This window comes from Platalea leucorodia (assembly GCF_965183815.1).
Source record: "Platalea leucorodia genome assembly, chromosome: 9".
Lineage (NCBI taxonomy): Eukaryota > Metazoa > Chordata > Aves > Pelecaniformes > Threskiornithidae > Platalea > Platalea leucorodia.
Genome location: NC_138831.1, coordinates 18,512,624 through 18,756,416, shown reverse-complemented (window position 1 = coordinate 18,756,416; position 243,793 = coordinate 18,512,624). Strand labels below are relative to the sequence as shown.

General features: G+C 46.5%; 5 protein-coding genes across 13 annotated transcripts; 2 read left to right on the top strand and 3 right to left on the bottom strand.

Annotated features, from left to right (window-relative positions):
• Positions 1–1,450: 1,450 nt before the first annotated feature.
• UQCC5 (ubiquinol-cytochrome c reductase complex assembly factor 5) lies at positions 1,451–4,062 on the bottom strand. 3 transcript variants are annotated; one of them, XM_082322488.1, is made up of 3 exons: positions 3,856–4,062; positions 3,339–3,517; positions 1,451–1,814 (listed from the first exon to the last, which is right to left on the bottom strand). In XM_082322488.1, exons 2-3 carry the CDS (start codon positions 3,487–3,489, stop codon positions 1,747–1,749), a joined length of 219 nt encoding a protein of 72 aa, XP_082178614.1. In that variant the 5' UTR covers positions 3,490–3,517; positions 3,856–4,062; the 3' UTR covers positions 1,451–1,746. The 3 variants fall into 3 exon arrangements, with proteins under 3 accessions (XP_082178614.1, XP_082178616.1, XP_082178615.1); XM_082322490.1 differs by having other exon boundaries at positions 3,339–3,508; XM_082322489.1 differs by lacking the exon at positions 3,856–4,062 and having other exon boundaries at positions 3,339–3,743.
• Positions 4,063–4,195: 133 nt separating this feature from the next.
• NT5DC2 (5'-nucleotidase domain containing 2) lies at positions 4,196–33,733 on the top strand. The gene is made up of 14 exons (XM_082322485.1): positions 4,196–4,592; positions 12,282–12,466; positions 13,269–13,343; positions 15,272–15,327; positions 17,023–17,116; positions 20,840–20,968; positions 23,919–23,979; positions 24,648–24,750; positions 25,258–25,359; positions 27,176–27,257; positions 30,866–30,952; positions 31,442–31,582; positions 31,806–31,870; positions 32,306–33,733. The coding sequence occupies exons 1-14, from the start codon at positions 4,310–4,312 to the stop codon at positions 32,565–32,567; spliced, it is 1,725 nt and encodes a 574-aa protein (XP_082178611.1). The 5' UTR covers positions 4,196–4,309; the 3' UTR covers positions 32,568–33,733.
• Positions 33,344–134,616, bottom strand: LOC309595474 (nischarin-like). Of its 7 annotated transcripts, XM_082322459.1 has the most exons (92): positions 134,392–134,616; positions 128,499–128,582; positions 127,605–127,787; positions 124,233–124,281; positions 122,412–122,575; positions 120,774–120,869; positions 119,020–119,115; positions 118,301–118,453; positions 116,999–117,067; positions 116,350–116,535; positions 116,025–116,153; positions 115,464–115,577; positions 114,528–114,636; positions 111,749–111,870; positions 110,813–110,868; positions 109,026–110,342; positions 108,409–108,583; positions 107,055–107,208; positions 106,317–106,445; positions 105,225–105,386; positions 98,249–98,333; positions 96,377–96,463; positions 95,630–95,698; positions 93,788–93,923; positions 87,899–88,035; positions 86,289–86,404; positions 85,006–85,091; positions 83,833–83,902; positions 82,830–82,925; positions 82,261–82,377; positions 81,319–81,515; positions 80,972–81,105; positions 79,282–79,409; positions 77,809–77,900; positions 76,112–76,234; positions 74,409–74,555; positions 72,433–72,495; positions 71,356–71,469; positions 70,903–70,956; positions 69,404–69,484; positions 68,945–69,103; positions 67,986–68,048; positions 66,495–66,596; positions 65,427–65,513; positions 64,948–65,059; positions 64,240–64,423; positions 63,885–63,978; positions 62,806–62,964; positions 61,906–62,001; positions 61,441–61,536; positions 60,784–60,831; positions 59,805–59,935; positions 59,298–59,409; positions 58,991–59,068; positions 58,508–58,609; positions 57,898–58,005; positions 57,251–57,382; positions 56,928–57,056; positions 55,978–56,034; positions 55,049–55,144; positions 53,759–53,954; positions 53,215–53,310; positions 52,115–52,160; positions 51,327–51,406; positions 50,239–50,364; positions 49,389–49,462; positions 48,958–49,032; positions 48,240–48,359; positions 47,202–47,249; positions 46,992–47,075; positions 45,927–46,073; positions 45,622–45,759; positions 44,877–44,936; positions 44,588–44,764; positions 43,953–44,039; positions 43,312–43,458; positions 43,075–43,140; positions 42,291–42,504; positions 41,471–41,620; positions 40,529–40,633; positions 39,972–40,079; positions 39,586–39,779; positions 38,747–38,891; positions 38,151–38,284; positions 37,653–37,818; positions 37,312–37,418; positions 36,963–37,082; positions 36,413–36,565; positions 36,164–36,283; positions 35,786–35,932; positions 35,445–35,615; positions 33,344–35,367 (listed from the first exon to the last, which is right to left on the bottom strand). In XM_082322459.1, exons 1-92 carry the CDS (start codon positions 134,476–134,478, stop codon positions 35,323–35,325), a joined length of 11,757 nt encoding a protein of 3,918 aa, XP_082178585.1. In that variant the 5' UTR covers positions 134,479–134,616; the 3' UTR covers positions 33,344–35,322. The 7 variants fall into 7 exon arrangements, with proteins under 7 accessions (XP_082178585.1, XP_082178587.1, XP_082178589.1 ...); XM_082322461.1 differs by lacking the exons at positions 33,344–35,367; positions 35,445–35,615; positions 35,786–35,932; ... (64 more) ...; positions 87,899–88,035; positions 93,788–93,923 and having other exon boundaries at positions 95,630–95,791; XM_082322463.1 differs by lacking the exons at positions 33,344–35,367; positions 35,445–35,615; positions 35,786–35,932; ... (65 more) ...; positions 93,788–93,923; positions 95,630–95,698 and having other exon boundaries at positions 96,461–96,519; positions 98,237–98,333.
• Positions 134,617–139,974: 5,358 nt separating this feature from the next.
• Positions 139,975–146,542, top strand: TNNC1 (troponin C1, slow skeletal and cardiac type). The gene is made up of 6 exons (XM_082321489.1): positions 139,975–140,076; positions 143,991–144,021; positions 144,285–144,431; positions 145,389–145,503; positions 145,590–145,726; positions 146,368–146,542. Exons 1-6 carry the CDS (start codon positions 140,053–140,055, stop codon positions 146,397–146,399), a joined length of 486 nt encoding a protein of 161 aa, XP_082177615.1. The 5' UTR covers positions 139,975–140,052; the 3' UTR covers positions 146,400–146,542.
• Positions 146,543–153,019: 6,477 nt separating this feature from the next.
• On the bottom strand, positions 153,020–155,801 carry RPL29 (ribosomal protein L29). Its single transcript, XM_082321481.1, has 4 exons — positions 155,688–155,801; positions 155,358–155,402; positions 154,513–154,577; positions 153,020–153,231 (listed from the first exon to the last, which is right to left on the bottom strand). The coding sequence occupies exons 2-4, from the start codon at positions 155,392–155,394 to the stop codon at positions 153,118–153,120; spliced, it is 216 nt and encodes a 71-aa protein (XP_082177607.1). The 5' UTR covers positions 155,395–155,402; positions 155,688–155,801; the 3' UTR covers positions 153,020–153,117.
• Positions 155,802–243,793: the final 87,992 nt, after the last annotated feature.

Here is a 243,793-nt window from a genome sequence, read left to right as displayed (position 1 = left end):
AGATGCCTGATGCTCTTGGCTGCAAATGGGAAACAGTGCTGCAAAATAAGCAAGAGCTCTGAAGTGAAAAATTGGACCTTGACTCACTGATGTCTGCGAAACATTCTGCTGCTATTATAGGAGCGCTTAAGGGAAGCCACAGGAAGCTTTCACACCAGGCTCCCAAGTACGGCGACGTAACTAGGGCACAGGGCTTGTGCTTAAAAAAAACAAAGCTATTGAAAAACTGATTTGTTCTATGGAAACCAAGCACAAGAGAGTTCCAGAAGGCTCAAGAAGTAAAGGCAGATGGGTCTAAAGCTCAGCAATTTTCAAAATCTGGCTTTTTATTAATGCTCTATTCTTTAATGTATTGCTACAGTCAGGATTTACTTCAGCGCAATGATCTGTGACTGCAGAAAGAAGCTTGTGCATGAGTTTTTGAACTTGGGCTCTACCTTGGAACCAAAGTAAAAATCTAGGTTCTTACTACTTCTGAAATAGAGGTTTTCCCCAAGTAATTCATTTGCTGTCCAGTCAAAATATGCAGCAGCACGGTCACATCTTTAATTCTCTGTCAGTTTTTTATCTCCTGAAAACACAAGTAGCACTAGTCCTCCAGATCGAGTCCTTGGAAGACACAACACAAAGGACAGCAGTTACCCTCTGCTTGCAAGTTGAGTACCTGCACCATAACATCTTAAAAACAGCCATTGTCTCTTCAGTTGATGAAAACGTACTTCTGTGGAAAAAGGCTGTTAGGAGTTAGCACAGGAATGCATGTGAGTATATGAACTCCCTCAGGTTTGTTTTTAGGCTGATTTTAACAATTGGCTTCTTTGTGGAACCCTCGGCATATACACATACCATCAGAAATAAAACAATTGCATTAATAATCCTCACTGATAATACTGCACCAGCCACCCTAATGCATAGTCACTGACATACTCCCACACACCTGAGAGCTAGCGTCACTGCATTAGGGAGTAAAAGCTGTCCAGGATATAGCAGTTAGCTCTGTTTTCCTTTGGGGAGACAGGAGTCTTGCCAACAGCGTTCAGGTTTGCTAGGACTGCTGTTGCACGTTCCTCTGAACTTGGGCCTGTTACCAGGTAACCGCATCAGACTTCCCCCCCCCAAGCCCTCAGCTCAATTCATTGTTAAAGTAGCAATAATGGGTACTACAGCACTTGTAGGCAGTGGAGCCTGAATGCACGGATGACTTTCCAAACAGTGTGGGCTGAGTAAACACTGAGCAGTAAGTCTGTCCTCTTTTTATCTAGTTAAAATCATGCCACATTGGAAAGAAAACAAATCAGATGCCAGAGCAGTTTCTATCACTACAAAGGAAACTAACTAAAAATTACTATTTCCATTGTGCTGAGATATTATGTATGCAATATGTAACATTTCTTTCCCCTTGGTCTTGTCACAGTGGTGTTTCATCAAGCAAAGAAAAGCACTAGCCAGACTCTGTTCACTCACTTTATTTAAAAGTACTGGACAAACATTAAATAAGTGGAAGAGGCCTAAACACAATGAACTTTTAGCTATTAATATTTTGTATTTAAGCCAAATACAAAGATATGAAGTAGATGGAAGTAGAATAAAACTGCCAAAACCATCTGAGAGTGTATTACACAAACTTGTGGATTACAGTTCATCTTGCAGAGACAAAAATCTTCCCCTACCATCAACGTGGCAGTAATCCTTCTTTGGTATGAATACAGTTGAAACATTCGGGACCTTCCCCTTGAAACGTTTCAGCTAAAATTCATTTTTTTCCATCCTTGCCTCATACTGTCTTTCAGATCGTTTCCTACGGTAAACGTCATCTGCCAGAAAAAGATTTTTTTTTTATTAGCGTTTTCCAAGTGCAAGATTGTATTAAATGTATGAAGCCTGTCATCTCTTTTTAAACTTTTCTATCCAGTTTTCCCTTGCAGACACTGACTGACAAGCAACTGAAAACTCAAGTCAACACAAATCCTTATTACCACTTAAAAATAGCTCATGTTCTCTCTCCCATTTAGACTAAAGTTCTTCCCATCAGCCCTGCTGAAATGTTTTCATAGGAAAACTAATTTTCCAGTGTGATACAGTCATTTCTTGTCTACTTTCCCATGAGAGTAATTAAAAATACAAATGCCCAAACTAGCTGAAGCCAAAGGGAAATTAAATTATAGGCACAAAGTCAATGCCTGAGGACTGCCAGCATGGCTTCAGTATTTTAGCTTTTTTTTCTTTTTTTTTTTCTTTTAATAAACAAAACACAGGAATATACCCACCTTCATAGTCTTCCTGGTCGTTCTTCTTGCCTCCCCCTCACCTTGATTACCCCTAAATATGTATCACCAAATAAAATCTACCACTGACCAAAAAAAAGTTTATTGGTCTTGCACATTGTAACTTTGCATGGATTATGGAGCAGTAATAACTGCACAATTATTATTACTGTAGTATAGTATCATTTAGGCATAGCATTTTTTTTTTCTTCAGGAAAATAAGGCTCAGGCTGAAGTATAACAGCTGCTACACAGATATTGCGCTTTAGTTTCTAACCTGACTTTATTACTATACAGGTATGCCTCAGAAATATTAAAACTGAAAAGCCAAAACAAACCCAAGCTTCAGAAAATGAGCAAAGAAGCAATTTTGTTTGCAGTGAGCTTGTCAGCTATGGAAATTGTATCAAGCTGTTTTATTCTGCAGGAGACTTTACTAGATTTCCTATGAAAATGAGAATATTCTCATATAACATACACTAGAGCTGATCCTTTTTCTGAAGTACACAAAAATTTCTAGCAAGGTTTCTTAAAGGGAAGAATGCCACATGAAAACTAAATGCTTTAACTTCTAGAAACTAAGTACCATTAGCTAAGTTCTCATGACTCATTTTCATACTTCGTTTTCAATTTAAAAAGTCACATTTCAGATGAAGCCACACCTACACTTACATTCTGGCAACCCTGGTGAGTCTTTTTCAATGTAAGAAAACCCTAATTTAGTATTCTAAACACGGGGGTTCTTTGTTTCTGCCCAGCGTCTTCTGCTAGGGAGGCAGAACGTGGAGTGCGACATCCTGCCCTAGAGAGAAGCGGGTGACCTGCTGATGGCAGTCCTCCGGTGCGGACCCACCATCCGCCCCTGCCAACGGCTGGCTGTGCCCGAGGGAAGGGCCGCCGTTGCGCTCGCCACCAGCAGGTGCTGTGGCAGACGGTACCGGCTCCGAGCGGGGGCCGCTCCGGGGCCGCGGGGCGGGAGGGGCTGCTGGGGGGCCGCGGTGACTCAGCAGGGCCCGCGCCTCCTCCTGCCGCCCCCCGCCGGGGACCCGCCGCGGCGGCGCGGCCCTCACTTACAGAAGGTCTCCTTGCCAATGCGGACGTTAATCATGAACCACTCCATCGCTCCCCCGAGGAGGAAGAAGAAGGGCAGGAACCTGTACACGCCGAAGCGCTGCTTCCCGGGCACCAGCTGCAAGAGGCGCTTCACCCTCTTGCTCACCAGCATGACCGGGCGGGAACGGCGCCTGCGGCAGCTCACGTACGAGGAAAAGAACGGGGAGGCGTGTGAGAGGCGGAGCGGGACGGACAACGGCCCCCAGCGCCTCGCGGTCAAAGCGCTGCGGGGGAGCCGCAGGCGCGGGGCCGCAGCCCCCCGCCCTCCCCGTTACGCTGGCGGGCGGTGAGAAGCGGGGGGGTGAGAAGCGGGCCGCCCGGCCCGGCCCGGCCCGGCTCACCCTCGGCCTCGGCCCCGCGGCCATGGCGGCCCCTCAGCCCGCCCCCCCCCCTCCGCCCCCTCCTCCCCGGCCCGCCGGGGGCGCGCAGCCAATCAGCGCAGCGCCTGGCACGCGACCCCGCGCCGCGCGCCCCTCACCTCCAGCGCGGGCTCCCAGCTCCGCAAGCAGCCGAACGGAAGGACGTGGTCCGCACCCACGTGACCCCGCCCGCGGCGGTTCGCCTCGCCTGATTGGCCGGGGCGGACGAGGGGTGGGGCGGGGGCGGGGTTGCCGTGAGGGTCCACCGGCCCCCCCGCCCCCCTCGCCGCCCCCCGCCTGAGGGGCCGGAGCGCGGCGAGCGGAGCCCGCCCGGCCCCCGCCGCCCTCAGCCCTTCTCCGCGGGCGGCCGCTGAGCGCCGTCCCCCCGGCCCCCTCTCTCGCCGAGGCGGGGCGGGGCGCGGCCCGGCCCCCTCGCACCGGGCGGCGGGGATTGGCCGCCCGGCGGGTGCCGCCGCGGGCCGGGGCCGGGGCGGCGGGGAGCGGAGCGGAGCGGAGCGGAGGCAGCCCCGGCTGTGCGCGGGCTGCCCTGAGGCTGCAGCGTCCGGCGGGACCATGGCGGCGCTGGGCATGGCGGCGTTGAGGAGGGGTTGCGGCGCGGCCCCCCGGCTCCTCGCCGTGGCCGTCTCCTGCCAGAGCTGCCGCCCCAAAGCCAGCCAGTGCCCGGGGGACGGCGGCCACGGGCAGCCCAGGGACCACCACCCGGCGGCCCCCGGCAGAGCCCGGCGCGGCGCCGAGCCCGGCCCCGCCGCGGGCAGCCAGCCCCTCCCGGCCGAGGGAGCCGACACCAAGACCTATTTGTGGGCCAGGTACCACGAGATGAAAAAGCTGGTCTACGGTAAGGGCCGCCTCCGGGCGCTGGGGCTGCCACGTCCTGCCGGGCTTCGGCTTTTTCCTGTTTTTTTTCTCCCTTTTTTTCTCTCGTTACATCTTGGTGCCTTTCCCCGCGCTGCAGAACTGAGGATGTGCCCATTGCTCTGCAGCTGCCGGGGATAGAAGCCTTCTCCCTGGCAATGCCATCTGCACGCCTCCATTGCCCGGGGCCCTCTGGGACGGTTTTATTTGTATTGAAATCTGGCCCTGGTCTTCCTCTCCCCATCCTGGGCTTCTCTCTGTGAATATCCCTTGGCTGGTGTCAGAGACATGCAGAGTATGTGGGATTCTTCGCAACTGGCCCCCCTAACATGGATGTTGTCATAGCGAACGGTCTAAATTAAGGGCTTGTTGCATTTTTCTCTAATTTGCCATTGGTTGGCATACGGAAAGGTGGTTAGACTAGGACAAATAGACAGTCGTGTTGACTGATGTGATGAGGAGTCCAGGGTCCAACTTGTAACTCGCCATTGGCACAAGCATGGACAAGACTGATGCTGCAGCTGCTAGGATGTCTTAATGGTCCTGAGCTCAGCTTGTGTTACAGGTGCAAAACACCTTTTACTCATGTATGCATGCATGCATGTTTTTGCTCCTCTGACCAAGAAGTTACCTGACTCCATCAGGTACATTGATGTCTTGCTAAGCGAGGAGAAAACTCACGGCACTCACCAAATCTGTCCATGCATAAAACAGGATTGTGGTCTCTTTGGCAGCAGCAGATCTCCACTGTATTAAACTGTCCTAAAAATGTGAAAGAATAGCTTTCATGGCATAAGGGCAGGGCACTTTTTCCTGCTGGTTTCTTGATTCTTGGACTGCTGAAGGTAAGCACTGTAGAGAGCTAGGAATCGTGACTTTGTGTCTGCTGTTAAATAGCTCTCCATTAGCTTTTGTTTATCTAAGGGTTTGGAGAAGGACGACGGCCAGCCACAGGCATCTGGAAGAACGGTCTCGCTGTTCTGAGATTGGCAAGTTCTGTCATTCCTCCCCCACCTTCCACTAGACAAGATTTAACATAAAATCTAAAGTCCTTCATGATGCACAGATGTAAGGGAATTGGCCGCTGATCTGTTGGGTGCTCAGCCTGCTGCATTCCAGCTTTTGCAGGATGTGAGCTCCTTTGCCTGAGCCGCTGAAGGCAGTACAGGGTGCTGATGGAGGCTGGTAGCTTTGTGTTAAGCCCCTGCTCCAACACTGAGTTGTGGTTTTAGCCCCACTACTTGAAAGAAATTCCAACTTGCAAGGCTTGTAATAGTGTTTGGACCTTAATATCCTCAGCGGCATTTTTTTCTTTTTTGTAATGGTATTGAAACCGTAAATGAAGATATGTTAACAGGCTGTGTCATGGTGTCTTGGGAAAATGCTCACTTTACTCTGCGACAGATTGTGAAGTTTTTATTCACAAAGTTACACTCTGTTGGGATGCAAGAGAGAGAGTTGTTATTGGAGATGGAGAACTAATCAGCAGGACTAAATGCAAAATTAGGTTAGGTGAAGTAGCCCACGTGTTTCAGGGCCGACTTTTTACAAACCTTCAGGTAACTATTAGACATGTTAAATAAGACGGCCCTTGTTTGTTTAAAGAACAGCTCCCCAAACCAAAATTTCAAGACTGTGCTGTTATTCAAGTCTTGTCAAGAAGAGGCATAAACAAAGTTGGTTCAAGTTGTTTTAATTGTTGCTTTGACAACTAAACTGAGTTGTGCAAAATGTGGCATCAGTCTGTTCCTTTGTTCTTGATTTCTAACTCTGATGTAAAAGTGAATGTCTGTGGTTGGGTTATGGATTTGAAAACAATGTCACGTCTCAATACTCATCAGCATTCAGTTTGAGAAGACTCCTGTGGTGCCACCTTCACCCTCCTTCTCTGAAACACCACCTTTCTGGAGTCCTTTGTCCTATATTGTCAGTTACTACTATTGGTTTTGGAGAGACATCTCTGCCAGGAGAATTTATTATGTGTTTTCAATCCAGCTCTTGCTTAGGACCTAATTTATGGAGCAATGTTGCATTTTTGCATAGAGGGGATTCCAGTGATAAATGCTGACTGAGTTGGACAGGGTGGGATGTGTAGGACGAAAGTTTGTGTGCAGTAAAGCTCAGTGGTGGTACTGGTTTGGTGGCCAGAGCCCAGGCACCAGAAGTTCTCAACTTTGTAGAAACACGTCTGTGTTCTGCCAGGCTTGAGTGTGCTGATACAAACAACATTTCATTACCTGTAAGAATTTGAGGCCACTACTTCCACTTCATGTGGGTTTTTTTTCCTCTACCAAAAGGAAAAGTGTAATTGCATTTGTCAGAGGGGTGGTGTTGAGCAAGACTTGCTGTATTTTGGTTTGATGGCATCTGAAGTGTCAAGGAAGGCTAATATGCTCTCTTAGTAAGCAGTGTCTGAAGTCCTGCAGTCTTGGAAACATCCAGTCCTGAAACTCGATGGGACTGGCGAGCAAGTGAGGATTTGGCTGTAAATAAGTGCGTATGTTTTCCCCTAGATCTTTCAAACTTGTAAACGTAGCTACAAAAAATCAGCTTTCCTAAGGAACCATTAAAATAACTGTTAACTTCTTGCCTCTGCATGACAAGCTTGAGCGTGGTTAAATGTGATAACTACTGAGAACGGAGACAAGTTTGCTGATAACAAGAACTTGGTTAGGCATTGATAACCCTGAGGATGTAGCTCAGAGGTAGTCCTTCATCTTTTTACTTTGTGTGGATCAAGAGATACCTTTGCATCTAAATAATGCAAGATGCAGTCAGCAACATGTGCCCATCGCGTTTGGAAATGGGAGAGAAGGCGACACCCCTGTGTGATCGTTGCATTGGTGATTATAGTGTGGTGGTTTTTGCAATCCAGCACATTTTGATTCTGCTTGTGTCGCTAATCTCAAGCAGGCACAAAGATTTAAGGGCCTCACTCTTTGCCAAACCAGGAAACGAGTCTAGTGCTATGATAATAAATGCCCTGTGAATCTCTTCGGGAGCATGTACGTTTCATGAGTTGCGGCATCTACAGATTGAGCTGGGACGGCAAATGACAATTAGCAGCCAGAACTGGAAGTGCGACCAGTTATGTTAACTTTCAGATTCTGCTTTCCTAAATATAAAGATTTTTTCTTGTAAAGAAATGTTATACCAGCATTTTTCTAGTGCCTCTGTGTATATAAAAAATGTTGGTTTGGAACAAAATGGTAATTTTCAATATTGCTTTTGGTTTGTGTAGATTTCATTGGCGAGAAATCCCGAAATATTTAGGCATAATGGCATAAATTCAAGATGATGCTCCACAGTAATTTTCAGCACTCTTTTAACATGGTTCCTCTGTCATTTAATGCTCTTTAAGTAATATTTCCCTCTACCTACCATCTTGTTAGAGGCATCTACTTCGTCTGGTTAGAGTGCTTTGCAGGAATTGCTGTGAAATGGTACAAAACAACACTTCAAAAGGATAGAGAGGTACTTGGAAGGGAGGAAAAACTCACAGTTTGTCTTTAGAAAGCAAGGCAGTGTGAGCAAAGGGAACTTTTTAATTCATGAGAAACGTGGAGGACGGTGGCCATCTGCTTTTCAGTATCGCTCTTTTCCTCCTTAGTCTCACAAAGAAGTTAGTACAGATGTCTGCTGTGTTGGACCTCTGGGAGTACAAAGGGTGTGAGAGGTGGGTGTGGGCTGCCTTTTTAATGTGGTATTCTTCACTAACGTGCTGGATCTGAGGCTGAGAGAAAAGGAGCATTTCCTGCGTGATGCTGTTGGTACCCCCAACGGGAGCTCAGAAGAGCATGGGACGTGCTTGGCACCTCCTGACGGGTGTGTTTTTCACATCAGAAGGGGCCATATGGCGTCTTGGCGTCTCTAACCGTTGCTCACAGTTAATTACCTGCTTTTGTTTCCATCTCTGCTGTGATGCTGGGGATTGAGTCTTATTGATTTCTGACAATGTGGGCTATTGCCTGGGAAGAGGCACTTGTGCTGTCATGAAGATACTCCAATTTAAGCAGCTCTTCAGGGCCTCATAGTAGTAAAATGAAGGAGATGATATGTGTTTACCTTGCATTTAAACCCAGATGTAAAAAAATGCATGAGATCAAACACACTTTCTTGTGGTCTGCCTTTGTTTCTGAGTTTCATCATGTACCATGGATATGCAGACACTTCCCTTAAAACTGTCAGAGTTGCAAACCGGAGCAAATTGTGCAAGTATGCAGATTCCAGGGGTTTGTATCTTTTGCAAGAGCTGTTTTTTTCTCCACTGTCCTCAAATGTACGCACACCGGTTTTCCCTTAGGTCATACTTCCTGGGTGAAGTGCTGAGTAGACAGTGAGTAATTGTGATATTGTCTCCCTTTCCAGTTAGGATGCAGATGGAAAGAGTAGTTGGGATTATCATTCTTTTGAAATAACCAAAACTGGTTTTCTTTTTTTTTTTTTCTTGCTATAATTTATCATATCTGTCCAGCAGTCTGTTTTGGTGTTTTGGCACAGGAAAAGCAAAAGGTCTTGTTCTTGAAAAATGGCATCTTCATGGGCTTCTGGAGGGTGTGATCTGTTTTGACTCAGTGATTGCTATGAGGCAAAGATCCCTGGCACATTACGTGCTGAATGTCAGCAAAGCAGCAGCACCCAAGTCTGCAGCCCAGGACTTAATTAAGCACTCAATTTGTAACCACCCAGGTGATTATCTTTAAAAAAAACCAAACAAACCATGACACAAAAAAGCAAACCAACCAACCAACCAAAACCCCAAACTTCTTGAAACCTGGCTCAGTAAGCTAGGCATGTTTGGATTCTCATATTGAAGCAAATCTTGCATGTGCTCCCAGCTTCTGTCTCTTCCCTGATGTAGTTTGAACCTGCCGAGAGACTGTGTGAGCATGAAGAGGAGACTGACACCGACCGCTGTATTGAGGAGGATGCTATAAATGGACATTTACACTGAGCCAAATGTGCAGCATGAGTCTCTGGACTGAAACCCAGAGCTTTTTCCTTCTCTCTAGGAGATCACTGACTTTGACACAATTTAAGATGGAGGATGACAGTGTGGAAAGGGCAAGTTGTCAGCAAGCTGCTGCAAGTTTTGTTTGGTGACGATGATGTGATAGGAAACACAGCAAGTAGACGTGTGGCGCTCCAAGAAGCGTGCATAGGGAACACATTATGTGTGAGGCAACGGTGATAAAGCATTTTGGCTAGCATGTCCATCTTCTTCAGCCCTTATGAGGTAAGAGAGAACGTGCTGTGTAAGTTAGTGACAAAATGTCTGACTGGGGTAAAATGAGCTAGGCATGAGGCTGTCAGAGGACAGGAGAGAGGCTCTGTATGTTTGAGGCTGGCAGGGAGGAGTATGACCTCATCCAGCGGGTCTAAACATACTTCATAAATCATAGTGTGTAGCACAGTTACTGCTTATGCTTCTGATCACAGATAAGACTCGCTTCATGCGCGTGGTGAATCTCTGACTACCCTTTACTTGTTACAAAATCATATCACTCCCTTATCTTTTCCTGATTGTATTTTTGCAAAAGTTGTGGCTGGCATATGTTGTTGAATTTAGATGGGTCTCATGTCTTCTGTGAAAGGAGAGATGGGCTTCAGGCCATGGTATTTTGTGCTGCTCCCAGACTATCAAAATGCGTTGTCGTAAATCTGTTAGCAAATGATGAATGTTGGAAGAGCTTGCTGCTACTGTATCCCTACAGAGTGGTCAAGTGGGGTGCATTTGTCATAAAAAAAAAAAAGTGCTTTCATTAGGAGAGGAAAGCACTGCATATTTGCACTGTGATGTGATTAGGGTTGTGTCATTTTCCTTGTGAGGAAGAAAAATAACACACTGCAAATCCCAGTGTGTGCTTAGAAAAAGATCTTCCCGCAAGTTATCTGGAGGTGAGGACAGAAAGTGGAGCTCTGTTTGTTTATGGTGCAGCGAGCATTTATGATGAGAGGATGAAAGTTGTGATCATCTGAATCCCATTTACATTTCCCATCTTTTAAAATCCCTGTGGAAAGTACTCTGATTGCATCCACCCTCTTCAGCCTCTTCCAGGAACTTTGCCACCAGCAGAGTCACTGAAAGAGGGCTCTTGTTCTTGCTGTGTAGCCAGTAAGTCAGCCCTCCTACCTTAAAATGCTGCTTTCTTTTCTAGTAATTCCTCTCTAGTTGATCTGGTGAAATGCATCTGAAGGCCAAAGGAAAGTGAGTTAGGAGAGAGGGATGGGTATGTTTTGTAATGTGTCTCTCCCCTGAAAAATAAATATTATGATACATCTGAATCCTCTGTTTCTTTGGTCACCTCTTTGGATTAGTGCTTGCAAATGTACTTTGGGCTTTTACCTACATTCTGTAATCATTCCAGACAAAGTCTTTATTGGGAATGGCTGATATCTCTTTCTAATAATATTTCTTTTGTTCTAGATTCAGATGAAACTTTGTTTTATAGCAAGGAAGCACTAAAGAACCGGCACAGGTGTTCTTGCTAAAACCCAAAAGTTAAGGTAGGAAGGGAAAAAAAATCCTACCTGCTGATGCTGTGTAGGATCTGGAAAATGTCTGCACTTTTCCTATTCTTCAAAGAGAAAATTACCAGTCTTTGAGGGGGGAGGAAATGTCTCCTTCCCTTCTCTGTCCCCCAGTGTGGATGTGACTAGGCAACCTACTACAGGGAACTGTTTTTATTGCTCTTTCTCATCTTGCAAGGGACAGCTCTCATGGAGCGGGAAGCCTGGGGGGGGTCCTGTTCCTGTCTCTCCCATTGTAGTGCAGCTAAAGCTCTCTGCTCTCTAGACTGGCTCTGAAAAAGGATATACAGGTAGTTCAGCTTCTATGTCACTGAACCCCCATTTTCCCAGTGGTCTGGGAAGCAAAGTGTTACTCGCAAGCATCTTGAACGGTAACTCTGTTTTGAAGCGACAGACCACACGCAAGGACTGAGCTGTTTCCACAGCTGTTTATCAGAAGAAAGCAGAGAACTTGTTGCTATCAGTATTACGTGCTCCAAGAGCGTAGCTTAATGTGTTTTTTTTTTACATTTTGTTGGTGTTCGTACAAAACCTTGCTTTACCCTGCCCATTAATAATAATAAAAAAAAAAAAAGCCCTAATGGTACCTGCAGGATTGCTCTGTGAAGTCTGGCTGCTTCTCTGAGAAACAAAAAATGCAAAAAGTCAAACCTCAAAATTTCTAATTTGAAGTAATCTAGATTTCTCAAAGAGGAGAGTTAGCCTTTTTGTCTTGCTCAAGTTTTAAGTGAGGGGTGCATGTTTTTCTGGTGATACATTGCAGCTACTTTTCACGTTGGCGAGCCTGCTGAAAATGCAGCTGCTGTGAGCTAGAAATTTGACACTTGAAAATCTCGGGTCTGCTTTGCTTCATGTAGACCAGAGACCCAAGGATGTTGTTTTGTGGCTTCCTGACACAAAAGGTCAGTCTTACTGTGAAAGGGATTAGGACCATCACTAGACACAGCCAGAGGTTTCACGGTGTGCTTTTTCACGGGGAGGATTATTTGAGTGGGTTAACGGCAGCAGTCTTCGACAGCAGCACTGTGCTCCTCTTCTGCTCCTGTGAGGTACTTCCAGCTGCTGTCAGGTCCAGAACAAAAAGCTGAAATTTCAGTGATCCTCTCATTTTTTCTAACCTCTCCCCTTTCTCTTCTCTTAGATCTCCTTCCACCAGGAGTCTGCAATCTCCTCAATCCGGCCGCTATCTATGCTAACAACGAGATCAGCCTGGGAGATGTTGAGATATATGGCTTTGACTACGATTACACATTAGCACAGTATTCTAATTTACTACACTCTATGATTTTCAACACTGCCAGAGACATCCTGATAGAACAATTCAAGGTAATGATGTACTAAGAATTTGCAGGGAATTAGGCTTACTGCTGTGTTTGCGACACCCCAGACGTGCTTGCAAAATGCTGCACTGTGCCCATATGTCAATTACTTGTTTTATTGAGATAAATTTCATGTTTCACAATCTTTGATTGCAGAAAGTTTTATCTGTATGTGGAATTAATTTCCTTTGAGATAATTCATGATGCTCTACATTCCTGAGGTTTTACAAATATGGAACAGGAACCTTAGTCTAGAAAGGTCTGGTCTGCTTTACTTAACTATGGAAATAATGCCTACAGAATTGCTAGTTCGAGGTACACATGGTGGATAAACATGAGCCGTGGGCCAACACTGAAGCTGTATAGGACTTGACATGTGCAAGTCAATGTGGATGATGCTGTATAACATGTCCTGTAATGGACACCATGTTTGAAATAGGTGACTAGTTGTGCATTTTCTTCTCGTCATGCTTTTCTTTTTAGAGGGGCTCTGCAGTGCCATTGCTTTGCCAAATACATGCATTGAATGGAGCTTACTAGAAGTGTCCTCACTGCCTGAGTGAATCTGTTATGTTTTCGCTAGTGTCCCTAACATGAGAGAAACTAGTTTTGGGGTCCTGATCCTTTATGTCTTTCTCCATTCATCCACTTTCTTTGTTAAAGGGGCAAAATGAAGTGCACCTGCTCCTTGGTCAGTTTATGCCCGGGGGTGAGACGACTAGTAGGACTAAGCCAGCTCAACAGGTGAAATAATTTTGTTGATAACCCAATGCGTATGCCTCTAACGATGTCGCTGTCTGTCTTCCCAGTACCCAGAAGGGCTTGGGAAGTATGACTACATTCCAGGGTTTGCCATACGTGGACTTCACTATGATGTACAAAAGGTAAGCTGTACAAAGTTCAGTCTCCTGGGCTTTGTCTTCCATTGCGTTGTGCTTTTAGTGGAAGTACTTTCTGTCATTGCTTACAATAACATCAATCACCAAACTGTCAGTGAAATTCATAGTCCAGGTGGCTGTGCTTTTCATTGGGTGGGTTCTTCTCGCTTATAAACCTTCCGAGGGAAAGATGTCTTTTGTGTTTGCATAGCCTCTAGCAGAATGGGACATTCTAGCAAAGACCTTTGGTAAACAGCCTTGCCAATTTAAAAGTCAGTTAATTCCACAAGCTAATTAATAGAAAACTCAGCTTGTTTGTGTGATCGTTTCTGTCTTTCAGGAAATTTAAACAACAAACCTCAATCCTGCATCTACAAGTACTTGCCAGGACCAGAGGCATTGTGTCTTACTCTAATAATAGAAATGACTTGTCAGGAGAATGCTTTAGGAAGCCTTCCCCACCCCCCACCCCGAATAATAGCACCGCTTGGAAAAAGATCCAAGCTACTTGAGATGCATGCTTCTTAGAAGCACAGGCAAGCAAAGTGCAAGCATTAGCTTTAACCCTTTTCAGTACTTTGGATGGATTCCCTGAAAGCCTGATGCCCAGTGATGTAATGCTGGCTGCTGCAGCCAGGCAGTCAGGTGGGAGCACAGCAGAGAAAGTTGCTTCACTGTAGTAGCTTTTCTTACGTTGAGCTTTAGGCAAATTCAGGGAAGCAGGCAGTAAAGGCTGGAATGTGCTGTTCTCCAGCAGTGGGGAAAAAAAGAATGAAGAAAAAACTGTATAGAGTTTTCCCATGACTCTTGTCCTAACTGAGGTGACAGCATGGCAGCAGACCGCTCATGCCTTTGACTTTACAAAGTAAGTAGATCTGTGAGAAACTGAAGTTTGTTTCTCTGTTTAAATCTCTAGCTGATATAGCAGAGCAATACAGAGGCAACTAGCCTAGCCAAGCAAAGCGCCCTTTGAGTGAGTAGAAGGTGAGAACTCTCTCTTCTCAGGATTGGAGTTTGCAAAACACATGAAAAACTGGGTAGTGCCTGTCTAAGTAAATCTTTCAGCATATTTGCCTGCACTCCTCACAAACTAGTGGGAGGTCTGCCCACAGTGTAACAAGCTGCACTGATATGGTATCATGATAAAAGAAGGTGCCCAAGGGTTGTGAACGCTCTGTGGAATCAATTACCTTGCCCTGTGGTAGAAACAGCACAAATAGTTTGATGCTCTGCCTTTATTCGAGTTGCAGAGCGATGCACATTTAGTGTGAGGCTCCTTTCTGTGCCCTGAGAACTTGTGTTACGGCTTCAGAATGATGCATGGAGGAGAAGGGATGACTCATGAACAGGGGAGTCTGATACAAAAAATGTAAAGAAAGCTCTAATGTTACCAGCCTGGTGTGCTCGTGAACATCTTTGCTTAAATGTCTATTGGGGAGGAGAAGAAGTGGTGGAGGGGAGAGATCTTCTGTAAAGAAAATGACAGGGCGCAGCTGCGCTCTAAACCAAAACCTGCCCACTTAGTTCTGCTTAAGATAAACGTGAGGAGAAATAGATCTCCTGTGCACACAAAGCTCCTTTGGAATGTGTGTGCTTTTGGAAGGGAGATAAGAAGAGACTGTCTGAGTTACAGAAACATTGTTCTCTCCATTTTTCAACTGTATCCCTGTCCGTTAACTTTGCAGTATAACAGACAGTGGTATTTCAGCTCATAGAAAGATGGTCTTCTGCCAGAGGGGCCAATAAAAAGTCACAGTATGAATAAGTGTGTGTAAAAGTGGCGGGGGAGTAAGTGCAGCTTAAAGTACACAGATGTGGGATGCTTATATTGAATTTTATTTTCTAAATGTCATTTGTGTGGAACCTGAAACTTAAATAAGGTTTCAGTGTAAATCTACCCAATTCTAATAGTAAATATCTATCCCTTATCACAGAGTCTTCTGATGAAGATCGATGCTTTCCATTATGTCCAGCTGGGGACAGCATATAGGTCTGTCAGTTCTGAAAATCATTTTCTAAATGCCCATCTATGCAAAGGTGGATTACTAAATCTGAGTGTATGTTCATGGCATATGGGGTTTTTTTTTGAGCCGAGCACAGTCTCGTCTGGCTTATCCTGTTTGCACTTGCTTCAAATGCTTACCTGGTATATAATTGCAGGGAGTTATTTTTCTCAAGTGTTTCAAGCCAAGTGTGGGCGGGAAGACCTGGAGCTTTTTGTAATGGTTAATGACACATCTGGTCACGTACCCTGCGTGATGTCTGAGTTGCAGCTACAGCATATCTGGGTTAACGTCTGTGACCAAACAGTGCAACTAGGAAAGGGCTCCTCTGTATATGGTCCACATACAGGCATGTCTTCTCCAGCAGTGGTCTGCTGTGCCTTGTCACAAAGCTAAGAGGAGAGTGGTCTGGATGTGCAAATAAAATCTTAAAGCAGTGCAGACATGTCAATAAAGTAATGATGCATCAGAATCTGGGCTCAGTTTAAGGCCTAGGTTGTCCTGTTTTTCCTTCTCTTCTGTTGTTCTCCAAGGAGAGCTGGGTGTGCTTTGGAATAAGTGACTGAAACAGTGCAGAGCAAACTTTTCTCCCAAAAGGTTGTGAGACTGGGAGAAAACCTTGCCCCAGAGTGGAGTGGGGTTGGTGTGTAAGAAGTAGTAATTTATAGATATCGATAGCAAAGCTTCTGTAAATCTGTGTTGTATTTCCTGAGCGTGAAAGCCAATGTTTTTTTTTCTTGAACTCTGCCCTTTTGCTGTTAAGCTTCAGCTACAGTAAACACTCTAAGAATATTAAGAAGGGAGTTTCATAATCAGAGAGAATTGGCTTCTTTGAGTGCTAGCTTTTGGGGGGTGTGTGGAAAGGAGGGGTTGGTACTGCCCCATATTTCACTTGAGCTTCATAAAGAGATTTTTAGCTAAAACGTATTTAAACTTTTTTCCCTATTATCCATTTGTAACTATCCTTCTTGAAGTGTCCTTTTCCTAAACTGTCCTTTGCTTTTGAGCTCTACTGAGGCAACTTTTAACTTCTCAGAGGCTGTACCATGATTGAATAGGAAAGGAGAAAGGGAAAGTTGCTGACTGCTTGAGTAAACAGCCATCAAAAATTGTGCAAGAGGCAAAACCTGCAGCAGTCAGATAACCTGATGTTCACTAACGGTACAGCTCATAGCCATACCTGTGATTATGGCATTTGGGGGAAAACCAGCAATCTCCGTTGAATGGTATTAGCGAAGAACTTGTTTGGCTTAGGAAAACGGAATAGGAAGGAAACCTCATTTTCAGAAAGCTTTTTTCCCACACCTTTGCATTTAACCGTGATATACCTTGTGGAAGCAATCTTTCCAAACCTACAGTTACCCAGTGCTGCCAGAGTCAGGTCATGGGGCCAATTTGGTGGGGCAGCGAGAAGCCTCTGTCTGAACTCTCTGCTAGAATGTGGATAAAGCCCCTCAATTAACTTGAAGGAGCAAACAAGGTATTTGAAGAATGTCTCCGGAAAGATTTTATGTGAATCTTAAGAAACCATGGAGCTGTCAGGCTCTCTGGCTATCTCTTTTGTGCAAGAGAAATTTGTGAGTTTTAGAAAGGAGCCTGTTTGTCCCATCTTCTCTTTCTCTGCAGTTTGTAGCTCTGTGCAGACTGGTGATTATTGACAAACTGTTTCCATTGTTTTCTAGAGGGCTCAAACCAGTGCCTGATGAAGAAGTAATCGAACTCTACGGTGGTACGCAGCACATCCCCCTGTACCAGATGAGTGACTTCTATGGCAAGGTATTGTAAGCCTTTTACGGCTATGACGCAGCAGCTCTTTCAACAGCTAGGAAAACAGTGAATTGTATGAACATGTAAATGACTCCAGCCTCCCTTGGACTCAGAAAGGCTCAGTCCCTAGTGAGCTGCAGTGTGTGTTTTTGTTCTAGTGGGAATTTGCCCCAGAGGTTATTTAGCAGTTTAGCATGTGAAATCCATCTGCGAAGCATTCCTAAACACCAGGGCTATTGACCTAGAGCTGAATGGCTCTAGAGACTGATAGGGAGATGTTCCCTGCTTGTTCCTTGGCCAAATCTAGCTCCCAGGCTACGAGGGCAGCCTGCAGTGATGGTGTCTGCAGTGAGTTGTGTGGGAGGGGGTATATGTGTGTAGCAGCAGGGTGCTTGCAATGCCTTTCTCTCTTTGGTTTTGTGTAGGGTTTTTTTCCCTTCATGAAAGGGATTCCCCTCCACACCTCTTCAGACCTACTCAGTGGATATTATTCATAGGGTTGGCCTGCATGAGTGTTGGGTTGTTTTGGTTTTTTTTTAGGCAGAAGAGCTTACTGTCACAGTAAAGGACTGAAATTCTGTCCGTAGGAGCTGTAGAAATCCTTTGGTTGCCCGAACTAGAGGAAGTTAGGAGAGATTTTTGTTCCTCAAGTGTCTAGTGTGGTGCAGTGGGCAAACGGGGCTGTTCACATCCCTTTCCCCCCAGAACTGCTTTGTTTCTTGCCCTTTGTTAGTTCAGTTGCCTTAGGGGAAGCTGGGAGGAGAAAGGCAGGCTTCCTCTGGTAATAACCCTTTTAGTCTGCTGTGTGAAGTCCCCAGCAAGGTCACTTTTTGATTTTTCTCTCTCTCTTGGGAACAGTAAATCTGAGTGGTTGCTTTCTGGATAGTTTATAGCTCAATGTTGTTTCCAGCTTTGAAATAGGATGTTTCTGTTTGGAATTTGATACGTGTCTGTAAACTGCACTCAATTAGCCTCCTGCTGTGCAACTCTCCTCACTCCTGGCAAACTTGAGACGATTTTACCTTTCTTTTTAAATAATTGTAAACATGAAATCTGCTTCAAGTTGTGGCCTTTTGTAGGACCAGAAGCTCATGCCAAGGTGCCTTTCTGTGCTGCTTTGTATGTACCAGGTGTTTTCTTCTTTCCTGTAGTTAGTATTGAAAAATTTGGCCACAGAAGTAGGGATAGCAGCTTATTCTTTGTGAAGAGGTGAATCTCCTCTCCTAATAATATAATGAACTCTGTAAACTAATAGGTTTAGTTCTCCCAAAGAGAACATAAGTATATACAACTACTGACATTTGCATCCAGCAACGTCTGCTCAACCTGTGCCAGTAACACATTGTTGTGAAAGCGTCTGGGTTAAGATGACTGCTGGTGTGAGCAAGTGCAGTGCATTTCGTGTGGAGTGAGGCTTTAGCAGGGGTCTTTGATCTTGTCCTCCTTAGTCTGCCATGCTGATGTTGCTACCTGTATGGGTAACAGGAAGGTCTGCCAAGTCAGTGATTCCAGGCAGCAAGGCATAAGACAAGTGGGACTGTTGTAGCTGAAATGTGTAAATATTCTTCCTTAAGGGTTTTCTTGATCCTCTCTTGGCAAGAGCATGTGGACAGCTACTGGCATCCCAACACCTGCAGTAGGCAGGCACAGATCTTGCCTAGGATTAGACAACGCAACTAGTGAGGCTTTTGCTGGCAGGACTAGTGCTGGCCTGTAATGAAGGTGGGGAATGTATGGGTGTTGTGGAAAAAGCATATGTAGCATTCTTTCTAAAACTATGGTCCAGTTTTCATACTGACTTGCATCAATATGTCTGCTAAAAGGAAGCTGAGGGCACTAAAGGCGGGGGGGGAGGCTGGACTTGCCTTGTAGGACAATGGCATAAGGTACAAAAACAAAATCAGAGTTGACTACCTACCAGGTAAGTCTTTGCTGTTAACATTGAACATTTAACTGTCTCCTGTATGCCTAAGGTCTTGGTGGGACAGGTCATTGCTCTGCTGTGCTCTGCTGAATCCCATACCTAGTTGTTTCAGCAGGAACTGTCTGTCTGTGTCCCTCTTGCTTCTTTCCCAGAATCCCTGGACAGGAAAAAAGGTGGGGGATGTTTTCAAGAAATTTTGGTTTTGCTAGTGGGAGAAATGTTCCCTTAGCCACGCATCAAAATGGACAAAAATCTGTTGAAAAGGATTCAGCGAGTATCGCTAAGCAGCACCATTGTGTGCGATATGTGGCCCAAACCAGAGGGTGTGTTCTCTTCTTCTTTGTGTTCTCTTCTGCTGTAGGTCAAGTTGTCCTGTGCTGGGTGGATGGATAGAAATTGTACAACCTTCAGCACACCAACATAGCTTTTGATCACAGCATTTTTTGGTAACAGACCTCAGGCAAAATGCTGTTTGTTATTCCTTTGCCCTTTTGCATCTTCTTTCTTCAACCCAATTTGTGTTGTCCCAATATTGCCATTAGATAGTGCTGCAAACAGAGTGCTAGTCTCTTCTTCTACCCTTGTAAGACCAGACTAAATGGGAGATGTTACTGTTGTTACATCCTGACATGACAGTGGCACATGTTTGTCATTAAGAAGCTTGTGCCCTCTGTCAGTTTCCACCATGTGTACCTTCTGTGATCTTTAAGATGCTGCTTTTATGTCTGTCTTTTACGTAGCTACAATAAATGCCTTCTGATGGGGACCAGTATTATCCTAGAGAGTTGCAACTTTGCGGCTGTCAGTCATGGATTGCTCAAAGCTCACGTGCACAGGCATGATGTGACTGGATTGCCAGGACATCTCTGGTAACTGGGTTCATTGAGAGGTCTGTGTACTTCCCAAATTGCTTTTCATGTACAAGACCTTAGTAACGGTTCCCTTGGCTGATCTGGCACTTCAGCGATGAAAAATGAAAAAATTGATTCCAGCTTCAGCTTGCCAGTGAGACTCACCATAGTCCTCTGCACAGGTGGTACATACTGAATAAACAAGCTTTATTTTATTGGAAGGCCTCTCTGGAGCCAAAGTTCACTGTTGACCTGCTGATAGGTTTGTGATCAATAGGCAACAAAAATAGCAAACATATGGAAGAGCTGCAACCTTGCCTAATGCAAGGGGAGTTATTCCTTGGGCAGGACTTAATTGTCCATTTCCACTTGACTGCTGGGTGGGCTGAAATTCTTTTTCTTCTTCTTTGTGCCCACTCTGAGTTTTCCCTAGCGACTCAAGGACAGGCAGGCATTGAGACAAACTGCTTGTTGGGGTGATTCTTGCATTGCTGTGTGAAACCTCACTGGAATGTGGTTAGAGCAGCTTTGGTGCCCATGTGTCCAGTGTCACAGCCTGGTTTAATGAGCAATGGGGCCATAGCTGCTTGTGTAGCAGAGCATTGTCTCTTGGCACCCGTGGTAATGCCAAGAGGCCAGGTGGGAAGCAGAGGGCATGGGTTTGAAATAAAAGTTAGTGTCTAGGACTGACTCCCCGATTCCTCCACCTTCACCCCATGGTGTTAATGATGCTGGGTTTATTTAATGATTTCTGTGTAGGAGAAGCCTCTCTCTTGTCAAGTGTTAATGCATTAGGTTTGTGTTTTGGTTGAGAAGAGAGGGACTTTCCACATTAGTGTTTTTGTTAGTCTGGAATGTCTTCCAGATGGTACTGGGTTATATGAGGTTTTTTGTTGGCTTTTTTTTTTTGTTAAGTATTTTTTGTTTAATGTGTCTCCTTCATTTTTTGCTTTCCAGGGTCCGTCACTTAAGCAATTTATGGACATTTTTTCTCTTCCTGAAATGACGCTGCTGTCTTCAGTCATTGATTACTTCATAACTCATGGCATTGAGTTTGACCAGGTGCATCTTTACAAGGATATATCTGTAAGTAAAATGTCATCTGCCCCATAGCTCATACCACATCAGAATTGCAAGCTCTTTGGCTTGTTAGCACCGGTAAGCTCTGCAGTACCCAAACCGAAGGGGCTGTTAGAGTAGCCTAATGTGACAGTGTTGTTGCCCCTTTAGATTAAAGCATTTCCAGGGAATATTCAAAGCTGTGTTTTCAGAACATGTTAGGTTTCTGTCTGTACTACAGAGTTGGTGTTGCTGTACGTTATCTCTTGCAGATGTGCCTAGGCTGGTTAGGTTGAAGGTCCGTCCGTGGGAAATATGTCAGAAAGCTTGTGTAAATGTTTTCTGGTTCTGCAGACTTTTAAGCTCTATGTTGTCCTGTTAATATCTCATTTTTCAAAGAGGCTTGGTCTGACCGTGTACCAAAGTTTGCTTTATACAGCGATTGTTGTGAAACACCTGCCTTTGCCTGCTCTGAGAATCCAGCCCTTCGCTTTGCAGCTACAGAGTAGTCTGATCCTTTTGGGGTGTTTTCCAGTGGGTGACTGTAGCTTTCAAGAGCCAGTTACTCCAAGGTGCTAATCGTGCCCTCCAGCTTTACTCCTGGCATTTGAAAGGGCTTTGTGGGATTATCAGCACTGTTAGGGGGTACTGTTTGACTTCTTAGTTAACGTTGTAGGCAAGATGTTAGTGCTTGAGATTGCTGCCCTGGGTGACTTCTGTTGACAGATGAGGCATCTTCCTTGGTAGCCATGCCTTTTTCCATGGAGAGGGGTTTTTGATTTGTACCTTATGGGAATCTTATGCTCATCCACTGATAGCAGCCCATATGTACACTGTTCAGTCTTCTTGTGAGGGAAATGGAGCTCCACGTCTGTGCTGCTGCTTTTGTGATAAGGATCCACCCTGTCAGCTTTGCTGCAGCCAAGGATTACAGCTTACGTTCTGACCTTCTGTTAGTGCTTGATAAGAGTGTGCCAGCTAGTTTCCTGCAAGACCTTAACATGTTTCTAGGGTGTTAGTTGTAGTTGTTTTTGCTCTTCGGGTGGGGAAAATAGGAAAAGGGGATAAAGCTGAATCCTGAGGCCTTTTGTCAAGAGTGTCTTCTGAGCCTTCTTTTGAGGTGAAAATGGACTTGTTTCTAATTGAAATCTTGAAAGCAGGTGGGTGGTTGCCATAGCCTAATACGTACTTGGTACAGGGTAAACAGTGTGCTCAAGGCCCAAAACTCCTGAGTGCTAACCCTGGCATTTGTCTTCGCAACCCTTGCTGAGGGATGTGGTTATTCCTGAAGAGTGACTGAGGCAGGCAGAGAAGAGAGTTCCAACAGAAAATCTGTGCCAACGCCTGACATCTATACTGAAAAGGTGGGGACCATCCTGTGATCTCACCAGAGGAGTTCTTCCTTTTTTCTGTACAATGAGGATAAACATTTTTGCAAAACTTATCCCTTGGCAGTATCCGAGTGCAAGCACAAAGCAATGGTTTGCAGACATGAGCACAGAGATCCTTCTGTGCCTGCACAGACAGGTGTCCAAGAGGACTTGCATAGCCCCAACTGTTATTACACCACAGGCTTACAGTGGGTTAAGACATGTCTAAACCTGACACTTCTTTAATTCTTAGTGGTAGTCCTCACTGCAGTGCTGTGTGTTTGGGAACAGCTTGAGCGCTGCACACACTGCCCTGAGTCAAAAGGGCAGACCCTGAGGCAATGGTGAAGGTTGAAGCTGACATGTAAACCAAGTAGTCTGGTCACACCAGTTTGTTCGCTTTGTATTTGAGAGTAAGAACATACAGTTTACTCTCCTTTCCTTTGGAGGAGTTTTTGAGCCCTGTTTGACACCTCCCCAGGCTACCAAGATTTTACCTGCAGGAACCTTATAGTTCTTCCCCCTTTTTTTTTTTCTTTTTCTTTTTTTTTTTTTTTCCCTTTTCTTTTGCTGCTTTTGCTTTTTGGGGGGCAAGAGTTTAGGGAAGGAGTGCACTAGAATCTCTTTCTGCTCTGCAAAGGTAGTTTTGACACAAATGCAAAGCGTTGCTTCCTTTTAGTGCCAGTGTTGGTCAAGAGAAAGTTGTTTTCTTGTTAGAGCTCTTGCTTTTTGTTTGGTTGCTTTCCAATGAGGCAGCCTCTTGGTGAATGAGATGTGACCTCTGCCTTTTTATGGTTCAAATCCACATGGTGGAAAGAGACTCCTAAAACTGTTTTGAAGAGGTGTCATCTGCTCGTTCATCATCCCTCATCTAAGTTGTAAATTCTGGTTCTGTCCCAGCTTTGAAGGAAATTATTTTTGGAGTGACAAGCAGGTTTTGCCAGCGCTGCAGTGAGACCAGGGGACTGCATGGTGTTGTGTGCAAGTGTCACCGTAGCAATGTCAGTGGCGAGTGTGGGAATCCAGTCTGAACGGGAAACTCCTGAAGGAGCACACAATAGCGTAACAGTGATTTAAGGGTCGTGGGGAAAGGCAGCATTTGTATACCTGTCTAAATTGTCAGGGATGAAAATGGTACCATTAAAACAAGCATTTGCATGTGCAAACACTGCAAAATGTGTTGCTGCTCTGGAAATGTTTTTGTGTATCTGGCATATCTCATTGGATGGAAACTTGGGAAGAGTCTCAGTTGGGTGTGTCCAAGAACTTGTTGCATCTTGGCCTCTGGCCTTGGTAACAGTGTGTTAACATGTGCTGGTTTTCCAGGAGCAGGAACGAAGCTATGCTTTCATGGATAGGTTTTGAGGTTTTTCCCCTTGTACTGCATCGGTTGAGCTAGCCACTGTGTTCTTCCTTTTGGCATGTTGGTGAGCCTCGCTGTACCAAGGTCCTCTGCTTAGCATTAATGTAGCTTTTGTTCATTCAGCAAGAAGGGGGATGTGTCATTACTGTATTGGTCCTCAGTGGTGACAACAGGTTTGCATGCTGGGAAACAGGAATGCCATATGTAAAACTGAAACCTTTTCTTTCCCTGCCTGTTTCTTTAGGATGCTATTAGAGATGTACATGTGAAAGGAGTGATGTACAAATGGATTGAAAAAGATATGGGTGAGTTAAGTAGAGCTCTGGTGCCAAATCCATTTTGATGTGTCTCATCTACGTGGAGTTCTGTGTACGATGACTGTGTAGGCCCTACACGCAGTCACAGGAGTCAGGGGGACACAGAACTTAATGAAATACTTGATTGTGGCATGCCTAAAGGCAGCTGGGGGGGTAGAGTGGCATTAAGAACCAAGTGGTCTTTAGGGTCAGATGGAGGATCTATTTTAATGGAGGAAATGGCTACCTCGTTGCTTGTGTTTCTGTTTTCCTTCAGCCTGTAAGCAAGGGGCGATGGTCCTTGGCGTGATGTGAACACGCAAAGGCACCATCTGGGAAGGCTTCCTGGTCATTCAGGGGAAAGAAAGCTCCTGGTAGCAACATGGCCTGGAGTGGCTGTGCCTGTCCCTTGTGATGGTTTGGTATCAACCCTCTTTTTTTGCCAGCCTTTTCAATTCTTCAGTCTTTTTCTTCCCTCTAGATGGGATTGATGAGGATGAGGAAGGCCATTTTGTCACCATGGTGGTTTACTACTGGCCTGCCTGAGGTGGATCTAACTCAGGCCTTTTGCATCCCTATTGGTATAAGGGTCACATTTAGTTTTGTTTTTAAAGAAATGTGGTCATGACTTATGCCAACATTTTTTGATTGATGATGTCTGTTTTATTCCGATATAGAACAGTATATTCTGCATGGGGATGAAATCTATGCTGTGCTAAACCGACTGGTGAACCACAAGAAGAAACTCTTCCTCATTACAAACAGTCCCTTTAGCTTTGTGTGAGTACCGTTATTGCACATCGATGGGTCACCACGGCACAGCAAGAGCTGTGCAGTGCAGCCTCTCCTGTGAGCATCTGAAAGTCATATGCTAGAGGTTTTTGTGGCAACAGTCATGAAAGTGCTTTCTGGGAACTGGTTGTAGTGAATGTTGCGCCCCACAGCTCTCTCTACATCATTGACTCTCACTTTTTGAAGAAGATACGAGGCTGTGGCTGGCCACAACATTACAGAGCTGCCACTTTGGATTACTTCTAGCAGCTTTTGCTGCATCACAGACTTCTTTGGACTTCCCATGGTACAGGAGAAAGGGTGGGACAGCTTGAAACAGTCGAGTGCTACATCAACACTCCATGCAATGAGACAGCCTTGGGGGATTCACAAATCTCTATGCTTTCTTCTCTGTTACTGAAACTAGAGTAGATTTTGGACAGACTGTTGTAAAGATGCAGTGTTGGGTGAAAAAGAGTACTGGATCTGTTAACTTTCCTCTTCCTTTGCCCTTAGGGACAAAGGAATGAAACACATGGTTGGCAAGAACTGGCGGGACTTATTCGACATGGTCATTGTGCAAGCTGACAAGCCCAACTTCTTCACTGATCGGCGGAAGTATGTGTCCTGGGGAAGTACTGCACTGCTGCATGTGGGCCTGAGGTTTTGGGCCCCCTTCCCTGGAGAAAACGGCTCCTTTTACCTTCCAAGAGAGTAGTGGTTTTCTAAGCATAATCTAGGTCCAGTAGGCATCCAGCCTTCCGCTGTCCTCTCAGATACTCTCTGAGGAGATGAAAACTGACCAGTCTGGGAATATGTGGATAGAATGGGTAGTGCCAAGTGTGTTTCTAAAATTTGCTGTCTTAAGCCTCATCAGTTTTGTCGTGGTCTGGGCTTAACTTAGATTTTTAGGGGTAATAATGTACTTAAATCTTTAGAAAGAAAAGAGGAGTGGAATGGTGTGTATGAGAGCTGGCCATTTCTTGGCTCTACGTCTTGAGAGTGTGCCAAAATCTTTCCTTTTCCTGTTCCCCACAGCAAATATCTGTGTGGTTTGGGGTTTTGTTTTTGTTTGTGTGGGTTGTTTTTTTTTAGTTACTGGATACATGCTGTTTGGTAATTGGCAGGTTTGGAAGCCTTTGTACGTGGCGGGTGGGTTTTGTGGTCAGTTAGGAGCTGCCAAGGGACTAGCTGATAGGCAAGCTGCTGTCCTCGCTTTGCTCTTTGGATTATTTGCTTTGGGAACTTGTGTCTGCTTTGTTGCCTCAACTTATGACTGACCAGGAATTACTGCCCTTGAGGGAGAGGTCTATTCTTTCCTCTTTATGTATTTTCTTCCCCCATTTCCCAGGCCACTAGCATAAACAGGAGTAAACCTACGAAATGGCTTTATGAGCTGTGCTGACCTGGTAAAGGTTTTCTTCATGGGATGCAGGTGAAGTGTCTTACAAATATAACCTGGAGCTATGATGATCTGGCCCTCTAGGAGATAAAACCTTATGGCTGCATGGTGCCTGAGGTCCACTCATGTAGTGGGCCAGTGGAATGACATGGCACATACATCCAAGGTGAGGGGAACCTCCTGATCGTGAGCTGTAGTGAACTGTGGAGTGTTTTCTCTGAGGGAAAATGCAACTGTGCACTGGAGACCACTTGTGGTTGAGGAGCCCCTTGCCCAGGTAGGCTGTAGAGTTCATGGTGGGAGGCTGGATGCCTTCTGCCTTAAGGCAGCTCAGGATCATACAACACTTATGGATGAGATTGTGCTCCGCTTGCAACAGGAGCAGCTTCATACCAAGGCTTTTGATCCCAGAGCTCACAGTTTGGAACTCGTGTCCCAAGAGGAGCAATGTTCCCGTTGAGCATGAATGTTCATGGGGTTTAAGTAACGTAAGCCTTGTTTTGCTTCTTCCGTCCAAGTGGAGGGTAACCAGGCAAGCCCTCAGGAACAACAGGAGCCAGCTCGGGTCAGCTGCTGAGATCAGCACAGAGACTGCTTTCCATCCACTCTGCAGACTGCTTTATCCTATTAAGACATTCCATGGTCTCTGTTGGGCTGGGGCGTAGCCAGACTGGAACAGGACACGAAGTATTTCATGGCAAAGCCTTCTTGGCCTTAGCATTTCAGAGGGAGTTTTTTTCTTTTTTTTTCTTTTTCTTCCCCGCCCCGTATCTGAAAAGCAAGAAGAGTTGTTAGGGATATTGGCATGAAATGGTTACAGTCAATGGAAGCATTTTGAAAAGATATTTCTCTCTCGCACTTTCTCTTCCCCTGAGAAAATAGCGCAGAAGGCCCAGGTGGTCACTTTTCACGTAGAGCTTTTATTATGAGTTGTTACATAGGTAAACAAGTTTTCCAATTCAGATGTTGTGGTTGCTGGGTAACAATCGCCAAAAATCAAAAGAAGTTGACGTCTTCCCCCTTTTTTTCCAGACCTTTTCGAAAACTGGATGATAAAGGCTCACTGCAGTGGGACAAAATAAACCAGCTGGAGAAAGGAAAGATCTACAAAGAGGTAAAGTGAATGTGTATGTAGGGGGTATGAAGCAAGAGTCTGAAATGGTGGGGACTTATAAGACACCTGCAGTTTTGGAAGTCACCGGAAAACAGGAAAATTTGCTTAGTCAGGGTTCTTCTGTAGGTCACTTGTGATTGATGTCTGAAAAGTGAAAAATGGAAATCCTTGAAAAAAGCGCCTATGATGGAGTTAGAGGGCACTTATAAGGAGACACGCTCTAGGCTCTGGGTGCTGCACTGGCTGGTGGCAGCGAGAGATGCCCTCTGTCCACATGCAGAGAGCTCTTGCTGGTTTGGTAGAACACTGTCGTCCCGAATGCTTTCAGCATGTCTCTTGGCATGCTGTGAAGCAGTAGCCTTGCGATTTGCATGCCTCTGAAAAGTCTTTTGGCTTCTGCTGGGATGTAAGCATTGGAATAAAGGGTCTTTTCATATATTGGAAAACCCTGCCAAGGGCTGTGTTGCCTGTCAGCATGCGATAAACCGGCCTCTGAGAATGCCAGGTGTAGAAAAGGCTGCTCTCCCAGCAATCACAGTTTTTTTACAGTTGCAGGAGGCGGAGCTGATATAAGGTATACCAGAGCTGCCTGGTAGGAAAATTTCTTGTCTGCAGCTCTGAAACAGTTTCCTACCCAGCTCTGTGTGTGGGTCATGCTGCAGAAAGGTGTGTAACGGGAGTGGTGTATTCCACCCAGCTCAACTGGGCTTGGCATTAGAGGTGGAGAGACAGGGACAAGGGGGGAAAAGGCAGAGAAGGGCCAGTTAACTTAGGGTGTTGGGTGCTTGCCTTTCTGCCCAGGAGGACCTGCCAGGCTGAGTTTTTCCCTGTGGCTGCCCTGTTTGTGTGAGAAGGGGTAGTAGAGAAAAATCCTCTGTGTGTGTAGCAGGGGTCAGTGAATGCCCCCTGCCCCAGCATATAGTGAAACCTTGACCCTAGGAGCTCTGTTCTGACATTGTCCATCGTGGCCAGTTGGCAGTTTTCCCTTAGCTCTTCTGATGTCCTGGTCCTGAAACTCTTGCCCTGGCAGGGCTCCCAAGAGCGTGCTTGTTCAGGGTAAGAAGGCAGAGCTCTCTGCAATCTGATGTGTACGCAAAGATCTTCCGCACCTCACTCCAAATTGTCCTCCACAAGGTTAGAAAAGGTGGATTTGTGGAGGAGGGAGCAGAGAAACAAGGGTGATCAAATAGGGTACAAAGCCTGGCTCCTGTCTCTCTCCCCTTCCTGAAGGCCAAGCATGTCCGAAGGATGGGCTGTTACTCTGGCAAACTTGCTGCCTTGGGCTGTTCTCCTTGCAGCTGGTCTGTGCCCTGGGAAAAAGTTGCCTCTGGCTTTAGGACAGTTTGTTCTTGGTTGTGTGAGCCGTCCAATCCCACGGGAAGAAACTGTTAGTGAGATCACGGTCAAGTAGCTGGGACCTGACCTGTGGTAGAAAAGTAGGTCATGTCCTTGAGTAGTGCTGTTGGGAAGCCTCTGGCGTGTCCGGTGGGTCTGTCCAAGTGGTCTGCTAGTGTCCCATCTTCTGCCAAGAGCCAGCAGCCGGGAACATGCAAGTAGAGCTCATACAAAGTCTCTCTCTCCCATGGGCAGACTTTCCCAGTGGGTTAGCAGGTCCCTCAGGAGAAAACGTGCACCTCAGCCATGGGGTTTATTGCCGAATTAAATCCCGCTCTTGACCGCCTACATCTTGTGGCCACAGGTTGCTCACCCAAGTGAATGGTACATTGAGGAAGGGAAAAGATGAGGGAGGAAGGAGGAGTGGGTAGGATTTTGGGCTGCTCTCCAGTTCTCCCCCACCATGACGGTCATCTAACTGCATCAAGCTTGTTGCCTAACTGTGATTCTTGGGATGTGACAGAGTGTGTATCCTGGTTATAGTCCACCCTGTTCCCAGCATTTTTGATTTCTTGGAGTGCCACAACATGCTTCTTTCTGGCAAGTGTTAGTGGTCATGGACCTTGCTGTGCTGGTGATGTTGCTAGAGGCCTCTGAGCTGACTTGTTCCTGTCCCCTGACGCACAGCTGTATGGCGGTTGTGCTGTGGGTATCTATCTCATACGAATGGGACCTCAGGGATCGGTGTTTTGCACTGGGGACTGGGAAGTTCAAGTGGTGGCCCTCTAGTCCCTCCTTCCTGATAGCTGTGGTGTTTTCTGTTTGTGGCACGTATGTACTCCCATCCCTCCCCAAGTCTGCGATCTCAGGAGGGGAGGAGGACAGCCAGCTCCTGGAGGTCACATAACAGCTCTGTGGCTCAGTGGAGTTCCAAGCGCAAGTCTCCTGGTTGTCAGGTCCACTGCTGTTTGAGGTGACTGGAGCACAGCAAAAGGCCCATCCTCCTCCCAAGGCTGTGGTTGATTTCCCTGCTCTGCCAGTGGCTTCATGAGCAATCCTCAAGCAAGCAGCAGCAATGTCATGTCCAAGAAATGCAGAGGCCTGCCTGGCCCTCTGTTTCTGTGCTGTTAAGGGAAGTCTGCACAGCTGCAGTGATGCTGCAGCAACAGGAGGCCCAACACTCTGGTTCTGGGCACCCTTTGCAGTGCATACAGCATTTTGCCAGTGGCCAAATGCAGGGCTGCAGGCTGTTGTGGGAACTGGCTTGTGTTTGGGGGTTTTCTGTCTGGGCCGGTGCTGTTGGTAGGCTAGCTCTTTCCTGGCACTGGAGACTGGCAGGAGAGATTGCTGCCGAGTGGCTTGTAGGTCTGCATTGATTGCTTGTGCTGGCACAGTCTAGTCTGCTGGCGTTGATGGGGCCTTTTTCTTTCCCAGTGGGTTTTGTTTCTGTTGTGACTCATGTGGAAAACTTGTGTGGAGGTGGAAGGGGTGTCCCTGTGGAAAACTTGTGTGGACATGAAAGGGGGGGGTCCCTGAAGTCTCCTCTGTGTGTGGACGGATGTTTGGAAAGCCTTGAAAGCTGCTCTGTGCTGTGCTTTAGCTGGTGCTTTGGGGTTTGGTTTGTTTTACTTAGCTGTGAATCTGCCCAAGCTGCCTGGCTTTTTGGCTTGGTTAAGCAATTCCTGTGAACGCGTGGGTGTTGTTAATCTTTTGGGTTGGGATGGTGGTCAGTGAGAACAACCTCAAGTGCTCCTGACTCCGAAAGCCTTGCATGATGGTGCTCACCTTACCTCCGATGCGCCCTGTGAGGTGAAATCATTATCACCTGAGCCCAACAACTTTTAAACCCAGAACACCTGGGGTTCTTTCTGTCCATTGCTTAGGCTTTTCTAATTTCTTTCACTTTTGGCCTCTAAACTGCCTCCTTTTGTTGCCTTTTTAGTCCATGTAGTCCTCTGGACTTGCTGTGCCCGAGAGCACAGAACTTCCCCTGAATTGCCTGTTGGGTTGGGAAGAGTTTCTGCCTTTTTCTGTAGCCTAAGAAAAGCTGAGGGATGTACAGGGGGGTTGTCATATGGGAAGAAAGTGAAATAAAAGGTGGGAAAGGACAGAAACCAGGTTGACATCTCATGAGCGTGCTCACATCTGCATGCGGTAAGGTGGCACATCCAGTTGCATTGACAGTGCTGCTGCGGTGGCTGCCCAGTGCCATGCGGTGAGGATGGAGGCATTTGGCCTGTAACCACGTTTCTCTCTGCTCCTTTTACTTGCAGGGTAATCTCTTTGATTTTCTGAGGCTGACAGGCTGGCGTGGGTCCAAAGTGCTCTACTTTGGTGACCATCTGTACAGCGACCTTGCGGTAAGTAAGTGGAAAGGTCTTTGCTTTCCAGTGAGGTGGGAGCAAGCCTGGGTGACTGGTGCAGTTGCAGCTGTGTTGGAGTGTAAGGGGGTCGCCTGATCTGAGTGCTGAGGTCTCTGCTATGCCATGCTAGGTGCTCTGCAGCCTGCGGCTTTTGGGGCACACATAGGACACATTAGCATCCCCACTCTGCTGTCCGGCAGAAGCAAGCAGAGGAGAGAGGGCTCCTGAAGTACGTTCTGTGGGTAAAGAACATCTGCTCTGTGAATTTGAGGGCAGTTTGTGTGGATCCCACATTTCTAGGCACTTCATGCAGCTGATCCTGGTGGCCAGGAGATGGCTGTTACTGGCATGACCTGGCATGGGCCATCGATGCTGGTCCCCTGAGAATCTATAATGGAAACACACCACTCTTCTAGGAAACAGGGTTGTGTTTGGCTTTCAGTCTTTATGATGAATTCTTGGTTGTTTTTTCACCCCAACCGCTAGGACCTCATGCTTCGTCACGGCTGGAGGACTGGAGCCATCGTTCCCGAACTGGAGACAGAGATTCGGATCATAAACACAGAGCAGTACATGCACTCCCTGACCTGGCAGCAGGCTCTGACGGGGCTGCTAGAGAGAATGCAGGTAAACAGCTCCTGTCTGAGTGGGACAGGTAACATGCTGCCTTCTGAGTCTGTGTTTTGGGCTTAGCATGGGAATCGGGGGACATACCTGTGTTCTCAAAAATATCTCATCCTCCTCGTGCAGTGGACTCATGAGTTTGTGAGTTACAGTGGAAACTGGGGGATGCTGAGGTGTGGGCTGCCGGACTGATGCAACGTGGTGCTTTCTGCTGTTGTCTTTGCAGATGTATCAGGATGCAGAGTCGAAGCAAGTATTGCTGGAGTGGATGAAGGAACGCCAGGAGATCAGGTGAGCATTGTCTCCCTCGCTCATGAGGTTTCTCAGGGGCTCCCAGGCCTGCACTGGGTCTGTTTTGGGGACAGTGGTACTGCAGCTGTTGGCCTGTGGTCCTCCCTGGTTGGACTGGCTTGAAGGCAGGTTGGGAAAGGGGAGGTGGTGTCATCTTGTGCTGGGGGTGGTTGATGGGCTGTCTGCTGCTGCAGCTCCTGGCGCTGTGGGTGGGTCCCTGCCCGTAACAAGTACAGTAACAACAAAGAGTAAGAGTGCATTGAATTTTCATCACAGTCTCATTGCACAGGGACTGGTCTGCATTGCAGCCTGGGTGGGAGGGTACTTAGGGTGACCCCAAAATGTCTTCTGGGTGGCCCAGGGCTAAGGGAGTAGAGGGGGAAGACTGTGTGACCATGGCCTTTTATCTACAGAGCACCATCTCTTTTCTCTCAGGTCGCTGACAAAGAACCTGTTCAACCCCCAGTTTGGAAGCATCTTCCGCACCTTCCACAACCCCACGTACTTCTCTCGACGGCTGGTGCGGTTCTCTGATATCTACATGGCATCCATCAGCTGCCTGCTGAACTATGACGTGAATTTCACCTTCTACCCCCGGCGCACCCCTCTGCAGCACGAGGCTCCGCTCTGGATGGATCAGCTCTGCACAGGCTGCATGAAAACCCCCTTCCTGGAGGAGATGGTGCATATCCGGTGAAGGGGCAGGGACTCCGGGCACAGCACCGTGTGAGTCTGTATGTGGGGCTGGGCTGCTGGGCCAGCAGCACCTCTGTCTACCACTAAAGGGCGTTTGACACGGATGCGTGTAGATGGTGTGTTTATTTTTTATCCTTCACTGGCTCCACCCCTTTCCCTGAGGTGCTTTGCAGGCTGGACAGAGAACGGGTGCTTGTTCTGGTGCTTGTTCTGGGCCGTAAGTGAGCCGCAGGGAGTCTTCTAGGAGTAGGTGAGATGGAGAGCCAGTGCTGGTGGTGGGAAGCTGCCGCTCCCTGCTCTGTGCCCAGAAAAGTGGCTCAGAAATGGAGTCCCAAGTCTGGTGCTTGGTGAGTGCAACACGGACTCCCACAGGAGGTGCAACAAGGTGTGTCAAGTCTGTAGCTGCCCCTAGATCCTTGGGAACTACGGCGTGAGTGATTCTGCAAGTGGACAGTGAGGGGAGAGGGCTGCTGACTGGGCAATGAGTGAACTGCATCACGGATGACAGAGCAGCAGCAGTGTTACCCATCCAGAACTGGTAGCAGCAGCCCCCAGCCCTATCCCACTCCCCGCCAGACTGGTCTGTCCAGCTGGTGCCTCTGGTAGGTGACTGTTGGTTAAATGTGCAGGATGTGGAAGTCCTGGGTGGGAGTAGGTCAGAAGGTCTAAAAACAAGCATTTGGTGGCATGCCTGTTTTTTGAGTTAGCTTAGTGTATTGTTTGGGTTTGGTGCCATGTGACATCAATATTTTGGCAATTGCTGCAGTATGGTTCTGCTTTTCAGGAAAGGTGCAGGGGTGCCAGCAGAGGTGGTGGCTTTCCACCTGACTTTGCTGAGCTGTGGCCTAAGGTGTACGGAGGGGGTGGCGAGGAGGTCCTGCAGGGGGTGTAAGCGTGACGTGCTGCTGGGTCAGAAAGGGGAGCGCAGCCATGCAAAGCTCTATAGTGCCTCCCGAGGAGAAGGGAGGAGGTCACAGTCGTGATGCCAGAGCATAGAGGACAGGACAAGAGTGACGGGCTGGACACCCAGGCAGGTCAAAGCAACTTTGGGATGTGAGGGGCAGAAAGTAGGTTCTTCTCTTGGCTCGGGGCCGTGCTGTTCTTGGCCAGGCTTCCGACTGCCCCGAGGGACAGGCAGGGCGCTGGGGAGGGGGAAAGCGCAGTTAGGTGGGTAGGGGCTGTTGAGGGTTGGTGCCACCCTGGTGCTGCCTGGCCCTGGGAAACAGGAGAATGTCATGCCGTCAGACAGCTGAGTGTGTGGGCAGCCGATGGCTATGGGATGAAGGGATAAGAGGCATCCCAGTGGCGGGGGGGGGGGGCAGGCATGTGGGCTGTGAGGGCCCCAAAGTATGCAGGAGATGAGTCATGGCTGCTCCTCCCTGGAGACAGGCATGCAGGGGCCATTTGAAGGCAGAGCTCTTGGTGCAGGCTCTGGAGATGGTGGTTGCCTTGGTCCACCACCTCCTCCCCTCACTGCTGTACCATTTGCAGATGGCAACAAGGGTGACAGTACCAGCTTGCTTGAGGGGGCAGTCGGTGTTGAGGTGACAGGTAGGAGAGAGGAGCAGAGAATGGATGCACTTCTTGGGCTGGGTCTGGCCGTCCGCAGGCAAGAAAAGGGGTGAGCGACTGCAGAGCATGCAGGATCGGTCTTCGGGACGCACAGTGTGGCTGTGGGGCGGGTAAGGGCTGTCGGTTTATGGGGAGGCTGGGGGATTCGCATGGGGGCAGGCACGGGTTGCTTGTGAGCACTGGGCTGCAGCAATGGCTGTAGGGGCTGAGTGTTGTCACTGTGAGGGACAGCCGAGGGAGGGAACCGGGTCGGTGTGGAGGCCCCTCTCCAGGAATCTCCTCAGAGAAAGGCACTGAAGTACGTGTGTCAGCAACCCTCGGAGACACACACATGCATGGCGCGCCTCTTCTCCCGCACGTTCCCCCGGGCGGTGTGCCAGGCTGGCCTGTCAGTCTGTCACTTGCCTCTCACTGCCTCCTCTTTGTGCTATGTGCCAGCCTGTCGCAGACTTTCAGAATGCCTTGCCAGGGGCCTGGACGATTGCTGTTAACGTAGCTGCTCTAATCAAATGGTTGTAGTATGTGCCTGTGGCATTTGACGTCTTTGTGGCGTGTGTAGTGTGAAGGCTCAATAAAGGTCTGCAGCATGCAGTAACTAACTGACTAACCAACTCGCTACGGGGTGGTGCTGTCTCTGTTCGTCGCCTGCCCCGGGGGCGCAGCTCTGGGTGCACCACCCAGCGCCTGGGGTGCAGCCGGGGCGGGCGTCTGAGAGAGCAGGCCTGAGGTGTCCGGCGGGGCGCGGTCTGTGCCGCTGACGGCCGCGGTGCAGGCAGGGGGGCACCCGGATGGAGCAAAGGGGGGGTTAGGGGTGGTGACTTGTACCTGACGGTGGCGGGGGTGAGGGCTGGCGCTCCCCCTGGGCTGTCACACACCGACACCGCTGCAGCGGGGGGCCTGGCCCTGCCTCCCTGGGGCTGGTTTAACTCAGCGGGCGGGGTTTAACTTTTGGCGGGCGGGTTTAACTTTTGGCGGGCGGCGCCCCGTACGGGGGAGGGAGCAGCCGGGACGGGGGCGAGAAGGAGCTGGAGCCCCCACCTGCTGGGGGGCTGACGGGCGGCAGGCAGCGGGGCGGTGGTCGGTGGCGGCCGGGGCAGCGAGGGTCGGGGCCCAGCCGGTGGCGCTGAGCTCTTTATTTCCGGCCGGCCGGGCCGGGCCGGGCCGGCCGCCGCCGGAGCGGCGCCTCACTGCAGGAACCCGCGGGCGTCGGCGTCCGCCAGCAGCGAGTCCTGCGGGAGAGAGCGGCGTTAGCGCGCGGCGGCCCGGCGCGCGGCGGCCGGGCGCGGCGGGGCGGGGCGGTGCTCACGTGCAGCGGCTCGTAGTCGGGGGCGTGGCCGCCGTAGAGCGGGTTGGGGATGGCGACGAGCGGCCGCTGGGGGCGGGGCCTGGCGGCGCGCGGCTCAGCCTCCCGGCGCGCGCGCTCCTGCTGCGGCACCGCCGCCGCCTCCTCCTCCTCCTCGTCCGCGCGCAGGTCCGCCTGCAAGGGGAGGCGCGGGATGGGCGGGGCGGGGCGGGGCGGAGCCCCCTCCCCTCAGCAGCCCCGCCCGCCGCAGCGCCCCGCCGCAGCCCCCGCGCCCCGCCGGGCACAGCAGGCGACCCCCGCGCCCCCGGGCTCCCTCCGCCGGCCCGCCCCCGGCCCGCAGGTACCTGGAAATACCCGAACTGCCCCTCCCGCCGCCGCCTCTTCAGGCAGTAGTAGGCGACGCCGGCACCGGCGGCCAGCGCCAAGGCAAAGCACAGCGCTGACAACGTCCCTGCGGCCACGGAGCCCGGCGCCTGCGCCGCGCCGTTCACCTGCGTCGAAAGAACCGCGGCCCGGTTACGGCACCGCCCCGGCAGCGATGGGGCCTCCCGCACGGCCACCCTGCGGCGGCTCCCGGCGGGACCGCGGCAGCCCAGCCCCAGCGAGCCGCGCCAGGACCAGGCCGGTCCCTGGGCTGACTCGGCCGCCTCGACCCCGTTTCCCAGGCCTGGCGCCAGCTGCTCCCGCACCCGCCTTCCCCCTTCGCGCCCTCGGACGCTCACCTGACCGAGATGAACGACGGGCGGCGGGATCCTCAGCGGCTCTGCGATGGCGTGAATGATGCCGTTGAAAGCTATGATGTCCCACTCCACAATCATCGTGCCATTGATCCCCTTGGCATCCTACAGCACAGGACAGAGATGATGTCACCCGACCAGAAGGCCTCCCCGTTGTTCCCTGTCTCAAAAGAGATGTGGTGAAAACTTGTGGGTTTGGTTTTTTTTTTGGACCTCTGCCGAGGTTAAACCTACTGAGTCCTCTGTACTGTTGCCCACTGGGAGGTCTGATACGTGGAGGTCATATCCTGACTGGGACGGGATGATGGTGCCCGTGGTGAGGTTGAAGCTGAAGAGGACAACATTGCTGGATGACACATGGAGCTTCAGTTCTTCTTCTGTCAGCGTCTGAAAAAGGAACAGGGAGCAGGGATGAGAAACTGGCTCTCACCGCTTCCCGCCTGCTGTGTGCAGCCCCCACCTGGCCTGAGCCCTGACACTCTCCGTGGCCCCAAGACGGCTCAATTCATGGGCAATATGGCACAAAACTACTATGCAGAGAAGGGGGGACTGCCACCCTTAGAAAGAGTCAAAGCTCAACTGGAGAAGGCTCTGAGCAACCTGACCTAAATGGCTCTTCTGAGTGAGGACAAGAGACCTCCAGTGGTCCCTTCTGACCTAAATTCCTCCTCCTTCCCCAGACTATTTCACATCACCATCACGCCAGCTTTGGCAGACTCCTGCTCTCCTCTGGGCCTGATCGTTCCGTGCGCCCTCGAGCAGCCGCTCATCCCTGCTTGCTTACTTCATTGTCTGTGAAGCCAGAATTCAGAGGGACAAAGAGAGTTTTGGGAGCGGAGTCATCAGACAAAGAGATGAAAAAATCCAGTCCTTCTTCTGTGTCATTGGCAAAATCGAGCAACATCTGGAAAAGATGGGAGATCTTCCCCATCAGCACACTGCCGGTGGCAGCTCAATGCTGTTACCTTCCCCAGCCCAGGAAACATCCCCCAGCCCTGGAAAGAAAATGCTTCTGTGTTTGAACTCTCTACCCCACATGCAGACCAAACCACCACTTCTCCCTGTTACAGCCAATCCCTCCCTCTTTGTTGCCCACTGCTGGCGTACCAAAGAACCAGGAGAGCATCGCTTACGGAATAGAAGTTGGAGAAGCGAGCGTGGTCTGCGAGCACATCAGGCAGTTTGCCGCTGCACCAATACCCATCTCCCACGAAGCCATCGCGGCAGGTGCAAGTCAGATCTGCAAAGGAACACTGAGATGCGACTTGACTCGCCAATGCTGGGTATGCTGACCATCTCTCCCTTGACTTCTGGATACCCCTCAGCATGTTCCCTCCTGACACAGGCATGGGAAGAGGGGGATGTGCCTGCCTGCCCATGCCTCATGCTCCGAGGGCAGTTCCCTGCCTGCCGCCCCGACGCGCCTCTTGTGCCCGACAGGACCGTCCCCAGGACACGTGCTCGCACCACTCACCCTTCTCCCGGTAGCAGAACGCATCCCAGGTCTCACTCAGGTTGCTTCGGGAGCCATAGTCGACGATGCCCACTCGGTTAGCCCCACAGCTGGGGTTGGGGTAGGCCGTGGGGTACCCGGCTGTGCCATTGTCCAGCCAACCCACCAAGCACAGATGGAATCCCATCTAGCAGAGGAACATGAATGATTAGATTAAAAATAGTATCTCTGGCCCAGGTTTTCTGCCCTGATGCGCACTCCTATCGTGCAGCCTTATCCGACATCCCCCGACACCTAAAGCGTTGGCCACTGCCAGAGGTCTCGTCCCAATGTGACTGCTGAGCCCCTCTGGTTTCATGGATGTAGATGGAGCAAACAGGGCCTGGCTGAGGGGATGAGAGGTCACCCACCCACGCGTCACGGGCTCGCTACCGCTGGCCCGGGGAGAAGCACTGCATGTCCCCACCCCATGAGGCAATGGAGCCAGCCCCTGCCCAACCTCTGCCTTCCCGCCCTGACCTGCTGTGCTGCCGAGAGCTGCCGGAAAGTGGCCAGGGAAGCGCCTTCTGCGGCACAGGCCTTCTGAGCCTGCTCGTAAGTGAAGTCGTACTTTTTTCGGGGTGACTGCAGATGAAATACACCCATAGTCTTATCTGCAAAATACCAAGGCCAGGGAGCATCAGTACAGTATAGAGAACGAGCAGCCTCCCTGGGGCAGTCGCATGGGTCCCCTGTGTGAGCACAGACAGCACCGCCAACGAAGGGTGCCCTGTGCTGCACGGGAGGGTGGGATGTGGACATTGCTCAAGTGAGGGCGAGGTGGGATGCAGCACGGCTTCCTCTGAGCTCCTCGCCTTCCACGAGGGAGTCAGTGCTTATTGGCAGTGTAATCCCACCAGAGGCCATCTCACACATTACACAGGAGCAGCCAAGGATGGCTCATCCTCCCCGTGTGACATGTAGGGGAAAAGGGGAATGTGAAAGCCAGGCCAAGCTACAGAGACGAGTCCCCAGCTCCTTGGCCATTCCACCCTCCAGCTCTCCCGAGGGGTGCCCCAGACAGAACGTGAAGGATGGAATATCACTCCCAGCACTGCGGAGTTGAGCACACTCACCATGAAAGTGCAGGTCGGTGCAAATGGCCTCCCGATGGCACTGCCCGTTGTCTTCCAGGCACCGGTCTGTGGGGGGCACGGCCTCTTCTAGGCACTGGATCCCGTCACCGACATAGCCCCGCTTGCACTCGCAGCGCCGCTCGTTCTGCAGCACAAAGGAGGATGGCATTTGTGTGAGTTCAAACATGCAGATGCCAGCTGGGGATCCTTGTATCCCTGTGAAGATGGGGATGAGCCTTCAGAACGCCTCTACAGCCTGCCGGGACTATGACAAAGCTACGAAAGGCCAAGTCCTAACCCCGCATCCAACTGCACGTGAACCAAAAAATGTCACATTGAATCGTTGTCACATGCTGTTTGAAAGACAGCTGAGCTTCGAGGTACGTGGCTCATGATTCTTGCACTACATCATGCTCCCAGTCCCATCTTCTGGCCTGCAATAAGCAGCTCTGGTTCCTCTGCAAAAGTGGCCGGCATTGTCCTCGAAGGACCATCCCAGAGCCCCCAGAACAGTCCAGAAATGCCACAACTGACACGACTTATGCTCCTTAGACAGAGGAATGGGGGAAAATGGCCTCATCATAACATCACCAGGATGTGTGGCTGTTCACCACAGCCGGGCAGCAGACCGAGGGCATGGCACCTGCCTGGCAGTAAGGACCTGCAGGATGAGCACAATTGCTAAGGGGACCGGAGAGGAGGGGCAGGCTGGGGACTGCAGTAACAGGGGACATCATGGTCACATTGCTGTCCTCCAGCAGCCTGAAGCATCCTATGGCAGCCGCCTGCGCTGTCCTCCCAGGCATGCAGATCTCCCTGGACCCAGGGGATGTACTCACCGGCCCAGTGCTGATGCAGTTGGCGTGCTGGCTGCAGTCCCCGTTCCTACCATCCGCGCACCTGTCTATGGGGTCGCAGACGTAGCCGTCGCCTCCGTACCCGGGAGCACAGGTACAGGAGACGTTCACGCCAACCTGTGTGCACTGTGCGTGCCTGGCGCACCCCCCGTTGTCCTGGCTGCACATGTCGATCACTACGGGGATAAAAGTGTTGTTAGATTAACTAAAATACCTTGCTAGGTGTCCTGTCTGTCTGTCCTGCCAGTCATCCCACCAATATGACTACACTCCACAGAGCTGCTCAGGAGATGGTCACCTGTTGTCTTGCTGTGGTTGTCTGCTTTCTCCTTCGCTCACCACCCCAGCCCCTCGTGGCTCTCCCCTACCTGAGCACGTTCTCCCATCTCCTTCGTAATGTAGATTGCATTCGCAGAGGTTGCCAGAGCGGCAGACGGCCTGGGGGTGGCACGGTGGAGAGCAGGTGGGCGTCATGACTGAAAGCAGAACACGCACAGGTCAGAATGATCCAAGGGCTGCAATGTGGGCACGGCTGCCATCGCCAGCCTCCGCCCCAGGCCACCTGCCCCATGCTGCCCCTCTCTCTCCCCTGTGCTTTTCTGCAGATGCCTCACCCAAACCCAGAAGACCGTTACTCCTTCAGATAAGCCTCAAGCCTTCAGCTCACCCTCAAGCTCTTCATGGAGCACCTCTGAGCTCAAGGACTTGTTCACGATCAAGTGCAGCTTTCCTCCTCCTCCTCCTCACCACCCCAACCCTTGTGAAATTCAACAGCAAGGGCCAGATCTCAGAATGAGCCCCACAATTGAGAGCTCTTTTTTGGAGATATTTCTGAGCAGCTGCTTGAACAATCCAGCTGCTGGCAAAGCGGCTGCATCCACCGAGTCTCAGAGAACAGAGGGTGGTGGGACTTGGCATCCCTCACCTAGTCTGATTTCACAGTGGTCTCCAGTCCAGCCCTCGGCACAGAAGCAGAAGCCATCACCATGCAGTCCTCCGTTGCACACGCCATTCTCAGTACAGTTACACTCTGTGAGGAATGGGTAAAAACACTGACGCAGCATGTCTTGGTGGCAGTGAAAGGCCATGCTCGGGCCACGGGACAGCCACGTGGCAGAAATGCGGCTTGTGTGTAGTGCATGAAGGCAGGCACAGCAGTACACACGCGTCCCTTCCTGATGCTGCCAGCCCTTGCCCCCACCCTGCAACATGCACCCTTCACGGAGGAGGGGAAGCCTCTCTGCACCCACAAACCCTCATCGTTCCCCTCCCCGGGCATTTCTAGAGACGTATTTTTCACTCTGAGTCCCTGCAACCATACAGCCATCAAAAACCTTCCTGGAGACCCTGTAAAGCCGAGCTGGGGACGGGGGAACCAGGAACTCCCTTTTCCTTCCCTTTGCCTCACAGGGGCACAGGTCCCTGCTGAGCATGTCCCAAGAGATGCTCTTTCTGTACAGGGTTCATCACGACTTACGGATTTGTCCCCAGCCCAAAATACGTCATAACACTTTCTGCCAGACTGGGGCTCTCAGCTCTGCATGACAAATGAGGAGTTTTTGACCCGGGGACCTCGGCACAGAAGGCCACCCAGCCTTCTCAAACTACAGCTGGAGTAGTTTGAGACGGCAAACTACGTTTACCCAAATGGCTGTCCTGCCAAGAGGCCGTGGAGAGCTCCAGCCCCAGAGGTCTGACCTGAGCATTACTGGGACTGATGCATACGTGGCAGCACTGATTCCCATGCTGTAAGCTGCAAAGAGGTCAGCCCAACACCTGCCCCCTCTCCAAGTAGCACCATGCGCCACTGCCACCCCTGCACAAACCCTCTGCATTGCTGCCACCCCACAGGTGGAAGCAGCCTTACTTCGGCAGTCTGGCCCATATCTGCCCGGCGCACACAGCTCACAGCTGGTCCCGATGAAAGCCTCGCTGCAGTTGCATCTCCCCGAGCCACCGATTTTGTCGTCGCAGGTACCATGGTTACTGCACGGCATCTCCAGCCCTCCCGGGCACGCTGCAAATGGGGCACCTTAGTGAGGTTGCGGTGACAAAGTGACCCTGTGCTGGAGGGGAGCCACCCGCTGCCCCGAGCAGAGCCTGCACACCAGGTGCCACGTGAGCTGCTGCTTACGGGGTGCTCAGACCACGGAGCCTGCTCAGCAGCCTGGGGAGTGAGTGCTGGGGACGTCCCATGACAATAAGCCTTAGGAACAGGGGCAACAGGGACAAATTTGGCATAGCTTCCAGCCTGGGAAGACCCTCTGCTGCAATATGCTGAGTCTGTGCTGGCCCGCCCCATGCTAACCTGGCAGCAGTCATCCAAGGACATGAAAGCTGCCCATAGATGAAGTGCAGAGGGCAGATGCCAGGGAATGGTTGAGCATCGACAAACCTAGGAGCGAGTGACATGTCTGACAGCCACCCCCAGCAGCCCTGTGCCCAGGGCTCTCCACGGGGACAAGCGGTTCTCCAAGGAAAGAGAATTCCCTGTTATGATACCATCCATACGCACTCTCAGGCAACCGTTTCCTGCACCCTCTACAGACTGGGGCTCCCTGCCTGGGGTTTTGCCCACCCTTCTCCAGGGAAGCACATTCATGGATGCCAGATGTCTGTGCTGAACCAGTAATGCCACCTTCCCACAAGAAAGGGCGGAGGCAGGAAAGGGTCGCATGGCTTCTTACCCCGACAGGCATGGCCATAGTGGTTGGCACAGCACTGAGGGACCCACTGGGTGGAAACGCAGGTCCTCCTGCAGCCTCGTTTCAGAGGCTCCCAGTTTCTTCTGAAGGTGTCCCATGGGGAGGGTGGCCAGGATGGCCGCAACAGGGAGTTGCGGTGAAACAGAAAAGTGTTTCTCAACAGCTGGTTTCCATAGTAGCAGCGCCTGGATTCCCCCTGTGAGGAAACAGGCAAAACACAGAGTTTGCCACATCGGTCACTGACGTCTCACCTTGACTTTTCTTGTGCCACTCATTCAGTTTTATGACAAGTAACAAAGGCTTCCTAACATGCGATGGGGCTGGTGACAGAGGAGCCACAGATGTACCTCAGGGGCATGCCAGAAGCCCAGCAGAGAGAGACAACGGACGATACAATGAGAGTGGGGTACAACCACTGCCCCCCAAGGCTGCTCACCATCTGATCCCTGGTCCATCTCCAGCGGCCAGGCCAAGCTCTTTTGCTCTAGAGCACCCAGAGAAGCCCCCAGTGCTGCTGCAGGGATCCTTGCAGCCACTGTCACTCATATAGAGATTGACCAAGCAAAGACACGGCCCCATGTTGCTCAACCCAGCTCCTGCCCTACGGGACCACGTGACTTGGGGCAAGGCATGGACAGTGCGACCAAGCTGAGGGACTCGCTGCATGCAAGCGTGCCTTCCTTTTGCTGCTAAAACATGAGAGGCATGTGGGTATTGTCATCAGTCCCGTAACAGGCCTCCTTGGTGACAAAGCTGTGAGCTTTACCTGCTGAACGGAGCCAGGAGGGCAGGGTGGCTCGAAGCCGCAGAGTCCGCAGCTCTTTGTAGATCCCTGTCGAGGAGAGAAAAAAAACCTCACAGCAACTCAATATGTGCTTCTGCCTCTCTTGGCTGCTCAGAGCTTTGCCAAGGAAGAGCAGCAAGCCCTCCCACCATCCCTCTTCCCACGCATGGTGCTCAACAGGTGGCACAGATCCTCACTGGCCTCATCACAAGTGCTTACCGGCAGCTCAACAAAGGTGAACTCATCACACCGAGATCCCAGATCCGGTGGCTCCAACAGCCTATTGATGCCATAAGCAATGCCCCCATTGAATTCCATGTGCCTCTGGATGATGGTGGCATCGTTGTTCCCCACCAGAAGCTCCCCCTACCAGAGGAATAAAGCAACTTGTGATCCTGGCACATCCTACATCCTGGCCGCACCACCCAAAAGTTGCCATTTTTGGCTGCCATGGCTTCTCAATCACCCCAGAACTCTCCAAAATCTCTGTGCTTATGTCCTTGACCATCCTTCCCGATTGCCACTTTTCATGGCTACATCTCCTAAGAAATGGCCTCTGTCTATGTAACACGTGCGCTGTAAAGGTCATGACGCCATGTGGTTGGCTTTGCAACCTGGTCATCGTGAAGTGCATGTGCAGGTACCACATGCCTCCGCACTTTCCTGCCAGCTGGCCACAGAGTCTCGAGCCTCTCTACAGGCTCAGCTGCAGCCAGGGGAATGGGGTGTCTCAGCCTGCAAGCACCCCAACTCTGTGTTCACGTCCTGCCGGTGACCGACATGGAGCATCAGTTGCCCCGTGGCTATGCCCAGGGACACTTGCTCAGTGGAAAGACGAGCCCAGCATTGCCATCACTCACCACGTGGGTTTTGCTGCAGCTGAACGAGACGGTGGAGCCATGCATGGTCCGTATGGATTCGACTTGGGGCATGTTACCAGCAACAATCTAGGAGGGAAAAAGAAGAATGTGAACGGAGAGACAGGCAAAACTGGCAGTTCATACTTCTAACAGGATGGTGCCTGGTGAGGACAGGGGTCAACAGCTACACTGAGAGGGGGTGTGACATGGCAGCGTGTGAAGGTGGTGTGGGCAGAACAGCGTAACTATGCTGGGTTAGTCCTAGATTCCTGAACAGTAAGAGATCAGTGTGCATAAGCAGTCCCTGGTTTTGCTCAGCTGGACTTCCCTTGTTCATCACCCCTATAGACAAGAGCCTGTTTGTGAGCCTTGCATTGACACTCTGGCGGTGATGTGGCCTCCCCAGGAAGTTGCTGTAAGAAGGTTTCAGCTCAGCCACGCTGCACCAGAGGTTCATGATGAAGCAGCAGTTGCCTCAAATGCTCAAACAGCTTTGGGTCTTCTCCGGACAACTAATATGCTGCATGTTCTACAGCAGCAAAATATTTGGCAAGGTCACTCTGGAGTAACCATAGGCAGGTGGTTGCACCACACGTAGCCTCAGGAGGTACGAGCCTGTTTGTTGTCACATTTACCTTTGTGTCCCTGATCATGTGCGCTTTGAGGTAGGAGGCCAGCACGTCCCGATGCTCTCTGCGGTACAGCCACTTCTGCCTTTTCTCCGAGAGGGCATTAAATGCAGCATCTGTGGGCCACAGCATGGTGAATGGTCTATGCAGGGGGTCACTAACCAGTGGAAGCAGCTCCGCATCCTGTCCGAGATAAGAGAGGATACAAAGAAAAAAACCACAAGCCAAAACTGAACATTCACATGTACATATACACACCACCTCCCCACAGAGCAGCAGGCGTCAGGTTGCTCACCTGCAGCAGCTTGCTATAAATGGTGTATCCAAAGGCCTCTGCCACTTTCGTGATATTTTGCTGCAGAGAGAAGAAAGCAAACAATCGTCACTTACACGTCCCCCTCCAGGCCCTGGAGCAGTAATGCAAGGGAGAAACCAGACAGTTAACAACTACAGTAGCTGAACACAAGTTTCTCTCTGTCATCATCATGCTGATGGATGGGGCCTGGCGAGTGCTTGCATGCAGCAGCCACCACTTTTCTGATTCATCCTGGATAGACACTGCTATGGCAGGAGCTGGGATGAATTTCAGCACTCTGTTGTGCTGTACAGAAAATGTGTTATTTACTGTAAAATGCAGGATCTATAAGCTTCTAGCACTTGTTTGAGAAGTACCAGAGAGACATTGGCAATCTCACACTGCAATCTGCTCTGCACTGGGAAAGGGAGTATGATGGTTGGCATGGGACATGATCCCCCTGCCTACATCCAGTACTGTTGTTCCCTAGTGATGAATCACAGCTCCTTCTGTCCCAAATATTGCTATACCACAAATGCTGTCACCTTCACAAGCCAAATCCATGCCCTCAGACATCCCCTACACAGCTAGGAACAGGGAGGAAGAGCATGCCACATGGCCTTGGGCTGAGGGCGTGGGTGGTGGGGCTTATCAGGGACAGCACTATCAGAGCTGTTGGGAGAAAGATCCGAGCTCTGTCCTCACCATGGCAGTTATCAGGGCACAGTCACTGCTTCAGGCTTACCCGTGAGATCTTTGAGGAAATGTTATGGTCCACCAGGTCACTAGGAATTAGGATCTTGTCAATGAAATGAATGACCCCATTCATGCCAATGATGTCACTCACGACCACTTTGGCTTCCTCATTGAGATAGATGCTATTCTGAGAGAGAAAGGATGCGATGACGTATTCCCACCCACAGCACTGCCCTATAAGCCACCTGCAGGCCCTAGGCAAGTCACTTGCCACAACAACAGTGGCCTTCAAATGACAGCAAATGTGACATCCTGCCACGTGGGACAGGGAAGGGAATTGTGGCAGAGAACTACCTCTTTCACTGTGATCTTTATTTTGTGGCCAGATAAAGATGTAAGGGATTCCTGGGCTTCCAGGTCACTGGACAGCAGTTTTTGGCAGCCCACCATGTGGTAGCGAAGCAGGTCCCGGAGGAGACCTCTGCTCCTCCACTCCTCAAACTACAGAGAGAAAACAAAAATGAGATCACACTGGGGGCACTTTGCCTTGCTGGGGCAGGGCAGGCAGACCCAATGAGGGAGACCTGGATTGCCCAAGCCCCCTCTGACCCATCCCTGCAGGAAAGCCAGTCCCCCCAAAATGCAGTGAATGCACAAAACCATTCGAGAGCTTTGGGAAATTTCAACCAGCTTGACAAAACCAGCATTCACGTCCCTTGATGGAGGACAAATGACCACACTGGCCTTGAGAAAGTGACACCTGGGATACGTGGTCATTGGGAATTGTTCTTTTCCTGGGTGGATGGGGGGGGCATGGGAAAAAGGTTGGGACTTCTGGTGCAAAGCTGCACAACGGGACTTGTGAGACACGGTATTAGGATCTTCCATTACACCGACACCAGAAAGCTGTTGGTCAAGAACCTGTCTGGTTCACAGGGTCACAAATAAGGATCTCTCTTCCTCCATGTCTCTGCTTGCCCCAGATATCCCACTTATTGGGACTAGAAGGAAGGGACCAATGGAGGCAGAATGGCAGGGCCTGGGGCACAGAGCAGGAATAAGAGGTCTTCATCAACGATGCTGTGAAGCCTTGCTGTTACCAGCTGCTAACAGCCATGGGTAACAGAAGTCACCACACATCACTGATCTGGCACAGTGCCTCCGAGGACCATGAGGCAGCGGCTCCAGTAAGGGTCTCCTTACAACAGGAGCCATGTCCACCCCTGCCCAGATTGTCTCTGTAGTGAGCTGGCATCCAAACCTCTGCTCTTACACTGATGGAGAATGGGGGATGCCTTTAACTCTCTGCAGTGCAGCCCCTTTGCTTCAATTCACTAGGCAGAACAGCCCCAGAGGGGACACTGCCATGACCGGAGCTCACCAAACACCTGACAGCACTTGGGATGGGAAGACACTTACCATTGTGGTGTTTCCTACGAAATCCGTCCGTGGGACGAAGACAGTGAAAGGTCCTGCCCCACTGAGCTCCTTGATGTTTTCCGCCTGTGATAGAAGATCATTTGTGGGAAGGGAAACAGAAAACACAATTCCAGTTAGCAAGACCCTTTGCAGAAAACCCTAAGTGGGGTTTACTACACAGAGACAAGGACAAAGCTATCTGTCACCAACCAGTATCATCTTAAAGAACACAGACGCATCTTCGATCCTTCCGAGCTCCTTAAACAAAGAGAAAGAGCTGGTGTTAGCAGAGTCCCCTCCACTTGCTCCTCACCAGCCAGCACAGTGACCTGCTCCTTCCACTCCAGGTCACTCTTCCACCCCACTGAGACACTGGTTCTCCTGACACACCATAGTGATCTTTCCCTCCCTCCCTTGCCAGCACTTCAGGCATGGATGACATGGAGGTTACAAAGCAGGCAGTGACCTCTGCCTGGACCATTCACATCGCAGATGCTGCAGGATGGAGTGGACAGAGAGATGAAAGCCAGCTGCTTCTGCAGCAGCTGTCTCAAAGGTGCTGCCCCTGTGCTCATGGGACACCTTGAGTGCTTCACAAAACCTCTGCTTTAACCTCACTGAGCTGCCACTGGGATGCTGTCCAGAGTGGCAGACATAGGCTTGGCAGGGAAAACTCCCTCTCCTTACCACACTAACTTTCAGGATGAGCAGAAGCACAGAACTGAATCCATCTCTTCCAGCTCTGCTGTGGGGATGACAGATTTTATTTGCCACTACCAGAAAAGCTCACCAGTTTGCCCAAGGACAGCTGTTGTATTGGCAAGAGAGCCGGAGATAAACTGCTGCTCTCCAGACTGGATCCCAAGTCCTGGCATGGCCACAGGGGACACCTGCCCTGATCCCACAGGCTGGGAGAAGGGGGTTCCCTTGGGAGAAATGAAATTACTCCCATTTGCTTATAACATTAAGAAAATAGCACCCTGGAGGTATGGCCAATGTTGCTGGCAGAGCAGCAGAGTGTTCACATCATGACTCCCTTTGGAGCAAAGTTGCTTTACTGTGATTCTCTCCCACAGCTGGCACACCAAATACACCTACAATTTATGGACAGTTTGCCTCGAAGCACCTGTCTCCACTCCTACACCAGACGTGTCGATATGACACCTGCAGCTTACGCTTGGAGGGGAGGGAGCAGTTTGCTGCAGGGCAGGGGGCCCGAACACAAAGGATGCTGCGCATGCTTCTCACCTGGTACACTTTGCCATGGCAGGTGAAGCCATCTCCGATACTGTGCCAAGAGCAGGAGCAGTTTCGAGTGCCAGGGCCCGTGTACTTGCAGAGCCCAAACGGACTACAGCCTCCGTTGTTCTAGCAAGAAAAGCAAAAGGCTTGCATGGAGGGGCACCACCAACAATTTGAATGGCCACTTGCGTGTGGGAGCTACTAACCACATCCAGCCCAGTGCAAAGGAAACCATTCCTCCCATCTGTCCAGTGCCTTAGAATAAACCTCACCCAAATCTTCAAGGGCTTTTCAGCACAAAATCCTCCCATGAAAAAAGACTTTCGCACCTTGCTTTGGAACCCAGAGTGATGACAAAACCCTTGATTCAGAGAGACATTTAGACACGGCAGCAATGCCATGACCACAGACTACTCTTAAGCTTTGGAGCATGTCTCACACAAAATGGAGGCAGAGAAAAAAGCCCACATGCCTCTAACCCTGTGTCACTGTTTCCATGCTGCTTCTCCCACAAGACGGAGTGCCAGGTGGCTGACATACTTGCAGGCCATTGTGAGAGGCAATGGAAACCAAACACACCGCAAAATCCCTTTGATATGTGAAAAGGCAAGACAGCTAGCTCTAAACAAGTAGGCTAACCCTGTTCTTGCTGTTAACTGTTGGGAGAAAGGAATGCTTCAAGGCTGTGGCCTTCACCTCTGGTAATCGCAAAATGCAGACATACCTGTTCACACAAGTTGATGGGGTTGCACTGGCTCACGCCATCCCCACTGTAACCAGGCAGACAGTTGCAGGCAACCTGGAGGGAGAACAGACGCTCAGTCTGAAACTTAGATCCAATAAAGAAAGCACACAATGGATGAGCTGGATGGAAAGCACATGGTATAGCACCCAGCGCTACATTCATGAATAACCATGCTTGCGTCAACAACAAATATAACCCAAGACTGCCTCCAGCCTCTGGCCAACAGAAGGCATCTGCTTTCAAGGAAACAGCAATCTTTTCATGCCCTTCCCAGGCAACTTTTCTATGTATGTGGAAGGTAATAAGCACAAGGCAGAGCACTGCAATGGAAAGGATTGTCTCTAAGAGAATTACACAGCTGTGACAACCTCCATAATAATGTTGCCCTGACATCCATCTTACATACTCACCTTCCTTGGGCCTGTTTTAATGCACTCTGCATTGGTGTGGCAGCCCCCGTTGCTTTCAAGACAGAGATCAATTTCTGCAGCAAAACAATAAGGCCACATTATTGCTGAGGGCTGCTCAAGGCAGCTGGGAATTGGTGACCCAAAGAGGTATTGGGAAAGCAACAGGGAGGACATTCCCAGCTTGGGAAACATTCTGGTAAAAAAAGCTGTGATAGCAAAGCTATAGAGTACAACTGCAAGTTCTACTCCTGCCACACGTGGGTCTCTGAGTTGTGATAAATCTGCCCACAGAAAATCCCATGCCTGCCTGGGTGTGGTTTAAAGGATATGAGAGGACTGGACTCTCCCACAGCTCCATCTTCATGTCAGAGCACCACTGTGGGAGACTGCCCTCACCCTCTGTCTCTGGACCTCTCCACAACATGCATAAGGGCAAGAAACCTCTCAGGGCTCTTTTGGTTTGAGACCAAAACACTGGTCTGAGGCCACCCAGTGAGACAGGTGCCAAGGGCAGCGTGGGCTCTCTGCCCAGTTTCGGGTGGCACTGTGCTCGGGCAGTGATGACTACGTCACTAATCATGACTTGGGAGAATGCTGAGCACATACCTATGGGTATTTAGGTACACGCGTACATGTACGCGTTCATACACCTCAACAAAAAGCAGAAAGACAGTTGAATCAAGATCAGCCAGCAACTACTTGCTTTGAAATAACCACTGCATGAACAGAGTGAAAGGAGAATTGAGTTATTCAACACTTTAACCTGAAATTTGAATGCTTTTAGTCTGAAATTCCCCTTTGCACGGATGATGCCTCACCGCTATCACCAAAACATGTACCGAGCACTCACCCATGCAGAGCGTCCCATCTCCAGCATAGCCTTCCTTACAAACACAGGTTCTCTCTCCTGGGGACACTTTAGTACACACAGCGTGTATGGAGCAGCCACCATGATCGATAGTGCATGGATCTATTTCTGTGACCACAAACAAGAGAAGCAGAATCAGCTCAGAGCATCTGGGAAAGATGCGCTATGCCAGAATGATCATCCATCTTAACAAAAATCACAACGTTTTATTAAAATCCCTTTGTTTCTCGACGAAACTGTAGGTCCTTTAAAGGCATGGGGCTTTGTCCGGATCCAAGAAAGGCCAGTCCAAAAGTCATGCTGAGCTTAAGTAACCCCCAAATTGGACTAGGAAGTCTTTCCATCACAGCATTTGCTCACTGAGGGCTAATGGTTAGACGAGAAAAAAAAAATATTTTCCTGCACAATGTAAATGTTGGGGTTTTTTTTGCTTTTTCCCCCCTCACTCATTTTCAAACAAGGGCAATACTGAAAAGAAACTGTGATGTCTACCAGTGTTTTGACTGTTACAATTTTATCACTCTTGAGTGTGTTTTCTTGTCTGTTTGCTTTTGACATAGACCAGCTTTGCGTGTAGCTCTAGAGCAGTATACCAAAGTCCTAGCTCATTTTGGCACAACTGCTGCACTGCTCCTACCCAATTTTGGCATGGCGAGCAAATAGGAGGAGTACAAAATTCTAGGGAATTGAAGCATCCATATTACAGGGATTCATGGCCAAGATTGTTATATCTTTGCCACCATTGCTATGATATCAGAACTAATATAACCCATTCATGTGCATCTCTCTCCACAAGCAATAAGAACTGCCCTGCTACACTTGACTGCCTTTTTATTCCTTTCTCGCAGGCTCTAGCAACATCAAGAGCATCCTGCATAAAGCTCTGGACTGGAAAACTTCTCTACCAAAGCGTGGTAGAGTTCACGGTGGATGACTGAGCGGAAAAGGATTTGAACGATCTTTCCCCTGGCAACATCATGCCATTTACTTCACACACAAAACCCTTGTCTTTGCGTAGCTTCAACACGTGTTTGCAGGCCTTGACTCTTGCCCACACTTGCTGGACATACCTGTGCAATGGGTCCCATTCCCTGTGTATCCAGCAGAGCAGAAGCATGTAGGTGGGGAATCTGCGGAACTATTGAGGCAGCTGAAACAAGAAAGGGATAAACAATCACTGACGACACCTCCTGATTTGCTCGGCCAGTGGGAAACAGTATACAAGCCTGGCATGTGCAAGTTAGAGTCCACACTGACCACAGGAGGAACACGCCTGAAGTTGCTGTATATTTCTTTACAGCACCAAATATTCAAGTCACACTGGCCAGGGAGCTGGCATCCAGGCACAGGCTTCACACCTTGCACAGTGCACCTTGACCATGTCCGTGTGCTTCTGCACGGTAGAATGGAGATGGCTGGGTCCCAGTACCGCAAAACAGGAGACCAGAAAATAGATGGAGAAGGCAGCGAGAGGGAGTCATCACAGCCCATCAGCCTATTTAATTTAATTCCTTGGTGGGGGCAGGCAAGGCAGAAGGGGCTTGTCAGTGGCTGTTTGATTTGCTCCATGAATAAGGCCAGACTTGGAGTACCTTGGAGTCTCCACTTTCTCCCATCCACACATGCAGAAGAAACTTGGAAAGAATTTATGCTCAAACAGACAACATCCTTGGGGAAAGTGGATGTGGCTTAGCACCAAAGAGAGTTCCCAGGATGGAACTGACATTTATGCGCCTTTAATGAGCAAGCACCTCCTCCCAGCCTCTGTGAAGCCCTAGACATAGAATCATCTCTATGTAAAACACATACAAACACACATGGCTTTCTCAGAATGACCCAGCCCCTTGTCTGTACTTACTTGGCCATTTGATGGCAAGTGTTATTGCATAAGTCAATCTCGATTCCTGGAAGAGAAAACACAAACGTTACTTGGCATTTTCAATTTAGCACTTGCTGGGGAGATTTTCTGCCATCTAGAGTAGACTCTGCAAACAGCCTCACTGCCACACTTGTGGTGCCCTGACTGATGAGGGGACACAGCAGCAGTTATGCTAACTCTCACATCCTACATGGCAGCAGGAAAACCTCATGGGATTTATCTTCTGGCATTTTGTAATGGAGTGAATTCAGTGTTCTCTGTCTGAACTAATGGTTCAATTTGATCCTACCTGCATGGCCTCCACATTGCTAGGACTGAAACAAGGACTGAAACCTCGTTAATCCAGACATACAGGGCCATTTGGCTTTGTCCCATTCAAAGCAAAAAGATGAACTTGTTTCATGCTTTACATTTACAGTAGTCAGGACAGCTCCACTCATTTTCCATTTCTAAATGCCCCCAAAACACTTCACTACAAAATCAATCTTTGTGTGCAGACGTTTGAAATCCCAAATTATTTAGGAGCTCGTGTTCCCCCCCCAGCCCAATGGTAATCATAATCCCAAATCCCAGGAATAATCATCTTCAACATATTACTTTGATACACAATGACAGATTAATTGAGAACTGCAGACTATGGCCTGAGCTCACCTAAATCAACAGATCTTGTCAGCAGAAAAAGCAACTCAGCAGACACACTGCAGCCCTTTGGAGGCTTCAAATCAAGCCCTACCACCTTCTTAGGCAAGTAACAGGAGTCATGATCAACCCAGTCTGGCTGGGAGCTTCCATCTCTCACCCAGGGCGAGGGGCTGTTCTTGAGGTGCCCCAAATCTCAGTGGGGACAGAAGAAGGTGATATGCTTTTCCCTACATGAATTTCACCCAAATAACTTCAGGGCTCATGTGCTGTTGGGGAAGTCACACCACAAATGTAGCTCGTGTGCAGGAATGAGCTAGCACAGTCTGATAAGCTTTCTGGGGGATGCAAAGAACATGCAACTGTGGTCACCTTGCTCAGCTAACACAGATTTCTCTGCCAAAAAGGCAGTATTACACCATGGGCCCCTTCACACTCACTTTCTTGGCAGGTAGGGCCCTTCCATCCCGGGAAACACTCACAGCTCCCGTCCCCTTGCAGTCCATCATTACATATGCCATTGTCGCAGCCACATTCTGCAGAGGAAATATAAACACTCATCACTGTCAGACCAACCAGGTTTCACAAGCAGAGTCTTGCTGCCATTTCACTCACTGCTCTGTTCATAATCCAATGCATCAAGCTGCCATAAAAAAAAGTCACAGGAGCATCTCCTCTTGTTCCCTTCCTACCAGGCCAAAAAGCCCAGGAATGACCACCCACCTCTACTTTCTATAGTTTGGGTGGCAGTAGGATGAGCAGCATAGCACAGTCTTGATTTGAGGATGAAAAATGGGGCCACTCCTCTGGCTGACCACAACTCCTGCTGTCCCTCTCTTGGTGGCCTGCCAGCCATTTGCCTGTCTCAGAGGTCTTGGGACATTTCTTCCCTCCCACCACCCCTCCTGAGAGCTGAGACGTGGCCACTTTTCTCCCCTTGCAGGCAGGATGGTAGAGACAAGCTGCAATAGCCATTGGTGTCACCTGATTTGCAGTCAGCTCCGTATCGGCCCACTTCACACATTTCACAGGCAGTGCCGTGGAAACCCTCCAGGCATCGGCACTCTCCACTGCCCTCGATGCCGTCCTGGCATTCCCCATTCCCGGAGCACCACTGGCCTGGCTTCCCTGGGCACATCTCGCACATGTGTCCGTAGTAGCCGGGGCAGCAGACGGACCTCTAGGGAACCAAAAAGAACAGGTCGGGGTGAGCCATCTTGTGCAGCACAGACAAGGTACAGATTTATTGGGGAAGCCACTCCACTTGTTTAACTATCTGATAGCCATAATTTCTGACAGGTGAAAGGGCCAGATGGGCAGGGTTAGGACAGAGTGAGCCCCCCAAAATGGGGTGCTCCGTTGCCCAGAGCCTCTTGTAAAGGTCTGCACTGCCACTTGAACAACACTGGCCATTTGGTAACATAAATGTTCAGTCCTGTGCCCATCCAGCCTATCTTCTGCCTGCGTCCCACCAGTGAGAGACTCTGTTGGGCAGAGAAAGGCTCTGCCAGGAAGTGATTTGGTTCAGAAGCCTGATTTAACTGCTCTCATTTCTTTCTGCATCTACCTACGAAGGGAGGCAACCATGACGGGACCAAGTTGGACAGTACAGATGAAGAGAAACATCATCCAACAAGGGAATGCAGAAGTGCCTAGTGAGGTACAAATGTTGACTGAAACTCTCCCTGTGGGACCATATGTCCAACTGCCTCTCTCCCTTCTCCTCTATCGCCCATTCCCACCAAACTTTCCAGGGAGATGCTTCAATACCTGTAAGAGCTCAAATTCACACAAGTCTTTCTATTACCATTTCCTCTTCAATTGTTTTCTCCCAGCCACACATTTTCACAAAACTGGTGGGGCCATAATAGCTGTGAGACCTTCTGCTCCTTGCTTTGGTTTGGCTTCAATTAGTCATCAGTTTTTCGGGAAGGCACATGCACAAGCAAAATACCATCATTCATGCCTCATTTCCTTAGGAAACCAGACTACAAACATTCAACTCCTTCTCTTCCTCTGCAGGACAAAACCCAAAGTAACAATACCAAAGCAGCAGACCACAATCCATCACTGTGCAGACGTTTCCGCAGGTTTGTTTTTTCTCCAGTGCCCTCTATCTCCAGGATGGAAAGCGACTCCCAGATGAGCCCAGTCTCAGCTACGTAATGGCACAAATGCAGCCAGGACTTCAGCACAGGCTGTATTTCCATGGCTGTATTTCTAATACCCATCTTCCTTTTGTCAAAATGAATCTGAGGAAAATGTTTCTCTTACCAAAGAAACCTTTGCACAGGTGAAATGGCAGCCAAGTATTCCTGTATCCCCAGAACGTAATTCACAGCGAGCAAGATTCTTGCTGCCTGGGAATTCCTGCAGGTAAAATTAACATAGATACAGACAGAAGATATTACAATGTTTAGACAGATTGTACATTCTGGTACATATGGCGGTGTTCTTGCCTAACAGAGGAATAATGCTTTTTATCTTACAGGAACAGCCCTAAAAATTTGGACTTCCCAGAGCTGAGACCAATGAGGCATCTCTAGATGTGAGGTCACCACACATAGTCTATTTTGTTACCTGCCAAATTCATGGTATACGTGTCAGCCTGAATACTGAGGAAAAAGCAATTGGAAAACGTTTGGCATAGAGTAAAGTAACAAAGCCTAAGAAGGCAGATGTGGCTGCTAGGCAATTCATAGCCAGCATGGAGATGAAATGTTTAGTTGTTTTCCTCTCTGGAAACGTTTCTCACTCACTCACTCACTCACAAACAAGCTGCAGGAACAACCAGCCCATCTGTGTGAATAAATCAACAGTCCAGGCTGGGAAATCGCTATTGGCACCCCTAAACTGGCTTTCCTTGATGATAACATCAAAAGAGGAAAGATCAAAAAAGACATTTCTTTTTCCCCCCCTAAGAGGGGAAACTCCCCACACTGCATGCTTTAAAGGGCTCCTGAAATTCAGGCAAAGCCTGATGCCAGCTCTGTAAGGGGCCTCACGGTTCACGTTTGTGTTTTTCCTGTGTAAGCCTCCCTTGGTGTCTGCTTTCTCTTAAAAACCCTCCTAATGAATGAGCCACAGAGGATTCAAGGGCACGTTTTTTTCGGGTATCGAAGAGATATCTATAGAGCAACAAAAGGACATCAAAGCACTATCTGCAAACAGTCTGTGTGATGTCACATGAATTAGAGACTCACCACAAGAACTGATCCAGGAGGACACTTGATCCCCTTCTCACACTTGCCGCATCTTGACTAGGGCACAGAGAACAGGACAAGTCACATGTGTGCCCTCTACCCACGTCACACCAAGACACTAATCTTGAATTACAAATGGTGCTGTACAGGCTGCTGGCTGGGACAAAGACAAAGATGTATTTATCTCCGTGGCTCAAAACACTGAAAGAAGAAAAATCATGATGCATGACCCTCAGGTCCTGGCTGCTATCAAAGGCTTCACACAAGGTCTTATTTCTGCTCTCCAGTGGTGTACACAAGGTCTTATTTCTGCACTCCAGAGACCATACCACAAAAGAAACCAGAAGACATCCCATGTTACACCTCTTCTGAGTCTCTGAGCTGGGCTAGGGCTTTCTGCAGGCCTGGAGTTCCTTCACGCAAGGCTACAAATACTTTTTTTCTGATCTGTAAGAGGGCAGGCCTGCCTCACTCTGACCCTGTAATCTTCAGGTGGCCAAGAGCCACAAGATACATGCGGGCTGAACTTTGGCCATGACTCCCAGACAGACCACAGCATTTCCTAGGGGAGCTTGTGGTCATGCCATGCAAGAATTGGGCTGGATTCTACTTGCACAGCTGAGTATCTGGGACTCCCAGTCCCTGCACCAGCCTGCCCCATGGCTGGCACTGTGAGAGAACCCCAGCAAGTGAACTGAACGTGATTTGCACGGGAGCTACATACAGCACAAGAGCTGCAGATCTGCAGCATTAGAAGTACAGAGTCTGAGGCTAAGAAGTGCCAAGTCTCCATGATGTCCCATTTCACGTGAGGCTCATCTGGGGTCAGATCACAAGCTACTGTCTCATCCATGTGTAGGATGTGTAGGTCTTCTGCTATTCATCAGTTTGGTTCAGCAGGTGGAGAAACCCTGTGAAAGGGTGGTCAGCTTCTTGGCCATCATCATTACCTTTTGTATGGTGGTGGTATTGGCAGTGCAACGATTCTTCTGTACCTGAAGGACCTGTGAAACCCCGATCAACATGCCATTCTTCGTCTCAAGAAATTTTCCATCCAAAGGAATATTATTGACAAACTTCTGCAAAGGAGAAAGAAACGGCTGAGACGATAACCTTCAACTCCTTTGCATGGATTGCTTGATAGCTGTCAGAGAGCCACAGTAGGCAAACTGTAAGGGTGTCCAGAACAGACATGGGTGTATCCAGCCACCAGCCTTAGAAAGTGATAGGTCTAGCCAGATCCTCAAATGGCAGAACAGTCTTCCCTCCTTACCTGGGTGCTGTTTTGATAAAACATTAGCCAGTAGGAGAGCCCTAACATGCTGTTCTTATGGATTCCACTTCTCAAGTCCGTGGGCAAGAGCTTCTCTCCCAGTACGACGTGGTACTGCACTGTCTCATTGTCCTAAATCCACAAAAAACCCAAATGTTAGGACTCTTTTGACTTCCTAGACTACAATTCAGCCAGAGGTATGACCTGAGAAGAGTTCCTAAGCAACCTGTAACAGCTAATTAAGCCCACAGAGCCTAGTAACTCCCTATCAAAGATGACTGATCACACCTCATGAGTCTGTTACTGGATGAAGTCATAAATGTTTTTTGGAATCTTTCAAAAGGTTCAAAATTGCCACAGATATGCCACAGTCAGCCAGAAAGGGGAACATGTTGTGCCATCTATCCGCATTCAAATCTACTCAGAAATTTGCATTTGGAGTCCAACTATTCTTTTCAGATCCCATTGCAATACCCCAGGAAACTCTCTGATTTCTCTCTGCCACATTTCTCCTAGCTTTTAGCATCAGATATGCTTCTCCTCTCCATGCTCAAATCCACTGAACTCAAGTTTATGATCTGAGAGTATACATGTCCCTGCACTTAACTGCAATACATATTCAAACTGTAAGCACGCAGTAAGCTTACCAGCTGTGTCACGTTGGCAGCATGGCAGTACTCCTCAATGGAACTATTTCCAGGAACAAAAACTGTATATTTTTCAGAGGACTCAATTTTTCCAATGAGCTGGTATTGCTAAAAAATGTCCAAACAGTAACATCAGCAATTACACTTGTACTCACTAAAAACAAAACCACACATGAAATCAATTGCAAAGGCAAGAGCGCTAGAAGAAATGCTTGAAAACAGGATATACAACTTCTACTCAGTCACACACATCTAATTGCTTGCTCCTCCTCCAGGGCTGACATAGCGCAGCTTCCCAATTATGAACAAGCCTTCCTTTTCCTCTAGGTTTTTCTGCCCTGTACAAGCATGAGAGTGCCTGCAGTAGACAGGTCACCTTCCACTGTAATAACATGACAATGATACAGAGATCTAACTGCAAGTATATAATCCTTTCCTTTGGCTGCTCAAAAGAGCTTTCCTAGAAGAACACTCTGGAATGGTAGGAAACAAGTGGTCTCTCTTTTCTCACCAGGCAGTCCAAATTTTGGCCCACCAGTACAGGGTAAGCTGGGCATTTGCTCAAAAGACAGTTCTGGCAACCACAACAGTGCTCACGTCAACTGCTTACCTGTAGCAACTCCTTGAATGTGCTGAATGAGGCAACTGTCTCAAGCTGTTTCTGCAGACCTGGAGGACTCAGTGGGATATCTCCTGAAGGAGGCAACAAAACCTGCAGAAAAAGCAAGTTCATAAGCAAGGTTGGGCAAGGGGCTCTGGGGGAAATCACACTAAACTCCTGCCCTGCTTGCAAGAAAGGCAATTAGAAATGGCCTCATTTTACACAATTCTGCAATAGCCTTAACTCTTCTTCTGTCAGCCAAGAGAAGAGGAACTCCCCTCCCGCTTGTCCTGGAGACAAATATTTTAAACATTAAACACTGCTGCACAGGAAACATCTGTCAGGACCTTGTGATAACCAAATATATTTTTGCCATTATATCCCTTCCTAACCGTCCAGACATGTATTCCTCCTTGGCCCCATCACAGATGCTGCAACACAAACCCGCTGCTACAACTGCAGCATCTCCCAGTATCGCACGTACTGACATACCTTACTGAGGACATGAATAATGCCATTGCTGGCAGGGATGTCGCTGACAACTATACTTGCATTCTGGATGGTTAATACCTGCAAAAGTATCAGAGGGAGACGCAAAAGGATTAGAAGTTGCCAAGCAAGTTCAAAACAAATTATTATTATTCGTTCAAGGTTGCACATGATTTATCTGGGTACAATTTTTAAAAGATGTCTGAGTTTGAGGGCATCAGTATCCCATCCACGCTCCCCACTGGATACAGCAGCTCTTAAGCAGTTTAATTTGATCCTGGTACATGTGCATTATGTAAGAAAGCCTTACACCGCTCCTGGTGTTTATCTGCCATCTGGTCTGTGGGTTGAGGGTGGGTAATTCTGGCCTGTCATACTTTTTGAGTTTTTCACCAGTGAAGATGCCTTCAAGAAAGTGGGCCCTGAAGGGAACAAAGGCAGGTAAAGAAAAGGTTAGGGCACTGTTTGTAATAACAGGGAGATAAGACCATACCACCCAACATTCACGTCTCTCACATGAAGCAGTTAAGCATGTGGAGAGAATAATGGAGGAAATTACTTGTCCTGATGCCATTTGCATCAACATGACAGGGAAAATCTCTCTCTGCAAATACATGAAAAATAAACCCACCTCCCATAGCCTGTGATCTGTTATGTTTTAAATGCCTACTAAATTCTTTGCCTGCTAGATATTTAATATTGCTTCTATAGTTATCTCAAGATAACTCTTTATTGGTCTTGTACAAGCAGAAATCCAGCTCGTGGCTTTGTTACTGTTGTTTGGCAATATAAAGCAAAGGCAGGAGTCTCCTCATACCTGACTAAAAATGGCAGCATGTAGGGGGTCAGCCAGAAATCTTTCTCAGTCTTGCTCAAGTTTTTGATAGCTGCCTCTGATGGCACCAGGACAGTGACATTGGTTCCTGCTGGGATGCTGAAGAGAGATTTCTGTTGTCCAAAGCACAAAAATGAACAAATAAGACATGCCAGTGCCATATCTATACCGCAAAATAGCATCAACAGTCATCCCACCTACACGCTCCAGCAGCACAGCAGGGTCTCCTGCGCGTGGCAGGTAAATGCTGTTGGCAGTCAATGAATGCTGCAGACGGTTTAGGCAAAACAGTTGACACCTGTTTGCCAAGGGAAAACCTGCTGCTTTAAGCTCTACTTTCATACTTCAATTAATCTTCAAACCCATTCAATCATACCCATAAATCCTTTCTGAACCCTCAACATCAGTTTTGGGGGAGGGACCAAGATTATTCCTAGCAAAAGCAATGTATGCAGCAGGACAGGTAAGCTAAAGCTCAATTAGATGCCATACATCACAGCATGCTTCCACAGACTTGCTGCAGTCTGCGGAGTGTCTCTGTTGTTTCCACACCGGAGACAGGAAAGCAGTAACAAGAAAAGGAACAAACACACAGTCTAACTTCTCAAAGCATGCTCTTCTGAAAAACAGTTATAATGCTACCCCTTTTTCTTTCCCTTCTGTGCTATTTTATGATGGCCAGGAGTTACAGATGATACAACCATGAAAATTAAGTGCAACACAGCCCCAGCTTCCTCTGGTGCTAGAAACAAGGCCCCAAAACCACACTCATGACCCTTGCTCTATCACAAACTCCAGAACTTTTCTACACACCTGCTCTGTAATGATTTCTCCTTCACTGTATTTTGTTTTTTCTCTAATGAAAAAGATAAATCGAGTTGCTCTTTCTCTAACAGCAGTGTTCACACAGACTTCACTTCTACCGAATCTACCCGTGCGGGCATCCCATGGCTGTTCTTACCTTAAGCCAGTCGTAGAAGCCTGCGAAGTGGGAATTCCCGGCCAGCTCCTTGCAAATAGAAACAACAGAAGGGTTACCCCTGCTGAGCACTGGGGTTGCAGGGCTGGGAGATCCAGGGTGGCGGAAAGGAGCCCTGCACAATACCAAATCTGGCAATAATGACTTGGACATTCCTCTCTCACCTTACAACCATTACAGGCACTGTGTATCATGGAGAGGTATGGGCACTCCTAAAACCACACTCCAGCCATTAAAAAACCCCTGTATTTCCAAATAAACAAACTCTTTTCAACTCATCTGCAATTGCACATGTTTACCAGGGACAGGGATTGAATCCACAATGGCCTTTGATATTTCTAATGACAGACAATGGGCCTAGCAGCTCCGATCTGAAAAACTTTCCAAACAACAAAAAAAAGATGACTTATTGCACAGGACAGACAGGGGTGAAGCAGCTTAGAAATTATTGCCAATGGTTTCATGAACACACTGGCCTTGGCATCAGTTCTGTCTCTGTGGCCTTGGGCAGACACATGTGCTGTGCTGTCAGGCTGGTGCTGCAAGAGGGAGTCAACTCAGGTAACAGAAAAGGAAAATAAGAGCAGAGCCATTTCTCTCCAATGTCAAGAAAACCTCAGACGTTTGCTTTTTACTCACTTTTAGAATGTCCCCGTAGCATGTCATGCCATCCCCCACGTAGCCTTGAGGGCAAGCGCAGGATCTCTCTCCTCCTCCAAGGGGTACACACATAGCCTGCAAATACAAGGAAAGAAGAAATTACAGACCAAGCACAGGTTATGCAGTGTTACACCTATCTAGGAACTGAATTCTGGCCTCCCATGGCCTGGGCTAGAGGAGCACACAGAAGCACCTTCCTCACGTTGCCTTTATGGTGGCACTGAATTTATACCTCATGCAGCAAAGCCTAGATGATGGCTTTGGTTGTGCGAATTCACAAAAATCAGAGGATCTGCCTGGGTAAATCAGAGACCAAACCTTTATAACACCTCAGTAATGTAAATCCTTACAATTCTCTTGATGCCATGGCTGAAAAAACTCTGCCAGGGAGCAGAGGAACCTCCACTCCCATGCCAGCCTTGGGACAGCACTTTAGCTACTCACCAAGTCATGGCAGCCACCATTGTCCATGAGGCATGGGTTGATTGCATCACAGTTGTGACCATCACCAGCATAACCCCTCTTGCAGACACACTTGCTCTGCAAGAAAGAGACATTTCGATTTCATAGACCTATCAGAGCATGCTCATATCTCATTTCCTTAGCAGGGCATCATTCTCTGTCACAGCACACACACTGCCTGATTACTCAAGCGCATTGATCCCTTGCACCGCTTGGCTGTGGGCGGGTCACTTGAAGATAATGGTTTCCATCCTTATTTCCAGCTTTTCGGGGAATGACACAGACTTAGTGAATGGCAGAAAGACAAGAGGGGTTAATTTCAAAGCTTCCTGTTTTCAAGATAGCTAGGAGAGCACTTGCACATCTCACGTCACTAAAATCTGCTAAAGATTTGGCACATTGTCCAATACTCCCGTGGCTCAGTGGGGAGAAGCACCTTGAGAAGCAGCATCCCGAGAAGCCACCTCTCCTGCATGTCTTCCTCCTATCTCAAGATGCCTAACTGCCAGCCCAGCTCCCTCCACGGACTATCTGAACAGCTGCACATGCTTTTCTGTATATTTTAGCATTGCCCAGAGACAATCCTGTGATCTGGGAACAAGGGGGACACAGCAACTAATGCCTTATACCGAGACGTATTATATAGTCTCTTCCCTTTGCTGCATAGAAGTTTCAGAGTAGAACAGCAGCCTCAAATACATCAGTGCGTATCACCTCATGCAAGCACACTGTGTGGCTTGAGCTCCAGCCCATGTTTCTGGCAGCAGACAAGCAGGGTTTGCTGCTGACCAGCCCAATCTCTACCTCTGGCAATCCCAGGCCATCTTAGAGCAGCCTTGGAAAAGTTAAGTCCACCATCAGACTGCTTAGCATTGATCCTACCTGGCCAGGGCCGATATAAACGCAGTCAGCATTGATGTGACAGTTCCCTCTGCTCTCCAGCATGCAGTTGTCTATAGCCACGCAGGTCTTCCCATCCCCAGTCCAGCCTGTGTTGCACTGGCAGGTGGCGGTGCCGGGGCCCGTACTGGTGCACAGGGCCTCCAGGAGAAGAGAAAGAAGAAGAATTACACTCAGCAGAAGAAGGGAGGGAGTGTGGTGCAGACACAGCAACAAATTTCCTTCATCAGACTGTGGAGAGTTTCTGAATGACCAACTCTGATTCCAGCACTGGGGGTAGCGGGTAGAAGCATCTTCTCCAGAAGTCCTAGACAACTTCATAATAAAATGATTCTGGAAACATTTAGTGTTTTCAGAGGCAGACACTTGTGTCTAGGGTGGCTCAGAACTTCCAGGGCATTCCCTACCATCCTGTAAAGCTTTTCCATTACAGAAGAAATATTCCCTGAAGAGGAGGAGCACAATCTCCTGCCTGGACATGCGGGATGGAATCAATGATGGAGGGAGATCTCTCTCAGGAAAGACCTACTTTGTACCCAGTGCCATCCTATTTCCTTCTGCACAGCCCAATGTGTTCCTCTCACTGAAGGGTCTAAATTATGATGAGGTCTGACCATTTGGCGGTCATTTCCATCATAAAGCACCACAGTTCTTTACTAAGGATAATAATGCAGTGTCAAAAGGATAATAACATAGTGTTGATGGTTACTAGAAATATGAGTTGGAGCTCACAGCTAAGCTACAGCCTGAACACAGCAACAGAGAAACTAACACACATTAGAAGAACTTGAGGGGAAAATCAATACAAACCAAAAGTTATCTGTACAGCTAATCTCTGTAGCTGTAAAAATATCTGGTGCAAGCCAGCCAAACTCTCCCTGGGGTGTCACATTTTGGCACCAACCCTTATGACGACTGTGTCAAGGTACCTGTTATTCCACCCCATCTTACAGACAGGGAAAGTTAGCACCCAAAATGTGTAACAGTCCCAGGAGTCCTGGATCCCTGCTCTGATTGATAGGGGCTACTTCTCCATGCTTCGACAGTCTGACCCCACTTACATTCTGTGAACAGCCTCCTCGTTCTGGCTGACTGCACACGTCAATGGGCTGGCAGGAAAACCCATCACCTTCATATCCATCCATGCAGATGCACCTTAAAAGGATAAGCACAAAAGGGACACAGATAAAGTAGCTCCTTCTGAAAGTCAGGAGAGAACAAAAAGGCAGTTTGAGCCTCTCAAGCAAGCAAGAACCTGACTTTGATTTCTAGCAGGTTGGTGGCATTACTCAAACAATCCTGTGCACCAAGTATGGAGGCATATATACACAATTACAGGGCTGGCAGCCTCACAGCTGCTGTGTGCCTGTACAACACCACTGTGCCCACCTGAATGTGTATGCCAGGAAGACTGACCTTGCTGTGTCATTGAGGCTGCAGACAGCATTCTGGTGGCAGTACTGGGACAGCCCGCTTGGGCCACAGTTCTTGGATGTCTTGTCACAGAATTTGCCGGTATAGCCTTCCTTACAGGATGAGGACTGACACACACCACCGCTGCCAGGCCTGTTGTCACAGACACCATGGACACAGCCACAATCTGTCAAGTACGTGGAGTAAGATCAGTAACTACAAAAAGTCCAGAAACCACAACAGTGATGGCATTTTGTATGTTCCCAACTTTCCTTCACAATCTCTCGTGACACCAAGTGATCATCCCATTTGTTCTTGACAGAGGGACGTTTGCTGAGAGACATCAGTCATAACTCAAAACCTGGCCAGGGAACAGATCCTGTGACCAACTGGGTCTGTGTTTTTTATAGGCTTTAAGGTTCAAATTTAGGCTATCAAGCTCAAGGTCCTTGTCAACTGTCTTCTCTTTCCTAGCAGGAGAGATCTAAAACAAACTCCCACACATAAATTTGGCTGATGTTTCCAAGACCCCCATCACCACTGTCATATCAGCCATGTTTTCTCCACTGTTGCTTGAAGGGACACCCATAATGACATTTCTGTCACTTCTTTCGTGATGCTGGTCTTGCCAGAAGGGAATCCAGGATACATGAACCTGCACTATATCCTTGCCTTACATTTTCCTCTAGTCTCTCTATCAGAATTACCAACCTTCATCACAGTTCTCGCCATGCTTGTTTGGGTTTGAACAGATGTGGCAGGCTATTCCTTTGAAACCTTCAAAGCAGTGACAGTTGCCATTCCCTTGTATGCCATCGCTGCACTGGAAGGAAAAAAAAAAAAGAAAACCAAAGTGATTGAAACTCAGGGAACCAAGGCAAAGCCAAGGCATTGAAATCTATCAAAGGCACTTTGATACTTGCAGTAAAAAATAGGACTTTGAAGAGTGGTGGTAGTAATACAAAATCCCACATAGCCAGAGCTGTCCCCAACAGCCATGACATGATTCACATTAGAGCTCAAGACAGAAAACCCACTGAGTACGTGCCATTCTCCCTAGATCTTCTGCTGCCACTGCTGTGGGCTTAGCCCTGGAGCACAAATTCTGAATTGTACTTATCTACAGCTACACTCTCTAACTACCCTGTCTCAACTGCTCATTGCAACACAGCAGAATCTTTCATACTTACATTTCCTCGGCCATAACATGGACTGGAAAATCCCCCTGGGCATGGCATGCAGTCTGGACCAAAGAATCCTTTGCAGCATCCAGGTTTCTGAAACAAAAGCAAAATTAGTAAGGTATGACGTGACTTAACAAGAATTGCCTGGAGTCATCCTGCCCTCATAATTCTGAAATCCTCGTCCTCCTCTCTGGCATGGACTGAAACGGACTGTCTCATTTGGCATCTGTGTTTCTAGGAGCTCCTGCACTTAAATTATTTTTCAACAATACCCCTCTTTCTGCTCACAGCCTGTTTTTTTCAGAATAAATCACTATTTTCTGCTCTCTCTCTGACTTCAACAATAGAGTCCATGTTTTCTATGAGCTTTTATTTCTTTAATAGTGCTGGCCCACTCACTCCTACTTTATCCTTGCTGAGGACTCTGTTTCTTTGGAGGAATGTAGCAGCACTGGATCACAGGCCTTGTCACAACTGACCAACGGAAGAACAATCACAAGACAATCAGCAGTATTTAATGAGACACCGACAAATCATTCGATATAGTTGGCACTGTGAGAGCTCAGGAGCTGCCGACAAACGTGAGGTCCATAAACTTGCTAAGAGCAACTTTCCCAAACCATCTGACAACGTTTCATAAACAGGATGCAATAACTTCACAGCTTACAGCACTTTCTCTGTGCTCAGCTTCCTTTGGGAGAAATGCCAAAATCAGGGCACCTTCAGAGAAAACGTGCCACAGCTAACACTGTACCATTTGTCTCATGGCTTCCTCCAGCTTGGCTAGTCACAACTGGTGTGCTTTATTTTATTTATTTATTGTACTCAGGTTTAACTGAGCTGCTTTCTAACATTTGCAGCAGGTTGGTACCCTGTGTTCTCTCTGTTTGCCAAAGAAAAAGCAGGTAGCCAGTTCATGTGATGGTCCTGGGGACAGCCCTTTGCATGGGACAGCTTTCCTTTTGCTCCTATCCAGCCCCCTCTCAGCTCAAGGAGTCAGAACTCTTCTTGATGAATGAGGAAGGGCAACACTGAGCTCCTTTCAAAGGGAGTGTGGTCTTCCATCACACTCACCGTGACGGTTTGATTGCAGTACCTGGCGCACCCCTTCTTCAGGACATTCAGGCCTTGTGGATCATGGATGTAGACACATTCTTTTGGGAAGAGCGTTGGTTCCTGTACAAACAAAACAAGTTATCAGCACTGTAACCTTCCCCTCTGCTCTTTTTGCTCCAGAGAGCAACTATGCCTATCTCTAAGCTGAGGAAGTTCACAGAGGAGCCAAGGTGAACAAGATACCATTATGGCATGCCTATCATGAAAGAAGGTACATGTTGGCTTCCTCTTGCTCCCAGCAGTGCCCAAGTCTGAGCCAAGGTGCTGCCCTTTTGTTTTAATAATAGTGCCTATGATAAGGGAGAGAGAGAGAGTAGTGGGAGAGGGTAGGGAAACAGGAGGAGAAAGGGAGGGAGAGGAGACAAGGGGGAGAAAAGGGCAGGGGGGAGAAATAGAGGGTAAGAAAGAGAGGAGGAAAGAGAAAGGAGGGGGGGAAGGCAGGAGGGAGGGAGAGTGGGGCAGAGGGGCAGTAAGAGAGAGAATGAGAGAGTGAGGAAGGGAAGGAAAAAGAGGAAGGGAGGTGGGACAGATAGGGAAGGAGGTGAGATGGAGAGAGTGAGAAAGAGGGGAAAGGACTGCAAATAATTTTGGAACAACGGTCAGTGACCTGTCATAGAATTAGACACAGGCAGAATTGGGCCCCAGGATGATTCTGGCTTCGCCTGCCTCAATCAGAGAGGAAAACAAGCGACTAGTGATTTTGCAGAGCTCTACTTCAGACGTTCATGCTGAGACCGCATCAGCAAGTTCTCCTGAAAGTCAGATCTCTCAGAAGACACCCAACAGTTAACAGCGGTGAACACCTCTCTGGCTTTCACAAACAACATCTTGGGCCTGGCCTTCACATGGGGATTTCCTGGAACTTTCTGTTCTGCTAAGCTCAGCGTAGGATAACTCAAACACCAGCACTCGGCCTCCTCCTCCTTACTCCACCTTCAGCTAGTTCTGCTCATCTCTGAATAAACAGGGAGCACAGGCCAAGAACAAATTGTTTCTCACCCTCTCCAGTGCAGAAAGCTTGTTGTGATTCTCTGGCCATGATATAGGCAGCGGCAGTACTGGATGGTACTAGTGGGATCAGGCTTGGTTCTAGCAATCTGGAGGAGCTGGCAGACTCAGCATGTGAGCAGGAAAGCTCTGCCTGAGGCAGAGCAGAAGTGCTAAAAGCTCCAAGTCTACAATTTCATTTAGCCCAGACTATCTCACAGCTCTCTCCATTGATTCAGCAAACAGACTTCAGAGTAAGAAATAGCACAGAGCAATTAGTGGGTGACAGTCTGGGATCACAGAGCACGCATATGTGGGGAGTACGTATCCCCTACCAAGCCTCTCTACTGGTTGCCTTTCCTGCTCTCTATTTGAAAGTGGCTTGGGTTAGAAACTGTCTATCAGTGTGTCTGTATGTCATCGTGCAAAGAAGAAAATGCTGAAATAACCACAAATACTTACCATTTCTTTGCTGCCAGGTGGGCAAACGCTGTTGTTGAGGGCGTCACAATCCACACAAGAGCCCTGTTAAGAAAACAAGAGGGGAAAACTTATTCTTCTCAAAGGAACCCATTCCCCATGCCAAGAACGCTACAGAGCTACTGCTCCCACTATATATCCAAAACATTACAACATGTATCAGAAACATTCCTAGGAGGCAGTTTCCACACTCTGAAATGAGGTAAGTTTATCACTTAAATAAAATGACTCCTTCATCTTGAGGAGATGCTTGCACCTGACTGCAAGATGGGGTCTGTCTCCACTCTGTGAATCTATCAGCCACTAGACATGCAGCTATGCTGGAAAACACTTTGGGCATCCATGCAGCAGGCCTCACTAAATCAGCAAGTTATGTGGACCCTCTGGCCACTTAGGATTAATTGTGTCTCTCCAAATCAGGTACCTCTTGCCTATTCAGAGCCTCATCGTCTTTCTTCAGTAACATACCAATGATCAAATTGGGGAGGAAGCCCCTAAAATAAGGTATACGAAACTGTTCAGGTGAGAATATCGCACAGCATTTGTAGCTCCCACTACTGAATGACTGCTTCCCATCCAGACTATAGGACACCAATGCTGATAGCGATGGGAACAAAGCATTGTCAGCTGAGTTAGCAACTATGGTGTGAAGAAGAACGTATAAGGCCTTATGAAAAGGCAAATGTACTTCTGAATCAAAGGTAGGATGGGTGCAAGGAAGAACAACAACCTACAAGGAACATTTGCCCATTGCCAGCAAAGCAGTGCCAAGTGCTAGCAGGAGAAACACTGACGGTGCTGATACTGCCTAAGTTCACATCAGGGGATCTCTAGAGAGAACACGTTTCCCAAATGCAATTTACACAGCCTTCTTTTGTCCCTCCAGGAAAGTGTGGGGTCTACAGCAACTGCTAGCATGAGAATGGGAGAAGCTGACTTACTGTCACAATTTTGTGTTGCTCTTCATTGCATCTGTGAGGCAAAATGGGAATTATTGAAGGAGGGATGAAGATGCCGTCCAAGGTATGAATAATACCATTTGATGCCACAATGTCTCGCATCTTTAAGGGGATCCCTGATTCATCCATCAGAATTCTTCCCTGATGCAGAAAGAGAAATAATTTATCTGCATTTTAGCCCATTAGACTGTATCAACTACATAAAGCCAATGCAGGAAACAGATGGTACACAACATCAAGTACAACCACACAAATGGTCAAGCCTCTTAGTGGAGTCACAGGTTGGATAAGCAGCAAACTAATTAAATGACCTCATTTAAGACTAGTTTTTTAAGCAGAGCAGGAAGCAGAGATGGGCTGAAACCACATTGTTGAGAACCACATCCAGACTTTCTCCTAGCGCAGGAGGGTTTGCCAAAAAGGGTTTTGATTCATACTTACATCTGCACTGATGTTGATGGTAAGTATCTGGTTAGCCATAGTAACAATGTGTGGCATCATTATCAGTTTCTCTACAGTCAGCTGAAATAAAAACACAAGGAAACAGTACCATGAAAAAGCAGGGTCATTTCAGTACAGCTTACAGAATCCTTCCATGATTACCGCCACTTAAAAAACACTCTAAAGGGGACTTGACTTTAACATTTACATTTCATGAAATACCTTAAACATGAACAATGGGTCAGAGGGAAATCCAGGACTTTGTGTGAGTTGTTTGGAATACCACAAACACAGCAGTGCTGGTGGCAGCAGCCTTGGTTTTCATTCCTTGTGTAATTAACAGTCCAGCACAGCTGAAATCAAGTCTCACTAATTGTGTCTCTTATGAATACAGCTGCAAGTAGGGACAGACTAATAAGGGGATTTTCCAGGACATATTCAATTAACAATGAAAGCTCAGCCAGAAGCATAATAGCGGACATACTTTGACTTAATAAATAAGCTTATTTCCAAAGGCAGAAAAAATGTAAACTGCACCTACTGCACTGAGAAACTTAATTATTTGAGAAATGAGAAGTTCTGAGAACCAAGACAATTGTTACTTTTGTGTCCAACAGGTTATTAAAAAGTAGCTCAGCTTGTTACCATGTTGTTATTCATCAATTGCAAGCAGGTTTTGCTGTTTTGTCAAAGTGCTGCTCATTTTCTCTACTGGAATTAGGAAAATGACAAGGACTGACATTTGCTTCTCAGTAAAGAATGGGAAATATTGATATTTCTTAATGAAGGACATGACACTGTACCGTAATGCTTGAGTATTCACTTCCTCCACAGGTTTTGTGTCTAACTTTAAACATTTCTCGTGTTTATTGTATAAGGGAAAATGTCTTGTTGATGCACTATATTGATTTTATTTACCCTGCCATTATAGTACACAGCAATGTTGGTGCAAGAATTGGCAGTACTGGGTCAGATCACAGGCTCACTTGCACCAGTTCTCCATCTCTAGCTTTAGCCACTGGTGGAGCCCAAGGAGGGAGGAAAAGGAGCAAGGAGTTTGGACCAATTCTTTGCTTGGCTGTAACTTTTGTGTTGCTGCTATTAGTGTTTTAGGGAAACTGTAAGCTGGAGAGTTCGTAATTAAGGTACACTCCTAATTAACAGTTTAACAAATTAAAGTGATAACAAGAGAGAATTTGCCTGCAGCAAACTCTGCCGGACAATATTTTCATTGTAAAGGCCATCCAACTAAGGAGCACCATCACTCCCAGGAAACTCAGAGTTCCGTGATGGAAGAGCACAAGCTGTCCCTTTTGGCACCCACTTTCATGGTAAACATTTTGCCTCATCAGATCCTGAATCACATCTCCACTCCTCCAGGGGAAGTCCAAGAAGTAGCAGCTGGAGTCATCGACACTCTGACCTCTATTCCAAACACCATTGATAACATGCTGGCCCAAAGTACCCCAATTATCTGGAATTAGAGCTGCCTGCCTTACCGCTGCTGAAGTGTAGATATGATGTTTCACAAGTTCCTGAAGCTTATTTATGCCCTAAGGAAAGAAGAGAACATAAAAATTAGATACCCCTTCAATGCTCAGGAGTAAAAGGAGACAACTACTTTTTCTTTTAACCAATGACTGACAATGCCAATGTACTATAGCAGTGAATTCACCTGGTGAATAAGTTCCTTCATTTCCCCCTACCCAAAGCTGGGGTGAGGAAAGAAAGCCAAACATGAGGTTTAAACAATCTGGCTAACCGTATTTCTCATTGCAGGTTCCATCACCATGCACTTCTCTCCCAGAGCCTTACAGAAACAGAGACATGGTTTAGCCATCTCCAGGAAGAACAACTTGCAGCAATGATCAGATACATTGCACAAGCCATTCCAGCGCAGCCTAGTGCAACACAGTTAGCTCAGGATGTCTTGAAGTACTACGAGCTCTCACCTCTGTGAAAAGATAAATGAGCCTTCCATCTCTCAACTTATCCACACCATCATTGCTGGGTACAAATACAGTAAAGGGGCCTGGTCCATCCAGTATTGCAGGCAGGCCACAGTTCTGCAAAAACAACAAAAGATTTCATCATGGATCTAGCATGAGCTGGTGGTGGTGGGGGGGGATCTATCAGGAAGGGAGAGGAAACTCTAAGCAACCCATGCAGAGCTATTGAAAAGCAAACATATACAAGAGGCAACTGGACACCAAGGATAGGTATGTAATATAACAGAGGCATAAATACCACAAAAACATAGCTTGGACAATGAAGACACTGGTGTGAATGCAGCTACTGCGAACAAGGGAGTACTGGGCTAATGCTCCCCGTGTGCTTCAAACACACAAGTACATATACAGAGACTAAAACTGTATCTTTTTGCTTGAAGAGAAGAAAAAGAGAATCAAGTTTATAATCACAATTGCAGTTAGTGAATTTTGTAAACAACTAACAGCCACAGAGCTGAAAACAGGCAGGCCAAGATTGTTGTGAGCAATACTAGAGCAGATCCAGATGACTCTGATGGAAGTAAAAGGAAAATCAGTCTGTCCCTCGAGAAAATATTAACTGAATGAATCCTGGGTAGCAGCCTCAAGGTTTTATAACCTGAGGACTGCTTTTATTTAGAGATCTACACCCCAAAAACAGGTAGCTACAATCTAGCTTGGCATGGGCAGTCATGAAACCTTCACTCTTTGTCCTGACAGTGGTCAAGAACTAAACATACTTTGAAGAACAAACTCTCCAGAGGAGAGGGGAAGGGGAGATGGGGAAGCAGATGAGAAAGACGCGTGTATGCTTGCTGCTTGTGCTAGATCCCCTATGGATGTGAAGATGCCCATCTTTTCCATTACATTTGTTTATGTAAAATACACAAAATTAGAAATGACATAGAAAAAAGCATCCAGAAAGAAAGCCAAACCACTGAGATGTATTTAAATGTTACTCAAAATTCCCATTAAAACAGCAGCAGGCTTTGCAACAGCAGCAATGCCACACCTTCCTGGGACAGAGACAAACATGCTTACCTCCAGTATAGTTTCAAATCTACTGAAGATCTCCATTGAAGCAAGGATCTCACCAATGGTTTTCTGCAAGAAGATACAAAGAGGAAAAACATGGCTGGTGCTGAAGCGAGGTCCGAGCATATACTGGAATGCCATTGGTCAGTTTATGTTTGTGGTTTGCATGTAAATATCTACAGCAGACCATCATCCTCAAAGGCTTCAAACCCTCTGTATTGGCCAGTTGACCTAGCAAGGACTGAGCCTGCAGTAACTTAGGCACAAACTCCTTCCCAGGTACAACAAACCAGATTTTCCAAGGTACCATGCACTTGAGCACACTTCTGTTTTCCTACTCCCATCTGCAGATTAAATTAAATGAAGAGGCAATTGCTCACTATCATTAAAACCAGAGACACACTACTTCCAGTGATATACAAATCAGTTCTGGGCTGGTAGGCAGTGGAGCTGCTCTGTCATCTCAAGTCTCCCTGTGCTTTGCAGACAAGAGTTCACTCTGCCACCTGCAAATGAGCCCCAGTGCTGAGAAAATACAATATCTATGCATATTCCTGAAAACACAGAGGAAACAGATGCCTGCCTTTTTGCCACGTTGCCCATGAAGACAAAGGTAACAGGAAGAATGTCCCTTCAAGTACCAAAACTTGTGAAGGGACTTGTCTGACCTTTATTTGCAGGAATCTGCATGTTTTTTTGGCAGAAAGTGCTTCCTGCAGAACAGGCAGAGGCACAGAACATGATTTCCAAGGCACAAGGGTATAAAGGGATTTGATGCCAAAAATGGCTCACATGATCACTAGCCTTCATTGCAAAACCAGCATCACAAGGGAAGGAAATGTCTGAAGGAGTCCAGAGAAAGACAAGCTCTGCAGGGAGCACTCTCACTGTCCTGTCGTCCCAGAGGAGCTGCAAACCCTTCCCTGCAAGTACCTGAGCACACAAACACAGAGGTCCAGCTTCCCTTCTGGACCTCAGACACTGCTTTTTGGAAAACATTCTCATGCAGGTCATAAGACTGAGAGCATCTTAAATGACAGCAGACTTAAACATCAGTGAAGGGAACAATCAAATCCATATGAACACCCAGACACTTGCACAACTGATACACCATCCTCAGGGCACTTCAGCTGAAGAGCTACTAACACTCAACACAACACTCCAGCTGCTTTTTAAATACACAAAATACAACCATAATATTACACAGTCTGACTTTTTATAGATTAATTACAATGGTGTAAAGTAAGTGCAAACTACTACCAAAATCCTACCAAATCCAAAAGCTTCTGTCATTCCATAAGCAATTTTTTTGCAAGGAGGTAAGAGGTAACAGAGCCTGCTATCTGCGTATAGAAACAATATAAAAATGCTCAGGCATAGCAAGGTAGTAGCTATAGCAAAAACTTCTCCCAGCTAACAGGGAAAAGTGCTTAGCAGAACTTGAACCTGAAACCCCTGCCCAATGTCTTAAATTCAAGACATGACTTCAAAATGCAAAATTCCAACGATTACTTGTCCTCATTTTACATATTTTTAATGCAAAGACAACTTTTTCATTATAATTTCAAAATGCAGTACAGACCGACTAAAGAAAATCTTAATTCGATTTTTATGTGAAAAATGCCTTTTCAGTATTTATCCTGTAAGATTTGTATTCTGTAAGACACAACTGAAAAAGAGCTCATTTACTATGAAGAGAGTGATCTTACTCATGAAAGTAGAACTCTCTACTCATCCAAGCACCGTAAAAGCATCATTGTGAGGTCTCTATCGGGCTTATGCAATGCTATTAGCTACTTTTAATGGCATGCTGATATAATAGTGCCTAACAGGTCTTATCAGGAGCCGAAAACAAAATAAATAGCCTTTTCCCTTTAAAGAAAGCCTCACCGATTTGGAAGTTTAATGATGAAAATAGATTTTTCTTTTAAGTGTTTATTCAGCTGTCCCATAAAACAGAAGAAATATGAATGTCTGTGTACCTGTGGGTTTCTGAGGTTGTCAGTGCTGGGTTTTTTCCTTAGGTTGTTAACGATATGCATGATGCCATTGGCTGCTGGTAGGTTCACATGCATAACATTGTACAGTTCCCCCGGCAGGTCTTGATATCGAAATGATCTGGTGTACCTCTGGATAATAATAAAAGGTTATTTTCTTGTGGTATATCTGTGTTATCATGATAGATCTATAAATCATTGTTCCCTTCAGTGCTCTCCACCTATGGGTCAGCAAGGTGACGGCACAATCAGAGTTACCCTGGAAAAAGTAAATTTAAGGGGTAGCTTGGGTGTAAAACAAACATCCCACCTCTACTTGAGTTTGGGTAATATTCTGATCCTGGGGGGTACTTTTAAGTCTTATTACAGAAAGAAGGCCTAATCTGGGACAGTCAGCTCTAGAATTAAGTTCGTCTGAGTGTGAATGACCCTTGATCCCAGCTCTGGATCACAAAAGGGTGCACTGACCATCAAGTAGCTACTGCAGCAGTCTGCCAAGTACAAGGAAAGAGGCACAGTGCGGAGAATTTGGAGGCAACCCTGGAACTACAGCTTTGATTGCAACTTTTATTGGCTCATAATGCCAACGAGGAGTCTTCATAATAAAGCCAAGCCAGTCAGGCTCACTGAATTATAAGGCACATATCTGGTCCTTCCGTATTGTATACAACCATGCACTGAAGCTAGGCATATGGAGGTGTTCCAAGGGTAACCTACAAACTAAGCATCAGGGTATTGGTGCTGCAGCCATAAATCCAAGTTCAGGCAAACACAACTTCTCCATGCTTTTCATTTCACCATGTGCATTTCTTGAACTGCTCCTTCCTGCCCTGAACTTCAGTTCACATCACTAAGGATTCTGGCTGAAACAAAGGAAGGGGAGGGCAAACTTCCCAATCAAAAGATGCCTGAGTAAACAAACAGGAAAGAAATTTAAAAGGAGCATCTACAAGCTCAGTTCGGATTCCCCAGCTCCAAACAGTGCTTTGTCCTTTTGATGCACGCGGGGTGCATGTATTACAACCTAGACCTCAAGGCCAAGGCTGGATCCTCAGAGAGGAAACATACGGCTCTCCCTTGGCCAGCTGTGAGCATGCACGCAGGAAAAGTGCAGGCTGGAGAGAGAACAGTGGATGCTGGAAAATATGAGTCAATTGAAAAAGGGAAAAGGGAAAACAAGCCTTCCATATCAGAACATAATGATGAAAAACTCTTTGCTAGGACAACTAAGAAAAATAAAATAGAAAGAGGGGAAAAGGGAAACTGGAAGAGAAAATATTCAGCATGTGGCTGAGTCCAAGCACACAGTCTCCAAGGAGAAGCATTCAGTTTGAAGAGACACTTTGCTGCCTCTTCCATGTCAGCCATATGGATATTGTATCTGCTAACGGTGTAAGGAAAAGGTCTCTTCTCCAGAATACATATACAGACCAAGGAAAGACCATTCACAAGTCTGATTCTGGGTAATCGGTTGTCTGCAAGACAGGAGAAGTGGTGTCTTGGGGTGTCTGGTCTTAAATCACCTTGCTTTGGACTCCATAAAGGAGCTGCTTGTTCTGATTGCAGGCAGGCTGATTAGAGAAAAAGGTTTCCTGGTTAAGGAAGTGCACCAAGGAAACTATGCTCAAGCTCCAGTCTGGCCTACATGAAAGCAGCGGTCCAGGACTTCAGTTCAGGAGATACTTTACCTGGCTAGTGAATGTTAGCTGATGTCCTGACAAGGTCCACACAGTCTTGGCTTTTACCATGTCATCTACCAAATGCAGACCAGGAACAATGTGCATTCTGCACAAATGCTCAGCAGTGGTATCCTTTGGGGAATAAAGACCACATAAAGAAGATAAATGACATGTTCTTTCAAAAAACTCATTTGCTGAAAGAGCCATAACATTACCTTTCTCCCAGCTAACACACACAGAGAAATCCTTAGCATACAAGACTGAACTTCCCCTCTTCATTTTCGTTTACTGGAATAGCACTGTGGCAAATCTTTTGCTTCTGCTTGTGTACACATTCAAACACAGGGAGACTGATTAACCTGCAAGTGACTTTAGAGGAATCCCCTAGACAGAAACCTATTGGACTTGGACAATTTAAAAACTGTCCTTGCATGCTCCAGATTATAAAACTTGCTGAAGCTCCCCATATACAATCTTTGGACCATGTAGGTGGTCTAAGCTGCTGAATTTACATTTAGTTTCTTCCTTTTTTTTCTGGGCTTTCCATCACTGGTGTTTTTTTAAGACAATCCTCTGTCAATACTGATTTAGGTGAAACTGATCCTTGTGGGAACAGGTAGACTAGATAACTCAGGAGACCTTCCTGATGTATTTTCTATGAGTCCAGAAGTTACCATGATGACCTAGGCACAGGGCCTGACTCGTGTTAGTGGAAACCTCTGCTCAACAAGGTAGTAGGAGACAGCTGATGTCCCTGGCATTTGGAGGTTAGGAGTTGCCCCCTAGACTCTGTGGAGTTACTGCTGCTGCATAGATAGCTTTGCTATCAAGCAAAGGAATGATATTTCTAAACCAGTTGGAAATGTAATGTTCAAATGGAGTTGGTCTGTCTGGCTTATTTTTAAGACATTTACCTTCTCATATCCGAGTGCTAGCTGCAAGCTAGCTGCCACGTGAAACACAAGAAGAACCTTGCCTAACATGCAATTAAAATCCTTACTGCATGAACTGCATTTGTAGCTCATGTGTGCTGATTTTTAGCTCTGTCCTGGGAAAATGGCTTATATACCTTCTCATCCTAATGGATGGATAGCTTGGTTGTGGGCTTAACTGTGCAAAAACTACTGCAAGTGAACACAATTTAATTAAAAAATAATAATAAAAAAAAATATGACTTGCAGGACCTACGTGCTGAAGCCTAGAATTCTCAAACTCTTGTCCTGGCTCCCATAGCAGTTTTCTCCAGCCCTGCCACCCTTGCCATCCCCATTAATAAAATGAGCTCTTCCCAAGAAGTTGACACCATACCCACATCTAGGGCCATAGGCCCAAAACCCAATACTTGATGCAATTCTCAGCCCCACCCTCAAATAGTGAAAAGCCACCTAAAGTTTTGAGAATAGTCACACACAGGAGGTTCGAGCTTTAAATGGCCAGAAAAACTTACAATTCCTGACATTAAAACCAAATATACTCTGTCAATGTTGAAGAGAGAGAGAGGTTTTAAAAATAATGCAAGGGATGTAACATCCTCTATGAGACTGCAACTTAACCAGACAATGAAGGGTCTTCCCAAGAGATTGCTTCTATAAATACTGCCTTCCAAAGTTCCTCTCTCATGTGTCTATCAGTTTTTACAGGCTGCAGAACTCAGGCAGGAAAGAATTGTAAGCCAGTAAGAATTTGATAAAACCAAGAAAACTTACGTTAAATTCCATTCTATCATGAATCGGAAGAAGGGATGGTACAAAGACTGTGAAAGGCCCGTATTTAGTCAGCAACACTGAGCAACCAGAAGCTGTAAAAAGAGTGGCAACGTGAAGTAGTTACCTGGCATATGGTTTAACTCCAGCAATAATTATTCCTCTTGTTAACAGCACAATTCAATCTACACATTTTTGGCCTGATGCAAGTAACTAGTACTTGTTTACAAGAAACCAGAGGGAGTTTGGTATTGCTATCACAGCACAGCTTGGTTGCTATTAGTTTTAAGCACTTGTCCATGAGATTGCTGAAGGATTGCTCGTGACTTTGGTCCACTTTGAATCACTGCTGAAATCTGCAGAATATTCATAATAATTTTGCTCCCACATGCTTACTACCTTATTCTTGGGCAAAGTGTGCTCTATCTTCCCCTTGAAACAATTAATTTTTGGGTGTCATCAGGATTTATTGAGACTAAATACTTCCTGAGAAGCTGCTATGAACCCACAGTTGTCAGTCTTCACTCAGTTGTCAATGGCCCATCAACAAAGTCCACATCAACAAAGGTCATTAGGTATTAAGTCCCACTGCACAGGAGTTAGGAACCCAGAGATCTTCATGAGGTTGCCCGTAGCATAAATCATTATGGAAAAGTATATGCAAAAAATGAGTGTTGGCAACACTGATATGTACCAGGGAGGGGTATTCACAAAAGCTAAGCTGAGCTTTGAGCCCTATGCTTCTGTCAAGTTAGTGGAGCTAGAGAAGACTGTGCAGAGGATGAGTTTGAGAAGGTATCTAACATAAATATGCTTTGACATGAGCTAAAGGGTTCTCATTCTTTCCTTGAATTACAGTGAGGCAAAAATTAACCTTTGCAGATATCACTCCTCACACTTGCAGTACACAGGTTCTAAAACAGTCTTCTATGCTTTGCAAAGCAATTCCTCACTCAGAAAGTACCATGATGCATTGAATAAAGTCTTTTCATCTCTGTAATAGCCACTCATACTTGTGTGCTGGCAAGGAGGCTGTTTAAGGGCTTAGTAGATGTTCTACTAAGTAGAGGACCCACAGCACGCCAGCCTCAACCATCACCACTAGAAAACTCAGCAACAGCTGAAAGATTGCTGAGCCTTCAACATCGATACTGCAGGTGGAGGCACACAGGTGCTTTGATACAAACAGGTTTGAATCACACCTCCAAGGCATGTTTTCCTTCTGCAGATATGGTACATCCTTCACCAGGACTGTCAAATACCTAATACTCATCCACAGTGCTCTCTGCAACAGTCTCCTCAATTCACAATCCAGAACTGGTAATATGAGTTCAGAGATGCGATGTGTTTAATTTTGCAGCCCATGGTCACAGACTGTGAAACAGACCTATTATGCTGAAAGGCTTTTAGCCTTTTCTGACACACTCTGGTCCCCATGTTTGCTCCATTCCCCAAACAAATTCAAAAGACATTTACCAAACATTTTCCTGGCGACGTTTAATTTCCTAGCAAGCTTTCCTCGTGAATTATGCTGATTTATCTCACTCAAGAGATCTTTATAGCAACTTCTCCCATCTCCAATCTCCCCTTCTTCACACACACAGCTAAGAGAGAAGAATGAAACATAACAAACCATTATAAAACAGTTCGCAAAACTTTCAACAAATGTGAGTAGAACAACATGTCAGTATCTACACTTGAAAGACAAATCCCAGCTTTAAGGTGTAGGTAAGAGCTTAGTAACTTCTGCCTAAACTAAGTGACAGGAAAAAAGATGCACACTTCTGGAGTACAAGCAAATTTGGACCTACCAAAAGAGAATGAAGATGCTTTCTCAGATACAATCAACATAAGGATTGTCTTCTCTAGAGTTCAGCATACAGATAGCCACAATATATTTATCAACACCTCTCTAACTAGATATTCAGTCAATAACAATCATTACAGCATCTGAAAATTTGACGTAATTGATAGAAACCACAGGCTAAGTGAAAATCTAGCAAACAGCTCCTGTGTGACCCCTTAGCTTCAGTAAGAAGTGCCAGCTCAAGCACATCAGTTAGCTACGGTTCATCTCAGACTTAATGAGGGCCCCAGAAAGGCTAATGACTTTTCCAGAAAAGGTTATCTACATGTGAAAATCTCCGTCCTGATTCACACGGATTTATATTCATTACTCAGAGACTACTTAAGATCACTGGCCGATAACCATGTTTTTTCCCGTTTGGGTTTTGTCCAAGTATCGGCTCTGCTCTTTCTGTTTCAGGGATGCAAAGACATGCGACACAGGGGAGGAATTTGACATTACTTCAGCCTTGGAGGGCTGAGTGCCAGCTGCTGGGGAACAGATATACTAAAGCAGGGACTGTGCTGAACACCGCGTCCTGCACTTTGCTAGCATATCTTCAGAAAGGGAAGCCACTGTGTTTCAGTTCTGGCCTGGAGCACACAATGAGCAGGTAGATACTAACAGTTTTAGCAGTACCAGGGAAGGAAAACTCAAGGAGATGGGACTGCTCTTTCCCTCTTCAGTCTCTCAGAGAAGCTCCACCTTTTCTTGGTAACACCTAAACTCCTCGGTGAAGCTTTCCAGGTGTTTGGGAGGCCATTGTGCAAAAATGATCCTAGATCTGGCAGTATTTCCCATCTAAGTGGTATCAACTTCTAGGTGTTTTGCTCCAGAGGACTAAATGAGGTCTGGTGTTTCTTCCCTCAACTTCCCCCTTCCCTGTCAATCTGCAATTCTAATTCATTTCTTGCTTACAGGCCTGAGTGGGAGGTGAGGCAAAGACTTAGCCCTCAGAATCAAATGTGGGCAAATGTGAGCAAACAAGAGTCACATATCTCCCTTCTAATGATTGATTATTAACTGATAATACCCTACTACTACCACCAACTTGGGGAGCTACATCTCCAGTTCACATCACAGAAGACTGCTGCCCCAGATTTAAAGCATCTCGTGACCCACACACCAAAATTTACAACAACTGATGTAAAACTCTCTACTTTCAATGGGCTTGTTACAAACAGGGTCTTCTCAAACAGTGACTCTGGCCCATTCTCCTCAGTTAGCTCTCAGTTTCTTCAAAATTCAGCTCATCCAAGCTCAGTTTCCATTCTAGCTGCAGAATAAGCTTCTTTAATAGCAATCTTTAAATTGGCTTACCTAGGATTCCCCTGGGAATTAATTTTACATGTGGAAGTCACGTCACAAAAATACCGCCGGCAATCGTTGGGAAATACAGAACACTCAGATGAAGGAGATCTTCTACTCATGCCAGGCTTGCAAAAACACGATGACTAAAGGGAAGGCAACACAGTGATTATAGAGCTGCATTCATCATCTTTTACCCAACAAGTTACCCTACAAAAGAGCTGTCTGGTTTCCCTTTGCACAATTTAAGGTGAGGGGAGTATATTTGACCAACACAATGGTGAGCTCATTTGAAGAACTTCTCACCCGGCCATTTTTCAGACCCTTACAGGTTGCTGATGTGCTGTTATTGCCCTTACCTCTCCTGGACGTCTGTAAACACAAATCGTAGAGTTTTCTGGGCAGCCTCCATTGCTGTCAACACAAGGGTTTATAGGCTGGCAAATCTTCCCATCTCCTTGAAATCCTTCTGTGCAGGTACATTGATACTTTCGTGGTCCAAGAACCTTACATACAGCGAAAGGGGAGCATGGAGATGCAGCACAAGGATCCTGAGCTGCAATTAAAGAGATGAGAGGTAAGAGTAACCAAATTTCTCTTTTCAAAACAGCACTTACTGCAGCACAGCAGCATGCAAAAGGTCTGGAAAGAATGGAGTATAAGGAATTTATACTATTAAACTTGAAAATCTCCCAGGAAAATAAAATCATTTCAGACAGTGGACGTTTTGGGTTTTTTAATCTGAGGAATTTTGATGACACATTATTCATGTTACTTCAGTAACAGAAGTGTGTGACAGAGGATGGTTGGATACTTCTGAATTCCCATCATATCTAAGGATACATGAAACTGCAGTTTGGTCAGCAAAAACTGCAAAAAGCCAGTGAAAATAGAGCTATCCATAGCTAGCTAATCACATGCATCTTATTGACTTTCTTTTAACAAAACCAATTCACAAACTTAAATTTGAAATCAGTGAAGAAATCCTCCAATTACACACCTTATTATTTCAACTGGTACAGACTCACGAACATCCTGTTGTCACGGTTATTCAGTACATACTTATAAGCAAGTGCTGGAATGAACCTGCAACTCTAATTCATTTCTTGCTTTCAGAACCAAGTGAGAGGAGAACCAAAAACTTGGCCCTTAATCTTAAAGGGATTCCTAAAAAACAGGTTCTTAAGCCTCTGCAGTGAAGTACGCATTGTATTCACAGCGATCAAATTCATCCAGAGATACCAGTGCAATAAGATTTTTACAAACAGGGGACCATTTAGGGTCACAGAGAAGTTTCTCACCTTGGCAAGTGCTCCCACTTTTTCTGTAGCCCAGCTTGCAGTCACACATCGCTGTCCCATCCCTTACCACACATTCACTGTTGGCCTCGCATGTCATGCCTTTGCAAAGGGGAAGCTCTGGAATCACACAGCAGAGAGTTTTCCTTTGAGCATGCAGGGCACTGCTGGAAGATAGAACTTACCTTACAAAATATCTGGAAATGAAGGTAAATGTGGTTTCCAGAGGTCCCCAGGCTGGCACAAAAGCCAGGGGATATAAGCAGTGCAGACAGCTCTAAATCACTGGCAACCTAGGTAGTCAGGTCCCGCAAGGCTTAATGAGAAGAAAGGATCTATCTAGTTTCCAGAGAAAGAACGGAGGCACAAAGAGAAGGTACATCTCGGCCACTGTCACGGAGTGGGGAGCAGACCCCAGCTTTTCCCTCTGTCTAGATATCCAGTGCTCAGATTATCTTCCCTCTACATTCCCAAGCTATTCATTGCCTCCCAGCTCCTTTTGGGACACATGCATCCAAGCCCATAGCATAGTTTAGCTCTAACAGCCCCTCTGCAGCTACCAATGTATTTACCTTGGTCACACCTGGGGCCAGTGTAGCCTCCATAGCACGTGCAGCTTCCATTCCCAGTGACACCACTGTTGCATTCGCCGTGCACACAGTCACACACTGCAAGGAAAGTCCAGACAAACCTGACCTTCAGTTACAAGGCAGTGCACAGGGCTCCAGGCATACATTGGCCAACTGCCCTGGGACTTGGCACCCTGATTTCCCACCAATAATCCACAGCAGATGCAGCTTCTTTTAAAAATAGGCCATGCCACTCAGAGCTTACAGAGGGCAAACTGTATGTCCTGGGCTCAAGAAGACAAAGTACTGCCCTGTAAGAGCAGCCCTGAATGCAAGATCTAGACCAGTCTTTCTGGCACGTGTTTTAACTTCCCACTCCTCTAAGTCTCCTGCAGCCAATGTGGAAGGAGGCAGTGTTATGAGAGCCTACCACATCTGTGATCCCAGCACTGGTGTCATTGTGTGAGCACAACCACCAAGATCACACCTATCTCACCTGTGTGGATACAAGGGAACCAGAAGCTGGATGAAAAGGGCTTGTTTAACAGCCAGGCTGCACTGGTTGTAATTCACTTCCAAAAATGCCATACATGAGAAGCAGCACTGTGTGTATTAAGTTTGTAGGGAGGGCAACAAGGAAAAGTCTGGGAGACAAGTAGGGCAGTTACAGGAGTCTGGAAAACAGTTGGGAAGTGTGTGGGTCGCTTCGGGGATGTAGGTAACAGCCTGGCTAAAAAGAGAAAGGAAACTGGGATAGCCCTGGTAAGGGGAGAGAGAAATTTACAATAGGAAAAATGGACTGATTTGAGTGAAAGACTGAGAATCATTTGTCTAATGGGACAGTGGAGAAGGGCACAAAGACAAAATGCCAAGACACGTGCTATTGAACACTGCCAGCTGGCATCCTCTCCTCCTCTCCAGCACCATTCCTCACTCAACCTCCCCCTCCTCCTTCCTTGCTCTCAGTTATTTTTCTGAAGGTTTCACCTGAATTGCTCATTCTTACCTGACTGACAGTCTGGGCCAAAACGATTTTCATCTCGACAATTCTGGCAGGCAAAACCACTGTATGGCTCCTAGAAGGGGCCCAAAATGTTCCATGTTATTTTTCCCTATCACTGCATTGTTGCACACATTGTTATAGTTCAAAGCCTTTCCCCATTTCTGATTTTCTGTGACAGCTGAAGCAATACAGTGAAGAAAACTGATCTGTCAGTGCTCTAGTAGTATTAACCAGCCCCCATGGCAAAGAAGATCACAGTGTAAGCTGACACACAGAGGGCATGCAAAATGACAGCAAAACTCTGGTGGGCATTGAGGAAACAATGTCCTGATCACAAACAGACAGGAATGTACCAGCTGGCTTCTGATCTTCCTGAAAAAGGAATTTGGAATTCACTAATGCCAATGGGACTTTTGACATTGATTTTACAGGGCTTGGAGACCTTCAACATATATTTTAATTGATATTATATCAAATTGAATTAAATCCAAAATCAACTTTTCTCAAAGCAGGGCCCAAGAGGTAGGATTTTAGCTCATAATGCTATTAATTAAGGATGCCGTAAAAACATACAGTTCATAAGAGAAAGTTTCAAGTCTGACACTGATCCATTAACCTAAAAATTTTAGAAACACTGCTCTATACGATTCAAATGTGCAGAAATTGTTTATGCTTTTGCTGTACTAAGTCTGGAGCTGTAAAGAAAAAAATAAACATCTGTCCTAAATTCTCTTTCTGGTCTTCCAGCTCCTGCTCCTCCTGAGAGAGGGAGGATCTGCCTGCCAAGGTGCAGGACCAGTTCATTTGGGAAGTATACCATCCAAGTCTGGAAAAGGTGCAGCTCATTAAGAGCTAAGTATCTCTGCAAGAATAGCTTCTTGCAGCCACAGACAGACACTGATTATTTCAACTGAGCAGAGGGTTAAATTCATGCAATTCTTTCTTCATTTCTCCCTAGAGATCCTTCCCAACTTCATACCCTCACCAACAGTGTCTTAGTGCTATTGCAGACCACGCCAACCCCCCAGGAAAACCACAGACACTGATGCTGGAATGAAAGAAGCTGCTAATGACCTTCCAGGCAGAAGGGCAGCCTTTATCCAAACCATCTGCACAGATGCTATACAACTCCCTCTGACAAAAGCACATCACCCTCCGAATAAATCATGCACTGACCTTACAGATGCAGGTCCCATTTTGGTGCATACCATCCAAGCATGTCCCATGGCCACTGCAGGGATTTTGAGAGCCACCCGGACACTCTAGCAGGCAAGAGACAGGCCAGACAAGATTAGATTGAACAACCAGCACTGTATCCCCCTTTCCATCTCCTCTTCCCCCTGGCATTTCAGTTGTGCAAAGGCAATGGCAAAGTCCCTGCCTGCTGCTTATCCAATACACATAACACTGGCCCAGAGCTGGTGAATATGGGCAGGAGTGGCACCAAGGAGCAATTTGGCTGCTATCTAAGAAAAGCCTTTTAATAAAAGACTAAGGAAAAGTCCCAATGGGCCATAACTAACTAAATTTCAGCAAAGGCACTGAAACATGTTTTGAGGTTGAGCCACTGCTGCTAGCATCAGCAAGAGGCAGTATCAAACATCTGAGGGAAGTTCTGAAACTCCGGACAGACAGGAGTCTGTTTTGCAAAGATACTGAGCATTTTCAGCTTTCCCTGACTTCATGAAGAGCTGGGAATGTGCTCGGACAAACACGGTCCACATATCTTTGGAGTGGGGTACCTCCAAATTCTGGGGACTATTTCTGTAAGTTGTAGACATGCGATTCCTCTGACAAAGCCAATTGCTTATTCAAACCACTTCTGTGTGAGAACAGGCTCAAGCTTTCAAATGACCCCCCATTTTCTGCAGGGCTGGAGAGTTTCTTTCCATATTCCAGCAATCAGTCAATCACATGAGAAGTGTTTAGCTTAGCAGGTCTTGCTTTTGGATTTTTGAGACAAGACAAAACAAATTCTCTTTACTTGGCATAAACCTGAGTGGAAGCTTTGCTATGGTTATTTTCACCTTGGGTTGGAATTGCTAAGTATTTTCTGTGGCTGAATGGCAGACTAACTCCAGACTATACAGGAGCACACGTGGCACACGCACTGCAGACTAGAGGGACATCAGAAAGAAATATCTTCCTCTTCCTTTGGAAACTTTCTTAAAGAGGAACAAAACCATCCCTTTCCAAAAGCTTATTTTTAAAGAAGAGACAAAAGGAAGTTCCACCAAAGGAGGTTATGTTATGTGTTAAATGTGAGGGTTCAACTCATCTGAAGCAAAAAGATTCCTTCCCCATTATATTCTGAACCTCCCAGACAGATAACGGAGTCCTTGTGAGTGGTCGAAGAATAATGAAAATTAATCACCTCAAAGCATATTTAATGCCTCCTGCTAAAACTGGTTTGACTTATTCAACAGCTAGAGAGTGTTCTAAAAAGACGTAAAACTTACCATAGCACTCCGTACCCCAGAATCCTGGGCAGCACTTTTTCTCCTCAATTTCCTTTTTACATATGTGATGGCACCCTGGCTGGGAAAGGGTATTTTCTCCTAGCTTGACAGTGAATCTTAAAAAGAACAATCCAAGATTCATGATTACAACACAAACATACCGCATGCTTGTTGGAGGGTTTCTAAGCAATCACGTGCAGTGCACTGAACTCTGAATGGACGGAAGGGCACTCATTTCCTTCGCCATACATGCATGCAAGAATTTGCACTTGGGTTACGTCTTCGCTAAGGATACCCATTGCATTGAGCCTCAGAGATGGGTTACAAGAAATCTGCATGGGACTGGATATGAGACAGGACCCTGGGCAGTCTGAGGGCATCAGGACAGAAACCTTGGATGCTGGAGGGTTAGACAGCATAGAAACAAAGTTAGGATCTCCAGGGTGACTCAACAGTAGACTTCACACTTAAATAACCTTGAAAGAACAAAGTCTCCTTGCAGGACTTGTCCCTCTGTGTCTTGCACTAAAGATTCCAGATTGGGATGCTGGAAATTTTGATTTAATAGCTGTGTTATGCACAGATTCTCTATGCAATCTTGGACAAAGCCCTTAAACCCCCAGAAGAAGCATCTTCTTTTCAACCCTTCATCTACCACGTCTACACACAGCATAAGCCCTTGATAGCAGTGTCTCTTGTTCTGCACGTATGCAGTACAGAACTATTCTTGGGTCTGTCCAACAACCACCACAAGAGCAGATAACAGTCAGAAATGCTGCATACACTCACATTATTCTTACACTTCATTTTATTTTTGGCACAACATCCTTCGCAAAAGGAACTTGGAAATTGTCTCAATAGCACTGCCGCCTTGGCTTCAATCTGACTCCTATGCGTGTCTGTGCAAAAACTGCTATAAACTGCAAAACTGCTACAGCTATTTTTAAAGTATTTCGACAGAATAGCGAATCACAGAAAACAGTAGACAAAGGAGCTATATATTAACTGTTAAAATTTACTACTGAATAAATACGCAAACAATAATCTATAGTGTTTCAGTTTTTAAAAACTTCCTGGTAAATTCAGTTTTCCCTCACTCTTTTCCTATTACAGCCAAGCTCAACAGAATAAGAGCAAAGAACACATGAACAAGCAATTGTCATAAAGCAAAATAGGAAGGTAAAAAGTTCAGAGGATTATTGCTGGAAGCTGGGAGGATATGCAAGGGGGACTATCATTATATTATTTTCTTCATAATCCACTATGGGATTCTGGGTCTGAAACAGGTTTCTATGGTAGACAGACCTCTGTAAAGTGGCTACAGCAGGATTAGCAAACTCAGGCTGTTTAGGGCAAGTTAGAGGTAATTATCATGTAATTTGTTCTGTGTATATAGAACTTCATGCCCAGCAAAAAGTCCATGAGATTTGCAAGGAGACAAAAGCAACAATAATAGGGGCCATAAATCCATTTTTATGCATCTGAAAACAAAACTCTGTGGATCTTTAGAGCTCAGAAAACACATGTGTGCTCTCCTGAAGGCATAGACACTACTCCTTGCATAGCAGGGCTGCACCAAAACCTTAACATGGTTAGGAAATAGGCCTTACCTGCAGTCCCTCACTCCTAATTCTTGGGTGGTCTTTAACCAGCCTCTTGGACACAATATTTTAGGCGCTATAGCACAAGCAGTACATGCTGTATTCAAGGTAAACATCGTCTTGATATTGCATCGCATGGATTTTAACTAAAAAAGAAAAAAACAGAATGGAAATAAGCCCAAAATTAAATTGTTACCCTAGCCACTCATCTTGCCAACCTTTAATATCTTTATCAACATTGCACCATTCTTTAGATACCACTGGGAAGGGCAGTGACCAGTGCAGCTGCTGGGAGGTACACCACACGCTCATATGGGCTAAACCATCACACCATGCTGCTGCATGTTACTCCGCTTGGATCTCAGCTAGAAGGCAATAGGGCAGATCACAGCTATCTTATCTCTCCCCCACGCCTCGCAGCAAAAATTCTAACCATGTCTAAAAAAATCATAACCACGCACTGTTAATTTAAGCTGATCTTTTGCAAAAGTGTGGTAGTGGTATGTGAGGACAAGCCCTAAATTAATAGCCCTTGCCAGAAGACACTGAATTAAAATGCAACACAGCATTTCTGTTTTCCATGCCATTGATACGATCCAGTTCACTGGTGGTTTCATTGCTGTTTCATGGGTCTGAAGAACCAAATGCGTTAGATCAGTCTATTTCCCAGGAGCCCAGGAGCTGCTCAGACAGATATTTCTCATGTCAACTGTCTTCGAGAAGGTGCGGGAGGCACGGAGGTAGATTAAAAGGAAAGGTGCTCTGCACGTCTCTGATCACCTGGATGGCCCCTCATGTTTTGACCCTAGGTGAGAAGGACCCCATAAATACTGGCAAGAAGATCAGGTAGGAGACTTGGATAATTCACATGGCTGGTGATAAATTCAGCACGAGTCCTTCCACCTAACCAGAATAACTTCAGGCATTCAGGCTTCCTCAGAGGGCTTTTCTGTACCCCTGTACCCACCAATTCAGCTTCTCCAAATGAAACACAGCCAGAGCAGATGAAAAACGTACAGCCTCAGAGCAAATGATTTTACCCCAAAAGGGTTTCCTGGTATTCCTGATCTCCTGGAGTTGAGCCACTGCACGGAAACCTCATTGTTCATTTTAAAAAGAGACAATGTTTGTCACTGACGATGGCAGAGAAAAGCTGGGAGGAACAAGCTGTGTTTGCCCCAAAAGGTCACCAACTGGAAAAAAAAAAAAAAATACCCCACAGCTCACCTCAACTGTGCCTGTACAGGCACTGTATTTTCTAAAAGTAAAAACATTAGATCAAATTTTGGGAGGCGGCCTTGATCTGGGATTTTTTAAGCCAATCCTGAACAATGCTGTTAATACAGCAGCTCTCCTGTGCCCAGAACTCCCTGTTTCGGATTCCCATCAGCAACCTCAGCTTTGCTTCCTCTGAACTTAAGCCCAAATGTGTACATTTGCTTCAAGGCAAGGAAGGAAGCCCATGGCTTCCCATCAGTTATCAACAGCTCAGGAAGGCCCTCCCAGATGACAGCCAGCAGACCCTGTCAGGAAAACCTCCTGAGAGATAACCCTCAAGTCCCAGGTCCACAGGGACATCTCCCTGGAACAGTTTCCTGACTCACACCCATGTTCCCTCTGCCTGGAGCTGTTGAGCTTTTTCTCATCTTCATGAATCCATCTTCTGCAGCCATCCATGCAAGAATGCTGCCCAATGAAGAAAGTGATTCCTTTGTCTGTGGTGGCCCCTCACATAGATATTAATTTCTAGTTGTGCATCTGGGGCTGTCCTTACTCTGCAGTAACCTCCACTTCCTTTGGTGGGAGAATACCCCAGGAACGTGTTATATCAAGGACTCTCTTCCTTGCATTATAAACAGCTCAAAACCAATCTGAGATCCACCAAATCCACCTATCCATGGTCCTGTGAGCACCAGCTTTACTAATTTTATCCAACAGGACAGAGATCACCTTTGCTGTTCTTTACATTTCCACTCCACTGGCACACAGTGCAGTCAGAGGAGATTCCCCCTTTTTCATGGAGCAAAACAGAGAAGACAGACAATACGGATGGATAAACGAGGTGCTACCTCCAGAGTACTCTGTCTCAAAAGATCAGCCGTGCCATTGATGGGGTAGGGAGGAAGCCCATCCAACCACCTGATTCAAGGACAAATTATGGCTCCAGATTAAAGCTGGCCTTTTGAAAGGAGCCAGTTGAGGCCAGGCATCTGGTTCTGACAGAACAGTACATCTCCTGCCTTTCTAGACCCATCAAATCCCAGCTTTTACCTTCACTGAGACAATGCCTCAGAAAGAGGAATGGGAAGATGCTCAAGAAACACACACAGTGGTGGATGCCTTCCCATGAGTTATGATGTTAATTCTGTCAGAATTACCCCACAAACCTTTATCAGGTGGCTGAGCCACCCTATCTGTATGGAAAAGACCACACAAACAGTAGATCACAAACCACTAAATTAAAATTATCCAATCTTCTATTTTATCTTTACTTCCAGTCACCAGGAGTTGGCTGTCAGGCATAGTTGGGCCATTAAATGTGTTCTCTGTCATGGTGGTGGAGGAAGACACCATTATTCACACATTATTCCATTTTCCTTCTCTTCCCTTCATCAATGTGGCTCCATTTCTAAATGGAGATGGACACAGAGAGAGGAGAAGGGCTGTCACTCTTCCCTGTTGGCATCTTTAATTATTTGCAGGCTTCTAAGACAAGTCAGTTATTGTGGAATCCCCCCTACCCTACCTTCCCAGGACATTTCATGAGCTTTAGGCAGCTTTCCAGTAAGATCTTCCCCTTTTTATAAGGAAATATGCTTGTGTCAGCAGCAACAGGCGGGAGGAAAGAGGAAGAAAACAGCTATGTGGAAAATAATTTAAAAAATAAATTTCCCTTCTTATTTGAGTGACAGAACTGATGAAGCAGTCATTTTCTGGAGTCCTTTGCTTCTTAGGAAAGCAGAAGAGGGAATAAAGGGACATAAATGCAACAGTTTGGATACTCAAATTTTGGAGAGGATGAAAGATAGACAGGAGTTTGAGTCAAAGGTGGCTGCTGAGGCACAGCCTTATGGAAAACAATGATGCACTGCTCCCTTGGGCTCATCTGTGACCGCTGTTTCTAAGTTTGAAGACGCTGGAGAGGAAGCAGTGAGAGGGAATGTCTGCCCCTGTAATACAGCAATGCTGCCTGGTGGCCCGAGAGTCAGCGAGGTACACGGTGGCTACACCAGGGAAAGGGGATGAAAACAGTCACTGTTCTGATCAGATGATGTTGTGAGCCTGGACTCTATCACACTTCAGGTACAAAGCAACAGAAAAGGAAGACTGTTGCTCTCAATCAGCTCCAAAATTAAAGGAGGCTTTTAAAGCAGAAGACATCTAGCTGTAGCCGAAAAAAGTTAAGAGCCAGGGTGACTCTGTCCAAGCTGATCTCTGTCTTGCCAGGGCTGGACTGTGCACTCTCTCTGCACTCAAACACGTGCCTGTGCATGAGCAGCCACTGCCCTCTGTGCTCAGCTGAGACATCTGAGCTTCTGGCTGCTGCAGAGTTTCCTTCCCTCCTCTCACTCTGACACAGTGTCCCTTACTTCTCAAGTGCTCATGTTTCTCTTATTCCACCTCAAGAGAATAAGCTGGGGAGGTTTTTTTTAAGGGCTAGTTTCATTCTCCTCATTTTCTCCCTTTATCTTTTCCTCCCAAACTGTTAACACAAATCCTTCTGCACGGCAAAACCTCAAGGAAGAAAGAAAAACACATTTGGACGTCAGTGTTCAGCTCCAACAATCCTGGGAGCCAGTTCTGGAAACAGACATTATCTAATGAATCACCAAGTTTCCAGTGCATTTGCCCTTTACAAAACAGAGCTGTGGACACATGCTTGAGTCATTATAGTCATGTACCTCCCCAAGAAGTTCTCAATAACACTTTAGTTGAATAGACCAGTGGCTCCTGGACACAAAACCCTTCGCGTTTCTCCAAGGAAGACACTTTACAGCACAAGGATGAACAATCAAGCTCAGAGATCACGTAACACAAGATCTGCTGTTGCCCTGGGTGTTTCCCACCATCTCAGCTGCGGAGCCCTGCACGCATAGGGATGCAGAGAGCACTCCCCTCATTTCCCACCTGCCTCCATTCCTCCTGCAGCACAGCCTGGGACTGGCCTCCTCCCAGCAGAAAAACTTTCATGGTTCTCACATCTGCTGCATCTTCCCCAGCCCATACCAAGAGGTATACAAAAAACAAATCAGGCTAACAGATTTGCTGTCATGTTTGAGCCATCAAATCAGAGCCCTGAGGCAATATCACTGAAAAACAGCTAACACAAAATCTCTCTTTTTCTCTCTTGATGGCCCCTGCAAGTCTCCTGCAAGCCAACAGAGGCCTCTTGTGGAATCACAGCACTTCTATTGCAAAAAAATCCAATGGCCACCCTAAACTATCAGAGAAGACTTCATTAGACCCTTGTTCTTCCTTACCTCCCATTATAACCTTTCGAATGTTTCTTCTCCTTCTCCAAAAAGAGGGAACCTTGTGGAGAAAAAATTCTAAAACGGGGGTATTTTTCCTAGGTTAAATAAACTGCTCCAGAGGTGATTCAGAACATTTCACTTCTCTGTAAGTGGGTACTCATGACCTGATATTTTAACTGTTTCACACCAAGCCAGACACCTCAGTGATTATAGAAATCAACACAGCATCTCAAAGTCAAGAGACCAAAATTTCCACTTACCCCAGCTGAAGATGTGAGCCCGTGCCTCTGAACACACTACTATACTGGAACCCATCTGCCTGGAACCCATGTTTTCAGATAAACAAAAAACACTAGTAGAGACACTTCTTCAAATCATGTTTGTATTACCCTACAAGTCCAAAGGTTCATGAGGTTCTTACCTTATTTGCATGCTTATTAGTCATTTATGGCCCTTTTATGAAAGGGTCTATACAAAAGCTTCCACCCCAAGCTCTGACACTGAAGCATCTTTTCAGTGCTCTGGCTTTTTCTAAATTAAGTCTTTCAGACTCACACACACCTTCCTTAGCACATGTCTGTCCACTCCCCACAAGGCCCCTCTTTGTCATTCAAGGCAAGACAAGCAGTCCATAGCTCAGATCCCCAGGGAATAAGACTTCCAAATGCCTCACACAACTTCTGACTTTGTAGGACAGCTCATTCCTCCAACAGCAGGACACAACAAGGGTGATGGCAGAAGACAATATAGTACAAATTAGTGTGAATTTTAGCCTACAGAAAATAGGATGCCTCACAATGGAGCCTAGACCACAGATCTACAAAGGTATCATACATTCTTCTAGATGCTGCTGCTAAACACAAGAATGGAGATAAAAGAATCAAAAGAAAATCAACAAAATCGAAACAAAACTGAAACAAAATGGAAAGTATTCCACACTCCTCACTGGGAAGCCACTGAGAAATGTACTTGAAACAAAGGTATTTACCCTGTTGCAAAGCAACAATTTGATGAGATTTTTTAAGCTTTTTAATAAAATTTTCCTGGGAAACTTAGGGACCTGTCCGTAAGCTAAGCTCCCATCACATGTACTGAAAATAGCAAAGACAAAGACGTCCAGTCCTTTCATATTGCTAGTTTTGCATTCAGTGCTGACCATAAATACAAATTTAATCTGTTCTAAAATTCAAGCAGCTCTCTTCAACCTTATTTTTAGCTCCATAGTTTAGGCGACATGCATACCCACCCATAAGCAGAGAAGGTAGATAACTTACAGCCCTGAAGTTTAATTATGGATGTCATTCTGTACTTAACTAAACATAAATGAAAAAAGGAATTTTGTGGTGGACTATTTCATAACAAGCAACCATCCAAATATGAAGAACCTTTCAATGAACATTTAAACAAAGACTCGCAGACTTACCTTCTGACTCTGGCAGTCAGCTGTGGGAGTGAAGCACACTGCTATGAAGAAAAACAGCAACCCAGGAGGATGCATTTTCATGCTTTTACAGGCAGGACCCTTTCCACAAAAGGGGTGGCGATAGAGGCTGCAATTTCTGTAAGATAAGACCGCCTACTAAGAATCAGATCCAAGACAAACCAGAGGTTAAAAGTAAACAGGGAAAGAGCATTTTCGCATGGTGCTCTTTGGCTGCAAAGCCTTCAGGAGTGGATCTGCTACTTCTAGCATTACGTCTGAATCAATACCACCTTTTTCTTTCTTTCTATTCTTTTTTTAAATGCACAAGCAGAATTCCTTAGTAAAAGGTTTACTCAAAACAGGAACATCTACGGATTTCCTCTTACATATCAGTTCAAAACAGAAGGAAGGAAATCCTTAGTTTTCAACTAATTGGAATGAAAAGAGGTTAACTGTATGCTTAACTGAAGGCATATCCAATAGGCAAACTTAAATACCATGAATTCATGAAGGGTAAGTTTATTTCCTTTTACCACTCAAACAAAAGGTAGATCGGACCATCGCCTATCCCAAAGTATGCATGAACAAAGCAATGCAAGTGACATGCTGCACTTCAGAGCAATAATGTAAGCACATCCTATCAATCGATCAACCACTTTGGGTAGGCATTGATATTTGTTTAAAATATTTCAGTTTCTCAGCAAGAAAAGCATCACATTTTTCAGGTGCTATGGCAGCAGTGGCAAAATACATCATTTTCCAAGCACTCTGCTGACAGCTTGATGAATCCAAGGAGCACTTCCATAGCACTCAGAATAGGAAAGTCCCAAAATGGGATTAAAAAATACACGCTAGCCTGATGTATGGTCTGCAACCGAATTTCTCCTTTTGAACATTACAAACAACCAAAAATTGATTATTGACAGATTTTACGTGGACTTTGTCTCCCTATGCTGCCAAAAGAACCCACTGTACTGAGCAGTCTAAACACTGCTTCTGCTAGTAAAAAATCCTACCAAGCAATGAGTTATCTTTTAATTTTTGAGCCATTAATAGTACATGAAGGTGCCTAAATGAAACCAGGATAGGAAGCTACTCTTGTGTTCACATAAATAATTAAGAGCATTAATATTTTTTTGCCCCCTGCATACAAAGATACACATACTAACATATAAAGTATATAAGAACTGCTGTACTTACTAGTGCCGTTAATTATGCTTTACCTCTTCCTCCATCCTACAGAGACAGCGAGCATGATGAACAGCAAGCACTATTATATACCCTGCACTAACAGGAAGCAGATAAGGCACACAACCATCCACTGCAACCCATGTGAGAAGTACCAGCCCACGACTCAATCTGACGACTCAGCCCGTTTGTCCCATTACAGGACAACGGCAGCCCTGGGACCATCGCTGCCCAACAGACAGCCACTTTGTCAGGGTCAGAGGGTTTGCACAGCTCTGAAACCATTTGGTATCCTGCAGATCTGTGAAATGAGGCAGAGGCAACGTACCTCAGACCAGTTCTGGTAGGATGGCAAGGTCGCAAATGGACAGTGGGGACATTCTTGTAGAAGGGGACGTTAGTATGGAAGCTATACAATGCTTTCTTTACCTACAGCCATAGTACTAGATTGGCCATGTAAATAGAAGAATGAGACTCCTTCTCTGCTCCATGCTACCTGTCAGGCATACACAGCTAAAACAGGCAGCCTAGAAAGATGTTGACTGCTTGTTGATGGGTTTTCCAAGAGCTGGCTATATGACATAGGGATTAAGTTGCCAGTATTGGGCATCCACCACAGATAGCTGATAAGCTTTTAAGGTGAAAATAGCTTACCCCGAGGCACTTGAAGAGGCATGGGCACCTTTTAGTGAATCTTCAGACCATTTTCTAAATGGGTCAACACTGAAAATGGTACAGGGGAAAAAGGACACACAAAGAATTCCAAGGCTTTCCACTGCCGCTTATCATCACTGTATCTGACCTACTGCAAGAAAACTAAGAAGGGAAGGGAGAGAAAGGCTTGGTGAAATTCCTGTCTGAATTAAATAAATCAGATTCACAGCAACATCAAAAGGTTCACAGCCAGCCTCCTTATCTGACCATACCTCATTTAAAGGCAAGCAATACAACAGCAATATACAGGCTAAAAATGCAAACACTGAGTAGTGCCATTGTACAGCAGCAGAGCATAAACTGAAAAATCAAAAGGTCATCTGTCATCAGATGCTGCTTTCCTGATCAAGCAGCATAGGCAGCATGTTTCAGCCACAGTGTATAAACTGCTCTGAGAGAATGGAAACCTACTTTGCTGGTCGCTGCTGTTGGATCTGGAACACCAAAACCTGCATCAACTTTGGATCTGCACGATTCTGGGAATTACTAAGAAGGTGAAACACCAACCACCTCCGAATTAATGGGTGGCCAAGAGCCATTTATAATGCTCAGTGCACAGTGGAAAGATGCCAGCGTGCTCACAGTGGCAGTCCAGCTGGCAGTATCACCAAAGATAGCAACACGAGCACAGAAACAGCACAGGGAACAAAACTGGGCAAAAGAAACACAAATTACTTCTCCACTTACACTGTTCCTGTTGTCTTCTGATAGATGGATTCTTCCAAGGCAGATAGATGGATTTTCTCAAAGATGATGTAAATAAAAAGCTTATGCCTTAGATGCAAAATGTATTGGATCAATTTTTTTATTCCACTGGTTTGTCCAACATCCTTCAAAATTGTCAGTAAATAAAAAAAAAAGTTTCCTCACTCATTTCTGTATGAGACCAGCTCATATACATAGGCACCTGCACAAAGTATTTCAATTCCCCAAAGTCCCACAAAGCAAGATCCTGAGATCTGTCAGAGCTCAACATCTGACTGCTTCTAAACTGTCCAGAATTTACAGAGGAAATACCCATTAGTGCATTAAGAATCATAGAATCGTTAAGGTTGGAAAAGACCCTTAAGATCATCAAGTCCAACCGTTAACCTATCACTGCCAAGTCCACCACTAAACCATGTCCTCAAGCACCACGTCTACACAGCTTTTACATACCTCCAGAGATAGAGACTCAACCACTTCCCTGGGCAGCCTGTTCCAGTGCCTGACTACCCTTTCGGTGAAGTTGTTTTTCCTAATATCCAACCTAAACTGCCCCTGGCACAGCTTGAGGCTGTTTCCTCTCGTCCTATCACTTGTTACTTGGGAGAAGAGACCGACCCCCACCTCGCTACAACCTCCTTTCAGGTAGTTGTAGAGAGCAATAAGGTCTCCCCTTAGCCTCCTCTTCTCCAGACTAAACAACCCCAGCTCCCTCAGCTGCTCCTCATAAGACTTGTGCTCTAGACCCTTCACCAGCATTGTGGCCCTTCTTTGGACACGCTCCAGCACCTCGATGTCCTTCTTGTAGTGAGGGGCCCAAAACCGGACACAGTACTCAAGGTGCAGCCTCACCAGTGCCGAGTACAGGGGCACTATCACCTCCCTGGTCCTGCTGGCCACACTATTCCTGATACAAGCCAGGATGCCATTGGCCTTCTTGGCCACCTGGCCACACTGCTGGCTCATGAATGAAGCCATTGGACTTGCTACGTTACTAGCAATTAAAGGAATATGAGAAAACTGGGAAAAAAATCATTTCATCAAAGGGAAAATTTATAGGCAAGACTTGTAAGAATCTGATGAGAGCATGCAATTGGCCCTGTGCAGGCAGGGTAGAAGGGTTTCGTTCACATCCTAGTCAATGTCTGATTGAAACAGGATTGTGCAAATCCAATTTTAAAACATACAGTAGGAGTTGTCAACTGTCTGCCAGTGTGTTTATCTGTGAGGTTTAGCACATGGGCTTTTGTTTGTTTTGGAAAGCATGGAGGTTGACTTATCAGTCAAGCATCTCCCGCCCACATAGCAGAAGGCGGCTGGTTTAGCAGTTGAAGTCACAGACATAGATCTCAGAAGCATCATCTTCAACTTCTGGCCCCGACACAGACGACTTCTACAAAACACTAATAATTTACCTTGTGGTCTCAAACTCCCAAATCATCAGCAGATTGTTGGCGAGCAGCAGTGCTCAGGATTTTTTCCTCACTCAGTCTTTTTGCTTTATGCATTGATGAAAGATTGGGTCCTCTAAAGTAACTTATCTAAGACTTGGCATTTTTTCTGTGAACACATTAACATTCAGAGTCGAGAAACTGCTGGTGAACACTACTCAACCTTTTCCACGGGAGAGAAAAATAGTGGCCTGGGTAAAGGCAAAGGATACAGCTACAAACCCTTCCAGCCTCCCTGCCCGTGTCACATGCTGCATTTTAAAATGCTGGGTCACCAGCCCTTCTCTGTGAAGTGCGTGCAGCCCTAGCTAGCTTGGGCAATTTCCTGCTATTGAAATCTTTTGTTTAAGCAATCTTTACAGAAATTACAGAGCCAAGACAAATGATTTACCATCCAGTCTACCTTGCCACACAGCTTTCTGTGGGAGCTGACCATTCGGTTACATCCACAGTGAGAAATGGACTCTCGTTCCACTCTTCTGGAAAAGCTGTAAAAGAACATAAAGTCTCTTTGTTCTGAATTTTAAGTGTGTAAGGCGGCTGTGAGTCTGAAGAAGTACTACCAAAGGATTAAACGGACCAAGCCAGAAGTGCCTGTGTGTAGTAAGAGGGCCAGCTGTACCATACTTAGTAAACACAGCCCTGAGGCTCTTGGTGCAGAGGCTAGGACACAATCCTACTTTTTTATTATTTTTTCTCTTGGCAAGTTGGAAGGAACAGGAATTTTAAAGTTTGCTGATAAAAGCAAAAAAATGAAAGGGTCACACAGCGAATAGGAGTCCGTTTATCTCTCTCACACACAGGCACACACGCAATGGTCCAATTCCAAGCAGACAGGTAAAGCTGCCTGAGCACAATGTTGTCATGCGATTCAGGAAGAAATTATTGCAGCTGCTCTCATCCTCTTAGTTCAAAATCTCGAAGGGCAGCAATACAAATGTCAGTACAAAAATGCTGTAAGTCCTGGCCTATTTATTGCTATTGATTCCCAGTTCCTTTACACATGGTCCTGCAGTGAAATCCAGCTACATATTTCCATCTCTTGGTTTTACTTTTGTACCTTTCCCATTTATTAAGCAGTGCTCTGGAACTGTACTGGGAGTCAGGCACTAAATTCCCCACAGATACTCGATATGAATTAGATGTCTGAACAAACAGGCTGAGCTATTCAAACTCAGCACCTGCTCACATCAGCATGACTGAAGAGGCAGTGTGTTTTCCCATGGTGGTGCTGCTTATCCTTCACGCGGTGTTACCTATAAGGGATAGAAAGGGCCTATAATGTACTGACTAAAGCTATAGCCAACAGTTTGCCATGGATTGCACTGAAGCGCCCGCCTGAGAACAGCATGATGGAGATGGGAGTTGGGATCCCGCTACCTCAGCATTTTCAACAACTTCAGAGATAGTGGAAGTTTTTGTCGTCCCCTCTCAGACACCTTAAGGTCTGAAGCGCAAGGGCTTAGTGCCCAGCTTACCACTTCTGGCTATTAGTCTTTATGCACCTGTTTAGGTGGGTTTTTTCCAGTGTTGGCCACAGTCTTTCTTTGGCATCTTCTTGTCTAATGAGTTTTGTACCCCTCCTTTTTTCACATCAATTTTTAGCTTTCTGAGTTACTAAATGCCCTTCATTATCAGGTAGACAGCAAGAAAAACAAGTTTATAGTCTGTCTGCTCTGAACCACAACTTCACGCTTTTCCTCATGTTGCTGCTTCTCTGCCTAAGATTTGGTAGGTTTGAAGATTAATACCACAGGAGTAAACTTTTTTTATCAGAGACATTCAAGAAAGAAGCAGCAGCATTTTGTGTTACTTTGATTTAAAAAAAAAAAAAAAAGAAACTCCTTATCAAAGCTGACAAGAACAGGAAGACAAGTCAAAGAGGCTGATGTAAATACATCACTGTTCGGTACATCTACAGCCAGGCAGATGACAGAGTGCTATAAAAGCAGCATGGGAATGGACACAGGACAGACAGGATGCAGGTCACGCTAGCATTTCTTCTTGCAAAGAAAACACGGTTTCGCTCAGGTCAGCACCTCATTTACTTTCCTTCCTAATCAGATTCATTTAAAATTTTTCAATGGTAATACAAGGGAAGTCTTAAAACCTTTGGTCAGATCCTCAGCAGATGACACTGAACACAATAAATAATTGCATCGGTCTTCCTAGGGTGGCACACATCTACAACAGCTGCAAAGCCAGACTATGGAAGTCTAAGATAGTTTAGGAGATACTTTGCTGAAAAACATCTCCCCACCTGCCTATGCATGCATCTGGTCATAACTTTAGCTATTTAGATATTGTCTTAATGTTGAACAAGGGTTGGAAGCTGTAAAAGATTTGAGCATACAGGATTACTAAAGAAATAGAAATACACAGGCAAATAGAAATACACTCTTGCAAAAACAGAGGAAGAAATCAAGACTGTTTTATGTGACCACAACCACTTACAAATGTTACTTCATTTCACAGAACTTTCTGCAGAAACTGATTGTGAAAAGCTCTGAGAAATCTTTATGAAATGAAACAATCAGCCAATTCATAAAGTTCAAGATGAAGGATTATGTATTTTCAAGGAAAACTCATTTAAATAAAACCCTACATTTAGAAACAAAAGATTACATTAGAATTAGACAATAAAGGCAACAGGCTGGTGCCGAGGAATGACAGTGAATGAAAATTTTCAGCATAACATTGCACTTAAATGAACAGAAATTTGCACCCACAAAGCACTGTAACTCCAGCAGGTTTTAACACAGGCAGAAGAGCAGGGGATCAGATATCTGGTGGCAGAAGAGAGGGGGATTTCTTGTTTTGGGTTTCGGTGGGTGGTGGGTTTTTTTTCCAGGTAAAAATGAAAAAGAGCTGAAGTGTCAGGGAAGACACTTTACTTTCCATAGCCCATGCTTTACCTGGCAGAGTACAAAAGATTATTTATTGAAAAATGCCCTGAAAATAAACAATTCTGATAGTACCATAGACGAGATACTTAATGGAAGAATCAAGAAATACTGCAGTATGTATCTAATGAATTATTGAACATTTTGTTCATCTTAAAATGTGATCAGTGTTTACCAAGATCTCAAGGGGGAACTGTACCTGTTTCCTGGATTAATAATCTGATCCAAAGGGACAGATTTAACGTTTTAAACAGCTGTGGATTTAAAGAATTTCAAGTTTAATCACAGCTGTGTTCTTGCTGCAGTAAAATCTGAAAATAAACCTTGACTGCTCAAACTATGTAACAAGCAGGGAATTATCCTTGCTTATTCTAATATATGATTCTATGATATGCACTAGTGTATTAAAATACACTTGAACAGTTGGGCTTTACAGAGGATGCTTAGAAACAGAACTCAGGTCTTTCTCAAGCACAACGCATTCCCCAGGACAGGCCTTGCAAATAAGATGGAAGCAGGGTTGACTTATCCAGAAACAACAAGTATAACCCCCGGCTATGAGAGGCAGAGATATCTATTCATGTTGGCTCAAATCCTAGGCAGTTCCATGGGACTCATTACAGATTCCCTTTGCATTCACTTAACCCATAAACCATATTGTAAATGATCTGTTCATCTGGTACATTCTCAAATGCTTACAGATCAGACTATTCAAGTTGCCACAGGCTCCTCTTAAGTGTTACCTATGAAAATTACAAATAGGTGATTAACAGTTACTTCTGAAAGAACTAATGTAGACCTAAGCTTTTGTTATCCCTAGGATTTTTGTTTTAGAAGTTAGTTTTTTCTACCTAATGACAATTAAGCTTAAATGAACATAAGTATCACTGAGATTTCAGGGAATAGAAGACCTCTAAAGTACAGGAAAAGAACCTACAGTACCTACCTTAATTGTTCAGTTTGGTCTGACCTTGAAAGTAGTTAGGTTTCCTCTGCTAAACTGTAAAACAGAGCAGCACTCAGGTAACGCTCCTCACCTCTTTGGTTGCTTAGGGAACTCCACTGCATCCTGCAATACAATTTGACTTTGGCTGCCTGTGTCTTTGTCATCCTTGCACTGACTGCAACATTCCTCTCATCTGGAGCCCAAAGATTAGAGCAAAGCTCCCCATCAGCATAGAAAAATACTCCATGGAACCACCAAATTCCCAGCACCACTGTGGACTTGCCGTTCCTGGAGAAAACTCAGAACTTGTTTGGATCAGGCCCTGAGCAATCTGTTTGAAGTTTGCCCTGTTCTAAGCTTGACTGTTGGACCACCAGAGGTCTCTTCCAACCTAAAATTTTCTATGTGTTTTTTTAAAGAGCATCAGTTTTAAGCACCATCAGCTGGCACTTATGTATCAAAACTGTCCTTCCCTTCTTAATCCCAGTGAAAAACTGTTCTGTGTTCAAAGTCTCAGTATTTGTCTTCATAACAGTCAGTAGGGATTCTACTGTCATGGGGAGGCTAAAACTTGTGGGGCACAGTAATATTCAAGTTAAAGATGACAGCTTGGAAAGCAAATCCCTAATATCTGATGGAGAAGCAAAAGTATTTGAAATAAATCCTCCTTAAATTGTGTTTAGAAGCTGCAAATCCTCAGGTTCCGTGACTCAGCTCTACTTCTGGGCCCATACAAACTTGCTACAGTAGAATAAACTATTTTCTTCTTTCATCTTGTTGCATATTTCATACTTTAAAATACACTCTAGGAACAGAATATGTGCTGCTGAACTGCCATATGGTATCCTGAAAACACAAGATAAACTTGAATAAAGACAAGGCCAAAAGAAAACTGTCAAATTACACTTTATTTGTATTGACAAAATAGGCAAAAGAAAGACTTTGTTTTCAGAGATACAAATTCATTATTTGCTGACAAAATGCTCATATACCCATGTTGGGTATTTCCACTTTAAAGATGATACTGAGTGGATCTTTAACAGGCAATTCTTCGTTATCCTAAGATAAGGAAAAAGAATGCCGATGAAACTAATTTCATATGTAAGTGTCACCTGCTTGTGGCTCAAATTTTACTTAAGTTCATGATTGGCAGCAAATAATTACATTTGGCCTCAAAGAAAAATGTATGTGAAACTAAGATCATTAAATAATAAGCATTAGCAGCATACCCAAAATACTTCTCGTACAAAGAACATTGCACTTGAACATACACAAGCGTTTACCCTTATTTACACATTAGAATTTGTATAGAACAGCAAGACTGATATATACAGAAAAGTAGCTGAAACCTTAACAGCCCTAGACAACAGCATATCTAGTGTTGACTCCTTAATTTTTCCATACAGTTTCCCAGGATGTCTCATGATTTTTTTCACTATATACTATTGCATAAAAAATAGACTTTACAAGAAGTTCAGTCCCCAGTTAACACTTCAGAATATTTCTATGTACTATTAAATGTTCACTGCACTAGGGACCAAGGGAGTCCAGGTCAGCTCCTTATTAAAAAAACAGAACTTGACAGGCATTATCTATTTAAACACTGTGCTTTACCTTATGATAGACACTGAAATCACTCAGCTGTGCAATAATTACCCAGTGAGTTCCAAAGGCAGTTCCCTACCACACAAGGTCTCCCACTGTCTTGCAAGCAATGAAATCAATTTCTCCCTGCTTTCTGCACTTGGGATAAAGATGTACCACTGGATCTCTCTGCTCCTGCTGCCTTCCTGTTTACCATTTCCCTTTGGGGCACTATCAATTTCTCCAAAGTGATCCAGTGTTAAATTCTGCATCAGATCCTGATTCTGAACATCATCAAACACAAATGTAAGGGCCTGTGGGTATGTCTGATAACCCATAAGTACTCTATCTAAATCCCGGATTCGTCTTCCATCTGCAAGCTGATACTTATCTCTCTTTGGTGGTTCCTTAGCAAATTCAGGTAGTGGGTAACTGATATAATCTTCATCAAAGAGGAACAAATCAGAGCTGGTTAATATAAGTGTTTTAGGTTGAAGCGAACTAGTGTTTTGGGCAGATCCTTCGACATGATTTACTTGAAATGCCAACACATACAGAAGGATGTGGAGGGACTGAAGTTTAGTCAAACCATCCATCTTCTCTGCCACTAGAAAAGCAAGGTCCCCAATTTCCTCTTCATTTGGATAAATAAATTTTACTCTGCTAGAGTGAATCAGTTCATAATTCTCCATTTTTCCTGCAAGAAACATATGTTATTATACTTCCATTTAGTACTACACAATACTTCCTTAACACATTAGGATAAGCAACAACCTTTGACAGTTAGCTGTAGCTGGAAGAATTCAAGTTGGGTACCTATTCATAAATGGTTTTACTTATATACAATACTGGAATAATTTTATTTGGATTGCAGATCTGTACTGGAATCTCTCTTGCACTACCAACATACTTTTCTGCAAATTTCTAACCACATAACTAGTTCAGGGCAATGGCAGAAGAGGTTAAAGGAAATACAGCTGGATTCTCATATCAGAGATTATCCACCTCCCTACCAGCTGACCTCCTCTGCCCCCTTTCCACTCCCCAGTTCTGAACTCACTGAAAGCATTACCAGATCACTGAACACAAAATCCCTGTGCTTTTAAGCAAAAAGGCAGAAATTAAAACAACAAAAAAGAAAAAGAAAACTCTACATTAATTGCTTTTATATCCCTACTGGATGAGAACATTCCTTTGCTCCATGCTATGTTCTGGAGTGGCAGGAAGTGACACTGCAGTCCCTTACTCCCTGTAAGTTAAGTGCTGAAATACAACATAGCAAAACTTGAAAGAAGCATGCCTGCTTTTTTCACATAAATCAATTGGTCTAATAAAAGATATGACTTCCCATCAAGCCTTGCACTTTCTGGGCTTACACAGCTTCTCCTTAAAACAGTAACAATTACAATTATTCTTCAAGAAAATGCCATTTTATTTCATGCCTTCAACTGGCTTCAGAATTCTAAGCAAAAAAGTTTCACCTGATATTGGAATTGAACCTAACACACCTTAAGAGTCTAGTTTTCACTTCGCTACATTCTCATGGAATGACAGGGTTTTTATTTGACCAAGTGAGGAAAAATGTAACCTTCAGACTTTTTTACCTTCACTGTTCTTTGATGACTTACAAGACTTTATAGGTTAGGCTGAAACTTGCAGTGGAAGCTACACTAGTACACACCCAAAAATACTGTATAGGAAGTGCTGTTTCTGCTGGACTCAAGAAGCCATCGCTAACTTCACATGTGCAAGACTGTTCCTATTTAGCAATTCTGTTCAGATAAGGCACATGTAAGATAATTAAAGTCAGGGAGTTTGGTTAAAGTCTCAAATAGGAAAAAATTCATGCATAAATTTCCCTCAAAAGAGTTTTACTCAGCATACTTTAGATGATGCCCTAAGTATGATGCTTAAGTAACTCATGACATGTAGAAAAGACCACTTACCTGTGTTTTTACTCCCAAATTCAGAGTAGAAGTCTTTATCTACTGGTTCAGGTGAAGGTGTGCGTGCAAGCAATGACAGAACTGCCATAAGCTGCTGTATGAAGGTGTGAGTGTTGTAACTGTCTCTTGTCAGGCAGGTAACTATTTGATCTGCAGAGTGCCCTGAAGACAGAATATAAACCACTCACAAATCTGTATGTGGCATTATCGTAATTTCCTCAACCAACATGCAACTATCACCAAAACAGATTTCTTGCAAGCATTATTTCTCCTGAAAATATGAATCATTATTCAGAAAACTTTCAAATCCTTGGAACAGAATAAGAGAATCCTTACAAATCCCTCAAAAAATAGAGAATATAATTTCTCTTGATTTCAAATATGATGTACACTTACAATTTTAACTGTTCAACTATTGCTGTAGTGGTTCAACCTTATGATCATCATCTTATCATTACAATTTATTTTGCAGAAAAAACTGCCCTCAGTTTTCTTTGTGAACTTGTTATATGTAAGGTCACTTTAAATCATTTCTACAACGGAGATTTTTTTTTTTCCCATCCCATCGAGGTCTCAACACAATTAGAAGACATTTTAGAACACAGGAATGTATGGCTCACATGTAGTGGGACTCTGAGGCAAAGCACCAGCCCAGAAACTTAAAATTTAATGGAAATAACATGGGTAAAGTTGACATCATTCCTTTTGTAAGCTTTAAGGCCTCATTTTCCATGCAAAAAGTCAACCATTAACTATTGCAAGCCAAAGCCTCGGAACAACAAGAAAGTTCAGATTTCCCTTTTGATGTGTCGTTAAGACAGAAGAATTTTTAAAATCGCATATAGGACCAATTAATTCATTTATATGACGCTTCCCAGTTACCTCAATTACAAGATGTTGCAGGATAGTATTATCAGCCTACTGGTACAGCACCACCAGTGTTACACTAACTTAATTTCTTTTAAGAAAAAGCAGCAACAAAATAATATATTCTTCCATATCACTAATAAAATAAAGACAGGAATCCATCTAAAACAAGACTAAATAGACAAAATAGAATTAGAAAAAACTTAAAGCACAAGATGTACTCACCAGTAATTCGGAAGTATTGGTCAAACAGGCCAACATTTACTGACTGCAGATCATTAAGTTTTAGCACAAAGCAGCAAGAGAGGTGGAAAGAACTATTTTCACAATCTGAGTTCTCTTTGTTCCAAAAATCTGTTGAAAAAGGATGTATGATAATGTCAGAAGAAAAAAAAATTATTCTTCTTTCCATAAGCATAATTTTTATATGAAAATCTTACACCTTTGTCACACTTGAAGGAAGAAATTAGGAAGAAGGTGGGAATAGTGGCTAATAATTTCTCAAGCAACAAACAGAACAAAATCTCCTTGTTAGCAGCATTTCTTGAAGTAGCCATCACATCACAGATTTAAATTAGCAGATGCATTAACAAACCACTCGCATGAACTGAATGCACACCATGAGTGTCATTACCCTTCACTTACCATTTTAGTTATGAAAGGGCCTTTAGCTGCCCAGGTGACGCTAGGGACTATGAAATGACTGAGAAAAATCTGAGGAAAGCATAGATAGAATGGCACATGGAAGGGTCTGTTTGAGAAGCAGCCATGACTCAAGACCCTGTTTTTTGAACATAAAAGCCTCATGTGAGTACTTTGCATACAGCAAACTGTGCCACTGTCTCTCTCTACTAGGACGTTCAAGTAAGAGCATTGACCAAAACTGGTACTTAAACTGAGACAAACACACAGACAGGAATTAAGTTGGTAACCTTACTGAAAGGATCAAAATAGCTATCTTACCTGACTGGTGCTCATCAGCATGAATGAAAGAATCATCCAACAGAAAGTAAATAGCTTTTGTTGAGAGAAGCACACAAGCCATCACTTCCACATTGGGAGTCTTGTAAAACAGAACTGAAGACCACATGAGATGTCTCAACTCTTCATTTTCTACCTAAGATGTAAATTGTATTTCATAAGTTACTTGCACACTTTCATACTTCAGATAGTTTCATCATCTCACAGGCAACTTTAGACTACTAGAAAAACAATTTCAAAATCTGAAGCATCTGAACACACTATAGTCAAAGAGCGGTCTACTCTAAGGACACTAACATAATTGCAGTCTACTGAAAATGTCTTGTGTTTATATAAGAATTATTTTTCTGTCATGGTCTAATTATTCCTTGTTTTCTGACCAAAACTAAAAAAGAGAAAAACATCTAGTGCACAAGAAAGACCTTCTAGAACAGACATTGCAGACAAAATTTTAATCAACAGATGAGCAGTGCCTCCCAAGCCTCAACAAGTCTATTGAGCCTTCAGATGCTACTGAGGGGTTGGATTCAAAGATCCTTAAGAGAGAGGACAGAAGCACAGCTTGCTACTACAGCTGCTGTTCCAACTAGGCATCTTCCCAGCTTCTAGCTTGATAAGCTTATTGTGAATCCTCAAATGAGTAACCTGATTTCTTTATCAGCTTCTCCTGGTGTAAAGAGAAGCACAACTTAAAACTCTTGCTTACTTGGAAAGATTTGGAAGTGAGGTAAGGGAATAAAAAAGTCTATTCCTCAATAAGCTTTTCAGTTTACATTTGTACTCAGACCACAATGATTTATCACTTAAACCACATAATAAATTTCAAGGTAAGATTTGTACTTTTAAATTTGATGTTCCCCACACAGACTACAAGAAATTAGGTTTATCTGCTCATGTTTCTGGAGTCCCTACAGCCATGCGTGTGTTGTGTTGTATTTATGCACCCATATTACACAAAGGAGTCAGGACACTTATTTATTGATTTAGCTAGATACCATCACAAAATAATTCCACTCCAGTAATTTTCTTTCCTTTTACCACTTTAAAGAAAAAAAGGATTATTCTTGGAGTAATCATATCTTCAAGACATACACTAATGTACTCTCCTGTTCTGCATCAAGGATCCTGAAGGCAAAGTATGCTGGCAGGATCCCAATCGCTGTAGCAGGGAACCCAAAATGGAGTCACACAAAAAGGTTTTTGACCAAAATGCTTCCGGGTTTTGCAGAGCCTAACTCTTGTTTTTAAGTTTGATCAGGAAAGTTCTTTTTAAAATATTGTCTAGTACTGAAAGGCCACAAGGCATCTTTTTATACACCTGGGCTAAGCACAATACCTCTGCAATGTTGCCATGGAAAAACTCAACTAGGGCATTTCCTTTCAGCCCAGCCACATACTGCAGAGACACAGAAACGTGAAGGTGAACGGGAATCTGGTTATCTTCCGTTATCTTTTGCGTAAGAAATTCAGATGGATATAAAGATGACAGCGTCAGATGAGGCTTGCAAAAGCTAGAAGAGATCCAGGAAACACATTAAACCAAGATTTAAGGAAATACGCAGCTCTTCCCCTACAAAAATTAATACTTTAGATTTCATTTAGAAATTAGGAACAGTCAACTTCTATTCTTAATAGTTTACTTTAAATGATTTCTCTTGAGCATAGCTGTCAATCTGCCATGACCTCAGCCTGCAAGCACATGAAATAGAAAGCCTCTTTCCACAAGAAAATTCATTTTATGTTGCAACCATAAAACAAAACAGAAAAACAAAAAAGGTAGACAGGTACAGCACAGGATAACCATTCACACATACTACTGACTACCAGAATGAAAAAGTATTTCATCAATACTACAGACCAAAAACAATTATAATGCCAACTATAAACACACTGGCTAGGCCACACCACATTAACTTCAGCACCATGCAACAGGCCTTTTATGGGAATTGTTACCTTGTTGACTGCCCATGTCTGTTTGCCTCCACAACATGATTTCTTACAGTATCTGTTTTGTTTGAAGCCTTGAAAATAATAATAGTCTTAACATCCTGCAGGAGTGTCCTTAAAAGACTGTAGATTCTTAGGAAGTGGAATTTCTCATGAGGTAGAACAAACACTGCTGTAACAAATCTGTATCCAACGAGCAACTCCAGCACATGTCCATCCAAAAATGAACCCTTCTGCTGGATAGAACCATGAGTCGGATGCAACACAAGTGATGCTAACGGAATCCTATTCAGCTTAAATACACTTTCCAAGTCTTCTGTGCCTACCCATTTACCTGGCAGTGAACTGAAATCCACCTTTACTATGTACAAATGCTGGGGTGTTAGAAATATCCAACACGGATGGACCACACAGGGACCATGGTCAGAAGATTTATACACTGAAGAATAAAGTGCAGAACACAAAACATTTTTTGACCATTCTTTGTTACTGTCAGCTGACTCTGGTTGATTCAAGATTTTCGGAACATTGGTTTTATTCCCATAAACAAGATATGTTGGGAAACAACCTTTTATTTCAACATCTTCTGCTGAAATGCAATTCAATTCCATAAGCTGACAGAGAAACTCTTGGAGGTTTGCTTTTCCACAGTACAATGTGGAGCTTGGTAACACTGATGTGTAGTGTTGAGAGCAACACATGTGTAAACAGGAATAAAAGTCTTGAAGATTCTGGGAGTCTGAAACAACAAACAAGTAGTTGTCACTGTTTTTCAGCTTCATTGTTAAACAGACTTCTGGCAGGAGAAAGCCAAATTCTGATAGGTCAGTATATGGAAAACACAGCGTTAATTTCAAGGCAGAAGAGATGTGCTGGCAATTTCCTCTCAATTCCTGATGAGGAATCTCAAACACAGCTAGCATATCATCAGTCAAAACCAAACAGGAAGCAAACTGCCTGAGTCCTTTATGAATGTGAATAGAAAAACTCCAGAGAATTTTGACTATGTCAACACTCTCGACTGCTATGTTGTCAGATGACCGAGTATCTGAAGTAGTGCTGAACTCAAAAGTCTTATCTCCTTTGTGAAGCCCCATTTCAAAATACCCATCTTCTTTGTCTGTGGTTCTGGAATCACCCGGAGGGCTTCCTTTATTCTCTGTAAAGGAGGGGGGCGATCTCTGCACAGTCTGCACTATCAAGGCAGAAAGGTGCTGGATAAAATCTTGGTTTGTGGCAGTGTATGACATACAATTAAAAGGCAAGATGACGGTGTTACAGGGGTCAGGCACCACACAGTTTTCTTCCTCTGAACGATCCAAACTTCAAAAGAGATAACAAGCCACAGTAAGTACAAGCTTGAGTTTAAAAACAGCCATAGCTACCTACAATTCATGGTGCTGCTTTTCAGAACTTTGAGGTTTACTCTTGTTACCACAGTTAAGTCAGCGTAATTCTGTAAAGCATCTTCGTACTGCACACAGCCATTGATTTTAAAGGCTGGTAGTGTGTAATTCTATAGAAAGTAAAAACTACAATGTTTAACTCGTCTTCCATTTCCCAGCCCCAACAAGCATATCCTTACAAGTTAAAGCACTTTACAATAATAGCTATTGCTGGCTTTGAAACTATCAACTGCATTCTAGCGTTCAAAGGTTAAAAACACTTTACACCATGAAACTGATTTTGGTTCAGAGGCAGCATACAATGAGACTGTTTTGCCTTAAAGGACAAGTTTAAAAATTCAGCATCAACTGTTATTACCCAAAAGCCAACAAGAATATATAGCTTACCGCATATGATGACCACTGCCATACTCGTTGCATGAATCCAATAGAGAGGCAGGTGCCTAAGGAGAAGAAGAAAACATCAGGAAGCTATCAACTACTTACAACTGCTGTCAGACTTCAGCATACATGAAAAGCAAAGTTAATGTTGGCTCCCACTTTTTAAATCTAGCCAACTCACTGCAAATTCCTGACTGTTGTACTCATGGGCAGCTGAACAGCTATCCTTTGAAGATCCTGAAACACTGTTACTTTAGATTGTGCATTCAATTAAGGCAGGAGAAGAATGAACTCTGCTGCTGACTTGAGAACAGATCCAACCTGTGACTCACAGACATTGCAGCACACTGCAAATTTTTACTGAAGTAGTGTAAAGTGAGGCAAAAAGGTAAAGAAACTTGACAAAGACCAACTACACTGGTAGAAAAGGAAGAGATTCAAGTCTTGCTTTCTCATTCCTTGAAGCCATGCATATGAAGAGTGTTTCCAATACAACAAATGAAATCACAATACAGAAGTTAACAGTAGGAGTTTGAAGGAGACAAATTAAGGCCATTACCTATTGACAGGGAGAAGGTTCTTCCACTCTACTAGCAAGAGAATCGCCTTCCAAAAACTGATATTGTAATAGGATAAGATAGAAGTCTTACATTCAGTATCTAAGTGGATACTAAATAATGTGATACTAATACTGGGTAAACATCTCAAAGTCATGACAGTGACAACAATTCTCTGCAACTCCGGTAAACTTGCATTATGCATTTCATTTACAAGGTGGACTAACCCCTTCACTCAAATTTGGGGCTACCTCCTTTTCCATTATAATAGGTCTGAGAATCAAAAAACTTTGCTATGGATTACTATGATAAAAGAAGTTTAATATTAGGAATATGCTTGCAAAAACACTTTTAAAAATACCATAAACAAAAGGATGGCAGTTACCTGGTTTTTACATCTGGAGTCTGGTATTTCAAAGCATCTCTGGGGAACTGTATGATCTGTAGGAGTCAAACCACTGGATTGCAAAAAACTGCTGGCTAGGACTTTTTCTTCACAAATTATTTCTAGAACAAATATAAACAGCTCAAAGTCACTGAAATAAAACTAAAATTAATGTCTAACAGTATCTGCCAAACAAGTGGAATTAAAATTGTATAATGGAGATCTGATCATAAATCATTAAAGCTAAAGGATATCTTCACGTAATAGCCAGGACAAAACAAAAGCAGGTAGAATTTTACTCTAATTACAGAAGTATCTTTAACTGCACTGAAAGTTGCATTAAAAACTGCTAAAGCTCATTTTTCAAGCTAATGATCAATTTAAATCTCAACAGCTGGTGTAAGAATTCTTCACATGATTTAGTTTTAATAGAACTAGTCAGTTTTGTTAATACTAACCCTTACTTTTACCAAAACATTGCCAGGCTAGCAAAAACACAGCAGAGCACTCTTTGTAAACTTTGTAGCATTCTCTCAAATTTCTGTAGGCTTCAAGTGAACAAGTATATATCTGTAAAACCTTCAACCAGACTCAGAAGGTCTGGACCCTCAAATGCCACTCAAGACAATTATCTCACCTTACTCAGAACCTTTTTGAAGGGTTCAAAGCTGAATCATCAGTAAAAGCTTATCATGAGTGCATATAAGCCAACATTCTCAGGGACATTTGACTTTTTGCCTGTTTGATATTCACAGCATCGCATTGACACAACAGAGCAAATCAATTTTCAGTATTACCACTGAGCCAGCAAGCTCAAGTATATAAATGTGCAAATAAACAACAGAATTACAGTGCAGCTATATTTCTGGCTTGAGCATAGAAACTCCTGCATGTGTCTTTCTGACTGATGGTAAAGTTTAGTAGATTACATCAAACCATCTCATAGTAAGAGGAAACACAAGAGGTATTTATTACTTGAACAAAATACTGTGTTAGCAAGAAGGAAACAAATTGACAGGAAAAACAGAACATGACAGCATTATTTTTGGTTTTCTGTTTCCTATATAAATATTTAATCTTTTTCCATAAGCCATTTGCCAGTGACATTTAATGTGAATAATATGTTACGGAAACAGATGGCGTCTAGAAAAACCGCAGAGAAAACAATTCATAGAAATAGCATATCAGGAGATTAATTCCATGATTCACGATTTAAGGTCTAACAGTGAAACTAATTGCCTAGCATATTTCCATTTTTTAAAATAGATTTCTCAAAATCAGTATTTTGAGAACAAGCTGTGATAGCTAGATATGTAGCAAATAATCAATTTCTATTGTTAAAGCTGAAAAATAGCCTGTCCTAGTCCTCATTTTCCCACTATTTATAAAAGCCTTCCCCAAGATTCTACTAAAGGAACCTTATGGAAAAGGACTACAGTAAATAAACCTTGACTCTTATACCAGTCTTTCTACACAACTCCCAAGTACTTCAGAAAGATCTAGAGATTTTTTTTTCTCCCAAGACTCATTTGACCCATTTGCTCCTAAACATTTTCTGTAATAGAAAAAGATTATTGACAAAGAACTTTTAAACAGTCACAGTGATTGCTAGCATGCATTTTCACAGCTAGTCCTGTATAAAACTGCAGGTTGCTATATAGACAAACTGTCTGAATCCTGTAACTTAAATGCTTAATCCTTTAAAGCAAGCATTGACTTCATTTTGGAAAAACTGGCATTTTATCTGCAGATGAAGTAATCTAGAAGGGCTACAAAAGCAAAGTAGTAAATAGCAACTAAATCTGTATCCAAGTTGTCTTTCCTTTAATCAAACACTGCTAGAACAATTTCATTTTTACAGTGAACTAAGAAACCTCTACTGATTTTGCAGAAATCACAGCAATGGACTTTTTTCAAATATCAGGCTTTTCAGGCATGTTTCTCTCCCTCATCCACCAATTTATTGGGAGGAGTAAACTGTTCCACTCCAAATTGAGAATATAATCCCCACTCTTTTAAATAGTTATGAAGTCTTCTCCCACTATTCATATCCTACTGCACTTTTAAGTTTTCTATCACGCAAAAAAAGTATCTTTATCTCTTCTCAGTCACACATGAATATTCACATAAATTAGTCTTACAGGTTCCTGCAAAAGATGAAAGATAATCCATTCTTCAAAGTTCCTAATGCAACAGGCAAGCTTATTTGAAACACAGTAAAAATAATTTTCAGTTAAAGTTAGCAGGTCCTGTACAGCACAACAGATGTGCTGAAATCCCAGGCTTAGCCAGAACACTAATCCCACAACTGCCTTTTACTCATCTCCTTTTCCATCTTCCTTCTGGTTTGACAGAAATGCAGCTCTTGCAAAAAAGAGCAATAATGGAACAGGTGCTGCTTGAGCTCACATTTTACAGACCAAGAACAGATAAAGAAGGAATTTTAAAACACATCTATACATGCCATGGTTTTCCATTAAGGCATGTATCTAAACTAGGAAAAGATACATAGTCCTCTGCTGGTGACTTCTGCAGGATGATGTAGTAAAAGAAGTCCTGTACCCAAACTTCCACTACAGTTAATTAACACTACAGTGAACAACAGGTCAGTTTTGCCGATTCACACACAACTTCCACTTTCTAAGCCAACAGTACCAGATCTTTCTGCTTTGTCTTGATAAGCCCTATATCCATGCACATAATATTCATGTATATCAATGCAGCTTAGAAAAGCAGAACCAAGAGGCTCAGCCCAGCAGCACGATACATACATGATTACCTTGGCTGGAGCTGACAGGACGAGGCAGAGAAGGAGAGGAAGGACGAACAGTAAGAGAAGAACAGTTTGATTTGGAGCTGGCAGCAGTGAGCCTGGAGTCCTCACTGATCTAATAAAGAAAGTATGCAGTGATTAAAGAAAAAAACTAAATACGCAGCACACATTAGATCCTGAACTAAAATAAGTCTACACAATCTTTCTCAATTTTAGTAAAAGGAAAGTCAGTGCCAGCTTTTTTTTGGAGGGGTGGGGGTGTCACCTCCTCTGAAGTTTCAATTTCCACATTAAGTGCAATTCCACTAAGAATTCATTTGAAGAAGTCATTCTCATTACTGACTAATCACTGTATTGACAGAACTAGCAGCAAGTTTCACAAACCACAAGAGAATGAAAACAGGATTTCTACACTGTAGGGACAGAACAGGTTCTGATAATAAGTTTGTTACCAAAACAAGACTAACCAACTGCACAGTACACGGACACACACGAGATAAGGCAAGGAGGATTCAGATTTCTGATTCTTTCCCACTGCTAAATACCCACAAGAAGAAAGTTTAGGAAAGTCATTTCGCTACTCTGGAACACAAGCAGTAAAGTCACACCTCTGCAATATTTGTATAAGCGGTAAAATATGGCTGTTAAGGTCAACTGCATATTCATTGTGTACACCATTAAGTCATTTTATCTTTTCCTCCCACTTCCTCTCTCCCAAGCCAACACAAAAAGGAAGATCAGATAATTACTGAAATTAAATTGAAAACTAAATAGAAAAAAAGAGGCAATGTTAAAAGTTCATACCACATTAAAGCACAGAGCAAGCATAAAAACTTTAATGCTAAGGAAAGGTTAATTGTGCTTAAATCTAATTTGCAGAAGTCTTTTTGTAAGTTTCTTTTGTACACAGCACATTCTACTCCTCTCAGAACCAAAACTCACCTTTTTATCAGAGTTGCTCAGTTTGTATTTCACCTCCTTTGCTTTTTGAATAGCTTTTAGCACTTCCACAGTGTCTAGTTCCTTTTCTGTGGTAACAATGTTATCCAAACAGACCTAAAAAATGTTAAAACATCTAAAAATATGGAAAACAAGGCAGCTCTGCAATTTATTTTTACTAATGCAATAATAAAAAAATTATTTTAGCTTAATGCAAACTATGAGCATCTTTGTAACCATTACACAAAAACAATTACCACATTAGACCTTGCTCTAACATATTAATTTAATGCAAACTCAGAAATGCTTGGTAAGCTTAACACCCTTCCAGCACAACTGTGTTTCAATATTAACATACTGTTACCCAATGAGGACAGGGTAAATCTTCATTTAGATCCAGGAGCATAGTCAAACAATGTTAATATGGTTTCATTCTCTAAAGACATTCTCCAACACACACTAAAAACTCATCAGGTTTTTAGAATATTCACACTACATTCCTCACCAGACTTTAAAAACGATTTTTTCAAATGCCAGCTTCAAAGGAAGTGCACTGTGGCTTACCTCTGAGGCCCTGTCCCCAAACTGAGCAAGTACTTTGGTCCGGTAATCAGGGATGATGCTCAACGGATTGCTGGATAAGACCACCTTTTCTAAGCATGGGAGGTTTCCTATATTTTTTACTTCATCAATCTGAAAGTTTTTGAGTAAAAGGATGAATATAGATTGGCTAAATGAAAATGACCATACAGACTGAGCATTTCTTGCATAAATTACATACATATGATGACCAGGAAAAATCCCTACAACCACTTATTTGCAGTTTCTCCCACTAGAAGAAATTGCTTGTGATCTAAAGCACAATTTGAAACTGAAAAAATCAAGTTACCTGTTCTATTTTGTTGTTGCTCAGATCCAAGTTGACTAATGAGTACAGTTTGTTAAGACCACACAGCCTTTCCAGCTGATTTCCTGCTAAATTCAGAGTTTTGATGTTTCCCAGTTTTGTGTGAACACCTTCTAGTGACGTAAGCTTGTTGTAGGACAGGTCCAAGTGAACAAGGTTGTAAAGATGCTACAAAAGCACAGAAAATCCATGTCATACACCAATTCATTAAAAATTAAACAATATCAAAGACATTGTATTATGGCTTGCTCACTTTTTTTGTGCAACAGTGTTTTCATGCTGGACACTGTCTAGCATGAAAAAACATGACATGAAATTGTTCATTACACAGGTTCAAGCTTGTAGAAAGGGAACTTCAACTGCATTTTTACCAACCCACAGATACAGCTGACACTGAATTAATTTAAGAACTAAATGTTGTATGTCAATATGGCCAAAGAAATGAAAATATCCAGAACAAGTAAGAAATGCACCATTAAAAGAGTACTTGACGTTATGAAGGATAAACTATTTAGGCTTGAACTATTCTCCATGAGGAAGATGAGCAACAGAATTCTGAAGCAAGAAAATCTGTGTTCTAAGGCCTTTGGGCAGTCTGGGGAAAAAAGTCACCTTCAAAAGCATCACTTACCTGTAAATTTTCTACTAAAGACACCCCATTGTGACTCAAATCGAGGAATTCAATCTTCGGAATTAATTTCTAGAAGAGAAAAAATGCATGTGTTAAACGCATTTTAGCTTATAAATTGGGCCATACTTCCTTCACTATCAGCTAACCAACAAGCAAAGGAAAGGTATCATCCAAGGCACAGTCTCTCTTCTCAGCTTTTGGTATTAAAAAAGCATTCCATACGACCTAGTGCAACAAAGGAGTTGAAATACGCTCTTACGAAAACCAGGTTACTCTGAGGAATATGGTTAAGTTTTAATTTCAAACCTGGTTTCTCACTGAAGACAAATAAGCTGCTCCCAGTTTAGCCCCATTAACTATAGATCAAACTCATTAATAGGTGTTTCCATCTTATCAAACAAGCATATGTATGTTACACAGAAACCTGGATAAAGGCAACAGTACCAAATTCATTCAATGATTTGTTTCCATGTTTTGATTATATTAGCCAAGCATTAGAAGGTCACACAAACCTCAAAAAATGCACTTTAACCCAGAAAGGCTTTTATTTTTGGAGGACTCAAACCTTGAATTTAATGCTGAATTTTGACATCAACTTATTTGCATCCGCTTTATTTTGGTTGTAATCTCACCAATTATTTGCCTTGTAGTTAAGCCCTGGACTCAGACCTGAAGAACCCAAAGTCTACATCACAAAAAGTCCTGAACAGGAAAACTGCACTCGAAGTCCATGATCTCTAGTTGAGCTACAGACATAACTACTTCCTGCTTCACAAGAGTAGTTGAAGTAAAAAATGATGTTCATATTTGACAGATGTTCTTGTGATGAATGCTAAAATTTTTTTCTTAAGAACTGATTTATAAAACGTAATTCTAAGGCATGGCAAAATACTCCAAATTTTGTTTCCAAGCTCTTCATACTGTTTTAATGTCAAGCTCAGAAGTTGAGCCCAAGACATGTTTTGTTCTTTTTTCAAAAAAAAAAAAAAAAAACACAACACTTTTGTAAGTGGCCCAAGGCCAATGCAAACAGTAAAAGCATGTTTCAAACAGTCAGTATTCATGGAAGTGTTTCTTGCAGAGCACAGAATGACAAACTTTTCTCCTTTAGCAAAGAAAATATCAAAGTAGTAAAAGAAAAAATCTCCTAAGCCTTAACTTGGGTAGCTAATCAACATAAAGTGCAACTGAAAATCTTTCAGAAAAAAAGATACATAAAGCAAATTAAAAATCCGTGCTGTGTAATGTGCCACAGAAAAATCAGTCATGCTTTTTTTCAGAAATGAAAAAAATATTTCTTACCACTGAATCATCAATTTGAGAGATGCTATTGTGACTCATGTCCAAAGTTGTTAAAGTCCTCCAAGTTGGGATAACTGCTGTGACTGGACAACTTGAAGTTGCACCCTCTGGCTCCCACTGATCAAACTCAGAGGCCTCAGGCACTAGGATTTCCTATTTAAGACAAGCACACTAAAATATTATGCTTACATCTTCAGTGAAAGCTAATAGTTTTGAAAACAATCCAAACAACCTTATGTAAGCAAGGAAGATTTCTAATCACCTAGATTAAAGTTGTAGGTCTTGTGAGCTGACTGGGTCAGAATTATTTTAGATCTACAGGGAGGGAGTTCCAACACTAACAGCTGATCCAAATTGGGGAAAGTGGAGGAACAATTGAGGGACTGTGAAAAATACACTACTGGATATCCCTTGCCAAATCAAAGCCCAGAGAAAATAAGACAAATGCATTCAGTTTTGGATAAACAACAGAAACATGCATTCCAATAAAAGCATCAGAAATGTCCCTGTGAAGGTACACATGTAAACACTTCCTCTGCTTATTAAAGCTAAGATTCTGAAGGGTTAGCAAGCCTTTTCAGTTCCATGGTCTTAAAAGCAGAACCTGCAACAGGCAGTACACAGAAAAGTACATGGACTCCAAATGGGTATTGCCACAATGTGCATGTTATTTTTGCATGTGCTTTAAACACTCGCTAGAAGTAGGAACTCACTCTTACCTTCATTGATGTTGCCGAAAATCGAACACTCATTGTGGCCAGAGCATGTTTTGATGAGGTCAGCCCTTTGATAAGCTTTCCCCCACAATGATTGATCTATTTAAAAAAAAAATACATTACGAAGTCAGAAATGCTAGAACAAATATGAGACATGGAAGAGAGCTAAAAGCTTCAGCAGCAGACTCTCTACCAATTTGGAAAGTAGTTACAGCATTTGCTTAAAATCTCCTGAGATTATCAGGTCAGAAATACCAACGCTTGGTAAAGCTAAAGCAAGAAATTAGAGATGCTACTATAGAAAAGTGAAGGTCAAACATTTATTTGAACAAAGCTTCTTCACCATTGACTTTCTACCTGCCCTGTGTATTCTTCAAGGTGAAACTACCTAGGCAGTTTAACAGGGCATTTTACCGTTATCAAAAAGAGAGCTACCTCAAACTATGGCTCTACCTGCAGACACATTTATTTAGGTATCATATGTTCTTTATGATAAGAAAAAAGAAATGCCTAGGAAGTGAGGATACTAATCTAAGCATTGAATACACTAGTGAGCTAATTACACAGGCTAAGTTTAAGATTACGAAGTTTTTTTCTGTAGCTCAAGTCGGAACAATGCTACCAAAGGTCTGCTACAGCCTCTGTTCAGCAACCAGGTCCTTCTCCATAGATGGCTGTACACATTGTGCAACCACCAGCAAATGTGCCAGTTGTAGTGGATCAGGGAAACCACACTGAACAAAGACAGAGCTCCTGCCAGCCTTGAAAAATTCTTTCCAGATTACCACTTAATTTTTAGACAGTGTTTACTACTAGATGAAAATGTCAGTCTGGCACCAGTCAATCCAAAACTTTTCATGACCATACAATTACAAAAGACTTCAAGACCAAAAACCTTCCCCTCACCGTCCCCCCATTAAGCAAAGCTACACCTGAAACTATCCACACTCAGAGGAAAGAGGAAAATTGACAATATTCTGCAATATCCTCTCTGCAGTATGTTAGACTCTCTCCCACTCTTCAGTTTCTGAACTGTAGTTTCTCTCCCACATTAAAACATCAATAAATCACTGACTTCAGGAATCCACTTCAGTTCTTAACCAACTCAGTCTCTCATACCAACGAGAAACAATAGTGTTTGTGTACTAGAAAAGGTCCTGCACCCACCAAAAGCAGACACAGTACAGACTGCATAACAAAATCAGATATTCTCTCTCTGGAAAGATCTGAAGTGGTCAGGAAAGTATTTTGTAAAATATTCATTGGACAACTTCTACTAGAAACCCTCTCATTCACACTGAAAGCGGACCAATGAAAAAATTCTGCAAATTATCAAGCAAGAAGCACTACACCCAAAAGTGTACTTTCACAAGCAAATTTAATGTCAGTACATTTTCACAAATATTTGGTGCTTTCCAAATGAAAAGTACTTTGTAGTAAGAGATCCCATTACAACCCATTGTTAGATCTTCAAGGCAACGGAAAGCCACTCTGGTTTAGGTGTTGTGTATATGCTGGAAATCACATTCTTTTTGATGACACACACAGTGCAAGCTATTCTAAACAGATAAATTTGGCATCCTTATTTCCAAGACTTGTGAAAAAAGTTGTCTCACAAATGAAGCAGTCTTTCTAAACATTGCACTCCCCAATTCTAGCACCAAATCAAAGCATACAATTACCAATTCCGAGATATATGCAGCAGACCTGGCATTCACAGAGCCTCTATAAAACTACGAGCATTATCTCAGTCATACCTCTATTTGATGAAGTGATTTGAAAATTGACAGATCAAAAGGCAAGAGATGCTCCTGAATGTTACTGGTTCCAAAAGGTCCCCCTGTTCCAGTGACCTAGTAATCAACATTTAAGAACAGAGTTAGCAGACATAATCCAACTTGTCCACATTTCAGATAGGCTTATACAGGCAATAGCACAAATACAGTAGCTTGGAAAGACAGCCAAAGTTCCAACCAATTTTTCAAGTATGGAATGATTCATGAAATTTGCAGATTAATTCTTCAGGGGAAAAAAAACAAAACAAACATTAGTTGCTCCAGCTAAGTACACTGAACTTGAAGCTCTGAACTTGAACTGCCACCTTGTGCTTGTATTTTGTAGCGCATGGGGCATGCAAAAAAGATACCATAGGCAAGACTGACCAAGGCTTCATTCTCAGCTGACCAAGCCAGAGCTGCATTCACCAAAAACAACTTCCTTGAAACACCTGGATCCTCCAAGACAGAACTGTCTTCAGTTCAGGGGATAAAGTTCAAGGCATTGACAAGATGGGTTTGAAGAAAACATTAGACCCTGGTACGCATCTAATAACGCATCAAATATTTCCACATGGTCACTGGATTCTGGCCTCAGAGCATGTCGGCAGCATAAAAGGTGGTTTCATTCATGTTTGCTGTGAATATAATTTTGAGAGAGATCTCAAAGGTTTTTGTCTAGTCTTATACATATCTTACAAGCTCTGAAGGGGCCCACTCACAAGCATTCAGAAGGGCCAGAAGTTCTGAAGACAGGTGTTTTTCTAAATGATACGCTCTTCTCCAGCCAGCAAATCCTCTGTTCAGAGGATTCTATACATACACAGTATGGCAGAGGCATCTGAAGATCCACAGCAATACCAGTACAGTTGCGGTTCTTCTTTCGCAACTTCCCAAGTCCTCCAGTGAAGATTCCCCTTATCTACTCCTTTGTTTCCCCCTTTGAACATACCACACAGTTAAAAGGAAGCTGCTCTTCATGTAATAAAGGGGCTAAAAAGAGTTTTTGAGCTGTAGCAAGCAGTTTTAAAAAAAAATTACTCAGGAAAAGTCTTTCCAATTCACTTATTTGGTAGGAAAAAAACAAATTGGCTCCAGACAAAAATGATCTGTTCTAAGGCTATTTTACATTTATTCTGAAATGGTATTTTAGCTAGAAATTCAGGGCCATCTCATCAAACTGAGGGGTTTGTTAGTTTGTTTGGGTTTTTTCTTAAATTTCAGATACAGTCACAAAATTGAGAAAGGGGACAGGATTTATATACATATATGCATATACACTGGCCTACCCATAGTATCTGCAAAGAATGCAGGGTTGCGGAGAATAATATTTATCTATCTCCCAATTCCTACTAGCACCCACTAAGATTCTGTGACTGCATCTCTACAGAGAGCACTGCTGAAGAGACCACATCAGAGAATGAACATCTTTGTTAGAGAACTATATGTGTATTGAAGGTTGACAGAATAAACACCTGTTTAACATTGACTTCTAAATGCTTGCAGGTGTTTACTATCAGTAAAGTTCTTGTGCATTGAAACTAGACTCCAAAAGTATGCTAAGAATCATGTCAGTCTGGTAAAAATAACATCTCCAGTATTTGTGCAAGTACAGCTCACCTTTAAATACTTGAGTCTACAAGTGAAATCTAGAATATGACCTAAATCTGTTTTGGCATCTCCATTAGCACATGTAGGCTTCCCCTGTAGCAACTGTTGAGTGACAGCATATAACTGCAAGGGTCTGATGGTGAAGACTTCTCCAGCCATTAATAACTGCTCTCCTGAAAAAGAGAGTATGGTGGTATCAAACACAATGCTGCAATGGTTACAAAAGAATTAATAGTACATGGAGGATCTAATGTTAGAGATTAAATGTTTATCATTTATACTCTAAGCTCACAACTGAGGTACCAAAAGAATGTCCTTTTTTGGCCACTTTAAACTAGAATGGCTGAATTAAGATTTTTTAAATTTTTTTTTTTTTAACACCACAATAATCAGGTATTCAAATGGGCACTCTCATCATACAAACTTGAAGCTCCTAATGCAACTAATGGCAAATTTCCCTCAATCTTAACAGGACTGGAATCAGACAAAGTTCATTTATACAATGTAAGAGATACTAAACTTTTTCCAAGATATCCCTAAGTTCTATAGCAGTTAGGACTTATTCTACACATCTTTTGCTATGCTGCCTAAATGCAGAATTGTAGCAAATATGTTTTCTTGGAGAGTATGAGGACTTTCACCACACTAATACCAATGCACACTCCCACAACAGGAAATGCATTATCTGAAAGTATTTTTACAATCCCATTTCATTATAGGAACAGTAGGAAACAGCATCTGAAAGCCTCTCTGAAGGCACCACAGGAGTTAATGTGGGCTACAGCAGTCAGCACACATACATGTGGAATTAATATCTTTCTCCTCTTCCTTTTAGAGACATCAGTTTGACTTCATGGACAAGACAGCATCAGCTTTCATGATAAGCAGATTTCTCAGAAATGCTCTGAGGAAGAAAATTCCCTTTGGCTTCAGTGGGAGCAAGTCCAAGAGTCCAGCTGCACACTACTGGAAGGCTACACAAATAATACAGCAGACATCAATGATTCTGGTATCAGTGAGATTACAGGCACTTCAAAGTCAGGAAAGATTTCTTCAGAAGCTTCCTTAAAATGTTCCAAAATTTGCTGAATGGACTCTCTGAAACAGCTTCACCTAAACTTAATTTTGTGCCAGAACAACCTGAAATGGCATGCTGAAACATGCTTCACCTATCATCTCAGCCAACTGGAATTATACAGTAGCATCTAGCATGTCCTTCAAAACAAAAAGTAGCATGGGTTAACCATTTCCCATGCCTCCTGCTGTTAATGGACCAGTTAGAGCTGTTGCAGTTACAGTAAGAGCATGTCATTTTCATCTGCCAGCCTCAGAGAAGGCCATCCTTTAATTAACTGACCAGAAGGTCTTGTTCCTGAATTTAGAAGAACAATATTAATTTAGACATGTAAAGTATCCTCTTGCATTTAACACACACTATATCAGGACTCAACTGACATAAAACAAGCTTCCTTACAGGTTACACTAAAACATACCAAGACAGAAGCCTTAACAAAAACTTCTGATCACCAGTACCACATCCTATCCTTTAAGGACACGAACTAGTAGGCCCTTTCCAAAACCTAAAATCACCAATTTCTCTATTTTGTTTCCAAAGATAGCCGCACTACTGTTACAGCTCCTCCCAAAATACCACTTGAATCAAAGTACAAACAGCAAGAAAAACATGAAGAGAAAGAAGGGGAAGAAAAAGTCTCATAGTCCAATACGGAAGATTCGGATCTCATTCTCTGCAGATTAAATATCACAGGTATATGAATGCATACAACACAGAGGAAACCATTCCCAGTTAAATTCTTGCAAGTTCTTTACCTTTGTGGAAGAGATCTTCAGCCAATGCAGCAGTGATCCCATTGATCTCCTGCAAAGAATAAGCCATTCTAATTGAGTGTTATTTATATACTTATGGTTCTAATTTTTCAATGTGTACCTTTGCTGAAGTCTCCCTTTTTTGGTGCAGTACAGGACTTTTGTTTTAAAAAACAAATCAACTGTGATTGTGTCTTATGGATTTCTTTGTAATTTGCATATACTTCATAAAAATGACCTGAAATTGTTTAATTTCATATGATTTTCATTTGAGATGGAAGATACTGAACTACATTTAAATAATCACATCCTGCATATACTACAAAAGGGCAACAGCAACTAGAGCAACTATTACTAGCCATCATTAGCCCAGCTTGAAAGAAAGCTCGGTTTTGAAGAAACTATTACAAGTACAGCATTCTTCAAATTTTAAGATTAATCCAATGCATCAAGCACTCAACATTTCCCCAGAATATCACTAATACACAGAAAACTTTAGATTAACAGGTCTACAAGGAAGAAGAGATATATAGCAAGTAATTAGTCTTCTGGACTTCAATTCAATTATGCTTGCTGCAGAGTAATTAAAAAGCCCCTTTTCCCCATCCTCCCATTTTCTCCACCCTCCTGGACCTACCCAGATGCTCAACCTCCATTCCAGGCACTGACAGCTCCAGGAGGAAAGAAAAAGGCTGAAAACTCTCAATGCAGGGATTTGTTCTTTCTAGATCTGAAGGCGCACAAAGATCAGTACAAGTATTTCCCATCGGGGCATACTTCTCTCCACAAAAAGCAAATGCTCTGTGGAAGTCCAGAAATAGTTCTGAGCATTTCCAACAGTTCTCTCTCAAAGGCCCACAAAAAGAAAACATAAAACTATTTGTGATAGTGAAGCTTCCCCTAGACACACGCATCTCATTTTAAGGTAGCTGCAAAGGATAAACAGATATTATGGATCATCACAAAATGAGTATTTGATGAGTTTACTTTGCTGACAAATCCCTTATGATTCATAACAAGGGAATAAATCCACAGGACATCTGCAGCAGACAGTTCAGCTCATTTGATGAGGCAAGCGTTTTAGAACAGCACATTCTTAGTATAACTGAAACCCCACTCACTGAGGATGAACAAAGCCTCCGCACCAGTTTTGAGAACAAGCTAGAAGCTTCATTCCAAACAAAATTCAATAATTCTGACTCTCATTTGAACAAGCCAATTACACTCATCTGGCATGCAGAGACTTAATTGAAAACTATACTCTGTAACCCTTTCGTCACCTGGGACAGAGCAGAAATTTTTTTCTACATTTATAACTGAAATAAGACTAGGACTTGGACTGTTCAGTGACTACCAGGCAAAAAAGGCAACTCTATTCCTCTGTCTACAAGGGACCTCTGTCTTAGCTCTAGCTGCTTATGTGCATCAAACCCACAGAAGTCCATTGTTTGCAGGTGTTTCTGAACAGTTTGCAGGTACTCAATTCTTTTCCTGCAAAAGCTTCTATCTGTAAGTTAAACCAAATCTTATAAGATGACAAAGTATAAGACTGCAACAAAATAAGCATGCCCATATCATTGCAGACATGCTATTCAATGTCAAAGTAACAATAATGTTCTACACTGCTGTCATGTGCAACTTCTCTTTGCTAAGCTGTACCTGGCTTTTCCCTGTGACACGTAAAGGCTTCAAAAGTGGTTTTAAAGTATTATGGTAGGTATTTCTACCCCATTTAGTTCTATTAACCTGGGAAATAAAATTAAAGAATCCCTACTGGAAATACTACAAATAAGAATAGACAAAAAATATTGCAACCTTCCTATATAAACTAATGAGGCAATATCAGGGATTATAATGGCTCAAGCATGCACATGGGCTGTCTGGTAACAAAGATATTTTAAAAGATCAAAGTTCTACAGGAAGGTTATTTTCCAGTAGAATTGCTGTGGTAAATATTTAGCTTTTCTGCTGAACAACTAACCTTTTTTTTTTGTAAATATTTAAAAGTACTCTAAAGTTCCAAGAAAAAACCATTAAGTTTATAGCTCAAGCCAGACTCCCCTAAAGCAATGTAGATGAAGCAACAACTTTGCTCTTAATACACAAGCACAGTATAGAAACAGGGAAACATTCATATCCAAATGCTGCTAGTTCTTTGGAAAAGTAAAAAAGGATTAACATTATAGCAAGAGGAAAAAATAGTCTAACTGAAAAACAAGAGAGGGACTAAGAAGAATTTCTGCCTGCATAATAACCTTTGTGAAGTTACAGCACTGAAACGTTAATGAAACAGACATCATATGAGACAGAATAGCCAGAGAACAGAAAAAATTATGCAACTTCCTGGTGATCAGGAAGTTTGCTCCATCTGAACAGAATTGTCCCTACATTACCACGCACATTTTTAATACATTTAAAATCTCTAATCCATTTTAGAGGGCTTGATCGTGACAAACTAGTGCTTCTCACTCAAATCTGCAGGGCAATAGCAACACTAGGAAGTAAACCTTCTACTGTTTACCTAGGTCAAACACTAAAGTCTCACCAGGATAATTATGTTCATGTAACATAACTAAACTAGATTTTTCTTTGTTGCTAAAGGTTAATTAACACACCTAATGGACCACTTGTGACTCATTTCTGAAGCCTTTATATGAAACCATGAAGGGCTATCTCAGCACATCCCACCCCAAAGCAATTACTAGTCCTCCTTTCTGTGGAGTTCTCCAGTGCATTTTCCTCTTTATGAAGTTCATTCTCCCACTTACAACATGATGCCATACTGTAAAAAAGCCTAATTATACACAATAGATGAACAAGCAAATTGCAATCTGAACATGACAGCAAGCCATTGCTTCTTACTTCAAGCACCCTTTACCATATCATTCTGTCTGCTTCCTGGAGCTATTTCTCAAGAAGCCACTCCATCAGTGTGCTTCTCATGGAGAAGCACCATTTTTCTTCATTTGAGCTACTGGAAATTGTTTCACTGTGAACCACAGCTCTAAGCATTAACCACTAAGTAGGGGTGTGTGTGGATCAATTATGCAACATTCCTTCGGAGAGCCAGCACTATTGACTTCAGCCTAACAACCAATTCAGCTTCAGATTTATTCACAGCTTCCAACTATCCTGGCAGCATGTATTTTATCCTCTTAGAGTCCCTACCCACACTACTTGCCAGCACAGTATCTACTGCAATAAAAAGTGGTGTCAAAAAAATCTTAAAAATATGCTTTGTTTGTTACATTGTGCAAAATGCTGAAAAAGAGCAGTTTCAGCTATTTTGTGAAGATTCCATACAATTCTCTCCAAATCAGAGAACTAGGGAAAGACACTTAGGCCTCCATTTCATATGCTAAAAACATAACTTACATATAAATGAAAGTGTAGGAAGTGTGACAAAACTTTTGGAGTAGTAACAGGGAACTTGATTAGCAGGGTTTGCAGGTAGACCTCTAATTCCTTTTGTCTTTTCTCCACCAGGCTTTTGGAATTTTTTCCAATAATCTTCTTGGGAGGTAACAGATTTTTATCTATTTTCTTTTCTGAAACAAGCTGAAAGACAAACACCAGAGTTACTACCAGACTCACCAACTGAACTTGCACAAAAGATGCAATGGAATACAGTAAAAGAGCAGTAAATTTAGCTATTGACTTCAAATTATTAGGTACTTTCAGAAAGAACATTTTATCATAAAATTATGAGAAGCTTAATAGTGTTTTCTGAGAGAATCACTCAGAGTACCACAGGGCAGAATGTAACTAAGGTAATAAAACAGAATAACTAGTGTGCTTCTGAGAAAGCATCCCAGTCTTGAATAGAGCAGACTTTCCTTCATTTTCACTTGTTTTTAATCAGCACTGGTTAGTAACTACCCCATGCTACTGTCTAAGGACAGTTTCATCATCCACCCCCCCCAGAAGAGAATCTTTCCTCCAGTCCAGCTTTTGGTTACCAGATCAGCTGATCATAAACATCTCTCTTGGCAAAGTGATTAATGACTCTAGCCTGAATCCCACTCTTTCTGATACAAGCTTCTGTCCAAGGTTAAAGCTGTCCAGGCCAACCTCCCCCAGTTCAAGAGGGGAGTGTAACAGGGGCAAGTAATATTGTTCATACAAAAAGGATTTAGTCTGCAGTTCAGATGGTATCTGGCAGATATTCTTGCTCTTTACTGAGGAAAGAATTTATGTCCCATACAACAGAACTACACAAAATGTACAATGTTTTGTAAGAGACCAAGGCCACAGTTTTAATATCCTTACCTTCTCATGCAGGTCATGGAAATCACTGTAACGATGTTTGACTGTCCACTGATGATTGCCAACACTGACCTGAATAATGTATACCTGAAAGGAAGAAATTAAAGTAAGGGAACTGCAAAGCCTTTGTCTTAAAAAGAAGCTGACTGTGAGATGTTCTGGTTAATGTAGCACTACAAGGTGATTCTACATTCTTAAAGTATAACAGTTAACTAAAAGCTAATCCAAACTCTAAGGTGACTTTGCTGATGTAGGATGCCTAATCTCATTCACAAGGCTGCTCCACACATAAAAACATGCAAATCGTTCCTAATGTAAAACAATGGCTTTTATTTTTGCAACCCAAAGGTTAATAACCAAGATCTCTAAGCTACTTCTTTTTCTGAAGATTTCTACTAGCTAAGTTAAGTTGGTATTCATAGCTATCCACAACAAGCCTAAGACAGCAGCATCCCTTCTTCAATCTACCAAGTTCCACAATGGGCGGAGGAACTTGGCAACCATCCTTCTGTCACTTCATAGTTAAGCAGAAATCTGGAGCTTAACTCTTCAGAAATCCAGACAAATCCTTTGGTTGGTTGGATGTTAACTGTTTTATTCCTTCTAGGGTAAAGCACACAAGACAGCTTCCTTGGAGTTACAATTGTGCCCAAAGAATCACTACAATTATCTAAAGCAACCCAACGTTCCTTTACACAAAACTAAGTATTTTTAACCATGCATGTCCCAAACAATTCAAGATTTCCATTGTAGGTGACTTTCCAGATTGAACAGTACCAGTTCTGCAGGAAACTCACAATCTACCTTTGGATATGCCAGAAGCAAGCCATCACAAAGAAACTTTAAAAGGACAAAACAAACAAAGTAGAAAACAAACAAGGCTCAGCAAAACCAGTTCCACAGCTACCTGAAAATAACAAACTGTGTTATCCAATCCAACTATATTCCTTGGGGAAAAAAAAACATAATCAAACCTTGAAACCATTTAATACAGTTGAGAACTTGCTTACTACCACAGATCACACAGACCTGACTCATAGCTGCTATGAGAATGATGTACATCTAGTTGCTAAACCCACTTGAGGAAACAAAAAGCATCAACAGTTTCAATTTGTTACTTAAAAGGCCAGTTTTCACTTACTGTTAATGCATACCAGCACAAAACCAAACATTAAATAGAATACCAGTTGCATTTTAAAAGATGAACTATATCTTACACCAATTATATTTTCGTAAGCACCTGACGCTGGCTTGCTGAACAAAACCCAAGTCCTACAGAGAACTAAATCAAGATGTCCGACTAGTGCATACAGCAAGCGACACGTCAGTGTTCAGATGAGTACTGAAAACACAGATGAATGCCTACACAGAATTACAGTCTCAATTAAGGCCTGCATCTGCTTTCTCGTCATGTTGTGTTGAAAAATGGCAGATCAGGATTATTCACTGTGCCGGTGACAAACTAGAACAGGAATAACCTGGGCATTCAGAAGTTCCTCATAACCCTGAGGAAAGCAAGGAGAGACTCAAAGAAACCAGAAGATTAAAGTTAGAACTAAGTACTACATTTAGAAGCTATAATAAAAAGACTACCTCTTTTTAAAAGCTGACTGTGCTACATTATGGCAGATCAAGCAGTATAGCTACGTGCAATGCAGATTGAGTACACAATGCATAAAACCTGAGATTATACACTGAAAACTCAGTAAAGTGCACAGCTGACAGCTCATGAGATGAGGAAGGAATGCCCCTCATCTCTGTATACAATACAGTCAGAGTAAATATATAATAAAGGTTTCATATCTTTTTGCTGAAATGGCAAGCACTGACCACTTCTAGAAACCTAACACCAAGCCAAATGGATAGTTTGGTCAGGAAAACACCTGTTAAAGTGAGTGTTTATATGCACTGATACAACTCCTCAAATTAAGTCTTCAAAAAGCCATAGCATTCCCCATGTAGAATACAGCCGGAGCTAGCAGTACATATTCACCCCTCAAACAGCATCAGTATGCAGAATGACAGCAACTGATTTTATATCAATCCACAAGCTGCCATTATCTTGAATAAATACAAACACAATATGTTTATGTGCTCCAAAGACTTGTTTCAATACAAAAATCATTCATTTTAAAGCAAAAACTGCTAAGTTTCTGAAAAAGTCATATATATATGACCTTCAGTTAATTTTAAGCACATTAATATGAAAAGGCTGACAGTTTAAGATTCTTCAACAACTGCCTGTCAACTGCTAGAAGGCATACATGGAGAGATGATTAAATTCTATCATGCTGCACTGTCTCCCAGCCATAAAGATACCATGTGAAATCTCCACACGTATTTATGCCATAAACTGCATTTCTAGTGAGCTAAAATGCAAGTGTGTTTACATTCACAGGTTTTCCTCCTCCCCATGTCTCTACCAAACTTTCTGTGTAATAAATTCTGTATGCCTTTCTTATAAATCAGTTGTTTTGGCTAAGTTCTACTTTGTAAAGTGTTTAGCATATCTGTAGTCCTGTACATTTTCATGATTTTCTAACCAGTCACTTCAAATTCTTTGCAGTTAAGTACTCACACCACTGAACAGCATTCCTTCATCTTCCTAAATATTTAAAGGTGAAGTATTTACTAAAAATTTTTAAGATGTTTATTTTTAAACCAGCTGCTAAATGAAGAGCCATGATTCCAGACTGCCTTTTGTTTACTTCCTGTACACATTACAAAAACATGCGCATCTCACTTGACATGGAGAACTTGCATTTCTACAGTATCCCTCATCCAACTTCACATACTTCAGTACTGTCAAGAAAAAGACAAGCACCTCACTTTACAGATGACAAAGCTGCCCACAGGAAGCCTAGGACACAGGTGTGACTGAAGCCAGTAGGTCCAAAATTCCAGAGCAGTGATGCAATCGCATCTCCTCCGCCCTGCCTGTCAAGTAGTCAGACAGTTTACACCCATTCAAGGAAGCCACAGTATTTTCCTTAAATATCAAAGCTAGTATTTATGTTAAAAACAGCTGCAAAAGACAGGAAAAGCAGGAAGGCAATTTTAGGCCAAATGCATAGCAGGAAACAAATGATGCATTGGCAGCCTTGAAGCCTTCTAGCAATCAGCCAGTCTTCAGTCAGCATCTAGCTGGATCAACACATGCAAAAGAAATACCTAGTAAAAGTGCTCATACTTTTCTAACCCAACAAAAAAAACATCAACAAGCACAGTATTCTTTCCTGCTGGATTTATCCATACCTTGCCTTCCACCCTAACAACTCCAACAAGAATCACATTTTTAAAAGTACCTTCAAAATTACACAGAACTGTGGGCCTCCCTGATACATTTTACAGGATTTAATCTCACAATTGTCAAATGGATGTCATTAAAATAAGTCTCCTTCTACTGAGATTATGAGCTCTGAACTACAGAATACAATGGGAAGCACACATGCCAAAAGAAAAATGATTCTTTCAAAAACAAGGATGTAAACAGGAACACTGCCACCCTGACTACTACCTGTTAATGAATAAAGATGCAGCTTGCTGCTGCTACATTTCCTTTCTCACACTTAACGAGAGTTGACTGACTTTTACACCATCTAGTTTCTTCACTTCTGCTCCAGTACAGGTCTATCACATCTTTAAGTGCCACTAAGCTAATTTGGAACACTAAACAAATTCTAATTTTTGTAAAACATTTCACCTTGTGAGTAATTTTGTAAAATCTCTGGTTTTGTTTAAAGACCTATTCCTACATTTCTAATAGCTTGGGTCTATCTCATACAAACTGGCTGCAGGCTTGGAGTCCTGCTAACAGTTTGACACTGGTTTACACACAGGTAAGCTTAATGCCATGACTCCTTCAAAAATGCAGCGAGAGAATCAAAGTAGGACCAAATACTGGTAAATCTTGCCTTTTAACACCCTACTTTTAAAGCCCCAAGAAAAATGGCATTAAAACAGCATGGTATTTCTAGAAGCATAATCATTAAAAAAGAAATCTAGCCTTGAAAAAAATAAGCTCCCTTGGGCTTAGCTGCAGCAGCTTAAAATGTTATCCCCAAATATCATCTGATCTGCTGAACACTACCTGCAGCAAAGTTATACGCCTGAACTACAGCTCAATCTAGAACATTAATGGTATTACCAAATGTTGGCTGTTCCACAATACTGGTTTGCAGGCTGAAGCAGCAAAGTAGCTAACATTTCACATCCTGTGTCCATAACCTCCAATGGAATATGGGGGCAGATAATATTTTGACATTTTCTCAACTAAATTCACTTGAATTTCTCATTCACTGCTATTGTAAAATACTCATGAGAATTCTCAACACCAACATTAACACTGCTGAGTCTTGATTCACACCTGAAATGGAAGTTTTCAGTCATCACGCCACAAGTCTCACCATGCCTCTTGGCCCATCAGGGACTCTGAAAATCAACTTGCTGAGGGGACAAACCACATCCTAACACATACAGTGGTAACATCTCAGCAGCTGCAGTATCATTCCTGTGAACACACATTATGTAACTAACACAACAGGAAGAGCTGAAGCAATTTTCAAGAAGGTATTTTAAGCTTCTAACCAACTCCATCACTGAATGCTCATGACACTTTTGTCTGTAAGTATGGCTACTCACCACCTGACAGTAATTCCCACACAATGATGTTTCAAGGGCTGTCAACTGGAAAGGCATTAGGCCCTTCATGCACTACAGCTATATAACTGCTCTATCCTATTAAAAACTCAGAAATCACTCTCCTGTTGCTCTGCTTTGTCTGGGTACCTTTTCAGAGGCAGTAACCTGAAGTATTACTTGTAACTGTTACACAACTTCACAAATACTGTCTTTCTAGACCATTGCTCCCCTTTTCCTTTTCTTTTTCAGGTTCCTACAGGAGGAAGAAACCTTATGTCATTATGTGTATGCTAAAAAAAAATGATCATTCAAATCACACTAAAATAAGGTAGGAGCAGAAAGTATTTTTAGTTATATAACTGAAGGGCGGTGTGCTCAAGATGTTTTCTGTCTGCAATTATGCTGAGGTTTGTTTTATGATGAGCATCTTCCTGAAAAACAGACCAATTAACTCTTGGTACAATGCAACCAGTTAAAAAAAGTTATACATCAAAAATTTAATTCCTTCCCCAAACTACCAGGCTGCTGACAATCTTTCCTCTTTTTTTTTGTAGGGTAAGAGAAAGACTGTCTATTCCAAATCAACTTATTTCCTCAGAAAACAAGATTAGCTTTTCAAGAGGAATTTTTACAGTATTTTCACCTGAAGGAAAGATTGCCTACTACATTTAGTCCACCTTTAAAAGCTACGTTTACTCGACAACAATATTTCATAGTCGTATGTATGTATACGCACACATATACATGCATATATACGTACAGATATATATGGGTGAGAACACGACACGCGCAAACTCGGCCTCCACTGAAACACCAGCTCTCCCAAAGGGCCGAAGCGAGGCGGAGCTGAGGGGGCCGATTTCCACCGGCTGGAGCCCCGCGGCCCCGCTCCTCCACGCCTTCGGCGCCGATTTCCCAGAACACGCTTCCCTCCACGGAGGCAGAAACGGCTCGGAAACTCCTGCCAAATTATTCTCGCTCCGGCTTTAGCGCGGGTACAACACCGGGCCGAGAACCGCTGCCTCAGAGCCGGGAGGCAGCCGGCGGCACTAAACAGGAGGCAGCGCAGCGCCGAGCCCGGCCTCAGCCCGCTCCCCCCGGCACCCCGCAGGCTGCCTGAGGCGGCGGCGGCGAGCGGGCCCGCTCCCCCACACCTCCCCGCCTCGCTGCCACCATCACCCGCTGCCCGGCACGTCCCTCACGGCCTCCCCACTCGCCTCCCCGCGACCCCCGGCGCCTCCCTCCGGCCCCGCACCGTGTAGGTCTCCACCAGCTCGGAACCCAGGACTCGGGCCTCCCGCGGGGGCTCCTCGCCGTCCTCGCCCCCTGCCGCCGCTTCCATGACGCCGCGAGAAGCGCAGGGGACCGGGCGCCGCCGCGCTCACGCTGCCACCGCTCCCCTCCGGCTGCCGCCACCGCCGTCCGCACCGGCCCCCAGCCCGGCCTTCGCTCCCGCTGCCGCCATCTTGGCTGAACCCCCCTCAGGGCGCGGTTCGCCCCGCCCGCCGCCGCCTCTTTATGGCAGCCGCCGGCAGGGGCGGGGCTTGCCGCTGGGGGCGGGGCTTGCTGCTGGGAGAGGCGCGCCTATGGCCCGGCGGGGCGGGGCTTAGGCTGTGGAGGCGCGCACGCGTGCTGGCCCGCCCACGGGGCGGCTCGCGCAGTGTGGCGCGCCGCTGCGAGCTGGTGCGCAGCGGCGGCCCCCCGCTATGCTATGCAAGGCATCGCAGCGTTGTGCAATGCAGAGCAGGGCTGTGCAGCGTCGTTCCACGCAACACAGTGCTGTGCTGTGCAGTGCTATGCCAGGCAACGCGGTGTATGTGCAATGCTGTGCTGTCCAATGTAGTGCAGGGCAATACCATGCTGTGCAGTAGTATGCTGTGTGGTGCACTACAACGCGGGCAGCTTAAGGAGGTTCAGGCCTGTCCAAGCTGGCTGAAGGCAGCTACAGACTGGTGTGCACAACACAGACACTGCAGATGTGGAAATGCAGCGTGCTGGTTTTGCCTGGGATAGAGTTCATTTTCTTCTCAGTAGCTGGTATGAGGCTATGCTTTGGATTTGTGCTGAAAACAGTGTTGATAACACAGGGATGTTTTAGCTATTGCTGAGCAGCGCTTACACAGAGTCAAGGCCTCTTCTGCTCCTCACCCCACCCCACCAGCGAGAAGGCTGGGGGTGCACAAGAAGCTGGGAGGGGACACAGCTGGGACAGCTGACCCCAACTGACCAAAGGGATATCCCACACCATGTGATGTCATGCTCAGCATATAAAGCTGAGGGAAGAAAAAGGAAGGGGGGGGGGGGACATTGAGGGTGATGGCGTTTGTCTTCCCAAGTCACTGTTACGCATGATGGAGCCCTGCTTTCCTGGAGATGGCTGAACACCTGCCTGCCGATGGGAAGGAATGAATGAATTCCTTGGTTTGCTTGTGCGCACAGCTTTTGCTTTACGTATTAAACTGTCTTTATCTCAACCCACGAGTTTTCTCACTTTTACTCTTCTGATTCTCTCCCCCATCCCACTGGCGGGGAGTGGGCGAGCGGCTGTGTGGGGCTTAGCTGCCGGCTGGGGTTAAACCACGACACGCAGGAAGGTGCAACGCAGGTGGTTACTGGCACAGGGCATTTGAGATTGAAGTGCAGAGGGCTGATCTCCCTAATAGTGGTGTGGCTGTGCTACTGCGCTCATGAGCGTCTGTATCTGGAAGCAGTGCTGGCAGCAGTCCAAAGCAGCATCTCCCCCAGCTGCAGACAGCTCTTGGTGGAGATCTGTGGCCACCATGTGCTGGTGAAGGCTTGGACACTGTTGCGTTGGGCAGAGGCACTGCTGCAGTGGTTCTGTGACCAACGTGCCTGATGCCACCTCAAAAACAAAGCTGAGGAGCTGGGCTGATGGGCCAGACCTGCATGGACTCAGCCCAGGGCCTCAGGGATGAACCCAGAGTGAACTCAGGGTGTCATTTGAGGTGACTTCACTGACGTTATTAACTTCGCTTACCTCAATGCACTGTCCCACTGAGCACAGGGAAGTGTTTCAAATCTGTGCACGCTGAAGAGGATCTTGCCAGGAATTTCTAATAGAAGCGGAGTATGCTAAGGGATGGTGAGCAAATCTTCCTCAGCCTTTTCCCTGTGAATCTGAGTTGCCCCAAGGGGGAGTCACAGGAGGTCAGGGTAAAAAAGCACCTTCCAGCAAAAAGAAGGTGACCTCTCTCTGTCCTTCCTTATGCTACCTAAGGGAGGATGCAATTAGTGCCAGTGTAGCATCATTAATAACAGCAGAAGTGCCAAATGCCCTGGGTGCACATGTGGCTTTTGAAGTTGTCTGGATGGAAAGTATTTTCTCAGCAGAAAGAAGCTGCAGTGCAGAGGGAGTAATGCTACAGGGGTAATGCTGGCATCTGGCAAATGCAACCAGGACTGAGGCAGCAGATAAGCAAACAGATAAGCAAATGCAGCTGGATAAACCCCTTATGATTTTATTTTCACTACAAAATACTTCCCCTTGGTCAGGACTTAGCAGAAAGATTATATTGTCTAAGGAGAAAACACGTATAGTAAAGGCAGTCCAAAAGGGATTTTCTAGTGCTGTCCCAGCATCAGCAGGAGCTGCTGCTGAGCTCAGCGTCTTGATGATATAATAAGTGGTTTCAGAGAACAACTTTAATTAAGCTTCCTCTGAATGTCCTGTCTCCTTAATTAAATAATAATTTGCAGTGCTCGCACATCTGTTGGTTTTGATAGGTACCCTTCTCCTCTTCCTAAAGCAGTTTCTGCCTGCGGATGCCGAGGTGGCATGTGGTGTGACAGCCCTGTCCTGGCTCCCAGAGAAGATGCATCAATGGGAGCAACACAGCTAGGGAAGGGGGCAAATGGGGGCTCATTCAGCTAAAACCCTCCAAGGAAGACTTAGATAGCAGTAAAATTCCAGATTTTTTTTTTTTCCCCATGGGATGTCGGCATGCTTCTCTTAAAGGAAACTTGTTTTAACTGGGGAAATTGGGCTCCAGGTGACCATGTTAGCCTGTGACACATGTTCCTTGGGGAAGAAGCTGTAGTACTTAAAGGGCTTTGAGGGGTGCCCTGCACAGGGACAGGGGACGCTGGAGCATTTTGCTGCAGTTTGGAGCCATGGCAAGCTGCCCAAGGAGCCCTGGAAACACTCCTGACCTCAAATAAAGTTGCAACTTGGTTGGACTTCTACTTTTTATTTCCTTCTATTTGACCTGAAGGATGCCCCTTCTTGTTTTGCAGTGGGTTGCAGCTGCCTGGAAAGGAAAACCTGAACCAAGGTTTTGGAGAAAAAAGTGCAGTAAACCCTTCCGCTTCTCTTGGTACCTCGGATTGACTGACAAGTGCAGCGGCATGTCAGGATGCAGCTGAAGCCCAAGCTAACGCACAGTACCTAACCGCAGCAACAGCCAGTGTGCCGCAGAGCCGGCTGTGCACCCGGATTAAGGGCACTTGTGTTGGCAGCCCTCCTCAGGCTATAGATAGCCACGCTTCATTTCTGCTGTGGGTCTCGTGTAGGGAGGCAAGAGAAGCAGCAGGAGCATATGTTTTTCCCAGGATGCCCCCATACCTGCTGCATCAGCCTCCCCCTGCGCTTTGCACAGCAGAGGCTCTGGGTTTCTCTACAAAACCCCAATTCCCAACTCTTTTATAAGCAAACAGCTCCAGAGAGCCAGGGAATGCTGGAAGCTTTGGCTCTGAGCAGCAAGCAGGGAGGCAGAGGTTGGCATGACGCCCCTCGCCTGTGCCTCGCTGGGAGGAACATCCCCTCTTGCTGCCAGATGGATTTCATCCTTCCCCTGTAGGCATGACTGTGTTTTGCAAGTCTCTGTTCACATCAGGCATTTGCAGAAGTGCGACTTTCCTGCGTTGGCGTGCACAGTGGCAGTGGCCCAGATTTGCCCTCTCTAAGCAGACAGAGACCCTTCTTCCACATCCGGACCTGGATTTCTTCCCAGTTCCCCTGGGAACGTGGCTGCGACCCTTTGAAGGCAATGTTAGAGCTCCTGCTCCTGCTGTGCATCAGCCCTAGATATATTCTGACGCATCCCAGGGGCTGTTTTCAGGGGGATGACTCAGAGCCATCGCCTCCTGGAACGGAGTGACGGGACCAGGCATGATTCCTTGCCCTCTGCTGCGGCTGCTGCAGTGCCTGGCAGTGCCCGCTGCCCCTCCAGCTCCACAGGGAATCCCACGGGGAAAAGCAGCTCGGGGCTGGGGTTTTCCTTGGGACAGCACATCATTGGAGGGTCTCCATGGGAGTGCCCAGGAGGGTATGGGTGATGGTTCAGTGACAGCAGGTCCCCCATCCCAGACTGTGCCCTTACCTAAGGACAGGATCCAATGCCCTTTAACAAAATAACTACTACCTTTTGCAGCTTTTTCTGCCTTTAATATGTTCAAAGCAACCAAAATATTAATATGTTCCAATTCTGAAGATTAACATACTTAAAAAATTAATTCCTTAAATGCAACTATTTTCCTTTTTAATACATCTGCCATCTGCATGATGAGAAGAGGCAGAGCCCAGCAGAAGCCTGGGTAAATCAAAGGCAGTGGGCACCCGCAGGACCGCAGTTCATAGCAGGCTCTGCAGCAAGTTAATCTTTTGGGACTGCAAAACCCGAGAGGATGTGGTGTGGGGACGCGGCTCTGCACTCACCTGCACCCTCGCTTTGTGCTGACACCACCCCCAGTCACTGGTTAAGGCCACTTAGGCTAGGCGTTACATAGGGACCACAGGTTTTTTGCATGCAACATGATTTCTATTAGAGGGAGAAGAGAGAAGACCTTACAGCTGCATTCATAATATTTTCAGTTTTGCTAACTGATGCCCATATGAGCTAGCTGGAGGCGAGACTTCATCACCCTGAGACGCCGGAGCCATCCTTTGGACACAAGAGGGAGTCCTGAATCACCAAAAAGAGAGGTTTTGCTTTGATTGCTGTGGATTAAAATGCTTTTCCCTGCACTGAGAAAATGCTGGTCATCACTTGGAGGCCTTTGGCATGTTTTTCTCTCCACCATGGTGCGGTAAATCCACAGTAAATCCAGGACAGTAGATTTTTCCCATTTGCAGTGGGCATATGCTTACTGGTTGGGTGAAGTGAGTCCCGGTTTCCTGGGAATTATCCCTGAAATCAAGCACAGCTGACAGCCGCCCCCCTATTTTGCAGCCCCAGCTAAATGCAGAAAATGGAGGCAAAGCTCCATCTGCCTCCACACTTACCACCACCACAGCATCAGGACCGCACACTCCCCCCGGCTCTGGTGCCCTCATGCACATGGCATCGGCTCCTCCGAGGGCATCGGCCCTAGCCGCATGTCCCCCAGCAGCACATCCCCCCATGGGCTTGGGGACAGCTGGCAGAGGGGACAGGGAGGCCCTGACACCCCCTGGTCCCACTGCCCCTGGGGGACATTTGCTGCTGGACAGGGATATTTTGGGAGGCATGCCTTTCCCGTATTTATTACCCAATTTAATTAGGCAGAGTAGACTCTTTTTAATGCAGCTTCCGGGGGGGGAAACACACGGGAGGTGGAGGTGACACAGTGGCATATGTCCAGTCAGGACAGCCAAATACTGCAGTAGATCAGCAAGGGTCTTGCCAAAACCTGGCTGAAAAGACTCGTTCCCACATCAAAGTCACGAGGAAACCTCCAGCTGCCCCGAAGCGGGGCTGGCCCCAGACATGCCAGCCTCGAGCTCGGCAGTGTCCCCATCCCAAGGCACGCAGGCGAGGCATTCCTGCGGGGACGGGGATGGGACGGGCGTGTGGGGCTGCCGGTGGGCTGGTCACGTCCCCCGGGGCGGGCAGCCCCCTATATCAGCCAGGCTCGCGGGGGCAGCGCCAGCAGAGCGTGACTGTGACGTCCCCCGGCCCCTTGCCCACCCGCTCCAGCCATGGATGACATTTATAAGGCAGCGGTAAGTGCCTTCCTTTGGGGCTGTGGTTTGGGGGGGGGGGTTTACAGGGGTTTTGGGGATTTTATAGTAGATTCCCCATAGCTGTGATGGAATTAATTCAATGGAAATAAGAAATAATTATAGGGTAGCCTCTTCATCCCGGACACAGTCCTTTCCCACTGATGGCTCTGAAGGTTTCACACTCCTCTTGTAAGCATGAAACTCTCAACTAGGCTGCTAAATTGTGTGCAATTACTCCCCTGGATACCCCCTGTGAGACAGAGAGATGGCACATAGGTCAAGTTATAAATCTCAACAAAATCTTGAAAGTATAAGAGGGGGCTGCTGATTTTAGCCCAGACAAAGCAAAGCAGCGTTTCTCACAAAATTAACATTATTTGTATGGGTTAAACCTCACACTCTTCTTTCTGGTGCTTTATAAGTCTGCCATTGCTACATTTCCCCCTTCCTTAGCTGAATATTTTTCTGGTAGATTTAAAAAAACCCTCAGCTTTCATAAGTTATTTCCAAACATCCCCCTCTACTTTGCCACTCCTGATATCTGTGTTGCAGAAATCCAGAATGTGAGCTATGCTCTCCGGGAACGCAGAGCATCCTAACGGCTATTTTAACTTACACAGCTGCATGTTGTGCTCCCTGTGTAGACCCAAACTATTTGGTCTGTAATAAGGACACTGCATTGTTTTGTAACGTAGACAGACAGTGATACACGAGTGGAATAAGGATGAAAATAGATTCTGGATTGTGTGGATTGCTACTGTGTCCCTTCCATAACTGGAGTTAAAATAAGAGCTTTTTGGTGATTTTTTTTTTTAATATATAGTTGATCAGGTTTGATTTTAACCAAGGGCACAAAAAATACATCATACAAGTCCTATTTTAATTCCAAGGTTTTTAGAGGAAAGAAAGATAATGCTTGATATGTAATTGAAGAAAAAACCCAAAATGCTCACACCTCTCCTGTCCTTTGGTCAGCCGTGAACCTTGTGAAATGAAACCTCCCTAGCGATCCCGATAGTGTGAAAAGGCTCTGGAAAGGCTGTACAATAAAGCGTCAAGTCCCCCAACCAACACCTCAAAAAGGGAGAAAAACACGACCTGTAAAATCAAAGAATATCCAGGCCTCTCTAATTCAGCTTTTTAATTAAATATGTCCTCTGCGACTCAAGGCACAGGTCCTCTCCTTATTGTTTAGGAACCTCATGCCTGTAGTTAGGGAGAAAGGCTGAAGTGCTTTGCAAGCCGGCGATGCCCACAGCCAAGAGGGTCTGTCCGTCAGCTGGGGCAGCATGCTTGCAGCATGGGCAGAGCGCCCTGAAAAGAAAGGGTTCCCCACCCACAAGCTCCAGCCTCTCTCCAAATCTCTGCCCCAGAAACGGGCAAAAATTCTTCACCACAGGTGAAGGTCATTACTAGTCGAAGCCTAGGGGCTTTAGTGGAGTTGGACACGGAGGAATTTAGCCGAGAAAAAGGAACGGCAGCAATAGAAAGCAACCCAAAAATTCCTACCTCAGATACCAAAAACTTACCCCAAACACAGAGTCCTTGACCAGGAAAATGGGCCACGCAAAAGACCCGATGGACTCCCATGAGGATTTTGCTGCTGGTTTGAAGGTGGGGGCATGCTGGTAAATGTGGGGCTCGAGTCCTGGGCATGAACTGCCAGCACCCTTACAGAGACAAAACAAGTCGAAGCCAGGTACAACTGAGACAAAAAGCTTTTTCATGGATCTATTCCCCAAGATTTTAACTGTAAGAAAATATTTACCTGGAAAAAAAAATTAAAGAACTTCAACTTTCCCTGTCTGCCTTCAGATGGAAACATGGGATGAAGAAAAGAGCTGATAAAAGCAAAATACAGCAGATTTGGCGTTACCAAGGCCACTGCAGTGCTGTGAGCTTAGCACTCGCCTTCCCACACCGCAGCCGGAGAAACCTGTCCCTGCAATGATGCAGATGGAAAAAAGGAATAAAGCTGTGAAACAGCACCCGTGTCCAGAGGGCACTATAAACAGCTCAAGAGACATCTCTGTAATAAAAATGTCACTCTGTAGTTACAATGCATTTAATTTACATACAGCATAGCTCCGTATCTATCACTTCAGTAGTCAAGGAAGCTTCAAAAGTGAGTATTTTTTTACTTGCTGCATGCTGATGGCATATATTAATATTATATTTATGCCAAACTCCCTACATGCAGCCAGAGAACCCAATGGATTTTCATCTCGCCTACTCATGCCTAGATAAGGGTGTGCAAACACAAAGCTATTTTGGGAACATTTTTAGCTCTGTTAAGCGACGCTAAGAACAGTGCCAGGGACAAGTGTCCAGATAAAGGGCTGCAAGGATAAATACCAAAGCCTGGGAACAATCAGGGAGCTCATCTTTATCTCCAGCACCTCTGTCACCCAGGCTTATAAATAGCGAATGCATCCAGAGGGTCAGGTTACCCGAGCAGCAGAACGGTGGCCACGGACATTGGCCGAGGGAGCGTTGCGGCTGCCCTCGCTCTGCCCAAACAATAGCCGCGAAGGGCTGGCAGCTGCCTGCCTGCCTTCAGCAGGGCCACAGCTGGCTTGGGTTTCCTCCTGCAATGGCAATCCTGCTGCTGTCCTTAGTGCTTTCTGACTTGAAAGCCTTCACCTCCTGGTGCACAGGGAGTGGGATAAGGCTCTCCGCCCACTACCCGCAGGCTCTGTCCCACTAAGAAAAAGTACTTTCCCTGCCTCTTGCTGCAAGCGGGAAGGATTTCCAGCTGGCTTTTGCAAAACCACTACTCTTTGGGGCAAAAGCATCAGCCTTGCCTCAAAGACAGGGTGCCACAACCCTGAGTTGAGGCATTTCTCAAAACACAGTGGAGATGGGCATTGGGGACTGCTCACACAGGGCATGGCGATGGTAGGAAGGAGACATTAGTGGGCACAGGCCAGAGGTAGTCTTGGCAGGGCTCATGTCTGGCTGACGCTGGAGAGGCTGTTGACCAGTCTGGGAGGGAAAAGTCAGCGTTTTAATGGATGCTACTGAAGGGGCAGTTGGACACAGTGGTGGGGTAAGCAATTTTGATAAGCGGTACCTGCAGGCAGGAATGAAGCCAAAGAGCAAAATGCACTTAAAGAGGCATGACACAGAGCTGATGGATTCCTCTTTGCTCTTCTCATTGATTATTTTCATTAATTCATGCTAACTAATAAGCTCTTGCTGATCGTCTGCAGGGAATGAATTAGGATAGGGTTTGGGAACAATCTGCCAGCCCAGTTTGGCTAACACCTAATGGCTCCATGGGCCATTTCTTCAGGGAGATACCCAAAACAGGATAAAGGGAAAAGCAGCTCCCTTCAGAGGCAGGAACCTTTGTAATAAACGCTGACTTGGATGGAAGTAGACCAGCTGTTAATGTTCTGAATAGTGCAGAGAGTTTCCTGACTCTAGGGCTGAAAAACACCTACCGGGAATGGTCTTGTCTGCCTCTCCCTCCCCAGGGACCTCGCCAGCATGTCCCACCTCTGACCTGGCCTCAGCCCGCGCACAAGCAGCCTTCAGTGGCACAGCCGTCCTGCGGTGAACCCTCCCAGCAACAAGAAATTATCCCCAAATGGTTGACAGAGACAAATGCTTTTGCCAATGGGTCTTCCCTGCTTGTGCAAAGGCTAATTCTGATAGACACTGCCACTCTAGAGAAAAGATGCTCACTTCAAAGGAGCTGGGAATAATTTTTTTTTAAGGGGAAGAATCTCTCAGACTACAAAAAGTTGTGGTGTCAAAACCCCACTGGTCATATATCCCGTAGTCTGTAAGGGTGACTGTTGTAAGTCTTAGTTGACCTTTGCAAAGGCTGTTGAACAAATAACATTACCTTTTAACCATTAGTGATGCTGAGGAAGAAAAATGACTTGGTCTCTCTGTTTTCCTTACAGGTTGAGCAGCTGACAGAAGAGCAAAAAAATGGTAGGTGCATCTTTAAACTGACACTGCAACCTAGAGACGAACTCCCCAACTGGCAGCCCTGCCTCAGCAATTACACCCCAGAAAACATGGTCGTTCCAGCAGCTGGCCAAAGCAGGGCATAACCCTCACTGTGCCATTCCCAGGCAGTGCTGGGCTGCATGGGCAGGGGAAGCCGTGCCAGGCGTGAGCCCCCTGCTCCAGCTCACCTGCAGGGTCAAGGCCTGGGGCAAGACCCTCACATCTCCTCTCCCTTCTCTCTCCAGAGTTCAAGGCTGCCTTTGACATCTTCGTGCTGGGGGCGGAGGATGGCTGCATCAGCACCAAGGAGCTGGGGAAGGTGATGCGGATGCTGGGGCAGAACCCCACCCCTGAGGAGCTGCAGGAGATGATAGACGAGGTGGATGAGGATGGTGAGAGATTTGGGTTTCTTCCACTCGTCCAAGCATCACCCCCATGCCACAGGCATGGGGGAGCACAGTGCAGGTCAGGACCGCTCAGCATCTGCGCAGCACTGGCAGGATCCATGCTGCGGACAGCCGCAACCTGCAGGGAGCAATCTGCAGCACTGTGATTTTGAAGGACACTAAACACCCACTAAACTTCAGCGTGGTTCCTTTAGAAAATTTCCAGGCAAAGAGGAACTATAAAAAATACTATTCCTATAATGATCAGACTGCTTGAACTGATTGTGGGGGTTACTCTGAAATTGCACAGATCCATTTAAAAAACAAAATACAGGCTGAATGTAGCAACTGCCATTTCAGAAATGCCACAATTACAGGGTTCTATCATCGGGGAAGTCTTTCACTGCTCAAGTGTATACACGTACACACACACACACACATAAATAACTGTCAATATTGATAAAAATCAGTGTATGGGTGATCACACATAACAAAATCCACTGTGTGCAAGTTGGGCAGAAATATCATACTAAGTAACTGGAAAATAAAAAAACAGTTAAAAATCAGGCAAAAAAAGACAATAGCAGTGTCTTTGAAAACAACAGTACTGTACTGCTGGTGCAAAAACACACTGCATGAATATCTACCTTCTGGAGCTTTTATTATTAATACCTAGATGAGATGGACAGGTATCTCTGTAGCAGGAATTTCCATTCATTGGTGCTTCCAACAGGACTTTCAGTTCATTTTGCCTTGGCAAAATGACTGCAAAAAGTAAAAATTCAGTGATGAAGTCAGTCCACGGCCTCAGTCACTTACGCCAGCATCCTCAAAGCTGCCTCTTGCTGCAGGGCTGCTCTCCTGAGCTTTGCTCCTTGGTTACTAAAGGGAAGTTTGATCTCTCGTTTGCGTTGCCTGTCCACCCACCGTTGCACCATCTGATGGTGTTTATTCTGCCTGCAGGCAGCGGCACTGTAGACTTTGATGAGTTCCTTGTTATGATGGTGCGGTGTATGAAAGATGACAGCAAAGGAAAAACTGAAGAGGAACTCTCAGATCTCTTCAGGATGTTTGATAAGTAAGGGCAGCGACTGCAGCACAGTGGGGTGGTGGGAGCATCCCCAGCATGTTGGTCCACTTCTGAGATCTTCCGTCCTTGCACAGAAATGCCGATGGCTACATCGACCTCGAGGAGCTGAAGATCATGCTGCAGGCAACGGGAGAGACCATCACCGAGGACGACATAGAAGAACTGATGAAAGATGGGGATAAAAACAACGATGGCAGGATTGACTACGATGGTAGGAGCCTTTCTTGTGTGTGGTTTGGTTGCAAGCCCATGAGTGTCCCCTGGGCAGCTCCCATGGTCTTGGTTGCCTTCAGGTACGGGTGTGAGCTCGTGCAGGCGGCACTGGGCAATACGCCTGACCACAGCTGGTGTTTACACAGGGATGGGGGCATTTCTTATGCTTGTGAAATGGCAGCAAGGGCCTGGGGCTGCCTTAACTCTTCCCGTGCAGTGAAAGCCAGCCTGCACTGAAGCAAACCTGCTTTTCACCAGAGGCCTGCCTGTCCCCTCCTGCCCCCTAAACACCAGCAGCAGCTCCAAAGGGCTGTTATCTTTGAACGCAATGCTGCTGAAATGATCCCGAGACCATTTCCAAGCTGAGCTGGTGGCCATGTCCCTACCCGGCTGCTCACCTCCAGCATTTTGGTGGCAGTGAAGGGTGACACTGGGCTCTGGTGACATTTCCAGTGGGAGTCACGAGGAGTCCTCGCCACAGCCAGAGGAGCAGTAGCCATTCCCCCTCGGCCTCTCATGCATCGGGGGGATGGAAAAGGAGACAGGACTGTGGAAAGCTGCCAAGAGCGCACTTGGCAGCTGCGAAGGCACTTCGGTCCCACCTCACACCCCTTGTCTCCTATGTCTTCCCCTTGGCAGAGTTCCTGGAGTTTATGAAGGGAGTGGAATAAATCTGAGGCCAGATGACAGCCCGAATCTCCTAAACCCCTCCAGCTCTGCATCTCATCTCCTCAGCTAAGTACCCTGGCTACCAGCATGAAGACTGAGCACTGAGAAGGGTGGCCACTGGGAAAATAAAGCGTGTTAATACCAAGTGCCTCAGATAGTTGTTCCTTGGAGGTTTAGTGAGAACTTCGCCCTGGTCAGGTACTCATGACTAATGGGGCTGCTCCTCAGGGTTGCACCGAGTGTCCATGAGCCGCATGTGGGAAGGTGACACCACAGCTGGAGCTTCAAGCCTCCAAGGAGGTATTTTGCTGCCAGCTCGGCAGCAAAGCCCAGCCAACGGGGCCACGGGTGCTCAGTGGGGAGCTGCCACGTTGCAACTCCTCGGCCCTGCCACGGTGAGCAGGCTCAGGAGCTGGCACTGGTGCCTGCTGGTTGAACTGGAGCATCAGCAGCATTTTAGTGATGAAATGTGAATTAACAGCCACTTATGCCATCACTGAAATCCCCGGGTGAGGGAAAGTCCCTCTCCTCCCTGTTCTCGCTCTGGCTGTCCTGAAGGGACACCCTTTCCTCCTCCCTGCCACCCTGACAGCCACTCCACGGCACATGCAGAAAGAAGACCTCTGTTTTCTTTGGAAACATGAATAAAAGCAATTCCTAAGCCGGACTGGGTGCCTCCTTCCCATCTCACCCAGCCTGGCAGGAGGCAGGCAACGGCAGCCCCGTGGCACCTCACAGTCCTCCAGCAGCCCTGAGTGGGAGCCTCACTGCAACTGAACCACTCGATTTTCCCCCAGAAATCACGTCCATTTGCGCTGCAGGGGCCCTGGGCAAGGCAAGACCTCGCTTTGGGTCTCGGCCTCCAGGCGCGGGGTGGCAGCAGGGCCGAGGAAGATGAGCTGTGCTGTCCCTGAGGGCCCCGGGTGCCATCTTCTCTCATCCCAAGGAAGCGCGGCATTCCTGGGGCATTAGCAGCTCCTCCTGCACATAGCTGCCTCCTCCCATCGAATTACAGCCCCAGCACAGCTCATGCATTGCAGTCATGTTGCTAAAATCAAACGTTTATCCAAGCAAAATAAACATTGGCAGAGCAAGGCGCAAGACTGTGTCTGTGCAAGCCCCAGCGATGCTGCCCTCCACCCTGGGTGGGCATGCTGCCATGCCAGTGCTCCTGTGCCCACTGCACTGTCCTTCTGCCTTTCTTCCCCAAACCAGCTCCCCCCCCCCCCCCCATGGAAATCACACCCTGAGCAGCTGTATTTGATGTGACACATGCTGTCATTTGTAGCAATAATGAAATATAGTAATTCAGACCAAATGGGCTTGAGGTGAAAACAGGCATAAGAGGGATTGTCAGTTGTTTGGAAGGACATGGCTGTCTCTCTCCTCTGGACAACAAGCACCAAATGTTTTGCCCAACCAGGGCTTGTAACATCAGAGAAACCAAGGAAACGAACCCCTGTCAGCTAGAGCAGCTGTTTTTCTTTAAAATCCAGAGTATTTTGGGAACACCCCTAATGCAAACATCTGGAAGACCCACTCAGAGGGGGCTTCCCAAGTGTCCCAAGCCCTCAGTGCCATAGCTCCTGCTGATTCAGCAGAACTGCAGGTGCACCAGAAGCCCAACAGACACAGAAATGTGTTGGGTCAAACAACCCTGTGATGGGAAACGCTCCTGAGTGTTACCATCTTCTGTCCCCAATGAATCTGTAGCCTAGACATCAAAAATAATAATTTTCCACCTCCTCAGTGTAGCAGCAGCAGTTGTTTCCCACTGCGACCTGCTTCTGAGGACACAGCTGAAATGTTTTACCCCAGGCCTGGACACCTCCACAGAATTGCAAATACCTGGGCTTCGGCCATGAGCTGAGGTGACACCAGGTCTCCCCACAGCCATGGCCATCCAGCCCACAGGCAACCCATAACCACACTCTCACATCACATCTCAGCAGGCATTACCAACAGCCCCGTTCTCTTCCTCTGTCCCAACCAGATCCCAACACCGAACAAGGACATCTCCAAGATATTCACCATGGCTTACTGATAGGCTTTGGCTCACTGAAGGGTGAACAAGAGAAGAAATAAGGTTAATCCTCTCCTTCAGCCAACTTGGTGGCTTGGGGGAGGCTTGGACTCCTGCTGTGACCACAGGGAAAAGGATGGCTGCAAAAAGCCACCTGGCCACATCTTGGCTCTCCTCCCGTGGTTCAACGGCACCAGCAGCAGCGAGACATGACCTCGCTGTCTACCCACTTTTTTCTGAGAGCAAAACAGGGAAGGTGGTGGCTGGAGAGAGAGGACCAAGGTCTTGCAGCAGCTGAAACTTGTCCCTAGAAGAGCTGACACCCTGGGGACTATTTGGGCTTTTTTAGGCCTTAGACCAGAGGTGCCAGCAGGTCAGTGTGCTCTGCAGAAAAACGGCTGCAAGACCAATTTGTCTTAACATGCTGACTGGCCTCCCAAAGTACGACAGCAAATGCCACAGGGTGGGGCGCTGCGGGTGGATTTCACTGTTGGCTAAAACACAGGAACAACTGCATTAGCAATGGAACGCAACATAACAGGCTGGCAAGTGGGTTAGATGGCTGAAAAAAACCCAGTAACCAGTACAGGATCAGCCTGGTTGAAGCCTCCACAGAGGAGATGTGCGTGGAGATGTGCTAATGATGAACGAAAACCACCCAGAGGAGTCCAAATTTGCAGTTTTCCCTGCATGTGTAGTGAAGCGTTGGTGCCAGAAGCCTTTAAGGAATGCGACACATGTCTACAAGCACTGCTTTAAAAAATAACAATAATAATAAAAAAAAGGTCACTGAAACATCCATCCATTTTTTTTTTTTTAATCAGGCCAAAAGCCATTTACCACTCTCTAAACCAGTCCCCAGATCTGTGTGCTCTTAACCCCGCCAGCTGAGACCGGAGCTGTGCTGGCAGGTGACCGCAGCCCGTGCCACCAGACACAGCCGCAGTTCTCAGGCCGTTTGCTCTGCTTGGTTTTGCTGGTGGCAGATTTAATTCCTGCTCTAGTTTGCAGCTTTTCCAGCGTATTCGAGGCCTCTCTACAGCCCTCAGTAAAACTTTGCTGTGTGAACTAAGTGACTGCAGGAAGACCCGATGACATTTTGTACTTATTCCCCTAATGAAACCTCTGCAGCTCACAGTTATGCATCTGCCACCAGGGCTGCAGCACTGTAAGGTGAGCTAAGGTATGTCAAGTGAACAACATTTTACCGTGCCAAAGCTCCTGTTGCGTAGAAACACCTGCAACAGCCTTGAAACTTGGGCAAGGCAGAACTCCTGTTCTGTTCGCTGCTTTTTGCTTGAACACGCTACTGAAAGACGGTAAAAGAGGACAGAGCAACATGCATCCGGCCCTACTTTTCATTTTCACTGTGAACACCAACGCGCCCAGTGAATACTCTGCCCCATCAGAGCATTTCCCAGTGCTTTGATTTCTCCTCCCAGTTCTGTGCTCTTAGATTTCAGTGTGATTGCTCACCTTTGCCAAATTCAGTATTCGGTTACATGCCCTTTGCTCCCTAACTTTTTTTTTTTTATCAGAGGTTAAAAAGGAGCCAAACTGGAACTTGATACTGAGTCCTCTTAATTGCAAAGGGGAGAAATCATCTGCAGCAAGTGTGATGTACAGCAGCAGCAAGAAATGTATAACCTGATGTACAGCAGTAGCTGAGCAGAGAGATATTCTCAAGCTCATTGGCTTCCTGCAGATACCAAGGACTTAATCATAAGAGTTTTGAAGTTTCTAAATATCAAAGATGACAGAGCTCTGCATAATGGGAATAGTTTCAAGTGGGCCACAGCTGCCAGTTCAATCTCCTGCGCTCTGTATACGTAATCCTCCCAAAAAGGATCTTCAGCCTCACTTGACCAACAGAAATCAAGACACAGAACTTAAATGATTTCACAAGGCAAGCAAAAGAGGATGAAGACCCACCACGAGGCCATGTCAGCACAGACTCACCTCCACAGCTTTCCCTTCTGGGCTGGGGCAACCTCTACGACAAGGAGGGAAGTTGTGGACTGAGATGTCCTGGAGTTAGAAATCACAGTAAGTGATCAACCGATGTCTGGGCAGTGTCCTGCAGGACCACCATGCGTGCAGGGAGCCGACAACAACAAACCTGACACCAAGCTGCTGTGGAAGCTCACAAAATTCCTGTCTCTTGCTACACAATGATGCCTGGATTAAGGTTACGTTCTTCCGTGCTGCATTTTGTCACGCAGCCGCTATTTTGGTCAGAAAGTCAGCAAGCCCTTATTTGGGAAGCTGTCCCACTGAAGGGCAACATGAAGGGCAGCAAGATGAAAAGGCTGCTTCTGAAGGCAGGCCTGGGGGAGCTGCCGGGAGTGACAGGAAGCCCAAATCTTCCTCTCTGCTTCTCGTTAACGTGCCAACATCCTTTTCTCAGCCTGACCCTTGCATCTCTCTCTCTTACCTCAAACTGCATCCTGCAGGTGAGCTACTCTCACAACACACTCTGGGGAAGACACCAAGAGGGTTTAGAAATTAAATCGTCCTTCTTAGAAAAGCCTTAGTACTAGTAACTTAAAACAGGTTGGAGATGTGCACACACAGGTGAAGGTGCAACAAGACAAACACAAAGTCCTCTGTTCAGAGGCTTTTTCTTTCACTCTTCTTGTCATAACACACATCTACAGCAGACTGACCTTCACTTACACAGCTGGACCAGCCACTCTGCTGCCTCCAACACCTGCAGCAACCCAAGGGGTCATCTCCCCATGCTAGGTCTCCCTGCCAGCCCTGGAAAGGGCTGCAGGGCAGCTCCAGGCCAGTGGCTGAGGCTGCCAGATGTGCATGCTAACCTGAACCACAGCTACGCCATCTTGCCTTTGTAGACAAACTCGCTCAAGTGGGGCAGGAACCAGCCACACAGCTTGAGACCTCTGATACCCACAGGCACTTGGGTACCACTGAGGCCAGTGGGATTTAAGCGCCGTGGATGTGTCTCTGGGTGGCCTACCGCTTGCCAAAACAACTCTCCAGTGAGGACTCACACCCCGAAGGAACTTCTCGCCAGCTGACCTTCTGGCATACCTGAGGGCAGCAGGGACCAGACAATCTTTTTGTCTTGACTATTTAGCAGTTTACCTGGTGGTACGAACCCTGTCACTGTACGCTCTCTCCAGCACGGTGCCTCTCCCACTCAGCACGCTGCTCTCGCACAGCAATTAAGTTCTTTCGGCTGACAAACGTCAACCTCCACAACAGCCCAAAAGATGCACACAGCAGGAATCTAAGAGCTGAGGGTTGCAGACTTCCCTCAGACTTTAAAAGCCCTTGACTCCTGGGTTTTACGTTACTAAATATATTGCTTGGTTTAGGGCTGGGTGATATTTTTCATTAGTCAAAAACAATTAAAAAGTGGGAACTGGGAAAAGACTTCTGAATTCATGCTATAAATTTAAAGTATTTACCTTGTTTCAAAGTAACATTGCATTTTGGTAATTGGCTAAACTATTAAAAAAAAATCAATCACGTTAATTGGGTGTTTCAGTAGAAATATATATATTTTTAATCCAGCAGGTGTTTTGCTGCTCTACTGCAAAGTCAGAAGATACTCACAAACTTCCAGCCCTTGTGTCGATCCATGGATTTACACCACCGGGTGGACAAGCACTGGAATTGCAATTTCAGGAACAGTTTGTTGCATTTTAACAGGTTCCTTGCAGTAATAAAAAAGCACCTCTTGAACCAGCTTTGCTGCCTGGTGGGACTTGGAGAATGAAGCCCTCTCCTGATCTACAGGACAGCAGTAACAAACCCCTGTCACAGCACCTCTTGGGCTTTTGAATGTTACTCCCCTGATCTCACCAGTCAGCACATTTCATCAGGTAGGTAATTTTTTGTTACTGGAATGAAAGATGTCCACTAAAATACAGTAACTATGAAAAGTATGGATATTTTATATAGTTCTCTAACCTTACAAATTTCCGTGGTAGCTCCACTAACACTTCAATACTTTGAAGTATTTCAGAATACAACACACACCACTTCTAACACCAATTGCTATGATCTCTTAACACCATCGCTAGCACTCAGCACCTTCCCATTTTTCAGGATTTCCGCAGCTGTAACTACCTTACCCAGACAGCAAAGCAGCAAACACATAACAGCCCTTGGAAATCTCATTTTGCTGTAACAGCACTAGGGACTATCATAAAAATTGTGGTATGCGAGAACTCTGAACGTGCACGCCAGTATTAAAAATAATTTTACCTGTATTGAATACTGTCACCTATGAGTCCAGGCAACACTGGCTTCAATTTGTACGAAAAGAAACATGTTAACACGTTTCTTGTTTAAATTTTAAAGCTTCACTCCATAACCATTTCACAACTTGAAAACAGACTTTGAGCTACTAAATGCTCATGACCCGTACCAAAGATTACTGCAGAGGGAGCAGCTGTTGTACTTAGTGCGTGCAGAGGCTGACAGTATTAACATAAAACCTCTCCACAGCTCCGGCTGGCTTGATCTGCCAGGGAACAAAAACCCACGCTGGTCACTATACGCAGGCCTGTTGCATGACTGGCTTCTAAAATACAACTGAAACAAGACTTTTGGAGAGTTCTCCTCAGATTTGGGAGGTGAAGACTTTGTTACATCCAATTTTATTTTTACAAAAAAGCGTAACACGCATGCCAATAAGAAAATTGGTTCTTCTGTCTTAAACCACGTCAGTCCTTTTTCTGCTGAGCAGCCTGCTTGGCATTGTTGGCCTGCATCTTCTTCAGCCCCTTTTTGTTGTGTTTCTTTGCAAATCTCATGTTCCTCAGAAACTTGGGATCAACCTATAAAAATAAGGAAAAAATAAGCCATGTTGTAGAAGGGACGTATGTAAAAATGTATATAGCTCCAGATTGTTCCAATTATTCCCAAATGCTGGCTGTGATTAATTCACCTTTTTTCTGATTTATTACATCAACAAAATTATTTTAGCCATCTGTAACCATCCTTTAACTAGCTATTTTCCTTAATTTCCATAAACAAACAAACAAACCAAGACCCCCAGCAATATACATACAGAAAGAACAGGACAAGTTGAGTAAAGCTGTAAACAACACAAATTTCATTTCCATGTCACAATACATTCTGGATCTGAAGTACCACAAACCCACCTTGGCAGGTGAGCCCATACACATGTAATCCCTGGGTAAAGACCAATGCCACCTCCTCAGGCCCTTCCTTTTTACATTAAAGGAAAAAAGTACCAGCACAGAGTAGAGCAGCTCCCCAGTTTTTGTCAGCTAATGGCTGGCTAATGCATCCTGTCATGGCTAGGATCAACTCTCAGAACTATCAGCTACTGTCCCACTGAGAAACTTTTGCTATTTTACTGTAAGCAGCATTTTAACTGGCACACATAACTCATGCATGCTCAGTGCAAGGAGACAGAGACTGCCAGACTATCTGCAGGAGGCAGCAGGACTGAACCCTCACTGAGCTACGCAGAAGACAAGCTTTTAAGTCACATCCAAAAAGCCAATAATCACATCTACAAGGCAAACAGAATCACAACCCTCCCCAAAGCCAAAATGTCCTGTTTTCACTTTCAAGTGTGGAAAAGGATCCTGTTATATCACTTGTCTAATCCCAGAAAAACCAAAATGCTGTCATTTTCATATGTATTGTCCAGAAACGCCAATTCCTCTCATCTTCCAAGTCAAATTCTCTGGATTAGTACAGATGGCAAAACAATACTGAAGGGTACAGAGAAGTATGAGAGACAGCAGGACTCAAGAGGGAGAATACCTATCCAACTGAAACGTGCTTGTTTCACTGGAACCAGCAGTTAGGGACACCCACCTGAGCAGGACTGCGACAAAATTAGCTAATAACTAAAAAGCAGTTTTATAGACGCACAAGGGCAGATTTCATGTGGGTTAGGAATATCACAGCCGCATGTAAAGTAAGCAAAAGATGAAACAGAAACCCACAGTAGTTCTGACCATTTGAAACACAAGCCCCTGTCTGCAAAAAAATACGTCAGTCAAAATAATACAAGTACTGGATTTTTTCCTGATTAAGCCTCAATGGCTTAACAGCCTGAGAATATCAACAGACATACTCACCCCTTTGAGAGATTCGTATCTATGGGATCTAGGTTTCTTGATGCCATTTCTGTGCCACTTACGGGCTACATGGAAGACCAGAAAACAATTTAAATCACCATTTTTGTCATTATTAAATAGCTGCATTAGCCTTCCTTTAAGTCCAGCTGACCCCATCAAAATGATACAGAACAGAAAATTTTCTAACCCTTCCTAACCAAACTAAATGCAAATTAAGAGAGCATCTCTATTCTCATCCCTCCGCGCACTGTTCTCTTGGCACTGTAGGAGTTTCTAATCCAAAGATTTCAGGCTGCTCATTAACCAATAACATACCAACAGCAACACCACTAGCAAAATAAAAGGCCTCAACCACCAAGTTCAAGCACGTGTGTTTAAAGGGCACCACTGTTCACTGTGCGAGACCAAGCAGAACCTATCCGTGAACTCTGCTAACTTACAGCATTGATGAAAAAACCCCAAACAAGAACTGTTTTATCACCGTGGTCATCTTTGGATGGCAAAGTACCGCAGGCTGAATGCCAATTAGTAATGTGCTTAGGTCAAACATATGAAACTTGCTTTTTTGCCTGGTTACATATTACTTTTATATTGAGCCCAAACAAGCCCTGGCTCTTGCCGAGCTCTCTTTTCATTAACCACACCATCCCATCTCTGCGTGCTACCACCTCCTTCCCTCGTGAGCTTATCTCGCTGCAAAAAACAAAAAAAATAAAACGAAGACCGCGCTACCATAACTGAGCAGGTCAAAGCAGCTGGCTAAAACCTCTCCGCGGAGCGCAGCCGCGGGCCCCCTCCAGCGACAGCACCCTCCCCGCCTCCTCCGGAGCCGCAGCCCGGCTTACACTGGTTGTGCGTGGTGTGGTTCTTGGACTTGGCCATGGTTGCACCTGCGGGAGAGAGAGGCACCGCTCAGTCGGGGAGGGCTGGCGGGGCGCGCCCCGGCTCCCACCCAAAGCCTTCTCGGGGCTCTCCCACCACCACCGGCCGCGGGACCGAGCCCCCGGCCTCCCGCCGGCCCTCTCCCGCCGCCCCGGCCCGCGACAGCCCCAGGCTCGGCCTCTCCCCGCCCCGCCCCGGCCCGGCGGGGTCGGCTCGGCCCCGAGCCGGAGAACCGCCCGCCGCCGCCGCCCCCGGAGCGCGGATGGAGCCGGATTGCGCGGAGCAACACCCACCGCCACCGCCGCCGCCGGGCCGGAAGAGAAGGGCGCACCCCAGGGGCTGCTGGGAAATGGGGCCGACGGACCGGAACCCCGCGCCGCTCCGGTGCGCAACGGGCGCCACCAGCGGGGAGGTTCCGCCCGGCAGCCTCCCCCCTCCCCGCACCGCCGGTCTGTGCCGCCCCCCGCACCGGCCCCGGCGGCTGCGGCCTCCGCTCTCGCCCCGGTCCCGCCCGCGGGGAGGGCCCCGCAGCAACGGGGCCCCGCAACACTCGGGCCCCAGCGACGTGGCGGACCTCGGTCCCGTAGCGACACCGTTCCCCCCAACAACACGGTCCTCCGCCAACACGATCCCCCCACCAACATGGCCTCTCTCGGGCCGTACGGCGCGGGCGAGTGGCCCTGAGGTCCGATGCCGCCGTTGCCCTTGATGGCACTGCCTGGTCGCCGGAGGCGAGGGGCCGCAGCCCATGCCCGGCTGAATTCGGGCGCGATTTATCTGCACGTTCAGCTGTGCGTGCTACGCTCGGGCGATGTCACACATGGTTATTTTCTTCACAGCAGATTCATTAAACACTGTTCATTTTTGTTTGCGTGGAAGACAGGCCCTTGCAGAAAAGCCGCAAACGGCTCTGACAATTAGCAGCTTAGGCTGTGCCACTTTGATGATCCCCGAAAACCCGCTGCCTCCTGGGCCCAGCGTGTCTGCGGCTGTGGTAAAGACGCAGCACGGTACGGGGGGTTCCGCGCTGTGTCCGGCTGTGCCTGGCCACGCTGGCCTGCGAGGTTAAAGTCTCACTCCTGCAAAATGTACAGACCGAGGCTGAGATACTTTAGTATGTGAAAGACACTAAAATGATGACTAAGATGGGCAAACGAAGCTGTGTCTATCCGCAGTGCAGCTGCTTCGCAAAAGCGCTGACCAAACCAGAGCACCAAGGCCATTTTCCTTTGATGACGGCAAGACCTGGTGCTGCTGGCACAGGCAGCCCAGCTGGAGGGGAGAGGATCTGGCTGCCAGCGGCTGAGTGTTGGAATTAAGTCTCACTAGCTCCTGCTACCCCAAACGCAGGAAGATTTGTGACACGGCTGTCAGCGAGCCCCAGCGCCGGCTGTGCCGCTGCAGATGGCTGGTAGTGCGGCTGCCGGCGGTGACGCCACGGGGAAGTTTGGTGGTTATGGATTTGTGGTTATGGATTGAGGTGTCTCCCATGAGGAAGTGTGAAAGGAGAAAGGGGAACCAAAGGCCAAGCTTGCCCAAGCCCGTTGGGTTGTATCTGTGTACGAGCTGCAGTGTTTCTGTCCAGGACTGCTGTACTTTCAACCGGGAACCTTTGAAAAACAAGTGGAAAAGGCCCAAGCCTTTCTGCGTTGTGGTAGAATGGAAAAATAGTGCCATCTTTTTATGGCATTGTATTTATTTTAAAATGAGAGGCATGAGTTAATAGCCTAAAATAACCTGGATTGGAAAAAATAGCCCAAAGACCAAAGCCCCAGGACCAGTACATGGGAGAGAGAACCAGACATTTTTTTTCAGTGACTGATTGCTTGCAGAGCAATTAGCTACTCTGCCTCAAGTTTGGACATGTGTGAACAAGCTCATCCTATTAAAAAAAATGGAGAAAAAAAAAATTATCCTTGATAGATGGGTAACACTGATGAAACTGAAGTGGAAATAGGCAGGAGAAAGAAAGATAATACAACTTAATTTCAGTATTTCTCTTCTTTCCAGCAAGACCTAAGTTGCAAAATGGTTTTGGCTTTTTTTTTTTTTTTTTTTCCTCCTCATTCTGGGCAGCTGTTATTAGCAAATAGTGTAAAAATAGATTAAAATAGCAATATTGTTTTACTGGCGTTTTGCAGCTGGAATATGAGGTTCTCCATGGAATCCTCCTTCATACACAAACTTCTGACTTTTTAAGCTCTGTTTTTTTAAATTTTTTTCCACTGTAGTGAGCTGCAGTCTTAAAATATTCAGACATCACTGTGGCCAGCTAATCACAGCCAACAGCAGAGAGATAGCCTGACTTCCTGACAACCCAAAGAGCCGAGCTCAGTGGAAGATAAAACTGAATCCCAGAGGCTTGTTTGCCTCCACTGCATTGCAGAAGGCAGAAAGAAATATGCTGCCAGGTCCCCTTATCTTGGCCATTAGATTATGAAAACTCTTGATCTTTTTCATTCATTTCTGAGCCTTCCTTTGTAGGAAGAAACAGAAGGGTTTATTTTACTGTTTTGGCTATCTTTTTCAAGTTCTTTCAGTACCTCACCACAGTTATTGATGTCAGAGCTCCCCAGGAGTCTTTCACAGCTGCTGCTGGGGCCACATGAGACAAGCAGTCAGACAGGTGGGGATTAGATAAACTGTGCTTAATGCCCAGGTGATATACAACACCTGTAAGCCAAATTATTAAAATATAACTGTGGAAGTACCTTTAGTTTACAGTGCTGAGTGTAATATATTTGGGGTAGTTTATAAGCCACTGCAAACCAATGCAGAATATCAGGTAAAAAGGATGATCCAAGGCAGGATCAAGACCTGTGTACACCATTGGGTGATCAAGACTCCTTGAATTTCTCCTGTGCTCTGATGAGCTGCAGTGTCTCTAATTATGTTATTACTGAGAATGATTGGCCAGTTCAAAACTTTCAATCATACTTTTAGTGATTACAGACTTAATTAGTCCATGTTAGCCCAAGTGTCCTCTATTAAAGAGCTGTGCTTATTAAATAGGATGGTAATTACTCCAGCTGCAAAACATTTATGAAAAAATCACAGGTTAAAATAAAAATCTCACAGCGCCTTTGACAACTGCGTTATCTCAGTCAATGTACTTGTATCACACACATTTATGCCGATTGATCTCTGTTAGGTTTGTCACGGCTTTCATGCTGATGCCACATTCCAGCAGACTCCTCTAATCTTGCCTCCTCCCTCCCTGTGCACTGACATTTGGACTTGGGGTAATGAATTACTGGAACTGCCCCCATTTAGTAATGCCAGTGACTTGGAGAAGCTCGGCGCCCAGGCCAAGCACTCCATGGGTATAAATCAGAAAAACATCACTAATTTCCAGGGAACCACTGCGATCCACCCCAAAAGGGATAGGGGCAGGGTTTTGTTGACATCTGATGCAATATTTTGGAGGTGTTCTGATATGATATATTCTGATACGTATATTTAAGGAAGATGTTACATGTGAGAGACATCTCCGAACATGTCTCAGGGCTCAGGCAGCTGCCACAGCCCATGCTGAAAGGTGAACGAAGCACGGGGTGCCTCCCTTGGGCACTGCTTGCTCACGGGCCAGCGATGGCCGGGGACCGTTGCTTCAATGCATTTCTCCTGGAGACAACATGGGGAAGCCACTTGTGAGGCCTTTCTCAGCAGCTGGGAGCACAAGGGGCCTGCTGCCATCCCCCTGGTACGGCAAACAGCTGTGGGACCCCACACTCCTCCTCACTCTGTATCTCTGCTCACCCAGCACAGCACCAGCCCTGCCAGGGCGCCCGGCCGAGTGTGCTGTCATATCGGCAGTTACAGTAACTGCCTTGATTCATGGTTATACCAAAGAACACCTCCTTGTTAAGCGAAAAAATAAGGCTGCCCTCACCTCTACATGGTGCTTTCTGAAACAGGAGTGCTTGCAGGGCTGTTGGTTGTCCAGCATGATGCCGGTGCCAAAGCTGAGCCAGGCTGTTTTACAAGAAGGGCTCGAACTGAGGTTGAGGCCAGTCATTTCCCAAGACATTGGGAAATTTCCTCCTCATTTTCAGAGGAAGAAGACAAGGAAAGGCCGTGTTCATGTGGGTTGCTGGACACAGCGTGACAGTGTAGCTCTCCAGTGCCCCGGTACACAGGCAGCCTCTGCCATGCAGTGTTGTCCATACTGGACAAAATCAGTGCTAACAGTTTCAGGTGTTGATTAGGAGAGTCCAACTGACTTTGCTTGACATGGACTGTGGGGCACCCCTAAAACCTCCCTCACAGAGAGTTATCAAGCAGTGGGGAGAGTGCCGTGATGCTTTTGGCTGTCCCAGCTGGCTCACAGGGCAGGTGCCCATCTCCAGCCTGGGTTGCTCCCAGGGCTGCTCAGGCACTTGCCACCCATCACCCTTCCCGCCTCGCTCTCCGCAGGCACCACTGAAGCGGAGCTGCCAGTGTGCAGGGTTGTGCCTGCATCAGGGAGAGCATCTTGTGGGGTACGGGCACCTTCGTTGCCCTCCTTTTCCCCCAGCGAGTGGAGGCAGGGCTGAGCCATCTGGCAGGTCCCCAAGAGGTCCCTGCATTGGCGGGATGCAGTGGCTTTTGGGCAGTTTTAGGGCTGTTCCCAGCTTGTGGGCAAACAGAGCTTGGCTGTGCTGTAAGCCTGAGCTAGCAGTGCTGCAGGGGAGTAAGGATGATGGACAGTCCCCAGGGACAAATGGCCAATACGCCTCCAGAGAAGCCACCTGGAGAAGCAGGGACACCAGGACACGGAGGCACTAGAGGGAGCCTGAGCATAACAGATCCTGCTCTGGGCTCAAAGTGGGAGCACTGGTCCCACTCAAGGAGAAGGGACATCTCCAGGGAATAACAGCAAGACACACAGCAGTTTCCCCCTTGGCCTGGCATCCTACCTGGCTGTGGCTTTTTTGTCCTGACTTCTCTTATAATTTTCTTAAAGACATGAAGAAATACTGTTTCACTTATAGAAGGTGCCAGTCTGCCAGCGGGGAGACAGCTGACTGTGCATTTGCAATAGGAGGTAAGAAAAACCAGTGGCAACCGGTAGCAATCGTCAGACTGGAGGGTTCAAGAGAGCAGGAGTTCTTGCAAGGCAAAGGGGAGAAGAAGTGCTGATCTGCAGCTGCAGGTATCCCTACAGGATGGGGAGCCAGCGTAGTGAAGCCCTGCAAGTGCTCCTGGACTGATACAGGGACATGGGAACAGGAGCTGAGGCTTGTGTGCTCTGCTGAGTGCGCTCCAGTTAGCACCGGTTAGGAGAACTGGGGCACTGGAAGAGGCTAGAGAGCTGCAATCTTTTATTTTCCCCAGGAGTATTTTCACTGCATTGGCTTTGGATAAGGAACAGGGTCACTGGCTCATGATCTAGTTGTCTGAATCTCCCCCTGCCACCACTGTCACCAAGGATCAGTGCAAAAAGCAAGAGTGAGAGTCTCTGGGTTAGCTGCAGGTGGGCATCAGTGCTACGATGGGGCAGGGACTGGGGAACAAATGCTTTGCACTGGTGTTTAGCCACAGTGGGGAGATGGACGTGTTTGTTCCAAGTACATCTGCAAAGCATATCTTCTTTTACAATGTTTGCACTGGGCCAAAAATTGCTTTCAACAGGGTAATCAAGCTTAGCCCAGCAGAAATCAGAGGAGCAACCAGAAGAAAAGGGAGAGCAGGGACTACGAACAAAAACTCCATCACTCCTGGCTTTTGTTCCTTTACGGAGACCATCCCTCGGATCAGCCCAGATGCTCTGCACATCCTCCATGAACGTGTTCTTGTAAGAAGCTTCCCACCATGAAGGCAGGAGGAAAAATCAGGCAGCAGCCTGCAATGCAGCCCTGACCTTTCTCTCCAGGCCTGCCACCTCCTCCCACTCTCCCCAGAGCTGGCACTACTAACAACTGGTTTCCTCTTAGTTATTTTTCCACCTCCGCTCCTTCCTCCAGAGGGGAGGCCATGCTGGTGGCCCACATACTAGTGACTCACAGGCTGGGACCTGCGAGGAGCCAGCTAAGCCTGGCCAAACTTAGTAACATCTCATTTTCCATTGCCTACACCCTGGATGCTTCTTCTGGCTGAGTTCATCACTGGAGACCTTCTCCAGCTACCTGCAGCTCAATTGTATTTCCTTTAAGTTTTGGCAATGCAGGACCTGGGCTGAGATGGAGCAGCCCTTGATGCAGATAAATTCCTTCTTGGTGAGTGTTTATCCAGCTTGCTGATAGCTGAAAACTATGAGATGTTCTGGACATCAAAGACGGCTTTTCAGGCTTGGAAAATGTGTAAATAAAGATATATAGAGAGGACTGCATGGTAGTTGCATTTTTCTGGAGGCATTTGAATGATTTGGGGGGAGCTTAGGGGTTTAAAAGCTGATTCCCCTCTGTGTTGATCAGCCTGGTCCATCTGGCTGGATGGCCCCAAATCAACAAATGATGACTGCAATCACAAAACCAAGCCTGGGGCACCTGCAAGGTGGGGAAGGATGGTCTGCAAAGGTGGAGGTGCTGCCGTGGCTGGAAGCTGAGAGTGGAAAATAGATGGATGATGACCAGGGCTACCCAGAGGCTGCACCGGCCTGGCAGCAGATGAGCAGGCAGAGCACGGAGACCATGGCTCCTGAGCAGCTGCAAGCCCGTTGAGCAGGACCCTGTGGCTCTGTGCAGGGCTGCACGTAGGGGATAACGCCAGGAAGGGAGCAACCGTGTGCGCTCAGCTCACTCTTATTGCTTTAATGGGATTTTCCAGAATACTTTTACCCCGCTAACGGAAAAGGAAGCTCGCCTGCCGCTTCCCAAGGCCGGGCGAACGTGTGCAGCCGACGTGACACCTGCTCAACCCGCGCTTCCCGAGAGCCGGCTGTTTGGAAGGAGTGAGCAGATCCGCAGGCACAGCGTGCGTGGAGCAGCTGATCGCTGCGGGGAGGAGGCACACGGAGGCGTCTGGGAGAAATGGAGAGGGCTGACCTAAATAGATGCTGAGCTAATTTATTCGTTTCTCTGCTTTATTATTTAACGCAACTTTGAAACAGCTCAGGACTTCTGGTTCCTCTCAGCTCTGCCACTGACATTGGGATGGGGTTATCTTTGACCTGATTTTTGCATCCGTCATGCTGAAAAACACAGCACAGCCTTGCTCAGCACCCTGCTCTCCCATCAGGCGGGCCAGGCCCACTATGGGAGAGCTCCGACACAGCCGCTTTCTAGCCAGGAGCACAGGAAGGACTTAGTTTAAGTTATTTTGAGCATTTGCTTCACCTCCCACCCAGGAAGGTATTCAGATTTTGGCCTGCTTTATGCATTGTTAATAGGGAGATTTATCTCCAATTTAGTTGGCTGGTGAGAGGATTGGTGAATTCGTACAGCATGAGGCAGCCTTCAGCCTCTGCCAACATCTCCCCCTGGGCAGGCTGCCAAACGCAGCCCCAGGCTCTGCAGCACGGGGGCTTTCAAGGATAAACCTGGAGCCTGTCTTGCTTCCAGCCAGCTTCCTCTCTCCTCAAATCCTAGCAATCCCCTGAAACACCGTCCAGGAAGAATTTATTACAAGAAGGACACAGAGCCCCAGCTGTTCAGAGAGCTGTTTGGGCTGCGGTTCACCCCGCGAGCTGCACGTGTCCTCTGTGAGCCCATGGCATCTTTTAGCACTGCTGAGGTTTAAAAGCCACAAGCTGGGGAAAAAAAAATTGATGCCTGTGCAGGTTGTCTAAACCCATGCACCATTTCTGCGCAGGCGCAAGGGGCTATGGACAGAGCTGCTTCTGCATGAAGTGGCTGCTTATTCAAACTGTATGGCACCCAACTTGCGCTGTGCAGGGCCCTTTAATTTTGTTTTTCATTAGGGTTCATCACTTGATGTATAAATTTAGGCCAGTGTTGTATCTGGTTATCTAGCACCTCTGTTATGATTTTTTAAAACGGATTATTCATCAACCTGCTTGATTCCTTAAAGATTTCTAAGCAGTAAAACCTGATGCTATTTAGCTCAGCAGCAAAGACATTTCAGCTCACACCGCCTTCACATTGCTGGAGAGTTTTGTGATGTTGCTGAGGGTGGGATAGTGCAAATTAGCAGAAATGAAGCAGTTAATGAGGCTGCAAGTTAAGGTCTTCCAAACCGAAGAGAAGCAGCCGGGTGTGGGGCTGCGAAGGTGGGTGCTGCTCTGCCTGGCACAGCCAGCCCCTTCTCCTGCCTTTGCTCATTAAACTGGGGCAGTGTGAATCCTTGGCAGGGTCCCATCCTGCCAGCCCACAGGGTGTGCAGCCTGCCCCATGTCAGGCTTTGATCTGAAGAGTTTTGTGGTTTGTTTGTTTTTTGTTTTTTTTTTTTTTAATATAAATTAATATAATGTTTAGATATGGTGGTCTGAGAGCCTTGTGAGGCCAAGAGAAAGAACATATAAAGGACAGAGGCAGCCAAAGAGATTTCCAGTTTCTCTTTCCCACCCTATATCCTGGACCGGAGTTTGGTGGATGATGCCCCTATTTTCCTAATGAGGGCAGAAAGGCACTACACCATCCCAGACCCTCCAGGGTTTTGATGCCTGTGCCTTAATTGCACGGGTCTGATTAGGAAGGAGTTAAGGCCAATTGAGTGTCACCCTGGGATTTAGGATCCATCATGTGGACACAACTTCTGCCCTTCTTCGCGGTGGCAGGAGGCTGCGATAGAGGGGGGAGTCCTTTAACAAACGGGCTGTTGGTTTTGGAGTGGGCCACAGGCTGGGTTGCAGTCTCGAGGCAAGGGGTCCAGTTTGGCTGCTGGCTCTCCTTTATCTGTGCGGAGAGGATTATTAGGAAGCTGTGTTGACAAACGCTGCGGCTAAAAAGGAAAATGAACTTCCACACAAAGATGGCTTGTTTGTGCAAAGCGGAGAGGGAATAAAGAAGCTGCCAAAAAAGCTGACATTAAACCCACTGCTTACCTGCAGCTCATCTGATACCATGACTGAAACCTTTCATTTGCAGCAACGTAATCCAAGATGTTCTTTCCACAAAGCAAGAAAGTAGGTTATTGCTCAAGCGGAGCTGGGAAGGGGGAAGGAGATAAGCAGGGCCTGATCCTGCCAGGTGCTGTGCACCCTGCACTCCCTCTGAGCAGGGCTGAAACCCTGGCTGCCGGCCTGATTTGGGGCTTTTGGAAAGAAATCGCATGCAAACCCTTTCCAAACCTTAGGAAAGGGCTGCCGTGCTGCCAGAGGCAGGGCAGCGGGCAGAGCGCGGGGTCCCCCAGCCCTGCCTTCAGCTCCTGCACCTCTAACCCAGGGACCCGGAGGCAAGAGACATAAACCCAGTAATCCTTGCCACTCATGTAGTGCATCTCATCTTCAAAGTGCTCTGCTGATGGGTGTAAATTAATGACCCCACATAAAAGAGGGCTGCACATCCCAGGCCACGCACTGATGAGAGGCAGCTGTGGCCAAGGTATTTTTAAGCAGCAATATAAGCCAGCAAACCTCCTCCTGGATGCTGGAAACCCATAGCTTGATGTCCTCCTCAAGTCCATTTAAAGGTGAAATAAATACAATTTGAATCATTGAGTGCCTGAAATGCACCGAGAAAGCAACAACTGTTGCAGCCTTGGGATGAGACAGGAGTGTCAGGCTTGTTTCATGGAGATTGGGGATAGGAGGAGCAGTAGCAGCTTGGCCCCACAGTGAGACCCTGCCTGGGTTTGAGGAGCTGTGGGTGGGGCACGATGCCCGAAGGTGGAGGACTCCAGCCGCTGGGAGGGGGGATGACAGCAAGCAGTGGTGGCTGCAGTGCGTGTGTCCCTCATAGCCTTCATCTCCTTTTCCCCAGGAGGGCAATACGCTGGAACATCCAGGGCTGCAGCTCTGAAATGCCAGCACTTTAGTTACAGATGTCACCCAAAGCCACCACTCTGGCGTCAAGTGGTGACATTCATCGGGGAAGAGCCGGCACAGGACACTTTCCCAGGGTAGTGGGGATGGGGACATAAAAATACACAAAATTAAGCCAATCAGGTAAGCACAGCCTCAGAGGTGTCTGCAAGAACCAGCCCTGGGCTGCGTTGGGGCTTTGCACACATTTAAAACAAAGCCTGGACCAGCCATCTGTGCAGCTGAGCACGGCGGATGCACTGCCCATGGCCGCAGCAATGGCTGGGGGAAAGACACCCCTGGGGACCCTGATCCGAGCAGCAGCCCCTGGATGCGGGAGGTCACGCTCAGGGTTATGCTTTTCTCACCCAACCTGAACTCCCATGCTGGAAGCAAAGCTATGGCAGGGAAGGACTTGCTAATTGCCCTATAAGCGCTGCAATAAATGAAGCATCCATTAAAATAATGCTCACACTACATCAGCAGCTTCCAGTAAGTGAAATACATTAACACTCTTCTGCTTAATGAATGCAGCGGGATAGCTGAGGGGGGCCCTGGGACGAGGGGTTGGGGCTTTCCAGGACCAGAAACTTTCTGTGTGGGAAGGGCTCTGGCTTTTCGGACCCTCTGCCAGTGCTCCCAGAGAGGGGCAGAGCACCTTCATTTAGGTTCAGGTTTGGGTTGTTCTCTCAGGCAAGGTGGCTTGGGGTAGGATGGGCTTTTTGATTGATGTCATCCCTAGATGGTGGCTCTGAAAACTTTCTTCATTAACACAGATGATAGAGAGGCAGGAAGGGGAGCTAACGTGCTGGTGGTCTCCTTTGACTTTCGTTAGGACATGGGTTTCAAATCACCCCTTGGGACGAAGATATCTCCTGTAGGATTTACAGCTACGCGACACTTTGCCAGCTGTTTTCAAGCTGCCCAGGGCAGCATAGAGACCCCTCCACCCCTGGCTGCTGCCTCTGACCCTGCTGGGAGTAAATATTTTGAGAAAAGGTAAAAAGAAGCCTCTCCTTTGGCACTTTCCCAGTTTCTAGCAGCAAGGGCATTTCCTAAGCTTCTTGCTCATGTTTCATAATTTTCTAAGGAACAGCTGATTCCATCAATATAGTGGCATCCTCATGGATTTCACGGATGTCAGCAGGGCAGGGTGTGGCCCTGACGTGGCTGGCCTGGCTCTTACAGCTCCACCAGCAAAGCCCCAGAAATTTTATACTCTCAGGAGCAGTAGGAGCTGGGGCAGAGTCTCAGGCAGGTGGCCAGACTGCTGCCAAGGAAAACTCATGGGACCTGGTCCAGTATGGGCATCAGTATCTGCTGCTCCCAGGACTTCACCTTATTTGTCTTATGAGGTAGGGATATGGGCATTGGAGCCATTTGCCTGCCAGGGATGGAAGAAGAGCATTGCAATGGTGAAAATCAGCTTAGCAGGAGGCTGAACTATTATGTTTCTAAGCATTTGCTTAAAAATCTCCCTTCATTGACTACCTAGTGCACAGAAATCAATAGGACGGTAAGTCAGGTCCTAATTTCTGCAAGCTGGTGGTGCTCCTCTGCACCCTCAATGCTTTCCTTTGGCCGGATTGCCAGCTCCAGCCGCCAGGCCGTCTCAGCTTTCCTGGGGTGCAGAGACAGCTGCATGCTTCACTCAGTAGCAATGAAATCCTCCCCTCTGCAGCACTAAGCAGATCTTGCACTATTTCTTTTCCTGCCTTTAGATGAGCAGAAAGTTGCCCAGCTGCATCTGCTGCTTGATTTTTAGGGTGCAGCAGCTGCTGCTTGATTTTAGCCATGGTTTTGTACCAGGATCTTTTCAGAAGGTTGTACTAATCAGAAATCATATCCCCATCAAAACCACTAATGCAAATGCCTCTTGGTGTGCTCCATGCATGCTCTCAGGGCTTGCTGCAGTCAGCCTGTCTCTCGCGGAAGGCTGCTTCTTATCCTGGGTGGCAGCAATAGGAAGGTCCACAGATGCTGTCCTCTGATATCAAGGACATGAATTATTGAGCAGCCCAGTAGCACTGCCCTTTCACAAAGTCAGTACTGACAAATGACTGACATCCTCCTTTGCACATAATTCAAATGAAAACCTAAATGCACCATGGTCACATGGGAAAGGGCTGGGATTTGCAAACAGGTTTGTTGCAAAGTTCACAATTCCCACTAAGAAAACTTCCATCTTAATGTCACTTTGTATATGGTGTTGGCTGTGTTTCTCTGATCCCCAGCCCAGCACAGACCAGCACGCATGCTGTGCCTGGGACGTTTTACTGGTTTAAATAGTGCTTGTGCCCAACCTGTTCTGGAAATAGTGCTTAAGGCCACTGATTCCAGCCCAACACCCGCTGCCCTGTGGGGAAATGGGCTTTATTAGGGAGATAAGGTAATAGGGGCTGCAGCAACACTTCCACTAGCCCTGCTGGCATCCCACCCCCCTGATGTGCAGGTGTGGGGTGTCTGCACAGACACAGGTTTGCTCCGAGTACCAGCAACAGCTGAGCTGGTCCCCGTAGGAGTGGATGCAATGGGACATGGGACTGCCAAACAAAGCAGAAGCACAGCCTTCCCCTCTTGTATCAGCTTCATCTCAAGCAGTCATTTGTATTAAGGGTGGCCTGATTTATGATTTGGCTGGGATTAAAACACATTTCCTTCCACCGTGATATTACCCAGGCTTTTCAAACCACTTCATGAACTCCAATAAATCCTTAGGAAGTCTCTGGCAGGTGGCTGCCTTTAAATCTCCATTTTACCCTTGGCACTCGGCAAACCTGACACATACAGAGGCGGTGGGGAGGACAGAGTGTCCGGCTAAGATCTGGGGGCAGGTGATCTTCAAGCATTTTCCACTAAAGCTCCAAACCTGAAGCCTCTCTCAAGTTTTTTAGTGTAAGAAATCAAGCCACAGTGGCACGGAGTCAGGAAGAGGATGCAGGACAGACCCCGGGAGTCCTTACTCTCTCCGGGTATCTGAAGCACCTCTCCTTTCCCCCCTACCCTGCATCATCATGCTGTCACCCCTTCAATAGCTGAAGGATTCTGAAAAAATACAGCTAAAGCTTTTTCTTGTCTGCTCCGGCCACCTGAAACAACCTTCTGTTCAGTTGGAAGCACTGAAGCATTTCTTCAAACAGCTCTTACTCCTGCCATTAAATATTTAAGAGAGGACCACTGGGGGAAACCACGCGCTTTTACCGAGGCAGGATGGCACAGGGCTGGGAACCACAGAGAGCCCGATATAAATAGCAATGAGATGGCAAGTGCTTGCAAAGCACAGCTCTGTTTTACCCTCCCATTGGCCCCCTCTCTGCAGTGCTTGCCGCAGCATCCCCAGCATTGCATCCCCATCCTGACAGCTCCTGCACCGGCCCTGGCAGATGTGACCCAGCATTGTGCTCCCGCAGATCCCGCAGGGGAGATGCCTGGGGCGGGAAGGCAGGCTGGGGTGCGTGCATGCTCCGTGAGGCCATCCCTGGGTTGCAAATCCGGTGGATGAAATCATATTGACCTGGAAACCAAGCGCTCATGAGGACCGATGGGAACAGAGTGGTGCCAGGGCACCAGCAATGGTGGGACAGGAGCAGAGTATGTAGCAACCCCAGCCCTGATTGCTGGGGGGTCACATCATACCCACCAGCCGCTCTGTTGCCCCGTCATCACCTTCCCTGCTCTGCCTTATTTTGGGGGGGATGAAAGGTGGCAGAGGGAGGGTGTTGGTGAGTCTCTGTGCTTTGCAGTTGCTGTAGCAACTGTGGTGTCTCTGGTGGCAGGAGCACACGTTTCCTGCAGCCAGCCGGAGTGTGAGCTGGTTACTTGCAAGCAGATTATTTTTTTCCCCTGCTAGAAAAAAGCCCGCCTCTGCCCTCACCACCAGCAACCAGAGCCCAGGAGGTGCTGCTGAGGCAGCAGCAGAGGCGCAGGGCAGCCCACATGCTGAGCTGGAGGGATGCTGCTGCGTCTTTCTGCTCCTGGCCCATCTTCTGCATATGAGTCAAATCCTCAGCACCTCCTCCAGACCCTCCGCTGCTCCCCCCTCAGCTCCTTGGCAAGGACAACCTGCCTTTCCCTAATCCAGTCTTGAAGGCAGGGTGGGTTGCTGCAGCCATCCAGGCTCCTCCCTGGGGCAGCTCAGACCTGAATTCATTTCCAATGAATTAGAGCATCTGCTTTGCAGGGGGAGGAATCAGTCTTGATCAAAACATTCACAGCAGCAGAGGATCAGCACAAGCTTTGCTAAATTACTTCCCTGATTAATGACTTTCAAATAATAGAGCCTTTTTCGCAGGCTGGATTCATTGGGTGTCCATTTCCAGCCACGTTGTAACACTTTGCCTCCTAAATCCATCACCTTTGTACATCACAAGCCCTGACCCACTCTCCCTTCCTTTTCTCTTTAAGAAACTAGAGAGACAGAGCTCCTTGAGCCAGCCCTTGAAATGCTCTGGTGCCTCTTCTCTGAGCCTCAGCAACTTGGCCATCACCCTGGCATTTGACTGCGATGCACGTTGCTCCAGCATGCTGCCCTTGTGCCAGGACCCTCCTTTGGCCATGTGCCATGGCAAGTGCCCACATCCATTCAGAGCCCATCAGCCTGGTTTGGGCTCCACCCTGTATTATGTGACTTGTCTCTTCCTCCAGAAACATGACTTTATATTCAGTTCAAATAAAGCATATCCTGCTGTCCTCTGTCCAACACACCCAACAGTTCACATCAGCCAGTAGATACACAGGAGAACAAAGCAAACAAAGCTTAGTGCTAATGCTTCAGTGTTGCTTGCCACCCATGGCTCTGGGTTGCATCTGGTTTGGTTTTCTTTGCAGAATTAAACCTCAGCCTTGCACAAATGCAGAGACCTGCCCTGCTTTTCTAGAAGGCCATGAGCTCTGATCCAACCTTTTCACCACCCGCCTTTGCGATGGCTGTAGCCACTGCCAGAGAGGGCAGGAATTGCAAGTAGGGTTATTCTTCATGAGAGGGAGAGGCAAAAAGGGAGTGAGTTATTCCCACCCTTCCCACCACCAGAGTCCACCCTTGAAGTGTTTCCTGGTGGGAACCAAATCTTCCTTCCTCAGGTGGTTACCTTCACCACGAGATAAGAGATGAGCAATGCTCAGGCCAGGGCTGTTATCACCCAAAATAGGTTATTTTTACCCCAATCATCACTTGACGTGCAGTTTCTTAGTCGGCGTTTTTGGGGCTGCAGCTGGAGCTTTACGGTCCCTGGGAAGTTTTCTTGAAGAACAGGTTGGCCAGTTGGGGAATGTTTCACTGCTATTTTCAGCCTGGGACGTTTTCCCTTTTTTTCTTCAAAGTACAACAAAAAACCTGTCAACAAGTCACAAAAGAGTGATCTCAGTCTAAAATACGAGCCCTGGCACGGGAGGGCATTTGACTCAGAAGCCACTTCCCATCTTTGGAGACTTGAAGTATGTTCCACTTCGTCATCCCAAAGGTCTTTAAATGCTTATAAAAACAGAGTTTATTTATCCGCAGTCAGAACAGCCTATCTATTATCTTGAAGGCTGAATTCAGAAAGTTTCTTCAGAAATTTATTGGTTTAATTCCTACCAGTCTGAACAGAAGTTTTCCACAGAGTCTGTCAAAATACAAATGTCTCAATTCCAATTTCCTTCAGTCTTTAGCAAGACATTACATTAATTGTGTTAAAAAGCACTTTTATTAGTTACTGAGAAAGCAGGAGTCTGGCAGCTCTTCTTGACCACTAGCTATTCACTTTTGTGATCCAATGCAGTGGTTTTCTCCACCAGCAAACTCAGCAGTGCCTGGAGCCAAAGGGACCAGCTCCAGGCAAGGATTATTGGCTTCAGGTCTCAAGGGCTCCTACTGCTGCTTGGGCAAAGCCTTTCTGCGCCTCTTGAGGCTTCTCACATCCCCACTGTTGGAAAAAACGAAGTGGTGGAGGCACATGGTCAGCCTGAGGCCAGGGAGATCCATGAGAGCAGGCATGAATACATACAGAATGGGGTAATTTCATCCACACCTGTGATGCTTTCAAGACGACTCAGGAAACCATCTAACGGCTTGTAGGAGTTTTGTTTTAGTCTGATTTTGCATAAGGCTATGTTTCAGCCAACGGCTCAGCCTGGTGATAATGAGGCACCTACTTCGCAAGGGAAAGACGGTCAAGAAAAAACTCAAAAATTCCCAGTCCTCTGAGGGGTGACAAAATTATCTCCCCCTATCCGACCTCCACGGCATGCTCTGGGATCGCTCCTGCCAACGTTTGGTCATGCTGGAGCTGTGTGGGCAGCCAGAACCTCAAACTTCCCACCTGCTTCCTCACATCAGTCCTCCCGGCTTCCTTTAGTCAACATCAGAACATGCGGAGCAGGACGCCCACTGCTCATGTCTCAGCGCATCAGCCAGCTGCAGGATGCACGCAGTTCCCTATGATACAAGCACCATGGCGAGATACAACCAGGTCTTTAGCATTTAATGGAAAAACTCAGACTACATATTTGCTATTGACTATCCCATTCTAAACAAGGTGACAGATGTTAAGTGGCATTAAATGATACAAACTGAGGTTGGCCTTTCCCTCCTGCCACTTTTTTCAGTGCCCCCAATGCCATGCGAAACTGAGTCCCTGCTTCCGCTTCAGTTCTGAAAGTACTTTAAGGGGTGCCAACACACACATGCGCAGTCCTCATATGGAAGAAGTCAGTGCTCTGATAATTGAGACATTAATGCTGAAAGACTGAGCAGGTTTCCCTTAGCTGTCATGGTTCAGCTGTGGGGAGCTTATAAAAAGAAAATAAATAAATTGGAACTTACTTGAAATAGCCAACAGATCGAAACCGGGAGATTTCTGGAAGCAGCTATACTGGGAAGGAGCATGTGTGAAGGGTCTGGTTATAGGACCCCTCCTATGGTTGTGTAAACACATAAGCATTAACATTACAAGTTGCAAATATTGGCAGGACTGGCAGGATTTCACCCATTCATCTCCAGAACCACCTCCATAAGCACAGTCACACTGCCATCTTCCAGCCATGGAAATGGTTTGTTGGACGCTTGAGTATCTGTGAATGGATCCACCAGTCAACAGAAACCCAGAGAGAGGAGCTTTCAGACAGGAGGAAAAGCTGGGCCATCTGAAAAGCCCAGTCCAGCTCTTCTTACAACCCCCTTTGATCCACCATCAGTTTAAGACAAACTCACCTGGGGAAAATAAATGCTCTTAGGCTTGAGGATGGGTGTCTGAAACCCAAATCTTACAGCTACTAGAGTCATAAAGCAGCTGAAGATAATTTGAATGCCTCCTCAGCCTCCCTTGCTGTCAGAGTGCCTCGGAGGTGCCTCGGAGGATCTGGAAGCCTCTTACCTACAAGAGTGCAAAGGATCAAGCCCATGGGGTGACAAACATCAGGAAAGGCCTTCATTCAGCACAGGCCCTTCATCTCTTTCTTTAATTTTAGGACTTCACTCAAAATTTTAGACCAGGGACATGTAATTAAGGGCTGAGCAAGGTCTGGTCATGGCTTCTGCATGGGACACGGCTCCTGCACGGAAGAGCAAGCACCAGTGCAAATGTGTGTTGGAGGGACCTCATTGCCCATAATTTAGCCCAGTTTTGCTTTCAAGCACTGGCCTAATCATGATTGCTGGAGGCCAGATGGCACAATTTGTTGGGTGCCGGGACCTGATGTTCTCACATGTGCTGTGAGAACACCTGTGCTATTCACCAGCCTCATGAGAGCCAGCCCTGACTTCTCCTGTCTGGATGGAGAGGAGAATCAGGCGTTTCCATTATTTAGCCCTTGGACACAGCCACATCGAACCTGAAAAACAGCCCTGTCACATGCCGTTTGCGCGGCTGGGGAGAGCCTCAATTACACGGCGGTGGCCATGCATGGGCCACCAGCCCTGCTGTTTACAGGAAGCGCCGGTGCAGAGCATGGAATTAGAAAGACCACAAGGAAGTGAGGGATTATTTACTGGAGATTAAAGGACACAGAAAAACCACAGGACAAATCAGTGGGGCCTAAGCAATGGCAGCTGCTATTTCAGTCTTCCAGCTGCTGGCATTCATACCCGTCATGCTGAGATGGGAGAATTTGGGAGGAATTCAGCAGGACGGGTGGTTGCTTTGCTTTTGGACCAGTAAAACACACCCAAGAATAGGCCCTAAACCTGCTGGAAAGAAAGGAGGGATGTCGGCTCCACTCCTTCCCTTCCTCAACTGGTCCTGTGAGTCTTCCTTCTCCTCTAGTGTGATTCCTGCTTTTGGACTGCATCTCCAGGCCAAGCAGCTCTGGCCAGTCCTGCCTCCTGGCAAAGCCACAGAGACGTGCCCATGGGTTAGCCCAGATTAGTCAAGATAAAGCATCTTCTCAAACCTGGAAAGAAGGGGGTTGGGTGTTGATGTCTGACATCTCAAGACCTTCAAGGCAGCTGCAGTGCCATTGGGAGCTGGTATTTCTTGGAATATCCATGGAAAGGGGGGAAACTACTGGGTGAAGGTTAATCCTGATCCTCTGATCCAATCCAGTCTAGCCCAGTCCCTTTCAAGACCATTTCTTCTCCAGGCTTTTGCCTTTATTTTAAGCACCCACAACCTCCTTTACCCCTAGGAAGTTCAAACCCGTCAGCACTATCTTTGGTAGGAAGCGATGCAGGCAGAGCTCATGGCCAAGCAGAGACATCTTACAAGTGACAAGACGACCTTGTTTTAAGCGTGTCAGTCCGAGTGCCCGTGAGTTCACCTAATTTTATGTGAGGTCTGCATTTCAGCTAAGAGTGGGCACCAGGATTATCAGTGGCTGCTTATGAGCTCTGAAATTTGGGCCGCAACTGGATCAGGTCTCATGTCAGTGCATCCCCACCTCTACCTGCAGCTGCAGGTACACAACTCGTGCTCCTGAGGCTCTCCAGGATGGCCACGTACTCAACCACGCTTTCCCCAGAAGATCCCGCAAGATTTTCCAAATGCTTGGATGTACTTTCTCTAGCATTTCGCTCCTGGCCTGTAAAGCTGATTGCAGTGCTGCTGTCCTTGTTCCACAGCCACACTGGAGATTTTGCCCTCACCAGTCTCCTGTCACCAGCAGGGAGTTTTGGGGTAGCACCAAACTCCTCCATCAAGCCCTTTCCCAGGGAGTCAGGTGACTCATTTGCTGCCTCTCTTTCCAAAGGCGTAGATGTCACTTGATTATCTTCCCCCCCAGGCCTCTGCTGCATCTCAGTGCCACGCAACATCAGGCCACTGCCACATGCGAAGTGGCAGCATCCTCCGTCCATCCCCACCGTTGATGCAGATTGAGCTCCCACCACCACTACCAAAACAGCATCTCCAGCAGCACCGTGGCCCTTTGTGCTTGGCACAGGGTGGTGATTCAGCCCTGAGTCAATGGGAAGGTGGCCACAGACTGAAACCCCAGCCCTACTCCCTGCACGGTCCGTGGTTAACAAGATCCTGCTGGAAATTACAGAGCTCCAGCAAAGGCGGTGGGAGGGAGGCTCCCCTTGGCGAAGAGGAGCCCACAAGAGGCTGCCGCTGACATTCCTGCCTTCTCCATCACCCTGCATCCATGCATCTGAGCGAACACAAGTGGCACGTCGCCTTCGTGTTTGACCCAGAGCAGTGCTTGGCTGCTGGTGCCATACCACAGGCTCCATCTGGAAAGCAAACAGTAGCTCAGTAGATTTTTATTTTCTCTTTTTTTTTTTGTTTTGTTCTCCCTACAACAAATAGAGAGAAAGAATGAATGAGCTTATTTTACAGCCTCAGTGAAATACCCAGCCATTGTTAGCTTGACGCATGCTGCAAAAAGTGATGGCTAAGAAAATAAAAGCTTATTCTTTCCTGAATGGGTTGGCTGAAAAAAAAAACAAACCAAAACCACCCCAAAAACCCTTCTATGGGCCAGCCGCAGCATGGATCAGCTACGTGGCTGATCCACAACTCAGTGACTTCCAGAGTAGAACCTGATCTGCTGCACGTAACAAAAGGAAAGTGAATATCTGGGTTTACATCATTTTTGAGGAGTCTGAAGAGCACTGTGCGCCCAGCCTGCCCTCCCCTTGCAGGTGCCACCCAGCACCATGTCCCCATCCTGGGCAGCAGGCGGAGGGAAGGCAATGCCATCCCTCTATGGACACTAACATAGAAACTCTCCATTTATTGCCAATAAATGGTTCAACGGTACTTTCTCCCCTTGGAGAGGAGGACTAAGAGCCAGGGCACACAGAGAAAACAGCCAGGGCAGAGCTGCTCAATTAATTAACTCAATTAATTTTAACTAAGATCTCTTGGGTTATTTCACTTCAGCTGTCTCTGCTATGAGAGTTGGGCACCATTGCCTGCTGCAGCCTCGTCTGCAACAGTAACCTGGCTCCAGAGCCATATTTCTCTCCACTTATCATATAACTTGCTTCTGCCACCAATTCACATAATTTTCCCTATTACTGAAGTGGTAAAATCCACCTCAGGAACTCAGAGTCCATGAATGGGGATTCAGAGTTCAGAGTCTGTGGCCTCCTTGTGCGGTTCAGTGACACATGAAGGGAAAGAAAAAAAAATAATCCCATTAATAGAATAAGTCCTCAATAATTTCACCCAAATAAACTTCCCACCCAAACCAGTGCTTTTTAAAAGATGGATTAAAAAGAGCGGGAAATGCTAGCGAATATACTCCTTCCCTGTCACAGCTGCAATTCTGCTTTTAAACACATCTGACTTAGGAGACTGGCTTGGATTTATATGGCTGCATACTATTTTTCCTGCTTTATTCACTGTTCAAAATGGCTGCAAAAAGGAGCTAAACCATAAGCCTGGTGATGCAGTCCTGGATGCCGAGCCATCGCTTCCCTCCGTCCTCCTGCCCTGCATACATAAGGGGTGCCGGTACCAGCGATGGACAGGACAGAGGTGGCTGAGATGATTGTTTCTGAGACTGTTTCCTTTCTATTGCTAATGTGTGCATCAGTGGGTGCGTTAATTTAAGGAATAAACAGTGACTTTTTTTTTAAGTCTAAAATCAGGAGACCAGATCCCTTACTAATATCAGCAGAGAGCAACACGGGGCCCAGGCAATTTTGTCAGCTGTGGCTCCAACCCATGGTCTGTTGGAGAAGCGATACACCATGGAGAGGATGAGAGCTCATCTTTTATTAAAGGCAGCTGCATACCCATTCATGGCTGTGTAGTGCCCGTAATAGCAAAACCACCGACCAACGTCTTCAAGGGGTTAATGTTTGAACAAATTACAGTGAGGAACAAAAAGGGGATTTTGCTTTAACTTGGATTTTTTTTTTTTTTTTTTTGACCTATTAAATGGCCAAAGCTTTTAAGCTGTGCTCCACAGTCCGGTAAGAACCTCCTCCCCGCACTAGTGCAGCCGCCGGCCGTGCTTCACCATCCAGCTGCTTGGAGAGGGGGCAAGAGGTGGAGAGGGCTGGTGCAGGGGGACACATCCTGACCCGGTATTTCATGGATTCCCCTGCACTGAGCGGGGAGCGGCGGGCTGCCATGGGAGCCTCATTATGTGGAGGCACAGGCAGGGGACTGGCTTGGTGACAGCAAGTCTGCTCAGCCGCAGATCAAATGGCTTAATAGAAACTGGATCCAACTGGTCCAGCCTTGCGGGTTTTGATTTGAACTGCAGTTATAAGGTGTGATTAGAGGTGGGGGACGCTGTGCCAAGAGCTCAGATGTGAAGCAAAAAACATATATTAAAAAAAAATCCTCCCCCTAAACCTATACATATTTTTCCGTCATTAACTCTTTGCCTGCCACTGCCAGACACCCGAGGAAATCCTGGGCCATCTGAGGACACCTTCAGTGCTGCTGCTTAAATCCAGGGGCTGTAAGAGGTCTGTCAGCACCACAGAGGAATTTGGCCACTGAAGTACTAACATTTATGGGCTTGGTATTAATAATAACCACAGCAGAGCTTCATAGGGACCAACGGAGTCTTTCCTGCCACCGTGCCTGAGAGGAAAGGAAGCAGATGCCCTCCCTGAAGCCCCGGCGCTGGCCAGTGCTGGCTGGAGCAGGGGCTGTGTTTTGGCTGCCTTCTTTTTGGGTTACTCCTATACAGTGGAGAAGGAGGCAGTGCTTTTCTGGAAATGGTTAAACACGGCCTCTTTTGCTTGTCTCCAACTAGTTGCCCAAAACTCAATAGTTAATTTGGCAAATGGAGACCTTTGGAGATGTTAATGCAGTTCAAACCTTCAGCCCATACGGATAAAATCGCAATTCAATAAAATTGCTGGTTCTTTATCTTCATGCGGCATCATCACGCAGTTAATTTCAAGCTTTCCAGTAAGCTGTAATATATCTTTTAACCTAAGAGCTCTTTTGCATGACACTGAAATAGGTCCCAGTCTATATACATCTGCTGCCAAGACAAATGTATGGTTCAGCAGCAGTAAAGAGGATATAAAAGACTCCCACGTTACAAATGTAGGAGGCAGAGGATATTTTAGCATGGCAGTGGTTACACTTTTGGCAGCTTTGCTATAATAAACTTTGTTTTCAGAGCCTTAAAATATTCCTTGTGCAGTGAAGACTGACATATTTGCTTTCAGCAGAGCTGTCTCAGGGGCCGGAGCTGGTGAACAGAGCTCAGGAACATGGGGGAACACAAAGAAGATGGGGTTAATATCACCCTACGTTTAAACAGGGGATTTCCTCACAAAATGCAAATATTTACAAGTGCCATCAGGTCCTGGTAGGACTATTTCCATGAATGCAAATGGGCACTCAGGAGGTACCTGCATGCAGCATGCCGAACCCCGGGGCTGCTTCAGGAGCTGGGGGCAAGGGAAAGAAGCTGAGTGGGCAAGCCAAGGGCCAAAAATATGAGGGGAAAGGAATGTAAGACACCAGCCTTGTACAGGAAAAGTCTCTGGAGACCTCCACTATCTTACTATCAGATGAAGATCTCAAGTCACCTGCCAGGATGCCACTGCTGGGTGCCTGTCTGGACCTGAGACATTACTGCCTCGAAGCGCACAGACCCCATCTACAGCTGGCAGGTAGACATTGGCTTCCATATGTCTCCCAAGTCATCCTGGACTCAAACGATCCACTCAGGCACCAAGCTACCTATAGAGAAAATTAGCGTGGATGACTTCTACCTTAGTGCGCTCTGGGATGGCAAGAGTAGGTGCGAAACTTTGATCGAGGCAATTTTTTGAGCAGAAAAGGAGAGCTTGTCTCACGCAGCTGATGGGAAAAGGAGGCAGCAGGGACAACATCACGACTCAAGAGTTGTTGCCTGGTCCTGCCTGCTCTCTGCTTCCCCACGAGGCAAGGCAGGGTTGTCCTCCAGGTCCCCAGATGCTGTCACCATGATGCTGAGGGCAATGTGCTCTGCAAACGACCACCGTTTCCCTTTGCTCTGGGAACTCAGCCTGACAAGGGAGGACGAAAGGAAGATTGCTTTGAAACTTTAGGATGGATTTCCAGACCCTTAGAGCCTTGGCTGAACTAGAGGCAGAGCAGAGAGGAGCAGCAGAGAGGTGGCTTCCTACCACCTCCTGGTGTCTGTACCCCTAAATGACATTTCCCAGGGTCCAACCTGTGGCAGGAAAGGGGTGAAGTCTTTGTATCCATTCAGGCCAGTTTGAACCATCAATTTCTTGCAGAAAGGATATCTGAGAGTTCAGACAAGCCAGGTTTGAATAGCAGAGAAAACATGAAGCCATGCTCTGCAAAAGAAAATATTGGCAAACGGGCAAATGTTGACCTAGCCCAGGGTATGGGCTTAGTATCAAACCCAAGAGGAGCTCTGGTAAGTGGGTCCAGCAGGATTTCTCGGTGTCAGGTGCAGTCCAGACACCTAGAGATTCCTGTGGGTATGGAGGGCCAAGGGTAAATAACTGAACAATGCCGTTTCGTGATGTTTTATGTGTACATACAGCCTCAGAAATTCAACTATGCTAGTTACAGTTTCTAAGCCAGCAAGAAAAAAAGACTTCTTATCATCAAGCCTCCTTAGAAAAGCTGATTGCTACTTGTGCTAAACTTGGATGGGGTCTTGGCATGGAGGATTTTGAGAGCATGTGATGGCATTATAGTTTCATGCTAATCTGTCCTCATCGTGTGCTATTAAAAATAAGTAAAAATCATGGCTTCCTAATCCATAGGTTACTAACTGTGGGAAAAATGTGTTTGCCATGGCCTTGGCAAGTGCTTAAAAGTGTCACACTTTTGTATTTATTTATTAGCAAGTGAACGTATAAACACATTGTTACTAACCTGAGTATCTGGGCTGCAAAACCCATGCAGCTCCTCTTGCAGGACAAAACCCTCATGTCTTCAGAAGAAACTCTGCACCAAGCAAGGCTGCAGTCGCAGGGCTGTGCAAGGGATGACCTGACCCCTTTTGTGCATGGACAACTGGGGGGATTTGGCAGTGCCTCACCAATTATGTTATTGCCTGTGGCAGGTTTGTTTGGGATTCCTAGGAAGTAAAGGAGAAAGAAAGAAGTTATTTTGATAGTAGATCAAGTATCAAAGAAATAAAAATAACCAGGTACTTTTGCAAGCTGGAGGCTGAGCCCTTTGCTGTGAAGCCAGGTGTATATTCCTGCCTGGGGTGAAACTCCCCCTGGTTCAAAGAGGCAGCACGACGGCACTAGGGCTCTGATCTCCCCAGATGTGTGAGGCCCAGGAGGTCTCAATTTCAAACTTCAGAGAAGCATTTTCATCTTCTTTCCCCTCACCAACCAGCAAGGCAAGGCAGTTCCTAAGGGGAAATCCCATGCGGACTGAAGAACGCTTTCCTCTTCTCATCTTTGCAGCATGGGACAAGGAACCAAATAACCTCCTACATGTGAGCAATGAACAAGACAGCGAGCGTCTTCCACCAGGACTGCAAGTCCTCCTGCAGGGACAGTCCTGTCCTCTATGCATACACAGCAACGGGGTCCCGTACCCTTGGAGGGAGGACACATTGACCAACATTTTGTCAACCAGTGAAAACAGATGAACTAGTCCTAGAAATAAACCTAGCTCCAGTCTCTACTCCACTGAACAAACTTTCCTTTGAATAGCTCTCACACTGAAAAGACGCCTGTGTTCAGCCTCTACTGATCATTCTGTCCCAGCATACAGTGGGGCACCTGCCACCCACTCCTAATTAACTTCATGGGTAACGCAGCAGCACAAATCACCTCAAGTTACCTTGGCCATGGAGCACAGCAGATCCTTCCACAATGAAACAGCACAGCAGGAATTATCCCGATCCATAATTGCTCTGAGCAGACAATAAACCAGCTCATGCTGGTGGAAGTAGCCACTCAGAGGTAATAACCCAGTGAGTAACAATAACGGCAGCAGATACTTGATAAAAAGCAGGGAACAAAAGAGAAAGCTTTCTCCATTATACAAAGAATGGATGTTTTCTGTTTGCTTCCTTCAGTTCAGAAATGCATTTAGCTATTTGGAGAGCGATGGAGTACAGCTCACCTGCACGCACAGCAAAAGCGGGTTTCGGGCTGGGGGAGGAAAGGATCGTTTTCCACTAGTGAGAACATTGGCAGGTAGAATTAGTTTTCTCCTTTTAATATTTCTTTAATTTCTACCCAGCCACTATACAGGCATTTTATTTTCTTCAAGAGAAATCTCTGCATATTGGTGAGGAAAAAACCCAAACCTGCTCTGGGGTGGTTAAAAAAAGGGCATTGAAATACAAGCATGCTATACCCTATACCCTGAGTGTCCAAAACTGGGTGATGGGAGGGATGAGCCAAGCTCATCTGAGGAAAATCCCTAAAATCAGGGGCATGTGTGTGCCTCCTGCTTCTGCACCTGCATGTGGCTTGTGACCCCTCACTGCCCAAGCTGCTCACGCTGGGGGTCTGGCCCCTCACCCTGTAACTGCTGGCCCACAACTCTGCTCCCCTGGCCCAAGCCTGGAGCTCACATGGGGGCTATCACCCGCCTGCCCCTGCTGAATCGGTCTCTGAGAGCAGAACACCAAGCAGAGAAAAAAAGAAATCACCCCACGCTCCTCAAGCACCACAAAAGGCACCAGCATGGTGGGGGCAGGCGGACGGCGACACAGCCCTGAGGACATTTATTCTTGTGGCTCTGGCTCAGCAGCAACCGCCTGGCACCAGTGCTCCAGGGATGCCCGTTTCACACTTGGCTCCCTCCTGCTTCCCCAGCGATGCCACCTGCCACCTCCCGCCAAGCCACCCTCTGTGCCCCTGGGAGGGCTGCTACAGGCATGAGCATAGGCACCGTGATGGGCTCCAGCAAAGAGGACGAGACGGAAATCACAGCATAGAGAAATCATTAAGATGTGAAAGATGGAATAGCAAAACCCTGGGGGGATTTCTGTGGGGTTTAAAGACCCAAGTGCCCAGCTGGGCACAACACGACCCCACTCCAGCTGCACTGAGGTTTGCCCTGCAAAATAAATAAGCCTGAAGACAGCCATCTGCAGTGAAGAGCGTACCAGGGGAAGGCTCGGCAGGACTGCAGAGGCTAAGCACTGCTCATTAAAGTGCCGGGGAAATATGAATGAAGCAGATGAATGGATGAAGAAATGAATGAAGGAGGGAAGAGGAAGTGAATGAATATTGCATTGACTTCGTGCCTTTCATCCTGGGATGGCGGAGCTGTGCAGCGCAGCTGATGGGCAGGAACCGCGTCGGTACTCCCTGGAGAAACCCCCGGTCAAAACAAATCAGATTATTTCCTGTTGACAGAGCCCTTCAGGGGCCAGCGAACAGAGAGATGTGGCATATGGATCCATATTACTTGAAGCACGAGGCTTTCCCCAAACAAAATCCCTCCAATTCCCCCTTAATCAATGTGACAGATCATTACTTTTTGAGTTGCTCTTGTTCTTGCTATTCCAGACACTGCGTGATTTCCATGGCAACGACATCCCAGCCGTCCTAGGCCTTTTCCTAACCTCTGTCATCTGCTGTCGAATCACACCAGCGCATAACTGGGAGAGACAAGCAGCAAGGGTCACGAAGGTGCCTTTTGGTACTGGGGGGGTTAAAGACCCCCCTTTCATCCCTACGCAGCCCAAGCCTGTGAGCCCCTGGGAACCTCTTGCAGCCAAGTGCAGCACAGGGCTTGCAGGCAGCTGTGGGGGAGCGTGTGGAAATGAAAAATAATTTTCTGGAGTTATTATTGTGCTCTTCTGGAGTGCAGTCAGTTGAACCCACTGGCCAGCCTGACTGCTACCAGGATTCAGGGTGGTTTAAATGGGAGATGCTGCTGCCGCCTTGGTAACGCAGAGCGGGGTCAGGACCGAACCTGGATGCTTTGGGGAGGAAAGAAAATCCAGCTTCATTTCTGGTTTGGAGGAGAAAGCGTGCTCTCTTCTTCTTTTCCACCTTCTGAAGGAAAAAACTACCCTAGGATGTGATCCTGATCCTCAAGCACTGCAGGTTTGCGGGCAACCTGGTGCAACCGCCGTGAGCAGTGCATACAGACTCAGAGGAGCATCCAGCCCTGCTCGAACATGGTGCCACCAATCACCCCTCAATGCCAGTTTGATCCTGCTTGGCTGTATGGACTTGGGGTGTCGTCATCCCTGCAACATCATTTAGCTGTTCCTTTAGCAACGCTGCCAAGCATGGCTGTACGAGCCATTTTACAAGAATTTAGTAAGTTATTTAAGGCCGGATGCAAAGCTGAGGGACCATCTGTGGGCTTTGAGTAGGTTTTCGAGCTGACCTCAAGAGCCCAAAGCCTGCTGCACATGGGGGTCTGAGTACACAGACACTACTGCGCTGAATGAACCGGTGCTGCAAACCTTGCTCACGTAGTAACCGCCTCCGCTGCCAGCAGGAGCTGGAAGCAAATTGTTTGTTTTTTCCTCTTTCAGTTATCTCGCTCCCTCCAGCAAGCAGCTTCCCCTCTGAAAGGCCAGGAAGGATTTAGGGCGGCTGAGTGCCACCGCAGGAGCTGGAGCCCAGCCAGGCAGAGCATCTCCCACCCCGCTGCCAGGAAGGGGCTGCGGCACGGCACGCAGGGATGGCCAGGCATCGTGTCTCGCCCGAGCTGGCAGGTAAAGCACCTTTGTCTGTCCCTTCTTCGATCATATCACCCTTTTGATTCAAACATAGGTTTCACCCTGATGCAACGTGTTGTTTTCCTGCCAGAGGTTTGTAGCCCTGCCCCTGCAACAGCCTGCATTTTTCATAAGCTGCGTCGAATTTCATGGTAACCCTGCAGAGTTATTGCCCTATAACAAACACAATTGCTGCACTAGATTAAGCACACCACTTATCTCGTCCAAATATTAATGAGCACCAAATGTAGGGCACTGAGCCTGCTTCTCTGTCTGCCTGCAGGGAGTTTGGCCACTGGGTTCGACGGCTGCAGGACTGGACCCAGACAAGAGCATCCATTTGCAGACTGGGCCAGCAGCTTCCCTGAGCAAGGCTGGCTGCTCAAAAACTCTGTGCTGGAGTTTTTACAGTTGCTTAAATAAAGACCATTTATTTAGCTGCCCTTCACACCAGGAAAAAAGAGGTGCTCTATCCTGCCATAACTCAAGCTGAATTGCTTTACCTTACTGTTAATGCTCCAGACTTGGAGGCCGGAGGCTCTCGGTTGAATTTTGGACCAGTTCCTTGGCCCTGTGCTGTGAAGCAGCTGGCTGGGTTTGGAGGTAGCATCCACACTCATGCCGCAGCAACTTCCTTGAGTACTTCAAGACAAACTACTCCACGGAGGACCCCAGCCAGGGCAGCCAGAGCCGGGACATCTTTGGTGCTCACAGGTCTGAGAAGGGACAAACCTTCAGGAAGGGAAGGGAGTGTATTTTTGTAACCCTGTCAGCTACCCTGCAGAAACCACTTGTGCTGATGCATGGCTTAGCACTGAGCTCCAATATATTCAGACAACTTCATCAAAAACAGGGGTTTAGAATAAATAACATGGTAAAACCTGGATTGAACAAGCTATCAACATCCCCTTTATAATTAAAATAGTGGAAAGAGCTGTAACCTCTGGGGTTTCTAGAGGGTATAGCCCAGGTCAGGAGTTAACCCCTTTGCCAGCTCTGCAAAGGGATAGGTGACCCTGGGTGCCATCCAGCCTGGAGAGCTTTCCAGAAGAGGGCCAGCTGCATGAAGTGCTGGGAAATGCTCCGGGGCTGCGTGGGCAGGACCAGAGCAGAGCCGCTCCTTTTCAGCTTAACACCCCCCCCCCGAGCGGCTCAGGCAGAGCCAGCCCAGGCTGTGCGGAGCTGGAGCGCTGCTCCCTCCACCCACACGGACACTGTTTGGGAGAGAGGAAGAGGAGAAAAAAAAAAATCATAAGACAAATTGAGACTTACCTCCGTGTTTTTGCCTGCCACCCCCATCACTCCCCTTCAGCCTAATCATTCTCTTCCTCTTCAATCAAGGCCAATTTGCAAGAGGAGCAGCTCCCAGCGCCTGAGTGCAAAAGCCTTTAATTACTGTCATCTGGGAGGCTGTGCCAGGCTCCCCTCTGGTGCCTTTTCATACTTTTCGGAAGACAGTGCTCCAGGACTTGACGCCCCCAACATGCCATTTGTCAGGCTTTATTTTAAACAAGCACTCACTGCCTATTAGGAGGCTGGGGAGAGAGTTCCTGACAGTCCATCTACGCTGCTGCTGCATTGACATGGTGATCGCGTCCAGGCAGTGAGCTGATTTTGGCTCCTTCAACTGGGTACCAGCCTGGCAGCAGTCTCCTGCATGCAGAGGCTCACTACACACAAACCCCGAGAACTGCATTGCTCTATCTCTTTGCTGTCTCTCCTCCTGTTTCTCGACTGGGCTCACATCGGGTATTACACTGGGGATGGAGGCGAGTGTATGCATGGGGTCAGAAAGGGACAAGGCAAATTCAGGGAGACTAGGCTGACTGTTAAAGGGAGGAGCCCCAAAGCACCCTCTCCCACACAAGTCCCCAAGCCTGCATCCCCAGGAGCACACTCCGAATTGGAATGCATGCTCCTTATGTACAGCATGGGTTTTGGTATCAGCCAGGGGTTTGTATTTTATCCTGCACAGGAAAACATGCACACAGAACCTACATAAACCAATTTGGCACATCCAGCAAGCAGGGTCGCGAAACTACCTTGCTGCTGCTGCCTGCCCTGCCACACTGCAGGCAGGATGCGGGGCTGGATGGCCCATTGGGGTGAGCCAGTACGAGTTACTTTAAACACAGCCTGAGCTGACACCTGGGACTCTGCCAACCCAGAGAGCTTGTAGCTTGGGCTCAGCATACACTGAGATACACTGGAAAGGATGCCGGAAGGTTTCAAGATGTCCTGGGCCAGCACCCACACGACGTGCTTTATGAATTACACTCACCAGAGCCATCCTTCTAATATTTCATCTTTGGAGCATCACCTGTGGCAGAGAAGAGCTGCAGAGGAGGATTTCTGGGGAGCCTCTGCCAGTGGGTGGCACTGCAAAACCAGCAGTATGGAAGAAGCAGCAGAGCAAGGACTTCGGGGTGGAACAGCAGCACAGCCACTGCACACACTGCACACACACACGTGCTGCGCATCTCTGGCTGGACAGCCCAAGGCATTGGATACGAGCATCGTGGGGATGCCGCAGCCCGGCTGGCGGGAGGAGGAAAGCTGCTGGGGTAGGAAAGGGACAGACACAGCGGGAAGCAAGGAGGCATCAGCAAGGGGTTTGAGGTGCTGCAGTGGTGCAGGCCAGCAGCAGTGTGCTCTCCGTGGGTGTTGTGGGGTCAGCCCAGTGAGCAGGAGTGCCAGCTGGCTGCTGAGGTTAGGATCAATCCACATCCATACGGGACAGAGCCAATTCATGTACACACAGTTAACCTCCTCAAAGGTAGGAGCAGCTCATTGTCTTCCCCTGCTATCCCACTGTAACATTCTCTCTGCAGCTAAAAATCATACACTACATCACCCCAAAATATAAGGTCTCACTTCTAGGAACTAGATGGGCTCCTGCCCCACACCCTGTAACCCTGGTGAAGAAGAACATTGGTGTGGTGGGTGCAAGAGCTTTTTGACCATCTTGCCTGTAGGCACAAGACCCCTGGAAGCACCACACCCACTAAAATCATGCACCAGCCAGCATGACCTAGGGGACTGGGAGCCTGGAGGGAAAGCATGCTGCACCACACTTATGTCACCTCCTAGCCAAGTGGGAATTAAGGATCCTGAAGCAGCCGGGTAAACCTGGTGAGTGGTAAAGCAGGCTTTAATCTGGAGGCTGGACTGGTCTGAGGGTCCATGTTCAGGTCTAGAGTCCTGCTCCAGTTCCAAAGTGGCCATGCTCCTGTGCCACACACCCCTCCTGGCACAGATTTCACCTCCCTTTGCACTGCATCTACACTTGATGTCCCATCTCTAGCATTTTGGTGTTTCCTTGACCAGTTAATTCCCCGAAGGTCTCCCATCAGATTTCACATCCCCATCCAGCTAAAAATGCTCTGACCCGTCCAAGGCAGCAAACGCTCAGTTCTTCCTTTCACTAACAGACAATAAGCATCTTTTTCCTTTCTCCCCATGATGTCCCAATGGCAGGTGGGAACCACAAAGCATTAGAGGAACAGGCTTATGTAGCCCCGGTCTGACTCTAGGACCATGAGGCTTTGTGCTGGAGACAGGATGCCTTCAAAGAGAAAGCCAGAGGGATTGGGAGAGGAAGCCATGAAGCAAGAACCACCTCCCTTGGGCTGTGCAAAGGGAATTTGGCTCCGAAGGGCTGTAATGTCTGCCTGGAAGATGGCAGCACCATCTGACAGCCTCTGCCTCCTTAGGAAGAGCCACTGTTTCCCTACGCGGCATCCGCACAGCCATCTCTGCTAATAGGTGTTTCCTCTGGCAGGAGCAAAGGCTTCACCCAGAGAATCGCTGACTAGCAGGAGACACGGGAGTGCAACCTCAAAAGGAATTTGCTCCCATATCAGAAGGTTTAAAGATGTGGCATCAGGGCTTCCTCCGGCATGTTCTTTCTGCAGGGAACACGCTGACCGGCATGGCGGGGGTGGCTGCAAAATCCCATCTCCTGCCTGCCCACCTTCACGCTTACAGAAATGCCTTGGTACAACCCACTCCAGACTGGGGAAGAGCTTCGATCCAGCCCTGCTGCTGCAAACGGATCTGATTTGCTCCTAGTGCTGAGCACTCTGTAATTACAGTACATCCCACTTAATCGGGATGTGCTTAATTGGGAAATCCACTTACCAGGTTGTCACCTAGGGAACCGATTTAAGCTTGATAACACTTAAGAGCAATGCCTGCTGCTTTATAGGGAAGGTAATTCTCCTACAGGGAGATGCCTTCAGGTGGCTGAATCATGCTCCTTCTTCCACCAGCACCCAATGCTCCTGGCTGCTTGCTCCTGCAACAGATTTCAGCCTTTGCCTTAAGTAGGTTACAGCCAGGAAACGCACCAACTGCTACTGCCAGATCCCGGCTGTCCTCCGCACCAGCTGAACAGGCTGCCACTGCCACGTGGGCCAGCTCACAGCTGCCCCCTTGGCTGGACCTGCACACCCAGCATGTCTGACCCCCTTCCCTGTTTGAAGATGGCTTTCCTCCCACAGCCGGGACTTTTTTTGAAGAGGACAACATGCTTAGGCTTGGTCCAGCTGTTCTTTGCAGCAGAAGAGGGGCCAAGGCGATCCAGCCATCACCTGAATCGGGGCAGAGCAAGAGTTTTGGAGACAACCAGCATCCCTTACTATTAACCCCAATGCTTGTCTTCCTTCCTCTTCCCTCCAACAATCAAGCACATCAAATACCCAAGTGAAGAGAGCAAGGGGATATGAGAACAGCTCTTAAAGACTGAACGTTGAGTCAAGCACTTGGAGAAGCCACGTTTTTAGCCTGATTTCCTACAGGAAGATGGTTTATGTGACCACACTGAGTATTTGTGCATGCACATATGCATGTGTTATAGCTACCGCTGATAACTGCGGAACCTCCTGAGCACCTCCAATCAAACAAGGCAGAGAAGCAGCTTTTCCAAAGATAACAAATTCCCACACATTTTGTTGTAATAAGAGCCAGACAGAGGAGAGAAACTATGAATACCCAACCCCTCACTAGCTCTCAGGGACTTTGGACAGCATTTTTGCAACCCAAAACCCCCACGACCCACATTTGCTTGTTAGAGAGATGCTAATTGCTCCAGGACCGTTACTCCTCCAACCTTTTGGCATTGCCTTGCTTATCTCTGTCCTTTTCAATTGGACTACTTTTTTTTGCCAACTGCACAAAAGCACGCTGCTCCTCTTCTAAAGGCAAGCCCTTGGATGGAGGCTGCCTTTGCTACTGAAACATCTGTACCGTATGGCGACAACACAACACAACTTTTTCAAGATGCTGTGCTGGTGTTTTTGTTCTCACCAACCACGAGGAGCTGGGGGGAGTCAAGCCAAACTCTTTGGATGCGTAATAGTGATTGCCTTTCAGACACTAGAAAATGCAATAGCTTGGCATCAAATGAGGGATTTTTATGGCTGCACATGTTTTGTGCTCCTCTGAACAAGCCAACTTCCAGATTAGCTACATTGGCTTTTTAAGTGCTATAAAATATGCAAAGGCACTTGTAATGTATAGTGATTTCTGTAAAACCAGGAGGTAAGTGCTGAAATGTCTCCTGATTTATCCTTTTGCTTCTCCTAACCCATGCTGGGAGAAAGGGTAAATGCAATCCTCTACTCCCTTTTTGGCTTATCAGTCTTACAGCCCAGAGTAGATGGGAGACAAAATGCCAGGTATTACAGCACTTGTGCCTTTCAGCCACTCTGATAATTGCAGAAGAGAAAACCCTCTCAATTCCCGAGTATCCCAGCCAACGCCAAACACAGCAAATGCCTTTCCAAGGTGCAACACAACGTGAGTGGCAAAGCCCAACTGTCACAGCAGCACCCAGCTGGGCAAGACAAGCTGGGCGGTGCCTCCTGCAAAGGTGCTGGACCTAATGCTGGATGGAGGGTCTGAAAGAGCAGATCACCATGATGAACTGTGTTAGCAGGGTCAGGCCTTTGATTTCCTGCCAGCAGGGTCACTTCCTCATCACCCCCTCTTGTTCCTGGCCCTCTTTTCCTTCACGCTGCTATAACACAGTCGGAAACCCATGAGGCCATGTCATTGCTCCCCCTGTCACTGGCTTGTGTTGGCTTAAATATAGGGGCTCAACCATTACCAAGCACATAGATGTCTCAGGGGCTGGGCTTACTTTTTGCTGAAACTGAGCTGTGCAGAGGTTTGGCAGAGGAAAACATCCCAGTAACCGAGGCTCCTGTTTTCTGAGTCTCGGTGGGAGGAATAAAGTATTAGTTCAAGCTACATTTTAGCTTGAGAACAGCATCATTTATCAGAGCCAGACAGGTTCTTCCCTTCCCCTGCTAGAGAGCCAAGCTGTCCCCTTGCCATCCTGGGGCCGCTTCGCTGGTGCCAAGGAAGTGCTGCCACCAGCAAGGACTCTGTGGATGGCTGCTGCCATGGCTGTTGCGTGACATCCAGTGCTTCTGGCAATCAACGCCGCAGTCGTTACCGACCGACACAAAGGTGAGCGTTGTAGCCCTTATCATAGAATCATAGAACCGTCAAGGTTGGAAAAGACCCCTAAGATCATCAGGTCCAACCGTTAACCTATCTGGCATCTGGCTCACTGCAGTCAGGTTCAGACGAGCACCTCTGGAACAGAGAATGAGTATTTATGAGCTGGAAGTTTTTAAGCGCATGCCTTAGTATCATGCATGTTCCAACCCATCCGTCCCCGCAGAGAAACTGCAGCTCTCTGCTGCCAGTACAAACAGGTAAACTCAACTGGACTGCCTCTCACATCCATTTTTACACATGAAAGGTTGTGCAACAAGCTGGAGGGTCAGCAGACCTCAGATCTTTAAATTAGCGTTGTACATCTTTATATAAAAGCAACACTTATCTTTAGCACAGTTTAAGGGACATGTGTGCTTTGTTAGTGCAAGTTAAACATAATTATTTAACAACTGCCAATAGCGCTCTTCACAACGAGCAAAATGCATCACTGCATCCTGAAAGCTGTTTAGCATGACCAAGGTTAAAATGCAGATTGTTTTTAAGATTTTCAGTGCATTTGCTGTCAGATAAGAAGTGCTAAGTCTAGTGTTGGCAAGTGTGAGCTGTCTGGACTGGGAACCTTCATGCCACCATCGGAATTATGGAGGCTCATTTGAAAACACCTCAGTTACCTGGCTGTCATCATGTCAGTAAGAGAAATACGATGGGAGGGGAGGAGATGTAGAAAGGGGATAGTTTCCTCAAACATCACAGGCTGAGTAGAGATGCTCCATTTCCAAACAGATCTGCCCAAACCATCCAGGATGACAGCATCTCGTCTCAAAGTCACAGCAAAACCAAATCAGCCCCAGTCCTGCCTGGCGTCCTCCAGTCTGTGCTGGCTTTGGGGTGCCCTCTGAGGACTGATCGACTCCTGGACCCCAGCTTGTGCAGGGACACCCAGGGGTGACAATTCAGGCGATCAAAATCACACCAGCCTCCCACTGACCCAGCTCTGCCTGTCGCAGACACACTAGCAAAAACAAGCATCATACACGGGCACACATGATCTGCAACTGATTTTACAAGAGACAGTATAAAGAAACCACACAACAATGACAGGATCATGCCTTAAGTGTTAAGGGGTCCTTCATTTATATTAGCAGCTCCTGCTATGTGGTCCCTGCTCCATCCTCAGGGTGCCAAAAGCCTCTCCCCCATCACTTCTTTTTGGGGGTGACACTGAGCCAGCGCACAGCAGAGGAGAAGCTGGATAAGCAGCTTTGGCTCCCTGCTGAAGTCCTGGGACCCGAGCATCTGTCCCTTTGTTTTTGAAAAGACTAGGGATACAAATCTGTGTTTTCCAGCTAAGTGCAGAGAGCTGGAATGGCAAAACTGAGCAATATTTGCTAATTGTAAATATTTGGAGACCTGAATCCAAACTGGATTCCTGCACCGAGTGTAAACACGGACAGGGGCAGGGAGAGAGCTTTAGGCACTCTGGCATCTCACGGCTAATTAAAACCGTGAGGAATTTATCTCAGCAAGTTGTGAGCCATTTACTTCTCCGGTGTGACTAAGCCACCATGCGGTATCTAATTTACCAGGAGGGGTGATGTGCTGCCAGCTAACCATGTTCCTGCAGTCAAGGTGGACTAATTGAATATAGTTTAATGCTTCAGGGCAATCCCGCTTGCCAGTTTACCTGCACCTTCCCAATCCCAATTGACCTTGCAAACAGCAAGACAACCCAGTGGGAATTTTAATTGTGAAGGAGTATTCAAAAAATCCTGACAAAATCCATGGGGCTGACCAGAACAACGGGTTCTTGTGGTTTTCTGCGTTGCTGGAAAAACAGCGATGCAAATTGGGTTCTCTTGCAAACAAGCAATGCTGAAACACGCTCTTACCACTCGCAGGACCTCGAGGCTCCCAGCCTCCTCCAAGTGTTGTCCTTAACCATGGTAAGAAAGTTGCGGGCTGCCTTGTCTTGTACTAGTGATGCAAACATCAAGATGAATTTCTCTGTAAATAGCTCATTACCAACAATTCTTTCCTTTGTCTCAGGCTCTAGCGGAAGAGAAGGAAGTCACTACGGCAGAAGCTGCACATGTTAAAGCAAAAAGGCATTTCTCAGAGGGTACAACTGAGTTACAACAGATGCTGGACTTTGGGAACTGCCCTCTGCACCCCACCGCTCTCCCTGGGGAAGGGCAGAGGAACTCAGAGGTCCCAGTTTCCATTTCATTTCCCCATTGTTTCCCTGGGCTGAAAATGCTTTTTTCCTTACTTTTCCGGCCCAACCTGACTCACAAGCTGGGCTCATCCCAGTTTTTGGCTGGCTCCATTTTGCAGCTATGCTGGTTCCAGCTCATTTGCTGAAGTATCAGCATGGCACGAGGGGCTCTGCCCTAGGTGGGATTAAGAAACTAGCCACCTTTCAGGGTTTTCAGGGGGTCCCCGCATGCCGGCAGCCTCCAAAGGTGTCTTTCCGAGCACTCAGGAATCCCCACCTGCCCCTTTTGCCATGGGACAGCCCACACAGCGGGGAGGTGACCTCACTGGCTGGGCTGATGCTGCCACTGCTATATTTTGCAGAGGTTTGGTGGCATCCATCTGCAGCCAGCATGAAAGCCAGCCAGCTACTGTCTCCACAGCAGAGAGGGTCCCAGAGGACAGAGTGAAACTGTTCATCTGGAGACAAAGATCATTTTTAGAGGGAGATCCTGTTAACTTCTCAAAATGAGGTAAGTTTTTAGTGACACACTTCCCCAGCCAAACGCACTTGCGGTACCAAATTCATCACTAAAAGAAAAGGACTTGCTATGTCAAAACAGAGCTGTGGTTTCCAAAGCTAACAGGGAGAAAGCGCACTGTAAATACCTGGAGGAAGCGCAGGCATGGCTTATTAATAGACACTTGCTGAGAGACTTTAGGCTGTATGACAAGGCTTTCACTGTCCTCCTGATGTCCTCGGATGCCCTGTTCCTATACTGAGCACTGGTCTCTTTAACCATGCAGCACACCCATCAGACCTGCCAACTTACCGATAGGGGACAGAAGATGGGTTAATGCAGCCTATACTAGTGCTTTAACCACCAGAGCATCCACCATCTGTCCTCAGCTAGTGGGGAGAAGATCCTGTCCCTGTCACTGGTTCCTATAAAAGATCCAGCCAGGGATTTTGATGGTGACAGATTAAGGCCCGAGGAAGGCAAGCAGGAATGTCAAGTAGGGTCATTCCCCGAAAAGCTGAACTGCAGGGGTTTAACATTGCCTGAACTGCAAGTAGGAGTTAATTTTGTTACGTTTACACCCCAGCTCAACCACTCATTCCCCAAAAGGCTGCACAAAGTACTTGCTCTCTGATTTCTCTCCTGTGCTGCTGCATAGTGCTGCTGTTGAGACTGCTCCTGAGTCTTCCATCAAAAGCAGCTCTCTGATATTTAAGGCTATTATGAACTGGACCAGACGGATGCATTCCTACATAGCAAAGCCTTGCCCAACATCGGGTGTCTATATCCTTTGACTTCTTTCCCCATGAAAGCCGTAACAGGAAATTAACACCCTACTTAAGTGAAGGAACAGTAATCAGTCCGTACGCTGCCACACTACAGGCATCTCAGCACAGTCACACAAGTTGTATTTCTTTGTTTGAGATACAGGCTTTTCTATCAAACAGAGTATCAGACAGATGGGATGTTTTTGGAGAGGGACTGGCTATTTGCCTAGGGAGGGAGGGAGGGAGAACAGCCCTCAAACAGCCCTCCCGCCCCAGGTGATACTGGTGAAAGCTGGTCCGTGTCCAGTAAGGGAGCTTCTCAGAGTATCTTCAAACTCATGAGCCATTTCAGCACTTCTCCTCCCAGCCTGTAGATTTCTCAGGGCCCAGAGATGCACATACTCTGTTATTAAACAGCTATTTCTGTTGACATTTTTATTTTTAGGAAACGTTATGGAAATATTCACCATTCCTGCTTGGAGGTAATGGAAAAAGAGGCGAGCTCCAAATTCTGGGCGATGGGGACTTCAAGGCAGACAGCCAAACTGGGCTGGGACGTGGCCCGGCTTCCCTACTGTGTTTACAATCTGTGCCCTGAGCAAGGACATGAATGAATCGCGGCAGTGTCCTTGTCAGCCACAGAGTATGCAGTGGGCTGGTGCTCTCCCCCTCCGGCTGGCCACGCTGACCCCTCCCAGAGGGGTTAAAAGCATCCGTGTGCTGAAGACAGGCTGGGATCAGCGGCAGCCAACCTAAACAGGACCATGCTCAAAGAGACAGTTGAGCACCGAGGGATGCTACCCTTGCCGAGAGTGCCGACCAAAATGGAAGGGTTGCGATGGACAAAGCCTCTCCCCTTTGGTTCACAGGGACGGGGGACAGGAGGCAAGCTGCATTGCTTCTTCAAAATCAGTTTTGTGGCTTCACGTTGAATCCCTCCCTGCTTTCTTCAGCATTAAATGTCTTTAAAGGGTCTGTTTGCTTCCTCCAAGAGCTTAGAACTGGATTTTCCCTTGTGGGGCTAGCCCTGGCCCCATCCCTAAAAAGGAAGGTTTAAATTAAAGGTGAAATCTCTGGTCTCAGCACTCTTTTTACTGCTCCTGAGTGCTTGTGGTATAAGCCCAGCAGCAGGTATTACCTGGATCCGTGCATTTGTTCCTTTGCCTCTGCTTGATGTCAGGCAGTCTGTGGAGAGGAAGATCCTGAAAGAGAGAGAACAGGAGTGACCCCAAACTGAATAAACCCATTGCAAAATACATTCCTCTGACATCTGCTCGCCGGAGGGGAAGCACCAGAGGGATATGAGCCAGGCTGTTAGCAGCACCGTGCCTTTCCATGCTTTCCCTGGTGTGGGGCTGGGCTGGCTCCATCACACCCTGACACACTCTGGTGCTGCTGAAAGGGCTGATGGATATGTTCCTCACCTGATTTCAGCAAGAAGGCCATGGTAATCCATGGGACCTGGAACCAGTCACCCTGAGAAAGCCACAGGTCTTGACCCAGCAGCTGCATAGCAGAAGCCGTTAATGTATCCAGCAGTAAATGAAACCCTCCTGAGCAGCAGCATCAGGGTGAAAGGCTCAGCTAATCTTCTTGCCTTCTGTCCGCCTCAGACTGAAAGGGACACATCAGAAGCAGCACTGGCAATCTCACCCATTGGGTGGTGACTGCAGCACTGTCACATGGGCTTTGCCCTCGCCCTGGGGGTCCCGCCTGGCCTGTCCTCCCTGCCTGCTATGCCCGGCACAGGCAGCGAGGGGCTACCCACTGCTCCAGGGAGCCAATGTTCAGGAGAAACCACTGGTGTGAAAGCTTGCTAAAGAGGGAAAGCACATCTTTTGGGGATGCTTTTGCATTTTAGAAGCTTTGACAAATTTTAAGTAACGCCAGTTTTGCCCTTTGCAGCAATCAGTTGAGTATTTCTGCAGTATCTGTCAGAAAACCAAATGTGCCACCAGAACTCAACTGTGATGAAAAAAAGACAGAAATCACCTTCTAGATCAAAGTCATCATATTCCCTCACTGATTTTTATGTGGATGATATCATAAAAACCTAGATACCATATTACTTCATGCACCCACAGGTGTACATGTGTGGGCACACATGCTAATTGACAGCTAATGCATCCTTTTTGAGGACTTTGCCAATACTGAAACACTACTATCCTCTACAAGCTCATTTCCCGAAGCACCGGCTTTGACCTGAGAGAGGCTGTTGAACAGCTTGTTCTCTCCACAGCCCACACTGGAGACCGATGCCAGAGCAGCAGGGCCACAATCGCCCCGTTGTGCAAAATGCGGTGCACTGGGTGCAACGCAGAGCACTTGACCACAAAGACCTGAGATGTGCTTAATAGAACTCTTATACTGTTCACCCGCTAAGAGCCTTAACTTCTTACTGCATTATGCTGGGGTTTAGGCAAAGCAGGGTTCCCAGCAGGGTGCTGGATAGATTTCCTTTCCCATGAAAAGAGACTTACGCCTTCACATTTGTTCCTTGTCCCCAAATCCCATTCTTTCCAGGTAGAGAAGAGAGAAATTTGATGGATTATAATTAAGGAGGTGTTGTTCTGAGTGGGGGGTGGGGACAGGAAGGTTAATGTAGGATGTGGCTGCATTGCCTAAGGAAGAGATGCTCTAATGGGAAAAGCCTTGTGAAAGGCTTCTCCCCTGCATAGACGGTGAGTATTTACAGGTGCATGCTGGTTGAGTTTATTTTGGCTGGAGGGGGACACTGAACTTTAGCAGGTCCCTCTCTTACCATGCAGTGATGCTGAGCAGTGGTGTGCAGCTATAGGAGAGGGGGTATTTGCACTACTTGCATTAGGAAGCCCCACTGCATCTAAGCCATCAGGAAGGAGCTGCTGACAGGACCACATAGCTCACATATATAATAAAATATAAGCAACTGCCAAGATATAAAATAACCCTTCCCAGGCCTCCAGCACCTTTCACTCCAGAGCCCCAAAGCACTGTACAAACAGTAATTAAAACTTCCTAGCCCCCAGCTTTGCCAGCAGTGCTGAATTCATTTTCCAGTGTGGGAAAATAAGCCTTGCATGATTAAGAGAGACAACACAATTTCAACAGCACAAGTTACTGGTGAAACATAAGCTGCGGTGTGAACCTTGGTTCTTCACTTCCAACAGGAGGCTCTTCAAGACCAGAACGAGCGGTTGGTCTCTTCTCCGTCATGTATACTACACCTGTCTATCCCTGTAATGGGCAACACAAGCCTAACGCATCAGGTACATCTATTCACTCCCAGTGGCTACAATCCAACTTGCTTTGCAGAATTAAAGTCTGCAGGGAAGTGGGGAGTGCTGGAAGAATAAGGCAGGAGATGCCTGTAACAAGCCCCTTGTCCAGTTCCTCCTCCTGGAGCATCTCTCTGCCTTTACCCAGCACTATCAAGTTCAGAGCTCCTCGTGCCACCCTGCTGACCACACAGCTGATTTCCTTCCCCAGAAATGCATTACCAGAAACATCCTTCAAGAAGGAAAGGGACACTGGAACATGCTAGAGCTTGGCCTAGTTCAAAGCTTGCCTTCACACCAGAAACACTGACCCTTTGCTTTCTGGTTTACTTAACACAGTAATGAGAGTCCAACATCAAAACAGCCTGTCCTTCTCATGGTTCCCACCTGCTCCATGCTCTCCAGGAACCCTTGGAGAAAAATCATGCAGTGTTGGTTGTGGACACAGCCTTTGGGTTCAGTATGAGCACGTAGGAGCTACTCAACAACATGTGATGCTTCAGGTACCAGTGGACAGACAGTAAAGAGCCCATGGTGTGTTGCAACTAATGACAGGGTTTCGCTGGAGCCCTTGGCCAACTTCTCTCCCTTCCCATGGTTAACATGCTGGTTGCCAGTGCGGACCTACGCAGTGCTTGGTCCCTTCCCTTCTATCCCACCACCGCCTTGTAGGTTGGCCAGCCAGACCCCCCCCTGCCTCTTAACAGCTTAGCGAACACTTAAGGACCCTTTGGGATGAAAAAGCTATTTAAATGCAAAATTACATTTCTGCCTCAAGGAAACTGGGTATATCCCTGCTCTGCTGCCACTGCTGAGCCTGGACCCCTGCCCTCCAGTGGGGCTCCCCCAGGGCAGACATTGGGCTATCTGGAAACCCCAGAAAGGCTGCAGGGCTTGGCGAGACATCCCATCACAGAGGGGAAGGGTGCAGACAACTAGAAAGTCCAGCCTCCCCCCCACTTTTAGGCTGTTTCCAGATGCATGCCAGCACTGCCTGTATTGGCTCGCTCCAGGGAGCACTCCTGCAGTCTCCCAGCGGCTGGGGAAGCGCTTACAGAGCCGGCAGTGCTGCAGGGAGGGTTATTTAGTCATCTGTAATGGATTTTCCATACCCGTGAATATTTGCAGCCCTGAGGAGAGAGACAGAGACTCTGCTGGGAGAAGGGCTTTGGTGAAGCCTGTGGTTTTGCAGTTTAGCTCCAGAGAGGGCTGGGGACTCACTCTGTTTCTCTTGTCATCCCTGCAGGTCGATCCCCAAGGAGAATGGGAATCCAGTTTGGGCTAGCTATGCTTCACGTTTGAAAGGGACAGTCTTCTGTAAAGGAAAAGAGAGACCTGGAAATTTGCTGCTTCCGTTATGCTTTCTTTGGGGCTAAATTAGTTGTTGGAAATCAACGCAACCATGAAGAAAGCAGCCCGTGGGACTCTATTCAGAGTGCCTAATTCCTAGTAAAGATCTAGGAAGAGCTGGGAGAGAAGTAGCAGCACACCAACAGGGAGTGTTCCCTGCGGACGATATGATTTCAAATTAATTTCTCCACGGAGGGGGTTTCCTGCTCACCCAGCAGGCTTTGGGGAGGCCGGGCAGGTGTAGCAGAGAGGGGACTACCCTCTACCAGCAGTTTGATAGACCCTGCTGCATCACCTTTCTAGGACTGGAAATGTTTGCTTTTCACTGCAAGCCAAAGTGATGCCAAGCTACAAATATCAAAATCCTTCAGGCCAAATCCATATTCTTTCTCTATTCCTGCTCTGGTCTGAAAGGTGATTTCCCAGCTTGAGATGCACTATCAGGGCATCTTACCGTAAGAGAGCCATCTGCGATGCTCCTAGCAAGACCCTGCTGCCTAGCACAGCTGTGCCAGTGCAGCCCCACCACTGACTTCAGCCCATTTATAGCAGCAGAGCTGGTTGGCAGAAACTGGGCTGAGCTGGGCACAAGGTTTCTGCTTTGACGGCACCCCCCATTTCTGACTTGCAAAGGCACTAGAATTATGACAAAGCCACTGGAAACAGGAATGTTGCTCCAATAAAGCTGGTTCCATGAGCAATGGTTTCCCAGATGGCAGCAGAAGATAGAGGAGAGCCCACCCTCGCCCAGAAACACATGGCTGAAGGCCACTTCTGCCAGGGGAGAAGGTGGCACTGGACTGAAGAAGAGCATTTGTCTGAACTAACGGGCCACAGAGACATTGGAAGGAAAGTTTTCTTTGGACCAAAGGGGGCACATCTCTGCTTTCACTTACTATCCATCCATGGCAGCTCTTTCCTCCTCTTGGCACACAGTTTTCATCCCTCAGCTGACGTCTTGTGGCAGAAAACACTAATCACGTCCTTCTCCTAAGATGAGACAATAGGGAAAGAGGTTTGGCAGGGGACAAGTGACCTCCCGGCAGCCTCTGCAAAGCCGACCTTGTGGCCCAGGGTGCCCCCCAATGCAAATCCCTGTGGTTCTTGTTTGCTGAGCTGGGGCAAAGAGGGCACCGGGGTTTTAGCAGATGTTGGTTAGAAAATAACCGTGAGAAAGGAATAAACCAATTAATTGCTGACCCACTGACAGCCAACACCTCTACCCTACCCCCCCACACACAATAAAACCTGTCTCCACAGCTCAAGCAGATTTAGGGTGGCTGCAAAGAGCCTAGAGGAGGAAAAAAACCCTTTCCCACTCCAGCTAATAATATTTCCAGATAATCTGTTTGAGGCAGCACCCTCTGCGAACCAGGAAAGCCTTTAAGAGCTGTTAACACCTTTATTCAGACTTCCTCATCCTCCCCCAGACAAGCTGTGATTAATTATCCAATCCATCCCAATCCCCCTGGGAAACAGCGCTCGGTCCAGGCGTTCATCCGAGGATTTGCAGGGTCCCTCTGTGAGAGCAGCTCCTGCTCTTGCTGCTGGCTCCAGATAAGCAGGAAAGGGCTGACGGGGAATAAACTGCTTTCAGCCACATGTTTACGTCAGCAGGGATGGTGAATGGTGGGAGGAGAGGTTAATGCGGGGTCTAGGCAACATTCATGGCTTTTTCTTTTGCTAGTGTCCACAGGCAGCACTGGCTGGACTGTCCCCGGAAGCCCATCTCCAAGAATTTGCCACTGGAAGTACAGCCCAATTGGTTCCCCCCTGCATTTTTGCAGCCCTCCTTCCAGCTTTGCTGTTCTCCAACTCAGCTTGCTCTGAGGATACTTTCTTTCCTACCAGTTCCCAGTCCTACCAAAAGTGTTTGGGATAGCGAAAGCAGGGAGGAAAGGGGAATTACTGTTTCTCAGGTTGCTGCAGTAGCTGGGACACTGTGCCCAAGAGATGCCCCTGTGTAGGATATTGCAGACCAATGCAGCTCATAAAACTCATCTTGTACATGCACTGTCCCACCTGTGCTACCTTTACCCATCAAACCCCAGGCTTTTTTGCATCACAGGGTAACTCTCCCATCCCTAAGGCTGCACACAGACCCTCTTGACCTCCTGAAAGGGAGGATATGAGCTGCTCCAAGGTCATGCTATCACCAAACAATTTACCAAACTCAAAGGTAGCAAATCCCCTTTGTACCAAAGGCCAATCTTTCCTGCATTACAGATAACACTAAGTCTGTGTTCATCCATCACAGCCCTTCATCCATGGTAGCTGCAGCCCTCAGGATTAACATGTCAATGCCCACCCTGCCCCGATCCCCTTTACTATGGCAGGGTGGAGGCACAGGTCTTCTGGAGGGACTGTGGTAGCAGCATGCACACGTTTTATGGCTTTTCTCACTGTGCAAAGGCCCTACAAATCTCCCATCTTCAGCGGAGACCTGCAACTCCCCGTCACACCCACAAGACCTATCTGCATGCACGCTGGGAGGGTGTGAGTGAGGGGTGCACTGTGGGGCTGGCACATCCACATTGCTCAGCCACAGAGAACTTGTAATTAATGAGTCAAATGCCATGGCAGCCTTCCTTTCAGGTCTCGAGCTGAGGTTTCATGGTTTCATGACACTTGGAGGAGTTCCTTTCCATTAAATCTTCCCCCTTTGCCACCCAGGGCTGTCCAAGAACTCACCCCTGTGCACCACATGTTGTCTGCTGGTCTATTTACATCTGCCAAAGGCAAAAACTCAGAGACATCCTGGTCTGCCACCACGAAGCAGTATCTGCCATCACGGTTTTCTACCAGCCACATCTAGAAACCTTCAGCCAGGAAATAAAAGCAGAGAGCAATAGCAGCTATGGGGTCCTGGCAGGTTTTGCAAATTAAAACCATTGTCCTCTCCTCAGCCTCTTCTCCTTATAACCAGAACAACATGCGTAGGGCATTTTCAAACAAAACAAGATAACTTTAGATTCATCATCTCGCATGCACTTTGAAAAGGTGCCAAAGAAAGAATGAGGAGAAAGAGAGAATATGTCTGCCAGACGGGTGCCAGCTCCCCCAGGATGCTTCACAGCCCCAGGTGTTGGTTAGCATCACACCTACACGCTCTGCTTCGTGGGCTGGACTTGGTTTCAATACTCTCTTTAATTTTAGCCACGCTTTCAAGAAAGGGGAAAAAAACCCATCTCTGAATCTCTGCAGCTTCCTGAAGCCCTTGAGAAAGAGAAAGCTGAGGAGCAAGCAGGCAGCTGGGAGGGCCACAGCCCTCCTCCCTGCTGAAGGCTCCAGCCAACCCAAGAGATGTCTCTGCCTGTCTTCCAGTCCATATCCAGGAACAATGGTCATTGAATCGGCTTGACCAGATGCTAGGGAAGTTCATGGGAGCCCCAAACACCCACAGCTTGCAGATCTGCTCTGCTAGGTCTTCTTCAGGCCAGGGAGCAAATGGAACACTCAGGTGCCTTCTCCGGGAAGGAAAGCAAGGGAGGACCTCCATCGCAGAGGGCTCCTGGCTCCACCAACAGTGCTTGCTGTTGCTAACTGTGTGATGGAGTCAATACATTGAGAAAATAATGACCAGAGGGAATCACTGTGGGGTTGTTGCCTTTGGCACGTGAGTTGCGAGAGTGCAGAAATAGAAAAAAACCTGCAAACTTTGGGGATTTCTTAATGGCGAGCAAGGGACCACCAGTGTACCAGGGTGGGTCCCAGCTCAGAAGAGAAGGTTCTGACCAAACCCAGGACCTCCCTGGAGGAGCTGCTTTGGAGAGGTGACCTCTGGTGCAGGACAAAAGGGTTCATGTTGGCTGTTCATCCTCATCTGGATTGATGCATCTAGAATCTGAAAGCTGGTACCACTTTGGCCCCGAGGATGCTTGGGCAGCTCTCCTAACTGACTGCTCCTGATCCATTTCTTACCTGGCAATACCCTCACATCTCCAAAAGCCTGCAAGTAGCCACAAGTGCATGCGTGTTGCCTGTCTCCATTGAGGGCTGTGATGAAAAGCTGTACTCTGACAGGCTCTGGTATGGAACAGGGCCATGCCCTGGCTCTGCCCACAGTGTGGGCACAGACGTTACTCCTTCTGCATGTTACTCCTCCTGCAGCCGTCCCGCTGGCGATGTGCAGTGTGGATCCAGCAATGCCCAGCCCCGCTATTTCAGCAGAGACAGCATTTTTTACATGGGTCTAGCCACTATTTGGATAGGAGACGTGAGGAAAAACCAGGTGCTGCAGGAAGTGGTTTGGGTGATTTAGTAGGTGGCATCTTTCCTCCAAGTTAGCACCACACTGAAACTCCTCGGCAGGGAGTTCAGGGCTCTGCGCCGCTGCAGGTGTTGCTATTTTAATGACATGCCAAGCTTACTGCTTGTGGTCACCCCAGATCCCACTCCTTGCAAGTGTGGAGGTGTTAGCTCCAGTGTCCTGAGCAGGCTCCAGTTTTCAGCAATTATGCTCTGCTGAGCCAAGCGCTGCAGAAATTTCCGCTGGACACATTATTCTTCACTCTCTTTTCCTGCTATGACTACTGAGCAGTTTTCCCAGGTGCCATAAAACAGCGTTTACAGAGGCACATCAAATACAAATGCTTCCCATTGCCCTGAAAGACCTTTTCTTGTTTTGCCCCATGCTCTCTCTCCAAGGTACACCAACCCTAGTGTCTACTTCACCTTGCTTGTGCTATTTTTCTGCTCAGCTGTTGGTTTTGCTCTCCTCCAGACCGCCTCAGGTTTTGCGGGTCATGGCCATCCCTAGCTTTGGCTGAATTGGCGCATCACGCCAGACCCTATCTGCCCTGCTCTCCATCACCACCTAGGAAGGTACCAACTACATTTTGGTCCTTGACAGGAGATCCCAGCTGCTACCCGAAAAGAAATAATCGATTATGAGACTGACATTAATGAAATATGAGAGCGTGACTTTGGACAGACTAAAGCCACAGAAAGCATTTTAAATAATTCACCATCCTGAAAGCAAAGCATATGAGTGGGAAAGATGTTCAGGTCCTTTCACAGTGGCATTAACTTCTATGTAACCAGAGCTGATGCTATGAGCTGACAGCAAAATGGAACTTTTGCTTGGTAGGGAATCCTGGCATTTCAAAATGTATTTGAAAATCAATGTTTTTCCCCCTCCCCAAAAAATTATTTGCAAACATTAAAATATTCTGTTTTGGTAGTATCTCGTACAAGAAAACGAAATCCAAAACTAAACAAAAACACAAAATGCTGAAACAAATTGCAAAACCTAGAGACACACGCTGGCAAAACATTCAGCCAAATCATTGCCTTCTGCAAAAATGCTTCTATTTTGGCAAACCCATGTTTTTTTGGGGGGCAGACTGATCCACCAGAGACTTCTGAACCCACAGCAAGTGGCAACGGAGGCTGAAGAGAGACACTGTGTGGGAGGCAATGGTTAAAATGTCACCGTTTTGTTTTTCACTCAAAACCACTCCAAGGGCCACAGGGAAGATGTTCAAGAGTAAGAACTGTGCTTTGGCTGTCTGTGAAAGTCGATGTCAGTGCCTGGGCAGAGCATGGGGTTATCCAGAAAACCCCTGCTCATTCATAAATGCCCCTGGAAGGGAAATGTCACCTGGGCAAGTAGTTTAAATTTATCTCAGCAATTAAATGCAGTTATGTTCACATGGCAGATATATCTGTATTGGTTAAGGTAAGCTTAGCCCAAGAGGTTGTTGAGGACGTGCTGGTGGGACACACTTCAGCTGCTTGCAGTGCCAGGGCGGCAGCAAGAAGGGACTGTCACTGCCAGGCAAGGGACATCTTTGTTGTCTTCATTATTCATATCTTCATCATGGAGGAAGCTCTTCATAGGGGAAAAGTGTTTCTTTGGGGTTGGTGGACAGGAGTGAATGAACGATGGACAAATGGCATAAGTTGGCTAGCTCTGACCCTACGCAACTCACATGTGGGTACACTGTAGGGCTAGATTACAGTCACAGGTCCACCCCAGTGATGTCTTCTCTGGGATGGCAGAACCTTTCAAGCCTCCTTTGGGGGCCACATGGGCTTCTGGATGTCTATGGACACGTGTGCAACAACAGCCTCGTGAAAAATTCAGACTCAGTTTCTTCCCTTGCTGTTGAAATCCCTGCAGAAATCCCAGTGGGAAACTCCTCTGGGATGTGACAACACTTATGAGACAAGACTCTCACCTGCTTCCGCCAGGCCAGGAGGTCCTGCTGCCAGCAAGGATGGTCTAGCCAAGCAGAGCGAGGAAACACCTATGAAAGGAACACCTTTTGTGGTTTCACCTTAAAAGGTCAGTTATGTTACCTGTCATGCAATGTGCTCAGAACCTACCACAGGTGATTAAACAGTTGGGAGTTATTAGATCACACATCGTATAATCCTCCCTGTACCTGGCAACACGATTAGTTATGATTCATAAATTCCAGCCGTGTTATGATTCCCAAACAGATGTGGTATGCTGAAAACTCTTCCACGGCTTTCACAACAGAGAACCATGAGGGACTGACACAGGTAGCAAGTGAGACCCTCCTTAGGCTGATACCCACATCTGGGGGCAGCAGTGAGAAGGTGGGGTCCTGCCTCCTTAATCTTGAGGACACAACAGGGTTCCCCACGCCCTTCTCCACTGAGACTCTGTGAGATGCATGAGCCACCACTCGTGCTGGGAGGTGGCTGGGGACAGAGCAGTGACACTTGGGGGGTGAGGGGAGGCAGCCCAGAAAGGGGCACATAGGAAAGAGATGTTATTAGCTGGTAAGGGAGGGACAAAGGGCAGAGGAGAACCAGTCCATCTTCTCTACCTCCACAGCAGTCGGCTCTGGGCTAGAAGTGAGTCGTAACAAGAGAGCTTGATTTGCAAAGTGGATGCAATTACAACCTTGGATCCTCAGGGTTGGTTTTAGTACCCACGTTAAACTGAATCAACTCCTGCCTCACTGTGTGCTGTCAAGGGGCTATTTCTGTTCCTCTGCTTTCTTTGAAATGCTCTTGCTGCGGCTCTTCAGGCCAAGGCAAAATCCAGCTGATATGCTGAGGATGAGCAGGAGCAGTATCTGTCTCCCTGAGCATCAAAACGGGAGCACAGAACTGGCCCGAGAAGAGGTGAGCTAATCCAGGGAAGAAAAATCCCTCAAAGACTATTAAATGCAAAGACAAAAACGATGCCTCAGGAAGATCCTGAGTGCAAACTCATGCAGGTGGGCAGTACATACACAGGAGACCACCTGAAGGTGCTCCTGTGTCATCTTCTTCCAGAGGCATCTGTGCTGGCCAATTTGCAAGAGAAGGAATGGAGTAGCTGGACCCTGGATCTGATTCCAAATGGTTCTTACCTTAGATGAGATGAATAGCTGCCTGTAGATGTGGCTGGATCTCTGGAGAGTGCTGCAGCCACCCTTACTACTCACAAGTCAGAAACATCGGCTTTTCCCCAAGCAGCAGTATTGGATCTTCAGTAGGAAGAGCAAGAAACTCTGGGGTCAGGAGCAGCTACCACTTCCTAAAGCTCATCTGCCAGTGACCCATGCACCCCTCAGGTCGGATCCAATACTGACCCCAAAAGAGAAGGACCAGCAAAGCTAGGGACATGATGACCCCAAGCCCATCAATCCTGATGTCAATAAATTTTTGCTTTTGAGATGCACCAGTGTCACCAAGTCCACAGGTATAAAACCTCATTAAATATTTCATTTTCATCAATTGCTTTCAGTAAGTGCCTGTTGAGGAATTCATGGGAACGTTTTCTCTTTGACACAGAGATACTTTCAATTATGAAAGATGGCTAAAAATAAAAGGAAATTATACCGTTCAGACATCTCTGGAGGTGGAGACAGGAGGGGCAACCGTCAAGGAGAGCCAGGGAAGAGATTTTGTTAGATGTAAAGAAAGGATACTTATTTTTACCGACAGAAAATGTCAGAAGAAAGCCTGACTTGAGTATCTGGAATCTGTCACTCACCTTCTCTGTTAATAATTTGGCCTCAAATATTTAGGGTCTGAGCCAGAGTACCAGAGTTAAGAGTCATAACAGTCTCTTTCTCTGACTGCAGGGGGTTGGATCACCTCCCTAAATCCCTCAGTTGTACACATATTTTTTTTAATGCGCATTTTCCTTTTTTTTTTTTTTTTTTTTAAATGCAGGAGCCCAGCCTGTGACACTAAGAAAACTCTTTTGGGGCTTTTTTTTAATGCAAGAGGCTTGGGCTGATAGCCTCGGGGTTATTACACACTCAGTAAGTCTATGGGATGTCCTGATGTTGATAATACATTTACATTTTGTAGCAAAAATGACCTGGTTGAGAGCAGGGCTTGGACCATCAATCCTTTATGGATCAACCCTTTGAGATAAGAGACTAATTCCTCTGACAACCGCAACAGGCTGCTTAGCCTCTCCTACGGACCAGCATCAGAGGGACATGGCTGAGCTGCAGTAACCATCTCACTGCACATTTTTAGCCCTTCACAACTTTTCCAAGTTTAAATCTCTTTTAATGAGTAATACAACTTGCATTACCAGGAGTTCCCCTTGGGCTCAGAGAGTGTTCTCTCCCAGCTCCCTGTGTTAACACAGTGGGGTGGAATCGCTCTCTGACACTGCTCTCTCAAGATGAGTACCCAGGAAGCCCACCCCTCTAATTTCTAGGTAATCTCCTAGAGATGATTATCCATGTTCTTCAGAAAATCTAAGTCTTACAGGGTGTTTTGCAGGGCCACTCATTGACCTGGCTGGCAGCCAAGTTGCACCATCATTTGATGGACAGCCATCCTGCACATTATTTTCCTCTACTCAAAGTCAATTTTCAGGTTTTGGGGTTTTCTTAAATATGCTCAGTCCACTGAGGCCATGGTGAAGTTTGGGATGGCCTATTTCCCAGACACCATTAGGCCAGTTGATTGGGAAACATGGAAATAACTTTCACTTCTGGAGGAGTCCGACCTTTCCCAAGCACTGATCCTAAAATGAGTTCCCACCAGATCTCAGAGCTGCATCACATTTCAAGTGCTAAGCTACTCCTTTGCTGATGCCTGTTTATGAGCCGCAATAAAAAAAGGAAAACGTTAAAATAAACCACACACCTCTGTTATCATCTCAGGGACAAGGAAGAAGGGAGAGCCACAGAAAAGAAATGCAAGTCTTGTGATGATGCATGTCTTGAAGAGCTCCAGTATTGCTATGATCAAGGCAGCATAACTACCTGAACAACACAGAGAGGAGAAGACGTCACAGAAAAGTAGAGACTTCGGTGCACCAAGGAATGCACTGAAACACCAAACAGAGGTTTAATTACACAGGGAATCATGACTGATGAGCATAATTGTGTGTGCCCATGCTGTCAGACTGCTGATGTTTTCTCTGTCCCCCAACACGCATGGCACAGACTTTGCAGCTCTGTGTTAACCTCTGGATCTGTGGTTGCACGTGAGATGCAAATTCTGCAACAATTTTCAAGTGCTCTGAAGGCTCCAAGGCTGCTGTACAGACTGATGATGTGGGCTTGCCTCTAAATGAATGCTATAAATTTGCCTCCAGAAAACCAGTGGACTCACCCTACTTCCAAAGGACAATATATTCTCTTTACATGTCCTTGGTTTTTTTCAAGCCACATCCTCAAGCAGCGCTACAACTTACACCGTGGAGGCTGCTTGTTGAGGACAATGTCAGGTTTGAAACAACATCAGTGTGCTTACATCTGAACCTGTTCAGCTTCTCTAAGTAAAAAACAAAAAAATAGTTTTGGGGTTTTTAATAGCAGGCTCATTTGCTGAGAACAATGAGACTCATGCCATGTCTGAGAATACAGATAGACCCATCTGAATAAACATGGTGTTCGGCAGTGGGCACCTTTTTTGGGAAGGTCTTCAGTGGACAGACTGCCCTGCTCACAGCCACAAAGAACATCAGCATATTGAGAGGCCCCTGATGTAAAGAGACAGAGATGTGTCCATTTCCTTAATGAGAGCTGAAATCAGTTCAAGCCCCGATGCAGCTCAGCTTTAGAGCAGGTACTAAGTGGCCTTAAATGAGCTATTGCTTTCAAAGCAAACCAACTTCCTCCAAGGAAGCGCTACACCGGTATCAATTTGCCAGAGTTAAAAAAAAAATATGGACAACCTCCCAGAAGTCAATGTCCACAGGAAATTTCAGACACGTGCTTTCATCATCCCTTTAATTAAATGATGCATACTCAGTACAAGCTTCTATCCTTAGAAAAAAATCAGTGTGACTAATAAAAACAAAGAGAAGAAATCAAAATTGATAGGGGATGGAGTTAAATGAGTCTCCCAGACTGTGGGATGTCACTGCTGAGTGTCACCGAGCCATTGATCCAGTGTATACGATGACAAGAGGTGACAATACAGAGCCGTACCAATTACTCCATCACTTGCACTGGGCTGGGAACCAACCTTGCTCCACCACCCTCCACAATACTGAACTACAACCTAATCTAAGTTCCTAACTGAACATATATATAACATACTGAGTGCTTTTCATCTACCCTGGCCTTGAGTAAAATATATGTCTTGCGCTCCATACAGGTGACCAGTGAAAAGGGGAGAGTTGGAAAATACAGCACTGAAGCTTAGAAGATTCATGGGTGTTTGTTATCTCTGTTTCTTCTCCACTGCAAATCAAAGTCACAGGAAGAATATTAAAATTATCACAAAAGGGCACAGTCTCATTCTGTAGATGGGAGCTGAAATGCCTCTAGACCTTTCTTCCCCTCCATAGCACCTGTTTTTATACCTGCCTTTAGCAAAGCGCTCTGCTCTAATTGGATTGGGCTGTATTATCTGAGCCACATGCACTAATTTTAAATGATTGGAGGCTTAATTAGCCACACTCTTCCTTGCATTTTAAGCAGCCATTTTAAGTTAAAAATATTGTGCATGTTCAGTGCTTTTGGAGAATATTCCTATGTTAACCGAAATGGAAAAACACCTTCAGCACAATGCATTTTCTGCAAAATTAACACTAAACAGTGAAATGGTCCAGCCAGTCCCTGGTACAACTTCTTCTATTAGCAGATGTGTTGAGCCCTGGGAGTTTAAGGTGTTATTGCACACACTTTGGCCCCATAAAGTTAGTGTGAATAGCCTTGCCCTTTTGTTTGTTCTCAGTTTTCCTGAGATAGCAGATAATCGGTGCTTTCCTTCTAAACAGCTGGACTCGATAATTGGGGAAAAAATGTTCACTGCTAGCCAGCAGCCTTCACCTGCCCACTATCACGTTTATAATGGAGCACAAAGGAAGACTGCAGAGTGATTTCGAGGTAGGCATCTTCTCATTGCACATAAACAGCTTTTTACCAGGCCTATTCCCTGCACAAGAGGTTTGCTTATGAGGGCTCCCTTCCTTCATGAGCGGCAATGAAAGTGCAGCATATGTTGCCCTGGGAGGCAAGAGAAAACAGGAACCATTATGAAGCTGGATAGCAAGGGAGAGATGTTCTGCAGGAGCTGTGCTGTAACGGGCCTCATGATCGACAGTGACCTTCACAGAAGAAGAGGGAAGAATTCAGACCTCCTGTGAAGAGCAGATTATTTCCCATAACTCTTCCCTCCCCCACCCCCCCAACTTGTCATCTCTCTGCCAGATCTAAAGAATAACGCCTCAAATGAACGTGCTTCATCCGTAGTCTTGCCTGGCAAGTCACAAAATGATGGGCACAAAGTACAATTACGAAGTAATCATGCAAAAAGCTTCTGGCACAGGAAACGACCCAGCATGGCACAAGATCGCTTGGGGAGTTCTGCACGTCATAAGCATGGCTTTCCTGGGTGCAATAAGCTGGCAAAGCTCCAGCTATTTGATATATGCATGCACAATTTAGCTCCTGCACAACCAGCAGCAGTATGTGGGGTTGCTCTGGAAATCACTCCCTGGATGTCCTGCAGCCTCTGGACCATCTCTTTGCTTTGAATTGCAAACTGTGAACAGCCAGCCCTGGCTGCAAAGGGAAGGGATGGTGCTGGCTTCTCAGAGCATGCCAGACTGGGATTTTCCTTCCAAAGGAACTCAAATCCCTTTATAGCTCATTCACCCTGTGTTCTCTCTGATCTCTGAATTCTCTCAGTGCCAGGAGGCACACAAGGCGCGAACATCGTTCTTCCACTTCGATCGGTCTGCGGCTGCGTACTCTGGAGTCCCAAGGGCCACAGCGCAGTCTTCTGTTGTTTTTTTCCTCAAGACATGACCGATCCAGTTCCATCTCCTCCTCCTCACTTCATTACTGATTTTCTCCATCTCCGAGTTGATGCTCGTCGTTTCTGCAACTTTTTTTTTTTTTTTTTCCGGGAGGAGGTAGTTGGCCTCCTGCCCAACCCCCATGACTTGGAGGGCCAGTGGTTTTTCTGTCAGGGTGGCCTTCCCTTAGGCTGCGTTGGTTCGCGGCACCTTCTTCAATTTTATCCGGTGCACCCTCCAGAGAGGGATCCCCTATCCACCACCCAGGGGACGCGCCTTCTAGCTGTGCAGCCCCAGCCGAAGGATTCACCCTGTGTTGGTCTTGAATAAATACTTTAGACCTTGGGAAGCACTGAGGTGTAATAATAATTAGGCTCTAGAAATACCAAAGATAGAGGATAAATGGTCCTAGAGATGAAAATTGCGTGTGTCACATCTAAACGAGATGGGAAAGACTGCTTCCCATAACTGATGCACCTTTTTCCATGTAGCAAACATGGAGCCCATCTCCTTACTCTACTGATGCCAGGTTCTGGCTGTAAGAACTCATTTAATTCCAAGAATGCAGCGCTGCCTTAACAGACGAGCTATTCGAGGACACTGGTTTATGTGCTCAGCTTGCTGCCATGCTTTATCTAGGCAGCAGCTGGGACATGCTCATTTCAAGAGCACTGCTGGATTTCAGTTGGTCTTCCAAGGACAAATAATGCCACTGCTTCAAGGCTAGAGCTAACCAACGACATGCAGTGGGGTACAGCAGAGACAGACTGGCTGCTGGGAAAGGCTCCTTGCTCAAAAAACCCTAAAGAGAAGGAGTCATGTCTGTGTGCCACCAGTTACATTGAAGCTAGACAACTGTGACAGCAGGATTCCCATCTTCTTCCCTTTGCTTTCCCCTCTTTCTCTTTCCATTCCTCTTTTTTTCCAATGAGACAAGGCAACTGCAACATCACCAAAAGCATTTTTACCAGCCCTGCAAAGCTCTGCGCAACCTAAGGACCTATGTGGAGTTAGAGATGTCTTCAGATGCGCTTTGGGATGGAGGGCATAGTGGAGCATGCCCTCCATCAGGAGTCATGCCGGCATCAGGAGATATGTGGCATGGGAATGGTGCAAAAATTGCCTGGTTCAAGCAAGTCCTTTGCAGGGTTTGTGCTCGTATAGGCAGGAGAAGGGTTGCTGAACTAGCTGAAGAGGCAGCCCAATGGCAGCTTAGCTCTTGCAGAGATGTACCTGTATCCTGTGACAGACACAGGAGCTCAACTTCAACATAGGACCTATCATACTAAGAACAAGGGAAAAAAATGTGTGGTGGAAAGGGAAGGATAAGGAAGATGCACCAGAACATGACAGCATGCTCCAGATTCATTGCATACCAGCTAAGAAACTCCAGCTCCCCAAGTACTTGGAAAAAAGCTGGTCTAGAAAGGATGCCATAAGATTGCACAGCATGTAGTAAAGCGTGTGTTTCATTCAGTGCTGAACTGAGCAGAGCACACGGGGTTCCTGGTTGGCGGTGGTGCTCTGGGGCAAGAGCAGCCTTCACCTTCAGGGATGTCCACCCCAGTGTCTCCTCAGCAGAGGAAGCCCAGCTCAAGTACCAGAGATGAGCCCAGGGTGCCTGCAGGAGGGTTAGCGCCTTCAAGCTGGAGACAGCAATGAGAGGAGCCCCCAGCACTTACTCCTGTTTCACTCCCTGGTCTGGAGGAACAGAGTGCCCTGGGTTGATGCTGACTGGTGAGCAAAGGCTGAAGTTAAAACCTTGGTCTGAGAGGGGGAAAAAAGTCTGTTTCATGGACCAGTCTCCAAAGAGTGTCCCTTAGAAGAATGCAGCCAGTAAGATGAAATTGCCATTCATGCTTATTAGAGATGTTCAATGAATTAGGAATTCAATTAAGAAAATGTTCCACTGCAGGAAGCTCAAAAATTAAGATTATCATTATTGTAGAGGAAGGAAACATTTTTAATGTATTAATTTTTTAAAATGACATCACTACAGACAATGCACTTATTCTTGCAGCATCCAAGCCAGTAAGGACACCAGTTTTCCTCAGCAATAGGGAACGGTGGCAAGAAGGTTACAGAGAAGTAGCTGATACAAAGGAGGTTTTCTGTGGGACACAGAGCTCTGGAGGACACCAGGCTGGATAATGGGCCCTGAAGTGTTGTCTGGAAGAGATGATAGCACCAGATTCCTGGATTTAACCTTTAGTCCTCACCTGTAACTAGCTCTATGTCTTTTCACATCAAGAGCCTGACCTAGATGGAGTCAACATCAGTGGCCATCATTGACTTAAACAGGGCTGTAAACCTGAAGGAAAAGGTGTTTCTGGGAACCCCCCTCACATCCCCATACCAGGGCAGGGATTTACTGCCTACACGTCTTTTTGTGGTTATTTGCATAGTACTAACCCTTGATCCAGGGAGTGTGTGTGGGGTTCCCTGCTGCTGCCTCCATCACTATGAAATAAAGCAACGATTCAGTTCAAAGCAAAAGGTGTTCCCAAGTATCTCCCCAAAATAAGTCTGGATGGGGGAGGTAGGTTGGTTTTTTTTTGGGGGGGGGGGGGGGGTGGGTTTGTTTGGTTTGGGGTTTGTTTTTTTTTTCCAAGGAAGAGATGTCACATGGAAAACCAGGAATAGAATAAATTGCAGGGGGAAGGAGAGGAGGAGGAAATAATTCACAGGCCTTTCGCATTTCTTGTTCCCTTTCCAAACCTTGTGCACGCCACTGTTTTAATTAATATCTCCGTCACCCCTTTCAAACAAAGGAGCATAAGGAGAATGTATTCCAGGCACGCAGGTATCTGGGGAAATGAAGTGATGGCTTTAACGTTTCGAGGCCTCATTATGAGGCTCTAGCTCTTACTCAGAAGTTGTTCTCTGCTAAGAATTATCTGAACTGCTACCCTAGGAAGCCACTATGAAGCTGGGCTCAAATAATATTTAAAATGGAAAAAAAAAAAAAATCAAGTACATTGTTTGGAGGTTAATTAAAATAAAAACATACACACAAACACAATCACCAGTGATAACATTTCTGTGCAAGGCGGCTTTGTCACTTATTTTTTCCACCTGACACATGCCCATGTGCAACTACTGTCATCCTTCCCCTGGCACGAAGGCTGGGAGACTCCTGCTCCCAGACCAGACCCAAGAGGAGGAGACAAGTATCAGTACCTTCTTCAGAAACGGCAACTTGCTGAGCATCAGTGATGCTCTGTACACAGCAGCAGCACTCAGACCTCCGTGCAGGCAGTGTGTTGTCCCCTAGCGATGGCTGCCTGCTTGGCACATTCCCCTTTGACTTTGTTCTGGAGCAAGGAGGACCACAACTGTGTCCTTCTCTGTCCAGGAGCCCCAGGAGCAGCAGCTCTGCTCAGTCTCTACTGCGTGTGATTTGGGTTCGCTGCAGAGCACTGGGCCCGTTTCCCTTTCTCTCTGCAGTTACATATGTCGTGGTTTAACCCCAGCCAGCAACTAAGCACCACGCAGCCGCTCGCTCACTCCCCACCAGTGGGATGGGGGGAGAGAATCAGAAGGGTAAAAGGGAGGAAACTCGTGGGTTGCGATAAGAACAGTTTAATAATTGAAGTAAAATGAAATAGAGCAGTTAAATAGGCAAAGCAAAAACTGTGCACGCAAACAAAACAGAACAAGGAATTCATTCACTCCTTCCCATTGGCAGGCGGGTGTTCAGCCATCTCCAGGAAAGCAGGGCTCCATCACGCGTAACGGTTACTTGGGAAGACAAACGCCATCACTCCCAATGTCCCCCCTTCCTTCTTCTTCCCCCAGCTTATATACTGAGCATGACGTCATATGGTATGGAATAGCCCTTGGGCCAGTCTGGGTCAGCCCTCCCCCCGGCTGTGCCCCCTCCCAGCTTCTTGTGCACCCGGCAGAGCAGGGGAAGCTGAAAAGTCCTTGACCAGTGTGAGCGCCACTTAGCACCTATTCAGAGACAGCTTAGCACTACTTAGCAAGAACGAAAGCATCAGTGTATCATCGACATTGTTCTCATCCTAAACCCAAAACACAGCCCCATACCGGCTACCAAGACGAAAATTAACTCTATCCCAGCTGAAACCAGGACAACATACCTGCCAGACTCGTGCTGCACATCTCAACGTGCTTCCCACCTCCATCCAGTAAGAACATCCTCCTTTTACAGGCTGGGAAAACAGGACCCCCCAAGACCACATGGGAACAAGAGGCAATCTCTGGAGGCCCCACTGACCTCTTTATTTTTTGAGCAACTCTTTCCCCTTTGGGCAAGACAAAGAGTAACTAAAACTATCTGTAAATACCTTCTGGGGAGGTAGGAAGTGCCTCATGGGAAGTTGCTGATGTGATATGTTCAGGCTGTCACTGATCATCACTTCCTGTGCAGACAGTTCGATAATACTGCTTTCCTTAATTGCATAAAAAAATTTAAGTCAGGAGATCAACAGTGCCACGAAGAATTCATGGGGAAAAGAGACAATATCCATCTACCTAGGAAGGTTGCTCCAAAGAGATAGACCCTGCAACCAGAGCTCAGGTGGTTGGTAAATGAAATGACAGAGGGACAAAATTCTCTGAGGTGGCTGTTTCCATTTTAACGTGGTTTTAACAGCATGCAAGGTTTGATAACCCTGCGCATCCAATGACAGAGGTTGTGCCACCAGAGGAATCGGCTGTGGTTACCGATTGATTTCCTTCTGGCTGTTCACAGAGCGCAAGCTCTGCCTCCATGGTACCCAGCAAGGACCCATCTTGTGATGGGGACACCCTTGCTTGCAGCCCCACTGGCTCCTTCTCCCCCACTGCGTGAAAAATGCCAATGAAAAATTGTTTCTGTTGACCTCACAAAAAAGGAGATTTTTGAAAGTACTGAACAAAAAAGGAGATATCACCATACCCAAAGCACCAGCAGCAGAAAATAATATCTGATAAGACCAGCAGACTCAGACTTTCCCCAGACACTCTCCCACACGAACCTGCCTTCCAGCACATGAAGGCAGTGGCCTCTTTGGTTCAGCAAATTCTGGACTTTTTTTTCCCTGGAAGCCAGAGAAGACACAAACTCGTGGCCCACTCCACATGGGGCTGTGGTGGGAACTGTCTCCTCTCCAGAAGCTTCAAGGATCCTTGGATGAAAGGCAGCAGCACAGCTCGAGCCCGGGTGAGTTCCCCATCCCAGCCTACAACTTGCTTTTTGAGTGGGCAGTTTAAAAGGATCAAAAGGATGAGTCAGGGAAAGAATTTCACAACAGACCTGCACAGTCAAATGGTGGCTAAAAAGAAGCATGCTGGTGTAGGAGACGGGGCCAGCCATAGGCCTGGGGAGCTGCTAACAAATAAGAAGTCTCCAAATGGATCCAAACATTATAGTGCAGAAAAACAAGGGCAATCCTCCAAAATCAGTATATAAGGAGGCACCAGGGAATTCTCAGGAAGGACTTGGAGAAACCCATGATAAAAGCTAGAAACATGGGGAAAAAATGAACCAGAGGCTGCCCAGAAGCAACCTCCAGGAAAGCATGGATGGGTCCAGGAGGGATCCCTGGTAACAGAGAGTAAAGAAAGAGCATGTAACGAGAGCACCATGGGCAGGACACAGTATCACAGATTGCCTCATGGAAAACTGTAGTGTAGGTTACTGTGATCTGCATGAGGAAGGATTAAATGGACTTCAAAACAGGCACAGACGCTGCCCTAATGGAGCTCCAGAAACACTCTGGGGGTGTATGAGAGTGTGAATGCTTACAAACCAAAAACAAAAATGAAAAGACCCAGGAAAACATAAAAGGCAAAACTTGGCTAAGGGAGCAGACGGTATCTCAGAAGGTCTGTTTTGTGAATCACTGTACACAGCTTCAATTGACTTCCCCCAAAAATCACAGTCCTCACTGTAGTTGTTTGGACTGAGCCAGTCCGCAAGGACTCGGGATGAAAACCCCCATTTGCTTCCAAACAGCAGAGAAAATAGAAAAAGCACAGCGCAGTCAAATGCAAAACCATTTGCTCTTTCAACACCTACGAGCACATTTTTTCTTTTTATGATCCATTTGGAAAACGGTGTCTTCTGCAAAGAACAAAAATAATCCTCCCGTCAGGCACCCCGAGGCATGGCAGTGGTCCCAGAAGCAAATCACCAGCTTCAGATCCGCGTGACGTTACAAAGCTTAATGAGGGTGACATGTACCGCCACGCACCGAACACACCTTTGGATAACGCGGTGAGGCAACAGCCCGTCTCAAAATTGTAAGCTGCAGCTTAATTCTGGCTGATCCCACTTGCTTCAACCGTCACAACGATGACAGCCCACCACCCCACGCCTACTGTGCTGGTGAGTGCTTGAGAAACCCTCCCAAAACGCAGTGCTTTCTTTTTTTGGCTCATCATTGCCAGATGAGTCTCCAGTACATCCTGATCTCTGCCTCGCGGCTGTTGTTCTGAACAGCCTCCAGTATTTCCTCCAGCACCTGGTAACTGGTAGAAACTGAGGGCACATTTTGGGGTGCTCTTGAAGGATTTCAGAGTCTAGAGATCATGTAAACATGAAATAAATGTGGTTTTGTATTCAAAATATGACCATAAGGTGATTCATCTGAGGGGGGGGGAGGGGGGGCATTATTACCAATGCAGCCAGGCAGAACAGTGGCTTCTCATACGAATTGGGATCCCATTTGCATTCAGATTAAAGCAAAAGAAAATTGCCAGCAAAGTGGGATTAAGAATATTTATGGATCCTATTGGCATGATGTATGTGTCTCCCAAGCAATGGAAACTGAGTACAAAATTGAGAAACCTCAACAATCAGTGGGGGAAAGGAGACAGACTGCAATGACTTTTTAATGCTTTATACATTTTTTGTGTGAATTTGGTGCTCACAGAAGGCAGTTATAATAAAAGGTTTGAAAGAGAAGGTGAATATAGCAATGCTTTGTCTTTCTAGAAAGACCTGACCATCTCAAGATCTCAAAGCACTTTTCATACTCAGGGAGGTCTTAACTGCATTAGGGCAAGAGCACTAAGTAAACTTAGGTCACGTACCAAACCCATCACAGATGCAAGGACGCCAGCATCTTATACCTGCCCTTCAGGTGCTCTGAACATTGGAGCACTCTGCTTTTCTTCTGATAATGCAAAAACCTGTATGCACAGAGCTTGAATTTCTAACCTCCAGTACTTCCCAAGCAGCCTCAAGCAGGGAGTGCACAGTGGTACAGATCTGTGATGAGAATGAAGAAGAAACGTGCTTGTTTCCCCTCTGCATGGAGAAGGATTTGAACACAAGCTTTAGGGGGTAAGAGGTTAAATGCTATTTCCAGTAAATGTCCACAGAAAAAAAACCAAACCAAAACAAAACCAAATAAAACACTAGGGAACAGGTATCTAAAATGACTTCACAGGCACAGAGAAAATAATAGAGAGAAAGTCTGAAGTGCAAATGGAAACTTAACAAAAAAGTGGACAGGCAGACACAACCTGGGTGTTCTAGATCCAGCTTACTACCTACTTGATTAATTTGTATTGCTTCCTTTATTTGAGAGTGGTTTCTTGTGGTTCAACATCAACCTTTTCTTAATCAACTTTAAATAAGTCAAAATGAGCCTGATTTAAAATTTAATGGATGTCTATACACCATTTTTCACCAATATAATTGGTAGAATCTCACCTCCGTTTCTACTGGTGGAGCTACGTGTGTTGGCAACCCTTTTAAAATTGAGTTAATATTCCAGCACAAAGCACTTTCAAAGGAGACCTGCATACCTTCCTATTTCCAGGAGTGCTCAAAACTGTATCAGATTTGGCTTTAAAAGCCTCAATGCTGCTGGAAGGATTCATGCATACCAAAGCACATGTATATTGCTAATTGACTTAGGTAAGCTTCCTCCACAAGCCTCAATGTGCCTTATGAAATCACACACCCTTTTCATTTACAGCCTGTTTCTCAACATGCTGAGCTTCCAGCGTAGCTTCCACTGTCCTCAAATGGGATTCCAGACTGCAGCATTCCCCCATCACACGCCTCAAGGATCAGAAGTAACTGCCTTTCCCTGCACTTCTGCAACTCAGATGTAGCTCCACCAAACTCTTGTTCCTCCCAAGTTTTGTCTCTCAGCAGAAAAGGGGCACAGGGTAGAGAACAAGCAGCCAGGAGTCACCCATGATGCCACCCCAACACCCAACTATGTCCAGAAGAAGCTGCCATGAATCTATGCCAGTGCTCAGCCATGCTGGAGCTGCTGGTGAGCGGCAAAGTCCCGCTACTGCTGCCTTTTCCTCCCACCGCCACACCACACCTCTACCAAGGGGCACCACCGGACTGGCATTTAAAGCCACCATGCTTCCACATGATCATAAAACCAACAGAAGAACTAGAGCCCAGCCAAGGTCCCAGTTCAGCCCCTCCTGAACCACTGGCCATTCCGACTGTTGGTGGGTTTTGGGTCAGGAAAAAGGAAGGAGGCCACTGCGTTTGACTGGAGCCCTGGGAACGCAAAGCGGCTGTTTCCTTCATTATCCACTGCATGGGGTGGCCGAGGTGTTTTCCTTAAACCAGTTGCCTTTCCCCACCATACTCGTCTGTAAGCTAAAGCTGGGTCCCAAGGGCCAGGTCACTCTTATAAACCCTACTCATAACGTCTTTTTATGCATGTTCTGTCCAAACCCAAACTTTTAGGGATGACATCTGCCCTTGCCTGTTTTGGTTTTGTTTTCAGGTTGCACAGACACTTCCCTGGGCTGCTCCAGCCTTGGCTACCACGGCAGCTCCTCGTAAACATCTCCGGCACAAGCAGGGGCTGCAGCTGGAGCTGTATCTGCTTGGCCTGAGATCAGATTACAGGAAACTGCAGCCTGCCCCGCAGTGATCATTTCCACCTTTGTTAGTTTTTGGCTCCAGCATCTATTTTGATAGATGCCAAGATCTGAAAGCTGTTAGCAAGGAAATGGAAGAGGGGAATGGCCATGATTTAACCCTTGCTTGGCAGCAACATTAGCCCACAGTGCAGTTTCCATGCACTGGTATTGATACATTTAACTAAAAAAAAAGAAGAAAAAAAGGAAATAAAAAAAAAAAAAAAACCCAACAAAAAACCCCCAGGAACTACTTTCATAGAAAAAGCAATCCCTAAGCCATGTTCCAGTGCTGATCCATGAACACGGAGGCAGAAGCCTCACTGAGGTTGGTTGCTCAAAGTGCAACTCATTTTTTTGCACCCCTGTTTCTGGACCAAGACAGCCCTGGTACCAGCACCTGCCTTCCAAGGAAATCTGGCTAATGCATAAATGCCGAATTTCCAGCCTGCAACTCTGACTCAGGCAACGCCTTGGTAAGGAGCTCCTCTGCTTGCCACAACTCTCACCAAAGGAAAACACGGCCCAAAGGGCCAGCACCGCAGGTCTCTGCAAAGACAGAGCAGGGAGAGAACAGCCACAACCCCACGTGCTGCACGGCATTGACTTCTGCCAGCACCGTCCCCCTTCACACTGACCCTGGCCCTGCAAAAACGAATGCCCACAGAGCTCTATGTCCACCATCAGGCAAACACACATACACTTTTGAGTTCCCTTCACATTTGCCAGAGAAGCGTAAAGAAGTTTTACTGTCCACAGAACATGATCCTAGGGTTCAAAGCCGTGACAACAGTAGCCCAAGGGTTAAAGCTGGGCTTTACTTTTCTGCTGGCATTGCACCAAAAAATATTCCACACCCCGCATTTCAAATCATTACGGATAAAGCAGTAGCAAAGATGCAAAACTGGTTTAGAAAGTACCTGATAATTTCCCTTTAAACTTCCACTTCAGAGCAAAAGCCTTCTTGCTTTGAAATAAATGGCTCTGGACAGGCGGAGGCAGGGGACACACAATGTGTCATTCTCCTAAATTTAAGTTTTAACTGAAAAAAGGAAACAAACTTCCAAGGATTTACAACTCAACCAGTATTTAACGCTCCTGCCCATCTCAGTAGCTGGACATATTCTTCCCTGCACTCAAAGATCGTTTTATCTGCTCTTCCTCCATCACAGCTCTACTCCACAAAAACCTAAAGAAAAGATATACAAAATTCCTGATGCAAATAATGAGTGGGTTTTTTTCCCCCTAATTGATATAGTTGCAATTTAGTTTGCTATAAAGTTAATCCAGAAAACACTGAAACAAAAGCATGAACCCCAGGACCACAAAGTTAAAGAGGAAAACCAGGAAAGCAAGGGAAAAGTACACTAAAAGGTAACTGCCTAGCAAGGGATGTGCAGCAAATTCCATCTGAATTAACTAGTGGTGGAAAACAAAGGCAGATTACTTAAATCACACCAATTTTCTTCGTTGGGACCCTTCCCCAGAATGAATATGTGGGCTGGAGGGCTTGATGCAGAAGATGGATGTCAGGACTTCCAGCATCAGGACTGAGCCACTGAACTGCCCTTAGTTCCTTTGCAGTCCCTGGGAAATGGCAATCCCAGGCACTTCGGCTTCCACAACATAAAGAAAAAGTATAGAAAATGTATAGAAAAGCCCAAAGAGGTTGCTCATCTTTGTACCTCACTGTCCACTGAGAACAACACTGAAAACATAATGGGAAACTATGGCTTGGCAATAACAAAGGCAGGAAACCACTTCTTTAGCATACAGATACTGCCCAACCTAACATGCATGAGAGAGCTACCACCTCCTGGAGCAGGTGACCCCACAAAATTGATGGCTCTGGCAGAAAAGTTTTGGCAGGCTCTTGACCCCTGTCCCCTGGCTAGCACTTGCTCCACACATGGCAAACACTATGAGGACCTCTTGCTGCTTATGGCCTATGTGGAGATCCAACAGTGGGGATGGTCACTGGTGCAGAAAATGGAGAAGAGCATCTGTCACTCCCAGGAATCTCTGCATCACTGTCACCTCCCTTGCATTGCTCTTCCTATCTGCCTCCTAAGTCAGAGCAACACATTCATGAGATGAGTGGCCAGCGAGCCAAGGCTGGTTGCTCCTGGGGTATCAGAGACCATCAGTGGGGCAGGAAAAAAGCTCTCATGGCCTTCTTGGCGAGCAGAACTTCAGAGAGGTCATCTGCTCGAAATAGCACGTGTGCATCTCACCTGTCAGCTGGCACAGGGCATGGCAGGCTCCACGGGAGGATTACCAGCTCCACTCGAATAAGAGTAATGAAACAATGCAAATAAGAACAGGGCTTAGTCACTTGTTCAAGTCTCATCCCCTTTTGTTTTTACAGATGTGCAGTTCACGGAAATGAGATGATTAGCTCATCAAAGCATCTGTCAAGGGGAGAGACAAACCAGCTTTTTACAAATGCATCCAAGTGACAAGACCTGTCGGATATGGGCTGTGGGGAATCTCTCTGAGTCTTATTTTTGGCTCTATTATAATCAGCCTTACCAGCTTATTAGTTATCTCCAACACATCAATAGGGAAGGGAAAGATAAATATATAAAAACTTGTCAAACATGGGAATCTGAAAATGGCGGGTTTTTTTGTGAAGGATGTATATCCTTGCACTTTTACAGCACTTTCTTTTAACAAGAGCTGTGCAGCTTGGCCTTTGCTCCTGGCAGATTTAAATCACTTGCTAAACAATTTAAATGGACTAAATTATTTTATCTTTGTATTCTTAAACTGGGACATCTTAAAAGGAGTGATTTTCTCTGGTGATCAGCAGGCTTTGCAAATCAGCAACAAAACTACTCACATGCTTAACACTGGACACATGCTTCGCTGCTTTTCCAGATCAGGTGAGAAAGGGTGGTCAGAAGTTTAAAAGTCCTCAACTAGGGCTCAAGGGATTTGAATTAAGCACCAATCTCTACCTCAGGCTTCCTGTCCATCTTTGGACAAACCACATCCACCCTCTGGAAGATGGGGAGAGGTCCCTCATTTGCTGTGATGAGTGACACCTCAGGACATCCCAGCTGTCTTAGGCACAATGCTCGTGAGCATGAGGAGGCTCTGGGTTCAGTTGGATCCACACTGATGATAGGGATATATGGTGGCAATCAAGTTCAAAGAGCCATTTAGTGGCCTTCAGGAGCTCAGCGATGGAGTGCAAAGGAGTTTTTACTTTTTAATAATGAAAGGCGAGAGAGCTGGGACTGAAAGGGAGATTACTCATTTGTTCTTAGACCTTTGTTGTTAATCGCACCACACCTACTATGAGAGCAGCAGTAGGCTGTCAGCTTCACCACCCAGTTGGCTTGGTGCCACTCAACGCTCGCTCAGCCTGTGCCGTCTCTTCATCTGGGACCAACCCGGCTGGCACAGAGAGGAATAAGCGCTCAGAAGCGCAGCGCTACAAGTCTGCACAGCTCTGGGCACAACTGAAATTTCATGCATGCTCAGCAGGCAGTGAGGAAGTGAGTCTGGCCAAAGAGAGATGTAATAAGTGGAAACAAACGGAAATGACACAACCTGGGCATGAAGAGACATGTATAGCTGGCGTGGGGGAAAAAATGGGTTATAATGTAAAATCAAGCATTAGCTGCGAGTTCTAACTAGCTCATGACAGCATGACAGCTCCTTGTAGACGTAGAGACAGTGTTTGGCCTCAAACAGCCACAAGCATCAGGTGTGGGGAGAGGGCTAGGAACTTCAAAGGACAAATCATTAGTCTTGCTGCCTAGTCTGCTAAAGACACAACAAAATAATCATGTTTATGAGGTGCAGGCTGGCTAACAGCCTCCTTTTCCCCTTTTACCCGCTCACATCATAGGAGAGATGAAGCAGCTGCCACTCACTTCAGGCCACCACAGTTTCATCTTGGGTCATCCTTTGACCGGATGCAACAGTAGATGCCTCCTGGTGATGACCATGGCCCTCTAAAATACCCACAGTGTCTACCATGCTCAGATACTTCCTTACTCCAACAAAGCCAGCCACTCTCCTCCCCAGGATGCTCCACCACAACACAGGCTGAGGTGTAGCACTGCTCTCCGAACACTGTGCATTAGCCTCTGAAGCAGAAAAGACAACATTTGTGTTGGGCATTACCCATCAGTGTGTTTAACAAAGCTTTCCAACCTCTGCTTGCTGCTCTGTGCACCTTTCACTGGTTTTCTGGTGAGCACTGGAACCTCGTTTGTGTGACAGGGATGACGGGAGGAGGCTTTTGCGTAGGCAGCTGTGTAAGCCTGTCTGGCTAAAATGGCTTTCCTCCCTCCACCCCTATTCTCATCCCTTTCTCCCTGTTTCTATTCATTCTTTTCCCCTTCCTAAGCCTAAGAGCATGTCTGAGATGGCCTGTTTGCTGTAGGCCATACCTGCTTGTGAACAGACCAGGATCAGCAGCATGGTGGCAAGAAGAAATCCTCCTTCATCTGGCAGCTCTCTCCAGCCAGCAAGCCCAGCTGCCTTGTTCCTGGGATCTCTTGAATCACAGTGACTTTCTGTCAGGACCTGCTGTGGGAGATGATTCAGTCCAAGCTCATGGGCATGGAGCAGACGTAAGAGTTATGTGGAGGCTTTGGCAGGTGCCTCCTAATGACTTCACTAGGCAAGACACGGAGCACTTGCACTGTGGGTGAGTGGAGGGGGAATGCTGCACAGTCACCTTGAATAACAGAAAGCAGTGGCTTGGATCCTCTCATCCTCTTCCAGCTACACAGTGCCATTCAACCAGTGCCAGCCCTGGGCCCAAATAGACAACTAAGCCTTCCCTGAAGGTTAGGGGTGCTCATAGCTTGTCAAAAGCAGCATGGCCTGCTCCTTCAAAAGAAAAGGAAGGACAAGGAAGATACTCATCAGCTCCCAATCAGTTCAATCCTCCTATGGGTTGAGCTATTTGTAAGAACTGATTACCTGCCTCTTTCCCTTGAAGCACAGCTCAAGTCCCAGCTTGGCTGCTCCCTCAATGCTTCAACATCTTCTCCCAAGCGTACCCTCAGCTTATTCCAGACTTAAGACAAGATGTCAGCAAATGTCCTCTCTAGTGGGAGCGCTTGCCCCGAGTTAAAAGCTCAACGGATACACCAGGCAGCCGTGGTGGTAAGCAGGGGAAGGAGAGAGGCCAAAGCTGTTGGTGATGCCCACTAGCTGCCCTGAAGACTGTGTGCTGATTGCAATCAATTAATTGGCAGACAGGAAAAATCCCATTTTCCTCTCTTTAAACATCCATGAGTGATACTAGGAGTTTTCTAATACAAGTAACTGAAAGGACTAAAAAATCTACAGTGTCCAGCAACTTACTGGACCCCAAGAAGAAGCAAGTCAATAGCGTACTTTACATTTTCACCATTTTCTTGCTTATTTCCCTTTTTGTCCTACCCACAAAAAAGCATGGAAATACTACAGCAACTGCTGAGCATCATGATCCTTTTGTAGAAAACACCGTACTGGGCCTGCAGTGACACAAAACCGGAGCATCAGATTATATCGTTTTTCATAAAGTTGGGAGAGCTGGTCCCCAGGGCACATACCAAGTCACTTAGCAGCTATCTTGCCATAATAGCTTTCAGCTTTCCAATATAACTTTTCCTGGGTTTCCTCCAAAAACTAATAAGACTAAAGCTGGCTGGAACAAGCTCACTCTGTAGAATTTCCCCCACTTGCCATTGGACAGCAGATGTGTGACTGCAAGGCTAATGCATCTGAGGATTTATTCATTAGCTAGGTGGTCTGGCCAGCAATTCCTCCTGGCACTTCCCCTCCTGGACCTGTGTGCAGTTGGGCAATTTCCAAAGGCAGCCGCGGTACCCCCAAGCATGTCTGACCATACCATTTATTATCGGTGCACCTCGGTCACCCCTCCATGTCACACAATTTGCAGTCAACCCTCCCATAAGGCTGAGAGTAGAAGTGCAGTACGAGTGGTAACAGCTTGGACTCATCAAAGGAACATAAACGAATATGGCACCTGACTGCTACTGAAGTTGGTGGGAATTGGGCATCTCATTGCCCTAAGTCTGCTCAGGCACTCCCATCCTAACCAAGACAATCCTGTAACTGCTTAACTCATCACTGTGATTTGTGGATTAAAAATCAACCAGCTACACACAGAATTTGTACCTGTTGTCTAGAAACCAAGCAGTACATGAAGTGGTCAAATCCCAAAGGCAAATGCCTTTGCTTTTCATATTTTACTCTTGGTGACTTCTCAAAGAGTTATATATCATTAATATCTACATGAAACTTATTCTGAGTGGTTTACTGGAAAATTACAACTTTTCAGCAATTAGCATAAAATGAGTAGGATTTGAAGCCAGGACAGCCCATCATAAAGGGGTTTTTAGACACAGTGCTGATGCTGGTACTTAATAGAGTATTTTAAGAATGATTCCTTAACAGCTACAGGTCAAGCAGGTATTTTATATAATGGATGCAAGGAGGACTGACAGTCTGATTTACAACTGGAATCCAAAGAGTTTCTTGCTTTTGAAAAGCAGTCTTTCTCCTTGTCTTATAATTTCCCTTTGGAAAAACAAATCCCCTGCAATGCACACCTGGCTTTTCATTTGAGCTCTCCAGAAGGTCCTAGGGAGAAACCATCAAAGATAGCCGAGTGCCTAAATACTCCAGGCCCCTTCTGTGCACCTCCTTCTTTAGAAGCCAACTGAAATACAAGGAATAATTTTACTTTACTCTAGGGGGTCTGCATAAGGCTTCAGAAAAGGTGGTATTTCTTGAAGGTGTGCATGTGGATATAATCCTTCAGTCACATTCTTTCTGTTTTGATTTGGACAGCTGGTGGGTTTATTCGTCATCTGTCACATTGGACAAATAAGGAGAAGATGTCAGAGCTCCCTGGGAGTCCTCTTTGGGCCATCAGGTGATTCTCCTCCAAGGCTGATCCTGAAGTTGCGACCCCATCCCCTCCCATAGTAGGGCATTACATGCACTTTGATTCAGGGTAGGAGGAGGCTTAGCAGCATGAGAGCTTGCTCTCTTCCCTGTAAAAACACTAGGTAATTAATCTTGCTACTATTACACGGGTAAGGATATGAAAACAGACACAACAGCCCAGAGACAGCCAGGAAACCCCAGGTGTCCTTCACCCCATTTACCATTGCTGAAGTCTACTAGCTAAAGCTCCCCCTGTTCCACTTCAACCCCCAAATTCTGCCAAATCTCCAGTGCCAGAAATCACTGCCTACTTCTTCTGGGATTATGATGCATTCCTTCCTCAGACTTACAAACCCATTTCCTTCTCAGTGGCAGAGGATTAAATTGCTTTCAGAACCACTGGAAACACTCTGCACTCTTACAAATAACCTATTAGTATTAGGGCAAATTCATCTCTGATCTCATTCATCATTTTCTTCAGTCCTTTTGGTAGACAATAGATCAGTTTTTTGACAGTCAGCACAGACTTCTTACCATCTCGGAGGAAAATGCTTTGGCATCTGGTTTAGCCACTGCAGCTCCAGCAGCATGGGAGTATGAGGTGTTGAGGACAATCCTGACACTGTTCTTGGATGCCAGCAATCCAGTTGTAACAACCTGCGATGGCTCTCCCTGAATGGACAACAGCAAAGGCCCTGCAAAATTACTCATTTTCACATGGCTTCCTATTAGTAACCTTCATCAGAAACCTGAGGATTCCTCTCTGCAGGTTCATCTGTATCAGCCTACTTACACAAGGGCTCCACATGCTCCCATGAATGACTTTCCTTCCCACATTTCTCATTGTCTGTGAAGTGGCACAGAAGTGGATTAAATAAGCTATCATCTCAGTTAGTGATAATGAGAAAATTGAAACAAGCTGTTCCATAAATGTGATCATTATCTAGTAAATTAAATGAGATATTCAAAGTGCCCACCCAGCAATGGCCAAGGAACTTCTCTTACTCTGCATTTCTTTTATCTGGGAGAAAGAGGAAATGATCACAACCTCCCACAAACCAGAGACTTCAATGGACACACTGTCATTAAAATCATCTGGCTTTCCACACTTGCTGCAATGGACACAGCACGGTAACTACCGGCCATTCAAAGACTGAGAAATTCAGCTCTGGGTATAGCTGGTGCTAATGGCCAGTTAACAGGGACCAGATTTTTGAGGTTTTTCTTCTGGAGAGCGGGGCTGGGGACACCATGTGTCACCAGGGTGAGAATTGCTGTCATGCACATACTGCCTAGCAGTCCACTGCAGATAGCCAGGAGCTACAGGGATAGCTGGGAGCTGGAAACCTACTGGGAAAAAAAAAACCAACAAATTCAAAGGGCAAAGTAGAAGAACAGTTTTCTGATAGGTAGATGAAGGAGAGCAGCAGTCAGAGTTTCATACCTGGTTGTTAGTGGGATGTCACTGAAGATGGGGTGGGGGGGTGCGGAAATCAGCCTATCTACCTCTTTCTGTCTTCTACCTAAATGCCTGAAACTCTAAGCCTCAGGAAATAAATATACTTCAAAAAAAAAGACTGTGGAAATCAGGAGTTTGTATTTACTCTCTTGTTTTACCATGTAAAACATTGACAAAAAGCAAGTAATTCTCTACTTTCATTGCATTTTTCTTTGTTCTGTTGATCCCATTTCCTCCTCCGGAGAGGAGGATAAAAACATGCCCCCTCCAAACCAGTTCTTCCTCATCCCTGACAAAAGCTGACTATTGAGGAGTGCCTGCTCCATGGCTGGCCCCTTGGCCCCAGCTCTCTGCTTTGCTCTGGGATGTGGAGTGGTTTGGAAGAGACATAAGCGACCTGTGGGCTTTCCCAGGGCAGGGTGAGATCCTGTACCAGCAGCCCACCAGGGCCCAGGAGTGTCTGACATGTCCCCAGTCCATGCCAGGCCAATCCTGCTCTCCTCACCCCTGTTACTGGCACACCCTGACGTGGGGTTGCTCAAACATATGGGATCCGCGAGGGATTCGTCCCCTGAGCGGAGGGGTGATCTCACAACAGGAGCCATGCAGAAGACATGTCCAGCGAGCTTGTATCTAACGGTGCTTCAGCCTGCAAATGCTTGTCAGATGCTCTCACCAAAGCGTAGCAGCTCTGGGTATTTTGTAGCTTATACAAGACTCTCAACAAACCACAAACAAGTGACCAAACTGTGAAATGCAGAGCAGGCGCTGGACACTCTCCATGAGAGAGCTTTGCTCCAGCAAGCCCCCTGCTCTCCCTTCCCAGAAGATTATGCTCGGGATGGAGGAAAGACACAGGCACGGAGCACAACACACTAATCCACAGTCTGGAGCCGTCTGAGCCGAAGGGAAACCTCTGTGGCAGCGGTGGAGAGCAGGAGCTGCATGCTCCAACTGGCCATCGGAGGGCAAACTGCTCCAAGCATTGCTGCACGGTTCAACACTGGTATTGCTAACTTTGCTTGCAGTCAGCCTCCTTTCTTGAAAGATAATCCAGGCCTGCCTTCCAAGGAGTTTTAATTGCTCGGAAATTTTGGAAGGGCTCTTATTTCAACCAGACAGAAGTGTTGGAAAAGGCAGCAAGTGAAGCAGGACACGCTGGGAATGTCCTGCAGCTCCCCAGGCCAGCACAGGAATTCCTCTTTTCCCCATTGGCAGAAACATGACGGCAGGCCTTCAGCATAACCCAGTCAAAGCAGGCTGCTAGGAAACATCGTAGACGGTTAAAAATAGGGATTGTGCTGATCTGGTGTTAACTCTTAACAGAGAAGGCAGTGATTTCTCGATGGGTGCAGGGAGGCACTCTGGAAAGGATTGCTGGGTGCAGACATCACCACCAGTCTGCTTTTATTTAGCAGTCTCTCCCCTGGGCTTCCTTCAACTGCCCCAGCTCCCCCTCATATTTTCCTTTATAGCCTGTTTGTTTTCCTCCTAACGCCACAGAAATCAACACATTTTCGTGGCTGGCCTGTTTCCAGCATGCTTTCTGGCTGGCCTGCAGTCCTGATGGCAATAAGCAGCATCAATTAACAAGGAGTGGATACTGTAGCCCATCACCACAGAGAAGGGGCAGCTGTCAGAGCACAACCTGAAGATCTCTCTATCCCCCTGATTTTGCCCAGCAGCTTCTCCTTCATCTATCTGCATGCACATCTCCATTCCTTAATTTCATAGCTTTTTAGCATGGAAAAACAGCAAGGTGGCTTCCTTGCAAATATCTTTGTGTCCTTTTATTTATTGGTGAGTTTTAAGATGAAGATCAATTGAGTGTCATGTGCCTGGGCCAATTCCTGAGTGCTTTATTTCTTTTTAGCACTCCGTATAGCCCACACTGTACAGCAATGTTCTAGCTGGAAAGTGGCAAGGATTATTAACATCAAGGAAAGATAAACTTAAGAGCAGAGTGCCAGGACAGCTGGCAAGCTACTCACTACCCATCTACAGACAGCGCCTCCAACAAGCACTCCTTACTGCTGTATAACACTAGGATGGAGAAAAGCCTCTCTCTCATCCTGAAAAATGAGAAATGTCCCCAATAGCCCTCCTTCCACTAGGGAGAAAGCAGGTCATGCTCAATAAACAGTGAAATATTTGGAGTTTAGTTACAAAATTGGGAAGCACATGGACTCGTATCTGCTCTCTCCAGCCAGCCGTCACTGCCACCCAAAAGCCCTTGGAGGAAATGAATAGAGTTGCTCTATTTCTCCATTCTTTGAAGCATCATGGAGCAACCGATGGGCAAAGCTCATTCAAACACCATTGCTCAAATGGATTGTCATAGAAATATAGTGGTCTGAAGACAAAAGGCATAGGTTGCAACCAGGTTTTGACAGGAAGGTTTCCAAGACCAGGGAGAAACAAAGCCAATCTGTGACTGACTGATCTGCTATCACACCCAGAACAAAAAACAAGTACAAAACCTTTGAGAACTGCCACAAAATGAACTCAACACCTACCACCAGCTCTGCTTGGCTGGTAACAACCCACCCTGTGCATGTGCTAAGAAGGACCAAATAGTCCAGGCTGTAATTATCTCAGTGACCACATGGAGTTGGAGGTACAAACCTGGTGACACTTCTTGCAGACCTGGCAACCTTCCCAGCACCATTAACAGTTTTGCTTGAGTAAGTGTCTATGAGGGTCCAGCAAGCTCCAGTAAGCACCAGCTCTGCTTGGCAAACAGAGACCTTGCCAGAGCTGAAAAGAGAAGCACTCATGCAGAGAGGCAGCCCGGTGAGGAGCAAACCTAGTTGGCAATCAGCACAGGAGAGCAAGGAGAAACTGAGCACCAGCCGCAAGGGCAGCTACCTGGTGCTTGAGCCGCTCCTGGCTGGTGTGCAGCTCAAATCCATCTTTAAATCCTGACAGCGAGGAGCTCAGGGCCCTGCTAATCCCATGCTCTCGCATCTGCACAGCTCCATTACGCAGCAGGGGCAGCTGCTGGGACTGCTGTGTATTTAGTACCAACACTTCCAAGGTGGTTTTGGTCCTTTTGGTCTGCCCAGCCCTTTGCTGTGCCTGAAGGCTAAAGCCACGCAACAGCAACAGCCATATTTTGTGATGGAGCCTCAAAGTGCACATAAAGCAGGATCCACAGCCCGGGGGGCGAGGGACAGGCTTTCTGGGACTGAGCCCCAGCCTGCACACCAAACCACCAAATCATCGACCAGGCGTGAGCGCGGCAAAGTCTGGTCATCATGCACAACCAGATCACTCGAGCATTGCAGTTTCCAGGCTCAGGCACCTGGCTGCTGCCAGAGCTACTCAGCTAAGGCCAAGGCAGCGAGAGCATCATCCTCGCACTGACTAGCACAGCAGGGTTTCGGTAGCAAACCCTGGCAAGCCGTTAACCTTCAGAAGTAATGGTTCACCATGGTTTCTGCAATGCAATGGACCAAGCCAGACAGGGCGTCTTTCTATTTTATTTCTGCTCTAGCAGGAACGGGCAGTTAACGGCACCTGATCCCAGACTACGGTTAAAGAGAATGCTTCCAGATCATTGCGCAAATAATAGTAATATTCATGGAATTACAGGAAAACTTTGCTTTTCTAACTCCAAATCCAGGTTGAAAGGCAGTGTTATTAGCAGTCACACATGAGCTCAATTTCTTTGATTAAAGAGCAACTGTCTAATCTCTGCCTGGACTCAGTCCTGGGTTTTAATGCCTTATTAACTACCCCCTGCCAGGATTATTTTGCATCTTGGCATATTTTGGAGCTCTACGTTTCCGTTTATCGCTACAGAGAAGGAACTGTTGAAACTAACTCTCATTTGCACTGGCAATTTAAAGCACCATGTGTGAGTTTGTGTCCGAGTGGCGGCTGAAGCACATTTCAAGGGGCTTTTAGGGCAATCTGCCACTTCTCAGGGAGCAAACCCGGGACAGGACACTCTCAAATCAAGGCAAGGTATCACTGTATGTCTTAGCCCTTGTGGGAGACACCAAATGTCACCTCCAGGAAATCAGCAAGTTATGACCAGTTTCAGTAGAAGTAGTTGGAAAATTGACTCCCCATCCTGGGAATGTTCAGGCCTTTCATATGAAATTAAAAAAAAAAAAAAAGATAGGTTTTGAGTTTTTCATTTTCCAGCACAACTCAAAATTGCTGTGGAAAATACAAAACTTACCGTGGAAATGATTTACGTATCAAATTCTAATATTTCTTCTAAGGAAAAATAAAAACTGGCTGGAAAAACTTTGTGACCAGCTGTAACTACCTGCCTCCTAAATAGTTTACTCTGAGCAGTTAGATCTCATTATTTACAGGTACTTGTCCAATCTGTATCCCACACCTAGATCTAGCATCTTCCTCCTCTACCACTATGAGCCCTCACATCCCATTTGAGATCTCTCAGGACCATCTGAGAGATCTCTTCTAAAAGAAGACACTGGCTCAGCCTAGTAGAGCACAAATCGCACCAGCTTTTGCTACTCTCCTCCTGACTGTAGCCCTAATTGTGCTGATGCTGATCCAGAGCTGCTGGGCTTCTCCCTCAGGCCAGCAAAACCATGATGCATTAACCCAGGGAAGAGCAGCAGCTATTCTGCACTGAGTAAGGACCTTAGCTGGAAAACAGTCAACAAATCCACAGCCCCTTTGGCACAAGATGGCCAGATTGTCCAAGGTTTAGAGACAAGAGGGTTTGCTGCGAGCAATACTTAATGCCTTAGATGAGCATTGCTTCTACACAGCCCTCTCCAGTTCTCCCATCTTCTACCTATTGCCAAGTACCATATTTAAGGATGTAATTTTTGCTGCAGCCAAGGCATTTCAGTGCAGAACAACAGGATTTACGTATTGGGCAAGGTGGTATGGGATGGGGGGAAGGAGAATGTGGCTTAGCTGCTGCCTCAATATCAAAGAAGCAAAGAGAATATTTTCACAACAGTGCCCTTAAAAGAGAACAAAACATCCCTGTTAAATCGGGTAACTGGGTCACAGTACTGAGCCAATGAAACACAAAGCCCTGAAAGATATCCATGCTTTGGGATGGCGGTGTGGAAATCATCACGCAACAGCTCAACAAGTAACAGCAAAAAGAAGCAAAGAGCATATCAGGTGGTTCACGTACAGCTCCTGCAGGTCCACACCGCACTGCAGCCACCAGAAAAGCCTCACTCATGCGTTAAGGCAATTTTGCCTATAGGCTGCCCCGAGCCTTCGGCATTTTTTTCTTCCTTCCTTCGTTTTTGCGTGTGTCTAATTATTGAGGACGTTCATAGAGAAACGGGATTTCTGGTCTCTGGAAGCCCATCTGCTCTCGCTGTTTATTTCCTGCAGTCGTCACAGTCATCTCGTAATGAATTCCAGCGTCACGACCGCACTGATGGCTCTTCCCATGGGGAATGTGCAGAGAAACCACCCTGGTCGAGAAAGCAGACCCGCAGTACCCAAAGGACCCTGGAGACATGGGAAAGAGCAGAAGGTGGCCTCATGTTTCACGAGGCTCCCACCAATGAAGGAAAATGTGGGAAACAGGATTCGCTATGGCAACACATCCCTCCAGGCTGAGAACCTGGGGACAGGCTCTGGAAAGCACTGCTGGGACTATGCACACTTCCAGTCCACCAGAGCTGGCTTCCCACTGGGGTCACTGGTTGGGCCAAGAAGTTGTGCTGGCTTGGTGCTGATGCAACCAGTCCTGGCTGGCCAGAGAAGGCCACAGGAACTGGCTGAAGGGATAAATCTGGCAATGGGTTTTCAAAGGCTTTGAGGTGGATGTACCCATGCCCTCCCTCAGTGTAAGCATGCCGCCAGCAGCCTCCATGACTATCTCCTACTCCAGTACCTGCCTGAGCAGTGAACTCCTGGAATAAAGAACTACAGTAAAAAGGTTAAGACTACCAAAAAAAGGATTAAAACAAACTCTGCTCCCACTCTTGCCTTGAAAGACAAGTCCTTTCTTTTAGGCTCGGTTTCACTGAGCCTTCCAGATTGCTGTGAACTCAATATAGTTTGCTCCAGGTGCCTCTTTCTTCCCACCAGCTCTGTGACCGGCTCTGCACCTGCTTTCTGCTCCTCTAAGGAGCCTCCAGCTGGTTTCTTGGGCAGTCAGGTCCCCCTTCAGGCTGGTCCTGCCTCCCTTCCCCATTAGGCTCACTGCCCTATAACCAACTCAGATGTTTCTCCCCAAGAATGGGCTCCGTGGCTCTGTGGGAAGGCAGGCCTTTCCCCCTTTCAGAGCCAGACCTAGAGCACACAGCTGTGGCAGAGCACACCCTGCCAGGACAGAATCACAACCGGACACGGAGCAGACAATGCATACCATCAGATGGTTGGAGAAGCCAAATTTCCCAAGGGAATTAATCGTACCACTAGCGCACATGCTGTGGAATAGTTCATGGGGTGGACTCAAAAAAGCAGAGAAAGCAATACTCCACAGGTCTGCGCACAAACTTTCAAATGAACCATGCTCACATCTGGTTTCCACCTGTTCTGCATTCCCCTTTCCTGCCCGCTGCATGCCTTGAATGTCTGCACAGACTTTGCAAGATTACTGACAAGTAGAACACAGCTTCGCTCCGCTCCCCCCCCCAGCTCGACACTTGGCTCCACCAGCTCAAAGGAGGAGCTTAGGTTTGTCCCCAGCTTGTATGTACCTGCCTACTCCATCCCATCTGCACCTTGCAGCAGTGATGCCTTCGTGGCAGATGATCTCTCCCTCCTTGAATGCTCCCAAAGATATGGTGGCCAGCCCAGAAGTACAGGCAGATGGGGGACATCCAAAGCCCCATGGAAAGTGCATAGGCTACACCATCATGCCCTGAGGATTCACACAGAAGGGATAACACTTTCTATTTCAATTTTGCTTTCTACGAGCATGGTGAATTAATACCCAGGAAAACACCCAGGAAGAGATACAGTTAAGGTCTCCTTACAGCATGCACATACTACTCAACTGGGCTCAACAGAGGCCCACATGATGGAAGAGGCATAGTAGGTTGTCCTAAGTGAAGCACAGCTTTGGGGATGATTTGCTGTCTGAAATACGAATTGCAGTCATGATGCTATGCAGGAGGAAGAACTTGATCAGGGCTCCTCTTGGACTGGCAGGATGAGCACATGCAGTGTGGGAGAGTGAAAATGCAGAAAATAAGGCAAATGTAAGAGAGGCAGATGAGTATCATCGGTTTAACCACAGAAACACCATCAGCTCTGATGGGCTCTGGGTCATTTAAGAGGCAGTAAAACAAAACAGCAAATGAGTTTGTTTTCTTTCTTTGCTCTCCTTCTAAGCAGCATTGGTAAATTCAAGCCAGCTCATGCCAGAGTACAACAGTGCATGTGCCCGGCTTCCTTCTCACTTGTGAGCTTCCTTATTTCAAGATTATACATCTTCATTCCTCCACTTTTCCAGAACAAAGACAGTACTGTTTTGTTACTGTACAGCTACTTAGTCATTGCTGAACCAAGCCAGAAAACCTAGTATGTCAGAAAAGGCATGAATAAAGGATTTGATTAGGGCAAGGGGAAGAGAGAAAGGGAAATAAATAGATTTGTGTTGCTGCCACGCACAGTTATTAGAAGCAGCGGGGACACTTGGATTGCATTTGCAAAGTTCATAGTAAGACCCTTAATTATCAAATTCTTGGCTGATATACATTAATATAAATTTAGTGACTTCGTGGTAGCAAGGAGATTCATACTTGCTAAGGGTGCAGCTCTTAAGCTGGTCTGTTTCCTAATTTCTTTACCTAATTTCTGATAAAATGCCATTCACAAAGCTAATACCCATGACACGAATGGTCCTGTTCAGCCGCTTAGGACTTGCTGCCTGTGGATCTCAGTGGGTCTCCAAGGCTGAAAACACAGCATTTTTGGCCTTTTCTTTCTACAGGCTGCATCGCTACTCACTTCAAGTAGAGAGCTTTCCAAATCCGAGCTGACCCATTTCTGCCTGTGGCATTGAGGGCACCTCTTCCATTAATCTCGTGTGTCAGCGTGGTACAGTTAGTAATACTTGTCCCTGGGACAGCAGGTTAGGGATTTACTGAGTCCTACACATCATGTCCTTTAATTCAGTGTCAACCAAGGATAAGCCAAGGACCCAGGGCAAAGCATGATCCATTACAATTTCATGCTGGGTGGGTGCTGTATTGTTAGAAATGCAGCTCCAGCTTTCAGATGAGAAGCCAAGTCTGAACTGCCACCCGGCTGTATTTGCTCCAGATTTGGGGAGAACAGTATATTCACATTTTCCCCCTTCTGTTGCCCAACAGGACTTAATGTGGCTGAAACTAATGGTGATGCAAAAAAATTTAGTAAAGTATGTATGTGACTACAAATTCAGAAACAACACAGTTGGAAAACAGAAAGTAGACAGAAAGAAAAGCATTTCTTTTGATAATGCTGAGAGGTTTTCATGACGGTGCTGTGGAGGGCTGGGTGTGCAGGGGCAGAGGAGAGAGGCGATGGGCAGTGACATTTACACTGCGGAGATGACCGCTCCCATCCTCTGCCCCCAGCACTGCCTCCCTCCCTGCTCATGGGACACCTCTGCTAAAGACATCTTTCCGCATGGCTCCGGTTCACTCCTGCTGTAAATGGCAGCGGCCTGACCTTTCATCTGGTGGCACTTGCTGAACATATGTACAGCACTGCTCATCCCTCACCATACAGGCACCCTCCATAACTATTCACCAAGATGTGCATCACACGGATACTTTTGGGGAGAGGCAGCCCCTTTCTGCAGCTTTGGACCCAATGTCTTCACACCCTGCAGACTTCTGGGTGCAGAAAGGAAAGCAGAAGCAGATTTGCCAATGTTTTAAAAAACCTCAGTGCTGTTTCTACCCCGGCACATCCTCCAGCTTCTGTGAAAACAGCCTGGAAAGGTACCTGGTTGTTAATAAAAACTGCGTCTTTTCACAGTAAAACACCACGAGCCTCTGGGGTTCGTGTTAGGACTACAAAGCTTGTTTGTATACTGGAAGACCAGGAAGAATTATCCCATCTGACTTCCCGTACATCCCAGCCTATTCATTTTCACTCAGTTACCCTGTATTAAGCTTAATTACCCCAGTATTAAGATTAATGGCTTGTGTTGATTACGGCCTATCTCAAAAGAGAGATTATTACAGTGTTTGAGACAAAGCAGCCTCTGATAGGGGTGATTTGTCCCCAAGGCTCACTGTCCCTGCTGCCAAAAACACAAGCCCTGTTGAACTTTCTTTGCTTCATTTTACCAGCCAGGGATGCTCATGCTGAATTACCTCCTGAGACTAAGGAGCCCTTTCGTATCTGGTGTTTTCTCCCTGCGAAAGTACTTCAGCACAGAAGTGAAATGGTTTCTCACTTCTCTTTGCCTTGCTAAACAAGTCTCTCACCCTCAATGCCTATTTTCGCTAGCTCTCATCTCTTTTTGTGGCTCTGTGCTGTACCTTCTCCAGGTTTTCAAACAACTGGTTAAAAACCCAGAAGCAGCACTGCATCTGTGGCTCACAGCAGCATGAGATCTCGGGATGTTGCAGCCTTCAGCATCACCAGAGGGAACTTGCTGCTCTACACACTTTAACCAACAATATCACCTTTGCCAAATGAATCGACCTCCAACCAAGGTGGGTTAAAATAAAATTGAGGCTGATAAAAAGGAAAAAAGAAACAAACCAGCTGGATTCTCCTTTGCTTCTGTTACGCAGGGACTTGGGAAGCCTTTCTGTAGAGGAGCATAAACCTTTAGTGTTTGCTGTAGCCACTTTGGGCTGGTATTAGATAGGGAACATCTTGACATGGTTCAGAAACTGCCTCCAACATCATTCCTGAACCAGATTCACTACTTTGCGGCCTGGTAGACAAGTGCAGATATTGCATTCCTGTATTTCTTAGGGAAATTATTTAATCTTCTGATATAGTACTAACCGTCACATTGCCTGTTTTACATAACTTTTAAGCCCCTTACTTTTTTGTGATCATTAGCAGGTGCAATTCAGTGCTGGTTAGGTCCTAGCGTGGCAGCCAGGCAGCCCTGGGAAGGACCACAGACTGTCACATTGTCACGTACTCGGCTGCTGTGGTGGAAACTGCTCCCTCCCCTCCTCGCTTCTGGAAACAGAAAGAGGATCTAGGTTTCCATGGGGTTTTTTTGGCCTTAGGTCCAAGAACAACTAATCTTCTGAGAGTGAAAAACGCTTCGCCTAGGTGATGCGATCTTCCTCACTAGAGACTGCCAGCACAGACAATCTGTCCTGTCAAGCTATCAGAGCAGGGCTAACCAAGCATAGGTCAGCAAGAAAGATGCATTTTGAACCTTGCTTCATCCCTTCTCTTCCCTGCTGCCTTGTGCCAAGACTAGAGAGTCACTTTAGATGGGATAAACAGAAATAAACAGCACCGATCCCTTTTTTCTGCCACAGTCCTTCCTTTCCCCTGTGCTCAGTCCCGGCACTGAGCAGCCACACCGGTCATGGCACAGTCGAGCAGATTCCCTGGAGATGAGGTGTGTTTGAACTGAGCATATTGAGGAAATGCAAAGTAATTTGCTTCATTCCCCACAAGCGCTGACGATACAGCGACACACATACATACCCAAAGCTGCTCTGGGTTTTGGGCATTTGCGTGTGCTCCTAAGCAGACAGCTCATGTGTCTTCCCACCTGTACCAGACCTTCTAAGGTTTCTCTGCTCAGATCTCAGCCCTTTTCTGTTAATACCACTATTCAGCAGGACTTTACTCCCTGCCTTGAAAGACTGAGGCAAGGTGACTTTCTTCTTCTTACTCTAGGTTTTTGTTGCTGCCATTTGCTTCCCTCTTCAGACCAAGCTGAGCACCAAGCCAGCTAAGGCCACTGCAATGGCACAAGAAACACATTTCAATCTTGTGAGCAAGCAAACACCTTGAAAGCCTGTAGAAAGGAAGATGGGGTGTCTTCCTCTGGGCTTTCTTACAGCTCTGTTGTGGTGCTTCAGCCTGCCCAGCAAAGCCTCCCTGAGTTCACTCTGGTCATGAGCTAATTGAGACCAGGTTTAATACAGACCCTAACAAAGGACTGTGAAAGCAAACCAGCCTCAAACCTCATTAAAAGTCCTCATTTAACCATTAAGCTTGCTTAACTCTACCTGGAGGATGAGATTGTCTGGACCAGACAATCTCCTTCCCTTATCACTCAATCACTCTGGCATTTTAACATCAAAATAATACTCTTCTATGACAATGATATCTTGTTCCCTTAAAGACATGGCTCACAGCATATATGCAGGCCAGTGCTTAGTAGGTGAGTACCACCACTGCTCTTCTGAGCTATTTGTACCGAGGGTCACTGGAAACACTTTCAGCTTGTGGGAGCAGCCTCCCCATTTTCTTTTCTATCCAACCAAAATGGTGCTCAAAATCAGGGACCAAAAGCAGCATCCCTGGATGCTTGTACAAATGCAGGCTGCTCAGAGCTGTGGCCCAGAAGGTTCATTACCTGGGAGGCCACAGGGGCAGAGCAGCCACAATCTAGTTCCTGCTCTCCTGCATGTCCTGACTCTGTTTTTCACTTTCAAACAGTCTGGCAAGAGCATCTGTAAGGCTCCATAAATTAACATTTGTGAACTGTTTTGAGATCTCGAGATAGAAGTGACTATAAAATCCCCCAGAACTATTGATGTCTTTTATTATTTATTAATGCTGCTGTCGTGCACTTAGCCTGGAGCTCTTGGAGGTTTTTGAACAACAAAGAAAACCACCGTGCCTGGGCAGGAGCTCGAGCTCTGCAGCAAGGTGACCCCCATGGGCTGTAGAAGGCCATTTTCACAAGCAGTTTTGCACAGGACAAAGCCAGTGGAGCAAAGCAAAGCAGAGGGCAAATGCCTCCTGGGACGCCAAGTCAGGCATTGGCTGCCCAGGCCTCCTGGAGCAATGTGGGAGCTTTTGGACATGGCTGGTGGTACAGGGCAGGATGTCACCTGTAGGTGGGAGGCATTGTTCCATAGCTGTGTCCCGAAATGCAGCCTTAAGACTGCAAATCTTGCCCATGCAGCTCTGCATCCAGCCTCAGCTCAGCAGGGGCAGGTTTGTCCCAGCTGGGAGAGGTCGGTGGGTCAGGAGGGCAGAGCAGCACCCACGACCCCTCCGGCCACAGGCTGGACCTTCCCACACAGGAGACTCTGCAGCCAGCCAGACCCGTTTTTCTCTGCATTGTGTCTTTAATCGAAGCACAAAAGCCATTCATTTAAGTGGGTTTAAATGGTTAAAGGCACTTGTTCCTCTGAAAAGAGAATGAAATTGCTATTGACACCTCCATAAAAGAGAGGCTTTTCAGGCACAGTAAGAAAGCAGCAGACAAGGAGTCTTCCTCACTTTGCATGCCTGCAGTTAGATCTGTAGCCTCCTCCTTTTCTCTCCTTATAGAAATAGGTACCTTCAAGTATCTTCAAAGGAAGAGAAACTTAATGGCCTCATTGGTGGTTTGATGAATAATTAATGCTGCTGCATTAATCGGGAAGTTAACTAAGGCCTGGAGAGAGATCATCTTTAATGCAGAAAAGCATTTTTGGGCAGTCATGCCGGGCTCTAGGTCAGGGAGATGCATGGTGATCTACACACACTCTGCATCAGTCAGAGAGCACAGATGAACAGATGCTAAAACATTCCCCTCGCTCAGTGCCATACACCAGGTGACTTTTTTTAACGAGAGCAGAGACAGGCGGGTATGTCAGGCTTCCTTCACTCACCCAACTGTATGGTGCAGGACAGGAGCCCCTGTGTGTGTAACCCCCCTGGGGCATCCTGGCAGAGCTCAGAGCAGCGAGTCTGCTGTGGCTCCACCGCGGGAGGTCTCACCGAGCAGCGGCAGGTTGTGCTTTGTTGTCCTTTGGCTGAGAGAAGCTCAGCTCACTCTTTGGCATGACCAACAAGGCCACCGTGCCCTGTGTGGAGTCATGTCAGCACCGCGCAATCGTGCGTGCTGTGGGAGGGTGGCCACCTCCATCCCTGCTGTGTGAAAAAGGGGTTGGCAATTTCAGCCAGCTCTTCAGGGGTTTCGCTGGAGATGCTCTTTAAAAGCAAAGCCTTTTGCTTGCTGGGCTTTCTGCAGTGCCTCCTACAACAGACAGTCACTGCTGTGCTGTAATACAAATAAATAATATCGCACATGACTCACTGGTTGTACTTGTGAAACATGAGGAAAGAAGGTAACAGTCGAACTCGTTTAAACACATTGGCCTGATTGGTATTTTCAAGAAAACAACAGCAACGCCGTGCCCATCGGAGCCTTCTCAAATAAATGCTAAACATGCCATTGAAAATATCATCTGTTCAGATTTAATCATCCTCCATTCACCCTTTCCAAAAATAAAATAAATAAAAAAAAAAAAAAGGAAAAAAGAAATCTTTCTGGCTGAAACATTTGGTTCTTGCTCAAGAATCTGGACTGAATTTTATAAAGGTTTCCTGGAAGCGGAGATCAAGGGGCTGGTTTGGGGCTCAGAAAAAGCCCTCTGGCAGGATGAAGAAGAGAAAACTGCCAGAGACCGAGACTGATACTTTGTCATTCGCTTATTGGGAACACTGCACAGGACTGTTCCTGCTAATTAAAACCAGCAGTGACCAAAGCCCATTTGCAGAGATTGGGCTTTGGCCAAACATTTGTGTGTGGATGAGGAAATGAGATCATAAAAGTCACAACTGGCCTCCAAGTTTGGGGTCTGTAATTGCCTCTCACACCTTGCTTCCCAGCCCCTCCAAATACCACCTTTCCTAATAAAAGTGGGAGTGGGGCTCCTCACCGCTATTTTGAGCTGTCGGACCATGGAAAGGGACCAAGAAAATCCCTGCACTGGGATTGTCCCTGGTATGAGCGGATTAAAACCGCTTTGCGGTTGGCTCGTGTCCAGCTGGACGTGGCTTCTGTATTTATGACTTTCATGTGCAACGCTCTTCCTCAGGTAAAAATCTGTGCCACCATGAGCTTAGCTAAAACGTACATTGAGACCTGTAGGATTAGCCAGAGCAAGGACTTGCTTTATAATTCAGACAAGAGCAGCCCTTCACTGCTGAGCCACCCTGCTGACCACAGATCCAAAGGGATGGCTGAAACATCCCATGTCTGAGACCCATCTCGGAGACAGGCTCCCCATGACCATCTCCAACACTGCGGGTGAACAATGGGCAGAGGCATTGACTAGTTTTCCCCCAAAAGCTGAACTTGTCACGCTCTTTTATCGATGAAGTAGGTAGGACTGGTGGGCTGATGTGAGCAACACCGCAGAATTGCTGCCTACTTAAATATATATATACATAGGGGAAAAAAATATACACTGCCTTCAGCAGATACTGTGATTTAAGTCACAATACGCCCACTGACACATCCACCTCCATAAATTTACTGTCACAAGTGTCCCAATATAATGATACCACTGGGTTAGAGCAGTATAATCGCATAGCATCACTCCTACCCCAGAGTAAGCAATGAATCCACACACTGGGGCTACCCCAAACACCAAGGTTTTGTTACACCAGTGTAGTTTTGCTGGGAAATTTCTGAGACGTGACCTAAGATGCCATGACTTTTTCTGCAGGACTAACACAGTGCCTGTCTGGTACCCTCAGCTGTACCCAAATTTCTGGTGATAAAAGATGTCCAACAGAAAGAACAGGAATGTCAGCCAATGATTAAGAAAACTCATCTCCTCTAATGACATGTCTTCTCATTTCTTTTCTTCTCAAAGGACAGAATCAAAGCCTGAATTAACTACTTCCCTCCAGCCATGCACCAACTAATTGCACTGTCTTTGTTTCCCCAGCTCACTCCATCCATCTAACAGCCACTTACTCCTAATGTGCCCTAAAAATTGGCTTGTTTGTAGGGAGAGGTCCCGTGTCATTTCCCGAGGAAGGCAGCATCCTTTGGAGTAGCAATAGTTTACCATAGCTGCCTCACAGCCTGATCTCATGGCTCTTTCACCCAGAAAACGCAATGTTTAAGCATAAAATCCAGCAGCAAACATCCTGTTTGGACGCTCAGGATTTCACAAGGTCATGTCGTTTTCAAAGGTGCAACATGTCTCCAAAATGGCATCCAGCAACAAGCATCATGCAACAGAGCAGTGGGGAGATGGCAAAATTTTCAAAATTCCTAGTTATTTCATATTGTCAAGATGTTTGGCGTGTCAGAGGTGACTTTTTGAAGGGCCATGGGAGTATAACCCACGCACTGACCCACCTCTATTGGAAATGCCTGAACGTATGTGGGAAGGACCCTCCTGGATGACCATGAAAGCCCACCTGAGCACCTCTTCTCAGGGCACTGAGAAGGGGACAGAGGGGACAGTTCTTTCATCCTCTGCCTTCTGTGCACCCTCGCTGGCAACATCCCCCCCAGGGCTGCACATCCTGCACCTGGTGGGGCAAACACTCACTCACATCCATGGCAGGCTGGGGATTTACACACCTGCTGGCTTGATGGGAGGAAGCGACAGACAGAAGGAGGGATGCTGTAATTATCCTACATCTGGGTTTCCACCTAGGACTGGCCACTTCTATGAAAAAAGCTACCCTGCAAATAGCACCAGCGCTACACCATTCAAGAGGACTGCACAGTGCAGGTGTTGCCAATAGATTAAGGGAGAAATCAAGCTTCAGGGCATGAACCACGGGAGCATTGCCAGGGCAGAGGCCAAGCACATTGGGAAAACAGGAGACATTGGAGCCAAGCAGGGAGGTGAATTAATTCCACCATGAAAGGGGCATGGGGAGGAATCAGGCTGAAAAGAAAAGGATGGCACCAAGATCTCCCACAGCAGAGAGGAGAGTTGAGGATGAGCAAGGGGAAGGGCACGATGGAGGGGGGGAATGGGAGAGCCTGGGCAAAGATTCAAACACAGGCGCACTGAGGAATGGCTCCCAGACCTGCTCTGTCCTGAGGACTCACCTTTGGCATTGGGACTATCTGCCCAAAGGAAAAAGCTCTTCAGGAGAGGCACTTATAGCCCAGCAGCTGCCTTGCCCTACTTGCACCAGAACCAGAGAGCAGTCCCCTGCTCCCTCTCCTCCAAAATGCAGCAATGCCGGAGCGATGAAGAGAAAGGACCCAAGGCAAGAAGCACTGGGAGACACAATAAGGAAAAAGCATGAAGGCAGAGACAAAACAGTCCTTGCACTTTATCTCACAGCTTCAGACTGTCCTGCCAGAAGAAACACAGTTATCTCCTCCCCATCTCCTGCTCTGCCTCTCATAGTTCTTCTTGCAATATGGGGGAAAAGTCACCAGCACTGTTGAAGCTCCCCAATGCGGTCATTTCTCCCAAGAAGCGTCGTACAACCTTCTCTGGCCCTCCACAGAGCTCTGCCATTATCCTGGGTCCCACAACTACCTGCAACGTGCCCCTTCCTTCGGCTCCATGACACAAGCTCCATGCCATCATGCAAGACCCACCACGCTGCTGGTGTCCAGCCCATGCTTTACTGGTTTATTTTCATCTGCCCGCCTTTTGGGCTGACTGGGGACTGGTTTCAATTTTTTTTATTCCTGGATTTTATTAAGTACAAACAAGCCCTCCCCAGGTGTTTCTTGCAAATTCAGCCAGGA

Bases quoted from the DNA above. Each gene is read 5' to 3' on its own strand.
- UQCC5 (XM_082322488.1), bottom strand. From the start codon at position 3,489: ATGCTGGTGAGCAAGAGGGTGAAGCGCCTCTTGCAGCTGGTGCCCGGG. The intron at 1,815-3,338 runs GTAAGTGAGGGC...TTTTTCTGGCAG, and splicing joins CATTGGCAAGGAGACCTTCT to ATGACGTTTACCGTAGGAAA.
- LOC309595474 (XM_082322459.1), bottom strand. From the start codon at position 134,478: ATGGAAGCGGCGGCAGGGGGCGAGGACGGCGAGGAGCCCCCGCGGGAG. The intron at 98,334-105,224 runs GTAAGTGGTCTT...GTTCTTTTACAG, and splicing joins ATTTGGGAGTAAAAACACAG to CTTTTCCAGAAGAGTGGAAC. The intron at 44,040-44,587 runs GTAAATGTGACA...TTTCCCTCCTAG, and splicing joins ACATGATCAGGGACACAAAG to ATTGTTGCTGGTAACATGCC.
- RPL29 (XM_082321481.1), bottom strand. From the start codon at position 155,394: ATGGCCAAGTCCAAGAACCACACCACGCACAACCAGT. The intron at 154,578-155,357 runs GTAAGCCGGGCT...TCTTCCATGTAG, and splicing joins CCACACCACGCACAACCAGT to CCCGTAAGTGGCACAGAAAT. The intron at 153,232-154,512 runs GTGAGTATGTCT...TTATTTTTATAG, and splicing joins GATACGAATCTCTCAAAGGG to GTTGATCCCAAGTTTCTGAG.
- NT5DC2 (XM_082322485.1), top strand. From the start codon at position 4,310: ATGGCGGCGCTGGGCATGGCGGCGTTGAGGAGGGGTTGCGGCGCGGCC. The intron at 30,953-31,441 runs GTAAGTAAGTGG...CCCAACCGCTAG, and splicing joins ATCTGTACAGCGACCTTGCG to GACCTCATGCTTCGTCACGG. The intron at 31,871-32,305 runs GTGAGCATTGTC...CTTTTCTCTCAG, and splicing joins AAGGAACGCCAGGAGATCAG to GTCGCTGACAAAGAACCTGT.
- TNNC1 (XM_082321489.1), top strand. From the start codon at position 140,053: ATGGATGACATTTATAAGGCAGCG. The intron at 144,022-144,284 runs GTAGGTGCATCT...TTCTCTCTCCAG, and splicing joins GACAGAAGAGCAAAAAAATG to AGTTCAAGGCTGCCTTTGAC. The intron at 144,432-145,388 runs GTGAGAGATTTG...TTCTGCCTGCAG, and splicing joins AGACGAGGTGGATGAGGATG to GCAGCGGCACTGTAGACTTT.